We start from the raw sequence: 243,793 nt of genomic DNA, 5'->3' as shown, positions 1-243,793 counted from the left end.
ACAGAACTATTGGCGTAGTATAGTCTGTTATTTTTTATTACGGTTTAACGAATCTAGCAATAATATTATATTATGCATTCTTTTATTATTAATTTAGGCGTTATATGAAATATAATTTTCTAAATACTAATGATTTATCATCAGTTAATTTATGAAACGACAGATATTTTATAGTATCGACTTTTTTTTCACTTTAACGGTTTATCATTAGCCTCAGTCCAAAGAGACTTTGTTCTGGAGGACTATTATTTTTGTTTTGCGATTTTGCGTTGAATCACTATAAACGGCGAATCACTTTTCAAACTGTTGCCACCAAATGTTAGAGTCCTGCATTATATTTGAATAAATTAAATAATGAAAAATCTGCATAAATGTATTTATATTTCTCGCATTGTGATAAAACAACGGTACATAGAGCCATCGAATTTTGAATGACGTAATCCTCCTGCGAATATGGGCATCTGGAAGCTCAAATTTTAAATTTGTTTTATTATCTATTTCATATTTTGTAAAACTTGAACGAATTTTTGATTAAGAAACTCAAGGATTTAAAAGCGAGGAATGGCCACACTATATGAAAAAAAAAAAAAAAATTATCTCCAGCGCGCGGAACTGTGTATCGGAATTTCTAAAGATATGCTCATTTTAAAATTATTTTGCGACATTGCTATTGAACTGAATTTTATGGTTTAAGTGCAAAGAACATGATATTTAATAAATAAAGGTAACACACAAAATGTTAAAAAAACGCCCATTTGACGTAATTTAAAACCTGAAACCTTTCAGATTTTTTTGCTATTAAGTTTTTTTTAAAAGTATGAATGTTGGGCACTCAGCCGACTTCAACTTGGCCACTACTAAGGCCAGAAGTAGCTGTCACTTTATTATGCAGGCAGGGACAGGGAAAAGTGGACAGAGCACCAGAACTTCGTCAGTGACTTTTACAGGTGTTGCTCCGCCGCACTACTGTACTCCGCTGGGCATTTGGTTGGCCCACATCGGTTTCTAGCCTACCAAGACATTTACATAATAATTTTACATTATGCAGGCAGCTAATAGGCGGGCCACCTTTGCCTCCTATGAAGGGACGGATAATTAGAACAATGTATTCCCCTTGATTCGAACCCAGGTCACGGCCCACCAGCGGCCGAGCGGTAAAATCGCTGAACACTGGTAGTTCGGTTCGAGGTCCGAATCCCGCGAACGGGCTGGATGCATGGTCGTTTTCGTGGTTTTCCCCAGGTGTAACGCGTCTACGAGCCAGTTTCAATTAGAAGTTCTCCACGATGGCATCCCTCTCCTTAGGCAGATAGCCCTAGTGTGCTTTGCTCTCAGTACACCACCGCCCTCGAACTCAGGCCGTTAGGTATCGCAGTTGGCTCCCCTAACCACTACACCGTCTGGGCGGCATTAATCATTAGTTAGTTTATAGAATATTATATTCTGTACTAATTAATATAGTTATTTTAGAATAATTACCTAAACCGGCTTGGCTAGTTTTTTTCCCGTCAAATACTTACTTATTCGAGGAAAGAACTGAATTAACCGCTTTAACGGTGAAGAATAAAATGACGTCTTCTATATACATGACAAACATTTGTTTAAACTACGAAGACGTTGAACAGCAGAGTAGAAACATGATATTACACAGCACTTTGCACTTCTCTCTTACATTCAATACTCACCATTGATTGACTTTGGCTAACTGCGTATTAACTAAGTATAAGTATTACGCAGCAGAGAACTTGCTTAGCATGCGCTTGCGCTAGGGGAATCGACGGCGGTTGCCAACATACCCCCTTTCGACGTTGATTCTCCCATTCCTGAAATGTAAAACAAAATACATATTAAACAGTATTCAATCCTATAATTGTACAACAGTTTTGATGTTTAACGGGAGTCAGGGGTTCGGTTAACACATCAGCTCCCATTTCACTGGTAGGTATGTACTGCACGTCTAATTCACCTCGTTCATATACTTCACGCACAAAATGATGGCGAATGTCTATGTGCTTTGTACGGAAGTGAAACACAGAGTTCTTCGTAATTTTCTGAGCTCCTTGATTGTCGCAGTATATTGTTGTTGGATGTTCTATGTTGTAGCCCAGCTCCTTCAGGAAACGACGTAGGTAGACGGTTTCTTTGGCGGCCTCAGACAGAGCCATATATTCCGCCTCCGTTGAAGATAGAGCTACACTGCGTTGTTTTCGTGATTCCCAGGTTATGGCTGAACCACTTAATATATATACAAAACCGGTGTAGGATTTTCTATCATCGACATTTGATGCCCAATCTGCATCCATAAAGGCGATGAGTGGTTTTCCTGTTTTTGTATAAATTAGTCCTTGATCTTGTGTTCCCTTTAGATATCGAAGTATTCTTTTCGCAGCATGCCAATGTTCTTTTCCCGGATTGTTGTTAAATTGACTTGAGAAATTCACGGCGTATGTGATATCTGGCCTAGTAGCTACTGAAAGGTAGATTAGTGATCCGATCAGATTTCTAAATGGAACATTTTTCATGTCAGCAATTTCGTTTTCGTTTTTAGGACTCATCTCTTTTGATAATTTTTTGCTGTTATCTATAGGTGAAGACACGGATTTAGCATTTTGCATATTATACCGATTTAAAATATCATCAACGTATTTCTTTCGAGAAATTTTAATTGAATTCTCATTTTGGTGAAATTCTATGCCTAAGCAATAATGTAACTTCCCCAAGTCTTTCATTTTGAAAGCAGAAGCTAAACTATTGCGAATTTTTTCATACGTTTGTAGAATCGGTAAAAACGATAAGATCGTCTACATAAACGATTATAATAGTTTCACTGTTAGGCGTCTTTTTAATATAAACACAATTATCTGAATTAAGAGATTTAAATTTCATAGATTTCAATTTTTCATCCAACTTTTTGTACCACTGACGTCCTGACTGTTTAAGACCGTATAATGATCTCTTTAAAAGACATACTTTATCTGAATTAGTTTTATCGCGAAAACCTTCGGGAATTTCCATGTAGATTTCTTCATCTAAATTTCCATTTACATAGGCCATTACAAAATCTAATTGGTAACCTTTGAGATTGTGTTCTACTGCGTAGGCTAAAACTGTTCTTATGGAACTTAATCTAGCAACAGGGGAAAAGTTTTCAGTGAAATCGAGACCAGGGATTTGAGCGCACCCTTTAGCAACTAGCCTAGCTTTGTATTTTTCGATAGTGCCGTCGTGATTATATTTTAATTTAAGAACCCATTTACTACCAATAACTTTCTTGTTTTCAGGTCTTTTTACTAATTCCCAAGCATTTTCTTGAACAAGCGAGTTGTATTCCAACAGCATGGCATTATGCCAATTTTCAGCATATGGTCCATTTAATGCTTCTTGCACCGTAGGATTAATGCTTTCCTCAACAACATTTTGAGTTTGTTCATTTTTATTTACAACTTATAGTGATATTCCTTTTTAGGCCTTCCTGGAAAACCTGTTTTTATTTTCTTGGGTCGACTAGGCCCCCTTTTAATCAGGATAGGAAGCCTTGATTCGCTATCTAAATCACTTCCGCTTTCCTTTTCAGATTCAGAGTCAAGTGGCGACTCGCTGCCGTCCAGAGGTGATGTTTTTTCACAATATGTTTTATTTATAATTTTTTCCTCCGGAGCGAAAGGCAGATTTATTTCTTGCTCTGAGACATAACTACAGCAGTTTTCAAATTCATTAATAAATTTTACATCTCTGCTTATTATCACTTTACGTGCCTCGGGATCCCAAAGTCTATACGCTTTTGATTCATCAGACCAATAAAAATACATTCTTTAGATCGAATATCAAATTTGCCTATTCCTGGCCTTTTATTTAACGAAAATGCTTTTTGGCCAAAGGTTATACAATGTCGCTTCTCAGTTGTCTTATACAATGTCATAAGTAGAACAGAATAATTTCTGAAAAATCAATCAAATTTCAAGTTATTCTGAAAATGTTTTCTACAACAAAATTTACTTGACAGAGCCATCGCATAAATGCTGCTCATTATTAAATCGTCATTTTGGAGCTGGATTAGAATTTCATATTTCTTTTTCATCAGTGGCATTTTGTTGTTCACCTTATGTCACTTGGTGATCAAAATATTTAGACCGAGTTTAGACTTTTCGGCAAATACAAATTCGGCAGACGAATCTTCTGCTCAAGTGCTTGCAAAAATTTTGAAAATTCAAAATTTGCGAATCTATGGGAGACGTGCGTGATTAATTACATCAAACGCTTCTAATAATTCTTCTAATAACTATTTTAGAGTTTAACATAAAAACTCTAAAATTGCGGGGACTGTAAATAATCTAAAGATATTTAGAAATACAACAAGATTTGACAGTTGAGAAAAATTGAAAAATACACTAATTATCATAAAAGATGAACAGAAAGGAATTATAACGTAAGAAAGAAAAATTTTCTTCTCTCTCTTTGTTTATTTTCACAATTTTAAAAAAATGATATAAATCTAAAATTTGGTTACTTACTGAAAATGCTATAAATTAAGCATACAGTGCGAGAATGGTTTTGCATACGAACTGAGACTGCAACACATTTCAACCAGTTTTAACCAGCTTCGTTCCATAATTAAGATCTTCTTATTGTAAATGCACAAAGTTTAAATCTTGGCATAAAATTAAATAACTTGTGCATTTAAAGTCCGAATATTGGAAAATATCAAAATTAAGAATTTTTAAATTTTTGCAATAGCATACGTACAAAATAATGATCAACAATTAATTCAAGGCTTTCATAAGAATACAATAATCCGAATGGAATGTAAAAGATTATTACTATTCTAGTTTATATTGAAAGTTGTTACACGACCTTAAAAAATCAATATTATGATTTATAAGGCAGACATGTAACTGAAATTATTAAATGCCACAAAAATGCAAATATAATGAGACTTTTCTAATGCCACAACTAACGGCGGCTTCAAGCGATTTAAGCCACTTATATAGATGGTTGCATTAGAGAGGCAAATGTATAAAAGCCTATTTATTTATGTTGTAGGAAACACTTTTAGAGTTCGCCGTCATGAGATTCTCTGTACTTATATATGTAAAACAGTTACAAATAATACGTCTTACTAAAACGATCTGACATATTTAGGCTTCTAAAATGATGTCAAAAATTTAAAAAAGGAAATCTAATATAAAAAAATCCTCATTTGGCTAATTTAAAGCAGTTAACACAGTTTATGATAAATAAAACATTAAGTAAAGCACAGGCTTCAGTATGAGAAAAGATTAGCATAATCATCAAATCAGATTATTTAGGTTATGGCAAAGTACCATAAAATTATCTGCAGAAGTGGATATGGATGCCTTCATGGAGGACTCAACGATTTTTACCTTTCGGCTGCTAGTGGTCGAAAGTCATCCAAGTTATTCTCTGAATTTCAAAGTTATCGCTCTGTGCTTTATTACACGATTATTCATACTCAAATTTTTGAGAACTAGGGATGAATTAAAAATTGAAATTCTGGATAACCAAGTTAAATAATTAAATTTATTTAATTTTCCGTTTTGATACGTTTTAAGTTATGAATACGAAAAGCTCCCACGTATGATTTATTTCGAGCTCAATTTGGAGAGTAGACGGAATAAGTTTCTTTAATTTGGTTTGGTTTACTTGACTATAACAAAGCGCACAAAGGGCTTCCTAAGTAAACTAGCTCGTAACCACGTTATATAGGGAAAAAACCACGAAAAGCTGCTTTGCTAGGAATCGAACCCAGATCTAACAACCAGGGTATTCAGCAACTTAACCGCTCGGCCGCTTTTAAGTTTCCATAAGCTTTACACATAATTGTAATTAATATAACTACTATGAGTAAAAATCCTTTCTAAGATATCCATCAGTTTTCAGCCTATCAGCGGCCGAGCGGTAAAGACGCTGAACACTGATAGTTCGGTCCGAGGTTCCAATCCCGCGAACGGGCTGGCTGCATGGGCACTTTCGTGATTTTCCCCATGTGCAATATGTATACGAGCCAGTTTCCCTTAGAAAGTTCTGCGCGAAGGCATCCCTCCCTTTAAGTAGATAGCCCTCGTGCGCTTTGCCATAGTTGAATAATCCTAATCCAGCCATGTTTCTAGTTGATTTTTGGTATTCTGTGAAGATCATCACCCTAGAAAGATAATATTCAGTGCAAGTGTTTGTTTATACCTATAGAAATACCTGTCAATTTTGTAAGTGATCGTCTTAAGGAGATGGTCGCCAATCGTTTATGGGCTACTAGATGGTTCGGCTCTGAGTAGATTACGCATTCGTGCATTGTGTGTATTTTAATTACGGCAAAGCACACTAGGGCTATCTGCCTAAGGGGAGGGATGCCTTTCGTGGAGGACTTTCTAAGGGAAACTGGCTCGTATACACGTTACACGTGGGGAAAAACACCCATGCAGCCAGCCGGTTCGCGGGATTCGAACCTCGGACCGAACTACCAGTGTTCAGCGACTTTACCGCTCGGCCGCTGGTGGGCCTCATTCGTGCATTGTAAAATGCATTAAATCCTCTCTAAGATGATCATCCACGTTTTTTAATTATTTTGGTCTTTGGTGGAAGTAGTAGTCTTAAAGAGATAATGCTCAGTACAAGTGTTAATTTCTACTCTGGGAAATTATTTTGGAAGAGGTCGTCATAAGAGGGTTCATTGCATATTAAACGTTTAAATCCAGATCACGTGGTTATAGGATCCATTTTAATTAGATTTTAAAATTTTAGTAAAATAAAAAATCTGAAAGGTTTCAGGTTTTAAATTACGTCCAAGGGGGCCTTTTTTAAACATTTTGTGTGTTACCTTTATTTATTAAATATCATGTTCTTCGCACTTAAACCATAAAATTCAGTTCAAGAGCAGTATCGCAAAATAATTTTAAATTCAGCACATTTTTAGAATTTCCGATTCACAGTCTCACGCGCTGGAGATAAAAATGTTTTTTCTGTACAACGTTGCCATGGCTCGCTTTGAAATTCTTGAGTTTGTTAATCAAAAATTCGTTAACGTTTTACAAATTATAAAATCGATAATAAAACAAATTCCAAATTTCAAATTTGGGCTTCCAGATGCCCATATTCGCAGTAGGATTACGTCATTCGAAACTCGATGGCTCTAGGTACCGTTGTTTTATCACAATATTTGGTGGCAACAGTTTGAAAAGTGAAACGGACATTCAGAGCGATTCGACGCAAAATCGCAAAATGAAAACAATAGTCCCTGAGGGACTAATAATTTTGAAATAAACCTCTTAATTTTAATAACTGTGGTATTCTTGTTTTCAAACTTCAGTGCAAAATTAAACAATTGTTTCCTGTGCAGATACGTTACTTTTAATTAAAATCAAATGAGAAAAAAAATTATGCGAAAATTAATTATCTAAAAAATTTAGTACTATTCTTATCGCAAACAGTAACTTGAAATTGCATCTACAACTTTTTCTTATACCAAAGCTCAGGATGAATTAGTTTTCTGTTGTGCGTCAATAAATGCTTGACTAAACAGCAGCTTAAGGCTATAACTACATGTGGTGCGAGGAGAGTAATTACTAAAGACCGACGCTGGACAACCCGCCTTCCCCGCTGGCTTCCATCGCGAAACTTTCCCCGCTAAACACCCCTCTATTTTTAACCTTAACGAAGAAAGCAGCAGCTAACACATCTACTCGCACATGTTTCCGATAATCCGAAGTTACGGTTGTTGAGATAAAACTTTTATCACCCAGCTTGGCGATCTTTCTAAACATGTCTTATATTTCCCATTGCAAACGAAGGGTGACATTTTTTCCGTTCCTTATTTTCCGGGGACATTCTTTCCGTTTTCCTTTTTTCCGGGTGACATTTTTTCCTACAACCGATCGCCAATCAAGACGACCTCCAGAGTAGGTGAAAAGGCAACCTCTGACCTTTCGTCACGTAGATCCTGTCCTAAAGGTCAGTTGCATAAAAGAAATTTGTTCTGGAACTTTCCATGGAATAAAACAAACCTGCGAAAGAAGGATTTAGCAAAATTCGTCTCTTTTCTGGAATCCTTTTCACAATGAACAGAAATCTTGGATGAATTTAAATATGAGAAAATAATTAATATTCATAGAAGCATCTGTTTTTCCCCCCAAAATTGAAACCTTTTCAGAACCGAATATTGACTTAATAAAACACTAAATTAATAAGTCATTAATAAAAATTAAGATTCTTCTTAAATAAGGAAAATAATTAACCTGATTTCTTTCATAACGAAATCAAACTATTATCTACACAACAGAGTGCTTCAAGGGGGCGCGGTATGTTATTATTAAATTTAACTTTGTAGATGACGCTGCTATTGCGAACGCAGATTGATTAAGTCAATCACGTGACTACTCGTGCTTGTCGAGAGTAGATGTTTTGTTTATGTTAGCTGAATTCGCAACACAACTTTTTTTTGGCAAAATCGCATTTTTAGTACAGCTTTTTGTTATTAATCCGCATCGCATCGCTACATTATTATTCAAATAAGTTCTAAAGAAGAAATTATGTTCCTTTTATAACTTTAAAATTCCAACATAAATAAGCTATTAAGAAGTTTATTTAGTGTTATAAAAATTCATATAAAAATAAGAAAGAATAAAACACACTTTAGTAAATATATTTTTTTTCCGTATTACAAATGAAACTTCCTCTAGCTGTATAACAGTTAAAATTCTAATCGTAAGTATGACTGCACACGATTTGGGAGATTTAAGGCAGAAATCCCATCGGGCAACATGGAATTACAGTTTAAAGCGTCCCTGATCACACATCGGGAATAATGGCGCAGGTCTCGTGGCTGAGGGGTATCCATAGAACATGTCTGTCGGAAGTTGTAGCACTTATTGAAGTTATCGTAGCCGCAGCTGATGATTTTCAGTGCTGGACAAAAGCGTTTTATTTCCCCGCAAGTGATGAATGCATCGGGAATGGATCTCCAATAATAACTTAAACTTTCTAATAAAATTTGCAAGTTTTCACCAGCAAAGAACAATAAGATAATACATAATTCTTGAATCAAAGCTCGTCTTCTCTCCTGTTGAGGGTTTGATGACTGCAGAGTTTGTACACATCTGAAAAATAAAGATTGTAATGAATAAACGAAACGGAGGGGAACAAAAAAGAATTATAGTCTGAATTGCAATAAAATTTAGTACTAATTTTTTAATATATATATATAAGCTGAAAATTAAGACATACAGATTATAAGAGCAAAACTTCTACGTCAAATACATGTGTTTTTCAGGAAAATCTGTCATATGGCTGAATACAGTTATTAATAGAAAACGAAAATAACAGAAACTGAAAAATAGACAAATGAAATAGATTTTAAAATGATTACTGCTTTTCTGTTGTACCAAAACATAGTTTGGAAACTGTGTTTTAAAGCATTATCTAATTTAAATTTCACGATCAAAGTATTTAAATTTCGTCAAATGGGAGAGACATCAAAAAATTTAAATGCTTTATTTCAACATCATTTTCTGCTGAAAATGCTTTTAATGCATTATATTTATTTTGTAAGAAACTGACTCCTGCCTTCTTGCGTGCTTTCGTGGTATATCTTTAAGCACGTCTGGCTAGCAATCGAAAAGTCCAGAGGGGAAATCTCGATGAGAGTATTACTATTCCTGTTCTTTCACGCTTCCTCTTCTGTAACAAATCTAATAACTTCATAATTTTAATGATATGGTTTTGTCTTCATTAATTTATTGAGAAAAATCATCAAAAATGCTCGAAATTTCGAATCAAAATATTCTCACAGAAATTGAATTCAAAATAGTAAAGATGTGGAAAAGTGTCAAATTTCGTGAGCACAATAAAAGAATTCATAATCAAAAGGACGAAAAATATGCCATTATACAATTTAAAAACTAAGCGAAAGAGCAATTTTTTTTTTAGGACGGAAGGCATAGGTTTTGAAGAAAGCATCGATTTCAAGCGCCATCAGTCACAGGTTTCTTTTCTTCAGATGCAACAAATATTAGCTAAGATTTTCTGCGGCAGAAAAAATTGCGAATAATTCGCAAAATTTGGAACATAGGAAAAATTTATCATTATGAATAATAGAAAACTTTAAAAATATAAATTAAAATAAAAAGAAATTTTTGGGGGGAGGGGAGTCAAAACTCAGCAAATTATTTTAAAAGTTCCGGAAAACTTCTCTTTGAAATTTATATTCGTCCATCTGAGAGTATGAAAACCGGAAATTTCTGCGACATTAGTTTGAGTGTTAAAGAGAGAGGCTGAAGATATGAAAAAAGTTAGAAACTGCATGTAAAATAATAATAAAAAAAAATCTACGTCACATTTCGAAAAACTTCCCGCAGAATATTGTATTGCGATCTCACTTGCGTGAGTGTAAAAATTTTCAAGAAAATTATGTTCGTAGAAAGGGGGTCAACAATTAATTTCAAGATTCGATCCAAGCAAAAGCAGCCAATAACAAAGAAACCAAGTTGTTGTTTATGCTCACTTGTCTGACGAAGTTAGCCCAAGTCCACAAAATTCGTCATGGCAAGGAGCGCTAGAATACGCCTGTCGCTGGCAATAGCCTTGAGCACTAAATAGGTGACAGGGCGATTTGGCTCAGTTCCACCCCCAATTTTGATAGAGAGCATGCCTGGGGAACAGATCCGAGGGTCTCCCATCCCTCTCCCGAGCCCACCAGCGGCCGAGCGGTAAAGTCGCTGAACACTGGTAGTTCGGTCCGAGGTTCGAATCCCGCGAACGGGCTGGCTGCATGAGTGTTTTCGTGGTTTTCCCCATGTGTAACGTGTATACGAGCCAGTTTCCCTTAGAAAGTCCTCCACGAAAGGCATCCCTTCCCTTAGGCAGATAGCCCTAGTGTGCTTTGCCGTAATTAAATACACCACACCCCATCCCTCTCCCCTTCCACCAAACAACACGAGAGGACTTTTTGGTTCGCCTCATATTTGTGGTACCGCCATGCCGCACCGACACTATACCTTTACAAACATCCATTGCCTTTCTGAAATTCGAGGCCGAGCCTTTTGGCACTGCAGTCACTGACGCAACCGCTGGTTGGGCAGCTCAAGAAACCAAGTTAAAATATTTAATAAGGTGCAGAAGAAACTTTTCTAAACAAACATCGTTAAATGGAACAGCTGGTCTATTGAAGTTTCAGCATATCAGGTACCCCTTTGTCGAAACTAATTATGACTCAAGGACCTGATTGCATGTTCCCCGAGCTGACCTTGACCGGATGGGTGAATATTATGAATGGTTTCCGAACTGCCAAATTTTAGGAATTCAGGAGGATCCTGCATGGTACTGTACTGGCAGTCTATTGTTACTTTTCTTACAGAAAAGGAACCTCTCCTTAGACAAAGAATTTCTAAGAATCTCCTTTGATATTCTTTGCCTTAGAGGTCCTTTGCTAAAGACACATGCTTTTGCTCAGGATCAGTATACATACAATATAATAATCTTGCTGTTGCTGGGCTAGAATGAGAGACGGGTAGCGTTTTGAGGTTATTGATGTTCCTTCTTGTATTTTGCTGAATTACAGATTGCTCTGATCGAACTTTAAAGGAAGAAGGAGTCTAAATAAGCCATGTAAAATTTTTAAATTTTACTTACTGAAGATTAATTATAATTAGTTCAAATTTAACATACACGAATTAAATTTTATAGCCCCATTTTACAAAGCTTTTAAAAACACTTTTTAGTTGTATCACGTCTTATTTTTTTATTACATAACAAAATGAAAGAACAGACCTAACATTTGCAGCAAATCCCTGAATTTTATTCTTTAATTCAATCTTGTGTTAGGAGGTTTCATTTTATACATAGACTAAAATTTTACCATTAAATGGCTAACAAGTCTATAAAGGTACTTAGAATGTAGAATCCAGGAAATTTCAGCTCGTTTATGCTTCCACAAACTTACAAAGATAGCATGAACTCTTGAAAGTAGTCCCGTGATAATTATTCACGGTAATATTATAATTTAGATATATTATTACTTTGAGTCAAATAAATCATGTACCGAAGGAAGGAACAGAAAATGTCACTTTAAACATAACCGAGGGTGGGCATGACTAACTGGTTTGACTAATTTATTAGCATACTGGAATATGTACTAATTCGCTATATTGATATATTGATAGATGTGTGAATTTTCCATTAATCGGAGAGGATTAACGAGTCCCTGTCTAAAAAGGTATATAAGAAATATTCTGCCTGCAACTTTTCGCGATTACAATACTTCCTTTTTACTTCGTTCAAGGAACGAGAAAATTAACTAACGAAATAGACGAAGGGGCGAAAAAAACTTTGAATTCACTACACCACGTCATCGTGTTCAATTTAAAAAATTAAATTTTTCATATGAAATTGTATACGACCCTATACAAGATTCAAAAGAGAAATATAAAGTATAATTTTTTTTTTCCCTTACGATCAGAGCACTGGAGTTGACATTCAACCTATTTAATAGTCATAACGATTCTTTTGAGGTTTTATACACTATACACAATCTTAAAAGACGTGTAAAAGTGAATTACTGGCACATTGTAAAGGTCTGGAAAACGTCTTAACAGATGATTCCTCCAATCTTAAGAACTGGATGATGGAAGAGACCTTATTTCTTCATTTTCAAAAACAAAAGAAGGGCCAGCTGACATTCTTAAATTCATCATCTGCCTTAACACTGGGCCACAGTTAAGCGTTGCTTTAAGAACTTTGTTAAACCATAATTGTGGCTACTGTAACAATTGTGGCTACTGAGGAAAGACCTTTTCTAAACTAAAAATAATAAAAAGTTACTTAAGAATCATGTCTACTCAGTATTGTCTTAATAGGTTAGCAATGTTGATTAGATCTGAAAGAAGTTCGTGTTTTAGCAGGAAAAAAAAAAAAGTTTCCAAAGAGATTATTTTAATTTAAGTTTCATCTTTGTATATTATACTGACATTCTTTATTCTTTGTTGTTTTAAACGTATTGTTTGTACTAGTTTTAGTTCTAAAGTTTGTGTGTTTTTAATATAAAAAAAATTCGTAAATATTATGTAAGTGTTATTGTCTTAGTTTAGTTAAGACCGTATTTTTCTGGTTGCAGTTTTTTTTATAAGTTTCTTTTCTTTTAATTTTAAACTTTTTAAAGCTATGTAGGCGGCACTTTTAAGGTTTGCGTAAGACGGCTAAAACGCTAGGGCCGGCCCTACTCTTAACGTTCCCTTTGCTATCTTTCATTATTCTAGAACACAGGTACATAAATGTACAAGTGTATAAGAACCATTGTAGACGAAATATATAATATAGGTAATTAATAATAACTGATTGTAAAGCATAGATAGTAACGATGAATATACAATGAAGATAACTTTCAAACATAATGCAGAATTATGATATTAACAAAGTTTATGGATGATTACTTAGAATGGCCATAGAGCCTCGCTTAACATTATAAGAGGACTTACAGTCATAACTATATGTTAGAATTATACTATTTCTCTCTCAGCTTTATATGAAATTGATCTGCGTTTGAAATGCTTGGATCACTGGACTAAAAGAATAGAGTGCTAGTGTGGTGTTTGCGTGCGGCGTAATGTCATTCGCATAAATAAGTAATGTAGTCACCAGAACACCTGTGGAACAACAACTAGAATAGCTCGGCAGAAGGAGCATGTGTTGGCGATGTGAACGACAAAGGTTCTACTTTAAAATAGTTAAATAGAATATAAATGAATTGTAATTAGAATGGTGCACCACCAGTGTTCTCGAACACAGAGTTAGACCAAAGAAAGTCTATGTACATATTCTCCATACATATTCTTACCAAAGAACCAATGAACCTATCTAACCAAAGAACAATACATATTCTTTGGTTAGACTTCCGTTGACAGTGATTATTATCTTGCTAACATTGAGGTAAGAAAGGAAGGAGTGGCCAAACCGGTACTACAAGTAAATCGCTGCTCCGAAGTTTCGGTCACCAGATGGGGTGTTTTTTGCTTACATTCAAAGCTTGCTTGACAGCGCTCTAATAGTATTTCGGCACGCGACAGTTCCATACAAATCGAAAAACGGGGCACTTCCGCATAAAAGAAACATTCATAGCGTGATGGATAATAGCAATTTGTATAGTTTAGTGACATTTACGCAAAACATCTTTGTTATTTTTCGATAACTAACAACAGCGATTTTGATTATGAATTTGTTTTATAAAATTATAAGCTGTTGTACAAAAATATAGAATTTAGCAAAAATGTTATGCTTAAAGAATGAAAAATACCTTACAGTAGCTTTAAAATTGTATACATCTTTCGATACCCTTGATAGAGTATTCGCTACTTTTATGTTCCAAATGCCAAAATGTTTTAAATAAAATAAATTTTTTTCACATCCACATATTATTGTAACATGCATTTTTTAAATTTGTTTAGAAGAGAGGTTTTACTGTTGCTCATTTTAAAGTCATCGTTTTATTTTTATATATCTGGAAAATAATCACTTTGGGCTTACATGTTTTACTTATTGGGGTTAATTAAAAATAAAATTACCACCAAATGCTGCAGTCCTCGTTAAAATTGATAAATATGCACACAGATATACCAATAAGTTAATTTTTCCTTGATTTATAATCACACATTTGTGTAAAATTATATACAGTTTTACACAAATGTGTGGAACAGAAGACGAATACACTTGCAAATTTGGAGGAAGTACTATGTATGGGCAAGATGATGTGACCATGTGAACGTGCCACATCATCAAGACAGCGTATTAAGAATTTGAAAATAGGGTAATCGACGGAGGTGAAAACATTTATGTATCTTGCCAAAGGAGGTCCGAATCATGAATGGTCCTCTTATTGATTCCAGATGGTTAAATGTTTCCGACGCAAGTCTTTTTTTTTTATCGGAAATTCGAGGTTTATGCTCGCTTCTTAACGTACGCAAAATATTTCATTCAAATTAAACCATTCTGAGCAAACTTTTCTGTGGAAAGTATAGCATTTAATTCCGTTCAGAATGAAATGTTGTTTAAAAATGTATTCTTTTCATATACTTAGGACTCTGAAGTATTGTAGAAAAAGAAAATATATACATTTATATGTATATTTACGACGTAATTACAAAATATTTACATCCGATCGTGTCAAAACCCATTGAACTTAATGGTAAATTACTTAATGTTTTGGTCACCACGAAGGGATCGCCAGTGCTTCAGAGCCAAAGAATCTCTAAGGAGAAGAATGAAAGCTTCCATAGACGCAATGTAAACCTGTTTCACCTCTGCGCCGCTGTACCGAAGAGCCACGGCTATGCAGTGAAACACCAGCGCAGGGTGAAATTTAAACAGCGCAGTTCGAGGAGATAGTAAATTTTTTCTTTGAACTAACTCAAAATGTTTTATTTTCATTCATTTCTGGAGTTTTATGAGCAAAAGGATGTTAGTTGGAATTTTGGGCGAATTATAGAAATCCTGTCCAATTTTTACTTTCAATTTAAACAGCGAGCCGTACGAAGACAAAATTTAAATGAAATAAATTTCTTAATTCTTTTCTCCTGTAAACTTAAAAAGGGGGGAAAACGCATGTCATACAAAACTTAATAAATTTTTATGAATCCATAGTTAAAATTTTACAGTGAAATTTTAAAAGCAAAATTTGCAATAACTAATTGAAACAGAAAAAAATATTTAAAGACAATTAAAGGCACCCCTAAATAAATTGAAAACACTGAAATACATTATAATTATCCGACAACTTTAAAAACAAATTACCATGAAAACGTTTAGACAATTATTTGGAATGACCATTGTGAAAACCAAGAGCAAAGTTTTCACCCAATAGCCAAAACCATTTCACATTCATTACATTTAAAAAGTCTTTAAAAGAATTTCACATAGCTAAAACCAAGTACCTCTGACTACAACAACAAAGAACGTTTTCGAACAACGTGGTAAAAGATTGCTAATATGGCCGACGGCATGCTGCATTCTTTGATGCTGCTTTGTTGCCTCCTGATATTATTTCGCACATGCGCAGTGAGGTACGGAGGGTGGATAGCTTTGGAATGGTTTGCCCCTTTAAAGTAAGCTTCAAGGATATACATAATGTGTCTCTTCGGTATGACGGAGCCACATTTGCCTCGGGGAACCTTTACTTCTTCTCCTTAGAGATTCTTTGTCAGAGCAGGGTACAGGGGAAATCGGTTAGGGCCACATCTTACTTTCTACCTCCATGGTTGCTAATTATCAAAGAGCTTTCACTGCTTAGAGTGAGTATCACATTCATTCTTTCTCTTTGCGTTATTTTGCATGTGTAATTTACTCATTATTATTTTGTCTGAATTCGACACTTTTTTTTGTATCTAAAAATGTCACAAAACAGTAGTCTTTACAAAGAAAATCTAGCAGATCACTAACTCAACATTTCGGTGTGAAATTAAACTTAACGGCCAAGATCCGTTCACGTAAACTTTAAATGGGATTAAAGCCTGTTTTCTTGAAGAGTAATAAGTCTTCTGCAATTTTTTTAAGGCTACAGATTTTTGAAATAAAAGAAAGTAAGGCTCTTCTCAGAACCATTCAAACCTAATTAAAAGGAAATTAAGTATTGTAATACATAAGTATGCAAGCCCCTTGAACTCTTTTTTAGAAGTCTGCTTCAATAAAAATATGTACTAACATTCATTTTTCTATTTTATCTTCATTTTTGCTTACCTATGCTTAAACATCATATTCCTTCTTTCTGCTAATTACTTCCTTGTACGAAGTAAAAAGCAAGTATTGTAATCGCGAAAAGTTTCAGGCAGCATTTTTCAACGAAAATATCCATTTTGACCGCTATCGAATGCAATTTAACGATGTTTTTGCGTGATATCTGTACGTAAGGACAAACTAAAATACTCTTTTCCTTCAAAAAAATTATAAAACTGCTTTAAACTTAATTCTGAAGAGAATTTTTCGTGGCGTCTGTACGAACGTATGTACGTACGTACGTATTTCGCATAACTCAAAAACGAGTAGCCTCAGAACGTTTAAATTTTGTATATAGGACTGCTATAACATATAGATGTGCACCTCGTATTTTGGTTACAATCGGCCGCACCAAACGTATATAAATATATTTATATACTGTATAATACTATATAGTAATATATATTTATATACTATATAATATATATATTACTTACTTTATATATTATAAAATGGACGATCAATTATTAAAAATGCACTTACCTAAATAATTCTTCCTGATATTCGTCGCTTCCATCGTTTATATAATAGTAGATATTGATTATATGGTTGGATGACGATAACAAAATTTTATATCCGTAATTTAGAAACAGTTGCATATGTTTGGGATTTTCTCGGATTTTACGTTGAAATCTGTAACTCAGGAAGCACTTATGAATCCATTTTCTCATCACACAACTCATTTTCTGGAGCTGACGTAACAGGTACTCTGCTTCTTGGATATCACCTTCCAAAAAAATACGATTCTGGAGGAGGGTGGAGACACACACTATGCGTAAAAACTCAGCCAGTAGTTCTGAATCCGTACAATAGTTTTTGAAAAACAACATTTTAAACTTCTCTGCCACTTGTAATACATGAAATTCATAAAAAGCTGTTGAAATAGCTTTCGAATAATAAAATATACCTTTTGGTTTCCAAGTTCTTTGATGATTCTTATCTTTTCCAAAAAATGAATAATGCATGATAAAAGGACATACAAAAAACAAAGATTCACTTAAAAATTGCTTATGTGCTTTCAGAAGCTTCACGTATAATCTTGCTGTGTCTTTTTGCCAGTTCTTTTCCAGTTTTTGCAAAATAAAACTACTGATCTCTGGAAAAAATGTACATGATTCAGTAATTGTTTCCAAGGGCCATTCGTTTGCTGATCTGTTAAAAAATGCAAACATTTTTTTATGTGGAACAAATTTATCTTTCCCGAGAAGTGGTGCACACCTCAAATCAAGTGCAGAAAATGAAGAGAAATCTTCTTTCACATAAAAATAACAGGTACTCAAATCCAAATACTCAAGCGAACGAGCATCAGCAAGCAAAATTGTCTTGTGGGCCATTATTCACTTTATTAAATAAAAATTACGAACTCCTTTTAACTGCAATAACAGCACTTGCTATTTCTTGTTTTTAAGATAGTTCTGTTGCTACAAGATGAGCACTTTAATCACATGCACGTACTGAAAACATAGGACATCACCTTTCCCTAAGATTCCGTTAACTGCTTCGTTGCTACAGTATCTATTTAGCATATGTCCTACTACTGCCCTCTAGTAAGAAGTTCCTTTGTCATATTATTTGCAAGGAATGTAGCCGATTGTAATAATAAAGGAAAATACTTCCGGACTTCAGGAGATTTCCACTGACCTTGAAAAGAATAGACAAGCCCAATAGGGTTTTCTCTCATTCTCCCTTATTCTATGAAATAAGGATGTTTTTGTGCAATTTAAAAATGGTAACACTTTCAATGCAGGTGAAAAAGTTGGAACCAAAGAATGTCTCAGCCTTAGAGATTCTTTGGTTAAAACAAAGAATGTCTCGGCGAACTTTATTTATGGCGCTATAGCTCTGCTTTTAGTATTTATTCTTTGCTGTTAGTTCTGTTGTTATAAATTTAGCCAATAAAGGCAACATTTCTTTTTTAGCTTTGATTGCAGATATATACGGCGATTATTATTATTATTATTTTTTAAGTTATAAAAGGTGATCTAAACTTCTCTCTCCAACTCATTTAAAAAAGATAAAAAAAGCTAAACTTTTAATAAAATGAGGAAGCAGTTTTCAGATAAACTGTCAAGAAATTAACCTTGTTTTTCACACCGCATCACACACCCAGTTAGTTAATTAATTAATAGACAACTAAATAAAATTAAAATATATAAAAAAACATTTTGACATTTGAAAGTTTTAAAATATCTACGATCTTTTATACTTCATTCCTTTAAAAATCATATATATGTAAATAAACTTGGTAAAAACTACTTGATTAACGTAATAAAATTGGACTAGTATTGTATTTTGAACTCTAAACATACTTTATGTAATATTATTCCATTGATGTTGATAAATTGAATTCAACATGCAATTGCGTATTACAATAAATAGCAGAAAAACAAAAATTTTGGAGCAGATTAACGAATTTTTTTGTACAAATTAATAAATCCAATTTTCGTTTTGCAAACACAGGTACGAACTTCTTTCATAAATATCTGAAAAGAAATGTATAATATTTTAATAACTTTACTGAATATGTTAATTGTGTCAAAAATATGTAAGGTGATATCATTGCTTGAGAATATTTAAAAATCCTACTACTACTTTAATTAACTAATTTCTTTTAGTTCTTTTTCATTCATAAAAATAAGGATTTGAAAGTCAAAATGTCGCGATGATGATGTGTGTATATGAGGTATATCATTTATTAATGGAATACTAGCCTAAAAGTTATCTTAATAAACAATGATGAAACAAAAACCTTTCTTTAAAGTTCAATTTTTAAGTATGCAAAATTTTTAAAATGTAATCATGTTTAAAAATAAAATAATAAATTTTAAAACTGAATTTATTTTGACCATGATATAGAACATCATTTTCACTTGCCTAAGCGCAACATGCCTTTGCATAAGACGTTCTAAGGAAAATTAGCTGGAGTACACGTTATACATAGAAAAAAACCATGGAAAAATTCTTGTAGCCGGGTCTTTCATTAGAATTTAAAATTGGGTCAAAATTTCCTGTTTTGGCTGTTTATCCGCTCGACCGCTGATTGGTCTATGACTCAATTTACAGCTTTACTCTATGTAGAGCAGTCGAAGTAACAGAAATATGGAATGGTATTAAATGGTAGGAAAATTTAAAACTTTCCCTTAGCTTTACTGGTGATTCAGCGAAATTCGAAAAAAAGGTGCTGCAGTCTTCTTTCAAAGGTGCTGCAGTCCTCTTTCAATGGTAACAAATGACCGGACACAGTTTTTTTTCGCTTGGATGAAAAGGATTTTTCGTTGCAGTTCGAAATATCCTGAGCTTTATAATATGAAAAAATGCTGATTTTGGGGGATGTTAATATTATCAACAACATACAGATTTTTAGGAATTTCTATATAATAAGAATATGGTTACGATATAAAAATTGGAACATATCTAGCTGATAAAAGTACTTTGGTGTCTAAAAAAGGTCAAATATCCGCATTCACCAAACAAATTATTTTACGAAATGGAATATGATATATTAATTATATAAATTTTTCTACTAACAAAGATAAATTAAAAAGTTGCTGATCGTCGCTTTTCCTTCATTATCAAAATTATTATTTATGCATAAACAAGAATAACGCTGAAAATAATGAGCGTTATAAGAAATACTTTTAGCGTTTATAAGGTACTTCTCCCGCCTTCTTCGCATGCCTTCATGGTGTGATGGTCTGCACGCTGAGAGCGTATTCCAGAGATCCGCGGTTCGGTTCTCGGCGAAGGTGTTGCTAATTTTTCATCTTGCCTTCTTCCAAAAAATCCTAATGTCTCTGCACGTTTATTTATAGAAGCTATGAATTTCATATTCGCACCATTTTTTAAACGTTTTATTTTTCCCATCAATGTTCATTTTTCTGAGTAAACGGTTTTTAAATAAAGATTTGCATTCTGCAGCAAAGCTTTTCGTACTAATTCCTTCTTCCCGAAAAGAAAAGTTTAATTTGGTTTATTTTATTGCAGCAAAGCACACGAGCGCCTAAAAATTATGCCTAAAAAGGGGGGATGTCTTCGTGTAGAGTTTTCTAAGGTAAAGTGGCTCGTATGCATTTTACATAAAAGGAAAATCACCAAAGTAAAAGACATCACATAATTGAATTTACGAATGTGAAATTTTATCCCCCCCACACGTGCTTGATATATTTGCTACAAGGTCTATAGGTATAGCAAACTGTGGCTCGTGAGTGGCAAGGGTTTCTTCGAAGCTTCAGTGCAGCTCGTATCTTGACCAAAGGGGCTGAAAGAAGCGGACCCTTAGCAAGGAATATACATAGATGTTCTTTGCCTCTAGGGTCTGAACCCCAAGCAGGCGTCACCTATGAAAAATTGCAGTTCGGCGGTCTATAATCTTATCAGTTTTTGATAATTTTTTATTAGTAAATATGAGATTTTTAAAGAAATGATTAAAAAAATTAAAATACAAAAAAATGCAGTCTTCCTATACAAAGATTTTTAATATAAATATTTTCACTCTAAAATTGAGCTTTTCTGTACGTTAAGAGTTCTATGACCGAAATTAAAAGCACATTTTTTTTTTTTAATCATGCTATCCCACTGTGCTTCGAAATGCATTGGCAACTGTTCGTTTGTTTATTTTAAAAGGTAATCGCATAAGGTATTTCTGCCGCTTTCTTAGCATGCCTTCGTAGTGTAGTGTTCAGCATCCTCAAAGCGTATTCGAGAGGTCCGTGGTTCGAGTCCCGGTGAGGGCATTGCTCATTTTTCATCTTTCCTGCTTAAAAAAAATACCTATATTCTCTACAGTGGCGCTCGAACTAAAAAAGGTGGTGGCTGATGATTTTCCACCACCAGGATTTGGCGATTGGGTCCCCTAATCCCCAATCGTCCTTTAAAAGGGGGATTATATAAGGTATTTCTCCCGCCTTCTTAGCATGCCTTCGTGTTGTAGTGGTCCGCATGCTCGGCGCATATTCGAGATGTCCGTGTTTCGAGTCCAGGCGAGGGCATTGCTCATTTTTCACATCTCCTGCATCAAAATAACCTAATGTCTCTATAATTGTAATCCGCATTGCTCAGACCTGAAAGAAAGCGCTGAGAGAGCACATGAAAAATTAACAGCTAAATATTATTTGTAGTATATATTACTCGTTTTTCAATATAAAGACGAAAAATGTATAAATATTCAGCAGTTTTGTTTACATGTTATACAGTAGGACATCGATTATTTGAATGGAATCTTCAAAAAGCTTTAAAAAAAAAATTCATTTAGAAAAGCAAGTTTTTCCAGCCTTGAGTTTTAGATTTAAAGATATTTGATCCTATGAATTCAAAACAAATAATATCAGTTAAAATTAGCTGCAAAAGGCAGTCAAAAAACATTACTAAATGTAAAACTTTTGGATTGAAAAGAGTAAATATTCTGACAAGAATTTGGCAGCATTTTGAAATACTGGTAAGGAGCAAATGAGCACTGCCTTAGTCAGAGGCACTTGTTTTTATAGTTTGATTACAAAGTATATAATTATATACAATCTAACTTTTTGAATGTTGTATATTTCTGAAAATATAATTATGTATTTTTAGATAAGAATTTTCATGTGCGAGTTGTTTACGAGAAATATTATGAGTTATGAAAGCTCAAAGACCTTCTAAGCTTCATGCAAGCATTGCTATTCACTGACATTTTTGCACTTGCTTGAACTTTTACTTTGTGTTCAGAGTGGATTGGAAAATGAGTAGGATTGGAAAATTTGTGGTAGTCCAAATAGTATGTACTTCCCTACTATGTTTTCGATCTATGCAACTACATTCCTGTGTCACAGACTACATTCAAACCTCGCTATAACGAATCTCACGTTATCGAAAATTTAACTTGCTATATGCAATCTGATAAGGAAAAAATATGGATATCTCACAAAATAGTGTAAAAATTGATTGATGAATAGCACAGAAAGACTGATTACCATTGCCACATCTCTCAAAAGATACTAATAGTAACTTTAATTAAAAAAAAATAAATATATTAAAATTAATTACAACTATTACTACCCGCAATTACTGAATTTTATGTTGAAGGTTTTTTTCAGTTTCACCGTATGTTAATAATTTTAAACAAAAAAATTACTTATAAATCAGCATAAAAGTCATTGTTTAGACCCTTCCTTTCAGTTACACATTTTCATCCAAAATAAGCATTTACAATAATGAATAAACATCAGCCTTGATCAGTGTGCTGTCTGGCAGCTCAAGCAAAGAACTCGAATGGAAAAAAACAATCCATGCAGGCTCTTTGACTCCATGGATCAACAGTTCTTTGCTCAATGCGAGACACAGTAGGATCTCCTAAGGTATGTTAATTGTGTGCTCTCGTTTTCCAAGAACTGAATGCTACACCTGCCTAGTGTAGCCTTAGTTTACAGCACGAAGAAAAATAGGATGAACACCTTCAAAGCTATATACAACCATTAGAGACCTGCTAAAAAAATGGAAAATACAGGTTAACGTCAGTAAAACAACTACAGTCCACTAAAAAGAAAATTATTGATAAAAACTTTAAATTCTTTAGTACCACTCTGCCCTCGGTTAAGTCACCTACCTTGGGGTGATCATCACAAAGTTTTATATGTTTCCATGCAAACAGGATATTATTAAGAAGTTTAGAGTGCGTAAAACAAAACTCTGCCCCTGATTAGGGCTGAATATTTACTGTGAAAATGACAAAAGACAAAGAACCTCTAAGGAGTTCTTTGCAGCAGAGATAATTTCATATGGACACTCTCAGAAAAGGTCAAAGAGGGCGAATTGCAAACGATTTCATCATTCTAAGTGCCCCATGAAATTCCAAGAATGGAAATGATTTTTCTATTGAAAGTCATGCTTACGCTTTTGAATGGCACAGCAATCCACCCCCTAAGGTCAAAACCCCCTAAAGACATCAGTGCCTGGGATTCTTTTTTGAATGTGACTACTACTTCGGTTTCGAAACTAGCTATACAATTCTCGACATGTTGCTCCCAACAAGGATGGACCGATGGACTCTAAAAACCGCCAAACATGACACGAGAATGCCTTCTTTCAAAATTCTTTTAAAATATTCAGATAGATATTTATCTACAAAATTCATTGGAACTACTCTTATATGGGCCCTCAGGTCGCCAAATTTCTCGCCAAAAATATTTGGCGAGAAACTTCACGCTGCCATATTACTATCTAAATTTTTTTGTCTACATTTCGAACTTTAAGGTGGTCTACTACAGCAGCATTACAATACTAAAAATTTTTTTACACGCAGAATCGCTAATTAAGAAACTATGTTGCGTGCAATTTGGCAGAAATATAAAGCAATAGGTCAGTTTTCGAATCACAATGTTAGAATCAGGTTTGAAATGAAATTTACTTAAATATTATATTTTAAAAAAATTAGTTTGAAATACGTAATTTTAATGTGTAGTTTGGAAAGCCATCAATAGATGGCGCTACGAGTTAAAATTTAACATTGTAATCTTATTTCTGCAAAAATTCACGAAGTAATTGATTTTGATATCAGTTATAAATCATATTTTTTTCTAAATAATATTTAGAAGCGTTTCATATATTCCTTTATACACAGTTTTCACTAAACATTGTCAGCTGTCAGCAGAATGACGTTTACGGCAACCCTATTGCATTGCTATTCCGCACTCGTTTTGTTTACATTTATTTGTACTGTGGTCAGTTTGCAAAAAATATGCGAAAATATCAAGGACGACCGAAAAAACATCCTGGTTTTAATAAAAGATCCAGAATTCAGCGTAAACGTCGAGCTCAAGAAAAAAATATGAAATTAAATTCCCGAGATGTGGAAGATTCCGAACAAGCGGATGTTTTCGAAAGGTGAGAAATAATTTATTCTTTATATCGACTACCCCGTGTTTATGATTTCGTAGTAAGTTAATTCCGAAGTAAAATATGCGTATTTTTTTTATTGAAGGTCAGAAATTATTGATACAACTGCATCTGTGTCAAAGGAGAATCATTGCCCGGATGATTTTTTTACAAAGTAAGTTTTTTTTTTTTTTTTTTTTTTTTTTTTTTTGTATGTGTGTGTATGAGGGGATGCTAATAATTGTTCAATTCTGTTATAAGAATTTATTCCTCCATTCACACTAAATTGTTGGGAAATATTGAAAGGGTAAATTCCAATTCACAAGGAATTGCTGAAATAATTGAATCTTTTCAAAAGTATGAGCATGTTCTTGCGATCTAAATTGAATTCACCATCATTACATGTATTATTGGAAATTTTATAGTCATATGTTTGCTACGAAATGCTTTGTCAGTTATCTATGGTATATTTTAACAGGTGTATGCACATTTATTCATGTGCTCGCTGTTCAACTTGCTTTTTTTTTATTATGTCATTTACTTGGATGTTAAAACTTTCTTTTAGCGTTGGAACATTTTATGATCATTTAGTAAAATTTATATATAAATATATATTATTGCTTGTTTATTTATGGTTCTATGTATTTGTCATGTATGCATGTTGTGAAGTGTAGTTTTTGAAAAATATGTCACAAATGTTAAATTCCACCAAAAGCTGAATTGAATTGATATTGGGATGCAGGTAATTAGAAAATATCTGCTGTGTATTTTGAGCGTAAACCAAACTAGTGCCAAGAATGGGACCAATACGCTCAGGCTTGCTTAGCCTTTTTGCCATTGTCCAAATTGAATTATCTCCAGTATAAAGGGAGTGAATGCTTTCTCTGTATAACATTAAAATATCGATTTTTTTCATAACTTTATGAAGAACGTTCGTGCTTAAAATTTTCGTTACAACCATTAAATTCTGTAATTTATGAATTCCTTCCCACTTCTCATGTATTTATCAACTGTTCTTTATGAACCTGATATTCCTACAATTATCAGCTGTACTTTATAAATCTGATATGTAGAAACGCAATTTGATTTTATGCATTTCAGTATCAAGTGAAATCTTTAAACTAATCGTTCATTATAACACTTTATGTTGTTTTCATTCAAAGCTGAACTCAGATAATGTGCCGAGGTTGAACTACCAGTAATAGGCGACTTTAGCGCTCGCCCGCTAGAATTTAGAGAGGAACTGAGTGCTAGAATTGGGTTAGGCTCTTTGAATATAGCAAAGCCACGAGGTGGCAGATAGCAGATGCTTTCGTGGAGGAAGTTTCTGAAGGCTTAGTTTAGTTTATAGCAAAGCTCCCCATACACGTTACACACGGGGAAGATTATGAAAACGCCCATGTAGCCAGCCCGTTCGCCTTGATTCGAACCCAGGTCGGAACTACCAGTGTTCAGCGATTTAACCGCTCGGCCTCGGGTGAGCCTAATTGCTGAAGGAAACTGGGTCGTATTCATGTTGCACAACAGGAAAACAAACCATGCAGCCAGCTGGTTCGCCTGGGATCGAACCGAAACCAGGTCGAACTTCCAGTAATCAATATTCTTAACCACTCAGCCACTGGCGGCGCGTGGCAGAAGTAAGAGCCACAGCTATTGTAGTGAGCAGCAAAAACCTCTAATACTGGCTCTGGTTACTAGTAGAATTATATATTGGTAATAATCCAATCTACAGCAATGAAATTTCGGAGCATAATTGTGAAGTTAAATACGACACTCCGATAAACGTGATAAAGATGAAAAATTTTTTAAAAAAGGAAACTTACTATGCAAATACATGTATTCATTAGTAAACATTTTATAAAATTTATTCTTAATTTAGCGTTTAAGAATTCTCAGAGAATTATCTCATCGAATTATTTTTTTCTCCTCTGGTAATCCAATATAATTGATTAAATTTATGTGCTGTTAATATCTTTGCCTGTTATGTACATAGTTTTTTTTTTCGTTCAAAGTTAGATAAAACTGAACGTACGTTACACTGAAATTACTTTGTCTAGAAAGTAAGCGCTTGAGTAGAAACAGATGTTGGGTTTTATTTTTAGAAGACATGAGATCGCTTTCTGTAAAGTAATGTTATAAAATTTTGAATTTGAAATAATCGTACTTCGTTTTTAGTAGCGCAGAATGATAAAGATTTAATGAGAATATAGCAAAGCATCTTTTTAGAGACGCTGTTATAATTTTGCTATTTTATTTTTTTATGGTAGGTCAAGGAAAAAGGCAGGCTGCTAAATACGGTAGCAGCACATTACTCTGTTTCATATATAGCGAATCCGCTCTGAAATGAGGCACGAAGCGGTAAAGTAGCTGAACACGAATCCCGCGAAGGGACTGGTTGCGCTTTCGTGGTTTTACCCTGTGTAACGTGTCTAGGAGCCAATTTCCTTTAGAAAGTCTTCCACGAAGGCATCCTTTCCCTTAGGCAGATAGATCGTACCGGTGTTTATTTTATCAACAGTACTGGTTATTTTTAAAAATGATCATCCTAGAAAGGTGATTGCCAAAAAGTATTCACTTCACATATTTATACGTTATGCATGAATATACTCTTTTTAGTCAATCTAATATATATAAATTACTAATGCTTTAAAAAAATTCAATTTTCAATATTCTGTTTCCTATTTGTTCCTGTTCAATGAAACAGATTCATACACAGCAAATCCAAATGCATCGCTACAGGAAGATGATAAACCAGCACAGTACGTAATTACAGTTACATCCGGAAAAGAGTAGATATACATATAAATACATAATATATATATACGGTATACAACGATATACAATATATATATATATTATCGTTTTTTAGGATGTATCTATAATATGTATCATTTTACTTTATTAAAATATAATATTCAATTTTGTAATTTAGGAATTTCTTTTCCCTTATCATGTATTATCAGCTTGTACTTTATAAACCTGATACCCCTTCAATTATCAGCTGTATTTTATAAACCTGAAACATAGAAACGCAATTTGATTTTATGCATTTCAGTATCAAGTGAAATATTAAAACTGATTGTTCATTATAACACTTTATGTATTCATTCAAAGCGGATCTCAGATAATGTGCCGCAAATTATTTCCACACTAAGTTTTTTGTGCAAATAATACGTCCTGCTAGTGTTTTTGTAATAAAATGCATGTTATTAATTGATTTCGAATTTTCGTTGCATCTTGATATTGCTGCCAAAAGATATTCAATCAACAATAGTATCTTTTACTACGTTTATGTGTGTGGATACATAGACCATTTCTCCGTGTACTAGAAAAATTTGATAATGATTTATCCACTTTTGAAGTAAAAAAATAATAGTTAGGAGTGTTATACGATTTTATAATACAAGTAAAAAATATATATAAAGCTCTGGAAAGTGCTAACACATATTTATGGAATATTATGGATGGTAATTTATGAAATATTATGGATGGATGAGTAAATGGAATATTATGTGCGTGCTATATATGTATACACATATCATCAAGTATAAAATCATTTATATATAATTTTTATGTCGCGATGAAATTTGTTTTCTTCCGCAAAATAACGGCAAATTATGAAACATTACGCAACATTGAAAAGCGTGATGAACAAATTTTGCGAAAAGAAATAGCGACTGCTGCACGTATCTCACAGATATCTTTCATTCAACACAAAGGTGAAAAAGTTCTATTCCTGTTCAAAACATACCCTGCAGTCTGAGTCACAGACGGAAGAAACACAGCAGGTCTTTTGTTCAACTGAGGGGATGTGTTTTATGGCTTACTCACTTTCCCGCCAAACAAGTACAGAGGAAGGAAGCGTCGTTGCCATAGTAACCAGGCTGTAGGTAGTCTTACAGATTTGAGTCTTTATCGCTCAACGTTCGTAGCGCCATCTGTTATTAAAAATCGACATGAGAAAGGGGTATTAAACGCTCTTAATTTTGCTCGATTTTGTTCCATTATTTGAGATGGATAGCTACTGGACTAAAAATATTCCAAGAATTACCAACAAAGCATAAGTAATTTCATGCAGTAGTATTACTCTGAATAATAAGTGACAACATCCATGTGAATTCTTAATCTAGTATTTATATATGCGTTACAGTTAAATGGATTTTTTAATACATGCTACATTTAGTGAAAGAATGTGTTGTAAAAATAAAGTAGATTTTCCTGAATTTTATGAAAACAGCATGTAGTCAATCTACTAGGGGTTAAAATTAGGGATGGAAGAATCGATTGCCACAAATCTTGAAAAGAATTCGAAATTTATAACTTAGGTCTTCGCTATTTTATCGTCATTTTGAATTCATACCCTAAGAATTATAAAATGTTTTAACTCAGAAAGGTTGGAAATATTAGTTGTATTATGTATTTAATTAAAAAACTTTATATATTATAAAAAGAACAACGCAAAAAATGTGATTTTAACGGACTTCTATCAATAATGTCAATTGAAAGAGACTCTAAAGGCCTCAGTCATGATTTTCTTGAAGTAATTTAACATTCTACATTAACTCTTGAAATTATGCCCTCTCATATAAACTTGTTTTGATTTAAAACCCTTCTGTATAAATGTACAGTATTTAAAATATTACTCAAATATTACTTGCCAAATTATTTTGAGAAAATAAATCTCAGTATCCAAGAATATTAATTATATATTTAGTTTTAAAATTTAAAAACTGTACCTTTACATTTCATTTTGATTAAACTCAGAATTAAAATTTTATTTAATTGAGATTTTTTAATATTAAACTAAAGGTTTCCCATTTTCATTATCAATATTATAGAAAGAATTCGAATGACTGGAGAATCCTTTATGATTCAGATTAGATAACATTTAAGATCTGTTCCATCTCCAGTTACCACAATAACTATGCTAATTTTGTTAGCTTCGCGACTGCTTGGTTTGCATTTAAAAATTTTCTTTCATAACATGTAATTCTCATGACCTTAGATTTTTCACATATGCATACAATTCTTTGTTCCGTTTTATTTTCAGCAGCTTCATGAATTCATTACGTTTCTGAAGCTTATATGAGACTAGCATATGCATTCCATTTATAATGCTGAGGTATTTTCCTTCCGAATTAAACGCTTAAATCGTTTTCGGGCAGAAAGCCAAATGCTCAAGAAATTCTGCAGAAAGATAAAGAAGCAGAACTAACAAAAACCTTTCAACGAGAAATGCAATTTGCCCAAGTGCTGGCAAAATTACCGGAACACAATTTCGAGAAAAACAGAAAGTGAAAATACCCAGCATTTTTTATTTAGTTGTTAGGATAAAACACTGGAACAGAGTAAAAAAACGTTGCTGCAATACTTGTTGAAATCTCTAAGAGAACATTTAATGTTTATTAACGATTTATAAACTGAAACTCACTTTTATATTTTTTCTTTCTCGAAATTTACAAATAAATAACATATGTTGAATTATGATGACTGCATGAAATCAAACTCCTTAAATCTTTTTTAGTTTTATTCATACATTTTTGAAGATAAAATAAAATATTTTGGAACTACTCTGATATGCGCCCCCAAGGCGCCAAATATTTTTGGCGAGAAACTCCACGCTGCCATATTGCTATCTAAATTTTTTGTGTACATTTCGAACTTTAAGCCTAAAATGTCTCCAAAAACACGGTTTTCGCGAATGTAAAAACCACGTTTTGAACACACAATTTAAGCTAAAAATCCGAAACAAAAACAAAAAATTTAGATAGCAAAAACATAAAGTTTCTAACCAAAAATATTTGACAAGATCCATGTACACAGCGATATGTTTTAATTAAAAAAAAAATCTACGAATTGCACAATCTAGGCAACGAACGAATCTACGAACTACGCACACCTCGCTTTAATAAATTAACACAACAACAATAAATTTCAAAGAATACAATGTACACAGCGTTCTATTTCAACTTTAAAAAACATGTACGAATTGCACAATCAACTACTCACTAATCAACAAAATAAATTTCAAACAATTAAAAAAAAAAAAAAAAACAATAACGATAGAAATTCATACTTAAAATGAACATAACATTCTACAAAATAAGAACAAGAATAAAATAACATGCACTTACCATGAATGAATGCTTTTTCGAACAGCAGAAATATCAATTTCATATCGCCTTTAACATGCCACCACGTAATCACTATCCTATTTATATGACAGCCAGACACACTATCCAGAAAATTCATACTGTGGTTCACAAATAAATGTTCAAAACCTTCTTTTCCTAAATCCTTGTAAGATTTCCAGCCATTCGAAAAAATAGTTGTACCAATACCAATAATGCCGTGAGTGCGGCAATTCAGATTGTAATCTAAGTGAAGGCGTACATGTCCGTACATCTCCGTGGGGCATTCGCACATGTCCGTGGGGCGGTGACTTGAGTCCGGGAGAGGAAGGGAGTGTCGATGTTACACCATGAGGTGACGATCAGCGCGGCTACACCTGCCGTCGCTCAGGAGAAACTGAAGCTCTGGCAAAGAACGTCTAACAAATACTAAGACAGTTGAAAATGATTACAAATAAATGATAGAATGAAAAACTATGTACATTATATATAGATACGTATGTATAAATTATCCAGCAGGCCTTAATTTATGTGACAAAATTTTCATTTGCCAGTAAATGGGCGGCGAAAGGGTGAAGTAATTTGTCGTTGTCAAGAATCTCATAACCGAAAATTTCTGAATAGTTGACAGTCCGGCAATTTATAGCCTTGGTGAAAAATCTGTCATTCCGATCATTAAGTCGTGCATGCATTCTCGGGATCTTAAGATCTCGGTGCAGAATGTCCGTGCTTACTACGAAATGTGCGCTTGTAATTATTCTTAACACCCTATTTTGGAGGGTCTGCAGAATTTTTTCGTTGGCTAGTGTGTGGGCAGTCCATGCTGGTGATGCATAAGTAATAACCGGTCTGATAACCGACACGTAAATATGACGTTTGCATTTCAGACTTAGGGTTGAATTTCTACCAAGCAGGGGATATAAACTATGGATTAAGTTATTCACTTTTCTTCTTATATTCTGAATATGATCCGTCCATGTTAGCTTTTGATTTAGGTTAATTCCAAGATACTGTTTTTACCCTTGGCACAGTTTCACCGAAGAGTTTAATGTCACATTCTAGTTGTTTTTTAATTTTATGTCTCTGAATGACGATAAGTTGGGATTTTGCAGCATTTATGTTAATTCTCCATTGCGTACACCAGAACTCAATATCTGTGATCTTGTTTTGGAGCTTGTTGAGTGCAAATTTGACATTTGCAGACTTTATAGCAATCGCGGTATCATCCGCGTAGCATGCGAGGAACCAGTTATTATTTGCTCCTAGTTTGGAGAAGTCATAAACATAGTGCAGATAAAGAATCGGGCCAAGGATCGAACCCTGGGGAATACCTGCTCTGATTGGTCGAGGAGACGAAGAGTCTTTACTTTTTTTGACGATGAAGGTTCTTTGACTTAGGAAAGAGTGAATAAGTTTGACAAATACTTTCGCAAAGTTCAGCTTAATTAGTTTATATAAAAGTCCATAATGCCAAACTCTGTCGAAAGTTTTAGAAACATCTAATAGAAGAAGTGCAATGCATTGTTTCTTGTGAATTGCTTCTCCGGCAAATTCTGTTAACCGTACTAGTTGTTTTACCGTACATAAGTTGCGGCGGAAACCAAATTGTTCATCATGTAGCAAATCGAAATATTGCTGCATTCTACCGTAGATAATTCTTTCGTATATTTTGCTTAGTCCAGATAGCAGGCTTATTGTCCTGTAACTTTCAGGTTTTGTATAATCCTTTTTTGGATTTTGAAGTAAAATGACAATAGTCGTTTTCCATGGGGTGGGAAAGTAGGATTTTGATATGCTGGCGTTGATCATACTCGTAATTTTTCTGATGCAGTTCACTGGTAGATTTCTTAACATGAGGTTGGTAATTTTATCAATTCCAGGAGCTTTTTTAACTTTGAGATTTTTGATTACTTGAGATATTTCTTTAGGGTTGCTGAGCTTTAAGTGGGTATCCGTAGAGTAGTTGCTCAGCCATAAGTCGACAGAAAAATTAACTTCATCAATAAAAGTTGAACCACGGGGTATTTCATTCGGCGAAAATTGATTATATAGATGGTTTGCGAAAACTTCTACTTTTTCAGCATTCGAGTATGCAAGTTTGTTATCTGCTTCTATAGGTCTGTTATCCGTGGATTTCTGCTTGAGCTTGCGGATAAACCTCCAAAAAGAGCCGTCCATGGTTTCAAGTGACTCGATTTTTGATTCCCAGGTGTCTTTTCTATGTTCTGCAATTAATTTCTTAATAAGCTTGTTAAGTTTATTAATTTCTTTTTTCGTGTCAGGATTCCATGTAATCTGCCATCTTTTCCTGAGATGGTTACGTAATTTAATTGTCCCACGAATTTCAGTGGGAAGTTTGACAATTTTATTCTTGGTATTTATGGTATTTGAAGCGGAATGATGCGTTGCTGTGATGCAGTGAGTAATGTTATTAACCTCTTCATCAATCAGTTCTGGAGGAGACAAGAGCTGGGTGCTTGGTGGGTTGGTAATTAGTAAGTTATAAAATAATTTCTAGTCCGTAACAATTTTTGGAGAGTTTTTCGCAGCTTGCGGAATTCCAAGAGATGCCAGCACAGGAATGTGGTCAGAAGAGAGTTCAGTTTTGGTTTCTAATGCCATCGGTATTGAGGTGCTGGATAAAATTAAGTCTAAGATATCCGGCCTTTGGCGAAGATTGTTAGGACGGTAAGTAAGCTCTTCTGGTGCGTGACGTGCAATGGGATGATTTTGGAGAAAGTCGTAACGAATCTTCCCGTTGTTCGTGCTTCGGCATTCCCATTCCATGTGTTTGGAATTGATGTCGCCGGAGAGAATAATGTTTGAATTATCCGGAATCAGCTCTGTTGCTCTGTTAATAGATTTTTCTGAGAGTCTATTATCCGGAGGGTTAGAGATTGCATTGAAAAAGCTATTTCTATAGTAAGGGAGAATCACAGATACATTCACTATTTCTAGTCCTCATGAGTTATCTGCGGAAATGAGATTTGACTGAAATGCACATTTTACTGAAATGCACACATGTTTTGCTAGTCTTCCTCCTGTATGTCAGATTCTGTCACACCTGTACATACGATAGTTCATTATTTTCAGGCATTGCGAGGGATTAGCAAAAGTCTCTGAAATTAAAGCAATGTCTATATTGTAGTCCAGGAAAACTTGATGAAATTCAACGAGCTTACTAGTGATGCAGCAGGCGTTCCATACCATCATCCTGATTGGACGCGCGTTCGGAGGTTGTTTATCCATGATTATCCATGATCCTAAAATCCCTGGCACTTGTAGCATTGAATTGGTCCACGCCGTCCTCTATAATCTTCCACGGAGATTTTTAAGTTACATAAAAATTCCAGTTTGCGGATGCTTTTAGCTTTATCCGTTTTGTCAAGACTAAGAATAGGGGTAATGAGATTTTGTCCCCATTACTCCTTCTGATGAGTTGTTTTACGTGATTGACTGGGAATCCCAGTTTTATCAAGTCATGCATAATTTCTTCCGGAGCGGTTGTGGCTGGAAGGCTTCTGATAACTATTTTAAGCATCCGCTCTTCAGAAAGAGGAAAGCAATGGAATTTAATGTTCTTGCTTTTTAGCATAGCGATGAGTGTTTCGTAGATTCTGGGGTCGTCTACGTTTATAATGTAGTGGCCTTCTGTGAGCATTTTTCCCCGCCACTCAGTTTTGTAGATTTTTTCCTCGTATATGAGTTTCCTGATATCTTTCCAGCTAAATTTGGTGTCTTGGATTGTGATTGGTGGAACACAGGCAACTCGTTTCGGAAACTGGAATCCATTTTGGATTTCCCCTGTCTCAGCTTCCGCAGCGTTTGATGAAGCGTTTACAGGCGCTTTAGCCTCCGCAGCATTTGAGGAAGCGTTTTCAGACCTTGTAGCCGGATTAGCTGGAGTTTCCTTTTGTCCGGTATCAGCTTTCTTGTTTTGGCTAGAAATGTCTTTTTTGAAGCGTTTGGGGAGATATCCAACCGTTTTGTCACCTCTTGGTTCTTCGTCAGAGTCAGAGTTTTCATCTAAGGGTTTGTAACGGGCGCAGTCTTCAGATGAATTATCCGGGCTGCCAGGTCGCCGGATTTTAGCAGAATCGTCGTCCACGGGTTGTTGGATGTCATTTGGCTGGTTTCCTGATGAGCAGGCGGTATCAGGAGTTGCAGGAGTGGTCACACACGCACGGTTTTGTGCGCATTCGCTGTGCGCAATTCGTCGCAGTTTCGTGAAAAAATTCAGATCTCGTTCCTCTTCCGGTGAGAGATATCCATTGCTTTCTCGGATTACCTCAAGATTTGTAATTTCTGAGGCAACGTAATTGATAAAGCGATCCATAATCAGGCAAGGATAAAAAAACCAGTAGATAACTCCGGGCACGTACAGCACTAAGCTACGAATCGAAGTCCGAGCTCAGAGTGCATAATAAGTACCAAACTTTAATTCGACAGAAATATGCTTAAGTGCACTATAAGCATCAGTAAGCAGAGCGAGGAGATAAAACACCTTCACTCAAAATAGTCAGCAGTGAACCTCGAGAAAATGAACAGGAAAAGAATCACCGTCCGCCAACGGGACTGGGACAGTTAGCGTCCTATCTCAGTTCACCTCCTGTTACAAAATTCCATAGTTGTACCAGGCTCAATCCACTCTTTAATACACTGCATCAGCGTTTCCCTACTTCTATCATGCACAGCCCCTAAAAATAATCTTTCAGACTCTCTTTCCACACCTCCAAATACCCACTGCCCCTCAACAAGATAGCCACGATGATATTTCCTTTTGCGGAACTTCGGTTCATCAACTTCCACCACTTTATCTTTTCCTCCTATCTTTTTAGACACAGAGCAGACTCGTTAACAACTCCAACATCGTACCTTTTAATATTAAATTTCCTTTGCACACAATCTAAAATACGCGACTGAAATCTTGCCATCACGTCTGTCATTGCAACATAGGCCATGTCAAAACACACACGACACGAACCAACGAGCAATTAAACTACTCCACCAAAAGATCTTTCAAGTCAACAGGGTTGGTTGGTAACGGAGGACGGGGACGCCTGATGTCTAACAGAGGTAAACAGGCATGTGTCCCGCGCCCTCCACTAATCAGGAACAACTCCCTGAGGCCTCAAGAGGCCGCCTCGGGAGCTTTTTAGAATGTTAACAAGAGCATTTACATGGCCATACAAGGGCAGATTGCATTCGTTTTACCGTTTTGACATTTGTTGTTGCAATTTGCTATGGTAATTTTGCATATTCACAATAAAATTCAAATAAAAATACAAACTAAATATACAGATACAAAAATACAGTTACAAAATAATAGGATTAAAATACAGGCTCCTAGGTTAAAAAGTAAATAAATAAATAAATAAAAATAAAGAATTAAGTATTATGCATATACAGAAGAGGAAATAATGTTAAATACATTTGATTGTACATTATTTGATAAGTGTCTGTAATAGGGACTTATGTAAGTTTTAGGAGTAGACTTATGTGTTTGAGAATGTGGAACTGCATGCTGACTTAGTTAGTGTATCATGCCTTGAGAGTTTTGGTTAATGAGGAGAGCACAAATCTTGGCCCATTCTCTTGAGCTTGTTAACAACTTTGCAGATTGTATTTACTGCCGGTTTGTGCTTTATAAGGAAGCGGTGATAAGCTTCACTATTGTTGATGGAAAGAGGGAGGTGATTTCCTGCTGTCAGATGGCATTCAAAAACATAGTGGTCTGGGGAGCCTTCCGCTCTGCAGGCGCATATGTCCGTGGTTGTTATGCCATGTCTATTGAAGTAGGTCGGGAATGGGCCATGTCCCGTAATATAAGCCGTAAGAGGAGCTATTGCAATGTTGCGTTCAGTGCTGACTTTCGGGAGGTAGCTGTATGTACGTCTTCCAGTTGTGCAGTGCGTCCAGTCTTCCTGCCAAAGATTTAGGCCTTGACCCCGTAATAGCCTTTGAGGTAGGAAGGAGGGGCTGGGATTGTGATTTTTTCAGCTTCTGGATCAGTGGCTGCTTGCTTGGCCAGGCTATCAGCTGCTTCATTCCCCTCATTTTCTGCATGTGCCTAGTCAACAGGGTTGCTATACAACACGCAATCGCGCCAAAAACCAGCGCAGAACACATATCGCCAAATTTGGTACTATTAGGACGCATATAAGAGTAGAGCCAATTCATTTTACGCCATTTTATGAATTGGTGAATCGCCGTGAAATGAAAAATGTGTTACAGGTACTAACACAGAATAACTGTGTTTTACAAGTAGTTTGTTCTTAATTTCCTTTTAGTACTTCCTTGTTATTATGGTCCCCATTATTTAAACGGTCTCAAGAGCCTTTTGTTACACACTCATCCAAAACAGCAACACTTATTCAGAGCTCTGCTCGTGACGGACATACTATAAATGACTGTGATTAGAATTGCCGAACGAGCCCACCAGTAGCCGAATGCCTAAGACCGCTGAATACTGGTAGTTCGACCTGACTTGTGTTCAAACCCCTGCGAAAGAGTTGTCTGCTTGGTTGATTTTCCCCATATGTAACGTGAATACCAGCCAGTTTCCCACAGAAGGTCCTCCACGAAACCATCTCTCCTCTCAGGCAGGTAGCCCTCGTGGCTTTGCCATATAACCTTAAGAACTGTCGGCCGCGTGGTCAGAGCTTCGAGTAGGATTGTCCGTTTGATGCATTTCATGAATAAGAGGGTTCTTGACACCACTTAAATAACGGTGCCTGTAATAATAATAAAGAAATACTTTTCTTACTTTCTAACCCAAATGCACTTGCTTTGACACATTTCTCTTACCCTTTTTTTTTTCTATTCTTTTCTTTTCTTTTCTTTTTTTTTTTTTTTGTCATTTTCATTATTTAAATGTATGCAAAATATCAAAAAAGATTCCAGTCTTGCCACAGGGAACTATAAAAAGCTATTTCAGTGTTAATAAAGATTACAATTTAAAAAATTTATCTTATATAATAGGATCACGCATTACATCATTTTATGAAGTTTCCTGATTTTATTCTCAATGCTGAAATTTCCAAAGAAATGCACGTAATAAATACATGCAGATTTTTACAACAAAATTTTTTAATTATATCTTAATCCTCAAAAATGGAGAGGAAAACACATCCTGAAAGGCATAATGTAAGAATATTTACAAATTAGCAAATATTTTAACACAGAATGCAGAGACTATTAAAAAAATCGATTTGTTTATTAAAGCAAATGAACTTTAAAAAGTTAATAAAGAGAAGAAAATAGGTTTACAAGATAAAATGTCCGAACTTTTTTTTAAATTAAAATACAAAAGTGTTTCTGTAGCATTACAGATGTTTTGTATCTTTTAATGTATAATTTTCTAATACCTTTCAAATCAATATAATAAATTACGTGTATAATTATCTGATCCTTAATGCTGGAAAAATTCCATAGATTTTGGTTTTAATAGTTGCTTTTTCTCAACTAATACTTTATAAAGTAAAAGAACGTCTTTAATAGGAACCATGTAAATATTTAAATATTCTTTAACATATTTGGGCCTGTTATAAGTGTAAAATATAAATGTTTCGAGAAGATATTCGTAAATCAAAACTAATTACTTGATAACTTTCAATGAGCTTGTTTTATTAGTCCAAAGGGGCAATTTGCCCAGAAGGACTATTAATTTCGTTTTGGTATTTTGCGTTGATCCATTATAACCATTATTTCACTTTTCAAATTATTGCCACCAAATATTATCGCCCTGTATTATATTTAAAGCAATTAAATAATGAAGAATCTGCATAAATGTATGTATTATTTTTCGCACTGTGATAAAACAACGATACCTAAAGCCATCCAATTTTAGATGACGTAATCCTACTGCGAATATGGGCATTCTGGAAGCCCAAATTTGATATTTGGAATTTTTTTATTACTAATTTCATATTTTGTAAAACTTTAAAAACTAATATTTGATTAACAAACTCAAGGATTTCAAAGCGAGCATCAAGGATTTCAAAGCGCTGAAGGTAATCATTTTTACCTTCAGCGCGCGAGAATGTGTAATGAAAATTCTAAAGATATGCTCATTTTAAAATTATTTTGCCATATTGCTCTTAAAAAATGAATTTTAAGTGCGACGAACAAGATGTTAAATAAATCAAGATAACACACAAAATGAAAGAAAAAAAAAAAAAAAAAAAAAAAACGCCCGTTTGGACGTAATTTAAAATCTGAAAACTTTCAGATTTTATTTAAAGATTTGTTTTATAGTAATATAAATATTAGATTTGTGCTTAATAACAATTCATCTTACATAGTTCTGTTATATTATTAGAGTAATATTACAAGACTGAAATCAGTTGCATAGATAATTAATTACTTTGATTTATTCAATTTCCATTTGCTCTAAAATGTTTTCATTGACGAAATTTAAAACTCCCTAATTTCCATAGAGAGAAATTATGTATGAATCTCGTATTTAGTTTGTTTTAAATATTAAGCGAAAATTTATTATAATTTATGTAAATTAATTTTAAATTAAAAGTAACAGTCATTATGAATTCCTTTATATTCGTTTATTATATTCACCTGAGACAGAAACTTTGAATTAAGTCAAAAGATTTGGGGTTAAATCGCAGAAAGTTTTGTGATTTATCATAAAAATGTTTACTCATATTCACGTTAAAGGTATCAGGCTTGTCAGTGCTTGAAATTCGGCTGGAAATCAATTTCAATTTATTTCATATCTTAAATATTTTAGTAAGATGGTTATAATCTAATTATTTTAGATAGTCCTTCCCGGCGGCATCCTTCTGTTTAGACAAATGACCTTCTACTTCGCTTTAGATAATTAACGAACTTAAATTTTGAATACTTACTAAAATGCTCTTTTTATTCCATTATCATAAAACGTAACATGCATTAAAAAAAAAGCAGTATCTGTTGAAAAATTATGACTAAATTTTTCATTTTGAAAGTTCGAAAATTCTCAAGTTTAAAATTCAAAAACTCTAAAGTTTAAAATTTAGAACAAAGGTTTCGCTTACCCTTTTTCCTTCCAAAGGATCGAAATTCTGGAAGGAGGTTAATAGGTAAAAAATCATCAAACAGTGTTTGAAGACTAATTTTTGTAGAAAACACTTTTATTTTCACAGTTTTTACGATGAACACAAAAACGAACGTTAACATATTTAGCCAAAAAGGGCGTTAGCGGAATGAGCTAATCTGCATCAATGTACGAATATTTCTTTCACTGCGAAAACACGATGGTACCTATGGCCATCAAATTTTGAATAACGTAGTCCTCTACTCCAACATGTACACCTGAAAGCCCGAAATTTTGAATTTCGAATTTTATATTTCATATTTTGTAAAACTTTAATGAAATTTGACAAATGAATTTTTAACGATTTGAAAGAGAGCAGTGGCAACACTGTACAGATTAAAACATGGTTACTTCCAGCGCACGAGACTAAATTGAAAATTCTAAATATATGCTGTTTTTAAATATTTTGTGATTTTTTATTCAACTGAATTTTATGTAGCGTGAGTGCGAAGAACATGATATTTAATTAATAATAAAAAGACAAAAACAAAGTTTTGGAATCCTTCTTACTAAGAAAACTGTACATATGTATCATAAACTGAGAAAAGACTGAAAAAAAAAAATAGAAAAATGAACGCCAGCACTCAACACTTATCGAAAATTCTAAACACATGCTGTTTTTAAAATTTGCTGTTGACTTGTATATGGCGTAAGTGCGAAGAAATTGTGCTTAATAATATATTTAAGAAAAAAATGGATTGGTTGGAGTGAATGCAGGCTGGTAGAATGCGAGCTCAGCGAGAGCTTAGAAAAACCTTAACAAATCCTTGTGGGCGATAAAATCTAAACCCTTTCATATTTTGCTTTTTATGTTTGTTTTATTTTGACTTTCAAGCTGATTTAAATTATTTTAATGGTTAAACATACAAAAGTTAGATGAAAAAGAAAGAAATAAAAAGATCTGAACGGTTTCAGATCTTTTCGGACGCCGAGATGGATTTGTTAAGGTTTTCTATCCTTTCTCGGACGCGTAATGGCAAACTACACATTCAGTTGATCAATGTTAAATAAATTTCGCACACTGCGCATGCCCAGAAGAGAATTTGGCGCAATTACGACTTTAGTACAATTTTAAAAGAAGATAAATACGGTGTGTGGTTGATATTCTGTTATCTGGATATAAACAGTTCGAGATTTTGAAACTTATTAGGTTGTAAGTTGCTTCATTACTTAGAGTGTAAATATCGATTGTAAATTACGCAAATTTTCGTTTAAGAACAAGGAACATTACAAGATATATTAGCTGAATCTTTATTGATTATACTTCTGAGGAATAAAAGCAATATTGTATTGTTCCATTCATATATACTTTAGCAAATTAAAGAATAAATCCAGTTTAAATTACTGAATTCACTGAATGAGTCAAGGAAATTATCATAAATAACTGATATTAAACATAACGTTTATGAACAAAATAAACCAAAATGAAATGAAACACAAGCAAATGCATTAAGCGCACATCCTGAGCATGCTCAGTGGTTTACCGTTGGCGTGGGAGGAAATACTGGCGACTATGGGCGGCCTTAGCAACCCTACAAAAGCCTGCTCGTCTTGTAGGTCTCATCAACTGTTTACAATTGCAATACTACCGAAACTTGTTTGTGCTTAATGCATTTGCTTCTGTTTCATTTCATTTTGGTTTATTTTGTTCATAAACGTTATGTTTAATATCAGTTATTTATAATAATTTCCTTGACTCATTCAGTGAATTCAGTAATTTAAACTGGATTTATTTTTTAATTTGTTAAAGTATATATGAATGGAACGTATGCTAAATACGCAATTGTTTTTATTCCTCAGAAGTATAATCAATAAAGATTCAGCTAATATATGTATCTTGTAATGTTCCCTGTTCTTAAACGAAAATGTACCTGTTGGAATTCTTAAACGAAAATTTGCGTAATTTACAATCGATATTTACACTCTAAGTAATGAAGCAACTTACAACCTAATAAGTTTCAAAATCTCGAACTGTTTATATCCAGATAACAGAATATCAACCACACACCGTATTTATCTGCTTTTAAAATTGTACCAAAGTCGTAATTGCGCCAAATTCTCTTCTGGGCATGCGCAGTGTGCGAAATTCATTTAACATTGATCAACTGAATGTGCAGTTTGCCATTATGCTTCCCGGACTCACTTCTGATACCTTTTTTTTGCTCTTTTTAGCTTTACTATTAAGCACCATTTTTTTTTTTTTTTTTCTTTTTTTTTTTTTTTTTCTTATTTACGCTGTATATAATTCAACAGCAAAATCACAAAAATCTTAAAATCAGAATAGCAGCATTTGTCTAGAATTTCGATGCAATGCTAAGTGTTGGCATACTTTTTTCTACAATTTCTCCTCTCATCATATCATTGTTCATTTTTTTTAGCTTGGTAGCTTATATTTTTTCTCTCTTTTTTCTTATTAACGTTTTGTGCGTTAACTATATTTATTAAATATCACGTTCTTTGCACTTACGCCACCTAAAACTCAATTCAACAGCAAAATTACAAAATATTTAAAAACAGCATGCGTATAGAATTTCCAATAGACAGCGTGCTGGATATAACAATGTTTTAATCCGTACAGTGTTGCCATTGCTTACTTTCAAAGCGTTGAGCTTGTTAATCAAAAATTCATTAAAATCTTAAAAAATATGAAATGTAAAATTCGAAATACAATATTCGGATTTCCTTTTAACTTCCTTGTACGAAGTGTTGTAATCGCGAAACATTTAGTATATCGTATTTCAACGAAAATATGCATTTCAACCGCTCTCGAAACCATTTCAGCGATGTTTTTGCGTGACGTCTGTACGTGCGGACAGAATAAAGAACTGTTTTTGACAAAACGGATTATAAAATGGATTCAGAAGAGACTTTTTCCCTTTGACGTCTGCACTCTTACGTACGTACGTATGGATGTATCTCGCATAACTCAAGAACGAGAAGCCGTAGATCGTTAAAATTTTGTATATTGGATTGCTATAAGATGCAATTGTGCACCTCCCTTTTTCTTTGCAATCGGCTGCACCAATTATATATATATATACAATGGCGTAAATAAGGGTATGCGAGGAATGCAGTCGCATAGGGGCTCGAAGGCTTAGAGGGCTCATGAATGTCCTGCTGAACTACATTTACATATTTAAACTTAAAACTACATTTACATATTTAACTCCTTCACATCCAATCTGCCCGACACGGCCCTACATTGAAACAACCAGAATCGCCCGAAAACGGCCGAGATTGTAATTTTCTTTTCTTCCCTCCCCCTAAGGTATGCAATAGCAGGTGCACTTTCTCCAAATGCATTGTATCAGTTTACTGCAGACAGCTTGTCCTAAGAGCTTTTTATTATCTTCTGGTTGATCGTGACATTTCGTTGTTGATTCTTTTGTGGTACAGTGTGCTTTTAAGCTTTAAACAGCAATAAAAGAGCAGTTTAAAAATTTAAGGATTATATTTATTTTTAGACAATTTATTCCTTCCTATAAAAATAACGAAAATAAACAAAATCTCAGTCGTGATCATAACAAAGCCGGAAAGGATTATTGATCTGACCTTCAGAATAGTTTTATAAAGAACGGGGTCAAAAGCTAATGGAATCTTTAATAGAAAGTACAAAGGATGTCATTTGAAATGTTCACACCTATTTTCTGCGTTAATGGACGAGGAGCGAAGGAAACTGCTGTGAAACTGGAGAACTATTTCGGGCGGTTCATGTATTTTGAGGATACAGCTTAGCGAAGGGTCTGGATTTCAAAGAGTTAAACTTAAAACACGTATAAAAATCATGTATTCGAGTAGTTTAGTGTACCAAAAAGTTTTTTTTTTTTAAAGAAAGGGGGGAAAACTTTACCTTCATATTTTCTACAAAAATTGTATGTTTAAATAGTTTTCTTAATGAAATTTATGATAAATATGTTTTATATTTAACAAATGTATCATTTACATTATAAAAGTTCTTATTTATGACTTGTATATTATAAGTCATGTTCGTAAGCTCAGTTGATCACAGAGCGCTATATATTAGTGTAATTTCTTTTTTGTACGTTAACCTATTATGTTGCCTGTCAGTTTATAACATAACCAGTTATTTACTAACTTGCTAAATTAATTGAAAAAAAAACTTGGATTGGCCCACATTTTATATAGAAACTCAAAATATACTTGCATGTAAAACCTGCTAGATTTTATTTAAAAATCTTCGCAAATCTAGACTCCCCCCCCCGTTTTTTTAAGCACAGTAAATTTATTGGGGAGGGGGTCAGGAAAATTTTTTACACAGGGGCCCAAGAGTTCTAGCTACGCCATTGTATATATATATGCATATATATGGAAGATTATAGCAAATTATGATGGCTGCTTCAAACATATAATTGGCGAAATCAATCAATCCTCGATTTGGTGATCTTCCCCTAAATTCATCTGTTCTCCCAAATTCGAGATCTTTCTATGTTATATAACGCTACTGGAAAAGGGCAACTAAAACTAATATTAACCTATCATAGCGTGTTTCTAGAATCGCACCTACTTTTGTATAAGTACTTCTGGCGACCTAATTACGTCATTATTCTGCTAGCTTCTACCTTGCTAATGTCTCCTCGCTTCGCTTTTTTAAAATGCCTGCATCTTAATTTTAAGAAACTAATGTACATAGCAATTTATCAGATTTCATTACGATTGGATAAATATCTACTGAGATGATTTCATATGCTTTGAAATAAAGACTGTGAATTCGTCAAGTTTACCTCTTGTTATCTTCATCTGTAAGCCTTCACCATAATCCATATATTCCCACTCTGTTTCCTGAGTCGGTGAGCTTCGTTTTTTTTTTTAATTATTATTATTATTATATGTTGCTAAATTGTGCATTTTTTGCTTTAAAAGTGACTGAATTATGTAGTTTTTATGCCTTTAGTTGCATGCAATTGTTATATAATTAACAATAATTTAAAACTTTAAACGCCAGTTAAGCCTAACAAAACTGTTTACATTTGAAACTCAGTAGAATAGGTCTATTCTAACCTCCTTCACTATTCTAACCTCCTTGGTAGAATAGTGAATTCAGTTTGTGCACCTTCAGTGTCTTTTTGCCGAGTGGGACCAAAAGTAAACTTTCAGTTTTGTGCACCGAAAAGTCTGCCTTCTAACACGCTGGCCGAACTGCTTGTTTTTGCTTAGAAACTTTAATTTTAATTGTAAAAAAATTTTTTTTAACTGTTTTAATTACATTTAGTGCTTTATATTTATCTTTACAATTTTTAATGAAGATGTTTTGAGTTTTTATGTATTTTTGCTTTGCTGCGAAGTGAGAATTGAATAATTGAATGAGAATATATCTTTAATAAAATTTGAGGAAAGAAGTTTAAATGAAATGCAGAAAAAATTTTGCATAATTTAACAAGCCATACAAACAAGTCATGTGGTCCCCACATCAGATTTTTTTTCCATATTTATTATTTACTTTTCTACATCACACTGCAAAGTTATAGATCGACATTCCACTGTATTTTGCAAATTACGATATTTTTAGAATTTAAGCATATTTCTAAATTCATATTGAAAGGATGAAAATAACTCTGTCCTAAGGAGAATAAATAATTATTTGTCACCTCATGCAATTAAAATATAACTAATGTGTCTCACATTTTCTCTCTTTTTCCTATTCCCCTCCCATTTGCCAAATGAATCAAGCCTTTTCTCCAGACGATTTTAACCTTAACACTAAGGCAGTTATTCATATAGCGTAAAATAACATCACTTCCTTCAAATTTCATTGTTCACGCTAATAAGAAAATGTTCATAAAAAGTATTTGAGAAGGAGCAAAGTAAAAGAAAAGGAAAAAAGAAAAACTGCAATGCAGATAATGTTTTATTTAGATGATTGTTAGATAATGATAGGTATTAGATATTTCACAAATCTATATTTAAGATCTTGAACATTCCTTGCTACAACATCAGAAAAAACTAATTGGATATTTAAAATTCAGATCAGTTCTTACCTTTTGATATCATTGAAGAGTTCAGAAACTGCTAATTTTATATGTCAAAAAGTTATTAATACATTGTTTTCCCAAAGTCCAGCACACGATACAAACTCGAAACTTAGAAACAGGTCCTTCAGTTTCATTGAGTGATATTCATTGTGGTTGCAAAACGGACAGACGATGTGACCAAATAAAATTTGCTCTTCAATATATGCAAATCAGACGTTGGCTGAAGATGGCATCTTTATGTAAAGGTGTTTCTAATGACTTGAAGAATTTTTTTTAAACGATTCTAGTTGTTTTTGTCATTTATATTTAAAAAAGGCTATGGGATGATTCTCAACTCTCGCGTGCTGTCAGCCGGCTTAAGGCAGGATAGACTCTTAATGATGTAGCTGTTTTCTTTAACATTCACTGTTTTGTAATTTATTGCCTTGAATGCAATTTCAAATGGACATCTGTTGTCGAGATCTTTTCCGTTCGTGTAGGGATTATTGCACTTTCTGAAGGTATAATAATACATTCCTTTAATAACATAGATTAATATTATACATATAAAGTATACATTCCTTTAATAGTTAAATACAGTCAAAGAGTGACTGTGTAAACTTTATGAGCGATGGTTATTATAACGAATAGAAGATCAATATCTGACTGTACCGTACAGCGGAAGATTGCATATGACAGAGCCACATGCCCCAATTTTAAGGGTTTGTGTCTACCCTTTTCAGCGTCAAAGTCAAACGAGCACATCTGAAGTGCGAATTGTCAGTATGCGAATAGACGACAGTCATAAGTTCCTCGACTTTTCTGCTCACACTAATTTAGGCAGCAACTCCATGGTTATTAATATTCCTATCTGACCTTAACAAAATTATTTAAAAAAAAAAAAAAAAACCTATTCGATTTATCTTTCGGTTATTCTATACCACCTTTCGAAATGATCAAACTGTTCTACAAGGGGTAGAGCCTTGTTGAGACATAACCAGGAACGGTGTCTAAACACCGTTCTACAGAGAGAAGAGAAGAGTATGCGAAAAGAAAAGTAGCTGAAGTATTCCGAATTACTTTTCATTGATGATTCAAGATTTATGGTAAAATCTGATAATAATAATCTGAAAATCTGGACAGAAGAAGGAAGACGGAAGAAGTATTTAACTGTCCAACATGTCTTTAGAGCTGACAGCGTATAGGTGTGGGATAGATTTTCTACGAGCTACCGCAATTTTCTGCGATAACTCAAAGAAAATGCATATTTTCTTTGAATTAATGCAGATCACAAAAATATCGCGAGTAGTACAGAAGTATCACCAGAGTACATAAAAGTATTACCGCACAAAAGTATCCTAAGCAATTTTTTATATCGTTTGAGGCAATGCTCGTTACAGGAGTTGATCCGGCATTCTTTCTTATGAACGATTTATGAAGGATTAATGCATGTCCCCATTTAACAAATTTAGTGAATGAGTGCTCTGAAGAGAGAAGGGATCACTCTCATTAAGTAATCGCCCAATTCGTCTTAACCTCCTAACTGCATAAAAAATATTTAATATCTCCTTGGCGTATTGTCCTTGGTCATGTACCGCAATCAGTACTCTCGAAGACCAGAAAGCTTACATGTTAGAGGAATAACAGTTATAGTTCTTTGATATGCTTGATTTGTCAAAACTTTTACAGTGTGAAAAATCCTTTATAATATCTATATTATATCTGTAACAAAATTTATACTTCACAGAAAAATTTTTGTAAACAGTTTTTGTAACAGTGTAGCATTCTTCGTACAAGCGTAAAAAATTCTCCATAACATTTATATCACCACTATATCAAAATTTTGTATCCAAAAACATTAAAAATAAATAAATAAATAAATAAAAAATAAATAAATAAAAATGCCCCAAAATGAGCAGAAAAAGCTGAAAGTCTTTCAGGCGGAACAGCTGCTCATTTCTGTGGTTTCCTGACGTGCTTGACCACTTAATTGGTGTGGACGTCTCTCGTACGAAGGCCAGAGATTAACGGAACTTTCTTTCATTTGCATACCTTGCAATTTTTTTTTTTTTTTTTTTTTTTTGAATGTACAAAATATGATGTACGTACATAAATTTTAAGAAATGTACCTAATTATAATTTGCTTACTATAATATTTAGTCATGAATATCTCACTGAATTACCTTCACTTGAAATTTAGAGTTAATCAAAGATTAAGTTTCTTGGTTATGTCAAATTTATTGTTGCCTGCTTTTGAAAAGCAGTGTAAATGTTTAAAAGAGTATTTTATGTAAATTAATTGAAACCTTGTACATAAACACATTTCTGTCATCCAAAATATTTCAAAATGTAGTACTTGTATGTTTAAAAAATCAACACTGCTTTTGTAAGTTTACGAATTTTCTTTAATATTATTTAGTATTATTAACGAAATGTTATTATGCATACGGTAGAAGACCATACTCATTACCAATTTAGCATCATTATTGAATATGTTATTGTATATATGGTATGATGCTATGTAATGCTTTTAAGATGAACCTGTTTTAAAATGCATTATCAATATGAGTTTTATTTAAAGTATGATCTTGTTAATCAAATGCCACCTGTTCAGTGTTAGAAAGCAACAACAAATTTTCCAAAAGGAGCACGATTTTCGAACTTCGTAGTGTATCTAAAAATTTTCCTTTTTCACTTAAAATTTATCAGAAAAAAATCAACTTTTATGTGTAGCTGTTCAAAGAATATGTAAATAATGAAAGGAATACACTTTTTTGAACTAATAATCTAAGTTTGCAGAAAACAGAGCTTCGTCTAATGCCTGTGTCCTCAATTCTTTCGCTTCATAGTATAATAAATTATGAGTTTGTGCAATGAAATTGTTTTTACTTCACATCTTATGTAAAAATTTGCGTTATTGAGCAAATATGTTTGAAGAAGAAATAATTTCAAAGAGTGTATTTGAAAATGAAATCATTTCCAGCCATAAACACTTGGGCAATTTATGACACTGCTTATCAGTGCGGTTTAATATACACAGTTCAAACAAAGCGAACTTTAAAATTTCTCATCAAGGAACCTGAATCGCATATTCAGAAAAAATCTGATGTGTACACCACATGACCTCCTTATACGGAATATTAAATTATACGCATATTTTTCTTGCATTTCATTTAAACTTATTGGATTGAATTAAATCTGCTTCACCGACAGCGCATAAACCACAATAGAATAAATGCATTCTTTAAAATTCATTCTATTTGTTTACCATAGTGACACTCTGGCTCTAGGTTCACTTAACAGTATTATATTTCTTTATATTATAACTATGTGTACGTTTATGTCTTATCACTTAGTAAGAGGCAATCGACCATTAACGGCCTTTACCAATATATTATTTATATTATAACTCAGAATGCACAAAATTTATATCATTTAAAGAATTATCTAATCGTTGCCACATGTTCTAATCAAATACTATAATAAAGCTAGAACGATGTATAAAAGAAATTAAGCAAACAAAACAAAAAAGAAACAGTTTTTCACAGACGATTGAGTATTTCTCATTCCATTAATTCAGTTCTCACTTCGCAACAAGGCAAAAATACATAAAAACTCAAAATATCTGTATTAAAAATTACGAAGTAAATTTTAAACACTTATTTCCTCTAAAAAAATTCCAGAAAGGACTAAGCATGATTTAATTCGCCATCATAAATGAAGGCGTTATCTTTGTTGTTTCGAAGCTAAGTTCCTCTAGATTGGCAACAAATCCACTATTCTGCTGTTTCAAATGTAAACAAGTAACGGCCGCCATCAAAAAAAAAATTATTAGGCTTAGCGGCACTTAAACAACTTTAAAATTTTTTATCATTCTAAAAATATTGCATACAGATTTACTAAAGGCATAAAAACCTTAACTGGAATATAAGAACAATATAATGCAATCATTTTTAAAGCAAAACAATGTACAATTTACAAACATATAAGAGTAAAGAAACTGAGATCACCAAACGTATATAAATATATAAATATACGTTTGGTGCGGCCGATTGCAACCAAAATACGAGGTGCACATCTACATGTTATAGCAGTCCTATATACAAAATTTCAACGTTCTGAGGTTACTCGTTTTTTGAGTTATGCGAGATACGTAAGTACGTACATACGTTCGCACAGACGCCACGAAAAATTCTCTTCAGAATTCATTTTAAAGTAGTTTTATAATTTTTTTTGGAGGAAAAGAGTTTTTTATTCTGTCCTTACATACAGACGTCACGCAAAAACATCGTTAAATTGCATTCGATAGCGGTTAAAATGGATATTTTCGTTGAAATATGCTGCCTGAAACTTTTCGCGATTACAATACTTCCTTTTTACTTCATACAATGAAGTAAAAAGGAAACAAATAAATCAGTTATTCCCCAGCATTTTTAGGCTGCAAACTCTAATTTAGTTTTGCTTCTTGTCAAAATCCTCCAAAGAACAAAAAAAAAAAAAAAAAAAAAAAAAAAAAAAAAAAACTAATTTCAGTTTCAATTTATAAAAAAAAACCATTTCCAGTTACTAGGAGGCATCCCTTACTTCGTTCCGTTTTGTTATTTTTCTTGTTTATAGAAAGCGGTGTGATTAGTTATGTTACAACTACTAAGCAATCTTTGAATGCCAAAGTGATTTCCTAAGACTGTAATTTCTTGTGAAACCAAAATCAATAGAAAAAATATAAATAAGGCAACCAAAGAAAATGTTGTCTTAATTTACTTTATTTTACAATGTTTAAGAAATTTTATTCCGAGTTCTATTCATTAGGAAAGCAAAGACCATGTTTACAAACCTGGAAAAGGAAAAAACTGTTATTTTATTTGCATTTGGAAAATAATCGTAGAAAAATGTATCAAGAAGATATATAATTAAAGAATACGTAAAAGAATTGCTTATTAATATGCCTTAAATTGTATTAATAATTTTAATCCTTGCAATTACTACAAGTAAATGCTGATAAATGTGTAAGTGATGCATTTACGATTGAATAATTATTATTATTTTCTATTACGTATTTTTATTACTCATATTTATATTTGCCTATTATTATTGTTAAACAGACGTACGATTAATTAATAGATTTATGATTAGGTACATATAGAAAAATATATTAAAAAATTGTACAGTTAAATAATAATTTTCTTTTTTCCTTATTACACCTTAACGTTTACAATTTTAATTCCTTTCTTTCCGTTTTTATTTATTTATATGCACAAAAGTAAATATTTCACTGCCATGATTAATAAAGCAATTAATTAACAAATATTGGTTAACTATTAACCAATATATCTTAAGAAGTGGCTACAGAAGTAAAAGTTGCATAAGAGAATTTCAAAATAAATCCTTAGTAAATTTTAAGGAATCCATGAACAGAAAAATAAATGTTTAGAAATCTTCAATAATTTCAAATTCCATTGTTCTAAAAAATTCTTTGTTTCAATAAAAAATTAATTACAAAAATACAGTTTCAAAAATGTTGCTTAGAGGATAATATTATGAACGGACACCAAATGGATTATGAAACTAAATAAATATTGGTAGCAACGGTTGAAATGCATTTGGGCTTCCACCGATAACTACAAGATCATTTTATTGACGAGACAGAAATCATCACATTCGGAGAACATACAGATGACCAGACTTTAATCTGAGCAGATTGCAGATGAGCAGATCCTATAGATAATATGGTGTGTGACAAATTATGTAACACTGATAATTTGAAAGTAAAGGAATACAAGTTTGATCAGAGATTTTCATTTCTCATATTCAGTCTAATAATTAAAGTCTGTGGTAATTAACCGAAACTGTCAAATACTTCTTAGAACGAGAAAATAAAATAAAAGCTAGGAAGATCATGAAAAGAAATTTGTCTTTGAGTATAAAGAGCTTAAAATATAAAGAATTATTTGATTCTTACATTTAAAAGATAATTATTTCGAAAACTTTAAAGATAGAGAAACGAAATTTTTTTGTATGGAACACACAAAAAATTCATAAAAATCACTTCAGCAAAGAATTTTTTTTTTTTTTTTTAGTAAACGCTTTTTTAAATATCTACTTATTTTATATTTTCTTGGATAACTTTAATTAAATTATACGAAAACAATCGAATAAACCTCTATTAAATCGTCAATCATAAGCGGAAATGAAATTTGAATTCACCTTAAGCTTAAAAATTTACTTTAAAATTCGCAATGAATTATGCACTGAACGCTAATAAAACTTTATTTCAAATACTTGTTTCAACTATAATATTTTCTCGGAAGACTTTTCATCTCTATCAGTTGCAAAGTTACTAATCCTTCTTAGCGTGAATTCGTTTCGGAATTACATATCTGCATGAATGTTATAAAATAGACTTATTAAAGTAAAGTATTAATGTAGTACTTACTCCATCCACACCGCCTATAATTGATTTGCAAGGAGAACCGTTTACTTTTGTACCAGTGAAAACTTCAAACTCGGCTTTGATTCTGCAAGTATACCAACAACCCCGCTGGGAGACAAAATAAATAAATAAATAAACAAGCATGAAAGATGAATCATGAAGAATTATTGTAATAAATGTTGTATTATAACTAGTAAACTAACTAGTAAACTGATTGTAACCAGTTTTTTCAAGTTGCTCTATTTTATATCCTTTGCAGCAGTTTCAGTAGATCGTTCATCCATCTTGCACTTCTTGAATAATTACGAAACCAATTTCTAACAAGGAGGCTCTTCTTTTTTTGAATTTTTAATATTGCACCTCCAAATGGTTTCGTCATAACATATAGTTTCATGTTATGGTCATTTTTGCATACTCATTTGTCAGGTAAAAGATCTGTTTCTTGAAAAAAGGATATGGCATCCACCTCTTTATTTGGTAAACTAAAAATTGTTAACCGCATATTCACAAAAAAGCACGGAAGGACAGCCAATGCGAATTTGACGTCTTGGTAAAAACGAACACGATGTTAATATAAAAGCATGTGGCGAGAGCCAAAAATATACTAATACTGCACGATGCTACACGTGGCGGCGATATACGAGTAACACGATGCTACCTACATGCGGTGAGATTTTGGGGTTATATCTCGGTTGAATTAGAGATTCAACTCAATTTTTAGTCCTAGTTCTTGTGTGTCATTTGGAGAAGTGTTTTCTACAGCCGAATTAATCAGGCAGAAAAAATATTAGCATCAAGCCTGGCCACCAAGACTTAATGAGCATCAAGCCTGGAGGTGACATTATACAGTTATTTCTGATGAACATTCTGTTGTTAATGGTGAAGGGGAATATCATCTCGCTAATAAAAATGTACATACAGAAATTTCATTGTAAATTTATTTGTTGCCTAAAAATAACGCAGCTTTACATTATTAGTTTTACGAAGTCTGTGTACGACTCGCACTTTAGATAGGGTTACGCTTTCAGATAAACTGTCCGTCAGCGTTATTGGTAAAGTAGGCCACAGATTATCGAAATGTCAGCAAGTTAGGCAGCTCCTGATGAACCCATAGTGTGACTACGGGAAGAAGCTAACCAAGGAAATCAAAAATTCCCCAAGCAGTAGTACGTAATTCCTTTACCAGGAAAAAATTCAGAAGCAATATTTTTATCCAACATGGCTTTTCCAGGCTCTTCTTAACAGGTAACTTCCAGTTAGAAAATCTTAGCGAATGGCGAAATGTAATAGCAAATGATTTAAACAATATAAAAATTCCATATGTCAAACATATGGAAAACTGAAAGGATTCATAAAGGATGGCAAGAAAAACATTTTGCCAAGAAATGTAATGCAATTTTTGCGCTAGTTGCTTCTGAGTTGATGGAATATATTGGGTCATATAAAAAGGTCTACGCGCATTTTTGGTACATTTTTGAACAGACATTTTCTTTATTGAAAATCAATTTTAATCAAGTGCATATTGACCATTATTATCTATGACCTTTTGCCATTTTTCGAGCAACTTCATAATTCCATCGGTGTAGAACTTCTTTATCGTCGAAAAACTTGGGCGAGTGATTTTCAACGGCTCTTCCGGTCGGCCAATTTTTTTACCATCAAGAGAGTTTGCAGAGACCGAAGAGAACGGTAGTCAGACGGTGCAAGGTTCGGGCTATATGGTGGATGCATCAAAACTTCCCATCCAAGTTCCGTCAATTTGTCCGAAGTCATCAAAAATGTTTATGGCCGCGCATTGTTATGCTGGAACACAACTCCTTTTTTTTTTTTGGCCAATTCTAGTCGTTCTTTCTGTATTGCTTCGTTCAAAAGAGCGAGTTGTGCACAGTACATGGCCGAATTGATGGTTTTGCCAGGTTGCAATTTATGTAGCACCCAAACATTGTACTTCTTTTTGTAATTTGCTCTTTTCAAATGATTCCAAGCTGTCATGTGGTTGATGTTTAGTACCTCTGCTATTTCCTGACAGCTTACGTGCCGGTATTGCTCAACCAGTTGCAAAATTTTATCGACGTTTTCAGTGATTGACCAACCAGAGCGAGGTGCAACTTTAATGTCAAAATTTCCGGAACGGAATCGAGAAATCACTCCTGAGTCCTTCGTTAACTCACAGCATTCCTCACCACACACTTCACAAATTTTTCGGCATGATTTTGTAGCCTTTTTACCTTTTTTTTATAGTAAAAAAAGCATCACTTAACATATTTCTTCAGATATTTCACTCATTTCAAATCATTATAACTTTTTGCACATGCAACGAATTAGAAATTTTTTTCATAAACAATGGAAGCTGAATGTCACCTTTTAAGCGCATGTTCGTTTAGACAATCGGGTGAGCGTTGACGGATATATAGGCATCAACACCATCTGGTGGCAAAAAAGCGCGGAGACTTTTTATATGACCCAATATATGGAATTAACGAGTTTTGAAGTAATTCAGTGTAACACTGTTACATCTATCGTTTAATACGTCTTCTTAAATTTAGAACTGTGTTACAAAATCGGTAGTTCTGCTAGCATCTACGTTACAAGGCCAATCACAAAAATGGGGGGGGGGGAATGGATTATTCGAATCTAGGAAAAAATTAGAATCAAAAACTTGAATCTTCGAGGGTTTTTTTTTTTTTTTTTTTTTTTGTTCATTCAAATATCAACCTTAAATTTAAATTTTAAAAATGTAAAAGCTTTAACTCAAAATTTAGGGAAGATTATTTATTTTCTTTAACGTGTGGTATTAATGGTATGCCTATAAGAAAAGTAAACGACTACAGCAATTCCAGTGGACCTGGATAACCAGTATAATCTTGTGCTGGCTTTGATTGACGTATCCTTAATTTTCTAGATATATTTTCCATTTCGTGCTTAGTGTTTGTCTATGTTATACCATATTTAATTATATAACTCTCTTTTTCAAAATAATCCTGCCCCTATACACATCTGCTTTGATTTAAACGAATTCAGAAAAAGAAATATGTAAAAAATACTTAAATTTCAGTAATTTCCGACTTTAATGACACTATCAGTTGAGTTTATATCAGGTTCTAGTTATTTAATTTGAATGATTATTTAATTTATTCTTAAATTCAATTTATTCTTAATTATTTAATTTATTCTTAAAAGATATAAGTGTGTTTTTTGGAACTGAAATCTTAAATTTCTTCACCATTAAACTCAGGTTTGACGTTCCATTTATTTAATATAAACCAAAGTTCTCTTTACTTCTCATTATTTTTCTTCTATAAAGGATTCGAATTCGAGAAAATTTGGGATTCATCCTATATTTATCCAATTGTATAACTCTACAATGGTATCCGTTGTCTAGTTTCAGTCACTGCAATTTCAAAGCTTCCAATTTATTTAAACTTCAGACTTTCCTAATGTGAGGTTATCTGTTGAAATATATTTTGTCTAAAATGCAAATATCCATTGAATCAAACATAGCAGAGTTCTTTTCTAAATAAGTATGAAAATGTATGATAAGTGCTTTTAAGTTTCGATTCATTTCCGAAAAGCCAGAAATCAATAAGACTTTATAGAATCAGAAATAACAAATTATAAATTATATGTAAAACGAAAACTGCACAAGGTATGAATGTACTACATTCAGTGTTGCGCTTAAAAAAAATTTTAAAAAAAGGAAAAGAAACTGAATTATGGCAATGACTTTAGACACGAAAATATTTCTTTTATACTTCATGACAATAATGAAATAGATTACCTCGTTATAAGTGGCGCCTGGAGTGAGAGAACACATCTTTGCCATTGTATATTCACATTCTTCCGCAAATGAAGCTGAAAAAAATTTCAGAATTAGTAAAGTGCAATAAAATTTCATATCAGCAATAAAATAATAAAAAAAATTCTGAAAGCTTTCAAAGTTTATATTACTTCCAAAAGGGCGTTTTTTTCATTTACACGTTTCGAGTGCGTTTGGGCCAAAAATATTTAAAAACAGCATATCTTTAGAATTTCCAGTAAACAGTCCTGCACGCTAAAGATAAAAATGTTTTATTCTCGACAGTGTTGCCACTGCTTGCTTTGGAATTGTTGAGTTATTTTAATCAAAAATTCGTTAAAATTTGACAAAATATGAAATAGACAATAACACAAATTCCGAATTCGGGCTTCTATGTGCCCGCATTCGGGTGGAAGACTACGTTATTCAACATTTGATGGCTCTAGTTACCGTCGTTTTTTCACAATGTGAGAAACATATATATATATATGTGTGTGTGTGTGTTCATGCAGATTCTTTATCATTTAATTTCTTTAAATGTAATACAGGGCGATAATATTTGGTGGAAACAATTTGAAAAGTGAAACGGACATTTACAGTGAGTTGACGCAAAATGCCGTTTCGAGACCTTTGGGCTTGTAAGTTTAAGTACTCATCACCATTTATCCGGTTCTTAACTTTTTACATCTTTAAAAAATAAATTGTTGTTAAACGTGATCAAGTTAACCAACAACAGTCGAACTCCGCGAATTGAAGGACTAGAAAAAATTATTGTTGAATAAGAACAAGGACTAACAGAAACTTTCTCAAAGGGTAAAAGAAAATTATCGAATGTATTAAGTTGCAAGAGTCCGGCTATTTGAAACATTAATGGAAATTAAAAAAAAAAATAATGTGAATTAAGTTAAATTCGGGGCATTAACTTTTATCATTTGTCTGCACAACGTGTAAAGAAAATTATTGTTCTAACTACTTTAAATGAAAACGCGCCTGAATTACTCTAAAGATACCACATACACATTACAAAACTCCTGCGACCCGAAAAGAATAATTGTTCTTTATATTTAAAAACCGCGCTTAAAAAGAATGTTATTTTAAAAGAAATAACAGTCGTATTTATGTAGTACCCCCACCGACCATTTTCGACAAAATAAAAACCAAGCAGTGTGATTTGTCGACTATAATGAATAAACATGACTTCATAACATACTCGAAGGCTCATTCATACTCAAACCATTTTGAAAGACTGCGGGGTTTGGCAAAGTAAAAGAATAAAAAAAACACCACAGTGTTGCTCAACACAATTTAGATTCATATTTAAGCGAATTTGCATGTATTGCGGACTTCACATAATTATTTTGGTGATGGTGTTATATTAGATTGCATTATGAATTTTTGGCCGCCGAAATGACTGGTGCAAACAAAGTTTAATGAACTTGTTTACCAATAATCTTAGAGATCAAATAATAGCTTAAGTTCGTACTTACTTAAGTTTTTTATATGCTTTATCCATAATTTCTATCTGTTAATTAAAACAGAACAAAGAGCAATCTGATCGTTCAAAATTTCCGTCGAAATGATTGCGCAAGTTTAATAAGATCTCCTTTACTTTTTACGGCTTGTGGAAAACTACATGCTACCAAAACCTTCGCAACAATCTTTTTTGTTTCACATTTTAAAGTAGTAGTTTTGATCTTGATGTTACTAATAACAGCGAATGAATTAAAGCAGTCTCAAATAGTAATCGAGTATTTTTTTATGTAAAAAAATACTTTCCGTCAACAAGAAAGCTACTTTTATTTCCCTTACTCAAATTTTACTTTCATTTTAGAAATTGGATGATTCCTCATCTTCCTATTTATCATACATAATATCAGCAGTTTGATATTTACGAATCTGAACTTTTGAAACACAGTTTTTGTCGCACATAACATCACGTGGAACAACTTTGTGCCATGCAGCTAACTTGGCAGCTTATTATTTCAATTTCTGATTTTGTTTTTGATGTAGAAATGTAAACTTACTTTGTAAAAATATTGTTTTCGATCTCTCTTTCTGGAAACATTATCTTTAATTAAAAAAATTATTAAGTTCACTAATTACAGGCAAATCCAACGAAATGAAGGGCTAAAGAAAATTTAACGTAAGACAGCGAAACGAAACTAATGAAAAGAAAATAATAACGAGTCTTCCAATAACGAAAGTAAATTACTGCAAGACTACGACACATAATACACTAACCTCCAAAAATTCCAGAACATTAATCTTTAGCATGCCATCATCATTTCCAAATGATTTCTCGGTAATGTAACAAACACTTCGGGTTTAAAGATTGCAATATTGGGCTTTAGAAGAAAAAGGTATAATTAGATCCAGTACAACAGCTGTAAGCTTTGAGTAAGTTTAGCAGTGGTCAATAAAATGCAAAATTATTTTATTTTTTTCCCAGAAAGAGTTAAAAACGTTGTCCAAGGAAATGGCAAAAATGGAGTGCAACATGCTGTAGCAGAATTTGAGTGTTGTGCATAGTTTTAGATTGCAATTTTATTATTTATATGCAATCTGGGCAGATCAATGAAAGGAAATGTTGATTTGAGGGTACTGTGAAATTGAGGCTGGACTGTATTCTTTTTCAAAAACTTGATGACTAAAAAGTACTCACGTATATGCTATTAAACAAGTGTTAACATCTTATTATTCAAAATGCCAGGGGTCAATATGCATATTTTCTACGCATTATGCGTAATGACATTATTAATTATTTTGTTTATGACATATATAAAACTACAACAGTATATATGTGTTTATGATATATTTTGGAACTCATAAAAAATTATGTTTCATACTGAATATACAGATGAAGTCTAAATGATCAATGCATTACATTAAATGAATACGCACATAAATTTACAGCGAATTCTGTTATATTATGATTCTCTAACAAAGTATATATAGTAAATCAACTAGCGAAACGGTGTGGCCTGAAGGCTCAAGCATTGTACGTAATAGCTAAATATTTAGATAAAACTCTAATGGGCATTAAAATGCTATATTTAGCTTCCATCTTCTCAACTTTGTATGCCTCAGTGTACCAGTGACACAAACGCATAATCCGTAAATTAAGCATTAATTTATTAAACTGTTTCCATCTAATAACTGCTAAATGTTGTTGAAGATTTAAAGGTGAAGAATAAGAAATGAGTTTGTAACAAGTGAAATGAGGGTAGTGAAAAGATATTGAAAGATATTATTGATATTAAAGATGGTAATCTTTAACAGAAATATTCTTGCTCATTGAATGAGCTAAAGGTACCTTTCAATAACAATCAACAGCTTATCAAATTTGTTTTATGAATATCATCACCAGTTTAATAGTCGAGATCAAGAGTGATAGTCTACTTGTCTTAAATAATTTAGCTTAGAATTTTTGAATTTTGTAATCGGTGCTGCATATCTAAAACTATGAATTAATATTTCTACTATTATTGGGCAAAAGAAAAAGATAAACTCTTTTATAAAACAACAAGTATAAAATCGTTTACATTAAAACATATTTTTAAATAATTATAACCGTTGAAACTATGTTTTATTTGCTTAAAAATCACGGGAAGAAAGCACTTCTACTATTTCTAATACTAAAGTAGGAGGCAGACAGTGTATGTTTTTTCTTTTTAAAATCAAATATTTATACAACAGAAAAATTTTATATGCAGAACCTGGAAAAAACCCTGTATACTACCTTGGGAAAATTGCTATTTATACTATCAAAATAAAATAAAATAAAATAAATTAAATCCTAGAAGACTGTACCATTCTCATACTAATAGACAAGAACTTCTTTTTGGAAATATAATTATGTTCTTTTACTGAAAGAATAAAATTGCTGGATTAAGGTAAAACACAAAAGTAATCGCTATGCAGAATGTAGTAAAAATCAATTATTGTTTTATAAAAAGTCGAATCGACTGACAGAATATATCCCACACAATCCCGCGAATCTATTTTCACATTGACAAATTCATTCTCCTTCTTCAAAGAAAAATATCTATTAAAAGCGAAATTTTCCGATCTCTCGATGGTATATTAAAGACTTGATAATAGGCTAGCTGAAATGAAAATTTTCTTGGATTTTCAAATTTATTTAATAATGCGTAATCCGTACTTTTTCTTACTGAGTATTTAAGAAACTTCCAGGAAAACTCTTATCACCAGACTTGCTTCATCATTGATGCGCATCCGTCTACTACATTAGTAATACACCTATCAGCCGCCTGTCTACCCTTAGCAATATTTACAAAAGAATAATTCGGTTCAGTGGCTCAAGGCTCATCAGCGGCCGAGTGGTAAAGTCGCTGAACAGTGGTAGTTCGGTCCGAGGCTCGAATCCTGCGAACGGACCTGGCTGCATTCGCGTTTTTCCCCATGCGTAACGTGTATACAAGCCAGTTTCCTTTGGAAAGCTCTCCACGGAGGCAACCCTTCCCTTAGACACATAGCCCTTGAGTCTTTGCCATAAATAAATAAGCCAAAACCAGTCCAGTAGTTCAAATTTACGTATAAAATTATGTGGTCTTACTAACGCTACATAGAAAAAACTCTTTTAACACAATCTGGCATGAGCGCCTTCGACTTTTGAACCTGAACAAAATAATTTTTCAATCAGTTTGAGACATCTATTCAAATTTAACCATTAGCAGCTAAAATTTAATATTCAGTACGGTAAATTTGTGTCGATTAAGCCCGTTAATTGCATCATCCTAAGCTTGGTTGTTCGAACACTTTCCTAATTTCCATTTTATTTGCTTTTAAAAAATTATAATGTTACTTAATAATAAAATGGAAAACGTTTTATTTCTCTTCTTTCCATGCTTATGAGAAAAATTTTATTATTGAATTCGTCAGTCCCACTCATTTCTTCTACAAATTCGAATAAATAACTGCAAATAAATTCATGCTGCATTTTTAAAAAATGCATATCTCGCTATAAGAACATTCTTTGGTCTTTTCTGTAAACTGAGACTTCTGACTTTAAAGATACATGATGTCATCATTCTTTCTGTTTTACTTTAGTCTAAATTTACTTATTCAACTCTCAATAAAGCTGATATTGAAAAGGGAAACTAATTGCTCAAAACAATTTATTCATGGATTTATAGTTTTTCCCCCTATCCAATTCCTATTTACATTTAAGCATTATAGCTCGTAATCTTGTAATTGCTACCTTCAAGTCTCTTAATATGATCTAAATTTAGAATTCGCTTGGATGCTAATATAGCCTTTGCGCTTTATATTTTGCTCCAGATTAGTGAACAAATAATGTAGGATTATTTTAAAGCATCGAAAAATATGCATTTTCTACACCATGGAGGCAAATGATTACTGAGTAGTGGTTTTACAACTAACAATGCTCAGTATTTGGGAAAGACAGTAAAGAAATAACTAAAAAAATGCAGTAAAAAGCATATATATTATGAGCATAAGGAGCAAACTAAATTTCCTATTTATAATCCTCATTTTTGAGTATGCATTTTTGAAATACATATACGAAAAATTAAGATAATTAACATTATTTTACGTTACAGTGAAATTTTTTTTGTTATTATTATTTTCGTACCTATTATACACGAGTCTGCATTTTCGTTATTTAATAAAAAATAATTAACATATGAGGAAAGGATTTTGTGCCATTACTTACATTGCACGGCTAGAAAAAAGCAAAAAGCCAAAACAATTAAGACTTTCATGATGCTAAAAGGAGTAAGATCAGATCTAATATGTGAAAAGAATCGTGAAAAAAATGCACCTCCTGTTATAACAGCATCTGAAGTATTTGCAGCTGCTTTTCCGGTAAGAAAGCGTCATATGCTAGATGCTTTTATTTTCTTACTTTCTTTGAGTGCCAAAGATAAGGAAAAGTCCATGAAAGACTGAGAAAATATTTGTTTAAATTCATGCTTATTACAATATTGTTTAATACTCGTATTTTACTTTTTTATTCATCATGCATTATAAAAATGGGGCTTTGTTTTCAGACTAAAATAGCAATAACTATTAATATCCCTTCATACTTAAATTTTTCATCTAATTGCAATCGCATTTCGCCTTTTTTTTTAAAAAAAATTCCCATTCACTAAAACATGTAATGTGAAAAATTCAATATACTATTAAATATTTGAATATAAAATACCTGATTTTTTTGTGCTCATTATATATGAACTCGAATGAAACATAATCACCGTATATATTGAGCTATTACTAAGGGTTATAGCCAAAACAATTTTTTGTTTTCTGTTTTCTTTCGCAGGTTAAGTGTAAGTGCAAACAAACTTGCCCGGTGAAGATAAAAAAGAAATATGCCAAAAATTAAAAGCGATCTATGTAAATGATTCCTAGCATGTGCATAAAATTGCTTCAGTGGCCTTCGTTTTCTTAAACTTTGGTCGTAAACACAAACTTCCTTCGGAATATTTACGTTAGAGCTTAGACATATAGCCCTTGAGGCTTTGCCATAATTAAATAAGCCAAAACCAGTCAGTGGTTCAAATTCACGTTTATCCATATTTCTATATTTTTTACATTAATATTTTCATTTTCTGCTCTGAGCAACTAGAACTGACATAAGGTTGAAATAGCGCCAAAAGCAGTTCATTTTCATCTTTGATGGTATTGCAATCATTCGCATTGATTTCGAAAATGATACTTAGACACTTTCATCAGACAGATCCAACTGTTCATGTCTTTTTTTAAAAAAATTTGTAAATTTTAAATGATTAAGCTAGATTGAAACATTCGTAAATCGAAAAATGACGTATATACGAGCTAATTTCCCTTAGAAAGTCCTCTACGTAAGCATCTTTCCCTTCCGTGTAGTGCCTGAAGGCGGAACACGTAAATAATAAAACCAAAATCGAAAAAGGAAAGTTTAAATTTAGAAACATGATCAAAAGTTCCTGAAGATATTGCTTGTCTGAAACTGGTCCATAGTTTAGAAACTGGTGAGAGTTTTTGAAATTTTAAGCAAAATTTACATGTAAAGTTTTATCTAGTTTTATTTTTATTTTATACTGTAGATCTGTATTTTCTTTCTTTTAGAATATGATTTACTTAGGTAATTTAGATGGTGTTGGTGTGTTGAGTTATGACAAAGCACACGAGGGCTATCTGCCTAAGGGGAGGGATGCCTTCGTTTTTGAACCTTTGGTACCAAATCTTCACAATGTCATATAATACAACATTAGTACCTAAAGCTATGTACATAATTTGGTGACATTCTGTAGCTGACCTTTTGCAACATAATGGCAAGTAGGCAAGTATGTGATGGTTCTAATCTGTTACAGTGATAGTTTCATTTCAGACACCTTGTGCTTTAATGATAATGATTTTTTTCTACAAATTTCACAACAGTGTTCTAAATCCAGCCCCTTTCTTTCAAATACCAAAAAATCGTTTGACAAAATGTGATTAAACGCACTGATGATATTTGCGGTGGCGGGAAACTTTCGTTAAAAACCGATATTTTAACTGCATATGTACACTGATGTACCAGCATTTTTTTTTACATATGTATTTCTAAGTTAGAATGCTTTGAAATTTTTCTGCTTTTTTAATTTGTACTCGACATACAGAACATATATATATTATGCCATAAAATGTTGTAAAATGGATTGAAAGTAAGTATGTTGGTAACCAAAACCAATAAATACAATAAATATATGAAAAAAATAAACAAATAGATATATGCAAATTAAGATTCAATAATAAATATTGGTGTAATATTTTGCCAAAGAAGATTAAAATGATGAGCAAAGAAACCATGAAGGATAAAAATGAAAGAACATATAATGTAAAAAGAAATCTGAAAGGCTCTCTCTTTGAACTTTTCCTCATTGATTATATTTTATGCTCATTATCTGTTAGAATAGCAGTTATTAGTACACAATAAGTTGCAGTATTTTTCTCCTTGCATGTATGAAATTAAAGAAAGTATACTCAGTACCAGTATAAAAAGCATCAACAACCAGCTCATTATGGATACCATCTTAGATCAGCATTTCTCAAACTCTTTTCAAGTGGGGATCACTTTTACAAATTCGACTAGTCTGCAGACCATCTTACTCTTATCTCCGAAAGAAATTTTTTTAACATATGTTGTTTTTTTAACATTGTTACTATCATATGTTTTAACACATTCTTACAAAATGTACAGGCGCGGTAAGATAGCTTCCTGACAAAGCAGTTTTAGGGTTGCCATAAAACAGCAAGGAAGGCAGGGTTGCCACATTTGGAGACATAATTGGCGATATGCCATAGATGGATGGAGAACCTTCTGTAATGAATTCTTACCGGTTTAGCCCAGAATATTCTCGAACACAAGCCGAAAGCTATATAAACCCTGCGGGTCAGCAGTCAGACGGTGTGTGCGTGTGCTTCGCCTAGCGAGCTGAGAGTCAGTCATTGAGCAAGTGTCTCGAAGTCTAGTGCCCAGTTGGTCGTCGAGTGCATCGAAAGAGTCTTTCAGTGTATCGCGAGTTAGTGCATCGCCGAGTTTTGTCTTAAACTGTGCTGAGAGCTATACTTTTGTGTATCGTCGAGTGCATCGTGAGTTGTAGCGTGGAGAGTCTCGAGAGTACGGGGAGTTCCGAGAATGACCAAGCAGAGTTGGGAGCTGTACTCTCTGTGCTTTGCCGTGAAGCTGTCTCCACCGTGATAGCCTCATAACCTGGAGGCTGTGTCGCTGATCGTGTTTATAGTAGTTCATCGACAACTGTAAAAACGTGTTTTGGAGCTGTCCTGAAAATACTGGCCAATAAAGTGTGTTTCGATACTTCATTATTATATTGTAAGTAATATTGTCATTATTCACTCCAAATCCTCACGAACCCCGTACGAACGTGAAGGAAGAAAATAACGTAACAATTGGTGTCAGAAGAAAAAAAAAACGCAACAATATGTTACTAGTATCATATTTTCTCACTTTGTTTTTTAAAAGTATACTTTTTAAAAAACAATTAATTAAAATTTATTTTACTTTAAATTGGTATTATGTAGATAAGTTATAGAAAACTTTCATTTACTTTAAATAGTTCAAGGCTATTCGATTTTTGATAAAGTTATTAATTAAATATTAAATTTCATTAATGCAAGTATCAACATTTGTTGACACTCGCTTTAATGAAATGAATGATCCTGTCGATTCTTGCATAGGTTACTTGTTGTATGCTGGCAAGAAACACAACAATTTTAGTCCTTAAAATTCCTATTTTGTTACTAAGTGAAAAACCAATCATCAATTTTATAAAATGACAAGCTTCAGAGAAAACACGTTAGATGATTGCCAAGTGTAATTTCAAAACTCTGAGATTTGTAGCTACAGTGTTGTACTAGCTTGGCTTATGTAAATATGGCAAAGCCTCAAGGACTATCTGCCTAAGGGGAGGGATGCCTTCATGGAGGACTTTGACAGGGAACTGGCTCATATACATGTTACACATGGGGAAAACCATGAAAATGCGCATTTTCAGAATTCGAACCGAACTACAAGTGTTCAGAGGCTTAAAAATGTGCAACACTTTCGTCGGGGGTATATGCAAGCAATTTGATTTTTTTTTACTTTTTTTTTTTTTTTTTTTTTTTTTGAAATCTAGGATGACACAGATTAAAAAGTGCTGTCTAGATCAGTGGTGGCAAACCTATGACCTGTGGGTCAAACACTGACTTATGAAGTCTTTAAATGACCCACCAAGGATTTTTATAAATTTATTTCTCATAAAAAGTGGACAGACAACTGCAAATATTAAAGTATAAATGTCTAATGCCCTATATATATATAAATTCCAAGTGGATGTTGGCCAACTGTCTCCTTCGATGATTAATTACTAGTCATGTGCCTACAATTTTAAATGTGCAGGTGCCTGAAATGTTGTCTGATGCAGTGCATCTAATGTTCACATGAATGAAATGTTACAAATGCATAGATTATAACAATAATGGTTGGAAGGTTTTGATTTTCGAATATCTTATTCTTGTATAAACCGTTTCTAAATTATTCTAGTAAATGTTTCACCCAAATTGTAATATATTTTTGAGAATGTTTCACTGGACTGGCAACACTGGGCATGCTGCATTAATGCAGGGTATCACACCATTGACAAATTTTTTTGCTTCGTCACTTGAAAAAGGAAAAGTTGTAGAATCAAAAAGGAAGAGTAATCATTTTTGGAGTATTTTAAAAGTGAGAGAGGAAGAAAAAAAAAAAAAAAAAAAAGAGGACAACTGCCAGGTTTTTCTGTTAACAAATTTTCACTGTTTGCAAAGTACTGGTATGCTTTTTACCCCCTTTCAAGTAGTACCACTGACTTAGTGACCCACTTCTCAAAAAGGTTTGCCATTACTGTCTTAGATCACTGTAGTCATGTACCAGAGGTACAATGGTTAGTGATGCTGACTGTCATAGCAATGGACCTACAGAAGTCATGAATGTTAAGTGTAGTGTTTGTGCAGCAAGAGGACGTTCAAAATATATGGTGAGCCAAAAGTCCTCTCAAGAGATTGGCAAATTTGGGGAAGAAACTTAAAAGTTATCAAGGCTCAGAATATCTCAATTACCTGTAGTACTACAGAGATGCTGGACTAGCTTCTACCTGTACCTATCTCTTATTAAGGAGTGTGTGGTTTTAATAAACCGATCATATGTAACACATCGCACATTGTTCAATAAGTCCCGGGACTAACTAAGAAAACAACATCCATTTAAAAAAAATTCAGGTTTATTCATCAACATAATCACCATGAAGAGCTATGCAATCATTTCAAAGCTTTTTTAACTTTTCGATAACATGCTTGTTAAACGTTTGTCCTTGTCTGCAAAATAAGCTTCAGTGGCAGCGATGACTTCCTTATTTAAGCCAAATCTTTTCGCCTGGAGCATCTTTTTGAGATGAACAAACAGCCAGTAAACACTGGGAACTGGATCTAGGGAGTATAGTGGGTGGGGAGGCAGAGTGAAGCCCAACTCATTCAATGTAACCAGTGTTTGCATTGACTTGTGGCACGGGGCATTGTCTTGACTGAAGATGATTTTTTCTTCATGTGTGGTCTTTTTTTTTTTTGCTATTTTGTCCTTCAGATGCATCATTAACTCACTGTAATAGATGCTATCGATATATCTTCCCTTTTCAAGGTAGTCGATGTAAATTATTCCTCGCGCATCCCAAAACACCGACGCCATGATTTTGCCAGTTGACTGCTGCGTTTCTGGACGCTTTGGATGGCTTTCACCGGCTGCACGCGACTCAGATGATTGCTGCTTTGTCTCCAGAATGAGATAGTGGATCCATGTTTCATCCATTGTCACATATCGACACAAGAAATCCTGTTTATTGCGAGTAAACAGTGACAAACACCCATTTGGGAAACACTTTTTTCATTCCCGACTTTTCATGTAAAATCATACACGCGCTTCCAGTTGATATATTTACCATCTCACGAACTTTGCGGTCGTTCATCACGATTTTCAACACTTGTTTCACATTTTCCGGAGCGACTGCTTCCTTTGACTTACCCGAGAGTGCCGCACCATTTGTATCCATGTGACCGTGCTTGAAGTCAGCATACCAACGGCAAATGGTTGTTTTCGATGGAGCAGTGTATGGATAACATATTTCAAGCCATCGCTGAGCTTGCACAGTTTTTTGCCCATTAAATAGCAATGTTTGATCAACACTTGAAATTCGTTTTCCTTTATTTTGTCTACCAAATGCACAACTAGTGTCACTTTCATCGCAGTAGCTTCGCTGTTTCTGGTCCGAATGCCTTGAAAATTAGACACGTGTCATTTGAAGGTTAGTTCTTTCGTACAATGAAGTCAAGTTGATATTACTAACACCATCTTTCGGTTAGTCCCGAAACTTAATGAACGATGTGTTATAAAGGATGGATGTTTGTTGGTAAAGAATCAAATATTATAACTACTAATATTAACACAATTTTGCAGTTGCTACATCAAAGGTCTTTCCTTTTGAGTTATTTTAATGACACTATCTCTCACACTAGCCTGCTGTATTCTCTAGGTTCTTCTTACTGTTTTGATTTCTTTCCAAAGGAAGCTGAGCAACCTTGTAAATAACTGTGCATTTCCATATCAAAGGTTTGGGTATTTGCTGCTTATTTTTACTATTGATATTACTACTGCACTTTATCTGGTGTTTATATTAACAAATATCTTTCACTTGACACTTTCCGTTATAACCTTTTTGTTAACTTCTTTCTGCATATAAAAATCCTAAATAAGGGCTGTCAATTCTAGAATTAGCCGTAGCAGTATTAACACTTTGCGGGCCGTGCATTTATCGAAGCGCTGGTTCACGCAGGTTCTACTGCACGCCAACGGTGATATTTACGCAATTTTTCGAAACATAAATAGTTGGTATATAATTATTATTAAAGAAAGTACTAAAATAACTGTTACACTATTTTTATTCCATTTTATTCCAATTATATTTTTTAAATTAGTACTAAAACGTTTTATTTAAAAAATTTAACTCCTAGAATCCATAGTTCTTTTTAGTATGATAATTCTGAAAACATTTTCCAACATGCAGAGAAACGTTGCAGGAAGAACACATGTATGCCGTGGAACTTCTTTTCTGGGTGGCAGTGCAGACTTTACAGGCCTTTCGCAAGTTTTGAATTCTCCCATTATCACTAATACGTGCTATTCTATGTTTTCTCATGTCCGTAGTAAGTCTGCCTGGTGGATCAAACCTCGGCAATCTTTTATCACATTGAGCAGCCGATCTTGTTTGTTGCTCCTCTTCATTCCCATTAATCCTTGCTAGTGCAAGGTTTAGTAAAAATTGTTTGAATCTTATAGGTTTTTTGAAATTTTTGATGTATATCAGGAATGCGTTGAGTAATGCACAGTTTATGAGATATAAAACCTTTTTTTTTTTTTTTTTTTTTTGTCCATTTTGTTGTTTTGCGAAATATAGAATAAAAAGATAGGTATTGACCGGCATGATCAACAACTTTCATAAATTCATTATACTCTTGCATGCAAATTGGTTTAATGCACTTCTTTTTGGTTCTTTTACTCACACATTCGACCATGTCTGCTGAATGTATCGTAGAAATCATCATTATCAATTTTTTGGCCGAATTCCATTTTTGTACCATAATTTTCCCTTTTCTACGAAATTCCATTGACTTATTTTTCAACGTAGCAGATTTTTCAACAATTTAGCAGTCCTCTGTTTACTCTAATTGTGCCACAGATGTTTGTTTTATGCTTTAGTAACTCTTCTGCAACCTTTACACTATTGTAATAGTTGTCCATATACACATCATGCCATAAATTTAAATATGGCAATAGCACGAACAATATTGTTGCAATTAGCGATTTTCCTTGCGTGCAATATATTTCTAAATTGCATATATAACCAGATATCGCCTCACACACCATACGGACTAAAATTCCATATTTTATAATTTTTGCAGGATTGTATGTACGAAAAGATAGCCTGCCCCTCCATGGAATGATACCTTCATCCAGCGATAATTCTTTCTCAGGTTTATAAATTTTTTGAAACTTTTTTACCAGGTACGAGTAAACTGGTTTTATTTTATCAAGCCTTTCTTGGCAATGCTCATTATTACTGAAGTGCCAATACTTCCATAACTGCCGAAATCGGTTCCTTGGCATAGTATTCCCAAAATTAGGTGTATGTAATCCAGGGTGAGTAGACCAATAATCGTCTTGTTCTGGTTTTCTTACTATTCCCATTAGGATAACAAGCCCCAAAAGTTTTTTCATTTCTACAACATTTATATAAATCCAAGCTTTATTCTTTGTGGATGCATTGTTGTTATCATTATTCTGCTGATTATGATATAAGTTTGTTTGTGTAGCAAACAAATTGAATAAATCGTCCCAATGAACAATTCCACAGTTGATAATATATCTGGTGTGTATGGTACCTGTAACCCAAACTGTCCCAGGCAAGCATGAAAGTTATGTTTAAAATTAACTTCTGACCAATCATTTGCCACAGAATTCTCTTCACCACTTTCAGATTCACTAATTATTGGTCTTCCCTTATTTTTGAATAGTCTCACAATTATATCGCTTCCACTGTCCGAATCACTTTCACTATCAGAGCAATTATCGTCTTCTGATAACAGATCAGCATATATTTCCTCAATTACTTTAATACTCTGCGGGGACATACCACTTTCACCATCAGAGCAATTATCGTCTTCTGATAACAGATCAGCATATATTTTCTCAATTACTTTAATACTCTTTAATACTCTGCGGGGCCGCTGTCCCCGCAGAGTATTAAAGAATGCCAGAAAATTACATTCAAACTTCCCTTGGGGCAAAATACCTTACTAAACATCAATCTACATCTGAAATATGTAAGACAAGCTGTTATTGATGATCAGCTGTGTTTTGCTGGCTTTTATTTATTTTTGATATTATATTAGAATAAATCAGTGAACTTTTATTTAATTTTGATATTATATTACTGTTAAGTGCATATTTAATATAAAAAGCAACTAACTATCTTCAAAATCAGTCCAAAAGCACAATGAAAATTTTAAATAAAAGAATTTTATTTATTTATATTTTCTTCACAGAAGTAAAAATGATGATTGCACAGTATGAATGGATACAAGGAATGATATAAAAGAATATATACAAAAGTGAAAATATTATACATGGACTAAAGGAGATTGTTTCCACCACCTTTATTGATCAACCCTAGGAAGAGTCCTCATCTGTTCAAGTTCTTTTCGATACTGTTCAGCTTCATGTTCCTTTTGCAATAACTGTGCTTTATACAACTCTGCCTGCCTTTTGATTTTTTCAAGCTCTTTTTTCAGTTTTAGTTTCTCATCTTCAACAGAAGAACCCTGTGATAAAACACAGTTTTAATACATATTGCGGAATTATAAATCATTGAGTAATTTGAAGCTTAGTACAGATTTACTACTACAATAGCTTTCAGTAAGTATGACATAAAATCAAATAACACAACAATTACACATAACCACTAGAACTAGAGCTTATATTTGAAAAATCATATTCAATAGAAATTTCCTCTGCTATGAGCATATGTATTTTTCAATTACATATCACTTTGAAAGAAAAATGCATATTTTATTTAATATAAGGCACTTGCATACTATTCACCAGATTTTTAAAACACTGTATTTTCAAAAGTATTACATATATAATTAATATATGAAAAGAGTCAGAAACTCAGCAAGTTTTCCTCATATACTCAAATGTTCTATGTGTGTTCTGTTGATCACACAAGTTCAAATGATAGTTGACTATGGCCTAAACATTTTGCTATATTCTTCTGTAAATATTCATCAGAGCAATATTTTTGCATTTGCTGAGTTCTACTAGTTTTGTTGGTAATCTTGTCAGGAGTTTTTACACATACCCCTAAAGGAAGAAGTCGCACAACATTCGATTAGATGTGAGTGTGTGGGGGGGGGATAGGGCATGAAAACAGAGTAAAGTCATTCGCACAAGAGTCTCAAGTTCATTTCTTACATTTCATTTTTGTGGGCTTTTTCTCAGCACCATTTCATTAGATACACTTGGTTTTCCCATTTACACACACAGACAACTAGCATTCTTAAAGAGTTATTAAAACTCTTTTCCTGCATTGTAGCCATTTTGTAATGGCACTGCTTTTGTGCTGCTGTGTAGTGCACCACAATAGAAATTTACTGACTTTTCAATCCTTTTCATTACCATATGGGTAAAACTTTGGAAAATAAATTGTTTTTAAATTCTACAAATTATTTGTAGCACAGAATCAGCAGAACCAATTGTTTAATTCAGAATTTTCTCATATGCATTTTGTAATAAACTCAAAAGAACTGAATAGAAAAAATACTTTCACAACCAAGTGATAGATAAAAAAGAAATTTGATAAACTGATATAAAAAAATCAAACAAAAACATCATTTCCAGATTAAGTTTAAAATAAGCAAAATGTCTTTTTAAATTATGCATACAAATCATACAAATAAAACTGAAAACAAGGACTAAGCAATTAAATTTACTTGAACTGAATAATACTAATTCCTCATTCAGTACAGTGATAACCAAAATATCTATTTTACAATCAAACTAAAGTTTTTTATAACCCAAACAGTATAAGTTATGTTATGATTTTTATAGCAGAAGAAAAATATTTTAATAAAACAAAAGAAGTTGATCATTAATTCAATACTGTGGTTTGCTCAACTGTTCAGCTGAACATGGATAAAAACACTATTTATTCAATGTCCTATAATTTATCATGCAAATTTAGTTCAGGTTATGAAATAGCTTTCTTTAAATGATTTACCCTACTTCTATGTTGTTTACACTAACTTTTTCCTTTCTTATCTATGCAAGTGGCATTTATAACAAACCAACATTAAAATGGCATTAATTAATAGCACTTTGTTTTTGATGTTATTACAGTTCAAGATGTTGAATTCGCAATTCAACGTATGCCTTAAAAAATTGTGCATGCTTTAAAAAAACACTCTGTTAATCTGTAACACATTTGCTGCCAATTGTGCTTTTGCGCATGGTGTGGGATGATGTCTCAGGTGTCAGTCACATGCTGGCATGGGAAAAGCAACATCTGATTTTTACTTCCTTGTACTAAGTAAAAAGGAACTATTGTAATCTCGAAAAGTTTCAGGCATCATATTTCAATGCAAATATCCATTTTCACCACTATTGAATGCAATTTAACAATGTTTTTGAGTGACATCTGTACATAAGGATGGGATAAAGGACTCTTTTCCCCCAAAAAAATTGTAAAACTAATTTAAAATGAATTCTAAAGAGAATTTTTTGTGGCGTCTGTGCGTACGTACGTATCTCGCATAACTCAAAAATGAGTAGCCTCAGAACATTGAAATTTTGTATACAGGACTGCTATAACATGTAGATGTGCACCTGGTATTTTGGTTGTAATCGGCCGCACCAAAAGTACAAAAATATATGTATATACAAGGTATGTTCGAAAGTTCGGTGAATTGTACCATAAAAAAAAGGAAACAAGAGAAACAAGCAAAATAGCTTTACTGGCCATCAAAGTATTCGCCATTAGCAACAATACACTTTTGACATCGGGTGTACAATTGTTGGAAACTGTCTGCAAACACTTCTTTCGGTATGGCTCGAAGCATCGTTGTCACACGTTGTTGGATCTCAGTAATGTCGGAAAATTGTTGGCCTTTCAGAACTCTTTTGAGGCAGGGAAACAGGAAAAAGCCCGCGGGAGCCAGATTTGGAGAATATGGAGAGTGATCCAAAACTGGAACCTGGTGCCTGTTGAGGAATTGGGTTACACGGATTGCAGTGTGTGGCCGGGCGTTGTCATGGAGAAGATTCCACTGTCCATTCCGTTACTGTGGCCGAATCCGGCATATACATAGCAGCCACCGTTTCAAAACCCCCTCGTAGTATTCCGCATTGACGATAGTAGCCGCGGGTACAAATTCACGATGGATCAAACCCTTACTGTCGAAAAAGACGATCAACAAAGTCTTGATCCTGGATTGTGTCAAACGACTTTTTTTGGGATTGGGTGATGACGTTGAACACCATGCCATGGATTGCCGCTTGGTCTCCGGATAGTATCGATAGGCACCACGACTCATCCCCTGTCGTTCCTTGTTTGTTTTCAAGAATTGCGGATTCCGGTCACACATGTCGATAAAATCTCCAGAGGTTTCCATCCGGTATTGCTTTTGCTCGTCTGACAGTGAGTGCGGTACAAACCGGGAGCATATCTTACGTTTATGCAAATGTTCGTGCACAATGGTGCTCACACTGTCTAGGCTTATCTGCAATTCGCCAGCTATCATTCAAAGATAGTCGTCAATCTGCCGCAAGCATTTGTCGAACCCGTTCCACATCGTCTGGAGTTGTGCTTGTTGTAGGGCGCCCTGACCGCGGCTTATCTTTGACATCCTCCTTTCCATCTGTAAAGCGTTTAAACCACCCATAAACACACTTTTTACTCACTGCTTCCTGACCGTAAACTTTCACTAACATGTCATGTGTCTCCGTCGCCGTTTTGCCTAACTTGAAGCAAAACTTTATGTTTATGCATTGCTCCATGTCACACTGACAATCTTTCTCCCACTGACTGTGTTAAACTGCTCATAGCGTGTGCTTCGTCTTATCTGTCATAAAATGGTCATTAGATGACATTTCTCTCACTGTTAGTGCAAGATCCTAATCGGCGCGGTTTTTTAATTATGAGACCAATCACCGAACTTTTCGAACACACCTTGTACATATTCCCTGTTACTCGGCTCGGTGATCTCCATTTTTTTATTCTTATATGTTTGTAAATTGTGCATTTTTTGCTTTAAAAATGATTGAATTATGTTGTTATTATCTTCCGGTTAAGGTTTTTATGCCTTTAGTGAATCTGTATGCAATATGTTTAGAATTATCAACAATTTAAAAGTTATTTAAGTGCTGCTAAGCCTAATAACTTTTTCCATGGCGGCCATTGCTTGTTTACATTTGAAACAGCAGAATAGCAGATTTGTTGCCAATCTAGAGAAAATAAACTTCGCAATAACAAAGATAATGCCTTCTTTTATTATTACAAATCAAATCATGCTTAATCCATTCTGGAATTTATTCGAGGAAATAAGTGTTTAAGATTTACTTCATAAATTTCAATACAGACATCTTGAGTTTCAATGTATTTTTACCTTGTCGCGAAGTGAGAACTGAATTAATTGAATGAGAAATACTGAATCGTCTGCAAAAAGCTTTCTTTTGTTGTTGTTCTTTGCTTAATTTCTTTCATACATCGTTTTAGATTTATTATAGTATTTGAATAGAACATATGGCAACGATTAGATAATTCTTAAGATGATATAAATTTTGTGCATTCTGAGTTAAATGAATGAAATGAAAGTGAACCTAGGGCCAGAGTGTTGCTATGGTAAACAAATATAGTCAATTTTAGAATGCATTTACTCTATTGTGGTTTATGCGCTATCGGCGAAGTCGATTTAATTCAATCCAATAAATTTAAATGAAATGCAAGAAAAAATGAGTATAATTTAATATTCCGTAGAAGGAAGTCATGTGGTGCACACGTCAGATTTGTTATTTTCAAGTTCAATTGGCATTATGTTTTGGATATATATGGTGGTATTGGCATGAAGTGAAGGTTAGAAACTAGTTGTAAATGTATGTAGTTTGGAATGGAAACAAAGTTTCATTTCCATCAAAGATCATACAAGAATAACATTCTGAAATATATAGTTTGCAATAATAATATCATTGTAATTATCTTGCAATAAGCTAATTTGTAATATATATGTAATAAAAGCACACATTTTAAGCACACCATATTCACTCGATGATATCTAACTTTTAGAGTGATGCATTTGCGGATACTATTTTACAGAAATCCAACAATAAATGTTCCATTGAGGTTAGTATCATAGGTCAATCTATACGACTAATGAAGGTAACATTATCACACTTCTGGAAGCATTGTTGTAGGAATACTAAGATGTAGATGAGTAGGAATGCTGATTGTGTAGATAATTGAAGCTTAATTAGTAGAGTGTCCATCCCTTTTGAAGAAAGAGTCAAGCCAGATTAAATTCCTTTTTTATTTAAATTCACATTTTGTGGCCACAATTTACTTGGCACTCCAATCGTGCCTACTTCCAGAACAATTTTGATCTCTAGCATTAGTAGCGATCATATCATAACAGCACATGGATGATTGAAGAAAAGCGTCTGGCCAAGAGGAAAGCACAAGCAAAAGTGATGCATCATTTCAGAGAAGAAGGGAGGGAAACAAAAAGGTTTATAGGTTATAATACAAAAATTTTTTTTAAAAATTTATAAAAAATATTTAAAAATAAAAAATTTTACACTGAATAATAAAAAATATACAAATGGTATTTAGATTACGCCTAAATTTTGAATTCTGGAAGAAGGAATCAAGTAAGTTTAATTAAAAAAAGAGATATTAATAAATATATATATCAAATTCAATTAACAATGAGAAGCTAAAATTTTGAGAGCTAATTTTTAAAAAAGTACTTGTGCGATTTTACAAAACTTATATTTGCATAGTTTGGCCTAATTTGAGTAGTAGAATCGAAATATGGAACAAAATTGGCATGTCATTTCTGAAAAAATCCGATTTTATGTCAAAATACCTATATTAAAACAATGCTATATATAAATCTAATACACAGCCTAAGTTGTGCTTTTGAGACATGAAAAACGCAAGTTGAATTTCGTCAATCAACCCAGTAGAACGGGAGACAGACAACTGCTCGCCCCTTTTTTTGCGCAGTGTACATATAATAATCTTCTATTACATCTTTTAAATCATATTTCTTATAGGTAAGTCGACATATGGGTACAATCTATTTCTATGACATCCCATTAACTATCAATACAACCTCACATGACTAGCAGCAAAAGTGTTAAAAGACTAATCCTAAATTAAAATGTTTGCAATTCAAAGAATAAAAGTTTTATGTTTAGAAACAAGACTAAAAATTAAGGATATTATTAGTCGAATATTTTAATTAGCAGTGAGTGTTTTTGAAACTGCTAAAAAAATTTACAATAAAGTTTTATTTAACACTGTTTTAGTTTACATGTAATATTCTGTTTATATATTAAAAAATATTCTTACTTTACATTTACAAGAAACAGTATAATTTTTTTAGTGTGGAATTTGCAACATATCTCTGTAATTATTTTATTAATATAACAGTATTTGTAAATCGACAAACCAAACTTTTATTTCAGCATTTTTAAGTAGCATCTTCAGAAGCTATTATGGAAAGCACTAATCAAGAGATTTCAACCTTTGAAGAAAGCTATTAGTAATATTTAGCTGAATTAATCAGTAATACCTAACTTAAGCTCCCTGATCTGATATGGTAAACTTTGTTGGACATTTTACTGCAGCCAACTCTTCATGCATTAACTCATTCTCAAAATTACTGTTATTGTGAGTGAATAATTTCTTTTTCTGCACAAAAATTTTATTGTGTCAATGAATAAAATGGGTCTAAATTAAGTTTGATTTTCCCTCACAATACTGAAATTCTTTCATTTGGTGCATTGCTGTGAAGTACAACTAATAAAATTGTCAATAATACATTGACAAGCTCTCTAAATTTTTACAGCCAATCTTTATCTTGCAGTCTTAAAATGCTACAATATACTACATTGATTTGAGGAGTATCAAGAATTTTCTTATCAACATCAGCGAACTAGTAGCTTCAAATCCAATTTCTAAGTGGTTAACAAAAACAGACAGGTATTTGAATAACAAAACCACGTATGGAAAAGAAGAAAATGAAACTTTCCTTCTGAAAGAAACACTCACAAAAGTAGCAGTTTTAATCCTTCTACATGCAATTTTTTTAGCCTACCGCAGTGTTTCTTAAATTGCAATACCACCATCAGTTGCCATAAGCAGCTGTAAAGTCACAACAACACACAGAATACAAGAAACATTTGAAATTTTTGAAGGAAGTATACTTGGGCACTTTTCCTGAGAGCTTTGTCTACAGTTTTAAGAGCTCTCCGCTGTTTCAAAATTATATGGAAAGTATATTAATCACAATAATTTTAAGAAAATACATCCAGCAATCACATACATGTGGTTACAATTTCAACAGGTGAAAACATGCTTTGGCCCACTAATGGTACAATTTTGAAAATCACCAATTTAAGGGATTTTTCACAATGATTTGTTGAAGGATTATACACCTTCAGGGGACACTGCACAGAAATGGTATTAAACAGAAGCATGCTTAAGCAGATACAGCTTGATAGGAACCATAATTGCATACATTTCAAACTAGTATGTCATAATCTTTAGAACATCATGAATACTGAGTACTATTCTGTTATCAATTTGTTAAAGTATTACAAAATATGAAATCGATAATAAAACAAATTCCAAATTAGGGCTCCCAGATGCCTATATTCGGGGGATGATTATGTTATTCAACATTTGATAGCTTTAGGTACCGTTCTTTTATCACAATGCGAGAAACATACATACGCTCATGCAGATTTTCATTATTTTATTTCTTTAAATATAACACAGGACCATAATATTTGTTGGCAAAAATTTGAAAACTGAACCGACATTTAAAGTTTTCAAAGCAAAATGCCAAAACAAAATTAATAGGCCTTCTGAGCTAATGCCCTTTGGGCTAAAAATAACTTCATGTATAGAATCTTTAAGAAAAACGCTCACTAAATCAAAAGTGAGGATACTAAGACTTAATTTAGATTGATGATAGATAAGATTATTATTAGAATTTATAAAATCTACAACTTGAAACTGAAGGTTTTGTAAAACTTCAACAAAATTCAAACTATAAGAATGATTTCAATAGTAATTCACATAAATATGTGAACTTGCTTTTTCTTAAAGACGGTAAGGAAATTTAAATTAATTAATTACACTTAAGTGCTTCATTTATGATTCAGGCTTTTTAATAACCTCTATTAACAATGGTTTTGATTATGTTAATATTGACATATCACTTTTTCTTATGAAACAGTCACTCTAGCTAAAATTAGCATATTTTAGGATATGAAAACAGATTAATTATAGAGCTTAAATCTTTTCATCTGGTGACTATAGGCATATACATCCTCACTGCATATCAAAACAGCAAAAAAAAAAATGTAATCAATGCTTATTATTACCGAGTTAGTTACAGTCCCATTTGCAACAACATTAACTTCCTCTTTTTTTACTGGATTTGTTTTCAGTTTCTTCAGTGGTGGACTTGCACCTATATTAGAATATATGAAAATCATAATAAGATCTCTCAGTAAATAACACAGTTAATTACATTTTTTTCCTTTTTGGCATATTATAAATTAAAAGAAACTATAAAAATTTTAAAAATTGATACATTAAATTAAGTTTTAAATCTTGTGATATACTTAAATATTTATCAGAAATTTAAGTTTACGTGTTAGCTCTAAATATCTGAATTGAAAACATTTAATAGTTCAAATAAGAGTTTTGACAAATCCAAAATCTGGACATCCACTATCCGGGGTTGATATAATATCCAGATCTCCAGACAAAAAATAATAAAAGTGCCCCACTTTTAAGTCTAGGAACGGAGAATATGATAACAAAAGGAAGAAGGTGTGCCAAATGCGATATTTCTCCTGACTAACTGAGATCCTTGCATGCCACTTTCAATCACCTGCTGGCTAAGCACTTGGGCCAGTAAATCTACACTGATTGAAATTATACTGATGTTGACAAGAATAACACATTTACCCTTGGTTGGCTTGGGGGGGGAGGCAGAGGGCACTACACATTTTGCTCCAGTGCAATCACTGCAAGCCCTAAATTCTGAAGCCCAGTACCTCTATTTGATTTTAAAAATTCTGGCATCCCTAATTTTTGCTGCTCCACTAAATTTTCAAATTTGTGACGTCCTTAAATTCTCACATCCAGTGCAGCCGCACCAGTTGCATTTGCTCTGTGAATAGTTTGCATTTTTCTATTTTACCCAAATAATAATTGAAGGTCCCATTTGGCTATGTCTACATGGTATTGTACTAGATTTAATCTAACGAGCTAAAAACTCAAAATTTTCACAAGAAAAAAAAAAAAAATATATATATATATATGATGCTGATATAAAATTGCTAACATTGCAAGGCTATGTTGATAGCAGATGTCCAACCTTATGATATGACGTTTGGCATCAGATCATTTTAACTATAACTTACTGGGGGTGCCAATTTTTGGTCAAACAGCGGAGAGTTATTTGTACTGCCAATATAATGCTTGCTTCATTATACAAAATCTACAAAATGAGATAGCTTGCTCCAGTTTCAATGGATTAGCACAACATTAACCAATTTGCAAAACTACAACACCTGGATCAAATATGATGTATCTAAATTCATAAAGCAACTTCCTACAACACTGCTAACTTTAATCCCTCACAAAACAGTGGGAAAATTTTCTCAGTCAACATGGCAACAGGCATGACACAAACTCCAGGAGGCTTACCGTCAAACACTAGCCTCCAATTTTCAAACTGTGCTGCTTGCCATTGAATTTGCATGAATGGTCTCACCTTAGCTCAAATTTAACTGTTAGTAAAACTTGGGAATAACTGTCAGATACTTACTAATTCTATTCCATTCTAACTTTTTAATGCAAATAAACAAGCTAATAAAATAGATCTTGAAGGTTATCTTAAACATGGCAATTACCTTGTTCATTTTTGAATTACCATACATAACTATAATGCACATAAAAATATCAAAAAACAAAAATTATAACACCAAGGGGGAAAATTGTATATTTTCAAGATCTCAATACAGAACATTTTCATAATTCTGGTTTTCTGTTAGATGAGATCAATAACACAATGGTAAAGAATGTGACAAAGGAAAAAAATTAAAAATAATATTAAAAGTTCAATTAAAAACTTAAAAAGTAATATACAAGGGTTGGAACTTTAATAGTGGCAACACAGCTGAAAAAACGCTACGCAACAAAACCAAAGAATATTGTGTATACCACACGTAAACTACATACCTACCTTACCTTTCAGCAAAAAGACTCGTCCTGCCTACGTCACGCGCATGCGGAGTGACGCGAAGAACGGATCCTTGTATTAGCTCGCAGTCTAAAGTAAGTGTTGTCAGGATGTTTTCAAAACAAGAACAATGATGATAAAAATTGAATGTGCCAGAGGTCGTACAGCACGACAGTGTCATCTAGGGCTTCAAGAGGCTTGCGGGGAATCTGCATTGCCTTACAGAACCGTAGCAAGATAGGTGAAAGCATTCAATGAAGGACGCCAAAATGTGGTAGACATGCTGCGGCCAGGACGTCCGAGTGTCAGCGATGCAGACGTGCAAGCTGTTGCCGCACTAATGGACAGAGATTCAATGGATTAGCCATTTGTCAGCTGGCCGGACAGACAGGTCTGGCGCATACGACTGTGTTGCCCATTCTGAAGGAACGCATGTCCATGAGAAAAATTGCTTCACGATGGGTTCCACATCAATTGACGGAAATGCAGAAATGGCTACGATACGATGCTGCCTGAACCCACCTGGAGCGCTATGAGTGCGAAGGAGATGCTTTTTTACTCCGTATCATTACGCTGGATGAGACTTCGGCCCGATCGTACAAGCCAGAACTGAAACGCCAATCAAACGAATGGCATCATCGTAGGTCACCCCGACGTTCGAAATTTCATCAGAACTCCACAATGTGAGAGTTATGGTGATTCTCGTGTACGACTTTGATGGTGTCATCCTAACACATACCGTTCCCCCACTGCGCAGTATTACTGCTCATTTTTGGAGCTTAATCTCCGACCAGCTTTGAGAAAAAAACGGCGACACTCTGCAGAACGCTCCTTTCATTTTGCATGACAATGCTCGGCTGCATGCAGCGCAAGCTGTGACTGATTTGTTCAAGCGATGGGGCTGGGAAGTGCTTTACAATCCACCATACTCCCCAGATCTAAGCCCTTGTGACTATGACTTAATTCCTAAGATGAAGGAACTACTTCGTGGCATTTGCTTCCAAACTGTTTCTGAGATTCTTGCGGCAGTAGACCGGTCCATTCAAACTATCAACAAAACAGGCGCTGCTACAGGTATTCTGCAACTTCCACATCGTTGGAAACGGGTTGTACACAATGCTGGTGACTATATTGAAGGACTGTAAAACATGATGACATGAATCACTTTTGTATTCCTTGTAAATAAATAGTTGCCACTATTAAAGTTCCAACCCTCGTACTAAAATTTGGAAGAAAAAAAAGTTACCACATTACTCAAAATATAAAATATTTACTACGAGCATTTCTAAAATCTGCTTTTGTATTCATTACAGATCTTTTAAGCTTTTAAAAAATGCCCCACAATCTTATTTCATAATTAAATTTAGCATATATACATATCAATAAAAGTAATATCTATTGTATCAATAATGAATTAATACACACTTGTACATAAAATTAGTTATTAAATATGTCCTGTTAAAAATAATTCAGGACACCTAACAATAGAACTGCTAAAGTGCCACTCTTTCAAATAACATATATTCACAAATTTTGATCTCTCTTAAAAAGTTCAAAAGCTCTGTTATGACCTTGAAACAACAACCATTAGATCATTTGATATGCATACTTGAAATCACAAAAAAAGACTCTTAACTTAGATTCCAAAATGGGACTTCTTACATAATGTAAGAGGAAATGTCTTCTACAATTTTATCACTTCTTTATTTTGATTTCTTTGTATACAAATTTTTCTCATTATATATTAAATAAATATTAATTTAAAATACAATATTTAATACACATAGTAGTAACCACCGATCAGATAATGATAGTTATGAATTAGACACTAAGCCATAATGTTACTTTAAAGACTACATATGCAAACGGTGTCCCAGCAAAAGCACTGAATTTAATATGCCTAGTAAAATACTTATTTTCAGGAAATGGGAAAATAATGTCTGGTACATGACCTCCACAAATTATTCTGCAGCATTGCATTCTCTTGGTGAAATTCATCCTAACTTTTTCACATATTTGCCGACAGAGAAGAATGATGACATTTTCAATTTCTTCTTTAAGTTTGGAAATTTTGGGACATGCAATAACACTGTCACACACAATAGCAATGTTTCAACAGACCAACTAGATCGGCAGCATGAGGATTTAATGTCTGCTGTCAAACCTATATTCTCAAATTAATCTGTGACCTGTTGTTTCACATTAGTTGCCTTTTTATGTCAAAAGAGAGCAAACATTTAGAAAACTAGGTAACACTTGCCTTGCTTTTTTCACAATCAAAATGCACTGCTCCTTTGTGAAGCTCTCTATTTTGACTTAGCTGCAACAAAGCTGTGAAATGAACTGAACAGTGATAAAATGCCAGTGTTGACAGGTTCAAATCAAAATCAACATCCTTACATCAGAACATTTATTGGTAGCATGCATGTAAAAATATATATAAAATTAAACATTATCCAAATTTTGTTTTTTAGAAAATGCAGAAAGTACTTTTTGGGGCATATTAAATCTGGCACTTTTGTTTTTGTTGGGACACCCTATATATATATATATATATATATATATATATATAGAAAGAGAGAGAGAGAGAGTCACCTACATGTTTAAAAATAACAAGGGACTTACTTTTTGCTGACACAGTAGGGCTGCTAAGAACAACAATTGGTGTCTGTTGAGATGATATAATGGACGGTAAACGAGTTTGGTCTGTCACAATGGTAATCACTTTCTACATGAAAAATATGCAGTTTATAAGGGTTTAGAAATAATGATCAGAATCATATTTTGCTTTTCTAAATGCATGTATGCTAACTACATCAATCACCAAATTTCAATTTCTTATCAGCGACATTACAAAGAAAAAAAAAGGGGGGGGGGACCCTCATGAACATAAATCATGGTAAAAATTTTATAACACAAAGTTTTTGCATGATAACAGCTAAATGGATTCCGGTAAAGAGATAAAATACACTAATTTTATTAACATGTAATCCATGTTATATCACTAATATACTTTCACACCTAAGATATCTTCTCAGGACAAGAATAAAACAACGTTATCACTGGATGTATTTAAATGTCAGGTATTTAAGCTTCAACTTATACATATATTAAATAACAAATCGAAATGTTGACTCATTATGAAAAAATTGTAAAATTATTAGACACATATGTAAAACAGGCAGATAATATGAAAACTATTCTAAAGTTAAGAAATATTTTTTTATGCTTAAAATTAATTCTTTCTCTTGCATCAGGTGCCACTTTTTCTAATTTGAAATTTCTAGTACAGTACAAAGTCTTTAATTCGGACTCGTCGGAACTTCAGGGATTCCGGATTAGGGGTTTTTCCGGATTATAGATCAATTTAAATCTGGTAAGATGGCATGCAGAAATTATAAAATTAAAAATATGAAACCGTAATTTATGAAATAAAGAGCAATTATGATCTAAAAAATATCAAAATTTACAAAAAAAAAAAAAAAAAAAATGCTTACTGTTTATTTGCATACTTGCCAACCTACGACACTCAAAAATCAGGAGATTTTTTTAAGAAATTGGGAGATTTTTCACAATGTTAAAAAGACTTTTAAATGATGAAAATATAGTTTTTAATAATGAATTAACTTTAAATAGTAACTAATTCTTAAATGCAAGCAACACAAAAATACCTTACACATAAAAAACATTTTTATTACTTACATCATTTAAGAAGAAAAAACTTTTTGATCGGTTTTCGTACAAATGTTATAAACAGTGGCAGATTTTGCTTTCTCTAAGAAAGAAACTTCATAATTTTGTTCATAGCAATTGCCACGTAGGCTTTCTTTCACTAATAAAAGTTTTTTTAATGTGTCATCACTAATATTAGATCTAAATTTAGTCCTCGTTTTTGCAACAACACTGAAAATCCTCTCACACTCTGCATTACTATGGGGAACCGTCAAGATGGCCAACATACTTCTAGACAGTTCACTATATTTTAAAATTCCATCAGCACCTTTCAGTTTTCCAATTAAACTCCACTGAGTGTCAATCCTAGCTGATTTTATAACTTCATCCAAGTTTTCTAATTGTAAACTGTTGTTATGCAGCTGTTGGAACTGTTTCAATTTTTCCTTCCTTTTAGAACTCCTTTCAAGATAATAATAAATATCAACAATGTGTTCATCCACATTTATTGGTAAAGAAGCTGCCCCTTTTTCAGCTGCTAAATTTAAGAGATGACAGGTGCACTTCATAATCTGCAAATCTGAATTTTCCTTTCTTAAGATGCCTGGAACACCAGACTTAAAGCCTACCAATACTGGTGCATTATCGGCACCAAGTGCTAAGCAATTATCCAGAGGGACTGCACTTTCTTTTAAAGCTTTAATAATTAGTTGTGCTGTATTAAAGTCTGTCAAATGTCCTTCTAAAGTGGGGACAGAAAGTACACTGCACTCAATTTCTGAAGACTCTGGATTAAAAAAAGAAACAACAATGGGATACATTTTTGAGTTGGTATTATTGCTTCCATCCGTAGAGAGGCAGAACGGAGCTGTTTTAATGTGATCAATAATTGAAGATTTATTTTTCAAATCCATTTCTTTAACAATTGCACCTGTTTTGATTCTTGCACTTGAGTATTTCTCAGCGATTTCACTATCGGAAAACATTTTTCTAAACAAAGCTGCAGCGTGATCCGATGCATTCAGTGGCAGGTTGTGCTCCAGTAAAAAGGCAGAGAACAGACATTCTGCATTAATAACTTTTTGGTCCTTTGTTTCTGAAGAAAAATTTAATTTTTCATTTTTTTCAAAACAACTCATGTTGTCCTTGTGTTTTTATGTAGGCACATGTTTGAGAACATTCGTCCACCACGCGAAATCGAAAAATCGCAACAACAGGCGCAACACATCACAAATTTATTACATTTCTTTGAGGAAATAATGGAAGGAAAGTCAACTGTGTATGATTTTTGAAACGTACACATTTCACCTTTCTCACAGACATAACAAAAGATGATAATTTCTAAAACTATTTCCCGAAGGCATGTGTACTCACACAACTTGGGACGAAATGACCGAAATAAATAAAGAACTATCCAAATAACAGCTTGCTTTGTCCTCATTGGCTAATATATGCCAAATGACACACAGTGGAGCACGATGCCCATTGGAGAACAGGAAAACGGCATTTCTGGATACGTATATGCTCTCACTCACAAAGCAGAAGTTATCTAATTCGCAAGGTTTTGTTTTAGATATAATCTAGGGAAAATTCAATTGCTTTCAGACGTCCAAAATCACTTTTTTTTGTTCATATAACAAAGTATTAAGCCAGGTTCCATAAAAATTGTGAGAAATTTTAAGAATTTGGCGGGAGAGCGGTCGAAAATCGGGAGTCTCCCGCCTAAATCGGGAGAGTTGGCAACTCTGTATTTGTTTACTTTATTAAACATTTCTTTCAATGTAAGTTGTTTTAAGTTGCTTCATTTTATGTGCTAATACTTTCTCTTTAATTCTATAAACAGACATTATTTCTTGTTCAGTTACAAAGTTCCGCTGTTCAAGTCCTGTAATTGCTGTGCCGAGAATACCGACTGACTTGTCAATTGAAATTTTTTTTGTTTTCACTAACCTCTCTGTCACTTTCTTTATGCCTTGATCCATTTTTTGCAGCAATTCCACTTTTTGTTTGATGGACATTGAAATATTCTTTCGCTTTGTAGATCCTTTGGCAACTCTAGAATCAGACACTCTTTTTGACATAATCGAAAGTTCAAGCTTACTTTTCATAAAATTGCTCTAACAGTCTGCAAAAAATAATAAGCCGGATCCAATTCGAAGATTAAGGAACAACGCAATCTACAACATTAACTGAAATAGACAATTAGATAATTTTAGCCTAGCTTATACCGTCTATTATACACTAAACGTGCATGCATAAACATATTATGTGCATGCGTAAATGCATGTGCATAATATGCATAAATACATATGCGTAAACACTACGCATGCGCAGAAAGTTTGTAGCTTTGAGGTCCGGATTATAGATCATTCCGAAAGACTTTGTACTGTAATTGCTCCTCACGTTAGAATCTATTCTCTGGTTCATGGGTTATATCTTACAAGCTCTTAAGGTGAAAAAAATTAAGTGGGAATGACGAAAGTGAATTTTCCCACCTGTTGTAACTGTCCCTTTTTGAACCAACTGCTGGTACTTTTCTGCTTTACTGTTTTCCATCAGAAATCTTCCATGCTGTTAATTCACTATTGCTTTAACAACTTACAACTTTAACACATTTTTATTATTAAAACTAATTTTATATGCAGAGGGGGCAGCAACATCTTATTTGAAGTGCAACTTGTATGGCTAGGCTTCATTCTGGCACATGTAACTTGCCAGGTTTAATGCATTCCAGGCCTTAAGGCTGGCTATACAAGCAGCCAACATATAAACTTTAATTTAAAAATTAAACCTTAGTGAGTTAATTTTTGTTAGCACTAATTTCTGAGTTTTTAGCTCCTATACAGTTTTAAAATTTTGAATAAACCACACCAAATTTAGAAAAAAAATCTCACCAAAGACTACTGAGGAAGTTTCAGAGAGTTTTGTAAAAAAGAAAATAATCCATTTTTGCTGTCAGAATTATAAGTGTTCTTTAACATTACTTGGATCTAAAAGTTTTGATAAAAAATCTGACATGGACACCACATAAATTCCTAGTACTACTTATTAAATTTAACACAATTTTTGCTGCACTTCATTTAAACTTATTCTCTCAAATTATTTTGACTTAGCTAACTGTTCCCTCAAGCAAGCTGCAAATGGCATAAAAAATTGCAAATCTTGAAATTAAATATCTGATCGATTTTTGTTGTATGGGGGTCTCTGGCAACCCTAACCCCACTCCATGGGAATCTATCTTACTGCAGCTGAGGATTTCACAATATATTAAACCAATACAATGTTTTAAAAGAAAGTTTTGACATATGCATAATAACACAAGAATTTATAGCACTATTTCTTCTTATTATTCCCCAATAACAGACTAAAGTTGTTCAGGGACTTTACAATCGTTGAAAAAATATGATAACAAGCTGAAACAATCAGCAACACAGCCTTCGGGCTATAAAGGTGAAGAAAGCTTCATGGCAAAGTGCTAAAATACAGCTCCCAACTCAGTTTGGTAGCTCTCAAGTTAATATCTAAACTAAATATACTACTACCTCCGCATACAAGGCAGGATTTATGTAGTTTTAGTGTACCTTCAAGAACATTCTTGAGAAATACCGCTAAGAATGATTGCTAAATGAGTGATTTTGCATCAAATCAGGCAACCCTGCCTTTCCTTGCCATTTTCTGGCAACCCTAACTCCACTCCATGGGAATCTATCTTACTGCAGCTGAGGATTTCACAATATATTAAACCAATACAATGTTTTAAAAGAAAGTTTTGACATATGCATAATAACACAAGAATTTATAGCACTATTTCTTCTTATTATTCCCCAATAACAGACTAAAGTTGTTCAGGGACTTTAGTCTATTATTGGGCACCCTACACTATTTGTCATCCATGAATACTTGCTACTGTGGCAAATTAGAAGTAAATTCTTGACTCCTTTCAAACATCGAAGTTTTATGGTTTTTGTCAGCAAATTAATGTTGTCTTCTTGATTGTTGGGTTCATATTATATGTTAATAACAAACTTATCCCTTCAATATCTTAAACCAATTGCTGCTTCACTTTTAAATACATTAATGTGTGTTCTAGTAATATTCTGTAATGCAGTCTAGTTTCATCTCTATTATAAATTTCAAGTAGCTTGTATGCCCTTTACAGCCCAAGTAAAACAACTTTTATCCAGTTATCAGCTACATGATGATATGTTTTTTCCTTCTCACAATGCCGTTTCTGATGAACAGTGTTGGACTTCTCTTTTTTCATCGTGTGAGCTATATGCCAGTTGATATAAAATTCTCTCCTAGCATTTAGCATATTAGTGAAAAAAGCTCTAGAAATAACATTTTTAGCTATATAGCTTGGAATCATCGTAGAAAAGCAATTTCAACATCTCTCGATTTTCTGTTTTTTTATCACTTGCTTGAAACATTTGCATTCCTTTTAGTTCTTATCAATTATACTTCTTCATTTTAGTAAATTGCGTAGTGCTGTTTGGGAAATTCTCAGTTTAAGTGCAGCTTTTAAAAACTCATGTTTCTAGTCAGGAGTAACTGCATTTTTTTATCAAGTCAATCTGCAACTTCATCACTGGAAGCATGGCCAAGGATTTCCTTGTTTTTTTCATTAAGTCTATAGTTACCACTTGTTTTCCATTCATAGACTCTTAATGCACGGCAATTACCATGATTTTTTTAAAAGTCTGTGGGAACATAATACGTCTATTCCAAAGAGAAGATTTTGAATATGGAAATCTTAAAAGATGGGATACAGAAGTTGAAATTCCATTTCCTATCAGCTTGTATTCAAGAAGAAACCCTCATGCATTTACAGTACCTCTACTCTACTCTGCTGTTTTTATTACTATAGAAATTCTGCCCTCTGAAATCCAGTGCAAACAAAGAACACCGAAAAAGTGTTTCACAATAACAGGGATTAGGAGATAAGAAAATTTCAGTTAAACCCATTTTAGAGAAGCACTATATACCTGGATAGTAAAGCAACAGTCCACAATATGTTAAATGAACAAACTGCAAAAAAACTAGATACAAGCAATATATTCTGGTGTAAAGAATCAGTCTTTTGCAAGTTTGAGTTTAATAAGTAGCAGTTTTTCTATTGATTAGTATACATCTGTTTTTGGTTCCTGGAAATCTGAATGAAATAAGCGGCTGCGTTGACTACCCAGTGAATTTAACAAGCAGTAGGTACTATATATGACTATGACCAATGACTGCAAAAATAAAGGCCGGGTATATATATGCACACATATACATGTTTGGTACTGCCGACTGCAATAAAAAAGGGAGTTGAGCAACAAGATGTTACAGCAATCCCATATACAAAATTTCAACATTCTATGGATAATCTACAATAATTCTATGGCTTTCAACATTCTAAGTTTTTTGAGTATTTGCAAAATACTTATGTATGTGCAGATGTTATCCCCCCCAAAAAAAAGTCTGAATTCATTTTGGAAAAAAGAATCTTATCTGTACGTACAGATGTCATGGAAAAAAAAAATAATAATCCAAATGGATTCAAGAATAGTCAAAATTGATATTTACATTGAAATATGATACTTAAGTTAGACTAATTCAAGGGAATACATTTAAATAAAGTGCTGCAAGTAATGCGTATAATTTAATAGTCTATACAAGAAAGTCATATGGTGTTCACATCAGATTTTCTATAAATAATAAATTATTTCTTTACAAATTTAACTCAGCTTTGCAATTGAAGTAAAGGATTTTACATTTGTTTACCCATACACAAATAATAATATAAATTTATTCAATATATTATATAATCATAAAAATGCATTTATGATGCACCTTTAAAAAAAATTAAAAAATAAAAGAATATACAAAAATCCTAAATTAAATAACATTTTTATGAGGTAAATTTTTTTTCCTGTGTACAACTATAAAGATACAGAAAGCTTAAAATTAATGTTGAATTTTCAGTTGTCTATAATTTTGAGAACCAAATAATTTGTAAAAATTAATAGTTCTAAAAATACAAATATTTTTTCTAAGTACACATAAAAAATTTGTTTAGTTTTCAGACAATTACCAGGATGAAAATGGAAGAAGGCAAATCATGCACTTGCCTCAGATGAACACTTAGAAGGGGTGCCAAATTTGCTAAATTGCATTTGATGAATATGGAAGTGTACAAATAAGAACTAACTCGCACTGCATACAGAGCATTCCCTTTTCTGTCTCAGGTGAAAAATATTTAACATTTTTATTTCAAAATATAATTTTGAGCAAATAAATACTGTTTAAATTATTAAAATAAATTTAAATTAATGATAGCTTAATATTTTTTTAGAGGGTGGGGATCTGAAAAATATCTAACTTGGGGGGAGGGCAGGAAACCTAATTAACCCAAATATTTCTGAGATCTACAGTATTATATGAAAAAAAAAATTTTTTTTTTTTGTTAAATCAATATAAATCTTTACTTTTCCATGCATGGGATTTTTAAATACTTTAAATATTATACAGTTTCACAGACCCCAATCTAAATTAAAAAAATTATATCCTTCTAAAATTTTCAGTTTTGTACTTATATGCAATATAAGCTACTTTAGACCAATATTTTATATTTGTCATGCAATTAGCTCATTTTTTAAACTGAATCTCTTCTGCTTTCCTAATAACTAAATGAAAATATTTCCAATAATAAAATTATCATATTATAGCATTAAAAATAACCATCAAAATACCTGGCTTGTTGTGGAGGATGAAGATGTAACAACTGTGTCTTCAGTTTCTGAAATGGATGAGGAGATGTCAACTGAGTTGTTTAAATTTTGGTGCTCTTTGACCCAAGTCAGTGCCAGTTTTCCAGCCTCTGGAAATAAAAAATAAGCATTATTCAATTGCTTTCTTGTTAAAGGAACAAAAAAATAATAATGCAGTAGACAAAATCTCTTTTACAGAATATGATTGCATGTTTTTTAAATGAGTCTGTTGCAACAAAACAACGAATTACAATATAAATATTTTTTAATCTACAGGTCTTGTGCTGAATCTTTATTTTGTTGTTTTTTCTCTTAACTATAAACTGATGTTTATGATAAAGAGTCATTTCTTAACTTTACAGCGACAATTTTGCACTCTCTTGCGCTGCTTTTCACAATCTATCAGTGGCTCTAGATGTCATGCAGAAAGTGTCCATTTTAACAATCCAAAAAGGCAACACTCCATTAGTGTCATAATAGGAAACTTATGCACTTTATACTAATAGTCCTTCATATTTTTCTAGAACTTAACTGTAAATGATGATGTGACTTATGCCTTTTTGGCGGAGTTTATGAGAATAATGAAATAGGATTTCATTTTAAATACATATAATATTAAAAACGCAAAGTGTTGTTTATAATATTATTTTGCATATGTATTTTTTTAAAACATTTCCTTTAAATCTGTTAGTTGTTGATTGAATGGAAAATTACTATTATGAAAAATGTTTTACTGAAACATTTTTAAGACTCTTGAAATCTAGTTTTCAAGTCTTCCTCTTCCCTTTATTAAACTGACCATTTTCTGCTACATTCATTCAAATTTAGCTGTGCTTTATTTATAACGCAAACAACTTTAATTTTTTACATGAAAAATGGCTGTCATAAACAAGGACGTTAGAATAGAGGGAGGGAAGATTCATCTAGGTTGAATCCTAGCAGCCAAGTTACTACTACAGTCAAAAGTCGTTAATTCGGATACCCATAATCCGGACCTCAAAGCTAAAAACTTTCTGCGCATGCGCCACATTGACATACGCTCATAGGCGTTTACACGTGCGCGTTAAGACCTTTACGACTGCGCATATGTGTGTGCGCAAGTGCAGAATACGTTTTCTCGTGCGCGTTTTATGTATAACGTATGGTATAAGCTAATATTATCTAATTATCTATTTCAGTTAATGTTGATGATTGCGTTGTTCCTTAATCTTCGAATTGGATCCAGCTTATTATTTTTTGCAGACTGTAAGAGCAATTTTATAAAAGTAAGCTTGAACTTTCGATTATGTCAAAGTAGAATTTCCGATGCTGGAGCTCCCAAAGGATCTACAAAACGAAAGTATGTTTCGATGTCCTTCAAACAAAAAGTGGAATTGCTGCAAAAAATGGATAAAGACATGAAAAGGTGACAGAGAGGTTAGTGAAAACGAAAAAATTTCGTTTGACAAGTTAGTCGATATTCTCGGCACAGCAATTACGGGACTTGAACAGCGGAACTTTGTAACTGAACAAGAAATTATGTCTGTTTATAGAATTAAAGAGAAAGTATTATCACATAAAACGAAGCAACTTAAAGAACTTGCATTGAAAGAAATGTTTAATAAAGTAAACAAATAAACATTAAGCTTTTTTTTTTTTTGTAAATTTTGATACCCTTCAGATCATAATTGTTCTTTATTTCATAAATTACGGTTTCATATTTTTAATTTTAGAATTTCTGCATGCCATCTTACGAGATTTAAACTGATGATCTATAATCCGGAAAAATCGCTAATCCGGAATAGTCGAAGTCCCGACGAGTCCAGATTAATGACTTTTGACTGTACTACGTCACTTGTGCAAAGAAGACTGTCATTGCAACTTTTTTTCCCTTAAAATTTTGAAGCATGTGATCTTGTATTGCATATCGATGCACGGACCGATTTTCTAAAAAGATTTCTGGGATTACTTTTTAAGCGTAAATATTGATTTTTTTATGTAATTTGATAAATATGTTGAAAAATATTGCATCATGTTATTTTCATTCCAGATGTGAAAAAAAAAAGGACTTAATAATATTAAAAATGTGTTAAATAGATTTTGATGTTTCTGTTTATAGATGGTATCTTCGTTCCTTAACATACAATGAGTTTTAGGTAATTTGTTTTATAATTTATCATGAAAAGTAAGAAATCAATTGTTACCATTTTTATGAATCGTATAGGTGTTAAATAAAGTAATCCTTTTCTTATTGTATTAATTATTATACATTTTTAAGTTTTGTGAACTGTTATGAATATAATTTGTGCATTTGATCAAGATAAAGTGTTCTGTTATTAAAAAAGGAGTTTACATAAACTTACAAATTTCTAGACAGTAAATGTAAGTAAACTATTTACATAATTGAACACGTGGAAAGATGTATCCAAAAATTTATACACTCAAAAGTCATTAATCTGGACACCCATAATCCAGAATGATCTATAATCCGGACCTCAAAGCTACAAACTTTCTGCGCATGTGTCAATGCATAATGCGTTCACACATGCGCATAATACATTTACGCATGCACATTTAATGTATAACAGACGGTATAAGCTAAGCTAAAATTATCTAATTATCTATTTCAGTTAATGTTGCAGATTGCATTGTTCCTTAATCTTCGAATTGGATCCGGCTTATTATTTTTTGCAGACTGTTAGAGCAATTTTATAAAAGCAAGCTTGAACTTTCGATTATGTCAAATAGAATTTCTGATATATATTTACTAATATGTAAAGGAGCTACAAAGAGAAAGTATGTTTCGAAGTCCATTAAACAAAAAGTGGAATTGCTGCAAAAAATGGATAAAGGTTTGTTTTTCTAACCATTCCAAAACACCTGTTTATCAATTTCACGATGTGCACACTGAATTGGAAGTTGATCTGTCAGCACTATCCTTATCTTCAGAGCAGACGTTTTTATTTTATTTGGCTTATAATTCCTTACTAAATGTAGTATTTCATCTCGATGTACTCCGTCTTTGATATGATTTAAATTAAATTCCTCGTCATTGTAATTCGCTTCCGATAGTGAAGAAAGTGACACAGAAGTTATTGAAAACGAAAAAATTTCGATTGACAAATTAGTCAGTATTCTTGACACAACAATTGTAGACTTGAACAGCGGAACTTTGTAACTGAATAAGAAATTATGTCTATTTATAGAATTAAAGAGAAAGTATTATCACATAAAACGAAGCAACTTAAGCAACTTCAACAACTTACATTGAAAGAAATGTTTAATAAAGTAAACAAATAAATATTAAGCTTCTTTTTTTGTAAATTTTGATACCCTTTAGATCATAATTGCTCTTAATTTCATGAATTATGGTTTCATATTTTTAATTTCATAATTTCTGCATGCCATCTTACCAGATTTAAACTGATGATCTATAATCCGGAATCGCTGAAGTCCCGACGAGTCCGGATTAAAGACTTTCGACTGTATAGGTATATTTCTGCAATTCAGCTTAATTCAAGAAAATTTCTTTGAGATTCATAAATATGAAACTGACATAAACTGAAATCACTAAATTCACACAAATCTGTTTTATTTTATTAATATTTATTTTCTTGTTGTTATAAGGTTTGGTTCTGAAAACGATCTATTTAAAAATTTATTAAAAAAAAATGCAACCCGTGAATATTTTTTTAGATAATTATCTGCTATTAATTTCAGGTATATGGTAAATTATGGATATCATCTTTATTACTTTAAAACAAAAATTTAACAATAGCAAGGTATTTCTTGATAAATTTAACATAGTTTTACTGGAAAATACATGCACGGAACAGCTTAGAAACACGTATGTTTCACTGCCGTAATGCAATGTTTTGATATTACAAACATGGACACAGCTTGTTAGGTAGGGTTTCATTTCCCGATAGTGGAGGAAACTGCAAACCCTCCCTCCTTCTAGTCTAATTTCCTTGGTCATAAAGAATTGTACATCTGGCTTTATGCTGTGCCATGCCATGTCATGAACATAATACAGCCAAAAGTTTTTAGCATTTACGCATGCGCGTATATTGTATAACGGACGATATAAGCTAAGCTAAAATTATCCAATTATCTATTTCAGTTAATGTTGCAGATTGCGTTGTTCCTTAATCTTCAAATTGGATCCGAATTATTATTTTTTGCGGACTGTTAGAGCAATTGTATAAAAGTAAGCTTTAACTTTCGATTATGTCAAAAAGAATTTCCAATTCTGGAGCTGCCAAAGGATACACACAAAGAGAAAGCATGTTTCGATGTCCATCAAACAAAAAGTGGAATTGCTGCAAAAAATGGATAAAAGCACAAAGAAAGTGACAGAGAGGTTAGTGAAAACAAAAAAATTTCAATTGACATGTTAGTTGGTATTCTCGGCACAGAAATTACAGGACTTGAACAGCGAAACTTTGTAACTGAACAAGAAATTATGCCTGTTTATAGAATTAAAGAGAAAGTATTAGCACATAAAACGAAGCAACTTAAACAACTTACATTAAAAGAAATTTTTAATAAAGTAAACAAATAAATATTAAGCTTCTTTTTTTGTAAATTTTGATACCCTTTAGATCATAATTGCTCTTTATTTCATAAATTACGGTTTCATATTTTTAATTTTATAATTTTTGCATGCCCTCTTACCAGATTTAAACTGATGATCTATAATCCGGGAAAACCGATAATCCGGAATGGCCGAAGTCCCGACGAGTCCGTATTAAAGACTTTGGACTGTACTTTTCTTTTTTCTTTTCTTTAAAATCTAAACTGTTTATTTCATTCACAAGAACATATACTTTAAAAACTGATGATATTATCCATGGAGTAGGTGGGTACATTTTTAGAAACCCAGATTTATTTTTAAATGGTCTTTGAAATACACACTATTTTTGATATAAACATCTGGTTTCTTGTGCACACACAAAAAAAGAGAAGATTATTAATTTTCTTCCTTTGTTATGAATGGTATCATTTATTTTCTCTTAGCTATCTCAATTACAAGATTCCTATAAAATTTTTGTATTGAAAAATGACGTTTCTTCAAAAAATGCAAAAATGTGGCATTTTATCAAAAATTTATTTACTGACATAAACCATTCTGAGCTAAAAAATTTTTGATTACAACACACAATAATTTAAGCCATGTAAAAGCTATTGCTAATTATTATGCTTCCTTAATTTCAATGTACAGCTAAATCAAAATGGTTAAAAAATAATCTTACCCTCCTAAAAAAAGTCTCCAGGTTCCTCCTGCCCCAAGTTAAGAAACACAGTGATGAATACTTATGAATTCTCAAGAAAATAAATAATTATACTGTAACCTGAATTTATTTTATTATTATGTTAAAAGTAATTACTCCCTTTCCTTTTGTAAAGAAATGATAGATAAGAAATAATTTACTTAAGTTTTGTAATATTTCTGTGGGGAAAATTAAAATTAGCAACATAAATTTAAGATTTGTTTCTTTTTATTTTTTTAAAGAGAGAAATTCAGTTCTTCTTTCATAAGATAAAAGCACATTATTTAAACTTTCAAATACTTATAGTTCAAGATTAATCCCTCAAAACAGACAACAATGTTTGCAAGGAAAATCCTCAAATTCTGTGGCAATGGACTTGGGGGGAGGAGGGGGTAGACTTTACGAAAGAAAAACATAAAAATACAAGTAATTAGTATGTAACTAAAACAAGCACTAAACTATATATTTTTACACCATTATTTATGTTTATAAATCGGTCAAATTCTGACAGTGCCAGTAATGCCAATGTATTAAAAAATAAAAAACTGTATTTAATTTATGTATATTTAAGTAGAGGACGTTTGCTACATTATATTGCATATACACATGCATGTTTTCTTCTTTAATGTAATATCTGTTGTTCTGTGACACCTTTGAACATGGAAAACAATCTAACAATTACAATCAAAATTGGAAAATAATTTGAAATTTACAGATTTACTTGATAACTGCAGAAAAAAAAATCTGAAATTCCTGTGGATAATTTTATACTATGCTAATGGCTTTAAACACATTTCTGAAAGATTTCTTATCATTGCCGGATCAATAATAATTAAAAAAGAAGATAATCTAGTTCTATTAAAAGCCTACAGCAGGTATATTAAAAAAAGTTAAATGATAACAGTAATTAAATTTATAGTGACTAAATTTTACAACAGATTATGAGATGTACACATATTTGGTGTTTAAAGTATTTTTAATAAATACACTTATGTTAGAAATGTCAACTGTTTTTAAACTGCTCAATCCATTACAAATATTAGAATAACTGCCAGAAATGCCAGATTTCTCTGATTATCAAATAGGCAGTGATTTGACAGTGCAGTCTAATATAATATGAAACATACAAAGACACTTCTAATGAAAAAATTCCCAAATAAAGTATGAAGTCCGAGATCCAGATTAGTCAGGACTTTGGCGATTCCGAATTTGGGATTTTCCCTGATATTAGATCATCAGATTAAATCTACTATGACAGCATGCAAAATTACAAAATAAAAAATATGAAATCATGATTTATGAAATGGGAAGCATTTATGATCTAAAGGGTATCAAAATTTACACACACACACACACACACAAAAACTTGATATTTGTTTACTTTATTAAACATTCTTTAAATGTAAGTTGTTTAAGTTGCTTCTTTTCTTTTGTGATAATACTTTCTCTTTGATTTTACATACAGACATAATTTCTTGTTCAGTTATAGAGTTCCACTGTTCAAATACTGTAGTTGCCAAGTTGAGAATTCCGACTAACTTGTCAATCGCCATTTTTTTTGTTTTCAATAAACTCTCTGTCGCATGCTCTTTCATTAGCACAATATATAACGGGAAAATCTTTATTCCTTTAAATGCTTGAGATCGTGTATTTTTTCAATTATGAAAAGTTTACGCTTGTGCATTCTTGCATGCTCAAATTGTTAGTCTAGCTTTGGAATCTTTGACACCAGTTGGAGCCTCTTGTGTAAAGGTTACCAAAGTATTTCGTGGTACACATTGCCAAGAAAGACCAGTTTCATCAGTATTGTAAATTTGCTTTGAAGATAACTTTTCACTATTAATGAATTTAATAAATTCATCTGCAAAAAAGTCAGCAGCCTCAGTATTAGCTGAAGCTTTTTCTCCTGAAATTTTTAATTGCTTGTACCAATGTGATTTTTAAATTTGATTAAACAAGTTGTTGAATATGTGTACTCAGGTTTTAAGTTCATTTCTTCATTTAATATTTTGACTTGACTCATTAGCACTGGACCTGTCAATCGCATGCCCCTCGCTGCAACGTTGTTTGATCCATTCAACCGTCACTTTGTCATATTGTCAATTTTAGCATAGCGAATAATTTTTCTGTTATTCATTGTGAGTAGGGTGTCAGAATCCACAAAAATTCCTAAAGTTCCTTTTTCTGTTATGCCACAGTTGACTTTCCAATGCAATACTTCTCATATAATTTTTAGACGGATATACCTATATCCATTTTTTGCAGCAGTTCCACTTTTTTGTTTAATGGACATCGAAACATGCTTTCACTTTGTAGATCCTGCTGCAGCTCTAGAATTAGAACCTCTTTTCGACATAATTGAAAGTTCAAACTTCAATTTTCACAAAATTGCTGTAATTATAACAGCCAGCTAAAAATAATAAGCTAGATCAAATCAGAAAGTTAAGGAACAGCACAATCTGATATATTAACTGAAATTGTTTGGCATCAGTTATAATTTTAGTCTAGCTTAAGAGCATCTACTATACATTTTTGGGTACGCAGCATGAGACTGCTGACGAATTTAACTAGCCGTTAAATTTTTCCTTGCCTATATTGCGCACTGAGAAAATTCAGCCTGAATTGTATTAATTTACTTATTTATTATATTTATGTCTAAATCTTGTACATGCTTAAGTCTCATCTGAGTCTTGAAAAAATAAATTCCCACATAAGCTTATTGAGGGCTGGCACTAGATATTTTGTCACCTGATGCAATCTCTGCGGGTCCTAAATTTTGCTACCAAGCACCTTCTTAAGCTCTAAACTTTTGCCGCCTGTAATTTTGGGTCCCAGTGCTTTTCCAAAATTCTAAAAATTTTATCATCCCTTAATTTTGTTACTTCGTGCTTCTTTAAATGGCAGAAATTTTGTCTTCCCTAAATTCTGCTGTGCAGTGCGGCCATATGAGCTCTGGCACCGGGATTAGGTGAATAAAATATCAGTTATTCTTAATTCAAATAGCATTAAATGTAATCTTTTGGCTTATGAGTATCATTAACAAAATCTATTTTTAGCATATGGAAAGAAAATTTTGTTAAATTTTTCCTCATGAATATCTAGCACATTTAACTTAAATCTGTTATCATTGCTAAGCTTAAAGTGAACATAAAAGGTTTCCATACTCTTTGTTATTCAACTGCTAATATATATATATAATTGTTTAGGCATATCGCTGCATGAGTCATTACTCAAGTTATCATGTGTTGATAAACATACAGTGATGAAAGCAAAATGTAATAAATAATGACTCGGCAGGTTGACCTCAGGGATTAAAATATTAGTAGTTGTAAAATCAACAATGTCTCCATGTAGAATGTTTCAATTTCAGATGTATGCCAAGCAGATACGCAGCCAAATTATTGATCACACAAATTTATGCTACAATGATTGTTTCTTCAATAATGAGGTATTTTATTTAGATTAAGAATTAATCTATTAATCAATATTATTATGTGAAATTAAGAATATGGATTCTCTGCATGTTTTCTTACAGGGAAAAAAATCAAATGCACATGTGTAAAGTATAAAAAATATTTTTTTGTTGATGGCTTTAAGGTCCAGGTTTTAGATCATTCTGGATATTGGACATCCGGATCTCGGAGTTTGTACTGTACCACAAAGCTTTTAAGGAATGGCATTAGTACTATGAAATGGATATTTAGGAAATTTGTATTCAGGATAAAGTTACACATTTTAAATTTTCTCATTGACATAACCATTTGAACAACCCACATATATACATTCATGTATTAATTTTTAAATATAATTAATCTACCTGTCAAAGACACAGTCTGTCCCCCTTCTAAAGCAGAAGCAACAACTGTACTGTTATCTGTTGGTAACATAGGAATACCGTTCATTTCTAGCCATTGCAAAGCCTCAGATGTTGATATTGCTTAAAGACAAATAAAATTTGTCATAATAATCATCATGAAAATTGAAAAACAATCAATATTTAATAATATTTATTTAATATATTTATAAACAAGTTCTTTTATAATAGCTAAATTAATACTTTAAAAAATATTCCTATAAAATAACAGGATACTTAAGAACTAATGTAACAAACTTGATGCAATCTGGAGATTTTTTACAGATAAAAGGACAAACATTACTTATAAGCTACAAGTTGTTGATTTTTAGTCCAAAGGGTCAATTTGCCTAGAAGGACTATTAATTTTGTTTTGCCATTTTGTTTTGATTCACTACAAGCATTCTTTCACTTTTCAAACTGTTGCCAAACATTATCACCTTGTATTACATTAAAAAAATTAAACTGAAGAATCTGCATAAATGTATATATGTTTCTTGCATTGTAATAAAACAACAGTACCTAGTCATCCAATTTTGAATAATGTAATCCTCTTGGGAATGTGGGCATCTGGAAGCCCAAATTTGAAATTTGGAATTTGTTCTATTATCGATTTCATATTTTGTAAAACTTTAACAAATTTTTGACTAACAAACTCACGGATTTCAAAGCAAGCAATGGCAATTGTATAGAAAAAACATTATTATCTCCAACGCACATGGCTGTGTATCAAAAATTCTAAAGATATGCTCATTTAAAAATTATATTGTGATATTGCTCTTGAACTGAATTTTATGGTTTAAGTGCGAAGAACATGATATTTAATAAATAAAGGTAACACACAAAATGTTAAAAAAAAATGCCCCTTTGAACGTACTTTAAAATCTGAAACTTTTCAGATTTTTTTTATTTTTTGAGACATTTTTAAGAAAAAATTTCTAAACTATTGATATTTATCTAAGTTGACAAGCATTATCAACATATGAGAAGTCAACATATTTTAGCAATTTTAGATACAAATTTCAGTTGTTAAATAAGGGTTTCATGATACATTTAAAAAATAGAACACATTTGACTACAAATCTTTCTGAATTTTTTTAAGTACACAGCAATCTTTTTTCTTACACACACATTTAAAAAAAAAAAATAAATAAATAAATCAGAGAATTGCAGAGACTCATTGTGTAAAACTCGGCAACACCAGCTATCTACCAAATCCATCTTTTCATTGTTCCTACTAGAGAGTTTGTGGCAAAATTCTGCAGAAATTTTACTGAAGTTTCTTTCATTGCTGTCAAAGTCCACAAGCACAGACTTTAAAACGAAGGCAAAAAATAGCAGGATTTGTTTATAAAATTCTTTGGAACTTGGAATACAACAAAAAGAATGCATATGAAAATCGCAATGCTACTTGACTAAGCATTGTAAGAATGGGAAGAGCAGTTGTGCACAGATGGTTACAGGGTTCATAGCCACATTTTAGTTAAAAAAATAAGCACCTACAAGCACTTTTCAAGCACATTTTAAGAAAAAAGAAATAAGCACCTGTCTAATTACATCCTACACAACTGCATAATCTTAAAAATTAGACTTGTAATTTAAAATATGAGAAATGCAATACTTATTAAGAGAAAATAAGCATTACCTCAACCATGGAAAATAATTACTTTTTTTTGGTTTTTAAATAATAGTTCAATTTACAGAACTAGTTTACAATGAGAGAAAAAAAAACTATGAAGAACTAAACTATATTACAAGATTTAATGAAGAAATTTCAGTTCAAAACAGAGAAAATAAATAATAATATAGCATATTTATTGTTTTCGCTTGGAACCTAATAATAAATACAATTTATTTTTCCACTCATACTGATATTTAAATACTTTAAATCTAAATTCTGAACATTTTCTAAATTTTCATTGTATATCAGTTTTTCTTTAACAAATATTGCAAACAAAGTAATTTAAGTAAAAAAGAGAAACATTTCTAAAATCAGAAGACAGAAATTTACTTCATGCAGTCATCCTTTAACAGTAAAAGCATAACTTTCCCGCATACTTGGAAATTGGCGAATATTCGGACAGTCGAGCGTAACTTGAAGGAGCGGAGGGATAGACTTTAGCCGCTCTTTAGATTTTTCCGCTAAATAAATGCTTTTGACATATTGATATGTGCATCATATAAAAATAAACCAACGGAACTAAAAAATATTCTGCTTAGCAAGCACAGTAAAACTCTTTTAAGTGTTCATAAACAAATCTCGGACTGAACATCAAAATTAATTATCTCTGCAAAATATCGCAAACGTGTGCCGTAATTCTTCCCTACGTGATATTATGCAATCGGAATCAACAACTGCCGGTATTGGGAGAATAAAGAACTAAATAACTGGGGTGTTTTTCATTCTAATTTTCAACAGACGGCGTTAAATTTCCGGAATAGAATCATTCTTCGCTTGGATTGGTAGACCGCAGAACTTTTAGATCCAGATTGGAAAGTGACAAAAAAAAAAAAAAAAAAAAGAGGTTTGTTGCTTGTTTTGCAGCGAATTGTAACAGTTTCAATATTCAAGATTTTCCGGAGAAAGGGGAGACCTCTCAACCTTCGTACTGTATAATGTATTGGCCAAAAAAAAAAATGAAATTATTTTGACTATTCGATTATTTTTCCTTTATTTAAGCCATTCCGAATATTATTCCTTAGAAAGCTAATCTGTGTTAAAAGACAACCATTTTTGGAAGTTTACTATACTTCAGCAGTTACTGAAACTATGCTATTATAAACATTCATACATATGCTCATAATATAAGCATAACGATCATAATAAACACAAATATGTACTGACCAAGCAGAACGAGAATGCAAATTTTTAAGATCTTGATAGAAATTCAAATGTGTGTAGTATTTGGGTGGGAGGAAAAGAATGTCGAATGTACCGGAATTTTCTACTGCTTTCGCAATTCTTTGACCAATAGAACGATGGGCACCTGTCTGTACTCTTCACCAAAGGTTATGTTAATGCAAAGAAAGGGGGAAAAGCTATTTCCGGGAGTATGATTCACCATCTGACATTCCATATTAGGAAGAAAAGTTGTTTATTTAGTTTCAGCTTTGGTACGGGAAAAAATAGTGCGTTCATTAAAAAAAAAAAAAAAAAAAAAAAAGCACTAAAAGCAAAAAATAAGCACTAAAAACAAAAAAAATAAGGGCTTTAAAGAAAAAGTAAGCACCTATAAGGGCCTTTATATTTTAGTTTCAAATATAAGGACTTATAAGGACCGCTACGAACCCTGTGGTTAACAAAATTTGGCACATTCTGAAAATTTGGCAACCTCTACTAAGGTGGTTTCAATAACACAAAAGTACCAGTAACAGAAACTTTAAGAGATATAAGACATCTATACAATATATTTCTATACCCAAAATACTCAAAAACATTTGGTATCACATATACATGGATTTACGTATACTGATTCCTTTACGACTGAGCAAAGAAATGATAGACTTTTATGGACATGGTGGGAACCAGTGAGATTCCTGCTTCAGAAACCTGCCAGTCAGTCAATGATATTAATATCCTTAGTCTCCAGAAGTATCTGTACTACTCTTGAATGAAGTATTACACTGTGACCCATTAAAGGAATTCTCCCATAGCTCTTCACAGCAATCAAATACAATCTTGAAATACTTTCTTTAACATCATTAAAACTCCAACTTCAAGCATTTATGGCTTAATGCTTTGAAGACGGTGGCCAAAAATAGGTCAGAGTAGCAGTGTCTGAAAAAGATGGCTTCAACTGAAATATCAGCCTGAGAAATCCCCCCCCCCAATCTTCAGGCTTTGGAGATAGTCATTATCCAATGACATTCATGTCTACTAACAACTACAAGGTTTAGTAAATTCCTTTTCATTTTCCTTCGATAGTGGAATGTTAGTTCGGGGCAAAAGACTTTCAGTGTGTTTTGATAATTCACTTACTCACTAGAATTTTGCACTAATATTGTCATCTGAAAGATGCAAAATGAATTGCAATACAATAAATATAAAGTTTTTTTTTTTCCAGCTAAAAGAGAATACTGAAAAGAATACATACATAATAAATAAAGAAAGCTATTATAGCAAGAATGCAAGGAATAAAAATTAACAGGGATATAGTTTGAATGATGGAATATCTATTACAATGCAAAGTTGGAAAAATCAATAAAATGTTAAAAAAATAAAACATTAACCTTTTAACTGTCATGCCCGAAATAACCTCGGCCCGAAATAACCACTGGTATCCCAAAATGTCAAGCCCGAACATTACTCGGCTAAATTTTTTTTTTAGTGCATTGTATTGTTATACCTTTACTGAAGGTTTCAAAGGATAGAGGTTACAGTTCAAAGTGTGCAGTTTTTTTTTTTTTTTTTTTTTTTTTTTTTTTTTTTTTTTTTACCGCAAGACAAATTTTCATTTTTGGAATAAAAAAAATTGACAATTTATGCACCCAAATCATCACAATAACTTGACAGTTAAAAGGTTAAAAAGAACAACCAACTGATAACAGTAAAAAATATACTAATATCACAAAAATGCAAGGGGAGTTGGTTAATATATATGCATAAAACTAAAATTGTTACTTCAATTTTATATAAAAAATTAATGCAAATTGCTGGTTTGTACAAGAAACAAATGGTCAAACATTATTTTCATGCATAAATTGTCAATAATTACATATAATTCTACATTATACACAATTTGAAAAACAAACTCAAACTCATTAGAATATGTATTGATTTTAGGTGTACTAGGAAATACTTACTACCAAGGCCTAATTTCAATACAATGCAGTGTTTGCAAAAGTTAATATTCCATTATTTGACAACAGATGGCTCCGAATGAAATAGGCCAGAGAAATTTGGCCCTCCCACAATCCTTCAGCTAAGAAATAGCAATTTCATAGATTTTCCTAGTTTATGGATAAGAGTCAGCAGAAAAGAGAAAAAAATTCCTTTGTATTCTGTAGTCTCTTACCTGAAAATTAACAAAGGCGACACCCTAAAGGAAAGTTTAACCCCTTCGAGCCGGGTAGCGAAAACGCGCGCTTATCGCGGAGGCCGGCAGTGTCTTCCACGAGCGTCTCTCCACGGCCTGGGGCTTTTTTGCTACTAAGCCTAAATCCATGAAATTTCCGAAGTATCAACGCATTGTTTAATAATGCTCTATAGAGTATTTAAATGGCTTATGCTTTATAGATATTTTTATATATATACTTCAATTACCTTATTTCTTGTTTAAATGCATATTTTACAAATTTTATTTTAATTACTCACCATTTTATGACTTTTAACATTATAATCTGAAAACTAAATATATTACTTAAAATTCTCTTTTCGTATGAAAAATTTTAAAACAGGGATCTACACACAGTCCTACGTTACATTCCTTGAACTCGTAATAACTCATTTGCCGTTTTGGAGGATTTTTCTGGGAATGTGAACAAACGAAGCATCGTCGTCTCATTTTCTTATCAGTCTCTTCTGAACAAAGTTTTGGAAAATGTCTTTCAGTTAATCTTTCAGAATCAATATCAGAATATCAGAATCAATATCTGAAATATTTTGCATCATTTCTGCTATTTCATGCTCTGTTAAACATTTTCGACGCTTCGACATTGAAACGGTAAAAACAGAAAGAATTCACGTCTAACAAGATCTAATTATTTTCTAAAAACTGAACTGTAAACAGAAATACTCAATGCTTTAGCGCATATAAAACTTCTACTTATAATAAACAACTACCACGTGCGAATAAAGTGGCATTTAAAGAGACGTCATAAATCACGCCATTCGGAAACATTTAGTTCCCCGTTTGTTTATATAATCAAAAACACATGTATGTGAGTCATGCTTCTCTCATTTCAAGTAGAAGGTCTAATGCACATGTATCTGAAACCATACGGACATACAGTGCCATCTTGTGGCAGAAATTATAGTTTGAAAAACGTTCCAAGGTACTGGCACAAATACGTGACAGTCGGTAGAAAATGCAACAATGCTATGTCACGCCTGCGTGTCGGCCGGTAGATAAGTGTGTTCGTTGCTGGCACGTATACGTGACAGTCGGCGTGAAGAGGTTAAAAAACTTGAGTAGTTCCCTTAGCAGTTCCAGCTGAAAAGAAGATGGAAGTGTATTCCTATTTCCCATCTTTTTCACTGAAACCTTTCCAAATTTTACTGCCTTTTAAAAATAAATTTACTTACTCATCATAATGGATTCTGATATTAGACTCCAGCAATGCACCATTTGGTCATTTGCAGAACAACTGAAAAACTGCATCAATTTCATGCTATATCAACTCATATCTTGTACATGAAGACATATATAATGAACACATTAGCTTATTGTTGGTTAGTTTAATTTCATGAGTTAAACATTGTACTGAACTCAGAATATCAGAAACGCAGATTACAGGTCATAGATAACCCAACATGTTGCATACTTCTCGCTAAGCTTTCCATACAGCAGTATTAATCAGTTTTTTTTTTTTTTTTTTTTTTTTTTAAGAACAATAGACAAATTGTAAAGAAAAATCCTGACAACAAGAAACACTTTCACAAATGTGGAATTTCTGACATATTTCAAAGACAATTTAGTTTACTTAATAGTGGGGGAAAAACTACTACAAAGCAGCATAAAGAATGGACAGCAGATGATGTTCTCGGGTGAATATCATGAAGTATAGTACGCACACTGTTGGTCGTAGTCAGTAAACATGCTTTATGGCCATATTTGGAAATTATCCTGGCGCAAGAAAACAGATATTTAACCTTTTTACAGGAAAATATAAAAGAACAAACAATATATGTTGGCAACTAAAGTAGCCCCCCCAGTCATATGCTGCTGTTTTAAAAATTTGCAAATGCTTTACATGAATTTAAACAGTTATGCAAAGACAAACTACTTTACCTGATATTGCAGTTGCAAACTTTCAAAATGAAAACTTTGGAACACATTTTATTGACAAAGAGATAAATTTATGTTAATAGCAGTAGGTGCCTATTTGCAGTGTCAAGTTAGTAAGGCTTTTCTCTGTAGCACACTACCAAGAAAAATCTTAAGTAACTTTTTATTAAGTACAATTTTACAAACAACTACCAAACAATCAACATTATTTATTATTAAAACCCTACAACATATTTATTTGCATAAAAATATATTTATCATAGTGCTGCTTATAACAGATAGCTATTAAAATAAGCTCATTGATTTCAAAGAGGTTATTAAATTTAAAGCCTTATTTGTCACCAAAAGATGACAGATTTATTCCAATAACTTTTTTTTTTTTTTAAATCTTTGTTTACTTACTTGCATTAGGAGCAGTAGCTTCTGCCAAAGCAGCTAAAGTGGCAAGAACATTGGTACAACTTTGCTCACTTGTTTCACCTATAAAATCATATTTTAATTAGCAACCATTCGATAAAAAAGGTTCCAACATAAAGGGAGGAAAAGAACTTTCAATATTTAAAAAATTTGTAATAAATTGACTACACGGAATCGAAAATTCCAGTTTTTATTATGAATGAAAATACAAAACTTTTCAGTACGGTTATTCACAATTATATAAAATTAGAGTAGAATATCATTACTATTTACTATACAGTAATCCTTTATTTTCTTCTGCTGTATTGCGGATAATGAAGCTGTATATAGTCAGACTAGGAGGACATGTGACTTCGTCACAATATGAGCCATTCAGACAGAATTGGAATAATTTCAGTTAAAACATTAACATTAAAATTAAAGGAAGTATATATTTACATAGGTAAACTAACTGCATTTAATAATGAAAATTAATTCAATAAAAATAACATTTCAGTAGAGTTATTCACAAGTATATAAAAGTAGAGTAAAATATTATTATTATTTACTATACAGTAATCCTTTATTTTCTTCCACTGTATTGCGAATATGAAGCTGTACATAAACAGACTAAGAGGACATGTGACTTCGGCACAATATGTGCCATTCAGACTGAATTGGAATAATTTCAGTTAAAACATTAACAGAATAATTAAAGAAAGTATATATTTATATAGGTAAACCTAATTGCATTTAATAATGAAAATTAATTCAATAAAAGTGTTAATCAACATTGGAGCCACTAAAAACATAAATAAAGACCTTTTTTCTCCTTTCTTAACATTCCATAATGCTCCAGTAAATTTTGAAAGCCCCCTTTCTTAAATTTCAGCCTCCACTGGGTGTTGTTTATTGTGCTATTGAAATCTGTAAACTGACAGTTTTAGCTCTGAAGATATAAAATACGTGAGCCGATTCCTCCTATTCAAAAGTGCTGTCTCAGATAGTAATGGCTTCAACGATCTGTGTCGTACGGGTAGCGTGATGATCACTTTTCTTCGCTTTCAACAAGCTCCACTCGATATCCTTTGTGCTATACCTGAGAGATTATAAAAAATCCATTGCCCTGTCTGGTATGCCAGGGATTGCAGCAAATTAACTTTTCAGAAGAGTTAAGACGAAAACTTGCTTCTCCCACCAATATGGAGTTCCGCAAAAGGGAATTGCCATGTTGTGATTAGATTTGTAGTGGAATATGTAGACACATTATACTTAAACTTCACTCGCCTTTCTATAAGACAACCTAATTCAAGACTGTAATGCAATCAGTTTATTGTTCCATGAAAGAAAATTTTTATGAAAATTTTATAGAAAAATCTTTCTTAATATCTTCAAACTCCACTTTGTTATCTGACATTTTCTGCTTGTTTGGAGGTTTGGTCTATCACATGTTCAGAAGTGAAGATTGGAAACTGAACAGTAAACAAATAGCATGTGTGAGTAATATAAATAGAAAATTAAGGGGGGGAAGCATGAACAATAATAAATTAATGAAAAATTTTGCAATGGTAAAAACTGTACATTCGGTTGTTCTTCACAAAGGAAAACTGAAAACATGGATAATAAAGGTTTACTATATACAGAAATTTATACACTCATCTATATATTTTTACACCTTATAGAAAATGAACCTACGTTTCTGGTGATATTTTGTAAAAGGAAAACAAGAGACATTGCATATAAGACAGCTCACATGTATCAGCTTTATTTGTAAAAAAGATACTCTTTAAGAATAGAGAATAATTAACCATTTGCACATGAGAAATGGCTTTTAGTTATCATAGTATTTTATTCAGCAACTCAAGTGGTGACAATGCTTGCTTATCTTATTAAAACTGCAGGAGATAAGAGTTGTGCCAGTTCATGGATACATTTATTTCTTTTATGTGCTTTTTCAGGAGTCGTAAAATGACACTTCTTGAAATGGCTGTAAGCTTTACTAATGAGAAACTAGTTCATGATTGGCCTGACTTTTAACATCTTCAGACTGAACTTGACAATGATAGCAATATTACTTTTAGAGGTTTTGTGTCTATTGGAACAACAGTAGGAGAAAAGTAAAAAAGACTATAAAACAATTGAGCACAGCCCACAACTATATGGAGGAAAAGTACATCTGTCAGTACACAAGTTTAATAATAGCTTTATCATTTTATTACTGATTCTACTCACTAACCAGAATAATACTCTACGAAAAATTCGTTACATATACTTAATAACAGTAACAAAAAAAGATTTTACAAGGTGGCAGAGAAGTCATTATTAGAACTCTCTTCATATTGTTTTGACATTGACAAGGTTTGCGAGTGTACCATTCGTTCCACCAAATTCTTTTGTGACTTTAGTCTCTATTTTTTCTCACAATCCTCTTCAATCATTCAACAGACTGTCTGTCATGATCATTCAACAGACATTTTTGTCTGCACTGTAATTTAGCAGATGTAGTTTTTCTGGTTTTCCTCTATGAGTTAAAAATCTTAGATCACTTAACCCTTGTCCACGTTCAAATTCATTTAGCTCCAATGTGATGGCTTACAACTGCACAGAACATTGTCTTGATAATGAATGACACTTGGAATGCATTGAAAATGTTGTACACTTTGTGAAAAAAAAAAAAAAAAAAAAAAAAAAAAGAGGGAAGGAACAAATCTATATCTCCTGGACCAATTGTTTCCATGTCTCGAAAGCATGACTTAGGATATATAATAGATTAATATAGACCTTTTTTCTCCAGAAACATAAGTATTTTGACCCAAAATCAGGCTTTTTCTGAAATAACATATCAATTTTTTTCCATATTTCGATTTTACGGCTCAAATTATGCCAAAGTGCCAAGTTTTGTAAACATTGCACAAGTAGTTTTTAAAAAATTAGCTCTCAAAATTTTAGTTCCTCCATGTTAATTGAATATGGTATATATTTATTATCTCTTTTTTTTATTAAACTTATTTGATTCTTCCTTTCACATTTGAAATTTAGGTTCATTCCAAATAAAATTCGTCTATTTTTTTTACGATTTATTTAAAAATAATTTTTATCATCTTAAAGTAGATGTATTAGAGTTTTTTTATTTAAAATTTCCTAAGATATATGTGAATTTACATTTTGAAGTTTGGCATATTCATTATAAGCCACAATAATGCCAAATGTGGTTTACACACTTTGAAAGTATGAAGGATGACCTTTTTTCTGCTTCTGTACAATGAAAAAAAGGGAAGGAAGATAGGTTGCCATAAATTATAAAGTTCGCCAAGTGAATTATTCTTGGCGGAAAGTGAAAAAATGCAGCAAGATAAATTTTAAAATTTCTCTATAAATTTTTACTCAAAATTACAAAATGTAATACCTAGGCATAATTTGAATCGTAGAATTGAAATATGGGAAAAATTGCTATGTTATTTCAGAAAAGGTCTGCTTTTGTATTGAAATACATACGTTACAATAATACTATATATAAATATAATATATATATTTGCCGGCGTGAAGACACACTTTCTTCGTTGAAAAGAGGTCTGAAAAATGGGGTGTGTCTTTATGTCGGTACTAAGTTTTTAATTACATTCATTTCAGTTTGTGATTGGGTCAAAGCTTCACAGGATGCTGTGAAAACCGAAACAATAGTTAAATCATTTACGAAGTGTGGCATTAGTAATGCACTGGATGGTACAACCGACAATTTATTGTATGAAGACTTGGATGCTGGTTCAGAAGTTTCAAGCGACTCTTCATTTAGCTCTGCAGATGAGTGTCTGGATTTTGACGAAAAAGATTAAAAGGTGTTCTTTCCCAGATAGATTGGGTATTTGCAGAAAGTATTACTTTGTATTTGTATTACTTTACATTTAAAATACTGTAAATTCATAAATAATGATCAGTATTAAAGTTTTATTCTTCAAAAATGTGTGTGAAAAAGGGGGTGTGTCTTATACGCTGGCAAATATGGTATATATTAAGTTGTGCTTTCGAGACATGGAAAACAGAAGTTAAATTTTGACAGGCGGTCAAGTAGAATGGGAGATATAGAACTGTCCCCTTCTTTTTTGTGCAAGGTGTTCAGGTTGCGTTAGTGACCAAACACATCACTGCCAGCTTTTGCAAGAATGAACAATTTCAGTTGAAACATGCATTTTATGGGGTGTTTCAATATTTTTGTCCAATCCTTGTGTACTTTATTGAGAAGAATATATTTGCTGGAAGTTTGGCTTTCGATTCTTTGCTGGAAAAAATTAAAAAGCTCCTTTTTTTTGAAATGGCTAATTACTGAAGATGAAAAGTAGATACAATACGATAATATTACAAGGATAATATTATGGGATAAGCAAAAAGAACATCTTTAGTGGCATCAAGAGACACTACATCTGAGAAAAATAATGTTTTGTGTATGGTGGGACTAGACCCCATTTTAATGGATGTTAGACAAAAACTAATTGATATGGCCAAGATGTTTTGTGTCATCCCTATATTTATTAGATCTTGCCCTCTTAGATTTTCAGCTCTTCAGATTATTTTTAATTTCTCTAAATGGCTAGGAGTTAGCTTCTTTGGAGACTGTCAAACAGTACAATGATAACTTCTTAATGAATACACCTACTGAATATCTTTTTCTAAAAAAGGAATTTTCAAGCTGCCTGAAAGACTTCAAAATGTCAGAGAATAAAATGGTGTTTGTGTGACTGAAAGAAAATTTATGTTTTTGTACTGTTTCATTAAAATGTAATTAAAAAAAAAAAAAAAAAAAAAAAAAAAAAAAACTTTAGAACATTTCAAATGACCCAATTTGTAAGCGTGTGACAATCTAGTGGATAAATATGTTTTAATGTACTGTTTCCTGAAGAAGTTCTTGAAATGGTGGCACAAGCTATTTTTTGGAGGGTCTTAGTCAATTTGTATATGCTTTATAAACCCGACAAAAATACAGAAGGGCAGCTAGTCATCTGTGATATGTCAAAACTATGGTAGAACAAGTGAGAGGAGACTTTCACCAAGCTGATAATCAAGATCTGACATACAGTTTGAAGAATACACATTTAAATGACAAGCTGCATGTGATTTCAACAAGAAATGAAAAGGGTTGAAAGGTTTGCCCTCAGCATAATAAATTCAGCAGAAAGCATGAAATAACTCAGTTCTGCAATATATGCCTTGGCAAACTGAGGATGCCCCTCGACAACTCTTTCACAAAACATCAAACAAAAAACAACTATGCAGTATAATATTTTTAAAGATTTTGTCTTTCTAAGATGTAGAAATAAATAAAATGTTAAAATATATTACATACATTTATTATAGATAAAATAATTTTAATATATCTGAAGAAGTTTGCCTAGTATTTGCAGAACTGTCTCGAGTTGCTAGTTCTTTAGAGCAAAAATGTCTTCAAATGTGAAAGAGTAATACAACCTAAAACCTGTCTTGGGGTAAAACTAAATGTGTTTTCTTTTAACATAAAAGTTAAGAAATAAGTAATATATTTTTAAAATATACATAGAAAAAGGGCATTTAAATAGGAAAACATCATATATTAAGACAGGTATAACACATTAAAAACATAAAAATGCATATCTAACAATTTTACTACAAAACATAATTGTTACACGAGGATAAGAAAGCATCATATGAAATCAAACTCTGAGAGGTCACATGTTAAGGAAAGGAGGAAAGATTCTGTAAGGTATAACATTTATGAAATAAATTAGTACCAGTATCGTGTTAAGCATCAGCTGAACATACATGCGTAGAGAGAGAGTTGTAGAATTAAGTATGGGGAATTTTCAACTTATTACCTAAAAGCTTAAAATTAACAGTTATGAAAGTAGCAGCTAGTAAAAAATTTAGATCAAAGAAATTGCAGATATTAAGAAGAAAATAATATGAATAATTGCTTCTTTTAAAAATGAAAAAATATGGCATAATTATTTATAATTAATGAAATAAAAATGACCTACGATTAAAGCTACAGATTTATATCTGTTAATCTTAAATTTTACCAATTAAAATTATTGTTATTTGTTACTAAAGACACGTCATTAAAAAAAAAGCCTACATTAAAAACTACAACAATACACTGATTTACTGAATTTTTATTTTACTTTTAAAAAACATATTTGAATTCTACTCAAAAGCAATTTTAAAAAATAAAGGTACACAACCAATATTCTTCTCACCTATTAACAGAAATTAAGGCACTTTATGATTATCTGCTCACCACCTACCCCACAAAAAAATATGAAAAAGTATTGATGAGGCAAAGTGATACGTCATCAAAGTAAATCTGGCAACCCATGATATTGTCACAAAGCATTTATGTGGTAATCTAGATGTATAGTTAACACATGTCTGCTTTGACCAGTGCCCAATGCAGAAGTTGTACAGAGCTGCACATGCGGAATTCTATGTTTTTTAAAACAAAAACAGATTGCTGTTTGCAAAAATTGAAATATTTTTTAAAGTGTTTTATAACTAAAGTTTCTTATTTTCTTAATCTTATTGATTGATTGATTGCTAATAAGTGCACTTTTAGAGCACTGCTATTTTGAATGCGGCTGTTGCCTTTTGTGCATTAGCTTGGGAAGCAATTTTTCAGTGACAGATGCAGATAATTAGAAAGTAACAGAATTAATTATAATATTTGAATCAAAAAGGCACCTAATTTACCAAAAATTAAAAAGTTAATAAAAATGGGATTTGTTTGAGAAAACAGAAAATTTATTTAAAAAAGTCTTGCAAAATATAACTAATAATTACCTTCTTCGGAATCACTGGCACTGGATGATGCAGCTTTTCCACTGGTGCTAGCTGCAGCTGCTTTTTGAATATTTGCTAAATTAGCTCGAAGAAACACTGGCTTTGTAATAGTTGGCGATTTCACAGGATTACTATTAGCAGTTCCACTAACTGTGATTGTTTCAGTTACTGGAGTATATGGAGTAACTGTATGAACTGTTGGTACAGTTCTTGTAGCAGCTGTCTTTATAGTGGATGCTACTTCTGATTTGATTATTAGAGGTATAGTTGTTTTAATAGTCTGAGTAGGTGAATTTACAGTTGTCTGATTTAAGGGAACTACTTTTGCTTTAAGTGCAGTATACTGTTTTAAAGGTTTCACACTAGCTGGAGTAGCTGCATGTTGCTGCAATACAAACAAAAAAGAATTTACATAACCAAAGTTAAGAAAAATTCTAATAAAAATTGACATGTGATATGAATAACTAATACATAAAATAGGACTCGGTCGAACTTTTAGACACAATACAATCAACACAAAAATCATTTTTTATAGTGACCATTCTATTAGAATAGTCTTTATTGCTAGGATGTGAGGGTTTATGTAATCATTGTATCATAGTAAATATTGTATGACTAAATTACGTATTTACATATTATCATGCCAACCAAAAATATTTGGTTAAAATCAAACCATGAAAGTAGGCGGATATACTGCCAAAGATGAACTCTATGCACCTACAGAATTCTGAAGGCACTCTGATGCCTATTTAATAAGTAGTCAGTATTTGACTCACTTTGATTCTGCACTTTAAAAAGGCTTTCAAGAATTTCTACTAGTGCTGATCCTAAGACCATTGACTACCAATATGCAAATTAAAACTGGCCACCCTTTTTTACAGAAATATAATATGTTTGATAATCATTTTGGTACCCTTAAATTTGGCTGCCATTTAACATTGAATTAAATGGCTATCTTGCCAAACTGGTGAGATAGTGCCACGATGGTTATGGTAACCTGTTTTTCTTGAAAAATACGGCAAAAAATTCCAAAAAGTCACCAAATTTGGCAACAGTTCGGTGACATTTTAGTCCCATACCTATGTAAATGTAACCGTGCATGCCTTCCAGCAATTTCGAGAAATCAAAGGTACTGGAAATTTTTCGGTGAACAGGGAAATCCACATAAGACTGGAGGGTTGAGTCGAGAGTATTAAGAGTTCACTTTGCGAACTTATATATTTGAGGCCTTTTGTATTGCCTTGAGTTCAATGTTCTTGGTTTAAGTGGTAACTACTGATTGTGCTCTGTCATACTGAAAAGAGCTGTACGAGTACTTTTGTGTGATGAGTTCCAGAACTGTTAAGTATTTTGGGGGGTGGGATTTCATCAAGATACCATCAGTTCTGTATGCATGTAATCCATCATGAACCCATAAACATGTAACAATTTTTGGTGTCAGAAGTGCGGTTGAATACTGGTGACAAGAGTAATGGAGAAGCAACAAGACAATGGGTGATCACATTTGTTACAGCCCAATAAAGGATGGAAAGGCTGCCAAGTTCATTAAAGAAGAGATGAATGTGGTGATATATGTTACACATGGCGAAAACCATAAAAATGCCCACATAGCTAGGCCATTTGCCAGGATTTGAACCCCGAACCGAACTACCAGTGTTCAGTGGCTTCCCTATTCAGTCGCTAGTGGGCCACAAGGAAATGAAAAGAGAAATTATTGCCATAATAGATCACAAATTGCAAGGCAGAAAACAGTTGAAGATAGAAAACAGAAAACAGTTAAGTCAGAGAAGTCAGTTAAGAAACAGAAAACAGTTAAGTCAAAGAGATTGAAGAAAAAGTTTCTGCTGTCGAATAAAAAATTAGTTACAAAATTTCTGCTATCGTCAACAAAGTTGATAGCTTAAAAAAATTCATTCCGATAGCAGAAAACAATTCTGACTGCTTTTAACTCTTACTTATGCCTTCTTAATTTCTCTCTAAAGCTAGCCTTGTCCAATGGAAAGACCCCCTGGCAAATGTAAAACACTGACTTTTCTAGAGTGGCAAAAGGGAAGGATTCCGAAACTAAGGCCTGCCATCTTCTGGCTTCTCTGAGCGAAGATATAGCAGATATCCTTCAGAGAGCCGTGCTTTGGTGAGAAGTGTTTGTTGTGTTCTAACTTATCTCACTTGCTTGACATAACATCAGAATAAGACCATAGAATTCATCATGGCAAGGACAAGATTGTGCATGTCACTGGCAAGAGCCTTGAGCACCATGCAGGTGACAGTATGACTTTGCTCAGTTCCACCCCTCCCCAATTTTGATAAAGAATACCCTGGAGGTCTCCCACCCCTCTTCCCCCACCACCAACCTCTTGAGAGGACTTTCAGCTCGTCATGTATTTAGAGCACCCCCATGCACAAAGATAGTATACATTTAGAAATATCCATGCCTTTTCCAGGATTGTAATGAAGCTCTTCGGTGCTGCAGTAGGCTCTTCTAACCACTATACCCTTTGGGTGGTGAGCAGTGTTTAAAAGACTATAGCAGGCGTCACTTAAAATCTCATCAACAGGGGCCCACAGTAGCACCCAGAAACTCACCACAGATGTTGAAAGGCTGCCTAATCCAGGATACTGTGATAAAGGAAGCACTGCCAATGGTGGCTGTCAAGGATCTAAAACTGGTTTAGTGTATGCCATGAAAACCGATGCAGCCCAGCAAGCTACTCATAGAGTCCATCACCTATCCAGAACTACTCATGTCCAGGAGTCAATGGTTCGAGTGAATGCTCATCTAGACATTTTAACCAAGCAAGTCAATGCCTTGAAGCCAGGTAGAATTATAATAAGCTGATCCCAAAGTGCTGGAAATGCAGTCTGAAAACCATATGTGAATGAACTGCAGAACACTTGGACAAGGATACTAAGACCACTCCCCAGAAAGGAGATGGAAAACAAATTAGTGGCTACCTTTACAGAGTGGAGGTTGCCAGATATAAAGATGTGCCATTTTCAAGCACTTTAGATTTCTGCAGTGAATGGTGGTAGTAATGGACTCATCATCATGGGTCTTGTAAATGGAATTCCTTGTAATATGACCAGCAATATAGGAGCCAATATTAGCATTATCCGAAAAGATCTAGCTCAATGACTGGAAAGGGATGTCATCTGGATGTGCCCTGTGTTACTCTGCAGACTATGTCCAGCGATAAAATCAGCATCATGGAAAGTTAAACATTAACATCAAGTTTAAAAGTGGCACCTACCATAACATTCAGACTAAACTTTCTATGAAAATCCAATTTTTCCTTGGACTTTGCCGAAAATAAAAGCTTCCAGAATGGCATAATATAAGAACTATAAGAGCTGGGAAAGAGTACTATTAGCCTTGGTGCTCATCGGCCGATCAAGAAACATCATTACGGTGAAAACTGCTAATGTATGTGACAAGGCAAAAGTTACAAGGAAAGGTAAAGTAGTCGCTATATGTACTTCAATGACCAGTAGTCCTCCAGTTTTTCTGTCTTCAGAGAGCATAACATTCGAGTTATTACAGAATGCACAACTAAGTGATAAAGAAAGAAGTACTGTAGAATATGTCATTAAAGAATATCCAGATGTTTTCTCCCACATATCTTCTGACGTAGGTCAAACGAGTTTGGAAGAGCATAAATTTGATATGAAGTATCATCCACCAATCTAGAAATATCCAAGATATCTATCGATTCCTAAACAGGAAAAGGTAGGAAAACTTCTAAAGGATATGCAAGGAAGCAACATTATCAAGCCATCAGCAAGTCCTTGGGCCTCTACCATTAACCATTATACTGGTCAGAAAGAGAGATGGCTCAATTACATTTTACTTTGTCTATGAATGGTTGCATGACATCATGAAGAAAGAGAGTTATTCTCTTCCTAGAACTGACAATATTCTAGACAATCTTTCTAGAAGCAAATGGTTTTTGATGCTTGACTTAAAGAGCAGATATTGGCTGATAGAGATATACTCTGATGATTGAGGAAAGACAGCATTTACTACCAGAGAAGGACTTTGGCAGTTCCAAAACGATGTTGTTTGGATTATGCTGAGCGCAGTTAACATTCAAATGCCACAAGGAGAGCACACTGAGAAGTAGAATGTAGCCTATCTGATATGCCTGCATGACATCATTGGAAAAAGTTTAGAAGAGAAGGAGAAAATATTAGGAAGATCCTTCAAAAACTGGAGGAAACCAATCTAAAGTTAAGTCCTGCCAAATGTAAATTGTTCAGACAGGAAATGAATTAACTTGAACATATCATCTCTGCCGAAGGTGTGTGTATGGATCCAGAAAAAGTGTTGGCAGTTAAAGACTGGAGATGCCCCTAAAATGTCCATCAGCTCAGAAGTTTCCTGGGCTTTGCACCTACTATAGGAGATTTGTGAAGGACATATCTTCCACTGCAAGATTCCTTTACAGATTGACAAAGAACAAATAATAAAAGTTCTTGTGGACAGGAAATGTGAGGATGCATTATTACTAAGGTGACCATTAGTCTCAAATTTTCTGTCCGTAGCCTGATTTTTTAAAACTCATTTTTTGGTCCTCAATTTACAGCATTTGTTCCAAAAAACAGTAGTGTGAGAATATAAAAGTTTAAATGTGAATATTTATTTAAGCAATGTAGACTGCAAACTGAGAATACAAGCATAAGTTAAAAGACGTACGCCATACTATTTATACTGGCCGTATAAATAGGGGATTCCTCATCTAGTGTTTAACTTAGAAAAATTGCAGTGGGAGAATTCTATTCCTTATTCCTGATTTCTCTCCTCAACTCCCGAACATACACGGAATTTTTGCTGCCAGCTTACAATTGCAGATCAGACTTACAGACAACACTGCAATTTTTAATTGATATATTAATTCGATTGTGATTTAAATTTATATATATATATATTTATCAACTGTGCATTATACATATTAGTATATAGCATTCCTTTACACATTATTACATGACATCTAAAAATAATTCTTTTGTCATTTGCTGAAATTTTATTGTAGATATATACATCTAAAATCATCTTTCTTCTGTCATAGTTATATCGTAAAAGTTTTATTCCATCGTCATTTTGATTTTGCATAAGGATTAAAAAAAATTGGACAAAACGATGATGTGTAAACACATTTCCCGTTTGGCAATGACATATATTTTTTTAACTAGCAGTTTCGCTGCCAGCCTTCGTCTGGCTTTTAAATGTACTGGAAAAATGGCTGAAGGGAACACCAAACGTTAAATTTAAAAACTGCGTAGAATTTACTCTGCAGAAAAACTTCATTAAAAAAAGTTATTACGTATAACAAAATACAATGAAATAAGAAATATCCCTTACTACAAATATTAATTATCCTAATAAATAAATTAACCAACTTCCCTTTGCAAAATCTTAAAACTTAAATGGTATAAAGGTGTTGGTGTTGGTGTATTTAATTATGGCAAAGCACACGAGGGCTATCTGCCTAAGGGGAGGGATGCCTTTCGTGGAGGACTTTCTAAGGGAAACTGGCTCGTATACACGTTACACATGGGGAAAACCACGAAAACGCCCATGCAGCCAGCCCGTTCGCGGGATTCGAACCTCGGACCGAACTACCAGTGTTCAGCGACTTTACCGCTCGGCCGCTGGTGGGCCTTAAATGGTATAAAGGAGGTTAAGAACTTTGTTTCCTAAAAAAATCACTCAAAACTTTTCAATATCTTAAAAACAGTGAAATGAGCAATAAATAACATAAAAGAATTCAAAAAACAAAAAATTCTGAAAAGCAAAGTATAATTAATGATATTTTATCTTATATTTTCAAGAGAAAAAAATTACAATGAAATAAGCTATATCCCTTAATACAAATATCCTAATAAAAAAAATTAACCAACTTTCCATTGAAGAAAAAAAATCATGCAAAACTTTTCAATATCTTACAAACAGTGAAATAAGCAAAAAATAACATGAAAGAAACTAAAAAAACAAAAAATTCCATGCACAAATTTACTCTGCAGAACGACTTTATAAAAGCCATCAATACAATCAATATATATATAAAAAATATACCAATCTCTTAAAAACAGTGACATAAGAAATACGATGAAAAATTGTTGCCAACCCCATATTTCTAAAAGAATGAAACTATTCAAAATGATGCGATTTCATCAAAAATTTATCAACAACAATAAGAAAGGAAAATTGTTACCAAAATCACATTTTTAAAAATACGAGATGTGAGAAGCGTACTCGGAAGCTTTATTTAAAAATACAAAATATAAAATATTATCATTTTTCCAAAATTCTTTTTGTAAAAGCAGTCGCAAGGATAAAAGTTTAACGTGTCCAAAAATCAAAGAAAATAAACTGTACATTTTTAAACATAAACTTTTTTAGAAAAAATTCTGTTGAAAAGGTGTTAAGCTCACTTTGTTAATAAATTCGTATTTAATTGATTTATTGAAACACAAAATTTATTTTAAGTTTGTAAAATAGGTATGTGCCTACATTTCATGACGATGTGAAAATGGAGTGAGTAGAGTAAAATCTCGCTTTCCTATAGCCCATTATGTCTCAAAATGACGCGATTTCGTCACAAAACATAAAATTAAAAAAAATTCGAATTTGAATTTCGAAAAAATCGCTTCGAGGTGCACTGGCTCTTGTCTATATGCACCAAATTTCGTAGCCGTGGGTCTATTAATTTACGCGCAGTGCGAATAAAAGACACACACACACACATACAGACAGACTCTTTTTTTTATTATATGTAGATATTAGCAACGGTGCATTACATACATGCTAAGGGTACGTTTTACTGCAATTTAATTTATTTGTGCCATTGATTTTTTTTTTTTTTAAGTAGTGGGTTCAAAAAAAGATAGTGCACATTTAACAAAAAACTACAGAAGGAATACCCGTTTATTGAAAAAACCTATGAGCGATTCCGATGTACGAAGCAATATATGTTATACAAAATTTTCAATAAACTATGGTGAATGTACAGCTATTAAACTTCATATATATAGTAATAAACATAAAATGTCAAATTTCGCTGTTGCATCCATCTCATCATTAAAAACTTTCTTGAAATAGGAGAAAATTTGTGATAAGGAAGAATTAGCTGAAGTACTTTTGCATACCATACTATTTGCAAGAACCATAGCTTTTTGTTTTTGGATTGTAAGTCCGAGCTGCTTCAAGCAGCATTTGAGCCTAAATTCATGTGCATGTGCGAACTAAGCTCAAAGCAATAATACTAAATGTTTTCATGCTTTATGCTTTAAAAGCTTTGCACAATGATTTGAAAAAAAAAAAATTAATTTGCTTCAATCTTAATTGATGTGACCAGTCACAAGGAAATAAAACTTTTCCCAACACTTGTTAGATCTACAGATTAGCGTTATGGAGTTTGACAAATATAGAGAAAATAATGTTTCTGTTAAACTAAAATGAAACTGTAACCATGGTTTAGATGGAGTCGGATGTATAGCACATATTATCCATAATACAATAAGAACATCAGCTGATATTTTGCCATTTGGTAAAGAAATGATTATTTCTAAGATATATTTTATATCTTATATTGTTAGAAACAATGAAAAATTTCTGAAACTTCATAGAAACTGATTTTTTAATGATACTAGGGTATTCACAAGGCTCACGCTTATTTTAAAATGCTTTGAAAATCCAGTGGCAGAAGCTTAGCTATATTTTATTAACACTCAGGCTTCAATATTTCATAACGTTATTACAACAACTGAAAATCAAACCATCTGCGTTTGATGTAATTGCTTCAATGGATGATCTGAAAGCTTCAATATTGAGCAAATCAGAGTATCACTTTATTACAGTAAATGTTAAAAAAACTCAAGGAAAACTTGAAGAGAATGGAGACGTGTCATAATATGAAGTTATTGAATTTCGAGAAGCTATTGTTTCATTTTATCAGGCTGCTGTTATGTATTTGCAGAAACGGGGCGAAAAAAATGTTTCAGGAAATGGAAACATACAACTGGATGATATTGAATGAAATCCCTTCTTGGAGTCAAGTTGAAACAGCTTTTTTGTTAATTAATAAAATGATACCAAATCAATATTATTAGAAATTGATATATATGAGGAATATGTTTACCTTAAACAATATAGCATGGAAGAAAAAGTAATGTCATGGTAAAAAAATAAAATAAGAGGTGGATGGAAATGACTGCATATTTTAATCAGAACCAGACTGCTTGTTCAAATGTTTTACAATTGTCAGTTTTTCTTTTGCCTTCCTGGTACTAATGCTGCAACTGAGCAAGTATTTAGCCTCATGAACAGTTTTGGGGCTAGTGATAAGACACAGCTTTAAATGGACACTTTTGAAGGATATGATAATCACCAAAATAAATTTTGATAAAAATTTTACGGACTTATTTAAGAACATCAAAAAAGAAAAAGATGTTCTAAGAAATATAATGCTACTTCATCTAAATAATTTATAATGGTTATAAATTTATTATTTTGTCTAAAAATAAATACTACATTTTGATTTACTCTTTATTTATTAAAAAAATATTATATATCACTATTAAAAAATAAAACAAAATTTATTTATTTATATTTACATACACTGCTGGCCATTAACATTGCAACACCATGAAGGAAAGCATATACAAAAAAGATATTTATTGTACGTGAACAGTATGGAATGAGGATAAAATCATTAAATTTGTAAGCAGTTTAGGAATTTACAGTGCACGAAATTAGTAGATACAGCTGCCACCCTTGGCATCTAAAATGGCCTTTACATGGTTAGGCATGGAGTCGAACTGGGCTTGGATGACAGAAACAGGCAATTTAATCCACTCTATGCCCCACTTCATCAACCGTATTAGCTGGAGAAGGGTGGTGGGCCAGTCTCTCCACAACTCATAACCAGATGCTTTCAGTGGGTGACAGATCTAGGAACCATGCAGGCAAAGGCAGCAATCAAATACTCTGTGTATCGAAGAAGGTCAGAACGCAACGTGCAATATCTGTTCTTGTATTATCTTGTTAGACGATGGCATTTGGCAGGCCTCGAAGATAGAGCACAACCACTGGATGTAAGATGTCAGAAATGTACAGATCTGCGTTCAAATCACCATCGATCTGAACTAGAGATGTGCGTGTTGTGCACTCAAACCACTGCACCAGGTGCAAGGCCCCTGTGCCAATATTGAATGCAAGCAGGTGACGTGATCTCCTAGGAGCCTCCAGACACGTATACGGCCATCAGAATATTGCACTAAGAACCGGGACTTGACTGAAAAGACAACATTGTGTCACTCCTGTGGTCCGTGATGTGGTTGTATGACTTTGCAGGGCTAACCTCACAATATGTATGTCCTCTCGGGCATTGAGATCTTGCATGCCGTTCAACATGACCCTCAGCAACCCATTGATTCCATATTTGCATGACAGTGGTTGGATGTTGACCAGTGCGATGGGCGATATCCTGGAATGATAATCCACAGTCTTGATAGGCAATTATCCGATCTCTATCACATTCCGACACTTGCTGGTAAACATTCTTATTATTCGAGACATAACATGATATTCTGAGCAAACTCCGACCTTACAATGTGCTTTCTGAATGAGAAATCCATTACACAATTTTCTTTTATGCAGATCTTAAGATGTCATTTCTCCCTCCTGCATTGTCTAAATGTGCTGAAATACTAATCATTTGCATATCCTAACCTCTTCTTCCTTTTATGTGATTTTTGACGTTCATCAGATCATTCCTTCCTGGTGTTGTAATTTTAATGACCAGACGTGCATAAATATTGACCTATATACCACTTCCACCAAAATAACAATAATAATTAAATAATTTATTTGTAAAAAATGTATTAAAAAATTAAATATATATGTGTGTGTAGAAAGAGAGAGAGTGTCCTGAATTTCAAACTTTGAAACCTAGTCACCTTAATTTTACAAACTTAAAATTGGAGACGAATTATTGTGTCACCAAGATAGAGTTGCTCACAATAGTTAAAGCCATAGAATATTTCCACCATTACCTCTATGGCAGAAAATTCTTACTCTGCACAAATCATGCATCGTTAGCTTGATTCTTAAATTTCAAAAATCCTGATAGCCAAATAGCCAGATAGGTACAGAGACTCCAGGGATATATTACTATCCGTCATCAGAAATGGTCGTCCCACAAAAATAGACACCCTGTCCAGAAGATCCTGCCCAGAAAACTGCTGATATTGCTCAATTTTCAAAGCAAAATATGAGCAGCTTATTTTTGGTCATACAACAAGTTACAATTTCAGCACCGTGTGACCCAGCCGCATAGAGTGACAAAGAACAGTGGAAAGACAATGACATGAAACCATAACTGGATTTCCAGATTTGCAGTGCTTCTTTAATTACATTCCAATAAAGGAAGGAATTTAGTCTTGGCTGCAATTAAAGAACCTCTATAAACTAATTGGCATAGACAGAACACAAATGACACCTTTACATCCACAGTCAGACAGTATGGAATAAAGGTTTAAGAACTATCCTCTACAACATCTTGCCAGTGGTTTCCAGAAACCAACAGGACTGCACCACAAGTTACCTCTGTTCTTACTGGTTTATACAGTGCTGTTCAAGAGGCTACTGGCTATTCCCGATTCAGATGATCTTTGCATAACCTTTGTCTGCTTGTGATCTGTTGTTTGGTTGCTCTCCAAATGTGCCTTCTTTGCTTGGGTACATTCAGAATTTCGAGGCATGGTTTGGAGTGAAGCACAGTTTTCTACAAGAGAGTCAACTTGGCAATGGAAAAGATAAAGAGCTGATGCGACACAAGATCAATTCAACGAAGCTGAGAAGCTGTTGTTATGGGATCCGATTCGATGGAAAGAACTTTCTCCTGCACCGTAGTCACCTTGAGATGATCCAGTGTCTAATTTGGACCTGTAAGTCATGAATGTCTAAGCTAAAATTCATTCATTATGATATGCTAGTCTATTAATATGGCTACACCATATAGTCCTTATAATGTATGTAAATAGTATACTAAGATTATGGCCCTATTTGTATACAAATTTGTAAATTCATGCATTTATTTATTTATTTGGTATTCGTTTAGTGTATGTTATTTATTTAAATGATTATTAATTTTCCTTAGTTGTATTACAGTGTCTCCTCCAGGAAGCCTGGGACATGCTGTTCTTTTAAAGGGGGGGGGCAATGCTATGAATTTTGTATTTATGTATATAAATTTAGAGAAATTATATGTAAATAAAATTTAACATTAAAGGCCTTAGAAATGTGAAGTGCCACTAGAAAAACAGAGGAAAGTCTATTTAACATTGAGGTAAATGACTATCTTGTCAAATTGGCAAATTAGCAGCAAGCAAATGATGGTTTTGGCAACAAATTCTTCCTGTGAAATTTGGCGATAAATCGTCAAAAGTCATCAAACTTGGTACCATCTGGTCCCATATTTATAACTAGTTTTATCCCTATGTTACTGTAGCTGTGTACGCTTTCCAACAATTTCGAGAAATCAAAGATACTGAAAATTTCTTGGCGGACCAGAGGAAAACTATATAAGACCGAAAAGAGTATCAGCTTAGTTTTGTTCAGAGCTTTGCTCAGTATAATGAGAGATCACAGTGCTAGCATAGGCATCTGTGAATTCTTTTGTGTGATTTTATACTTGTGTTCAATGTTTTTAGTAGTTTCAAGTGATAACTACTGATAGTACTATCATATCAAGAACAGCTGTATAAGTAACTTTTGTGTGAAGAGGTCCAGAGCTACACACTGTTTTTGGAAAAATAAATTTCATCTGTGTGCATTCAATCCATTATGGTCCCGTATGCATATAACAGTATCTTAAATCATAGCACTGAACATATAAATACATAAACAAGAATATAATTGCTGCTTTGTAGCTGTTGATTCAGTAACTATACTTTAAGTTATCCAAAGTCTACAGCAACCAGCTTTTTTTTTTTTTTACTAGTTAAAGAAAATATTTCATAAATTAAAGTGGGTCAAGCAAGAGCAGCATGTAACATTGTAACATGGCAAAATACAAAGAATGTAAATACGACCAGTACTATCTTTCTACACTAATCACAACCATGAACAAGATCCAGGCTGAAGTTTTACCAATATGAGAGCTAGTTTTCCATTTTATTTATTTTTTTGCCATCTATCAAAGCTATACAGTGCAAGTATAGCCTTTTTGTATATCATTATAAAGTACAAATTCAGAAATTTTTACCTGTGTTTGGCTTTTGTTGGTCTGGCTAAACTGTTAAATCCTTATATATTCATAGATACAAGAGAGAGAAAGGAAGCACATTTTTAGTGCACAATACAGCATTAGTGTAAACTTGAATATTACTGCATTTAATATTGGCAATTTTTTACGCTGCATAATCTATCAAATAAATTTAATTGCAGTTTATATACTAACAAATATTGCATTAGGAACAACTTTCTTCAATAGGATTTCATACATATGCTGTAAAAATTGGAACGTATCATCAACAGACATGATGTATTACAATACTTCCTTTTTTATTTTCTTTTATGAATTCCTTTTTATCAATATAAATACAGTTCATAATGAAAACAAATAATCTCAGTACATTAAGCACATTATTATGCACTGTGAAGCAATTATTATAAAATCTTCATTTAGAAAATAATTAGTGCATACAAAAGACAGCATGACACAAGTATTTGTATGCATAAGAAAAATAGAAAGTTATTTATCATTTTAAATAATATATATATAGAGAGAGATAGAGATCAATAGTTGAAAAGTGTTTATTTTAGAGCTATTAATATCATGCAGAATGCAGGAAAGTAAATAAGACAGAATATAATTCTACCAAAAGTGGCAAGCTACCTAACATAAATAAATCACAAATCAAACATAAAATTGTAAATATGGAAATCAATCTTGAAACAAAATGTAAATTAAAACTAAAACAGCAAAAATCTTTGTACGAGGTTTCTCAAAGCCAAGAAACATGAAAAATTAACCCTGTTTCACCAGGATTCAAATCATAGATCTGCTGCTTTATTGGATGTGCAACTTTTTACATCATGACAGCAAGCATAATGGAATGCAAGAATTCCTTATATCCTCCCTTGTTTACTATACAATTAGAGAGAGGCACAAAATTGAGTTGATGAACACCAGCTAATGACAAATTATCATACACTACATTTTAATGTAGGTGCTAGAGACTACCAATTTTTACAAAGCAAGAAATGTAAGAAATCAACCATTTCCTTGTAGGATTCAAACAACAGATCTTCCATTGCAAGTGCATGCATTGAGTTTTAACGAAAGTTTCCTATCACTGCAAACATCATCTGTGCCAACAGTCTGTGTTGCCCTGTTTAATCATATTTTGCCAAATGACTTTTGGCATTTGAAAGAAAGCATATCGTTATCATTAAGTGAAAGAAGATCAGTATCAGTAAGATAATCAGTATGCAACCATTTAAGTTGTGGTTTATTATTTAAGTTAAGTTAAATGTTAGTGTCATGTCTATTTGTCTATGCACGAGCTGACTCAAGCAGATTAGGATCGACGTGTTCGGGCCTGCATTAACCTGCTCGAATATCAACAAAAGGACAAAATTCTGAACCGGATTGACACTTGTGATGAAAAGTGGATCTACTTCAATAACACAGGCCGAAAAGGGGTTTGGTCTGCATTCAGTGAGCCAGTTAGCAGCATCACAAAATGCAATTTGACTAACAAAAAGATCATGCTTTGTATCTGGTGGGATTACCCACAAACAGTATCTAGAAAAAGGTAAAATCCTCAACAGTAAGATGCTAGACCGTGTTGACAGTGTTATCACGTAAAAAAACGTCGAACTGAGTTCCAGTGTAAAAAGGTAAAGTTCCATCAAGATATTGCAAAATCATATGTGTCTGCATTCATCTTCTGCACTTTATACAGACCTTTTGTCACACCCATCATATAGCCCTGACATTGCTCCTTCCGACTTCTATCTTTTTCACACCTGCAGCTACATCTTGCTGGTGCTATCTTCTACTCTGCACAGGGCGTCCGCAATGAGGTTCATCTGTTTTCAGACTTGTGACCACCAAGTTTCTAGGCCTAAGGCTTTAAAGAACTAACAATACGGTGGCAGAAAATCATAGATTTGGGTGGTTATTATGCTTGCACTAAAGTTTTATGTTTTTAACTGCTTTCACGTTTTTTTTTTTTTTCCCTTCCTAATTTCATTAAGAATATTTTTGGGGGTAAACTTTCGTTACAACCAGATACTACCACTTATACCATGATAGCAGATACAAGTGAACACAATAACTCCTTTAGACAATAAAAAGTTCAACCAAAAAAGGTAACGTTTTAAGCATTTTATTATTATTAGACATAGCAGTTTAAAATGCAAAAGTACTAAGTATTTATTCATTAATTTTATTTCACATTTTTGTCTCCAATATATTAAATTTTTGGTTAAGTATGAACAATTAAAAAAAATATTTGAATCTATGAACCCTTTTATCACTATTAAAAATATAGATAAATTTAATACTTACTTTTAGTAATTCTATTAAATCTGGGTACTGATTATCTTCTGCTATATCTAAAGGAGTTTTATCAAATTTACTCACTGCATGAACATCAGCAAAGTTTTTGAGCAATGTTTTAACAATATGATAATGGCCCCGTTCCGTTGCCCAATGCAAAGGTGTCATTTTCAGCTGCAAAGACACAAATAAAAAAATCTAAAAAGTCTGACATAAATAAAAATTTTAAAAAGGGGAAGGAGAGAATAAACTTGGGAAAATATATCTTTTAAAGCACATATACTATATTCTGATATAAATTCAAAATAAAAAAATACACAAACAATCAAGCACCACAGAAAATTTTATATAAATTCATAGCAAATCTATACCACAGAAAATGCAACCTAAAATACAAAACAACAATTGCATTACACACATTTATCTGATTTTTTAAATCTTCAATATAACAGGTAAAAAAAAAAATATGCAAAAGAAATTAACAATATATCACATATCATGCATATTAGCAAGAAGAGAGCTAAATGAGGTACCTATTGCTGGTGCTTCAATTTACTGATAGCCATTATTTCAGAAAACAAACCTTATCTGACTAACGTACTTCCTTGCTAAAGTGACTGCCATGCTTAGTCACTAAAATCGGCAAACTTGATTGTTCAGTGTGCGCTGTGCAAAATTTTAAATGTTGCCAAGGGTTTAAGACAGAGCTACTTTAACAAAGAAATATCTTAATTTATTATAAGTTTAACAAAGATTTAATTCACAAGTTTCAGGTAAAGAGAGAGAAAATTTTGGGGACCAAGTTTATCAACTTAAATTCCTTCTATCGAAACACCATAAAATTGAGATTTATTATGAGACCATGAGAGTAATAATGCAGGGATAAACATTTTCATGCTTATGGGCATACTCAGAAATATTTTTGTGCAGGAATACTGGACAAAATTAGAAATGAAAAAAATGTCCCATTATAATAAAACTAATGCTACATTTTTTTAATTAGTAAATTTTTTTCTTCCTAATTATTAATAATTAAAAAAACTTTAATTTTTTTCATTCTCACCAAAATCTTACTGATTATAGTCAGTGATTTAAATTCTAATCCTCACTTTTCCAAATGCCCTTTGTAGTGGCACATCAGTAATGGCTTTTAAATAAAGTGCTCAATCATTTAAAAGAAAAAAAAAAAAAAAAAAAACTTACTGCTGATACACAGTGATCTTGACTAAAGTGCATGTTTAAACATGATCTTTCTGCTTATGTTATGTAATTCTAACATGTGGCATAAATTTTGCTTCAGTGTAGTGTTAAGAATGGAGAACCCAAATAATCATTTTTATAATATTATACCCCTTTATTTTAAAATGGAAAAATGTCAGATTGCTTGCAAAATTTGTGCTATATATGGACAAAGTGCTGTTTCCTAACGGTACAGTTCGAAGTTTCGACTTATCATGGACGAAAAAATTATCCTATACCTACACAGGGACAGACAGACATCTTCTAAAAATAGTAAAAATACATTGAAGGGAAACTTTATTCACTGAAAACCAGCTATCAAATGTTTGTACCAAAAACCTTACCTACCTTAATGTAAGTTGGCAGAAGATCAAAATCAAGGAAATTATTGAAAATATTCAATGATAAAATTTTAGAGTATTTTCTATAGTATCAAAAGACACACATCTTGCCTTATCTATTATCTACCATATATACTATTAAAACTTATATTTGCCTTACCTATTATCTACCATATATACTATTAAAAATTATCGTTATAAGCTATATTACACACACATGGTCGCATGAGGCAATTTTCTTTTTTTTCTTTTTCTTTTTTTTTTTTTTTGAGTGGCATTACATGGTTGCATGATCATGATTTCTTTGGTCTTTCTTTTTGTGCTTATGGGACTGAAGAAATTAAGATCATTCCATTAAAATATCATGTTGCAAAGTCCAAGGAACTCAAGCATGCAAACACCTTTCTGCAAAATAGCACCACCATGATGAAACCAGTTACAGACAGAGTCTGTCAGAATATTACCAGTGAAAAAGTCAAATAATGGACCAAGCAGAAAATTAAAATATCTGTCTTCAATTAAAAAGCCATCATAAAAGAGTAAAATAAATTACCAATAAACTCCACAGGGTAAAAATACATTTGCATACTTGCCAACCTATGACACTCAAAAATCAGGAGATTTTTCACAATGTCAAAAAGACTTTTTAAATGATAAAAATATAGTTTTTAATAATGAATTTGTAAGGATCTTTAAGTTTTACTAACGTTTATTTTATTTTAAATCTTTACTATCACTTCTTATTTTCTACTTCCGGCCAGAATTATAAGCGTTAAGGTTTTTATGCAAAGTTGTCTGGCGAACGCCAAGTATTTAAGTTGTGGCTTTTTGCCAAGCGAGAGAGAGGAAGCAGTTGAGTCAAAGCAGGCCGCTTACCTTAGAAGTTACGCAGTTGCTTGTTGCCTTCCAGGCCAGAGGTTTTAATCCTCTTGATAACTTTTAAACGTATTGTAGTGTTCTCAGTTATCTGTACTACATACGCCTTCCTGTTAATATAAGGCCAATCTTCCACGTTTTATTATTCTAAAGTTAAATTAGAGTTTAGTTTTATTTTTATACTTTTACGTTAGACCCCGAGTAGCGGGTCGGTGTATTCCGAAGTACGGAAGTTATTGTATATAGAGAAAAATAAAGGGTTTTGTATACCCTTCGTCTGTATCCTGTCTACTTACCACAATTAGTGAACATAGCTTTAGTAAGCTCTCCGTTCCGAGTCAGGTCCTTGTATGTTCCCGAAGATAGTGGCGCCCAACGAAGAAGAATAACCATGGCCGAGTTTCAAGAAGAACCTGTGCTGCCTGCAGAAACGGCTCAGAATCCAGAAATGCCAGCTGCCGCCCTGGAAGGATTTGGTTACATCGTCCAGACCATGCGAGCTTCGATGAAACCAGAAGCAACATTTAATGGAAACTCACCGGTAACCAGTTTTTTGGAAAAATTGGATGACCACTTCATGCTCTACCCCATGCACGAGTTTCAAAAAGTTACCTTAGCTACCAGCGCTTTGAGGGGCCAAGCGCTTAACTGGTTCAAATGTATAGGCAGAAGTCTCTTGGGTCAAGCAGGAAGTCCCACCTATACTTACGAAAATTTCAAGACTGCCCTACTAAAAGCCTTCCCTGTTGTAAGGGATCGTGCGAAATTAGAAACGGAACTTTTCAGTATATATCAACAAAGAATCGAAAACCTCTCGAGCTTTATTTTAAGAAAAATTCACGTTTTCAAGCTGTTGTATGGAAACCGTCCGGATCCTGAAATAATTCAAGTGATTTTGCCGAGGTTACTACCCCAAGTGCAAGACTTTATTGAATTAAGAAATCCGACTACACTGGAAAAGTTATTTGAGCTAGCAATCCAGTTTGAAAGTAGAAGAACGGCGGATGTCGAAAGAAGACGCCAGTATCAACAGCGAAACCAATTTGGTACGCCAAGACTACAGCAAACTCAAGCACATGGCTACGGAGAAAAAGCGAATCAGTCGGCAAGGAAACCCGAGCATTCAAAAACAGCCGGCGAACGTCGACAGTTCAATAGCAACCCAGGAAAAAAGTCTCAAGGCCAGTAGAAAAAGAAGGAAAGCACGCAAAGGAAAAATAATTTAAACTAAAACGGATTTCTGCTGACGAGAGGGTGCGGAAATCCGAAGGCCACGAAAACCCCTCTTCCTACAAGTTAAATACAGTAATGGTGAAAAATTTGACTCTTCCGAAGATTGAAGTCTTGGTGAATACTATCCCAGCCACCGCACTCCTGGATACCGGCGCGCAGTGTTCCTGTGTGGCAGAACAGTTTTTTAGGAAGTATTTTCGCAAATACCGCATATATAATGCGGATAATACGACAGTGTTAGCGGCGCAAGGAGAAAAATGTAAGTGCGTAGGTAAAGTACCTTTGTATATCCGTATCAAGGACGAACAAGTAAAGGTGATGTTTTTTATAGTAAAGAATCTGCAAGCACATTTAATTTTAGGAATAGATTTTCTTTCAGAAGCCCAAGCTACGCTGGATTTTAATGAAGCGTCCCTTAAGCTGACAATGAAACCAGTTCGTACAGAAAACGCTGAACCGCCGATGTTAAAACTTGACCACCTCCCTAATGACGAGCAAGGAAGAATCCGACAAGTGGTAAGTGAATTTGCTTCGTTATTTAGTGATATTCCAGGATTTACTCAGGTTACTAACCATAGTATTGACACCGGAGATGCAATGCCAGTTCATCAAAAACCATACCGGTATGATAAGAATAAGGAAAAAATTATAGAATGGCATATTACCGATATGCTACGTAAAAAGATCATAACGCCCATCTCAAGTAGTTATGCTAGCCCGGTGGTTTTATGTAAGAAAAATAATGACTATCCTTTGACGCATCCAAAAAGATGGAGATTCGCTATTGATTACTGTAAATTAAACTCCATAACTAAATATCCGGTATATCCGTTACCGATTATAGAAGAAATTCTAAGGAACATAAAATCAACCAAATTTATGACGACTTTAGACTTAACGACTGGTTATTTTCAAATAGGGGTGAGGCCTGAGGACGTGCCTAAGACTGCTTTTATAACCAAGTCTGGCACTTATGCATTTTTGCGTATGCCGTTTGGCCTTTCAGGGGCCCCGGCAACATTTCAGCGATGCATGGACATTGTGTCAAGACCTGTTCTTGGAAAGTCCACATTTATCTATTTAGACGATATCATTATTACTAGTGATAATCTCGACCAACATGTACAGGATTTAAGACAGGTGTTTTCTTTATTAAATAAGGCCGGTCTAAAAGTTAATGTCGAAAAGTGCAAATTTGCAGCCCCTGAATTAAAATATTTAGGTTACAAAATATCTCAAAAAGGGATCGAGACAGATGAATCAAAAATAATCACTGTACAAAAGTATCCGACTCCAAACACGGCAAAGAAGCTCTCTTCTTTTCTAGGACTTTGTTCATATTATAGGTCCTTTATAAAAAATTTTGCAGCTATTGCTGAGCCATTGTTAAAATTAAAAAGGAAAAAGGCAAGATTCTCGTGGACGGCCGAAGCCAATAGTGCTTTCGAAAAATTAAAACAAGCATTAACGCAAGCCCGTGTTGAAATTTCCTGAAAAGGATGAGAATTTAGAAATTTCAGCGGATGCTTCGGATTATGCGGTAGGAGCGGTACTTTCGCAAAATCAGCAGCCCGTGGCATTTTTTAGCTGAACTTTAAATCAAACAGAAAGAAACTATTCCGCGACCGAGAGAGAGGCACTTGCAGTTCTGTTAGCAGTGCAAAAGTTCCGAGTCTATTTTGGAAAGGCGCCGATAACAGTGTACTCTGATCATGCGGCGGTAACTAGATTGTACTCAGGGAAAAATTTATCCCCAAGGTTAATAAGATGGGCACTCAAGCTGCAAGAATATAATCTGGTAATCAAGCATATCCCCGGTAAGGAAAATATCGTAGCAGATGCCCAATCAAGAATTAAAATAGATGAACAAGGGAATACCGTAAAGGTGGCAATGCTCACAGCATGTACAATAAATTCCCGAGAAACTGTAATAACTGAACTGGGTAAGGATCCTGAGTTTGGAAGCATTTATGAGTATTTGAAGGATCCTGAAAATTTTAGCCACCAAGATATTGTGGCGATAAGAAATAGGGCGGCCCATTACGAACTAATAGATGGTCTATTATTGTATACAAAAACTACGAATTCCAACAACGAATTTCGACCTGTTATCCCAGCTAGTCTTAGATTAAATATCCTGCAGGAGCTCCATGACAGCCCTTTAGCTTCTCATGCTGGTATTCGAAAACTATCCAACGCGTACGCGAGGCAGTCTACTTTCCTGAACTGCAAAAGTTAACAAGGGTGTATGTCCAGTCCTGCCCAACATGTCAAGCAGTTAATTATATCAATTTCCGCCCGGCCGGGTTTCTAAATAGTATTAAATCCAAATTTCCAAATGAAATAATTGGCATCGATTTATTGGGCCCTTTCCCAAAAAGTCAGTTAAATAAAAGTCGCTATCTCCTTGTTATGGTTGATCATTTTAGTAAATGGACCGAAATTGTTCCCTTAAAACGAGCCTCCGCGAAATTAGTTACTGATTCTATTTTAAATAAATATATTTTAAAATACGGGGCGCCCCTAAAAGTTATATCGGATAATGGTCCTCAATTTGTAAGTAATATATTTGAAGACATGTGCCAAAAACTGGGCATACGTCATTTAAAAATGGTCCCGTATCGGCCGCAATCAAATATAGCAGAACGGGTCAATAGAAATATAGTGAAAATTATCCGTAGTTATGTTAAAAATTTTCATAAAAGCTGGGATAACTATGTCAATGAATTTGCTTTCGCCCTTAGGACCGCAAAACATGATACAACGGGCAAAACTCCTGCTGAGTTATTTCTAGGCAGAAAGATTATAACACCGTTAGATAAATTATTTTATGTGCAACAAAGAGCCCCAGAATTTAAAATGGGTGGTATAGAAAAACTAATAAAAGAAGCAAAAAAGAATACGGAAGTAGCACAAAGAAAACAGAAGCTCTATTATGATTTGAAACGACGGGGAGTAACTTATAAAGTAGGGGATGAAGTTTTAAAAATTAAGCATTCACTTTCTTCAGCACCAGAAGATAAAACTGCCAAATTTTTTCCACGATTTGAAGGACCATATGTTATAGAAAAAATAACTCACGCTGTAGTAGTGTTAAAAGCCAGAAATGGTGAAACCTGTTCCGCAAACATTGATCAAATCAAGCCCTACTTCGATCGTAATAAAATGCAAATATTTTCAGATCTTTTGCAGGATCCGGCACGGCAGACACCGCAGGCACAAGCTCCAGAGGTGGAAAAACGACAGGTACAAGGGCAAGCCAATAAGAGGCAGGAGCAAGTGAAACGAAAATTGTCCCGCGGAAAAATTGAAGGTAGCAAGAAAAAGAAGCCGTTCCACCGTCCAGAAAAGAGAGTTCACGAACACCCCCAGAATGAAGAAGGGAGAAGGACGACGTATGTGAAGAGAACCAGGAGAAATGACGGCAACTATAACCCGGCTCTAAAACGGAAGATCGACTCATCTGACAGGACTCTCCGCAGTAAATGTAGCCGAACTGCGGAAGGGCCATCAGCGGCGGAGTAAAAGTTACAAGGAAAATTTGAACGGCCAACAACGAGGTCCAAGCAGGAACACGACAGAAGTTTCCCGGTTCCGCCAAGACCAGCTGCCATCAAACGGCCAAGACCACAAGCAGAGGAGAAAAAGAAGGTATTCAAGGGTGACCGAACTGGTGAAAAAAGGAAGCTTCCAGAGGAAAGCACTGAAGGGCGAGCCCGTACAAGAAGGAGGATAAATCACACTACTATCTGCAATACCCTTAAAGACTGGGCCCAGAAAAGGATGTCCGAATATCACAAAGATAAGTAAAATTTTATGTTACTTTGCAAACTTAAGTTAATCTTTCATTCTTACTGCAAGTGGCAGATTTCAAGAAGTTTTACCTCATGCGAGGTCTACCTTTATCGACAAAAGGGCGAGAAATGAGTTCTTACCGATTTTGGTATTATGTTTTTCAATTACTCGCGCGTAAAATTAAAAGTTGGTGTATAATAGCGTTGTGTAAAGACTTAAATATTGTAAAAAGTTATTGTATAAATTTTATTTAAAACATTCTAGCAAGAAAGAAGTTTTAGTCTGAAAGACTTTTTGAAGTGTATTATTTCAATGTAGAAAGAATTGGCACTTGCTTTGAAAAGAATAGAAGTTAACAATGTACTACTAATGTATGTTTCCAAATGTGTAAAATTAACGGCATGTTAATATGTTCTTATATACAATGTGAACTGTTATTTTAAATGTTAAGAAATACCGTGATATGGTAAAAGTGAAAGTAATGTTAAATTTTTTTTTTATTCGTGTGACTGTAAAAAGACTAAAGCATGGCGAATATGTGTTAAAGGTTGAATGATGTAGTTAGGCTCTCTGACGCTACACTTTAGAGTTAGCCACTTTTAGAATAGTACCTCAGGGTTTAGAGTTGAAATTAGGATGTGTTAAGAGGTCTTGTTATGTTGAATTTTAACACGTTAGTGTTTTGATTGTAGGAGGAAGTGTGGAACACGTAGACAGAAACACATTCGTGTTTGGTGTTCTTTTACAACACATGTCAGAGAGCACGGGGAGAGATAATTAAAATAGTCATGAATGAAATAAGAATGTTAAGTGAAATATAATTATACATGTTACTTGCCGTTTCATTGTGTAACATTTCATTAAACTAGTTTTCCTTCCAGATCTCTGGAAGGAACCAGAATTGAATAAAAGCTCCTGTTTAGATGCAGTACAGATGAAAAAAAAAGTGTGTATCCTGGGAGCTGCTATTGTAAAAAAAAATTTCTTTCTTTTAAATTTCTAGTTTCTAGCGAAAAATATTTGTAAAAGATTGGCCTCGCATTAGATTCTAGAGCTAAAAGTTTTCAGGTCGTTTTAGACCTCAGTTTCAAACTAATTAACTCTGGCGGGAAGTATGTAAGGATCTTAAGTTTTACTAACGTTTATTTTATTTTAAATCTTTACTATCACTTCTTATTTTCTACTTCCGGCCAGAATTATAAGCGTTAAGGTTTTTATGCAAAGTTGTCTGGCGAACGCCAAGTATTTAAGTTGTGGCTTTTTGCCAAGCGAGAGAGAGGAAGCAGTTGAGTCAAAGCAGGCCGCTTACCTTAGAAGTTACGCAGTTGCTTGTTGCCTTCCAGGCCAGAGGTTTTAATCCTCTTGATAACTTTTAAACGTATTGTAGTGTTTTCAGTTATCTGTACTACATACGCCTTCCTGTTAATATAAGGCTAATCTTCCACGTTTTATTATTCTAAAGTTAAATTAGAGTTTAGTTTTATTTTTATACTTTTACGTTAGACCCCGAGTAGCGGGTCGGTGTATTCCGAAGTACGGAAGTTATTGTATATAGAGAAAAATAAAGGGTTTTGTATACCCTTCGTATGTATCCTGTCTACTTACCACAATTAGTGAACATAGCTTTAGTAAGCTCTCTGTTCCGAGTCAGGTCCTTGTATGTTCCCGAAGAAGGTAAGAAGGAACATTGACCCTGATAAATTAACTTAAAGTAGCAACTAATTCTTAAATGCAAGCAACACAAAAATACCTTACACATAAAAAAAATTTTATTACATGCATCATTTAAGAAAAAAAAAAAAAAAAAAAAAAAAAAAAAAAAAAAAAAAGACACTTTAATCAGTTTTTGTACAAATGTTATAAACAGTGGCAGATTCTGCTTTCTTTAAGAAAGAAACTTCATCATTGTGTTCACAGCAATTACCGCGTAGGCCTGCTTTCGCTAATAAAAGTTTTTCTAATGTGCCATCTCTAATATTAGATCTAAATTTAGTCGTCATTTTTGCAACAACACTGAGAATCCTCTTACACTCTGCATTACTATAGGGAACTGTCAAGACGGCCAACACAATTCTAGACAGTTCACTATATTTTAAAATTCCATCAGCACCTTTCAGTTTTGCAATTAAACTCCACTGGGTGTCAATCGTAGCTGATTTTATAACTTCATCCAAGTTTTCTAATTGTAAACTGCTGTTATGCAGCTGTTGGAACTGTTTCAATTTTTCCTTCCTTTTAGAACTCCTTTCAAGATAATAATAAATATCAATGTGTTCATCCACATTTATTGGTAAAGGAGTTGCCCCTTTTCCAGCTGCTAAATTTAAGAGGTGACAGGTGCACCTCATAATCTGAAAATCTGAATTTTCCTTTCTTAAGATGCCTGCAACACCAGTCTTCCAAGCCTACCAATACTGGTGCATTATCGGCACCAAGTGCTAAGCAATTATCCAGAGGGACTGCAGTTTTCTTTTAAAGTTTTAATAATTAGCTGTGCTATATTAAAGCCTGTCAAATGTCCTTCTAAAGTGGGAACATAAAGTAAACTTCACTCAATTTCTGAAGACTCTGGATCAAAAAAAGAAACAACAATTGGATACAGTTTTGAATCGGTATTATTGCTTCCATCAGTAGAGAGGCAGACCGGAGCTGTTTTAATGCAATCAATAACTGAAGATTTATTTTTCAAACCCATTTCTTTAACAATTGCACCTGTTTTGATTCTTGCACCTTGAGTATTTCTTAGCGATTTCACTATCGGGAAACATTTTTCTAAATAAAGCTGCAGCGTGATCCGATGCATTCAGTGGCAGGTTGTGCTCCAGTAAAAAGGCAGAGAACAGACATTCTGCATTAATAACTTTTTGGTCCTTTGTTTCCGAAGAAAAATTTAATATTTCGTTTTTTTTTTCAAAACAACTCATGTTATCCTTGTGTTTTTGTGTACGCACATGTTTGAGAACATCCGCCCTTCCAACATATGAAATCGAAAAATCGCAACGACAGGCGGTACACATCGCAAATTTATTACATTTCCTTGAGGAAATAATGAAGGAAAGTCAACTGTGTACGATTTTTGAAACGTACACGAGTATTTCACCTTTCTCACAGACGTAACAAATGATGATAATTTCTAAAACTATTTCCCTAAGGCACGTGTACTCACACAACTCAGGACAAAATGAATGAAATAACTAAAAAGAACGTCCAAATAACAACTTGCTTTGTCCTCATTGGCTAATATATGCTAGCTGACACGCAGTGGAGCTCGAAGCACATTGGAGAACTGGAGAATGACATTTCTGGATACGTATAATACTCTCACTCAAAAAGCAGAAGATATCTGATTTGCAAGGTTTTGTTTTAGATATAATGTAGAGAAAATTCAATTGCTTTTAGACGTCCAAAAGCACTTTTTTTATTCATATAACAAAGTATTAAGCCAAGTCGCATAAAAATCGTGAGAAATTTTAAGAATAAGAAAAAGTCAGGAGAAATATATTGTAAATCGGGTTGAAATCGGTCGAAAATCGGGAGTCTCCCGCCTAAATCGGGAGAGTTGGCAACTCTGCATTTGATAACCAAAAATATTGGCATTTGCAGACAGTTTGGCTTGTGAATTCTAAATAGCTTATCAATGTACATTTTGCATGTTTCAAACATGATTTCGCATGTCCAAAAGAGCATTATAAAAAAGAGGGATACATTTTTTATCTAAAGCATTTTAAAACAAAATTACGAAGGTTAATATTTATTTTTGTTATTACCAGTCATTAAATTCTGTATCAATGTAGGAAAAAAAAAAAATGAATGGCCTGTTACTCAGTGCTTTCCAAACATGATTTTCACAATCTGCATTCTGCACCGAAGTGCTTGATATTTAATTGTGGGTATTATAAGACTCTATCCAACTTCAGCGGCACATATTTGTTTGTTCCTCAGGGTTTTCCAGGCTAAAAACACATAATTTCACTTCCAGTTCTTAAGAAGAAATTATTTATGCTTTTGATTTTCAAAGATTTGTGCAAAATTCAGCTTCACAAATACTATGATGATGCCCACCATATATCATAAACTATTTCACAGTATTCCTTCTTTGTATATTTTCTTGCCTTATTCGGTTTGGGGGGGGGAGGCGAGACAAAAATTAGAATCACCTTCCGCAGAAGACAATTTGCAATTATGCAACATTTATTCAAGGTTCATACACATTTCTGCACACAGGAATTAAGTACTTTTAAGGATCATTAATGAAAACAAAATTAAGGACCTATGAGCAAATGGGAACTGAATAAATTCAATTAAAAATATTATCTATGCCTGAACTTCACTGTTGTAATACCATCCTAAAAATAAATAGATCCATAAGTAGGATGCATTATTATTAAACTTAACATAATTATTAATAAGTTTGAGAATAAAAAAACTTCATAAATTTATCAAGTGGCATTAAATATTTTACACTTATAATAGTTGGACATATTTGAAAGAAGATAAGTAACATTTATTTACGTTTTGCTAACAGTTAACTTTTTGTTGATTTTTTTTTTTTTTTTTTAATGTCTCATTTTGTCACATACTTGCTCAGTCTAGAGGTTTAGTATATAGCAGGTAGATTTTATTTCAAACTATAGGTTAAAATGAGAAGTAAAATCATAACCAGCATTATTCAAAACAAAAAACTGGCTGTTGTCACTGCTACTGCTTGTCTAGAGAGAGACCTGCTGATCAGAGCAAACCTGAAAGGCCTGACGTAGGCACCATTGGCAAGTTTGGAAAGTTAGGCTCTGTCTGACACAGTTAGTGTTGTAGCTTCAGTTTTAGGGTTCTAATCCAGTTAATAAACTTTAAGGTTCCAATAAGCAAATAAAGCATTAGAGGTGATAAGTTGCTTTGTATTAAGTCTCGCTAGATGCGAAGAATAAGTTTTACCTGAATTTTTACATTTTTGTATTTTATCTTGTGAACATGGTAAGGATTAATGAAAGGCAATAACTCGCTTTAATATGCACAGATAATTTTTAAGGGTAAGTATTTAGTTATAAATGATTAAATTAGGTAGTTAGATATAACCTTAGTCATTATGGATTTACATGTCCAATTTAAATTAAATTTATTTTTTAACAATATTTGTTAAAAATTGAATCCTAGAATCATCTCGCCTTCAAATCCTTCTAAACTTTCAAAGCTGCAGTATGTAAAATCTTAAAGAAAAATTACCCCCACCAATTCTGTAACACCAAAAAGCCACAAATATTTTGAAAAAAAAAAAAAAAAAAAAAATCAGAGGGAAAAAGTGTAAAATTAATTTTGTAGAAAAAAACATGCATATTCTGAGAATTATGAATATTTTGAGACAATTACACGGGAAAAACTCTTACCATGAAAAAATTTTAAACGATTTTATTAATCAATTACATAGCTATTTTGCTTTTGCTAAGAATCTTTTCATAAATTGTGCTTTATAGCTTTATACCTTATTTATTTTTCAGATTCAAAATATTGTATTAGTGGCCAAAATGGAACTTTATAATATGATAGTAAAAATTAAAAATGTTTTATTTTAATGTTACTTTTTAAATATAATTTCAATATATCATTATTTTAATGAAATTTATCAAAGCAACAATGTTTTTAAAAAATTGTTGAAAAATTCTCAGATCCCAGAATTAAAAATTTTCTATAGAAACTGATCTTAAAAATCGCCAAATTTAAAATGATTTAATAAAAGAACTGACATCCCCCAAAGCAAAAAGTTATTTAAGAGCTCTTCATTAGAAAAAATGAAATGAAATAATGCTGAAAGAATAATGAAATTTTTCGAAATGAAATAATGTTGCACTTCTTTCATTATGAAACTCAAGTATCTCACCATTTATATCAGAAATAGGAACAAATTATAATCCATTCAAAAGTTGAACATATTTGTCAGTGAATCGTGAAAAATATTCTTCCAAAATGCTAATTCACACTCAAAATGGCAGTCATAAAAACAAACAGAACTTTCAGATGATTAAAATTAAGGACCTTCTGCGATTTTGGCCGAAATTAAAGACTTTTACGGACTCTTAAGAACTTTCGTACGAAGCCTGTTATTGTTTATTCAAACATGATAATTCTAAGTAAATTAGATTATTAAACAAATTATTGTTTTTTTTAACTGCATTTCTCTTCCCTTCATAATTACTCAAAAAAAAAAAAAAATAGTTGCATAAACGTTTCTTGATATTTTCATACACCTACCTTAAAGCTGCAAAAAAGTAGGAAGCTATCCACAATGTAACCAAATATATTTATATAGGAAACCAAGATGTCACCAAAAAGGATTTAAGTGGCAAACCAGGTATGTACGTGGCACAAGTGTGCTTGAGTACATAAGGATTTGCCTTTCTGAAATTCAACAGTCAATTTTCTGATTAATATTTCCTTTTGCATTGAGTGAATTTCCTTTTGCCATAGCAAATCATAATGGAACTTATAGAGTTTGCTTTCTTTTATTTTCATCAGGCTGTAATGCATGCTGAAGCTTCAACTGTCCTCGGGCAGCATTATTTCAGGTTATGTGAAATTTCCTGACTTTTTTTTTTTTTTTGGCAAAACTGAAGCTGTGTGTACATAAAAACAGCAGCAGAAAAAGCATTACATGTGTGCATGTCTTTTATGTAAAAAGAATAATGAGAAAAATAAGCAGCAATGGCTGCATCACTGATATAGATGCAAACATACCCAAATAAATATTTCTCTACAAATTTGCCATTGAATTCTTGAATGCAGTTCAAAGTTAGCAGTGAGTTCAAAACGTTTCAGAGAGGGAGTGAATAATATAAAAGTACCCTTTTCTTTCTTTGCTCTTTTTATTGTGTCCATAATAACTGCACATTTTTCGACACTAGCTTTAAGCTCCAAAGCTTTGTAACTGAAAAATTATTGACAGTGTATGCTTGCTTTTCTATAAGTAAACCTTGTTTTTACAGTTCTTGGAAAATTTCAATCCGAGAGTTATAGGACGCATCTTTATGAACTAGCGACAAACATGTTTACAGCTCATTTGTATTATTGTGTTTAAAAAATAATAAAAAAAAGCAGCTTTTTATAACAAACATGAATTTCTATAGGGGAAAAAAATTTCATGGCCTACTAAATAAAAAAATTACACTGAACTTAGGAAATCCTGTTTACAATGAACTACAACACTAATAATTACATAAAACAATATTAATATGGTAGTTATTGATTCAACTGAAGCTTGGTAGCACAAAATTCAACTTAATCCTTTTTTGCTCAAATTCAGATATAGTACAAAGTCTTTAATCCGGACTCGTCGGGACTTCGAGGATTCCGGATTAGGGTTTTTTCCAGATTATAGATTATCAATTTAAATCTGGTAAGATGGCATGCAGAAATTATAAAATTAAAAATATGAAACCATAATTTATGAAATAAAGAGCAATTATGATCTAAAGGGTATCAAAATTTACAAAAAAAAAAGAGCTTAATATTTATTTGTTTACTGTATTAAACATTTCTTTCAACGTGCGCATGCTTAAAGCATACATTACGCAAAGTCGAAATTAGATAATTGTAACCAGAAAAATATTTGATGAGTATTCGTGATATTTATAATGACGAGGAATTTGATTTAAATCATATCAAAGATGGAGTACATCGAGATGAAATACTACATTTAGTAATGAATTATAAGCTGAATAAAATAAAAACATCTGCTCTGAAGATAAGGATAGTGCTGACAGATCAAGTTCCAGTTAATTGCGCGCCGCGCGTTCATAAAGCAAAGAAACCTTGCAAGAAAGTGCTTCCCTTGCTCTCACCCTTGCCCCAGCCTTAAAAGAAATATACACTTCCTAAATACGGAGATACAAAATCAAAGAGGTAAAGGGTAATGTTTTAAAGGCTGAAGTATTAAATTATATACTTTATAACTGAAATAAATCTTAGTTTACCATATCTCGGGCATCAACTTCAGCTCCATGACTAATTAAAAGTTCAACAATATCCAGATGACCTTCTTGAGCAGCAATATGCAAAGGAGTTCTGTCAACTTTTGTTCTTGCATCTCGACTTATACCAGCTCTCAATAGAACTTCAGCCGTAGCTAGATGCCCATACTGAGCTGCCATATGTAAAGGAGAAGTTCCTAACTGCAAAATATAATTTAACAATGAACACAGAGAAAGCTATGAATGGTTTTAAGAGCACAGACATGCAAGAGACATTTGGACTGATTTATTCATGAAATACAGTAGATGGACATATGAATTTTGAAATTTATTTTCTGATATTTTTTTCCCTATTTATTTTTGCAATGTTAAAAAAGTACAGTTTTAAAGAAGCTGAAAATTATATTTTAGTAACCTAAATTAATCATCATTTAAAATGAAATGTTTGAATACACTGTATTTAATTTTGAGCATTTATTTATTTATTGGTAAAATAATAAGTGTCCTCAAAATTTAATTTGGTTGTGCATACATAATTTTATGATAAAGTTCAATACATAAATGTATTATTGTACTTAATATAATAATTGTTATTATAAGCTTTTGATTACTATATAATTTATTATACAATCATTACAATAAATTACATATTATAATCATAATACACATTTGATAATTACTATCTTTTTAGCTTTGCGCTAATATCTGCATTATTTTACACTGAAAAGAAATTTCTTAATAATTAATTATAATAATTTTATGATGATAAATTATTAACATAATTATTTAAATTATAATGGTTATACTTTAACACGTTGACTGCCGTGGGGATCACCGGTGACCAGCACTCGACTTGGCTACAGTGATGTGGGTGCCTCCAGCGCCCGGCAATGCGACCAATAGTAAAATACATAGAGTAAATATCGATACTGATAAATTTTTAAATAGTACTATTGTTACTATAATGGTTTAAAGAATAATAAAAAGTAAACATTTAACTTATAAATCACAAAAATGGTCTACAGATGTTTGGGGGTTGCCACCATGAAATATGCATTAAACTCAATTATATAACTCCCCACTATCTTCTGTAGATAATATTTCAACATAATACATATCGCATAATAAAAATTTCAAGTTGGCATTATGGGCAATCCACGTCAAATGCGCACGGCAGTCAACATGTTAATAAATAATTATCGCATCTCTTTGATTTTCACTCTAAAAAAATCTATATGTATTATACACATTGAAAACAAAGAGCAAAACAAAACCAAACAATATAATTCCATGATTTTAGGTGATCTTATTTTTAAAAGTAAGTGATGTAATATGTATAGTCTTCATATGAATTTAAAAATATTAAAAAAATTTTCTATGGGTAAAATCCTAGTTTACGGTGCAGCCTTGGCGCGACTTTGAAAATTATCGCCAACACCAAAAATGATCCAAAGAACGTCTATATATACACTATATACTAAGTGTGTATATACATATACTATATATTTTCTTTGAATGACCTGTTAACTACTCATCGTATATGTCCCATTTTTACTGCTCATCATAATGTCGCCAAATCCTGTGTGCATCGGATACTAGGATTAAACCTTTCCATGTTCTTGATTCCCAGATTACAAATGAATATGAATCTTAGGATTTATTTTTTTGAATATGAACTAGAAGCATGGGAGAAGGCTGCCTCTTTTTCCTCTCTCAATACAGTTCTCTCTTTTCCAGAGTGAAAAGAGGATTCTAGATTACTGTAGATGATAGAAGTGTTTTGGCAGAATGCCAGCTAAGGTTGCATTTGTGATAGCTCTATAGATGGTCGTTCCACAAAAAACTGTTTAACATATGTTACTCTATTACAAAGAGGCTCTTAATTTTCAGTACGAAAATAAAAACAGGTCACTGAATTGTACCAATATTCAGACCCAAATGATTTAGTTAGTTAAAATTACTGGAAAGAAAAAAGAAATTACCCAATCAGTAGTAAATGGAGCTCCATTTGTCATTAATATTCGAACCTCTTCTGTCTCGCCGAGCTTGGCCGACTCCAAGAGTCGCTTGCCCAAGTCGACGAGAGACATCATAAACTTGTATCAATACCTAGAATAATTAAAATCAATCGTAAAACATTAGACAGTTATTTTAAAACTGGCATAATTTACACTGAAAATGCACTTAAAAGGAAACCAAATATTTATTCAGCACCAACAATAAACTAATAAGAACCTTTCAAGAAAAAAACAATTGTAATAAATTTCACTATTCATATCATATACACATTTACCTACTTCCAAAATTTACTGTTTATATCATGGACACACCTATGTCCAAAACTTCATCTTAAAATCTCCACACAAAATCACAATTACATGCAGCAAGCAAAAATCGTAAATGCTAAATTTACATTAATACGATAAAAATAAATATTACACAAAAATCTGTAATTTCTAATATTATTTTGCAATAATGATGCATATAAGTACTTCTCCATAAATTTACTTTAAAAAAGTATTCCTGCTTAAACATAATTAGTTCAAAATTACGCAGTAGAAATTTATAGGAACAAAAAAAAAAAAATATTTTATGTTTCCAGTGCATAATGACGATGCAGTATAATTTTAGTAATCTGGATGTATTTACAGCACTGTGTTATTTTTTGTAATCAAAGAATAAATTTTCTATACCCAAAAATAAATATAAAACTAACATGTATGTATAGTTAGTTACATTTGGAATGAAATTAGAGTGAAATTCCGCAGAATTTTATTCCTAAACAGCTGGTATTAAGAGTTCCAAGCGCATTTTATATGAAATTAAAATTACTTAACATGTTAATGAAAAATCGATCACATATTTGAAAAATGTATTTTATTTGGAGATCTGGATAAACTCGACCACACCAGCTACACACGTTATTCAGTTAAATTTAACAAAGACAATTCATTAAAGATAATCTTGTGTGAGATTTCCATACATTACCCATAAAGGTGAACAAGAAGAAAATTTCAAGCAAAAGAAATATTTGTCTAGTTACTTACAGCAAAGTGTTAAACGTGCATTATGTAAACAACATAAAAAGATTATAATGTCACATAATAATATCCACAACCTACATTTCAATCATGGCAGCACATTTCTTTAAGCATATTATAGCTGTTATAAGTCAATTTTTTAAATAATCGCACATGTTTAGTATAATTTTAATACATAATTTGTTATTGAAGAACAGGCCTAACTTAAAGGCGCAATATATAACGGTGCTGACAAACAATAACTAGTTAAATTTGTATAAAATATGCAAGACTTCATTATCTTTTAAGAACATAACACAATTTAAAATAAAATACACTACTGGTCACTATCCACTCCCGGAAGTATACCTTTTGTTTTCCGGAAGCACGCGACGAGCGATTTCCTCCCAAAGCATGGGCGCCATCAATACTCCTTCCTGAAAATGAGTTTAATAAGCGTAGTGGCATAGCAATAATGTTATATTACATAGTTTTTTAATAGCATGAAATACCCTTAGTTACTTATTTACTACATATACATTTATTAACTACATATTACACGTTTAAATGATTATATTATTAACTTTTATTTCGTTGTTATTTAATTAATAAATCAATTCATTACGAAATGAGCCTGAATGTAAAACATAAAGTAAAGTAATATGCGGGAGTATTTTAATGTTACAATGTTTTCAGTTTATTTTGTTACACAATTTTAAGCCGGTATTTTTGATTTTATATCTGTTAGCATTTAATAACATTTAAATATGAAGTTACAAGCAGAACGATTTCAAAACTAAGTGCAGTGCGAACAATATTGATATCGCGAATCACACCGTAATCATGGTTGAAATCCAAAATGAACGAAGTTCCTTTTTACTCTCCTCTGAAATACTGAATACTTTCCTTCGCACCTAAAATTTATTTTTCGCCTGTCGTAGCAAAAAGACTTAGTAGGTGCAAAACAAGACATCTGTCGACTTTGTCTGTCTTAAGCATTGAACGATTTCAATAATATAGCAAATAAATTATTCTACTTTGAAACAAAATTACGACGATACGTGTGCTATTTTAAAAGCTAAAGCATAATTTCTAATCCCGTTGATTGAATTTCATGTATTAATGAAGTGAAATTCTTTCAATGTGATATTTCCATTATGACAGTTTTATTCTTATTATTAGGTACACATTTTTATATAATAAATTTTCTTATTGTTTTTGTGATTTATGAGCATTGTATTTGTATTTCTAAATCCTAATATATCTATTTGTATGACATAAAACATAAATTAGAATGAAAACCTTAATGAAGTCATCATTATATAATTTTAGTTTCATGGTGTCATCTTATTTTCTGTGAGGATCTGTCATCTAGGTGCTCTCCTTGGGTAACAATTGAGGAAGAGCTAAAGCGTAGAGATAATCATGTCAACTGCATTAAGAATGAAAATTGTACTGGGATGAATTGTTCTGGTAATTCAAATGTAAGTTCTGAATTATTTCCTTTGCAAATTCTTCTTACGTTTTTTAATTTATTACCATTTATATTTTATTATCTTAAAAAAGCTCGCCGAGAAGATAATCGTAAATGTACAGTGTTCCTCATTTTATTTTTATGAAGAAAAAGTTAATCTGCCTTTATGAAGTCTTATACATAAGAGTACACTATTGTGATTTCATTAGAAGAATAGTTTCTGTATATTTCTGTTCTTATTAACAGTTTTGAAGTAACGTATGGCTATTTACATTTATTAGCAGCCATAATTTACCCTGAGTATCTTCTCCAAAATTTTTCAGAGCTAATGAATATAGTCAAGTGATTTTTTCTCTTATAATGTTTACTCTTAATGTGAGGAAATTGATTCTGAAATTAACTGATGAATAAATGTAAAGGAAGATACTGATTTTTCAGTATTTAAATTATTTACGTTATGTCAATTTTTTTAACATACTTTTTAGTTTAGATGTGATAATAATATTTACCTATAACTAATATAACTAATATAAATTTGTTATATTGAATCTTTGTACTAGAATCAGGTTTTATTAATGGATGGGAACATAATATAACAAATTGCTGCTTAACTTTCACACTAAAAAATTAACCTTTAGTCTAAAAAATATAAAAATTATGGTTTGTAGCCTACAAAAATTTATTAAATTACCTTTAGCTAACTCTAATGTCCACTCTGTGACAAAAGTACAGTCGGTTTTAGAAGTCTTTTTTTTTTTTTTTTTCAATATTTATCAATATGCAAATCTGTAAGTAAATGAACTTGAGTTCAGCCTTTCAGTTTGCTTATATTTAAGGAGGCAGCTGTTATAATGGTATAAGCAATTCAGTTAATTATTGGAAAATAAGGTTGATCTTTACATTATGGTAACTTGGCGTTTTTTTGGCGAAAATTTGGCGATTAACTCTCCTACAGCAACCCTCTATTTTTTTTTTCCCGCCGCCATTTTGTCTTCACGAAGTAAAGACATGTTTCTTTTCTTTTTATCTACTGAACACTTCTTCCAACAATCTACTAGCCGAATTACACTTATGCTAGAAATTTTATCTAACAAAACTGCTTAATCATGACGAATATTCACTGCAAAATTGGGAAAAAGTGCACAATACCATACTCCTTACGCATTTTTCAAAATAACACATACACATAAACCATGTACACGTCGACCTATTTTTACTTAAAAAAACATCCCAGAATTAGAAAAAAATGGCATTGCGCACACTCTTCACTATATCCATGTACACTGCTTTTTTCTCATAAATTAGAAAAATTTCACGAAAATGCATAACAATTTTCTGAATCTTTAAACCCGGTAAAAAGAACATATATGAAATTACCTGATCGCGAAAAAGTACATACCCTTTCCAAATATGAACATTTCCCTGTATAAAATAAATAAAATATCCAAAAACTTTAACAAAAACTCTACATTATCTATTATATTACAAACGTCACTAACTAATTCATACCTTTACTTCATTACAAATGGTTACAAATACTTAGTGTCAAAAATTAAATTATTTCCATGCACGTTTACGCAAATTACTTTACTTCCACCTTACATTTAGAACAATGCATAAAAATAATATCCTCAAATAATTAAAAATACTAACTTACCTATTCTTCTTCAGAATCTTGATTACGTGTCCGATAAACTTTTCTTATTTCTGTTTCAGGATCTTTAAAATCATACTTATACCAAGGTACCAGGTAAAATAAATAACTTAATAAAACATCTTTACTTCTATTTCGCACAACCTTAAAGAAACACTTACTACCCCTTTCAATCCCACTAAATACCCATTTCGAATTCACTTTAGTTAGGGCCATGGGATCCAAAAATTAACGAACACTGTTTCACACAACACAGAATAAAGGCAAATACAAAATTTCCAGATTTTTTCCCGATTTGCCCCCTTTTCCGATTAAAGAACCGTAATTCGTCCATTAATATCACATGACATATCACATGATCTCTCATTTCCCTCACACAAAATAATGCGTAATCGGAACTGAGTACTGCTCACATTATTACCAAAGTCCCAGGAAGTAACCTTTATCGCCTCCAAAATGTCGCCAAACTACCAGTTACCATATTGTAAAGATCAGCCAAAAATAATTTCCTTTGAGGAAAAATAGGATTATGTATTTGGCAACAATAATTTTTAAAACCAAATTGGGAGAGCAATACCATTTTATATTCAAGTACATATTTTGCTGCATAAAAGATGTATAAATATATGTTTTCACTTAAAAAGTAAGATGTTTCTCAAATCCGGCATTACGCACTGGCCTCGATTATGATCATATAATGACAGTTGAAAGTTCAGTATAATCTCCAGCTGAATGAAAATAAAAGAGAGGAAACTCTATAATTCCATTATGATTCATTTCAACAAATGTACATAATGCCGAAAGAAATTCTAAACCACTGAATTTCAAAAAAACAAATCCACCATATGCTCAAATACACATGCATGATGAGTAGACCTAGGTTTCTATATAAATATTTTTGGTGACATGATGCATTGCTTCAAAATTACTTTTTCACAGATGATCAGAAAATAAAAAAATTTATTTTATAAAATACCCTCTTCTCTAACATTTTATGTATTTTAAACTGTGTGAATTAAGGAGGGAAAATATGTCTATCTCTTTATATATATAAGTATCATAAATTTTTTATTTTAAAGCAAAATTTGCTTCAAAATTACTTTTTCACAGATAATCAGAAAATACAAAAATTTCTTTTATAAAGTACCCTCTTCTCTGACATTTTATGTATTTTTAAACTGTGTGAATTAAGGAGGGAAAATATGTCTATCTCTCTATATATATAAGTATCATAAATTTTTATTTTAAAGAAAAATTATCCTAAAATTATTTTGAATCGGATTTTGATTGCATTCCTCTTCTTATATTTTTTGTATTTCACATATCTGTAGTTTTCGGGATTTCTTCTCATTTCGAGACAATTTCTTGCTGTTTTTAGCATATTTATTGGGAATTTTGGGTTTTACTGGCATTGAATTTCATTTCTTTTGTGTCTGTGAATTTTGTGTATAATATATATATTTAAAAGGAAAATTAAGATTAATATAAATTAGAGATTCTTCAAGTAAATTCTGTTTTAATGCCAGGTTAACAATTAATACTAAGCAAATAAGCCCAAAATTGCTTGCACAATTAAAAAAAAATTGATATTTAAGCATAATTTGAGGCATAGAATAGAACTCTGAAAAAAAAAAAATTGGCTTCAGAAAATTCTAATTTTGTGTCAAAATTGCTTATGCTCATAACGCTTTGTATAAATACAGTATAAAGTCAGAGATCTGGAATCATCCTGACTTTGGCAATTTTGGATGTTAGATCATTGGTTTAAATCTAATGAGATAACATTTAGAAACTATAAAATTAAAAATATTAAATAGTGAAACATTTATGGCCATAAGAGAATAAAACTTTACAAAAAAAAAGCTCCATATTTATTTGTTTTATTAAACATTTCTTTCAGTTTAAGTTATTTAAACTTTCTTTTTAATTTTATAGATAGATAATTTCTTGTTCACATACAAAGTTTTATTGTCCAAGTTCTGTAATTGCCGTGTTGAGAATTCCGGTTAATCTTTGGATTATGGTAACTTGGCGAAAATTTGGCGACCAACTCTGCTACAGCAACCCTCTATTTTTTTTTCGCCGCCATTTTGACTTCACGAAGTAAAGACATGTTTCTTTTCTTTTTATTTACTCAACACTTTTTCCAACAATCTGCTACCCGAATTACACTTATGCTAGAAATTTTATGGGACAAAACTGCTTAATCATGACAAATATTAATTGCAAAATTGGGAAAAAGTGCAGAATCGCAAACTCCTTGCCGCGTTTTTTAGAATTGCACAGTAACCATGTACATGTCATGTACACGTACACACAGTAACCATGTACACGTTGACTTATTTTTACTTAAAAAAATATCCCAGAATGCACAAAAATGGCATCGCGCACACTCTTGACTTTATCCATCTACACTGCTATTTTCTCATAAATTACAAAAATTTGCACAAAAATGCAGGAAAATTTTGTGAATCTTTAAACTCTGTAAAAAGCACATATATGAAATTACCTGATTGCAAAAAAGTATATACCCTTTACAAGGATGAACATTTCCACATATCATATAAATAAAATATCCAAAAACTTTTACCTCTAAATTATCTATTATAAACGTCACCAACGAATTTATAACAAAATATTAAAAATGGTTACAAATACTTAGTGTCAAATATTTAAATTATTTCCATGCACGTTTACTTCCACTGAAATGTGTACCAAATTGCTACAAACTTATAATTCACAAAATAACTATCATTTAATTAAAATATAATTAAACCATGTACACGTCGACTTATTTTTACTTAAAATAACATCCCAGAATTGCACAAAAATGGCATTGCACACACTCTTCACTATATCCATGTACACTGCTTTTTTCTCATAAATTAGAAAAATTTCACGAAAATGCATGAAAATTTTGTGAATCTTTAAATTTGGTAAAAAGGACATATATGAAATTACCTGATCACGAAAAAGTATATACCCTTTCCAGGATGAGCGTTTGTACGTATAAAATAAATAAAATATCCAAAAACTTTTCCCTCTAAATTATCTATTATAAACCTCACCAGCCAATTTATGACGCAAACATTAAAAATGGTTCCAAATACTTAGTGTCAAATACTTTCCATGCACATTTACTTCTACTCAAACGTATTCCAAAATACTACAAACATATAACTCTCAAAATCACGATCATTAAATTAAAATATAAGTAAATTAAAAATCACTACTTAAAATATAAATAAGCACATACATTAAATTAATAAAAATTAACTTACAATCCTACTAAATCATTTCTAATAACAATTTTCCAATAATACCATATTAATTTATTTACTCCTTACATTTAGAACAGTGCATAAAAATAATATCCTCAAATAATTAAAAATACTAATTTACCTAATCTTCTACAGAATCTTGAGTGCATGGCTGATCACAAAATGTCCATTTTCACCAGATTTCTTGCACCGCCATTCAAACTTATCTGTAATATCCTTCCTTTCACACAATCTCATTTCATTCCCACATGTTGGACATTCATACTTATCCGCAATTAAGCAATTCTTTTCAATTACACATAAACGCAATAAAAATTTCGGATTTACTTTATATAGGGCCGTGGGATCCAAATATTAAACAACACCGTTTCACAGAACATAGAATGAAACTAATGCTATAAAGTACAGCAGATATTTTTACAAATTTACCCCCTTTTCCGATTAAAGAACAGTGATTCATCCATTAATGTCACATGACATATCTCATGATCTCTCATTACCCTCACACAAAATAATGCGTAATCGGAACTGAGTACTGCTCACATTATTACCAAAGTCCCAGGTAGTAACCTTTATCGCCTCCAAAATGTCGCCAAACTACCTGTTACCATATTCCAAAGATTAACCAGAATTCCTACTAAACTGTTAATCAGAATCTTTTCATTCTCAACAACCTCTTTGTTACCACTATCTAATCATTTTACAGATTTTGTCATATGTTAGTTGTTTCATTACTAAAGCATTGTTGTTGCAGTGGAAAATATATGACATATTACAGTAAAAGCCTGATTCTGTGGCATTTAGCTAATTGGAAAGCTCAAGTAACTAGAATATCTTAGCATTTTATAAAAGTTCACCCCCCCCCAAAATTTAGTAAATTAGAGATTTCTAATGCCATTATAGAGCCTGTAGTACTATTAGCACATATACATTGTCACCAAACAGTATGATTTAGTACTACTAATATGTAAGCATCACGTCACAATATAACCATAAGAAATTCATTTTGGATTAACCTAAACTTGACTAATTCTCAAAGAGCCAGTTTAATTTTTGTAAAGAAGGATATGAGCCAGTGGTGTAGTGAGGGGGGCAAGGGGGTGTATGATGCCCCGGGCGCCGCTCGCAGAGGACCATGAACTTCTTTTTTCTGTTTCAACTCAATGGTATATACGAATTTGATTAAAAAATAGACAGTTATTTTATGCATTAAAACATCCTATTGCTGCTAGTTCTTGCTAAGTAATTTTTATTTCAATTGAGTGATAAATAAATATTCATATAAAATATAAGCAGATGAGTTACATTTACATCTCTTTCTGATGTTTAAGTGTGGCTCTTGTACAACATGCATGGTCAGCTTAATGAAAGGAATATTGCTTATCTGTTTTTTACTTACTACTAAAGTAATGTAGAAAGAGGCTGCAACTGGGAATGAAGAGTATTAAAGCTGAGCTGTGATTTTTTTTTTTTTGTGTGTGTGTGTGTGTGTGTGTTTTCTGTTATTTTCATTGATAATGTATCAAGCTAAGTGTTTTCTAATTGTGGAAGAAGCTCTCGACTAGTTTGATATGCTAAAATGAGATGTTTCAGATGATGATGTATGCATTATTCGACCTAATGAAAGTGGTGATGTAACCGAAAAATGAGGCCCTCAGTGATGAAAATTTAGAAAAAATTATTCTGACGAATGTAACAGGAGAATTGGATATTTTTTGTGAAGAAGAAGCTTATGTTGAACCATCAGTGTCACATACAAGAATAGAAACAGACAATGTGGATAAAATTAGTGATGATTCTTCTATACAAAAAAATAAATAAGTAAATAAAATAAATAAATAATAAATAAAACCTGGGAAAAATAAGATGGAATAAAAGAAAGCAATTTATTTGTGTATTTTCCAATAAAGAAACAATTGATTTAAAAATTGATTTCCCAGAGTTATAAGATCTAGATTCTATTAAAATTTTTTAGATAATTTTTCCAAAATATTTTATTGAAACATTAGCTTGCAAAGATAACACTTTATGCAAGTGAAAATGGAGAGATGATTGCTGTTGACCACACGGGCCCAGTTTTTAGGTTTGCTCTTCCTGGGTGATTACCATTGGGTGGCAAAGGAAGATTATTATTGGAGTACAGCATAAGACTTGAAAGTTGGTATTGTTCCAACAGTAATGTCAAGAAACTATTTCCGTGTGATTAAAAAAGTTTTTGCAGATAAATGGTAACTGTAAACTGAAATCATATGATAAGCTTGGAAAAATAGTTCCAATTTATGAAGAACTGGAAAAAAATTTCCATCAGTTGGTAACTTTTAACAAAAAATTGAGCATTTGATAGATCGATTGTACCTTATTTTGGCTATCACACTTGTAAAGTGTTCATTGAAGGTAAACCCGTTAAATTTGGCTTTAAAATACGGATCTTATGTAATAATCCTGATATCCATATGCAATGGAAATTTATACTGGAAAGAATAATGACTGTGGGTGAGCATGTTGTGATGCAACTCCTCTCCACAATTACAGAATGCTGATCCATGCAGGCATGAGCTCTATTTTGATAACTTTTTATGTCATAATTTATTGACAAAATTAGCAGATTCTGGGAAATTAGAGCTACAAGTACAGTCTGAAGTAACTGGATCAGGCAATGTCCTTTAACAGACAATAAAACATTTGCCAAAGAGCCCAGAGAATAATTGAATTGTCATTTGTCGATGGAATGACTACACAGTTGGGGTAGTTGCTTCGAGTCACCAAAGGCATGAACCTACTTCAAATACAAAGCAATATTCTAAATCAGGGGGAAAAAAGAAAATTGGTATTATCCAACCTGCTATTATGAAGCACCGCAATGAAGGATGGGTGGCTTTGATATTCTGAATAAGCATGTTTCATCATACAAACCACAACTTTGAAATAAAAAATGGTACTGGAATTTGTTTGTAAATTTTCTAAATATAGCTATAACAACATCTTGAATAATTTATAGAGCTATTCATAGAAAAAATTCAGTCCCACATTTACAGTTTTGTTAAGACATAATGATGAAATTACTGCCTTCCAAACCACAACTTGTATCTCAACCTGGACTGAAAATGCTTGTTCCATCTAAACTTAGGGAAACTGAATCATTTTCTAATATCCTCAACACAAGGGCACTGTGTTGTTTGCCAAAAAAACTGCCCAAACTTGTGTGTTGAGTGTGACGAGAGAATGCATAAAGTATGTTTTCTTTCATATCATGGAAAATAAAATGAAAGTACAGATGGATACTACTCTGTTATCAGGACCAGATTCAGAAATGTATAAATGTATGCATGTGTATATGTTTTATATGTGTATATGTATATACCGACAATACTTTTGTACTTACATATATACATGTATACATGAACACATACATCTATACATATATGCATAAATACATACATTTCTTTATCCGGTCCTGATAACAGGACAACAGTACCTAAAGATGTAAAAAAATAAAAAGGTAAATAAATTTAATGTAAAGTTTTATAACAAAAAATATAAATAAAATATTTTCATAATCCTTTATTTAAATTTTTTTTGTTTATTTGTTTTTCATTAAAAGAAATTATGTAAGAAAAGTACTCATCAGATGTCAATGTTCCCCATTTGGGAACATCTGAAAAATGTGTGTAAATTCATTTTCATTAAATATTTTTGCTGATTACTTATAAGAGTATATAATGTATATAAAGAAGCAAATTTAAGTTTAATTTTGATCTACTTCATAATTTGGCCAATAAACGGTTAATTTTGAGGCTATGGCTTTATTCATTTTTTTTGCAGGAATTCTACTTTTTGCTTGATTGACATCAAAACATTCATTCACTTTGCTGCGATTCCAGAATAAGAAAGTCTTTTCAACATATTCAAAAATTCAAACTCTAATTTTATAAGGTAATTGTAATAGCAATAGTTTGTGAAAAATGAATAGCTTGACCATAGAAAGTGAAAAAGAAAAAACCGTTTATTATGTTGTGTTTTTCCTTATTCCTTTCTGTAGCCAGCATCAATACAATGTCAGTCAATGTATTGTCAGAGTACTTAGCCAGTAGGTGTTTGAAAGCAATTTGAAAGAAGGAATCACAATTAGTTAGGAGAAGAATCACTTTTACAAATTTCTCAAAAAGAAAAAAGAAAAGAAAATGCTGATGGTCTGGATATTAGATCATTCCAGTTATTCAACATTCACATTTTGCATTTTGTACTGTATGTATCTTAAGTTACAATTTCAGACATGAAAGATAGATCATTCCAGTTATTCAACATTCACATTTTGCATTTTGTACTGTATGTATCTTAAGTTACAATTTCAGACATGAAAGATGAAAGCTAAATTCAAGTTACTCACTGTCCCCCCCCCCCATTTCATGTGGATTCCACAGTGTAATCTTATACCCTTTATATTGGAACATTATGATGACATTTCAAATGTTTTGCCTTCATATTATGATTTATTCATTGTTCATCATATTATGATTTATTCATTGTTCAATTTCAGGATAATTTATTTAAAAGTTCATTTAAATATTTGGTTGGCTAATATTAAATAGTAACTTTAAAAATGCAATTTTATTTTATAGGGCTATGACGTTCATGGTGGTATTCTAATTAATTCATGTGAAAATCCTCCTAGTATAGAATTCTTTGTTGATATTCCAAATTTGTATGTCAATAATTGGAAAAGGAAATTTTACCATGGGGACAGTTTTACATTAACAAGTAAGATAAACGTAAAGTTTGTTGTTTTCAGTAATAATATTTTAGATCTGTTTTTATAATGCATGTTATGATATTTAATTTTTTATTAAATGTGCAGGGATAAGAATTAAGTGGAAAAGAGACGAGGGATGTTTATTTTGCTATACTCACAAGTTGGAATTAATCCTTAACTACTTTATTTTCTCATATATATGTTACGGTGAAACACCGAAATCTGGAGAATGTCGACTTTCACCGGTGAATGTCACCATTCACATAGTCGCTTGGTGTATGTCCGAAATATTTTCCAAATACTCTTATTTCTGACTTACACCGGTCAATGTTGACATTCACCATATACTAATGGTGAATGTTAAACATATAAGAATATTATATTTCCTTCTCCGTAATTCATTCGTGAAAAAACGCACTTGAGACAGAATAAGAACTTAAGAATATAAGAAACACACAGTACATTCAAAATGAGAAAGGAAAATAATAGAAGTTAGTCGACATTCTCCAATTTCGGTCTTTCACGGTAACATATATATTTCTACCTTTCTTATCGATATTACTTTATTCCATTAAAAGTAAATTTTTAATCTACACTTTAAATAAAATATATTAAGTAGATAAAGATGTGTAGCATATTGGCTGTGTAGCATCAGAAGTAAAATGTAGAATTGCTACCTTGAGACAGCATTAGTTAGTTATACTGTAATTCCCTTCTATAAAAATCCACTTTTGTGATCTGTTCTCCCGTGTTCTTCCTATCTGTAGGCAGCAGGCTAAAGTTGTGGAATTGCTTGATAAGTTAGGTTCTCAATATGTATATTCATAGTTTAATGTGTGTGTTATATGAATAAAATTTTCTTGTCTTCTATGAACACATCTGTATCTTAGCAGATACTCTCAGATGCTTTGTTATAATTAAATTATTCATTCATCTCCCTCTGCTTTTTTAAGAATTGAAAGAAATATTCTAGTGTATTAAAACCAGTATTTTCACACGACATATTAGTTTTCTATTTCAAAGTTATTCTGGTTAATATATCTGTATTTAATTATAGTTAAAAAATTATGAAGGTAGCTTTTACGTTAATATTGCTAACTCTTCTTATTATGAAAAGCATTTAAACCACCAATGGCCAGTCAGCAAACACTGATTGTTAGATCTAGGTTCAAAACTCTGAATGGGCTTCCACATGGGATTCTTTGTGCTTTTCTCATGCGTAACATAAGCTAATTTCCCTTAAAGTCATCCAGAAAGCTATTTTCAAATCTTTTCTCATAAACAAATAGCCCTTATATGCTTTACCACGATCTAAAAAATCCTATTCGATATTGACACTGTCTGATTATCTGCATCCCCTCCCTCGACTTCAACCAAAAAATGAATTTGTTGGTGACTTTTGAGAGCATTAGGAAACTCACTGGTGATTAAGTATTTGCCAAGCTAATATGCAAAAGGCAACAGTCGTTTTCCAAATGTCATTCCGCATAGAGTACCGTACAAGAGCTATCAGTCGCTAAAATTTAAAAAGCAAGAAACATCAAAAGAAAATTGTGCAAACTCATCTCCATACAATATCCACATTATGCACCAGTCAAAAGAGATACGTTCTACATGCACCTCTTCTTCATTGGCTTGACAGCCGAGGGTTGGCCCCGGTCTTCTCCAGAAGTCTCCAGGCATCTCTGCTTTTGGCAGCTGTTTTCCAGTTTTGACATTTAAAATGTTTAGGTCATTTTCAACACAGTCGATCCATCACACTGGGAGGTCTACCCCCAAGGTTCTCATGGGCTTTGCCAGAAAGATTTTCTTACAGCACCGATCTTCATCCACTCTGACCAGATGACCGGCTGAAGTCTCTGTAGTTTGAAGAATGTATACATCAGTGTTGCCACATAAATATTTTTTAGCAACATTGTGGGTTGCCACACTTTCTGTGCAGTCATGGGTAATCAGAAAATATCCCAATAACTATGTAAAGCATATTGACCCTTGTCTTTAAGCTGTCACTAAATACTGACAGACATTATTTCTGTAACCTTTTTTTTTTTTTTTTTTATATTATTATTATTATTATTATTATTAGTCCAAAGAGGCGATTTGCCCTGAAGGACTATTAATTTTGTTTTGGTATTTTGCATTGAAAACTATAAACAACGAATCATTTTTCAAACTGTTGCCACCAAATATTATTGCCCTGTATTATATTTAAAGAAGTTGAATAGTGAGGAATCTGCATGAATGTATGTATGAACCGTTGTGATAAAACAATGGTACCTAAAGCCATCAAAATTTGAATAGAATATGGGCATGTGGAAGCCCTAATTTGAATTTCAAATTTGCTTTATTAGGGATTTCAGATTTTGCAGCACTTCAATGAATTTTTGATTAAAAGGCTAAACGAGTTCAAAGCGAGCAATGGCAACACTGTACGAAAAACATTTTTATCTCCAGTGCTCGAGACTCTGTATTGGAAATTCTAAAGATATGCTCATTTTAAAATTATTATGCGATATTGCTGTTGAACTGAATTTTATGGTTCGAGTATGTAGGACATGATATTTAATAAATAAATTTAACACAGAAAACGTTAAAAAAAAAAAAAAGTAGCATCAGTTTAATATAAATTTTAATTAAAACTTTTTATTACTTCAAGGGTGGTCAGAAGCATGTTCCTCTTTTTCAGGAGCAAAAAATATTCAGAATCTGTGTCAAGTTGCTTTTTTGTTTGATTTTAAGCTCAAGTTGCTTTTTTACTTGATTTTAAGCATTACATTATGCCATAATGCATTACAATCCATCTGACTTGGCAAGTATGATAGTTACAGGAAACATTTTCTGTGCAGCCTTGCAAGTAACTGATTTCCATAGAATTGCTATTCAGCATACCCATTTGTAATGTAGATACAAGCCAGTTTGCCTCAGAAAGTCCTTCACAAAGTAACCCTCCCTAGGAAATTACCTTCATATGCTTTCTTTTAATCCAGTATTTTAATTTCTTCCGATCCAGTACAATTAACATAACATTCCTTATCTTTCACACTAAATGTTCATCATATGTGGGATTTAAAAGCAACAAATGCACTTTTTGCATTTGAACAAATGCACAAAATCTTTTTCTTTAGTAATAATATTTGTTAAATTCAATATATATATATATATATTGTTTCAAAAGAATAAAATGAATTTAAATAAAAATTTAATTAATTCTTTGCACCATTGCTGCAAGGAATGAAATTTAAAATTTAATTTAAACAAACATGTATTTATGTAAAAAAGCAAATTTAAAGTTAAAATAATTAAAAAAATGTGCAAATATATAAAAGATTTAATTTTTGAACTAATCTACAATATCATTTAAATTCAGATAGCATAAGTAAAACCAGTGCAAAACCAAACCATGAAAAAAATTCACCAATTTAGCAAATTAAAATTAACCTAATTTTTTTTTTAAAAAAATGCATGTGTGAATGACTGTTGAGCCGTCACCATCGAGATAGATAATGCCTGCGCTCTGAAACAAAACTGGCTTGTGACGTCACGGTTAAAGGACCCTCAGCAAACTTTTTGTTGGCTTTTATAAGTTGTAATTTTTTATTCATTATGTTTTAAGAATTGAATTTATGTTTACTTTTGACATATGAAGCATCATCCGTTGTAATAATTGCTAACACTAGTAATATAAAAATTGTCAGCAAAATTTATGATTATTTATTTTAATTGGAAACTAATTTTATATGAAATAACTGTCCTAAGTGGTTAAAAGTATAACACTTATTTCATTACATAATATGTAGAATATCAAATGCAAAGTAAATTTTATTCTTGACAGAGTGCCGTGTTCTTAAATTTAAATATCAATGTTGTTTGCAAATCATTAAATATCATTTTATCATGATGAAACTTAAATGCATATGTTTAGCTAATATAGCTTCTGTTCACTTTTATATATGTTATTATCATGCAATCAGTTTGTTTAAAATTTGTTATGCAATATAAATCTTTCTGAGAATGATAGAAAAGTTTCTAAAGTAATGTATGTAAAATTCATATTAAGGTAATTAAATTGCGAAACTGCAAAATGAAATTTTAAAAATGTACAGTTATTGAAGAAGCAGTAGTAATTGAATTCATATGTAGACATACTTGTTTTCATTGTATTTCAATTCAATGCAATTTTAAAAACAATTTTTTTAATTATCTTTTAAATTACAATCTTTAATTTGAGTATGTGGCACCACCAAAAGCTACGTAAGTTAAGTTAAAAAATTGCTTACATTATACAGATAAGTTTTTAACATGATGTTAGGATTTATATTTTCTTTTCATGTGGATATTAATAGAAAAAATGTTTTCAGAACAGAGGTAACGCTTATAGGTATGATGTAAATATTTGCAAGAAATTTCAGTTTCTAAAAGTTTTTTAAGTATTTCGTATATTTTAAAAATAATTTCAAAAAAATTGTGTATAACTTTATTTAAAAAACTTTTTTCCTGTCTTATTTGGAATTTTAATATTGATAGTCTTCAGAGCTATGTAATAAACATTATCTCAATTTAACTGCAGATTCTGTCGAATAATTATGTAGCATTAAGAGGAAAACATTAACTGTAATACAGATTAACATACAATATGTAAGTAAGAAATAATTTTAAAACTAGACTATTTAGTAATTTATTACATTCAGAAAAATTTTCTGACTGATATAAGGCATTTAAATGTTAGTCTAAATATTAAGTAGTCTCTTGCATTCGTTTGATGTTTTATAATCCTGCTACATTAATATGATAGATATAAAAAATATGCACTAATTATAGAATAAGAGATAACGTGTTCCCACTAGCAAACATTTTGTTAAAGTAGTGAGTGAAACAAAAAAATTTGATGCGGTGATGAGAATCAATGAGAGACACAAAAACAGTGCAGAAAAATCAAAGTAAAAATTTTAGCTATTTGAATTTTAAAACCAATTTTTCTTCAAAGAAATGATTTGCTTTTAAAAGCACCACACCATTCTCAAATAATTTTGTTTTGAAAATAAATACCAACAAAAGAAAATGAAAATATTTCATATTCGTATAAGCTTTGTAAAACATTATATTGCCGTAATTTTGTTTTAGACTGATTTTATAGTATGAGATACCAATTTCATAGAATAGGTTTAGAAAAACGGGTGTTTAGCAAGGAAGCTAAACTGCGCGAAGAACGGTCCCCTAGCAGTGACGTAGTAACTCAGCGCGCAGGCCTTATCTATCTCGATGGTGACGGTTGAGCAGGCAGGAGACAGACTTATCAAGGGGAAGTTGCCTCCAAACCTAACTCTTCAATTATTCAATTCGTGTTTCGTCATTCATGCAGGCAAGGGTAAAAGTCAAAACCAAAAGTAAATACATAGGTAAGAATGTCCAAAAAGAAATACCTATAAAGTGATACCTTGAGAAATTAGCAATTAAAAATTAAAGGTCAGAAGGAAAATACCAATAATGAAGTATTTTGAGAAATAAGCAATGTAAAGTTTAGAATTAAATTAATTTTTTTTTAAATTAAATTTTCTAGACAAATTAATTTAGAAACCAATGCATTTTAGAAACCCTTGTCTACAGAAACCTCCTCGACACGAATATGCATATCAATCAAAAAGAAATTAAAAAGGAACTAGACATAATTTAATTTAAACAAACATGTATTTATGTAAAAAAGCAAATTTAAAGTTAAAATAGTTTAAAAAATGTGCAAATATATAAAAGATTTAATTTTTGAAATAATCTACAATATCATTTAAATTCAGATAGCATAAGTAAAACTAGTGCAAAACCAAACCATGAAAAAAATTCACCAATTTAACGTTTGTTTATCTAAACTTTAACGTTTGTTTATCTAAACTTTGTTTATCTTTAACGCGGCAGTGCGCAATGAATTGGAAGTTGATCTGTCAGCACTATCCTTATCTTCAGGGCAGATGTTTTTATTTTATTTGGCTTATAATTCCTTACTAAATGTAGTATTTCATCTCATGTACTCCGTCTTTGATATGATTTAAATCAAGTTCCTCGTCATTATAATTCGCTTCCGATAGTGAAGAAAGTGACACAGAGGTTATTGAAAACGAAAAAATTTTGATTGACAAATTAGTCGGTATTCTCGACACAGCAATTATAGGACTTGAACAGCGGGACAGCCATCTTACCAGATTTAAACTGATGATCTATAATTCGGAAAAATCAATAATCCAGAATCGCCGGAGCCCCGGCGAGTCCGGATTAACGACTTTTGACTGTATATAAGTACATCATAAAGATCTGCCTTGGCGAATAGGCTGGCTGCAAGATCTGCTAAATAAGCGGGAGTGACAATACTTCTTAACTGTGTACATTCTGGGAGTTTGCCTGCTTACTTTTCAGGTCACTTTGTTGTATGTTCTTTAATGCTGGTTTTGAAACCTTACCTAGTGAGTCTATGACACTTCCTTGATGCGTATAATGTGCGAGTGCTTCTTGTGTCAGAGGTTGGTCAAGATTGCAGAAATATCCAAATTTTTTCCTAGGCTTGAATCCATGTAGAAAAGATAATAGAATCTGTTAAAGTTCTGGTACGAATGGCTGACTTAAGTTCTCAAAGCAGAAAATAACTTAATCTCATAAAAACTGTATTGAGCAACACTGTGTTTTGCTCTGGACCTTTGCAGTCTCAAGCTCTGGTTATGAGTTTTGTTTGGCTATTATCTAAAATCATAGACATCCCTTTTCTTATTTTTCACTTGAATGCTTGGCCATCTTGTCTAAAATATTCATTCACTTAAATCCTGGCATGGTCAATATCAGATTTGCTAAAGTTTACGAATTTAATTTTAAGTAGTATTTTCACTATCATTAAACTTTTGTATCTGCATATAAGGTGTGTTACTATGTGTTTTTGAATTGCAACCCATTCAGAAATATAATTACATTATTTTGCAATATATGTATGTCTCTCTTGATGTTAATTGTAAAATTTAGTTTCATTTTGTTTTTCAGTCAAGTTTGCAATTGTTTTCACTCATTAGGGATTTAAAAAAGTAACGAGCTACAAATAGTATTTTTAGGTATAAATGAGTATTAAGTGAATTTTAACATAAAAGTAAATTTCCAGTAACCAAGAATTTAGTTAGATGAATAACGGTATTTTACATTGAAACCATTCTTTTAGATTTCTAGTGTTAATTTTGTTGTGAAGATTCTTTAAACTGCTTTTAAATCATAATCAGTGATGCTGGATCATAAAACAGCGTTACTTTAATTCACAATAGAACATTTTTTTTGTTCACATGTATTGCTTGATCTAGAATTTAACCAACATTTTCCAAGCAAAATCCATATAAAATTTTCAGATTTTTTTTCCACTATGTATAGGTTTTTCATATCAGCATCACATTCCCGGTCTCTAGTCTCAGATCTCTTGGTTACAAGCTGACACTTTATTTAAAATGTATTATAAATTCAAATGTATTTTATTTAAATTGGAATTGGACAACAGAAAAAGAAGCTAATTTAACCCTTTGACATGCGTGACATTATTTTTATAATTTTTTTTAACTCTAAACTCTAAAAATTGAGTATTATGATCCTAGAGACAAATAATATATGAATTTTAAAAAATCTACTCTTGCCCATTGTTCTGTGGATGGTGGTCGTACTGTGAAACCACCATGCGTCTAGGACTTCACGTCTAGGTGCATCAACATTGTTCTTTTCATTATTTTCGGCTCTCTATTTTGCAAGACCGACAGCAGCTCAAGATTGACAGGATTTTATTAACAAACATCCCTACAGGCCTGCGTCGACAATAGGTGCAAGACCATGTGGCACACGACGGCGGTGTGTCAAAAAGGTGCCGTTCAATCATTAAAACAAGCAGTTTGTCTCGCTGCCTGCCTGAACAGGAAAATTCTTGTCTTATTTGAACGCTCCTCCGGGGTCGACTCAGCCAAAACTTGGGAAGCTACTGATTAGGATCTAGGCAGTCTTGGCCACGAGTGTTTAAAATCAGTCTCCACAGGACTAGAGTCATCGCTGGTGATGGTTCGTTTCAGATTCGGCAGGAACCGCATGGTACTATCTTGTCCATTCCGTTGGTTGTGGGTGGAGCTATATAGTCAGATATTCGTGGATGTCCGACGCGAAACAGCTCCGTCAATGGAATTGCAAATTCAGCAAATACAGATAGTTTTTTCCTGTTTTTCTTCCGACATCAGAGGAAAAGGAAAACAGAAAAAGTGGAAGTAAACATAAAAGTATAAAATAACTATTATAAGAACTATTGCGTAAAACACTTCTTGAAAACACTCAGAAAGTTACTGTGTGAAATATTTTACCTTACTTCTGAAAAGTGAGTGTATCTTAAACCATTGCTTGGAAAATATATGAACTATTAGATCAATACCAAATAATTCAAGGAGGTTGGGGGTACTATAATAATATTATTATTAAATAATATTATTATTATTAAATAATATTATTATTAAAGAAAATAAATCACGTTTAATGTATGTATTAAAGATGTAATGAAATAACTAAGCATTTTCCTTCGGTTTCCCGTACAGCTAAAAATTGGAAAATGGGCAATTTTTGATTTCATAATACCTTGTATATTTGTATTTCACTTCAAATCTCAAATAGATATATTTTTAATTCAGTGGTACTCTGTAAGTATGTTAATCCTTTGTTCTCGAAAGATAATAATTTTTAGTTTAATAAACAAATGGGTCATGTAAAAAAAAAGAAAAAATTCCGATTAATGCTCAAGTCGTCGCTTCTCTGAATTAAAAAGCTAACCTGAGTTTAACATAATATGTAACTGCCCTTACCTTTTTTATGTAGAATAAATATAACATCAAGCAAGAAAAAAAAAAAGAAAAAAGAAAACAAACAGAAAAGATAAATGTTGCACAAATTACTATGATTGCAGCAGTAGACACAAAATAAGGACTAAGCAATTTGTTGAACACGTCTTACGGCTCCCCCTGTACCCTTGCATACGCCATCGGCATCACGTATTTTCTTTCAAGTATATTTACAAGATCAGCTCAACTTATGTCAAAAACTGCAAAAGCATTAATTGATAAAAATCAAAGCAATATATGTAGTATAGATCTTATGCATGAACTACAGTTTTGCAAACTTTTAGAGGAAATATACCACCGCCGGTTGAATCTCTAAGCTATATCTTATTCAACAACACAGCGGTGTGCAGAAAAGAATTTTGGGTATGTCCCTAGATATCAGCCCTAGAGCACTTTTTGTGTCCTTTTGTAATCACAGTTTGAACCTTGTCGTAAACTACGCTGAGAGCAAAAATTTATTCAGTGCAAATTTATTAGATATGTATATTACTTCGTTTTGAATTTAAAAAATAATAAGTAGTGTTCAGCAATACATTTGGTATCCAGTGAGTTGAGTGTATTATTTCGCTTCGCTTGCAGTGTTACTTTTTTATAACATGTTGCTGTTGACTAATGCTTACTTGTCTGACCTATAGTCAACCCAAGCCCACGAAATTTCTCGTGGCAAGGAGCGCAAGATATGCCTGTCGTTGGCAACATCCTTCATCACCTTTCACTGAATTAGCTCAGTTTCGCCCCCAATTTTGATGGAGAACACCCTGGGGGAGGGACAGGTCCGAGAATCTCCTACACCTGTTCTTCTACTACCAACCTTTCGAGAGAACTTTCACTTCACATATTTAGAGTGTCCCCATGTCACACAGACATTATACTGGGTGGCCATAATTAAACTGACAGTGCTCACAGTGTTCTGTAGCGCAATCTATTTGCGAGAATGACGGCACATCTTATAGGAAGATTAAACAAGACAGACGGGGGACGAAGCATTCCGCGAAAAAACAAATTAGTTCCAAAAGTCACCACTAGGGGAATATTTGGCGCTGTGTAATAGAAAATAGAGTGTTAACAAATGCAAATGAATACGGAATAAAATTACCTTTTATTATGCACATTTTCTGATTTAGTTCAAGTGCAATATGGCAACACTTTTAAAAAAGCGTAAAATCTACATAAACACTGATAAAGTCTCGTGAACTGCAATATCACGTACGCTGAGCAGAAGAAGAAGTTCTTTATTCAAATTTCACGTTACATCCATTCGCACTGTGCCAGCTGCTTGGGTTTTAAAAGGAAATGTGTTATGTTTTGAATCAATCGGATTGAAAGTTTATGTGCAATGTCTCCTTTTTTAGTTGAGCGTGCATTACTGGTCAAATCCTTTTACCTCAACCTGTGCAACACGTCAGCCGCTCTTCGTGCTTTTAGAACGCACAAAAAAATGCGTAAAGGTTACAGTCCTGTGTCACTTAATAGGCTAAAAGCAGTGGTTGCGATGTTTGAGAAAACAGGTTCTCTGAAGGTTCAGTCAGGCAGAGGACGAAAACCTGTACCACAGGATACAGTCGAAGCAGTTGCCACGGCGATTGTCGACAGAGGACCAGACAATATTATTGCCACCTTTAGTGCTCGTGGAGTAGCTCGGAATATGGATATGCCTTACAGTACGGTATGGAAAATCTTACGAAAGATTATCAACTTCTATCCGTACAAGATCAGCCATGTACAGGAGTTACTGTACCCCGACCTTGATAAGCAATTGACTTTTGCTCTCACCTTTCTTGCCAGAATGGAGGTGGATGATGCTTGGCCGTGGAAAATCTTAAGGGGAGATGAGGCCCACTTTTACCTGAATGGAACTGTGAATACCCAGAACTGCCGAATTTGAGATGACAAATCACCACATGCAGTCACAGCAATTCCCTTACATTCACCTAAGATAACTGTTTGTTGTGGGTTCACAGCGGAATTTATCGTAGGTTCATTCTTCTATGAAAACATTACCCCAACAAGATCGAAAACCTGTTCTGTCACCGGAGAGAAATATTGCCACATGTTGAACAGCTTTGTCATTCCAGCACTTCAGCAAAGACAATGCTTGGGGGGAAATCAATTTCATGCAAGATGGAGCCCCTCCACACGATGCTGTACGGGTGCAACAGATGCTACGACAGAAATTCACAACAGAAAGAGTCATTAGCTGCTACTTTCCAACTGCATGGCCACCTCGGTCGCCTGATCTTACCCCATGCGACTTCTGGCTATGGGGTTACCTTAAGTCCAAGATCTATCAAGGAGTGGTCCAGGACCTGGGTACGTTAAAGGATAACATATCACGGACTGTACGGGAGATTCCTGCAGACATGTTACTTTCTGCTGTTGTCCATACTGTGCACAGAATGCAATATGTGGTCCACAACAACGGCAGCCACATTGAACCTCATTTGAATGCAAAATAAAAGGTAATTTCCGTATTGATTTGCATTTGTTAACACTCTATTTTCTATTACACAGCGCCAAATATTCCCCTAGCGGTGACTTTTGGAGCTAATTTTTTTTTCGTGGAATCCTTCGTCCTCCGTCTTGTTTAAGCTTCCTACAAAATGTGGCATCATTCTAGCAAATAGATTGCACTACAGAACACTGTGAACACTGTCAGTTTAATTATGGCCACCCGGTACATTTACAAACATCCATGTCTCTTCCCAGATTCGAACCTGAGCCCTTCGCAGCAGTCAGCAACGCTAACCATTATACTGGTTGTGCGGCTTTTAATAACATAAATGTTATAAATGTTCACTAAATATCTTTAAGTGTGGGTTTTAACAAAGCACAAAATGTTTGCATATTTAGACAAAAGTTACACTTTATTTTTTGTTTTTGGTTTTTTAATTAATTATTTTCAATATTGTTACTACATAAAAGCGCTTCCTAGACATTTGCACGACTTTCAACTTCAAAACATTTGCCTTTTTTTCCTTGGCTAGTGTTCTATCGTCCTAACGGAAGTAACAGAAAATAGTTGAATTTCTGTAAAGAGACAAACGGATTATTCTGCTTAATTTGTTTACTCTATTCCAACGACTTTAACGAAAGTATTTTTGTTAATGGAGGAATGAGACCACATAATAGAATGCATGAATGAATATGAAGCAAGTAAAATTAATAATAAATGCATAGAAGCACATATTATGAATGTAAAGGACATGTATATTTCTTTGTTCTCAGAAACACTGACAATTTGTCGAAAAAATGCAATAGAACAAAGGCAAGTGTTGGAAGTAATTCTTAATATTCAGTTTATCTAAAGAGAATATGTTTTACGAAGTCATAGGAATGAAAATGTGTGAAGCTAACATATGTTAATGTAGATCACGAAAATTTCCTGGAAATGATACTATTGCTTTCAAAATACAAACCTGTTATTCATAGACATATCAATGTTATAATGAAACATGCTGATCATCAACACAGAGGGAGTAACATAACATTGTTATCTAAAATGACTATAGGTTATATCATAACTAGCATCAAGAATGTCATGAGACGGTTAATGTTAGTTGAGATTCAAGAAGTGAATTTTTACTCACTTCAAATTGGTACTGCTACTGATATAAATTAAATGGACCAATGTTCAATTGTTATTAGATATCTTTATACATAAATATTTGCAGACTAAAGGATTAGATTACATCTTAGCATATAATATGGTTATGGAGGCTACAGGCTATTTAAAAGCCATTTCTAGAAACTTTGATTTAATATTTAACACACCAAAATTGTTTGCAACGGACTGCAATAAAAAACTAGAAAAGCTGGGTTATAATTATAGAAGAACTACCTGCTAGAAGATACCAAAAAGTGAAGCAAATGGACGGCGAAAAATCATCGGACTATTATTTCAATTGCTCTATCAAACAATTTGAAGTTATTGTCTGTAATTTTATAATAGGTTTAAAATTAATAGGTTAATTTTATAATAGTTTCCATTTCATCAATAGAATTGTACCTGTTTGAAGACATAATTTCTTCTCGATTTGGAAAACATATCGAAGCCATTGTCGCCAAACTCTTTTGACTATTTATCTGTGTTATTAGGGCCCTATGCAGGTATAACATTTAATAATCTTAAAGATGAATATAACCTAGTAAATAAATGGGAAATACTAAAAAATTCAATTGAAAATCATTATTTTGAATCTGACACCGAGTCAGCATGTTGTGTGTATATGAGTTACTCATCTTGAAATATAATTTATATAGTAATGCTTACACCAGTGTCTTTTTTTGGTTATAAGTTTGTTCTCGCTCTATCTATAATGCAAGTTGAATGCAAAAGAGCTTTTTTAAAAATTAAAAATTGTTAGATTAAGGAATATTATGAAGCAAGCTAATTTGGAGTCATTGCTATTGATGAACATAGAGAAGGAAATTTTGGCGAAAGCGAAAATTGAAGATATAATTGAGGAAGTAGTTTTCCAGGTGCCGGGAATTTAAAAAAAAAAAAAAAAAAAAAAAAAAAAAAAAAATTAAATGGCTAATTATGAATCAACCACTGTTTTGTTCATATCATTATTTAGTCATTGTTAATTGTTGTTTGTTTGCATATATATATGAATAAAGTAGTACTTTTCTGCAAAGGTATATTTTTGTTTTATAAAATTATTTTTTATAATAATGATGATAACTTATACGTATAACATTTCATATGCGGCTTTAGGGCTAGCATATTTTTTCTTGTGAGAACCAATTTCTTTGGCCAGTCCGCCACTGAATATAATGAATAATTCAACTATTTTGAACTTTATGACATGTGGTACACCTGCAAGGTGTACCACATGTCCTTGTTCTACTCTCAATCTACCTTGTTCTACTCTCAATCCTTTGACAGCTGATGATTTACCAAACCACATGCCTTCTTATCTGATAAGTAAAGAGCCCTGCAGACAATGCACTGTTTGTTGTTGGGAAAGAAAGAAGGCAAAAAATCCCATAGCTGGGGGGGGGGAATTATGAATCTGATCCAAAGAATGTGAAGTAGGACTTTGCCCTTGTTTCGAAATTTACCACACTAAATTTAATTTCTAGTGACATTTGTGTAAATATTGAGTATTTTTATTAGTATATAAACTTTATGTTCCATGAAATAAATTGTTATTTAATCAAGATTTATTTTTATAATATTTGTCTTTATAATTACTCTTAAATTTTTGTTTTATGAATGATTGTTCTTGAGCATGTAATCTTTATTAAAAAAACTTTGGTTACAAAAATATGCTACATTAACTCTCAAATGGTTGTAGATTTGTAATTAAAAAATAGAATTTTTTAAACAATTTTAGTAAAAAATTGAGCAATCAGAGGGTTAAATGTTAGGTTATGTTTAATAATAATGAGTACTGTACTTCAGTTTTATTCTCAGAGTGATGTAAATTCTTAAAAGAATGACATTAGTTGCACTGATAATTGCTTTAATTTATTCAATTCCCATTTACTCACAGGTCCTTAAATTTTTTCATTGATGATCGTTAAATGTTCTTAGTTTCTATGTGCAGAAATATATAAGAATCCTATTTAAGGTGTGTATGCTACATAGATGCTACAAGCATCCATACCTCCTTACCTTGGATTCAAATTTTTTTTTTTTTTTTTTTTTTTTTTTTTTTAATCCAGTGATGGGCACTTGTCTATTCAGCTTTGGCCACTCTTAAGGCACATGGGGCCAAACACCCTAACCAGGGACTTCAGCTTAAATTGACCGATCACCCATATCCCACTGTGGCTGTGTTGCATGGGGTTGAATGTGATTTTGAAATAAAATTTCGTCTCTGTACATTCCATATCCACTTAAATCCATCAACTTGTGCTAACATCGTATTGTCAGGGGTTTAAAAATTAAGTTCAGTACTACCAGCCTCTAGAGAGTACTTTTAACTCAGCAGGTTTTAAATGTCCCACATGCCCTAAAGACATTAACAACATCCATGCTTTACCTGGAATGAAAATTTCATTAATTAAAATTGTTGTCATTAATCTAATCTATTATCTTACTTGTTTAAATATAAAAATTTCCTTATTTGTGTTTATTTGGAACCTTTATATCTTTTTTATTAAAGTTCTGTGAGTTATTTATAATGAATTCAGTTTTAGAAGTAATAATAAAAGTACTTATTTCGAAACATTAATATTGCAGTGGTAGAAAATTCACCGAGTTCTCAGAAGCTCAGAAAAAGTTTAAAAAAAAAAAGTGCAAATTTACAATACTATTAGAAAAGGATCCATCTCATTTAAGAAAACTAAGAATTTAGAAGTTTGAGGCAATGTTACCATATGGTAACAGTGAATATAACTAAGTTATAGGTGGTAGAAAAAATCTTTGTATCTTTCATTCCTGCATTCTTTTTATTTATTGGGTTCTTAAAAAAGTAATTTAAAATTTTATTACTCTAAAGAAAATTGGAGGAAAAAATGGATTCACAGAAAGGTCAGTGTAAAATGTTAATTTTTGGCTTCCACTTCATATAGACTGCCTCCATCTTTTAATGTGCTCTTTTTCTGTTATTGTAATACCTGCTGTACTTTTGCATTACTCAAAATATTCCAGCTTTCTTCTTTTTTAAAATGTGCTTCAGAATTAAATCTTATGTTGGTTATTGCTTTACTTATACAATTTTAAAATCAATATTCATAATTTAATCATTGCATTCAGTTTATTTCTATATTCTTTATGAAATTGAACTTCAATTTATAAAGTATATAAAAATGTAATGTGATTATAAATAGCTAAATTCATTTATTTGCTTAAATTATGATTTTTTTTAATCAAATAGCATTTGTTCAGAAGTCTCTTATACCATTATGTGCATTTTAGGTAATCTGGGAGGTGAACTGGAGCTTCAAAAAGAAAAAAATAAATTAATTTTAGGACTTTTCCTGCATGTCATTTATGGAAAAAATGGCACCCACCCTTTGTTTCCTCTGCTGCATTTTCCTGTTAAGTTTCCAGTTTTTCAAAATGCTGTTTTCACCGTTCCTGGGTGTTTAGCTTTTGAAGACCATGTTACGCAGGATCGCATATCAGTTACTCTTTTGCCTTCTACTAAATCTTCTGTTCTCACATCCAGAGGTAAAATTTAAGTCTGTATTTTTTAAAATATGCAATGTAATATTTGTGTATGTGTATATATATATGTTTTTTATAAATGGCAGATGATTTTAAAAATTTAATCATGGCTTAAAATGAATCAGACATTTAGTTGTTTTAGTTTAATTGGAATGTTTTTTATTTACCTATTTTTTTATTTTATAAGGCAGTCAAATTTGTAATGAAGGGGGGAGAAAAGACTTTAGAAAAGATTTTATTCGAAGTCACTCATGAGCAACTGCAAAAAAGGAGTAAAATCAAGTAAGTTCCAAAACAAACAAAAATAATTGGCATCAATAAAAGAATCACCGAAACAGAAATGGCATGAGTCATTGGCTTAAAATTTTACAGAAAAGGTTGGGGGGGGGGAGAGAAACCAAATTCATAATTACTGGGCTCCAGTAATTATGCATATGCATATGCAGTGACTTCGAATTCAACCCAGTTTCATCATTTGAATTGTCAGAGTTCAGTATACCTATGTTCTTTTATCTATTAACAAGAAATAATTTATGAACATGAAAAGGGAAGATTTACTAAATGCTACTGAAAAGGAAAGAATAACTTAATGAAATGTAGGGAGGAATATGTGATATGCTCAAAGGCAGAGCATTAGAATAAAAGAAAAAAAAATCTGATGTGAACATCACATGACTTCCCTGTATGGCCTATTAAATTATTTTTACTATTAAAACATTTTTGTCACACTTTATTTAAACTTATTTCCTTGAATTATGCTAATTTAAATAACTGATCCTTCAAAGCAAGTTGAAAACGCCATAAAAAATTGCAAATTTTGTAATTAAATATCCTGGTCAATTTTTGTCATACAGGAGTCAAACTTCTTATAATTTTAATTTTTGATAAGGAGTATAAAACTTTCCAGAATATAACTATGAACCTTAAAGACTGCTTTAAAAGCTAAATTTCATTATTTGTCAAAAATTATTATTATTTAATCTGATGTTGCCAAAAAATGAATATTTTCATAATTTAAAACATTTTTTTTTAAAACTGAAGGTATATAACTGATGATTATGAAAATAAAGGCCGTATAAAGACTTTTAAGCTGGGTAAGGGGTGGGCAGATATATATAAATATATTTATTTTTGGTACCATTGATTGAAATATAAATATATTGTATTTTTGGTACCATTGATTGTTTGGTACCACTTTTGCAGTCCCACATACAAAAAAGTTCAACATTCTACAGCTAATTGTTGTTTAATTGTGTGAGATACATAGATACATATGTACATACAGATAGCATGAAAAAATCTCTTTTAAAAACCCCTTCCCCTATTTTAAATCCATTTTACAATCTATTTAGGAAGAAAGAGTCCTTTATTTTGTGTGTACTTGCAAATATCGTACAAAAATATTACCCAGATGGATTTGGGAATGGTCAAAACAGATATTTCTGTTGAAATAGGCTACATGAATTTTTCTGCTTTTAAAATGCTTCCTGTATTTCACACAGGGAAATAAGGAAGAACACATGACATTAAAAATTTATGTCTAATTTTATTCTCAGTTTATGTTTACATTGCCATTGCCTTCAAAAGCCTTCACCCACTGAATGGTAATGAAGGTAGATATGTTCTTATTATGAAATCATTTGTATAATGGGTACTTGTATTTTAATTAATCCTGCTGACAATCTGTTGGTGGCTTTTGATGATGAAGCATACTTTTAACATCAGCAGATCAGTGAAATAAATTCACAGGGAAATAAGAAATTCACACAGGGAAATAAGAAAGAACACATGACATTAAAAATTTATGCCTAATTTTATTCTCAGTTTATGTTTACATTGCCATTGCCTTCAAAAGCCTTCACCCACTGAATGGTAATGAAGGTAGATGTGTTCTTATTATGAAATCATTTGTATAATGGGTACTTGTATTTTAATTAATCCTGCTGACAATCTGTTGGTGGCTTTTGATGATGAAGCATGCTTTTAACATCAGCAGATCAGTGAAATAAATTCAACTTCAAGGCACACATGGCAAGCACATCTGGCAATTATATTCAAAATCACATCAGATTGTTATTTTCTGCAAATTGTCTGTGTCTCCATTAGACCATTGTTAAATAAGAAGATAGGTAACTTTCTTCAACCCAGTTCCCAGTTCTTACTCTTATATTTTTGTTGGTTGCTATTGAAATTAATTTTTTTAAGTAAGGACTACAGTATTTTGCCACAAAGACTCTTAAAAGCAGCAAGCAAACTTTAAAGTATTCATTAAGAATATGCCACTAGAACAACAACAAAAAAAAAAAAAAAAAAAAAAAAAGCTTTTAAGTAAATTTATAGACTCATTTTGGGGAGATATGCGTAATTAAAATATAAACAATTTATGCAATAAAGAACTTTTTGCAGTTATAAGTCATATTCTTTTTCATTTGTAAAAAATCACTGAATTATATCAGAGTGGTAGTGCTGACGCATGGTAAAAATGTATCCTTCATTATTAATATACAGAAGATTTATCAGTAGGATTATATCAGAGATGTCACCTGACCATTTAAAGGTTAAGCAATTTATCTTTTAAGTTTTTATTATTTGTATTTTATATCTGTACATTTAGTACAATTTTTCAGGTTATGAATAATGTAAAACAAAAACTTTTATTAATTTAAAAAATGCACTATGAGTTTATTTATTTATTTATTATTATCATTTGCATACAATGTATAATTTGTCATATTTTTCCTGTTATTTCTTGTAAAAGGAAATAAATGAGTCATTTTTTGGTTTAGGTATAGTTGCAGATCAGGGTAATTGTTCTATTACCAACAGCTCTTGCCCAGAAAATCAGCTATGTAAACAAATAGATAAACTACAGCCCAATGGAGTGTGTGTATGCATATCCAATTATGTGAGAGAAGATAGTGGTAATTGTGTCTATAATCCTACTACAGAAACTACTACAAGTTAGTATACTTATTTCTGTTCCTACCCAATTTTTATTTATGGGCATTTTAATTCTTGGTTTTTAAATGCTAATTTAATTTTACATTATGTGGAAGAAACTAGTATTATTTTTATAGAAAATTCTATTGATTTTAAGGGTCATCAAATTATGAAATCTGTAATAAATTAATTTCTCTGTGCAATTTATTTTATTTTATTTTATTTTTATTTATTTATTTATTTATTTATTTTTTTGTCCTTTGTCAAACCTGTTCATTTTGCTTAACAAATATGGCTGTTTTTATTCTTATATTTATCATGTTTTCAATTTATCATTCTTCATTTATCATCCTTATGCTTTATAATCTTCTTTTCAGAAGCTATTACAGGTTTTTCCTTCATTAAAAGTGCTCTTTTTGTGCTATTTAATTTTATAAAAGATTCACTTATTTTATTTCGTCTTGATTACTAAAAGGAAATCTGTAAATGATTTTTGGTTCTTTTTCACTGTAAGACAACACACACAGACAATTTTATCTAGAAAGATATTATGTACCATCTTGGTACTTCCAATTAAGTAAAAGTACTTCTGTCATTAGCTCATTTTTATTATGGCAGCAGTTTCCTAAACATCTGAAATAGATTAGTTATTTTAATAAACAAGGAATGGAGTAACATGGCACACTTTTCAAACTTTTAATTTGCAGTGTCTTCTTTGAAAACAAGAATAGTGTAATAAGAGGTAAGAACCATATACAAGATCTGTCTAAAAAGTATTCGACCTTTGGCCAAGCAAAATATATTACTTACATGATGGAATTTTAACTTTAATCCCCTTCTAAGGAGACCCTTGCACCTCAACACACTTAGCCCACCATACCTTCTGCTGCTGAAAACACTTCTGGAAGGCTTCTTTTGGAATATTGTTAAAGTCTGTCATCGCGTTTCTCATTATCTCTTCTCTACCCTGAAAACAGAATCCATTCAATGTCATTTTCAATTTAGGAAACAGCCAGAAGTCACAAGGAGCCATGTCTGGAGAGTATTTAAATTGGCAAATGACTGAAATTCTGTGTTTTACCAAGAAAATCTGTATCTGGTGCAATGAATGTGATGGAGCATCCTCATGATACATCTTCCAGTTTTTTGCCATCCAGAGGTTTGATCTTTTGCACCGAACTGCATCACAGAGTCAGTGGAGAACTTCTTGATAATACTGTTTTGTCACTGTTTGTATTTTTGGTGTGTATTTGTGATACACAATTCCTCAGATATTGAAAAACACGGTTAGCATCACCTTGATTTTGCTTCTCACCTGTCGCACGTGTTTTGGCCTCGGGAACCCAAAATTCTTCCATTTTGACAACTGCACTTGTGTTTCTGGGTTGTACTCATACACCCGTGATTTAACTCCAGTTATCATAGTATTCAGAAACTCAAGATCAATTTCGGTAGTGTCCAGCAGGTCTTGTCCAACCTACAGATTCCACCAACAAAAGCTCAGATTTCATAGTCATGTTCAAGTCATTGTACAAAATTGCAGGTGTGGAATCTTTACTGATTTCAACTTCTTCAGCAATTTGCAGTCAAATGACAGTCTCCCATTAATAGATTTTCTACCTTCTCAACAACAGCTACATTCCGAGCAGTTTGTGGCCTCCCTGAATGCTGATCACTCTCCAGTGATGTCCAGCCATTTTTGAATCAGTTGAACCACTGTTAAATGTTATGTTATTGAACCACTGTATATGTGTTACTCCATAGCATCGTCCCCAAGCACCTGCTGAATCTTACGAATTGTTTTGCTAAGAATCGCCTAGCTTTTGATAAAATTTGGTTCTATTGTTTGTTTCATTTTGTCATTTTAGAAGAAATCAAAATTTGATGAACACTTATAAGAACAATTTACTCAACGGCAGCAACAACTGACTCGCTGGAATATTGAAAAAAAATTCAGGCATTTGCACTAAGCTGTTTCCTTCCACTGTGCACAGTAAACAAAATATGTGTAAATCTCCAATAAATCAGACTGGATCGCAGTTAAAGTAATAAACAGAGGAGCGTTCTTCCACACAACATTTATTCATGCACACCAAAGACGAACTGATACATATACATAATTGAAATCACAGTTTCTTTTTACAAACAAACACTACCGCCATCTATTGGCGATGTATGGATACACAATCCCAAACTTAACACTCCCCCCCCCATGCATCCGTAACGGATGCATCAATTTTACTGAACTTCAAGATTATAAAGTCTTTCAATTGGTCTTCTAACAACACCCTTATCCAACTGAATCTCACAAGATCTAATTCTATCATCTCTTCCATGAAATATGTCCTTAATCCTACCTATCTTCCAGTTACAGCGTTTCACATTATCTTCTCGTACAAGTACAACATCATTAATTTTAAACACGGGAGAATTCTTTGGAGTTTTTGAAAACATGACTGATCTTAATTCTAACAAATATTCTTTATAAAACCTTTTCCAAAAATGTTCTAATATTAATTGCCTATGCTTCCATCTTTTAATCAACTGAGATCTTGTAGATTCTAGTTTAGATTCAGGTGAAGGTAAAACAGTCAATCTAGATCCAGTTATAAAATGAGATGGTGAAAGAGGATCAGGTTCATTTGTTTCATTGTATACATACGTTATAGGTCTAGAATTAATAATAGCTTCAACTTCAACTAAAACAGTATACAGTTCTTCATAATATAAAGAAGCTTTACCTAAGATACGTTTTAAACAAGTTTTTACAGATCTTACCAAACGTTCCCAGAATCCGCCCCACCAAGGAGCACCTTCTACAATAAATTTCCATTCAAACCCATTTTTACCAAGGAAATTTAGAACCTTTTCATCTTTACATAATTTATACAAATATTTTAATTCACGATCAGCAGTCTTAAAGGTTTTAGCATTATCAGAATATATAACTCTACAAATACCCCTATGTGCAAAAAATCTACGTAAGGCTTGAATGAAACACTCTGCACTTAAATTTGATAACAATTCTAAATGGACTCCTTGAGTCACTGCACAGGTAAACAATGAAATATACACTTTTGTACCATCCTTTAAATACAAAGGGCCAGCGAAATCTATGCCACTTACCTCAAATGGTTGAGCTTTCTCCACTCGGTCAGCTGGAAGAGGAGCCGATATCTCGTGTCCAGCTTTAGCATTACATTTTTTTTACAAAATCTACAACCATGTAACACAGATTTTACAAAACGTCTAGCTTTTAAAATCCAAAATTTCCCTCTTACTTGCACTAAAGTTTCATTTACACCACTATGAAGTACCTTTTCATGACAATTCAAAATAATTAAACGAGAAAAATAATTATTTGGTAATATTATAGGCTGAATTTCATCGACATCTAATGATGATTTCACTAATCTACTTCCAACTCTTAAACAACCCTTTTCATCCATTACTGGATTTAACCCAAACAATTTGGAATTATGAGACAATGGTTTTTTACATTTAACATCATTCAACTCTTCAAAAAAATACTCACCTTGTGATAAGATAATCCAATAACACTTAGCATCACATATTTCATTTTTGGTCACAGGACCAATCACTCTATTCTGTGACTTTAAATTATTAATGAATCTAAATACATATGACGTGACTCTTAAAAGTTTACCTAAGTCACTAAAGTTTTCTATTTTTAACACAGGTTGTAAAGGTTGAACACTGCTAGTAACTTGAGTCACAACTCTTTCTTCAACACTATCTACTATGTTACAATGCTCGTTCACTTTAGGCAAATTTATTTTATCTTGATGAAGCTATGGAGGTCCATGCCACCACACTTGATCTACTACAAGATCACTCACTTTAACACCGCGTGTAATTTTATTGGCCGGATTATCTGAGCCAGGACAATGATGCCACATGCTCGGGGATGTTTTGTCTTGAATTTAAGACACTCGATTTTGTACGAATGTTTTCCATCGCCGTGGTGAGTTTTTTATCCAATGAAGCACAATAAGAGAATCTGTCCATAAATAAATCTTAGCTTGAGGAAAATGTACACGGACTGTAGTTACAAGTCTTGCACCTAACACTGCTGCCATAAGCTCGAGTCTTGGTAAAGATAATTTTTTCAGGGGAGCCACTCTGCTCTTGGCTATCACTAAACTTGTTCCACAATATTTTAAGCTGCGGAATTTCACGTACACTGCTGCTCCGTAAGCACTTTGAGATGAATCACAAAAACAATGTAGTTCTAGTGTTTCAGGTGTTTCATCAACATCACGAAAATACCACCTAGGTATATGGATATTAGGTAGATCACATAGTTGCCTATACCATTTGTTCCACTTGTCTTGCAATTCTGGTGGGATAATTTCATCCCACTCAACACCTTTCAGCCATAAATCCTGAAACAGAGCTTTTGCTTGAATAACATATGGAGCAAGAAACCCAACAGGATCAAAGATTTTTGAAGCAGCTTTTAAAACACAGCGTTCTGTTTGGTCATTTGACTGGATGAAATCAATAACGTCTTGTGCATTAAAACAGAAGATATCCTTAATTGTATCACATTGAAGTCCAAGAATCTTTGAGGGGGAATCACAGTCAGGCAATTTATAGCTAACGAAGTTGTCACTTGATTTATACTGGTTTTTTACAGTATCTGAATTAGAATTCCATTTGGTCAAAGTCATTGATGCCTTTTTCATTATATCATTGGCTTCATGATATATCTGTATAGTTTCCTCCTCCGTATCTGATCCACAAATAAAATCATCAACATACATGAAGTTTTCTAACATTTCTACAGTTCTGGGATGGATGTCTTCAAATTTCTTTATATGATGCTTAATGCAAGCGCTCAGCAAAAATGGACTTGATTTTGCTCCAAAAATTACACGACACATCCAATAAACTTGAATTCTCGGATTGCTCAAACTTGAATTCTCATCAATCCACAAAAATCGCATTGAATCCCGATCTTCAGGTGCAACAGAAATTTGTAAAAACGCTTTCTCAATATCTGACGTAAATGCAATTGGATGAAGTCGAAAATTTATTAAAACTTTCAAAAGTTCAGGAAGAAGATTTGGTCCTTGTAGTAAATTATCATTTAGAGATTCATGATTTTTTTCCTTTGAAGAAGCATCATAAACAATGCGAAGTTTCGTAGAATTATGATCTTCACTGATGACAGCACGGTGAGGTATATAGTAAGTTCATCTCCCAGATGGAGTACCAAGATCGACCTTTTCTATGATTTCTTCCTTAAGCTGATAGTCAATCACTTCTTTATATTGCGCATAAAAGTTCAAGTTTGATTTAAATTGTTCGATCAGCTTTAAAAATCGTCTTTCAGCATTCTTAAAATTCTCTCTTAAAGTCACATTCTGATCTTTCCATGGAAGTCTAACTTCGTATCTATTACCCATTTGTGTAATCGAGTTGTTAAATATTTGCATGGCCATTTCATTTTGTTCTTCGTCAGAAATATTTTTAATTCCTATAGATTCAATATCCCAAAACGATTCGACGCTTTTTAGAAGTTTCTCTTCTACACTTACGTTTAAACACGCATCATGGATTTCAAAATCTGATGAAGAAAATCTGCCTTGTATACACCACCCAAACAAGGTTTTCATCGCTATGGCATTTCTGTTTATCCTTTTTATTTCTTCGCTTGCTATTTTCCACATAATGTCCGCGCCGATTAAAACGGAAATATGACTCATTCCATCGGCGCCACCACAGTCTGCCAAAGTGATGCCGAATGCTTGGAGGTTGGATTTGATTTCTACATCTGGTACTCGTATATCGGCATTTGTTATGACTGGTACTTCAATGACTTCGAGATTTATGGATTTTTCAGGGTCATTAATATTTCGGAGCGTAAGTTCAACTTTCTTTCGACGCCAATATTTCCCGTTCTTTTCACGGAAGGTATGCAGATTTAAAACAGTTTCTCCTTTCACTGGTAACTGTAATTTTCTTGATAAATCTTCTCGAATTGCAGAGATTTGGCTACCGCCGTCAAGAAGACATCTCACAATACAATTCTTATTTCTGCCCTCAGCCACAGCATACACCGTTTGAAGCATAATATTAGATCCAGTTTTGGCAGAAGAATTTTGAACAATTTCTGCCGATGTTTCGGTTTCCTTATTTTTTACACTGGAGACAGCTGATGTGGGATTTACACACACACTTTCATGATGTTTACCGTGGCACTTTTTGCAGGAAAACTGTGTGTTCTTACAGTTGATAGCTAAATGTTTACATCCAAAACACAGAAAACATCTTCCTGTACGTTTCAAAATGTTTCGTTTCTCTTCAGAGTTCACCTCAGTACATTTATATTTCGTATGATCTTCTTTGTCACAAAATATACATTTGTATCCAATTGTTGATAAAGCTGAAGCAGTCAGAACTTTCGGTTTATAATTAGGATAAACTTTCGTGCGTTGTTCATTTTGACGAAAGTATGGTTTCTGATTCGTTTTCGTAGGGTTCATTAAACTTGCAGCTTCTCGACAGTTAACTTCCTTTTTTAAGAATTCTATAAGTTCCTTTATATCAAATCCTGCTTCCATATTTCGACTTCGATTAAATTCCAAATTTAATTCCTATGGAAATTTACGCAGTGCTTTAACATTTGAAATGTTTCCCACTGGTTCAAGGGATAATAATTTATTCATATGCGAAGTGATAACAACATCTTGTCTTCCAAAATTTTCTTTCAATATTTCTACTGCGGAATCAGTTTTTCTCAATCCACTATGATTATGAATTGTATTTTCGAATTGGTTCCAAAAGTCTAACCATTTACACGAATCTCCGTAATAAGTTCCGATTTGCAGACGTGGTAACTTCACTGTTTTCATTTTAACTGGAAGTGCAACATTAGCCGTTTCGTTCTGATGAACTGTTCTAGAAGATTCTGAATTCTTCTTCAAAAATCGTTGCATTCTTCCTCTCCATATAACAGTTTTATCCTGGTATTCTTGACTTAAAGTAACTTCATTTTCAATCTCCTCCGAAGTTACTTTCGTTTCTATTTCTGAATCTAAATTTTTCAGTTCATTGATTTTCTCAATTAACTGTTCATATAAATCCTCGATTATCTCAATTTTCTCATTTAGCGGAATATTATTTGCTAAATTCGATTCGACTTTGCTTATCAGTTTCGTAGTTAATTGTCTTACAACTGATCGTTTCTTTTTCAAATTTTCAAGAACGCCCTCCATTTTCGAAATATTCAGTCTGTCGATTTTCTGGTTTGTAATAATCCCGGTTTGCAGGCACCATAAACAAAATATGTGTAAATCTCTAATAAATCAGACTGGATCGCAGTTAAAGTAATAAACAGAGGAGCGTTCTTCCACATAACATTTATTCACGCACACCAAAGACGAACTGATACATATACATAATTGACATCACAGTTTCTTTTTACAAACAAACACTACTGCCATCTATTGGCGATCTATGGATACACAATCGTAAACTTAACACACAGTGGCACCAGCCTAGCATCACTTTTATGTGTGGGAAAATTTAAGATTGGATACTTTTTATGCAGACTTTGTATTTTATTTAACAATGCCATTAGGCAAACTTAGTACTTTTATTGTTTTGTAGTAAACAGATTGGCACATGTTATTCTATAATGGAAATATCTAAATTTTTTCTTTTATTAAGAAAACTGAAAAGCATTTAGTGTTTGTTTTATGCATTCACTGTAGAAAAGTCTTTAGCTTTGATAGAACTTAGATTAGATGATTTAGGGCAGATTAGATTAGAACTTAGAACAGATTTAGGGCAGATTAAATGATTAGAACTTTGATAGAACTTAGATGATTTAGGGCAGTTTTCAGTGTATTTTGATGCTTGTGAAGAATTATGCTGTTTAAAATTTTAGTCATTCGAAACACTGTCATTATAGACTTTGTGATCTGAAGGATGCAAATGACAAGATATGAATAAATGTTATTCGTTCTCACACTAGTAATTCTATTATTTCCTAATCTTTAACATTTCTATTTAATATGCATTTATTTTGCTTTCATCTCTATGTTTTCTAGTGTGTTAATACTGTATTCCCAGTTTTAGAACAGGTGAATGTGTTAAATGCATGTTACTTCTGTTTGTAAGGATTTATTACATTATTCTTTCATTATTCTTATTTTAGATTGTGTTATTTTTGACCATATTATAAGTTTTCTGAAGGCTGAAATTTGCTTCTTGCATATTAATGGGAGATTTTTTTAATGCATATTTTGATTTATGAAAGATTTTACAAGAATGTTGTAATTTTATAAAGTGGGTAAAACCTCCTTAAGTCAGTCAAATCTCTTAAAATAGAATTTCTTACAATAAATGTTTGTAGAATTTTGTTATACTGAAATTTTGCAATTTTTGTGATGTATGTTGTCTGTTATGCTTTGTGATGCAATGCATTATGCTTTTTTTATGAATGCTTTTCATAATATTTATTGCTAGTCTAGTTTTCATATTAAACTATTTTAGTCTATCTTAACTGCCATTCTTGCAAATAAAATATGGTCTAATTGCTGAAATGGCAGTTAAATATCTTGTATTTTCTTATATTTAATTTCCCCCCCCCTTAGAAAGTCCTGGGTCACATACTGAGCCTAAGCATAAGGAAACCTCAAATGGTATATGTTGTTTTTTTAATTTATTGTTAATGGTCTTTTTTTATTATAAGAAGTATTATATGTCCTTATAATTGTTATTTTCAGTATATCCATCGCTGCCTTCTTTGTAATACATTATTTCATGTGTAGAATATTATTTTAATAATTTTTTCAGGTAGTGCTATTTTAAAATAGTTGTTGTACATGAAATCTATAGGTGAATTACATCTATTTTATTGTAATTATATATAATTATATGTTAACTTTTTTATGAATTAACAGCTTTCCAAAATCAGAAAATGTGTTAATCATACATAAGAAAATTCCGGCATTGATAATTTATTTTTTTCTTGGAGATGCAGCCTTAATATATATACATATATGTATGTGTAACTAAATATAAAGAAATCATAATAGCAGGGCATAATCACTAAAGCCTCCTAATACATCAGCATGTGACATCTGCAAACGTTTATCCTCTAACAACCATTTTTAACTCTCATATGAGTGTATCTGTGTAGTATAGCAATCAACACTAACATAATTTAACATAACTTTTCTCAAAATAAATATATTTAATTAAAATTTTTATTTCCATTGTTACTAAGTATTCTAGTGCTTCAGGATATGGTACCTCTCAAAGCATTCTAGTGCTTCAGGATATGGTACCTCTCAAAGCATTCTCTTTTGTATAGTGACACAGCTTAAAAAGAGGATGTATTTATTATGTTTCTTTTCTCATGTGTGGTATAAACTTGACACAACTTTGAAGGAAACTAATTTACTAATACTCTTGCTTGGAGCTTATGTTTCTTTGTGTATCTTCATAATAACCTTCCTGGTTACTATGAAGTATCCTGGTAGGTCTTGTCTTCTTTTTTTTTTTTTTTTTTTTTTTTTTTTTGATGTGGTAAGCCTCTGGAGTGGTGGATTTTTTTTTCTTCTCTTTTTCTTCTCCTCCTTCATATTGTTAGTGTTTATTGCTATCCAATAGTTAGCTGTTTCAAGCAAGAAATTCTTGTATGATGTTTATAAATCCTGAACACATTAAAAGAGCACAATTTGCATGCCACAACATTTTTTCTCCATTAAATAGTTTTCTTGTGTATTGGTAATAGGAAAGATGTCTGCCATGTTTACTCCATTCATACAATTGCTATATTCAAGGATGCAAGACTGTCTTTTTACACTACCTTCCTTTTTACTATCTTGACTTTCAGTGGTTGCCTGGTGCATTGTGTTAACCACACTAACTTGTCCCTTATTATTCTGAGTCTGAAAAAGGACCTGCTTCATACTTTCTTTGTCATCCCTTGTTAAAAAAAGTCTACTTTCTGCTTTCATATTGTTGCCACTTTCTGTGAAAGACTTTGGAAGATCTTTGTTGCTTCTTATTATACTACAAATCCTAGTCTTTCTTTGAAGTGAATTTTTTGTCATGACAACACTATTATAATAATTATCTTGATGGGGTGATTCCATTGATGAAGTTTTGGGTCCAGAGCAGAGAAAATTGTGACCTCTAATTTCTTCTCTTCAGGAGCATAAATTTCTATGTTACATTTGTAGTCTGCAGCTGCCTCACTTATCATTTTCACTAAAATTTGATATTTTATCAATTTTCAAGTATTATATGTAAATACTCTTAGATGGTTTCTCTGTGGAATCATTACCTTATCCAGAGAGATTTCTTGTGCTGGCTTATAGTCTGGAAAAACTGTGTCAAGCATTGAAAAACCAGTCTAACTTTATAAAGCCTGCATCTGTATTTTTCAGCAATTAAGTTGCCACTCAAGTACCAGAAATTCCAGATTTATTCCCAATAATTTCTGATGATTATGCTTCCAACAGGAGGCCCACCAGCGGCCGAGCGGTAAAAGTCGCTGAACACTGGTAGTTCGGTCTGAGGTTCGAATCCCGCGAACGGGCTGGCTGCATGGGTGTTTTCGTGGTTTTCCCCATGTGTAACGTGTATACGAGCCAGTTTCCCTTAGAAAGTCCTCCATGAAGGCATCCCTCCCCTTAGGCAGATAGCCCTAATGTGCTTTGCCATAATTAAAATACACACTATGCTTCCAACAGGTCTCATAGCGGTCCTTACAAGTGCTTATAAGTTCTTATATTTGAAAATAAAATATAAAGGTCCGTATAGGTGCTTACTTTTTCTTTAAAGCCCTTATTTTTTTGTTTTTAGTGCTTGTTTTTTGCTTTTAGTGCTTTTTTTAGAACGTGCATTCGAAACTAAATAAGCAACTTTTCTTCCTTATATGGAACGTCAGATGGTGAATCATACTCCCAGAAATAGCTTTTCCCCCTTTCTCTGCATTAACCTAACTTATGGTGCGCGCGAGAGTACAGACAGGTGCACGTCGTTCTATTATAGGTCAAAGAATTGCGAAAACCGTAGAAAATTCGGGTACATTCGGTATTCTTTTCCTCCCACCCAAATACTACACATGTTGGAATTTCTATCAAGATTTTAATAATTCGCATTCTCGTTCCGCGGGGTCAGTTCATATTCATGTTTATTATGATTGTTATGCTTATATTATGAGCATATGTATGAATATTTATAATAATATAGTTGCAGTAGCTGCTGAAGTATAGATAAACTTCCAAAAATGGGTGTATTTGTACACAGATTAACTTTCTAAGGAATAATATTCAGAATGGCTTGAATAAATGGAAAGTAATCAAATAGTCAGAATAATTTCTTTTACTTTTTTTTCCCAATACATTATACAGTACGGAGGTTGGGAGTTTCTCCCTTTGATTCCAATTCCAGTTGCATAATATCACGTATGGAAGAATTATGCCTCACGTATTGCACAATAATGTCTGCAGTATTTTGCAGAGATAATTAATTTTGATGTTCAGTCCGAGATTTGTTTATGAACACTTAAAAGAGTTTTACTGTGCTTTCTAAGCAGAATATTTCTCAGTTCCGTTGGTCTATTTTTATATGATGCACATATCGAAATGTTAAAATCATTTATTTAGATGAGAAATCTAAAGAACGGCTATAATCTCCCCCTCCTCTTTTTCCAGTTACGCTCGACTATACGGAATATTCGGCAGTTTACGAGTATGCGGGTTAGTTAAGTTTTTACTGTTAAAGGATGACTGCATGAAGCAATTTGCCGTCTCTTGATTTCAGAAATGTTCCTTTTTTTTACTTAAATTACTTTGCTTGGAATATATGTTAAGGGAAAACTGTTATGCAATGAAAATTTAGAAAATGTTCAGAATTTTGATTTAAGTTAAATTATTTAAATATTAATATGAATGGAAAAATAAATTGTATTTATTATTAGGTGCCAAGCGAATACAATTAATATGGCTTATTATTATTTATTTTCTATATTTTGAACTGAAATTTCATCAGTAAATCTTGTAATATAGTTTAGTTCTGCATAGTTTTTTTTTCTCTCATTGTAAACTAATTATGTAAACTGTCATTTAAAATTTAAAAAAAAAATGTTAATTGTTTTCCATGGTTGAGGTAATGCTCATTCTCTTAATAAATATTGCATTGCTCATATTTTAAATTGCAAGTCTAATTTTTCTTTTAAGGTTATGCAGTTGTGTATAATGTAATTAGACAGGTGCTTATTTTTTTTTTCTTAATATGTGCTTGAAAAGTGCTTATAGGTGCTTATTTTTTTAACTAAAATGTGGCTACGAACCCTGTTCCACATATAGGAATTTCTGTCAAGGGCTTAGCACTCCATTAGTCTCTGATTTTTTCATGTACATTCCCATGAAAATAATAGCCAGTGTGAGTTTTTATATTTTTTGTACCATTATGCCATTCCAGGGATTTCTGGGATGTCTTACTTTTATAAGCTTTTTGATTTCAGTATAAATTAGACTGTTCAAACAGTTCCACTGCCTCAGAAATTATTGTTCAGGACACAAATGAAGACCTCTTACACCTTCATTTATTTAAATTTTCCTGTCTGAGTCTTCTTTAGAAAAACCATTTCTCATATCAGTTCCCACCTGTCAAACTCTTTTAACTCAAATAGGACTACAATTATCAGAATAAGATCCCGAGCCATGAAAAATATATAATATGTTCTCATTTACAAAAAATACCATAATCAAATTCACTTCCATTGTCATTTTCTAAGTCTTTCAATCATAATTCACAGTCACTAGGAACATGAAACATCTGAAAAAATAACTGCATACAGAATATCCATAATTTCATTATCTTAAAAAAAGTGATCATGAACTTTTTTTTTTGTTTGTTGTTGTCTTCCCCTTTTCATATTGATGCCCTTTAAATTCAGTAAAAAACTTAAGTTCTGTGCCAGTTTGGTTAAAAACCTTTTTTAGAGACAAGTAAGCTCAAGTTTCTCCTAAAAGCTTTTTATAATTTAATTTCGATGATATTATAGTTAAATAATAATAAAAGAAATACATGCTTAAATATAGCATCTCTTCCTTCCATCCACAGAAAAACGTGAAAATATTTATGGCCCGAACCTTACTGCTTGGCTACCAAAGTAGAGAAACCTTTGTAACTCATTGCCAATGTATTATGTTCTTCAGTTCTACTATCCTCTAAAAAATCCAATTTATCTCTGGAAAAAAAAAAATGTTTACAATTATTGAGAAAAAATTTTTAATTATATTTCAAAGGCACATTTTGTATATACTTAAACAGTTGTTTTATCTGCTAATGTAGGATCACTTTTTCTTTCAAATATTTAAAAATATTCAAGGAGCTAAAAAAAGTAATGAGACTGATAAACTTTATATAACAAAACAAAATCACTCCAAATTTTGTGGTTGCCTTACAGTGGTTAAATTATAGTTTCTCATGTGATGATACATAAGTTCATTTTTTTAAAGATAGTATAGAATTTGGACATGTTTTTGTAATTTAGTATGGATTTGAAAGGAAAGTATAGGTGCATGTAAATAAAATTGTCATAAAAATACACAGAATATTTAAAACAGCATATAAGAAAAATTTTTTTATTCATTGCAAAATGTTTTGAATGAATGATAAATTTTTTATGATCAGAACAATTCAAAAATCATCCATTGGTGATTGTAAAGATTAGTGTCATAATAATTTAAGCAGTCGTAGGAAAAATGTGCCAGTGAATTTCTGAGGAAATTTATAATGCAGTGCAGATGCTGATTCCATACTATTTGGAGTAGAGAAAAGTCTGTGCAGAGTTCTTTTTAAGCATTGCATTTTGCCTACCTAAGAGGCTACTGAAGATCTGAGCATTAAAATAACAACTTACTCTCTAGAATATCAAGCCCTAATGCCATGTGATTTCATTTATTTTTTGAAGTAAAGAAGCTGTCATGGCTACCAGTTTGGACGAAGAATTTTGTAATTTGTATTCAGAACACTATACCAATAAAGAATTTTAAACACTCCCTCCAGACAAGGATAAGAAAGTGGAACTAATGCATTAATAGTCTGAAGATAAATAAAAATAGGCAACTGTTCAGTTATTGAGACTGGATTCAGAAATGTATGTATGTATGTATGTGTTCATGTAAACATATACTTACGTGGCATATGTAAGTATGAATTTGTGTGTATACATATATGCACATACATACACTCATGCATACATACATGCATACGTGCATGCATTTCTGATCCCAGTCCCAATAACAGAACAATACCCTAAAAATATTTAATTGTAATTGTTTATTTCATTACACTTCTTTCTCATGTGAAAATAGTCTCTTTAGCATTTGAGCGATCTTGACCACTTACAGATAGATTGTCTATATAATTACAGTAAGCAGAAATTTGTTCTCATCTTTAAAGAGTTAATAATATAATTATTATATAATAGGTGGTTATGATTATAACTTTTTAAACACGCAATTCTTTATGATGAATATGCACGTGCACCATACTGATACTCACTGAAAGGCCCCTTTTCGAATAGAATTTCATTTCAATATTATTTTTTCATGATATGCTTAGATGCTTAAATTTTATTCATTTCTGATTTCTAACTTGGTTTTTTGTTTTCAGTATCTCTGCTTTTGACAGCTATTTTAGTCCCTTTAACTGTAATTTTGCTTATTGTGGGAATTGTTTATGCAACGATTCGATTCCGCATTTGTCAACATTTGAGACGAAGACTTAGAGTGCAGGTCTATGAACAGGTTCTTCTTGGTCAAGATGATGAAAATGAAGATGAGTCATCAAATCCAGTTGCTTGATGAGGCATTGCTTAGACAATGTAATATTGTGATATCAAACTTTTACTGTCTTGTGCTGCATTTAAGTGGAGAGCTATTAATATTTTTTAGCAGTTATAGCTTGTGATTTAATCGAGGTCTTATTTCTATTGTATATCTGTGTTTACACTTTTATTATTTGTATACTGGAATCATGTTTCAACTGTATTAAGTAGATTTCATTTTTAATTTATGTACAATTAAAAGATCTATTAGGATTATAAATCTAAGGAAATCATGAAATTTATGTTACTTCACATTGCAATATGTGGGCATCATTAATGCCACAGCTTTTATTTTATCCATATATAATAATTTTGTGTTGATAAATCTTATGTATCTGTAAGATATGTAAGGATACGTGTGATAACCAATGTATCAAATGTAATGTATATTAGTGCTAAAAGTATAGGTACATCTTTTTTTTTTTTTTTTTTTTCTCTTGGTGAGCATTAAGATTTAAGTCATTTAACTGTTCACTGAGTAAAAGTTCTTGATAAATAGACAGAAGAATTTATTTCTTAATGGAATTGAGTAATTATAAAGAAACTTATATGTAACTGGATTTGATTGTTACGAAAGTGAAAGTAAAGCTCGTATGGTTGTAATATAACATGAAGAAGTTATTGATCTCACTGAAACAGAAAATCAAAAAGTCAGTTCAGAAATTGGAAATTTCTATCTTTAGAAATGGAAAATTGTGATCCTTTGATTCTTCAATATATAAGATAGCATGGATATGTTTCTGATGTTAGTTTACTGGTGAGATATGTGTATGATCATAAAAAGACTCTCAGGAATGATCACCTTTAGTTGTGTAAAAGCATCTTAAAAATGGATTTAAAATAATACATTCTAATTTTATGATTGTACTTAGCTTTTTTCTTCTATTTTCTTTTCTCCCTCCCAGTTTAATGCAATTTAAATTAATTCCCACTATCAGTTAAAACCCATTTCTTAGTTAACAGTTAGTTTTTTAAATCATGCCCTGCTGTATATGATACTTAAATTATCAATCATAGGTGCATTTAAAATCTTTTATGCTTTAATTTTGTTCATTACTTACATGGCATTTAAAGTTTTTAAAAAGTTATTCCATTTAAAACATAAGCTTAAAACATTTAAAGTTGCTAAAATGTGTCAGAAGCTATAAGTTTTGGCCTCCATCTGATTTGAAGAAGAGCAAAGCAGAAAGATCAGGTAGTCCTTTATTTTAATGGTTGTCTGCGTTATGGTATCATTGCCTGTACCATACATGATATCTTGCTACTATGGGAAGAGAATATAAAATAGATTATTATTGGAATGTAAAGAGAACATGCCAATATATTACAGAAATTGATCATTGGTATTAACCCCCTGAGTTGCATGATCATAGTTATCTGGTCATGAGATTTGTTATTATCTGGTATACATTTTTGGTACTTGCATATTAGCACAACCATTTTGGCACAGTTTGGTGATTTTTTACAGAAGAAAAAAAGTGATTTTGTGAATTTTCGTATTGCAACTTACAGTGGATATGGTTACCTAAACTGTTATGCACATTATTGCCAGAGTCTGGCAGCTTCTAAGGTGGTTTTGATAATATGTTAAGCACTATATTTTCTTGTTACTTAAAATATTTTTTTTTTTTTTTTTTTTTTTTTTTTTACTCTTGTTAACGATCTATCATCTTAATGAATGGAAAGTTGCAAAAACCAAAAATATGTAATTATATAAGTCTGGTAAATAAATGCTGCTTGAACATAGATATTTAAGAGCAGATGCAGAAAACCATACCACTCAAAGGGTTACTGTATGAAAACGAAAATTTCTGTTGCATTAATTGTGTCGAAGCATTTCGAATTAGCACTTTTGCTAGTATTTTAGGATTGTGTAGTAGTTTTAAGCATTTTAATTATTTTTGCAAAATGTCTAGATTTATAAATTGAATTTTAATATTTGTAATATTATTTTTATGAATGTTACTAAACAAATTTAATAACTATATAAAATGTTACTGTTTTAAATTGGTTTTAATGTCTAGTTATTTTAATTCAGTATTTAAGTAACTTTATAGAATCTGTATACTATTTATCAAATATTTGCTCATCAGATCTATATTAAGTTTTTGCTCATCATATTTATTTATGTAACTCCTTCAAATTTTTCATGTAGGAAGAAAATGTATTATCTCTGTGTAAAACACTTTTTTTTTTTTTTATTTTTTTTTTTATACTTTTTATTTGCTACATGCACAGCGTGGACAAAATTTTTACTTGCATACTTTTATATATATATATATAAAAAAGACATTTTTCTGAGTAAGGTTGTGTATTATATTTTTTATTTCGTCCTCACTGAAGTTGTTAGTGACAAATGATGATTAGAATTCATTCTCTGCTGCATTCTAGTCAAGTATTCTTCACATTTTTTAATAAATATATTTTATTTTTTTAGATTGAAGACCAGTATATCATATGTGCACGTACATTGTATTTCTATTTGAGAATAACAAATGTGTAAAAAAATTAAGATGTGTTCATGCTGTGACTTTTGTGAATCAATATATGTTTTAAGTATCATAAGACCATTCTCATTAATAAAAGCTCTGGGCATTAACATCTAATTCATGGCTAATCATGAAAGGTTAACCTTATGGATATTTGCTACTTGATCAAATGTGCTGCGTATTTCCCATAAGAATCTTTATTTATTTATTTAATTTTTTTTTAATTTAACAGACATTTGCAATGAATAAAATGCACTTTATTATAAAAAAGTATTGTATGATGCTAAATTTTACACAATAAAAAGGAAATAAAACATTAGAACTTTTCAATTCAAAGAGGTGTAATAAAGTAAGCTTAATGTGTTCACTAATGAAAATAGGTAACTGTGACTAGTCAAATTGCTTCAGATTATGCCTCTTTTAAAGATTCAATCTGTAAATTTTAAAACATTAACTGTGCCGATTACTATATGGTTATTATGCCTCAGTTAATGATTTAATGTCATATCATTCTAAAAGACAATAAATTTGCTTATGTTCCTTGTAAATATGCCGTAATGTCACTACTTTTTAAAGTTACTGAAAAAGAAGTAGACTATGACCTGAGCAATTATAAGCCTCTGTTTCTTATGCTTGAAGGAGAAAAATTTGAGTGATGAAAAACCTGAGAAAGAAGACATAAAAAGGTTTTCCATGTTTTTTAAGGAAAAATATTATCAAAAAATTAATTGATATTAGTTAATATCTTATATGCAGAGTCATAAGTTAGAAAGTCATTTTTCTGATGCTTTTAAGTAACATCTATAATTAAAGTTTAAATTCATGTAGAGAATGGCTTCTGCCAAAAATAATATATTTCCTATTAGAGTGTACTGTCACTTTGTTTAGACAAGATGCAATATTTCTTTGATTCACATTTGAATCATTTAATAATTGAAGTCACTCTAAATTTTATAAGCCCCTGAAGGAATTGAATTGGAATTATTTAGCAAAGCACATGAGGGCTTTCTGCCTAAGGGAATGGATTTTAAGGTAAACTGGCTTGGGTGTACATTACATATGGGGCACCATGTAGATGGTCAAGCAAGGAATTTGTACTCAGCTTACATTCAGCAGTAACTATTCACCTGCTGATGGACCCAAGCCTTGACAGCTGATCATCATGTAATGCTGGAGAATATTTTAACCGAAAAAGCAGTCATTTTGTAAACTTAGAGTTCTTGTTCAGATTAGCTGCAGTTTTTTTTTTTTTTTTTTTTCTGTTTATCTTTGAAATACGTATTTTTAAATAAAACTGCACTATGTAAAGTTTTGAGGGTTATTGATGGTCAAATAAAGAATCGTATTTTGGTTGCTTATGGGATTTATTTTAGAAGCTTAGGGAAAAAAAATGTAATTTGCAGTAAATATAAAATAATCATTTATCTTTAAATGTTTGCATAAAAGGTATGAAATGAAATTAAACTAACAGAAATGAAAATAATGCTAAAAGTATTTCCATTTCTTATAGCCTTGATATTGTGTTTCATTCATTTGTTAGCAAAGATGGCTAGTAATTTAGAAACAAGATTTTGCAGAGATTTGTTTAAATGCATTTTTTTTCCCACTTTTCATTTGAATATATTGCCATTCTGTAATATTTTTCTTTCAAATTTAATTTATCTGTTGTTGATTAATTTAATTTATCTGTTATTCAAATTATTAATAATCTGTTATTGATTCTGTTATTGCTATTTAAAAGCAATAGATGCAATTCTTACGAATATTATTCTTTTACTTTTTAATCTGATTGATTTAAATAAAGTTGCATTTAATTTGTGATATATATAATTAAAAACAAATGATTTTTACAGAATTACAATATATATTTTTTACATTGTATATACAGGAAATATGTGTATAACGTTCCCATGTATATTCATCTAGCATCCTATAAAATTTTTCACTGTTCCACCTGGTCCATTTCTGTTGATATTATATACTTATGAACTATGTTAAACTTTGAAAGAGTTTTTTTGGGCCACCATTTAAATCTGAACCCTTTCAGGTTTTGTTGCTTTAATTTTTTTTCACTTTTTATCTATTTTTAACTAAAGTTCTATGTAAAAAAATCCCTATATTTATTTCAGTTATTATTATTATTTAACAATTTAGGACTTCTCAATTTAAGAACTAAATTGCTCTCATAATAAAAGATTTGATAATATCTATATATATAATAACATCGTTTGTCAATAAGTTATTAAAAACTTATCTTTTGGTGAAGAGAATTATGTTACAAAATCATGTGCATGAGAAGAATTTAACTTCTCCTTGTGCACCAGATTATATATAAAGAGAGGTGTAAGTACCTTTAAGCCAGGGATCAACAAACACAAACAGCGCTTATGAAATATATGTTTATATGTAGAAATAATATATGTACAGGGTGGGGCAAATGAAAGTGGCTTAGAGAACAGAGTTCCAGGTTGCAAAGAAACACAGCAAAAGAAAGGAAATACACTACTAACCTAACTATAGCAGATTTTGAAATTGACAACCATTCATCTCTTGGCACTTTTGGAGCTGGGTCAGCAAGTTACTGAAGGCAGATAAAAGCTGGACTGCAGGAATTGCTCCAATATCATCCAAAATGGTCTGCTGCAGTTCTTGAAGACTATGATGGGCTGTTTCTCCATCCTGTGATCATGCTGCATATCACACTCCAACCTTCTGATCATGCAGTGGTGTTTGGTGAAAGGTATGTGGACTTTCCACTGCCTAGAACCTGTGATTCTGTGAGTTGACATAACCACTCAGGTGAAACCAGGCTTCATCAGAAATAAAGAAAAGATCTATGTTCAAGCCATTCATTGTTATCTCAGTGAACAGCTACTCACAAAACTGGGAGCACTGAAGAACTTTTCCTGGTTTTAATGCATGAACAACAGACACTGTAAGGCTGCATTTTTAGGTCCAGGTGGAGTATTTGTCCGGCTGATGAACGTGTTGTGTTGGTCTCGTATGGCAGGCATTGGGTTGATTTGATAGAACTCTGTAGCATTTTCTGCTGAACTGCAGCCACATTTTCTGGTGTCCGGACATGTTTGGGAATGTTTTTTGACTTGTTCAAAACAGATCTTGTCTGACCCCATTTTCTGACTAATCATTGCATGGCACTCTTTGCTGGCACTTTGACACCATTAAACTTATGAGCAAACAACTGACCACACTGTTTTCACGACTTTGTTGTAATGTAACTTTCCACAATGAACACCCTGTGCTACACTGTGAGTATCATCTTCACCTTTCCACTGCTCAACTCAAACTGACACGGCTTGCACTAAGCTATGAACCGGTTTGGATAATGTGGTGTGCGTACATATTGTGTGCACATCACGTGGTGTGGTAATATGCATACATTCATGTCAAATTGTATTTACTTGTCCAGGCCACTTTTATTTATTCTCCTTTGCTGTGTTTCTTGGTAATCTGAAATTCTGTTCTCCGAGCCACTTTTATTTGCCCCACCCTGTATTTGTTTGAAACTGAATCTCTGTCTCTCTTTCTCATATAGCATTTTATTTTAAATGCATGAAACATCATATCAATAGTTAATTTGAATGTGGAATTTAAAAAATATCAAATTTTCCATATTTATACTGTAGTAGAAAATATTAAATGAAATTCATTTGTTATCTGTAAATTTAGGTCTTCTTTCATGCATACAGTTGCCAAGAATGAGAAAAGTCATCCTAAGAACTGCTTCCCATTTGGCCAGGTTTTTCGCATGTAATAATTTTAATAAATTTACTGTTGGTACAATCCAACCTTTGAGACCTGGTCCTTGGTTTAAGTTGTATTCCCATTGGCTTGTTGTTAAAATTTTTAATTCGTAAAGAAGAATTTTTCCAGCACATTTAATGTAGTTAATATATGTTATGCAGTTCATTCTTTAAATCCAGTTCTAGCAGACTAAGTTTTCCATTTTTCTCAAACTTTGAAAAGAAAATCTTTCTGAGGGAGGACTTAATTGAAATGAAAATTTTATTTAAACATATAAAAGTGAATTTTTCTTTGTCAACACTATTTTCAAATTTTTTTCTTAATTTTAATAAAATTTTCTGCCTCTTCATAAGAAATTTTAACTCACTGGGAATCACCTTCTGTGGACAGGTAGTACCCATTATTTCTGAAAACATAAATAATTGTTGATACTGGTAAATTACAGCAGTCTTATCTGTGCTGATCATTCTATAATCTGATCAAGACCATTAAATACGTGTTCATATTCATAAAAACAGCTTAATTTGTGGTATCAATCTAAAACTTGAATTACTGTACAAAAGTATTTAAAAAAGTATATCTCCAATATTAAAATATATATATTTGTAGTGGAAAACAGCAGGGGCATCTGTCCCCGGGCGCAGAATCCAAGGGGCGCCAAACTGATGTTATGACATTTTAGAATTAAATGTTTTCCATCCTTGGCAAGCAGTAGGGGGCGTGAAATCTTCAGTTGTCCCTGGGTGCTGAAAACCCTAGCTACGACTCTGGAAAACAGCATTTCATACATTTCTTCTCTTTCTCAGCATCATTAATTTATTTATCATTTTTGACTCACTTCATTTTAAATGTTTTATTATTTTCCTGAATTTTATATCCTAATTTGCCACTTCTCTGTATATGTGATTTGGGAATGTTAGCAAATCAGCTATTAAGTGCCACCATGGCAGTTAAGCATGACCATGATTCATAGAGATAATTTTTAAATAAAGAAAGAGAGTTCTTTTTGTCATTGATAATTTTGACTGTTAAATGAATGTATGTAGGGAATAATGAAATTAAAATCTAATATCTGTATTCATCTTAAATTTCAAGTATGGATAAAGAACACATTTTCTTCCTTAGAATTTTATTTAAAAATATAATATTTATATATCCATGTGTATCGAAAGATTTAACCTAATATTTTAATTAGTAATATAATATAGAATGTGCAGAAAAATTATATATCTTTATAAATGGCATTTTCTTATATATTCTATCATACACTTCCATTCAGAATAATTTATGTTTAATATGCCTGAAATCTTGTTTTAAAATGTTTGTGAAAGGAGCTTTGATTAATTTGTTGCCATAAAACATTTAGCAAAAAAAATGATATAAATTAAAGATTTTGAAAATGCCTTCACTTTAACAGAGTAAACATTATTCAAAACTATTTTAACTTAAATATAGGGATAACTACTTTTGCTGGGACTAATGAATTTATTATAAGGGAAAAGTGAACACATCATATTTGAGAATTTAAATTTTTAAAATGTCAAAGTAATACCTGTTTAACTTTCATATCACAATACATATCTTCTCATTATCCTAAATGAATTAATTGGAATCCTGTATTGCTTCCACTGTGTGTATAAAAATATAATGATTGTGTAAGTACTATTTAACGAATATATTATGATCCATAGTTTAATATATTTTTTATATGACAAGATTAAGTGTCTGGTTTATTCTTGTTGTAGTTCATTAAAATTTTCAATAATTTCATCTGCTGAGTGAGAAGTTTTTATTAAGGCCTTCTTCTTGAATATAAAGATATTTAAATTATGGTAACAAAACACAATATTTAGCACTTCTTTTTCATAAAAGTACGTTTCTTTTTCACTTCGTAAATGTATATTAAGAACCTGCACTTTATAAAAATTGAGGTAATTATGAAACTGAAATAATTAAAATTCTGACTACATAAATTTAATTAAAAATTTTAATAGACAGAGAAAAGGAAATATAGAAAATTAAATAATATTAGCTTTGCTAAAAGTATGCAGGCAGGAAGATATGCAATTCTTATGTCCAAGATAATTTATTTTTAATAGAATTAAGATCCTGAGCTTTGTGAAAATCAGCTAAACATAGAAATTTTTTCATTTATATAGTAATCGAATAATTTGCCGTGCATATTATTAATGTTTTCATTGCTGCTGAATGAAATAAAATTTTTAACGTTACTTGAGGAAAATAACTTCGTGCAGTTTAAGTGTATAAATGAAGTTCAGTGTAGCAACACAAATACGCAGAATTTTATCACTGGCTGCATTTAATTCAATATTATCAAAGTTGTTGATGTGCAATGGAAATTGTATTGCTAATCTTGCTCTGCTTCACCTTTTAATATGGATTTCTTAGAAGCTTCTGAATTTTTTTTTTTTTTTTTTTTTTTGCAAAACCACCTCATTAATAATGTAGATTCCTATCTGTTTGTGCTGGACATATGAAAAAATGTGTTCTAAGCCTCAAAAGCATGTTAAAGCAAGTTATTTTAAATCAAGCAAGGATATTTTATATGTTTTTATCAACTACTCAGTTTGTGAAAAGAATATTGATATACATTTTTACCAGGAATATCTTTAATTATTTTATTTGTTTCTATCATATATATAAAGGACAGAACTTTTAATAAGAAAATTTCTGAGAAATTGACTAGTTAACTTATAACTTAATTTATAAGTTTGAAATGAATAAAGCTTAAACTATAATTAAAAAAAAATTCCAAGGAAATCTTGAGTAATAAAATAATATAAATAGGGGAAAATGTCAGTTGTGGAGGATGATAATATTCTGTATGAATAACATCAATTGTTAGTCAGCATTACAATTGTCTGTATGCTGGGTTTATGTTGCAATTAATTTTTAACCTCAATAATTAGATTAATGTTATACAATAACTATTGTACAGTCTTTGAAACTTTTGGCAGAATTATATGCAGATACGATTATTTATTAACTATAATAATTTGTTTGTTATGTATATGTTGCAAAATTCTGTTAGTATAAAAGTGTGTATATTCCGTGATAAAATAAGGAGATGATAAATTCTTTTATAAATACCAAGTTCCTAGCAAAGAAGAAAATATCATGATTTGTGAAAATGCTGTCATGTTTAAAGTTAAAAGAAAAAAATGGAGTTAAGTTTGTTCCTGTCTGCTTTGCTGATTTCTTGAGAGATTTTTGTTCTGCTTTAAAATACATTAGGAATTGAAAATCAAAATAAAATGTGGTGACACATATAAATAAAATTAAAATAGTTCTGCATTTAATTAGTAGTAGAAAAGTAGATTTTACAAGTGTTTCATGTTTTCATATTAAACTGAAATTTGCAATAATAATAATAATAATAATAGCTTCAAATCTTGTATTTTAAGAACTTCAGAATAAGAATGCTGAAATTCTGATATTATAATATGTATTACATAAATCAGAGCTTTAAACTGGTCATTTATAAGAGTTGTGTAGATGGAGTTATTTTTTTATATATATTTTTGAAGCACTGTCATGGCAGCACACTCTGAGAGAATTTTTTGAAAGTCTAATTTATTTTTTTGTGAATTATAATTTTGAATATTTATTCAGTTAGTTTTTATACAGTATTAAATTTTATTCTGATTTTTAAATTCTGTTTTATTTCATATATTTATTGTGGCTAAATAGTTAATGTTTTAAGAGCTTTTCATAATATTTTGGTGCTTTGAAAAATATAATAATAAGTATAATGTTCTTGGCTAATCAATTTTTGTAAAACTTTTCATTACATGTATTGTTATAAAAGGTATTTGCTAATTGAAAATAGAAATTCGTAATTTTTCTCAAAGAAAATATTAAACTTTTGCATATTATGTATTATTATATTTCTTACATATTCATTACAGTTCATTTATAAAAAAGTCAAAAATTTCTAGTACCTCATAAAAGGGTCATTAGTTTTTGGAAAAGGGTTATGTTATTTTAAAAGTTTTATTTTCAAATAATTTGAACAACAAATCAATGAATACTAAATAAAGTCATATTTGCATTCATAATCATATTCTTTGATATTTTAAAGTTTTGAAAGCTATGCTGTATGTTATTGCAAGATATCTATTTGTGTAATTTTTATCTTATTTTGTATTTTGCTAAAATTACAAGTGATCATGCGCACAGAAATAGGCATGCGATGTTTAGTGTGCTAAGTATGGAAATAGGTTAGTATATGGAAGAGATATATACCAGCTTGACATTAATTATATCAATAATAAATATGGCATGAGTTTGGCATTAATTTATGCTTAGGTATCCATTCGTGTTATGCATTTCAAGAAAGAAATATAATGTACATTTGCAATTAAATGCTGCACCAGTATGCTATTGCTAGTTTAAGCTAAATGTTTAGTCAAAGCACAAATTATATTGCATTAGCATAAAAATTGAAACGTTATGGAAAAATTGCAAATTTAATCTTGAATGTTGAGACAAAATGAGATATTAGGGAGTTTTCCTAAAATTAAATATGAAATACAGATAATAGATTAAGAAGAAACAAAATTGATAATAGTATAAGCATCCATGCTCACTCTAACAAATGTTTCATAAAATGATTAGTAAAGTTCTCAACTATTCAGGGCTGGATTAAGATTATTTGAGGCCCTGAACACTTGAAAGATTTTTGTGCCCCCACATACATTCACAGTATAATGGCCATACTTTTTTCCTATTTCTTCTCTGTCTGGTCTTTGTTTAACTCCACCATACATTCCATGGTAAAACCAGGAATGAGACATTTGTAAGGTGTTCCCTTGGTCCATAAGGGCCTTTTTGTGGTGTGTCCTTTTCATGATTCCATAAACATGTGCTTAAGCACAGTGAAGAAGCATAATTCCTAAGATCTTACTAATATTTCCAATTATTTTTTAATAATATTTCTTCAGACAAATATTTCAGAAATGGTAGGTGAGCTAGTTGTGTTATGAGAATAGATGCAAAAAGTACATAATTATTAAAATTATAAAATAAATAAATTCTTGCTAATATTTTTCAAAAATAAATCAGTTACAATGAGATTAAAAATAAATTTTAAAACATAGCCTGATTCCATATCAAAGTATGTAAAGGTGTTAGAGAGATTTTTTAATGTTTGTAATTTATCTTTTAATGATGTACAGGTTGCTGCAATTGTTCATAAAAATTTTCAGGTGGATATATTACAAATTAGATATATTTTATATTAGATCAATTCAATACATAAGTAAAAATAAAATAAAGATTTAATTATTAAGAAGAACATTTATTACTTTTAAATCATTCATCTTGTTTAGCAGAAAAATTTGAAATTAAAGATTGCATGTCTCAGTGAATAGTACTTTTATAGAAGTCTAGTCCGTGTGGAATATAAATTTAAGATTTTATGTTCTGCACTGTGGCATCAATTGCCGTGCAGCATGAATGGTAGCATAATGACTGAAAAAATTTAGAAAATTTTTATTAAATATGTTTCTGATGTTACAGTTTATGAATGATAGAGCAGTGTTTCTTCTTTCAGTTAATTTGTAATGTAAATGTTTTCTTCTCATACTTTATGCTGCTTAATTGTGCATTTCTTTGGTTTAAGAATATAATTTTAAATTCATGATATTTTTTAAACATATGAAAGTGTTGTTTTAAGATTCAAATAATTAATTTCTGTCATTCTGGACAAGGAAATGAAATAATGCTAATAAAGATCAGTTTCTGTAAATTGGAATTATAACCTTCATTTCTGATACTCTTTTCTAGATTTAAAATTTAGTTTTTTTAAATGAATTTTTCGCAAAATAGGTAACTGAAATTGAGTTAATTTTTCTATTTCGAAATCTTACAAATTTTAAATCATGATGCTAAAATAATTACATCCCCTCCTTTTATATTCTTCTACAAAATTCTGTGCTTCTTAACATTTGCTTTAACTTCAACGTTTTTTTAAATTTACTATGGTGTGAGTTGAACATACATTTATTTCACAATAATATCATTGTAAATGGTCTAATCAACCTTCTTCAGGAAAAATATTATTCTGTGACTTGTACTGCTGATCTGAATGTAGTCTAAATCAAGTCCATGAATTCATTATGGGGGAAAAAAAAAAAACCATAGAGTTATGTTATTTGAACATGGCAAAGCACATGAGATTTATCTGCTTGAGAGAAAAAAGAGTAGCTCCTGTTTTGGGCAAAGGTCTTAAGACCTCATTGAGTGATAATATGAATCTTGCTACCTCCTTTCTAATTTTGATGGAGAGCAGCCTGTGGGACAGATCATCAGAGAACTCTTATCATCTGCCTACTGTAGGGAACTTTTGGCTCATTGGGGAAGTTTAAATGTGCCACAGATTCTTTTCATTTACGAACATATGTGCCTTAAGTTATTTTGAACAAGTTTCATTGGTTCAGTTACTATGAATCTAATGTATCAGGTTAGTATATAGCTGCTGTAGGAAAAAAGAAAGAAAAACATTCAATTTTATGAGATAAGGCCTCTTCACTACAATATCTATCAGAACATCCTATGTAATTGTATTTACACATCTCATCTTATACATTTTGCACCTGCATCCTCCTGTTTTTTTTAATAAAATGGTGTTATATGTTTTATCCGCAGTACGTTTTGCCAACCTGATTAGTACAGTTATATTACATAATTTGGTCATTAACTGGAGAATTATGTCATTTTTCTCTCTTGAAATGCATTGGGCCTTTTTATGTAAATTTAGCCAAAAAATGAAGATTAGATTTTTTTGTCACCAGTTATTTTAAGTGGATAATAAATTAGTAAAGTTGATTCAGAATTTTAGAATTATGATTTGCCTTCACTTTACACCTTTCTGAATTTTCAGTAGTTTTGTGCTGTGGTATGGATCTTCTGTATACAGAATGGATATTAAATAGAAAGTCTGGTTTATCATATAAAATAAGAAAAAGTTTAATGGAATGCATTTTTAATAAAAAAAATTTACCATTTCAAGTTTTAGAACTTGTTAAATCCCCTGTTTGATATCCATTTAAGTGTAAAATTATTAAATGTTGTCATGATGACCTAATTTTACCTTTAGCTGATTTGCTTTCTCGTTAGCTTCATTAGTGATTTGGACGTTTTTTACATTGCTTTTGATAGAGAACATAATTGCTTTTTCATTTGAAGTCATTTCTATATTTAATTTAAGCACTTCTTTAACATTGTAGTTTAACATAGTTATATTTCAGTATTAATTATTACCTTCTCTTTGTTCATTAGAGTGCAATTGTGTAAGTATGGCATTATTTTATATCTTAAATTAAAATTTTGTTTCAAACTAAATGAAGAGGAGTTTTTCAATAATTTACATCCTGTGCTTCAAAATGTATCCATACTGTTTATGTTTCAAATTAAATTAAGTGGAATTTTTCAGTAATTTACTTCCTACTTCCTTTGCCGTATATTTTTAAATGAAATGTATGGCCAAGAATTGAGGATTTTCTGTCTTCTAAATGTATATGTGATGATATTTTCAAATATTTTTATGTTTATTTTTATGTATATAATTTGAATTCTTGTTTCATAAGCCATATGTAAGAGTTGTGTAATGTTACTTATATCTTATATCCACTGCATATTGAAAAGCATATATATATATACACTAGCTTTTATTTATGTACAGGGTGGGCCAAATAAGACATACTAATATTAAATATGGATACCTCTTGCAATAATCATTTATTTTGAATAATTTAAAAAAAAAGGATTCTGTTCCACCATTGGCCACAAAAAGTTTTCAATCATTGTTCTGTAAGAAGCTCCGGAAATCGTTTCTGACGTTCCATCCTCATTCTCGAAGAAATATGAGCTGATAACTGTATTGTCCATAACACCACACCAAACAGTATTGTAATGTTCATAATAAATTTCCAAGAATTCAGTTATAACCTACAAAAAGAAGAAATAATTATATCAAAAAATAAAGTTCTTTGTGTTTAACATTGGTAGGTCATAGTTAGCCCACCCTGTATTATGGTTTACCATGTGAAGCAAAGTAAATGTTAAAGAATCCATATTCTGAAGTTTGTAACTGTTGCGAAATTATTATTAAACTGAAATATTGATCTCTGCAGTCTTCATTTTATTTGATTTACATAATTAGACAAAAGTTGTTATTAAGCATATACATTTAGATAAAGTTTCCAATACTGATCCAACTCAAAATTACTCTTTTTGAATTAGCGCGTCTGTAACGCATAGCTTATTAATGCACATTTGGCTTATATGGTATATGCTGTGTGAACTGTACTCAGGAGCTGGTTGACTTTGTATTTAATAACAAAGATTATCATCACAAAGATATTTACTTTATTATACATTTATTAATCATTTTGTTGCTGTAGAGGAACGATCTGGCTCCAAAACATTTTAAATTCTCAATCACAAAACTGTAAGATCTGTTACAGCAAGTACACAAAAGATAAGAATACTGAATTCAAATTACGTAGGTCGAGAGTATAACGCGCTAGCAGCGCCTCCTGTCGGCAGCTCTTAATCACTACTGAACATAGTCCCGACCTTGAAACCTTACGGGTTTCAAAATATTATTACAATTAGTATACACTATTTTAAAGCACAATAACAAACAATTGTAAGCAATAGCAATACAATGGTTAAATTTTAAAAGACACATTAAATCATAAATGCAATATAAACACTGGAAAGAAACACATTACAATATACAATACATAAATCTAATTACAATTCACAGGAAGAACACAAATGTCTCTCACATTTCTTTTTAACATTTTACCACCTGCTAATACTATGTTAATCACTCGAACTTTTTTATCTTTTCCAAAAATTATTTCTGCAATTCTACATGTTAACCATTTTGTACTGGGCATATGCTCATCCTTGACTAACACAAGTGAACCCACCTTAACATTATCTTTAGCAAACATCCATTTACTACGTTGTTGAAGGTTATTTAAATAGTCTCTCTTCCATAACTTCCAAATTTGTTGACTATATTTCGTTATTTTTTGCCACTTTGAGAGCCTATTTTCTGGTATCTCAACAAGTTGGGGTTCAGCTATTGAAGCTGAAAGCCTGCCTATGAGAAAATGTCCGGGGGACAAGGTTTCAAAATTATCAAACTCGGATGATAAGGGAGTAAGAGGTCTAGAATTTAATACGCTTTCAATTTCTAGAATCACAGTGAGAAATTCTTCAAGAAACAGATGAGCATTGCCAATAATTCGTTTCAAGTGAAACTTAAAAGATTTCACCCCAGCTTCCCAAAGACCGCCAAAGTTTGGTGATTTAGGAGGGATAAACCTCCACTCAATGTTTTCACTTAGCAGGTATTTAGTCAGTGTTTCATCTGGGTGTTTAACCAATTTATGCAATTTTCTTAGCTCAATGCTTGCACCCACATAATTCTTTGCATTGTCACTGAATAATTTCACACATTTACCCCTGCGACTAAAAAATCTTTTCAAACAAGCTATAAAGGCATCTGAAGTAAGATCAGAGACGAAATCTAAATGGATGGCTTTGGTGCTTAAGCATACAAATATGCACACATAAACTTTGTTTAGTTTACCCTTACGCTGATTTTTAAATTTAATGTGAAATGGTCCACAAAAGTCAGTTCCAACATTACTAAATGGGTAAGAAGGTGTTACTCGTTCTTTGGGCAGATCACCCATTATCTGAGTCTCAAAAACAGGTTTGTTTTTAAAACAAGTTATACATTGAAAAACAATTTTACGACAAACATTTCTGCCATTTAAGACCCAAAATTTACGTCGAACATGATACAATAATGCATTTGAACCAACATGCAAATATTTTAAATGATAATATCTCACAATTATTAAAGTTAATGGATGCTTATCTGGCAGAACAATTGGATTTTTCTCATATGTACTGAGGTCAGAATGTTTCAGTCTGCCTCCAACCCTTAGAACATTGTCTTTATCTAAAAAACAGTTTAAAGATTTTACCTTGCTGTTGCTGGGCAGTGAGGCACCTCTCTCAAGATGTTTTATTTCATCTACAAACTCACCTTGTTGGATTGACTTAAATAAATAGATTTCCGCTCTTCTCAACTCGCTAAATGTAAGGTGACCTGTAAGCTTTTCATTTCTAACATTATTGATAAATCTAAATACATAGCACATAACATGAACAATAGTTAAATAATTATTACTCAAGGAAAGAATATCATCAACTATAGAACTATGATTTAAAACAGTAAAGGCAATAGGAGAATGATCATTAGAGTCATCAGTTTTCTTTAGTTCATCAGAAAAGTCATCTAATGAAATTAGAATGTCATTATTGTCTACCGGAACATCAGTCTTTTCTCTCAAAAATTGGGGTCCATGCCACCAAATGTCACTGTTCAATAAAATGTCAGCACTGACTCCCCTGCTGAGGAGATCAGCTGGATTTTGCTTCCCAGGGCAGTGTGCCCAGGCACTGGTATCACTTAAACTCTGTATTTCGTTAACTCTATTGGCAACAAATGATTTCCATCGTTTCGTAGATCCTTTAATCCAATAGAGAGTTATTTTTGAATCCGTCCAAAAGAACACTAAGGAGGGCTTTTTTAAATCCACTGTTTTCTTGACTTTACTCGCTAGTCGGGCGGCAAGCAAAGCACCGAGTAATTCTAGTCTCGGAAGAGTGATTTTCCTTAGTGGCGTCACTCGACTCTTGCGAACCAATAAATTCACTTCGATGTTATTATCCTTCACAACTCTTGCATAAATAGCAGCACCATAAGCCTTTTGGCTAGCGTCGCAGAAGCAGTGTAGTTCTAAGATATCGGTTGACTCTTGTAAATTGAGCACATTTCTAGGAACTCGTAACTCTGAAAGATCAGGAACTTCGGAGCACCACTGAAGCCATATTTTTTGTAGATCTACAGGTATTGCTTCATCCCAAGAAATTTTCTTCATCCATAAGACTTGTAGAATGAACTTTGCACGAATAGTAAACGGCGAAAGCAACCCAAGCGGATCAAAAATCCTTCCAATTGTACGTAGCAGGAATCGTTTGGTACTTTCGTTTTTAGACAGACTGTCCACTAGGCTCTGCTTTCCCAATATTAGACAATCTTCAGCAGGATTCCATGACAGTCCCAAAACTTTAATAGTGTTGACTTGTGGCTGTGTATCGAAACCTTCATATGTCCAAAACTGCACCAATGTATTGTCATTCGTAGTCCATTTTCGTAGCACCATGCTAGCTTGGCTCATAATTGATGTAGCTTGAGTGGAGATCTCAAAAGCATCCGACACATTATCAGCTCCAGAAATAAAATCATCCACATACAAACAGCGGTCTAAGCATTCTGTTGTAGTCGGGAATTCTTCAGAATGCTTTCTCAGGTGAGTTTTCAAAGTAGCAGTCAAAAGGAATGGACTGCTCGTAACACCAAAAAGAACACGATTAAATCTGTAAACTTGAATTTTACCATTTTCTTCCCACAGAAAACGAACTGCATCTCTGTCCTTTTCGGCTAATAAAATTTGTAGGAAAGCTTTCTCTATGTCTGAAGTAAAGGCGACTTTGTTTAATCTGAAATTAACAAGAATGTCGAATATGTTCGAATTCAGGTTTGGCCCTGACCACAGGCAATCATTTAGACTTAAATGCTTAAAGTTATGACTGGAACTTGCATCAAATACTATTCTCATTTTTGTAGTTGCACTTTCGTCTCTAAAAACTGGTTGATGTGGCAAATAGAACACAGGTTTATCAACAGGTTCCTTAGGACGTCTAACTTTCTCTATAATATTCTTATTTTCATAGACTTTTAAAGTTTCAATATACTGCAAATGAAGATTTGGATCTTTTTGAAGTTTACGCATAAGTAAATTAAGTCTGTTTTTAGCAACGATGAAGTTATTATTGAGCTCTCCCCAATCTCTTTTCCACGGTAATTGAACCTCATACCGGTTATCTTTAAAACGAACAGTTTTTTCAAATGTTTCTAAAGATTGATCTATCTCATTTTCACTGGGATCATCTTTAATTCCTATAGACTCAAGTTGCCAAAATTTTTTAATTTCATTTTCTATATCACTATAATTATTAATTAATCCACAGTGAACTGCTCGCGTATTTTCAGTCTCTGAACCTAAAATGCTGCCAGTGGCTATAAAGCCAAAAACAGAATTTTGAAATCTTAGCTCTGAATTGGGCACTTCAACCTGACCGAATTTTAAGATCTGATAAAACACCTCTGCGCCTAATAATGCATCAATTTTTCCTCTTTTATAAAAGTTTGGATCAGCAAACTTAATGTTTTGAGGAAAATGTTCAGTCGGAACTTCTATATTATTGATTGGTATGGAGTCCGAGATTTTAGGTACGCACAAAAATTCTAAATTCATTTCAAAGTCAATACCGTTTGAAATAGAAGCACATACTTTAGAATTAATATTTATTCTCGTGTTATTTAATCCAGAAACCGCAACAGATATTTTTTCTCTTTTAATCCCTAACGAATTAGCACATTCAATCGTTAAGAATGACGTCATCGAACCTACATCACACAAAGCGCGAACTGATTTTAATTCACCGTAGCAATCTCTTATTAAAATATTCGCAGTAGAAAGTAAAACATTTTTGGTCTGACGCATTCCGTTTACAGCTGTGCCGGCGAAACTACTTTCTTTATTGGTAGAAGAGTCATAAACAAATTTTTCAGCATTCGGATTGAGACTGACTGTCGTCTTCTCCCCCCCCCTACTTCCGGCTTTGAAATATGAGCACTTTCGTATTTATTTTGTTTTTCATTTTCGAAATGTAATAGCGTTGAATGCTTTCGTGGGCATTTTTGACACCGATAATTAGACGAACACGTTCGAACGGAATGGTTTTTCAAACAATTAAAACAAAGCTTATTTCTTTTCACGAATTCACACCTGTCATTGACAGAAAGATGTATAAATTCCGGACACTTATATAATGAATGGAATTCTTCACCACGGCATTTTATGCATTTCAAATTTATGTTTTTTGTATTAGAAGTGGATATCATACTCGTAAGTTTATGTGGAGAATTATTACTCTTTTTTACCTCCTTTATTTTACTATTTTGAAGCGTTCTCGCTTGGCTTTGTAAAAACGAAAGTAATTGTTCAATCGTACCAAATTCTTCCGAGTTTTTTAATTCCTTTTCCCACCAGTATCGAGTCGATTTATCAAACTTATCCACTATCAAATATACAATCATTATTTCCGATAAGTTTTCTACTTTGTAGTTTAAAATATTTAAAGTTCGAATACACTCGTTCGTTACATCAATTAAATTTAGAATAGAACTAGATGTCTCGCTAATACTCGGCTGATTCAAAAGCTTTTTTATTATAGCATTTAAAAGCTCACGTTTATTCGAGTACCTATCTTCTAAAAGTTTCCAAGCTATATCGAAATTTGTATCCGAAATAGAAATAGACTGTATTACTCTCAGAGCTTCGTCCTTACAACTAGCTTTTAAATATTGCAATCTCATTGCATTACTCGAAATAGATTTGTTTTCTATTACACTAGCTTTAAACATATCTTTAAACATTATCCAATTCTCTATTTTACCATTGAATGTCGGTACCGATAGCGTCGGTAACTTAACATCCGAAAACACATTTGAATTATTATTACTCGGCACAGGAGAAACAGAATGTTCAGAATTCATCTTATTTTTTACTACTGCTAATTTACGTTTAATCATCAATAGCAACTCATCAACAATATCATCTGTATCTTCTTTATCCTTAATAAAGTTATCCAATTCTTCGGGTTTACATGTTTCGAAAATTGAATAAAATACAGATTTAAGTTCGTTAGAAATTTCATTAGTTTTGGTTTCAAATAGCTGCAACGCAACTGAATCTGAAACATCTAATGACGAAACAACTTTATCTTTATGCTTCGTCAGTGAACTTTTTAACACTCTTTTTCTAGTTTTTATAGCTTCCATATTTATAACAGTTATACTCTTCAAATTTAATAGAGATTAAAATGGAAGAGCTCACCTTCGATTCTCGACGGACCACTTGAACTGTACTCAGGAGCTGGTTGACTTTGTATTTAATAACAAAGATTATCATCACAAAGATATTTACTTTATTATACATTTATTAATCATTTTGTTGCTGTAGAGCAGGGGCCTCCAAACTTTTCAGCCCGCGGGCCATATTGGCTCTTTCACAAAGCTTTGAGGGCCAAGATCCAGTTAATTCATCATACCACGAAAATTCTATGCAACTATGACGAACAGCATACAAGTTTTTAAACGAAGGCAGTGAGATTTTTGTGATTGAATCTGTACCCTATGATCTAACGAAGAGCCTCGTTTTTTACACTTTCACCTAACATAAATTTCTTAAACATTTGAAAAAACATATTTTTGTCCCAGAATATTACTGATATCTTACTGATTTGGGTACTATTCGGTTTCGAGGGCCGTAAAAAATCGCCAAACTATTGTTGATGCCAATGCTGCCAAAAATAATTGCGGCAAGCCTAATAATTGCGGCAAGAAAGGAAGTATAATAGTAAGTAACTATTTAAGATTGATGTTTTATTTTAGATGAAAGGTTAGTTTCATATAATACTTTTTTATTATTATAATTAATATGAAAAAGGCTAAACATGACTGAATGGAAGCATAAGAGTAAATAACTATTTCAGATCATTATTATAAATTGTATAAAAATTGCTAAACATAACTGAATGGAAGCCTGCATCGCTATTTCGCAATTCCCAAATTGTTAAATCTATAGGATATCAAAAAAGGATTTGAAAATTAAACTAGTATTTCAATGGCGTCTTAGGAAATATAGAACTATATAAACTTAAGCGATCTGAAATAAGCGCGTAAGCTAGATTTGGCGAGCTGTTAAATGGGCGCGTTTGCTAGAATTGGGGCTTTTGCGCGTACATTTTCGCTGCAATTTTTTTACGGCCCTCGAAACCGAATAGTACCCTGATTTGATTTAGTATGTATACTTTACTTTCAATCGATTTATCAGCGCATTTTGTTTACATTTTGATCAGGAGCAAACTTTCGCTCATAAGTATTTTATATTTTGAGCAAGTTTTGTGTGAAAAAATCATCTCCAAAATTAAAATTAATTATAACATATATAGAACAAAATTTATTAAATCCTATCTATTGAGTAAAATGAGAATTTTTTACTTCCTTGTACGAAGTTAAGAGAAGTATTGTAATCACGAAAATTTTCGGATATCATATTTCAACGAAAATATCCATTTTGACCGCTCTCGAATCCATTTGAACGATTTTTTTTTTGCGTGATCTCTGTACGTACGGACAGATTAAAGGAATCTTTTCCCCCAAATAGATTTAAAATGGATTCAGGAGAGATTTTTTTCGTGATGTCTGTACGCACGTATGCATGTATCTTAACTCAAAAACGAGTAGCCTCAAAATGTTGAAATTTTGTATATGGGACTGCTATAACGTGTAGTTCTGCACCTTCCTTTTGGGTTGCAATCGGCTGCATCCAGAAGTCTATATATATATCTACCCACTCTGTTAACCGACTCTGCGAGCTTTTTTTTTTTTTTTTTTTTTTTTTTTTTTAATTCTTACATGTTTATAAATTGTGCGATTTTTGCTTTCGAAGTGACTCAGTTATGTTGTTCTGATATTCCGGTTAAGGTTTTTATGACTTTAGTTAATCTGCATGCAATAGCTGTAGAAGTATCAATAATTTAAAAGTTGTTTAAGTGTTACCAAGTCTCCATTTTTTTACATTTTAAACTCTTTTGTTTGAGGATAATTTGAGTTTTTATGCATTTTTGCCTCGTCGCGAAGTGGGAACTGAATTGATTGAATGAGAACTAACTATAATGAAATTCGAGGAAATATGTTTAAATGAAGTGCTTTAAAAAATGTGTATAATTTAAAGGATATATGAGGAAGTCATGCGTGTCTACATGAGATTTTGTATATAGAGTTTTACAGTATTTCACTCATTGTTAATTTATAAACGGATATATAATGTTTATAACATGTTTTATAAAGAACGTGCATGATAGGCAACGCACTTCTAGATTCGCTGTTATATAAAATAATTAATGTGTATGTTATATGTCACTTTAAATTTCGTAAAATTATTTTAAATAAATCCCTGGCGGGCCGGATCATTAGTGCTCGAGGGCCACATTTGGCCCTCGGGCCGTAGTTTGGAGATCCCTGCTGTAGAGGAACGATCTGGCTCCAAAACATTTTAAATTCTCAATCACAAAGCTGTAAGATCTGTTACAGCAAGTACACAAAAGATAAGAATACTGAATTCAAATTACGTAGGTCGAGAGTATAACGCGCTAGCAGCGCCTCCTGTCGGCAGCTCTTAATCACTACTGAACACTGTGCAATTTCACAAGTTTCTGGATTTCTCTTAACAAGTGGGATGTTTTTGAAGGAAATGTTCATTAAAATATGTGTATAATTTGTGTTATAAGAACTTTATGTAACTGATGTCCTACCTTAGTTTTTTGATGATAAATGCAAATGAAGCAGTACAAAAACATGAGAAAATTTCATTCACTTAAGTACTACACTCATGCCCATAAATTAAGGATAATGCAAAGGAAGAGTTAGAAGCAAAACAAATTTGACTTATTTGTAAAGCTTATTTATTAAACAAAATGTATAGAGCAAAAAAAAGATGATATATTATTAAAAAAATTAGCGATTTTTCTCCCTGGAGCAAATTAAAAAAAAAAAAAAAAAAAAAAAAAAAAAAAAACAATATTACATGGTTGGTATGATTGTTAATACATTGTATCTCTCCCAGACGATGCAATACAGCCCGTACAACGCCTAGGCATGCTGAGTATCAAATTATCTATCTGATCTTGGGGGATATTACACCACTCAAAAAGCAATGCTCTCCGAAGTTCCTGTAGATATGTAGGAGGAGGGTGACGGGCTGCAACTCGTCGGCCAAGCATGTCCCATACGTGCTGTACTGGATTCAAGTCCAGTGAGAATGCTGGCCAGTCCATACGGGTGATATCCTCCGATTGAAGGCATTCACTTACGATGTTTGCACGGTGAGGACGGGCGTTGTCATCCATAAACACAAATTGTGCACCCATGGCGCCCCGAAACAAACGTGCATGTTGTTCCAGAATGACGTCCCAATAAATTTGGCTTGTCATGGTTCCAATTTGAACATACAGGTCTGTTCTGGAACCCAGAATAATTCCACCCCAAACGAGCACTCCTGCACCACCGTAACGGTGTCGTTCCATGATGTTTTCTTGGTGGTAATGGAAACCTGGAGCTCTCCATATGAATATCCAGCGAGAATCAGACTGCAAGCTAAACCTGGACTCGTCGGAAAACATCACACAAGCCCACTGTTGCGGTGTCCACAATGCATGCTTTCTACTCCAGGCTAACCGCAGGCGACAGTGAGTTGCAGTAAGTGGAACGCATCTGACAGGTCTACGAGCATATAGACCAATCTGCCCTAAGCGTCTGTACACGGTCTGCCTTGAAATTGTCGTACCAGTGGCTGAAGAGAGCTGACGAGACAGGTCTGAGGCTGTGCTCGGCCGGTTTCTTTTGGCAATAACTGCAAAATACCGGTCCTCATTCGGCATTGTAACTCTGGAGCGACCTGTGCTGTAACGTTTACTCACATTACCATCATCTTGGAATCGTTGCCAAAGCCTGGAGATGACACTCTGGGCAATTCCAAGTTCGTCTGATACTTCCAGTTGGGTACGCCCACATTCCAGACGGCCGATAATTCTATCACGTAAAAATTCATCCAAATGCGTCCTTTGTGTCATAACTATTCGGTTATTGCACTGAAATGCTTATAAAGCATCTGCGAACAGTTTTACTTCTTTGCCTGTATTCCTTATATATCACTCTCTTACACTCTCGTCATTGTGACGTACCATCGGCGTCATCTGGTTACTTCCTGAAATTTGCATATGATTCTTGAAGATGTGTGTAGTGATTTTACAGGTGATATATCTATTTTAGAGTTCGATTTCCGCGTGAATTATCCTTAATTTATGGACATGAGTGTATTTTGCTCAACAACATGCTGGCACCAAATGTTATCGCTATTGTAATATTTGTAAAGAATAGTATAGCAAATATAAAAAGTGTAGGAAAAAAAATGCATGGCAATACTTAATACTCTACTTCTAATTCTAAAGATATGCTGCTTTTAAAGATTTTGTGACTTTTTGCTAAATTTTATGTACCGTAAGAGTGAAGAAAGTGATGCTTAATAAATGAAGCTAAAATGACAAAGAAGGTGTCATCTTATTAAAAAATACCCAACATCGATATTATAAATTGAGAAAAGACTGCGAAAAAATATATGGCAGGGAATCCTAAAAATATGGTGCTTTTAAATATTTTATAATTGTTAAGTCATTGATTTGTGAACCCGAAACACTATATCATCAAAGGATACACTACAATCGATTCGATATTTCCAAATGAAAGCATAAGAATGGAGGTGTACATGACCACATATAGTTATAATTTACCATTTTATGGAAGAACAGAATAATAAAATACTAATTGTAGTGTTTATAATTAACATAAAGCTATAAAGTTTGTAAACAAAGTAGATTTTATTTCCAAGCGATCATTCAATATCATGTTTTAAATGCCTCATTATTATTTAAAACATTGAATTCTTGGGAGGTCATGGTTGTCACCATCAGATTTTTTTTTTACAATGATATTTGGGTGTCTGTATTTATGTGGTGATTTTTTTCGTCCACATCTGTCGTATCAAATTTCCGAAAAGTTCCATTTTCAATATTTAAGCTTTCTATAAAGAGTTGATTAGATTTTGAGGAAAATTGGACAATCGGAAGTGGTTCTTTTCTTGATGCCCATAAAAGCTTGTTTACACCAACAGGACCGGGAGCCCAAAAAATGTGGTTAATCCTTTCCGGCACGCTACCTTTTAAAGTCGGAGTTTTGATTAAGAAAAAAAAAAAAAAAAAAAAAAAAAAAAAGGTAGGCAGTCTAGTTAGGTTTAGACGAGTACACAAATAAAATTTTGTGAAGATAGCGCTTATCGTGTTAATTCTGTGGGTGTGCCCAAAGTGGCACACTGATTGAATAGAGCTTCGAAAAGAGTGCTGAAACGAGCATTGTTGTCAATGAACTGACCGATGAGATTCTGAAAAACAAAGAATACAGACTCTCAGTTGTCCTAGATTATCGGTGAGCCCGGTCTGGGCACACCTAGGGTTCGCCGTTTGATTTAAGGCAAGATTTCAAGGTAAAAATTTAAAACTAATATAGAATATGGAGATTAGCATACAGCCAAAAAAAATAAGATAGAAATTTCTTTTCAAACAATTCCTTTTGTACCCAAAAAAAAAAAAAAAAAAAAAAAAAAAAAAAAAAAAAAAAAAAACTGGACGATTTCTTTGAAAAATGAGGGTCTTAAAAAACTACACATGGCTAAAATATATGGGCTGGTTTGTGTTGAGCTGCCATCTGCTATAAATAAAGAAGGTTCAGAGTAATCTATATCCTATCCTCTTTCATTCAATTTTTTCTGTGCGCACAGAAGAAAATTTTAGGTGTGTCCAGACCGAACACACTATGCCGCAAAGAGTTAAATTTTAAGGCTCTGCTAAAGGGCATTCTACGGGCTTTAGCGAAAGTTTCCCGCCACCGCAAATATCGTCTATACAAACAGTTCGCGTTGGCTTGTTTAATCATATTTTGTCAAACAATTTTTGGCATTTGAAAGAAAGAGACTTGCTTTAGAACACTGTATTGTGAAATTTGTAAAAAAATGTTATTAAAACACATGATGCTTGAAATGGAACTATCACGCTACCGATTAGAACCAACATTTACTTCCAGTTCTGTTGCAAAACGTTAGCTACAGAATGTCAGTAAATCATTTGTACAGCTTTAGGTACTGATGTTGTATCATATGACATGTGAAGGTATGGTACTGAAAGTTCAAAGACAAGGGCTATGACATTCAAGAAGTAGAGAACTGTGTCTGGCCTGTTGATGTTGATGAGGCTCGTTTGCGAGAACTTCTGGAAGAAGATCAGTATGCAACCCCTCAAAAGCTTGCTGAGGAGTTAGACCTTAGTGCCATGACCATTAGTTGCGCTGTGCATGCATAAACTTGGCATACAAGTTCAGTCGCTAGGTGCCGCATGTGCTGACTTAAGGTCAGGCATGTTCGGGCCTGCACTAATCTGCTCGAATATCAACACAAGGACAAAATTCTGAACCGGATAGTCACTTGTGATGAAAAGTGGTTTTACATCAACAACACAGACCGGAAATGGAGGTTGGTCCGCGACCGGTGAAAGCACAATTTGATTAACAACAACAAAAAAAAAAAAAATGCTTTGTATCTGGTAGGATTGCCGTGGTATTATCCACAAAGATTATGGATTAAAAGATTAAAATATGACACCGTCAACAGTAAGGTGTACAGCGAGATTAAGGTGTAAGCGAGATGCTAGTCCGTGTTGATACTGCTATCAAGGAAAAACGTCGAACTGAGTTCCGGCTCAAAAAGTAATGTTCCATCAAGATCATGCAGGACCACATGTGTCTGCATTCAGCGGCTATACTCTGTGCGCATTCGAATGGGATCATTTGCGCCACCCACCATATAGCCTCGAAATTGCTCCTTCGGACTCCTACTTTTTTCACACCTGCAGCTACATCTTGCTGGTGCAGTCTTGTATTCTGCGAAATGAAGTTGATCTTTTTTGGACTTGGCGGAAAATCATAGATTTGGGTGGTGATTACTGCCTACACTAAAGGTACTGCTTTCATGTCTTTTTTTTTTTTTTCCCTCTCTAACTTTATTAAGAACGATTTTTGGCAGAAAAAAACTTTTCATTGCAACTATATATTTTATCTCTCGCCAACTTGTATCATTTTCCTTTGTATGGGAGATAGGTTAGGCTGTTTGAATAGGGCAAAATAACGAGGACTATCTACCTGAGAGGGAGGTCTTCGTAGAAGACGTTCTGAGTCACAACTGGCTCAGAACTAGTACTCATGTTATATGGGAAAAACCATGGAAATCAACCAACAGCCCGTTCGCCTGGAATGGAACATAAACTAGGTCGAATTACTAGTATTCAGCGGTCAAAATTATCGGGCAATACTGCATTGTATGTCAGAATAGAATAATATAAAACAATGAGTAATGTTTATAAATTATAGTGAGCATTAAAATTTATAAACAAATTAGATTTTATTCACAAACGATCAACCGGAAGTGATAGTTTACTTAAAGTTCGTTTGCTATTCTGCTAATTCCATGTTTTAATTTGGAGAATTGGCGGAAGTCCTAAGCTGGCCACATCAGATGTTTTTACTAATTTTATCGTGTGAAAATCGAGAGGGACAAATTATGCGAATAATTTTATTTTGAAGAACGCGGTTACAGTAAGAATAACAAGTGAAAAATATTCTTGGATAAACAATCTGTAACTACCATATTATTATTTATTTAAAAGAAATTTGCACTCCAATAAGAAGACATAGTGATATTATCATTACAGTATTTGATAAGATAGCTTCATTTCTACTTCAATGTACCTTGAAATGTCGCTTGGTCTTAATGTTTTTCGCTGCTAATTCCTAAACCAGCGATTCTCAGGCGGTGGTACGCAAAAGAAAAATAGGTGGTACGCAAAGAAATAAAGAATTTTTAATTATTAAATTTAAAAATTACCCCAACATCCTGTTTAAGTTTTTTTCTTTAAAACTCGTAAATTTATGCATCTGAGCTTTGTTCAAATCCGTTTTTATTTTCACAAATATTCTTTTAGCCACAGACATAACAAAATTTGTCATAAATGATGTTTTTAAAAGGAGTAATAGAAATGGGTGTTGATTTAATAGGAAATAAAAATAAGTTCCTATAAAAATATAGTAGTAACTCATTAATTCTTTTAGAGTTGATCGATTTATTAGCATATCCAGTCCCGCACCAAGCCTAATCGGCGCCGTTGTGCAAATGTCTAGGGAGTGCCTTTATGTAGTGACGATATGAAAGAGACATTACTTATGATTAACACTTAAAATAAAATATTATTAACATAATAATATGAAACACTCAAAAAATTACATTTTATCTTTTGACTAAATATACATACATTTTGTGCTTTGTTAAAACCCACACTCAAGTATATTTATTGAAGAATTAATTATACATACAATTATGTTATAAAAAGCCGCCCAAAAGGTATAGTGGTTAGCGTTGATGACTGCCGTGCCGAAGCCTCGCGGCTTTGAGTCCCGGTTAAGACATGGATGTTTGTAAGCGTATAGTGTGCGTGCGGCATGGGGGCATTCTAAATTTGCGAGGCAAAAGTCCTCTCGAAAGGTGGGTGTTAAGGGAAGAGGGGACGCTCGGACCCGTCACCCCTGGGTGCTTTCCGTCAAAACTGCGGGCAAAACTGAGTTAAATCGTCACCTGTAAGGCGTAAGGTGATTACAGGTACTGTCACCTGTAAGGCGTAAGGTGGTTACAGGTACTGTCACCTGTAAGGTGCTCAAGACTGTTGCCAACGACAAGCGTATCTTGCGCTCCTTGCCACGAGAAATTTCGTAGGCTTGGGCTGACTATAGGTCAGACAAACCTAGCGAGTGAACATAAGTTAACAACTAGAACAACATGTTATAAAAAAAGTAACACTGCAAGCGAAGCGAAATTAATACGCTAAACGCATTGGATACCAACTATGTTGCTGAACACTATTTATTATCTTAAAATTAAAAACAAATTAATATACATGTCTAATAAGTTTGCACTGAATAAATTGTTGTACGACAAGGTCCAAACTGTGATTACAACAGGGCACAAAAAGTGCTCTAGGGTTGATATCTTGGGGTATATCGAAAATTCTTTTCTGCACACCGCTATGTTGTTGACAAGGATATAGCGTAGAGTTTCAACCGACGATCCTACATTTCCTCCAAAAGTTTTCAAAAACTGTAGTTCATGCATAAGATCTAAACTATTAATATCGCTTTGATTTTTATCAGTTAATACTTTTTGTAGTTTTTGACATAAGATGAGCTGATCTTGTAGATATATGTGAACTAAAAATACGAACGATGCGTGTCTAAGGGTACGGGGAGCGCTGTAGACGCGTTCGACAAATTGCTTAGTTCTTATTTTGAGTCTACTGTTGCAATCGTGGTAATTTGTTGCAACATTTATCTTTTTTGCTTTTTTACTTGGTGAGTGCTTGTTGTTACTGTTATTCTACATGAAAAAAGGTAAATGCAGTTAATAAACCAGAAGAAAACTTTAAAATTACTCAGTTTGTCCAAAACCCAAAGAATACCGAAGCTGACACTACTAGCACTAGTTGTTCATCAACGTCTCAGCTACCACGGAAATTACCAAAAGAATCTAATAATCAGAAAGAGTTAGAAAGTATTTTCACGCGGGAATTACCTTTAACTTCAATGCAGCCAGTCGGGAAAAAAAAAAAAAAAAAAAAAGATATGCTATTGAAATTTGCAATTTCTGCATTAGGATACGAATTTGCCTGATGATTCTGGATTATGCCCAAGTTCAAGCCCTTAATAAAAAAAGGTCCTGGATATTACCAAAACCTGGTTTCGAGTTTCAGTTTCCCAAAACACAGAAATGGTCGTAAATTTCTTTAGATGTACTTTTGTCGAATCTTTCCAAACAATGCAAGAGTTAACCCGATTTCTTAGAACGATTAGGAAAGAATAAACCTGTTAATTCGGAATTTCACATTTTATTAAAAAAAGAGACTAAGCATTGTCTCGATGTTATTGAAAGAATTATCTATGCCATTCAGATTTTAGCCAAACAAAACTTAGCCTTCCGTGGTTCCAGTAACAAATTATTCGAAAGAAATCATTTTAAAAGTGTATAGAAACGATCACAAAATTTGACCCTATCATGTCTGTATATACTCGTATTAATAAAAATTCAAACTAAAAAAAAATATGCTTCATTACCTTGAAGATAAAATTCAAAATAAAACAATTAGTTTATTAGGAGATAATATAAAGCAAATTATTTTAAATAATGTCAAACAGGCAAAGCATTTTTCTATTTTACTTGATTGTACTCCTGATGCCAGCCATCAAGAGCAGATATCAATTTGTATGAGGTATCTTAATTTAGAAAATACGAACATGAGTATTGAAGAAATGTTTTTAGTATTTTGTATTACAGATACGAACAAAATTCTTATTAAAGCATTAAGAGAAAAATGGTTTAGATAATTAGTAATTTATGCGGCTAAGAATACGAAAATGGTTCAAACATGAGAGGTAAACATTTCTCGAGTAATTATGCTCAAATCATTGCTTTTCCGAATTCAAAATTTAACTTAAGTTTAACATAATATGTAACTAGACTTACCTTTTTCTATGTAGAAAAACAATAACAACAAGCAATCACAAAAAAGATAAATGGTGCACATATTACTACGATTGCAACAGTAGACACGAAATAAGGATTAAGCAATTTGTCAAACGCGTCTACCCTTACATACGCATCGGCATCAAGTATTTTCACGTTTAAACAAGACAGAAGAGAACACCAGAGACGAACTCCTGCCCTGGTTATAACTTTCGGCCAAATAAGATAGTGTGCTAGGAGGAAGAGGCCCTCAGACCTGGCAAGCTCCAGGCTGCCTTAACACAGTTAAACGCCCCAATCGCTAGAGGCGATTCAAGAGGCCGCAAACCCATCAGTCGAGCCGACGAGCTAAGACTAAGCTGAGTGAACAGGAATACTCAGCAACTCACATTCCACGTCCCCGTTCTGGAGGGGGATGGGAAAATCATCTGCTATCAACAGAGGCCCCAAACCGGGACAGCAGAAGGAAGTCACATACACTGTCAGATAGACCGGGCCACTGATCCGGCCTGCTAACATTACGTCATGGTATACAGGTGTCGGCCTCAGGTAGAAGACAAGGTAGGATATGAATATGCCGTTTTGAGGCTCCAGGCGCCTACTGGAAACCTCAAGCAGTTTAAAGGCTCTCTGAATTCGCCAACTTCATCGACGAAGGTGTTTCACCCGGACAACCATGAATATCTGACTACATAGCTCCACCACAACCAACGGACAAGACAGTACCATGCGGTCCCTGCCTAGCCTAAAACAGCCGTCGCCAGCGATGACTTCAGTCCTGTGGAGACTGAATTTAAGCACCAGTGGCCGAGACTCCCTAAGTACAGATTCTAATCAGTAGTTTCCCATGTTTTACCTGAGTCGACTTCCGGAGGAGCGTTCAAATAAGACAAGGATTTTCTTGTTCAGACAGGCAGCAGCTAGACGAACTGCTTGTTTTAAGGACCTTGAACCTATTGTCGGCACGGGCCTGAATATATCTGCACTTTATATCGCCACTATTTCCAGTTTCATATTACTCTATTTTCAATTAGAATCATTATTTTACGTCGATTTTCTGTTTCTAACAGTAGGTATTTCGTCTTCTTTTTGCTATGTCTTCCTTACTTTTCTATGCGGTTTGAAAATATCGTCGTTTGTTTTTGAGGAACTCGTGATATATTGTGCATTTAAATATTTGTGAAAAAATAATAAAACAAACCTAGATTTTCAACATGGAAAAATGGCTAGGATTGACTTAGCGGAAAAGTTATGGATTTAAGACCTTACTAGCACTAAGAATATTGAAAAGAAAAATTGTTTATAGAAAATACAATGAAAGTTATTTATCGTTTGAGTTTACTTGGAATTGGGATGAAATGGACCCTCAACCTCAGTGTGTTGTTTACGAGGAACTATTATGTAAAAATATGAAACGATTGATTCTTAAAAAACATCTTGAATTTAAGCATGCCAATTTAAAGGATAATTCTGAGGAATAAGTTAAGAGGAAGTTATCGGAGTTTAAAAGTAGTGAACAAGTAATGAAAGGTTTTGTTACTTCAAGTGAAAACGTTTGGAAGTTAGTTACCTAGTGAGCCTAAGAATCAAGAAACCTTATATTACCAGCAGCTAAAGATGTTTTAACATTATTCAACGAAAAAGGGGCTAATTAACCTAATATTCCGTTATCAAAATGTACAGTAAGTCGACGAATTCATGAAATGGCAAATTCCATAGAGACACTTATTCAAAAAATAAAAACCGTGAGCATTTCGCATTGAATATTGGATGAAAGTGCTGATATAACGAACTTTGTTCAATTATTAGTTTACGTACGTTTCGAAGAAGATAAAGGAATTCCCGAAGATTATTCATTTTGTGAATATCTTCATGATAGAGCAACTGCAGATGAAATTTTCAAAGTGATTGACAATTTTATGTCTGAGAATGATATTCCTTAGAATAAGTACATTGCCGTATGCAGTGACGGAGCTCGGGCTTTAACAGTAAAACATTCTGATGCTATTTCTCAAATAACGAAAGTCTCACCTGAAACTAAATTTACTTACTGCTCCATTCGTCATGAAGCTTTAGGAGACAAAACAATCCCTGAAAACCTAAAAATCGTTTTGAATGAAGCTGTGAAAATTTTTAAATTTATTAAAAGCCGGGTTTTAAATTCAGGAATATTTACGATTTTGTGCCAAGAGATGGGCATTGAACATGAAACACTTTTGTTACATTTCGAAGTAATTTAGTGAATCATGGCTGGCGCATTCAGCATATTTAGCTGATATTTTTGAAAAGTTAAATGAATTAAATTTAAGATTATAAGGACAAAGTGTTATTTTCTTTTTACCATTACAGATAAAATAAATGCAATGATAAAAATCTCGAGCTAATAATCAAAGAATTGGATAATAATATTTTATGCCATTTTACCACGTTTAGAAAGTTTTCTCACTGAAAATAATTTGAAATAAAAGAAGTATTAGCATCCGGCATTAAAACTCATTGTTTTTCATTAATAAATAATTTCAACGTGTATTTTCCCGAGGATTATGAAAAATAAAATTGGATTAGAAAGTTACATTTTGCTCAAATGTACCTGAAATTTTATCTCATGAAGCAAAAGAACAATGGAGGGAAATTTCCTGTGATCGAACTCTTAACTAAAGCTTTAAAAAAAAAAAAAAAAAAAAAAAAAAAAAAAACCACATACTAGTTATTTTTTTGGCTGAGCCGAAAGAACGAATTTAAAGGTATTTGAAATAAATCTATAAAATTTTTATCGCCTTTTTGCACACACTATTTGTGTGAGCAAGGATTTTCTTCCACGTTATATTTGAAAAATAAATATAGAACAAAATTAAAAGTGGATCCTAATTTACGGTTGAAACTAAGTGAAATAAGACCAGACAAAATGGAATTGATCTCTCTTGAACAGCCCTAAATTTCGTACTATATTTCGGAATTATTATAACTTAAATTTTGATAATTAAAATGGTAAACAATATTTAATCTAACATTATATTAAATACAAATAACCAATTGTGTAAATGACAAAATACATTTTTTCTTTAATACTTCTATTGAGAAATTAAAAAATAATCTTTGTAAAATGTAATGGTGATACTAATAATTTTTCAGTTTTTGTTTAGATCGTAAGCGTTAGTCAAAAGGTTGAGGTCGTAGACCTCAAATTACCGTGTTTACTCGCTTAATAGCCGCCCTCACGTAATAGTCGCACCCCCGTTTTGAAGCAAAAAAGAAATTGTCAAAAGTGTACAATATTGTGCAGTAGATTCTCCCGCATAGTCGCACCTAGACTTTCACAATGAAAAATTGCCAAAAAAAGTGCGACCATTACGCGAATTGCAACTGGAACTGATGTTTGTGTTGTCTGAGAGAGCTTGCATATCGCCACTGCTATCATCGTCTTCGTCACCGTTCAGTCTATCTTCCCACGTACACTGCGGGGGGGGGGGGGAGAGGCAGTTCTATATCTCCCGTTCTACTAAGCCGATTTACAAAATTCAAATTGCATTTTCATATCTCGAAAAACGTGACTTGAGATATACCGGGTGGCCGTAATTAAACTGACATTGCTCACAGTGTTCTGTAGCGCGATCTATTTACGAGAATGACGTCACATTTTGTAGGAAGAATTAACAAGACGGGGGACGAAGGATTCCGCGAAAAAAAATTAGTTCCAAAAGTCACCGCTAGGGGAATATTTGACGCTGTGTAATAGAAAATAGAGTGTTAACAAATGCAAATTAATACAGAATAAAATTACCTTTTATTATGGATATGCCTTATGGAATATAGATATGCCTTACAGTACGGTAAGGAAAATTTTACGAAAGATTATCTACTTCTATTCGTACAAGATCAGCCGTGTACAGGAGTCACTGTACGCCGACCATGATAAGCGATTGACTTTTGCTCTCACCTTTCTTGCCAGAATGGAGGTGGATGATGCTTGGCCGTGGAAAATCTTATGGGGAGACGAGGCCCACTTTTACCTGAATGGAACTGTGAATACCCAGAACTGCCGAATTTGGGATGACAAATCATCACAAGCAGTCACAGCAATTCCCTTACATTCATCAAAGGTAACTGTTTGGTGTGGGTTCACAGCGGAATTTATCTTAGGTCCATTCTTCTATGAGAACATTACCCCAATAGGACCGGAAACCTGTTCTGTTACCGGAGAGAAATATCACTTCAGCAAAGACAATGCCTGGGGAAAATCATTTTCATGCAAGATGGAGCCCCTCCACACGTTGCTGTACGGGTGCAACAGATGCTACGACAGAAATTCACAACAGAAAGAGTCATTAGCCGCTACTTTCCAACTGCATGGCCACCTCGGTCGCCTGATCTTACCCCATGCGACTTCTGGCTATGGGGTTACCTTAAGTCCAAGATCTATCAGGGAATGGTCCAGGACCTGGGTACGTTGAAGGATAACATATCACGGACTGTACGGGAGATTCCTGCAGACATGTTACTTTCTGCTGTTGTGCATACTGCGCACAGAATGCAATATGTGGTCCACAACAACGGCAGCCACATTGAACTTTATTTGAATGCAAAATAAAAGGCAATTTCCGTATTGATTTGCATTTGTTAACACTCTATTTTCTATTACACATTGCCAAATATTCCCCTAGCGGTGACTTTTAGAACTAATTTTTTTTTCGTTGAATCCTTCGTCCCCCGTCTTGTTTAATCTTCCTACAAAATGTGGCGTCATTCTCTGCAAATAGAGAACACTGTGAGCACTGTCAGTTTAATTATGGCTACCCGTTATATTAGATTTATATATAGCTTTGTTCTAATATAGGTATTTTGACACAAAATCGGACTTTTTCTGAAATATCATGGCATTTTTTTTTCCATATTTCGATTCAACGACTCAAATCATGCCAAACTGGCAAGTTTTATAAAAATCGCTCGAGTAGTTTGTAAAAAATTAGTTCTCAAAATTTTAGCTTCTCGGTGTTAATTGAATTTGATATACATTTATTTATAAAGTTATTATTTATACACTCTCTCTCTTTTTTTTAATTGAACTTACTTGACTCTTTCTTTCATATTTCGAAATTTAAGTTTATTCCAAATAAAATTCGCCAAATTTTTATGATTTATTTTTTAAATTTGTATTTATAAATAATTTTTATAAATTTTTCGAAAACAAAATTTGAATTATAACCTATAAAATTTTTGCCATCCCTTAACGTAGATGCATTTCTAAGCATACCTGCAAAAAATTAGAGTTTTTTATTCAAAATTTCCTAAGATATACGTGAATTTACAATTTGGTGCGTTTTGATAATCTGGCACGATAATAACGAAAATGTGGTGTACGCACTTTGTTAAAATTATTTTAAACTATGAACGATGACTTATTTTCCCGCTCGTGCAGAAAGAAAAATCACCACATGACTTCCTTGTACGGAATATTAAATTATGCGCATTTTTTCTTGCATTTCATTTACACTTATTGGATTGAATTAAATCTACTTCGCCGACAGCCCATAAACCACAATAGAATAAATGCATTCTTTAAAATTCACTCTAGTATTTGTTTACCATAGCGACACTCTGGCGCTTGATTCACTTAACAGTATTAATAATTATATAACAGTTAACTTATATAATAATTATATAACGGAAACTAAGTTAACTGTTATATATTCCAATAATTATATAACAGTTAACTTATATATTTCGTTCATATTATAACTCATAATGCACAAAATTTATATCATTTAAAGAGTAGAATTATCTAATCGTTGCCACATGTTCTATTCAAATACTATAATAAAACTAGAATGATGTATAAAAGAAATTAAGCAAACAAAACAAAAAAGAAACAGTTTTTCAAAGAAGATTGAGTATTTCTCATTCAATTAATTCAGTTCTCACTTCGCGAGAAGGCAAAAATACATTAAAACTCAAAATATCTATATTAAAAATTACGAAGTAAATCTTAAACACTTATTTTTTCGAAAAAATTCCAGAAAGAATTAAGCATGATTTAATTGGCAATAATAAATGAATGCGTTATCTTTGTTGTTGCGAAGCTAAGTTTCTCTAGATTGGCAACAAATCCACTAGTCTCCTGTTTCAAACGTAAACATCAGTGTCCGCCATAAAAAAGGGCTTAGCGGTACTTAGACAACTTTAAAATTGTTGATAATTCTAAAAATATTGCATACAGATTTACTAAAGGTATAAAAACCTTAACCGGAAGATAAAAACAACATAATACAATCATTTTTAAAGCAAAAAATGTACAATTTACAAACATATAACAGTAAAGAAACTGAGATCACTGAGCCGGGTAACAGAGTGGATATATATATATATACGTTCGGTGCGGCCGATTGCAACCAAAATACGAGGTGCACATCTACATGTTATAGCAGTCCTATATACAAAATTTCAACGTTCTGAGGCTACTCGTTTTTGAGTTATGAAAAATTCTCTTCAGAATTCATTTTAAAGCAGTTTTATAATTTTTTTTGGAGGAAAAGAGTCTTTTATTTTGTCCTTACGTACAGATATCACGCAAAAACACCAGTAAATTGCATTCGGTAGCGGTCAAAATGGATAGCGGTCAAAATGGTCAAAATGGATTTGTTGAAATATGCTGCCTGAAACTTTTCGCGATTACAATACTTCCTTCTTACTTCGTACAAGGAAGTAAAAAGGCAAAGGAAAATAAGTTGCTATAAATTAAGAAGTTCGTCAAGTGAATTATTCTTGCCACAAACTGAAAAGATTCCACCAAGATAAGTTTTTTAAATTCTCCATAAATTTCTCACTAAAATTTACAAAATTTAATATGCAGTCATAATTTGAATCGTAGAATCAAAATATGGGGAAAAATTGGTATGTTATTTCAGAAAGAGTCCGATTTTTTGTCGAAATGCTTATGGTAGAACTATGCTATATATAAATCGGTACTTTTCCATTTTGCCGACGCAGGGGATAAAGTCGCCAAAAATGGTACAACCGATGCCAAACGGAATATCCTCGCTGGCAACCTTTTACGCCTAATTTTCAAAACAAGTCGCAGTCATTTCTTATCAGATTGATTGTTTCTTTCAATACTGGCATACAATTACATAGAATTTTTACCAGATAGTTCAATTTTATGCCCTAAGGCCATTCGCGGTAATTAAATCAATTAGGATGCAATCACACCGCTCAGCTGAAGGCGAAAATATAGAAAAGGAAAAGTCAAGGGTTAAATTCATCAATTCGAATTTATCTTAAAATGTAGGGGAACTCGCTTTATGAACGCGTTGAAGAAGGAAAAAATTATGCAAATATTTAAAAAAAAAAAAAAAAAAAAAAAAAAAAAAAATCAGGTTTTTGGATTTAATTAAAAGTTTAGTTTAGTTTATTATGGCAAAGCACACTAGGACTATCTTCGTAAGGGGAGGAATGCCTTCGTGGTGGAGGACTTTCTAATGTAACTGGCTCGTATACATGTTACTCATGGGGAAAACTACGAAATTAAAGAAAGAAATTAATTAAAAGAAAAAAAATTCTGTATATTACTTTTGCACACATCTAATTATTTTCCTTTTTCGTGTTTCTTATACTAATTTAACACATCATTATCACTTTTGTTTGCATTTATGAATTTTATTCTCCTATTGCTATTGTAGGGTTGATGCAGATTTAAACCAGTTTTATATTTGTTGCTGGGCAATGTTCGTTGTGTAAACAGTATAGCAAAAAACTTACCGATAATCATATATAGTGCTGCCATCTGTTGGCAAAAAATATGTATAATTATGGTTTTCGAATCGATATGTTTTAATTGCATTGGCGTTCTTAGTTTAAGATAAATAGTGTTAGAAATTAAAAATATGATAACATGACGAAACAGTATTCCAAGTTCACTTTTTCTTTCTTCATCACTCATCCTTTCTTCTTCACGATTTACTTCATTTGGGTTGACGGTTGAGAAAGATGGACTAATTTCATTAATTTCATTCCTTGCACAATCTTCAGTTTACTGTAGCTGATCAGTTTATTGTGATTTTGTCGCTAAAATTTAAAACTATGTAGCTTTTACTTCTGCTGTCGTAGTCGATTCGTATTCTTTCTGTAGCAGAGCCATGTAATTTTGCTCTGTCCGATTTACGGATGGAAGCAAAAGTCCTACACCCAAATCTTCCCAGATGAGAAAAATTGTCTTTCTTGTTAGTCTAAAATTCGTATGATGCTTTCTTTCGCTTTTAGCATTAAGCTTTATAGGCGTACGATTTTGAAGCTAGTTCGCGATTAGCACTACTTGCGTTTAGTATTTGTAAAGTAGGCTTAAACTGGCTAAGAAAGTTTAAGCTTAAGTTATTTAGTTATTTCAAAGAAACTGAAGTTATTTCAAAGAGAAATCTAATTTTGTTTATTGTAACTTTATTAGACAGTTGTTGCAACTGTAGTTATTGTTAGACAATGCAGTACAATTAATTGATGACTTATGCCATGTTCTGCAAGGTAGTCTTCAAGTTTTTACTGATGTTAACACTTCTATTTATTTTCATTTTTCTTGCGACTTTGCTATTTGGTAACAGCAATAAACTCTTTTAACTTTAAAATTAATTCATTATTTTTTTCTTTTCATTAGGTATATCATAGTAATCACCAACTAATATTATGAAATAAGAAAGCTTGAGAGTATTTGTATTATTTCTGAAACATCAGCGTGAAAAATCTCAAGTAGGTTGGAAGTCTTACATTTTGAGTGAGGTTACACAAAATCAATAAATATTTAGTTTATGCTTATGTACTGAGTGCATGCATTAATATGTTTGCAATTATATAGTGCGATTCCTTCCGTAATTTTAAAATTTATTTATTTACAGGTTATTTAATCATGACATTATTCCTATGACCTATGACCTATGACCTATGACAAAGTCTACACTGGTGTGCAAAAATTAAGGACGAGACGGTTTTTTCAATATAACTTTGTACAAAAGCTTTCCAAATCAACACATTTAATACCGTAAGATCCCTAATACGTAAGGACATGAGTAATGTAAGCAACACTTACTAAAAGAGAAATCAGAGGGATAAAAAGAAGCTGTATTGAAAAAGTAGCATGGAGCGCAATGCGACTGAAGGCCGAAACATGCTTGTGATGGGTGTCCAGCAAGAAACATCCGCTCTTTAATAGGGGATATGATCTCCCCTGACTGCTAGGCAGGTTTCACAGCGTCTGCCCATGCTGAGAATGAGGGTGTCAATGAGTTGTTGAGGCATTGCTGCCCATTCGTCTTGCAGCGCCAAACGAAGCTCCGGAATCGTTACTGGTGGTAAGGTACGAGCTGCCAAGCGTTTGCCTAGAAAATCCCATACATGCTCGATGGGATTGGGATCCGGAGATCGTGCCGGCCAATCCATACGTTCAATATCCTAACTCTCTAAGAGCTGTTCGGCAGCTACTGTGCGATGACATGGTGCATTGTCGTCCATGAAAAGGAACTGCGGACCCATAGCGCCTCTAAAAAGACGCACATATGGAAGAAGAATCTCGTTACAATAACGGGTCCCGTTGACTGAACCTGCGTCGAAGATGTGAAAGTCTGTACGACTACCAAGCATCATGCCTTCCCAAACGAGAACACCGCCACCTCCATACCTGTCCCTTTCAATGATGTTCGAGGGATGATTGCGGCTTCCCCGCTTTGTCCAGATGAGTATGCGATGAGATTCGCTACTCAGACTGAATCTGCTCTCATCTGTAAAGAGTACTCGTCCCCATTCATTGTCTCTCCAATTCCGGTGTTCCCGGCACCACCGAGAACGCCTTCTCCGATGGCCAGGCGTTAGAGGTACACACCGTACAGGGCGCCGTGCAAACAGACCACCACCGGGAAGTCTTCTGGCCACGGTAAAACGCGATATCAGTCGTCCAGTCGCCTGTGTCGTGTGTCTAGCGATTTCTCCCGCTGTCTGCCGTCTGTTTCTTCTGGCCTGTAAAGCAATATACCGGTCATCTGCGGGTGTGGTTCCTCGTGGACGACCACTACTAAACCCCCGGATAGCTGTTCCTGTAGTTTGAAATTGTCTCCAAAGTCGTGAAACGATGCTGTGAGCAATTCCGAACTCTGCAGCCACACTTGTCACACTGCGGCCTTCCTCCAACTTCCCAATGATTCGACCTCGGGTAAAAGCATCCAGATGTCGTCTAACAGATTGATTATTCGCCATTTCTCGCTGAGGCAGCAACTCGGTGTGATTTTTAACTGCTATACGGCGTGCAATTTCTTTGCCAGAAATACTGATCTTACACCGACAACATGCTTTATACTACTCAGACACTCCCCCATTACGTATACCTGCATATCTGCGCATGTGCTACCGTACATCATTTTACTTAATCTCCTGATTGGTCTTTCTGTCCGCTCTGCCTCTTCGTTCAGCTGATATGCTAATTTTTGGACTTCGTCCTTAATTTTTGTACACCAGTGTCCAAGTATTAATGAAGTTTCCATTTTTGCGTTGAAATGGTACGTGAATGGATGGCTCATAATTTGTTTTCACTGGTTAACTATAACGAAGATTATCAGTTACATTTACATTCTAGGAGAATTTTGTCTCCTTTCATGGATCATGTATTTATTCCTTACGAAAAGAAATGAGAGTCCTTTATCGGTTGCTTTCTTATTTGATAAAAGATTTGTTTTTAAATCAGCGATATGAATTATTACTGAAAAGAGCACTTTTCATTTTGAGATTTAGTGTTTTGAAGCAAACAGATGCTATTACTGAAGTTTTTAGACTTTACCATACGCAATTAACACGTAGGAAATATTTATGTTGCAAATTCGATTTCAAGCTGTTTAATAAGTGGTTACTTACTTGATTTAAAGCAAAAATTCCAGTGCCTAATGTACAGTAGCGTAAATAGACACAGCAATGACGGAGAACTTTATAAGGCCGCTGTTGGGCGGCAATTTGAAAAAATCCACGTTAATTTAGTTGTAATATAGGTACAGTTCATTGTTTTCTTTCGATTTTGATTTTAGGTGAAGGCATTTTGATCTAAATCGTTGTTTCTATGATAATGAATAAAAAAATGCTGTTTTGTTGTTTTGACAGGAATGATTGCTTAAATACCTTTGATTCCGATGAATTATTTTCAACGTTTTTACTTGAATCATCGATTAATTTACCTTTTATAAATTCTGTTGTTCGTTCCATTTGGGGGTCTCGTTTCAAATACGGTTGTTGGTTTGTTGTATGAGATGGGCCCTGAACAACAAAAAAGTGCTAAAATGTGATCCTCTTCTATGTTCTCCTGCCTACTCCTTTAATTTAATCGATTAAAGCAGTATTTCTTAATTCTGCGGTCTTTAAACTATAAGTGATCCACGAAGCCTGCCATTGTGGTGCTTCCCAAAAAATAAAATTCATATCAACTGCGTGTACTGTACTAAACCTATAACTATAGCTAAAATACATCTAATAAATCAACTATAGGTAAAAAAAAAATCTGAGCGTTTGGCAATCGTACATCAGTTTTTTTTCACCCAAGTTGATAGTTGATGAAATTTATTACCGGTTATGAAGGTTACATACGTGTCATTTGTTTGAAATTCTTCTTTCAAGTGACAGATGTTAATAGTAGTTTCTGTTACACAGTACCCATTGTACATAATAGAAAACTGGTTTCGAACCGGATCATTGAACAGAAAGGAATGCGATGATACACTTCAATTAGGCAGTGTTAATAGCGCGAAATGTAATTATTGTACGCAATTATTGCATAGAAACAGCTAGTAGTACTCATACATGTTCAAATTACTTTTGTACATAAATGAAAAGAGTTATTTGGAATTTTAGTTTATTTGGCATGTAAATGAGAGTGAACCAAAACCTCAGTATGTTGTATGTTACGAAATGTTTATAAACGAGTATGTGGAAAAGAAGTTTAAATAGCACTTAAAGACGAAACTCACAAATGTAAAAAGTAAGTCCATTGATCCAATAATACGTTGAAGAACTGAAAAGGAAATTAAAGTTGTTTTTAATGTAGATTCAGCAATTAAAACTTAGAAACTTCCTACTTTGCAAGCCTCCACATCGCAAAGAGAGGGGCACTCCATTTTAAAGGTAAGACCTTAACACTTTCAAGCATAAAAGATGTAATTAAAACAGTGTTTAGTAAAAGATTATATAAGAAAATTGACTTAATACTACTCTGAAGCAATACAGTTACACGTCAGATACATGAAATGATTTATAATGTAGAATTTAGACAGTAGAATGAAAGAAAGTTGATTTTTATTCATTTCAAAGAGACAAGACAATAGATGTTTCAAATGATGCATAAATCTTGAATAAAATTCCATAGATTTCGAGGACGATCAGATAAAAATCTCTGTATTTTAGAAATAAATAAATAAATAAATAAATAAATCGCTAAAATTAACAGAATTTTATTAAAATTCGATAGACTTTTATTCAAAATTTACGCTAAACTAAGGCTACGTTTTTACCTAATTTTACATTTTACATTTTCTGTTCCATTTGGCCCCTCCAGCGGCCTAGCAGTAAAGTCGCTGAACACCGGTAGTTCGACTGGACAGTGAGTCGCTGGAAACGGCCGACTACATGGGCATTTACGTGGTTTTCCCCATGCGTTGCATAGATACAATCTAGTTTTTTATTAGAAAGTACTACACGAAGACAACGCTTCTCTTATGCAGATAGCTTTCGTTTGCTTTGTCTCAAAATTTTAGTATTTGCATTTCTCTTCATTTGCTACTGCTTTATCGCTTCTCTAAAAAGGCTTTTCTGTCGCCAAGCTTATGTAAGATAAGAAAATGCGGAAACATAAATTATAATTTCAACTTGCAAAAGCCCGTTAATACTTAGTTTTAAGTTGGCATTTCCCGTCTCTATTCCAAAAAATAGTAATCTTTTCTGCACGGCGTCATTTTGAGACTAATGCGAGTCATATGATTCTTGCATAACGCTGATAATGTAAATGGAACTAAAACAGCCAATAATAGTTATACAGCAGTATTAATTATCCAATCAAATGAATTGAGAATCGAAACTAGCGCATTATGATTTAAAATTTGGTGGAACTGCGCTTAGAAAGAGGTCTTTTCAAGAGACCAAAGGCCCACAAGTCTATAGGTGAAATGTTAGGGAGCTTTCTTAAGAATATGCTAAAATATATTCATGAAATACTTTTATCAGTCTTCATTTTTTTCAAGGAATGCAGTCGTACTTTTCGAAGTATGATTAGTTGCTTTATCTTGACGAAGTTTCACTTTTTCTAGGTCACTAGAATAAAGAAACGAAATTTCTTCTGTAAATATCGGATGTAAAACTGTCTCTTGATAGTATGTTGAGTTTAAATTAACATTTTTTCCTATTCTTTTTATTTTTAATTTACCATCGTAAGTGAATCCAGCGACAGTCATAAACCCCTTACTGAAACGCTCTTTGCATTGACAGAACCAGGTTTGTAAATTTTTTCTCTTCGTTTCCGATATTAAATAGATCTTTTTTTTTTCCCCTTTTGTTGCAGTCATTTAGGTAAACTCAAGTTTCATCAAGACCCATCATTCCCATATGCCTCGGCTAAAGTTGGTGAACATAATCGTTTTTAGCTTTCTTAAGTTGTAAATCTTAGTTTATTATTAGACCAAAGGCGAAATTTGCCCAGAAGGGCTATTAATTTCTTTTTGGCATTTTGTGTTGATTCACTGTAAATGGCGAATCACTTTTTAAATTGTTACCATCAAATATTAGAGCCCTATATTATATGTAAAGAAATTAAATAATGAAGAATAAACATAAATGTATGTATGTTTCTCGCATTGTGATAAAACAATGGTACCTAGAGCCATCAAATTTTGAATAACGTTCGTCTTCATCCGAATATGGGCAACTGGTAGCCCAAATTTGGAATTTGTTTTATTATCTATTTCATATTACGTAAAGCATTTCTGAGTTTTTCATTAAGAAAATCAACGATTTCAAATCGAGCAATAGTTAGGGAATTCTAAGCTTAAAAAGTCATCCCTGTCGTATCATAACCCCCTTATTTCTCGAACTGCTTATGCTTTGACTTCTAATTGTTCTTTCTTTTGGGTGCAAATGGTCAACGATTTCAAGCGTTACAATCTATCCAAAACAAAGCAACAGGCAAGCTATGATAAAAAGAAAGGACATTTCGCCAATGCTACTAGAAAGGACTGGAAAGCTCCAGGGGATATTATTTCATAGTTATGTAATGTCATTATATGTGAATATACGTATACTTTGTTATGTATTTTTTAACCGTTATTAGATTTCTAAATAGTGAGAGCTTCACATGTCTGCATTAGTGGTTCTTCCTATTTGGCGTGAGGTTAAATCAAGCAATATGATGCTCCAAGCAACTGAAAATAACTGATCACATTTTCAGTTGATATTTATAATTTAAAATTTGTCTTAAATAAATCATTGCATCGATATTAAATTAATAACAGTTTAATAACAGTTAATTTTTTATTGATTAGAACGAAATACAGTTAAAAACTAAAATAATTTATTAGATTTGCACATATGATTCTTACTACAATGAAGCAAAAGGTATAATTTAGCCTTCTAAACTTTTCCGTCACGACTCTTTTACTTCCATTTTATTTTTTGTTTACCAATAGTCTAATTTTATTTGTCTGCCTTCCTATTCAAGTTGTTCGAATCGTGTTATGTTATGTAATGTAATATATATGAAAAGAACGAGGGTCCCGTGATTATTAAGCTTATTAAAGCGTATGTTTTTGCAATGGCTGGAAATCTTATTTAAAAGAAATCTTTAATTTAAAATTATTTTTTTGACTTTTTCAAGCTTGAACTTGAATCCAGATACATAACGCAGTAGTTAATAACTCAGAGGTCAACTGTACTACTCGATGCTCAGAGACATATGCGTTTCTATAAATAAAATGGAAGAAATCTTGAATTATTTTCCTTTTGTCATCAGCCATTTTTCTCCATTTGTTCCATGCTTATTCCTACAAAGTGTACTTCCTATCCATTTAACGGGTAACATTATTAAATGCTGTTTAATGGCAGCAGGTCTCAGAAGATATCTAGGGCCAGAACGAGGGTCCGTGATTTATAGGGGAGATTTTGCGTTTTCGTTTAATAACCTGCTCATTATCGTCTGCAGTTTAGTCACACTTCTCAAAAGGTGACATTTGGATTCAATTTTTCTCTCGTACCACGCCGTGGGTGGTCGAGGTTGGTTTTCGGGAACACTGAAGATGTGATTCATCATAAGAAGCTCTATATACTCAGTTTACAATTCTTGACTTTGCAAGCGACGAGTCCGAAAGACGCCTGAATCGAATAACAAAGATGATAATCGCTCACGTAAGAACAAATCACTTTGTCTTGTAATTTAATATATAGCGAGTTGCTCGCATGTAAAAGGTAACTAGTTTTATACCATTTTAGAACTACTTTCTGCACAGAAATACAGCTATTGAGAAAATGTAATTCAAGTTTTTGAAGAGACTTAAATTTCAAAAAAAATTAAATTTGCAAATATTTTTACATACGAGGGCCATCCAGGAAGTAGATTACGTTTCCGTCTGTGTCCGCTAGGGGCGGGGCTAGCGCGGCCATCTTGGGGTCAGAGCGTTGCGCAGCTCAGTCTGCATCTAGCCGTGCTAGTGAGAGGTTCGTGCTGTGCTCCGTTCAGATACTGTGACGGTTTGAAATGTCTGCGTTAATTGAAAATCCCGCGAGGTGCGCTCAGTAATAAGGTTTCTGACTGCAAAAAACTGTAAACCGATAGAAATCTATCGGCAGCTTCGTGAAGTGTATGGGGACAACATTATCACTGAAGGTGGAGTGCGTCAGTGGGTCATAAGATTTCAAAATGGCCGAACCAATGTTCACGACGAAGATCGAAGTGGGAGACCCAGCATAGTGACCGCCGAACTTCTCGAAAAAGTCGATGCTAAAGTCCGTGAAAATCGAAATTTCACAATAATGGAACTTTCTTTGAGTTTTCCACAAATTTCGCGAAGTTTGTTGCACGAAATCATCAGCGAAAAGCTTGGTTACCACAAGTTTTGTGCAAGATGGATTCCAAAAATCTTGACAGAGGACCACAAAAATCAGCGAATGGCTGCAGCGTTGAACTTTTTGGACGCTTACCATAAGGATGGTGACTCTTTACTCGATCGCATCGTTACTGGTGACGAAACATGGGTGAAACATGTGAACTGTGAAACGAAATTGCAATCAATGCAGTGGGGGCACACAAGTTCTCCCCAAAAACCCAAGAAATGCATGCAAACAATGTCGGCAAGGTTCGACGAAGGAATTTCCAAGCTCGTACATCGCTACGATAAATGCCTTAATTTGTATGGTTGGTGACTATGTAGAAAAGTAGTATTTGAGTGTGGCTTTCATCTGTATATAATAAAATTTGTTTCCTATACTTTGTTTATTTTTTTACTCCAAAACGTAATCTACTTTCTGGATAGCCCTCGTATATTAGATATTAAAACAACTTTTATGAGAAGTGTTTAAACTATGGTTTCTTAATCTGGGATCGGCTAATCCTCTGGATTCCAATGAACGACTTAAAGTGGTCCATGATAATATACCTTATGCAGTTATATTAATGCCGTAATGTAGATGAAAACTTATCGAAACAGTTTGACGTAACTATGCGAGAATCGGGCATACACGCAAAATTACAAGACGAATGAATAACCCTTTCAACATGTTATTCTTTGCTGCGTATCATTTGATCAAAAGTACGTAAGAAATGTATTGTAATTTGTTACTAGTTAGTGTCGCCCCTTACTTGGAATTTAATATCCCGAAGAAACTGATAAGCCTAAGGATGACTCTTATAAAAGTAATATGTAGAATAAAAATCTCAACATATCTTTCAAAGCCTTTTTATACTGAGAAGGATTAAGACAAAGAGACTCACTATCTTGCCTGTTGTATAATATAGATCTAGAAAAGACCATTGTTGCCTTTAAAAAATGTTGTCCGAATAAGCAATTAAAACACAACTTCAAATCTTTAGAACAGTCATTTTCATTTTATTTTTAATAATAACAATGGTAAAGAAAAAACTGGTAATGGCTGTTCTAAAGATTTGAAGTTGTGTTTTAATTGCTTATTCGGACAACATTTTTTAAATAATGGTGCTTCGACCGGGAATGCAAGTATTAAGTGATGAAAGTAAAAGGGTTGGCGTAAAGTGTAGTTTTCTATTAAGAAAATTTAGTCTAAATTGGCGAGAAAACTGGAAAGTTTCTTGGAGATAATATTGCCCAGTGATTAGTTATTTAAAAGTGATTCAAGCTTGCATTTATTTTGTAGTAATGAAGTGAAAAGGAACAAGCTGCATTCTGTGATAGCCATAGTTTCATAAAATTGGCCAGTGCCTATGCTATCGAATTGAATCTAATGTGACTTTTATAACTTTTTATTAATTTCACGTGTTTCTTCGTTTTCATAAGGATTTATGTGTATGTATTAAAATAAATGTGAGCTTGAACATTTAACTGTGAACATTTGACTCTAAATTTATAACTTACTTTATTTGTTTTGTAGTAATTTATTCTTTTTATTTATACCGCATACCGCTTTCGTTTATCATTGCCAGTCTGGATTTTCAGCACTAAAACAATTAAAAAATTTTCCAATTAATTAAATTTAAAAATTAAAATTAAATTTAAATAAATTAAATAAAAATTTAATTATTTAATAAATAAATAAATAAATTAATAAATTAAATTTAAAATAATAAATTAAATAAATTAAAAATAAAATAAAATAAATTAAATTTAAATAAAAAATAATTATAAATAAATTAAATTAAATTTAAAATAAATTAAATTTATAAATAAATTAAATATAAATAAATTAAATAAATTAAATAAATTAAATTTAAAAATTTAATTTCAGCACTAAAACAATTTAAAAAAAAAAGAAATCGGCTGGTTCACGGCCTTAACAGGTAATTGCTCAGCGCTTGTCACACATCAAACTATAGTTTTACGTTCTCATTAAAGAAAAAGGTATTTTTACATTGAAAAGTGTTTTAGCAATAAACTTTAGCTAGTAATGTCTTAAATAGTAGATGTACTGTACATTATTTTTTCCATCTACTTTAATAACAATTATTTCTTGTAATTTTAATTTATGTATTTAAAAGTATCATTCTGAGAAGAGAGTAAAGGGATATGCTGCACAAAAAAAGTTGAGAATCTCTAGGTCAATGGATGAAAATATATGTGTGTTGCGGTTGTCAGATGAAAATTATAATTTAAAGATAAAGTGATAAAAATAAGCAAATGGTATAATTTAGCCTTCAAATTTACTTACCAGAAACAGGTAAGTAAATTTAAATACATTTTTCATAAACAGTTGACATTTAAAAAACCTGATCTAAATCTATTGAGACTATTGAAACGAATGCAATCTGCGGTACATTAAATCTTGTTTAGGTGTAAGTTTTTTTTTTTTTTTTTTCTTCTTATGTCTTGAAATGTTAGGTGTTCACAGCATTTGTTTGAGAAAAATGATTCAACTCAGATTCTCACAGTAGCATCAGGAATAGGTGTTACATGCGTTTTTTATCTGAGGTTACGGGAGAAAATATCTAATCCTGCGTTATTAATTAGAGCTATTATACTATAAATAAGGGCGAGGAAAAATTACATTTTTGGTTGATCTGTGTGATCACGAATCGGATCCATGAAGAATCATACAAGCTACATTCTGAATTTTAATTTTGTTACTCTTATTGCTAAAAGATAAGTTTTTTTTTTTTTTTTTTTTTTTTTTTTTTTTTTTTTTTGCCTGAAGAGTGTATTGTGATCGTTCCATTTTGAGAATCGTTTGACTAAATTCCTTTTAAAGGCTTATTTAGATTACAGCAAAGCACTCGAGGGCTAGACGTTTAAGCGGAGGAATGCCTTCTGGAAGACTGTTTAAGTAAATTTGTGGTTTACTTGTAGTATCGACGATCTGTGGTTTACGTTCCTTTCTCCATTTTTCATCGCATGTCAGAGTGCGGTAGAATTGGTCCTGTGAACATCGCAGTTGGATACCAGAGCAGTGGGGCCACGTACTCTTTACGGATGAGTCTGGATTTAACATCCAGAACGATTTCCGAAGTGCAATGATATGTAAAGAGATAAGGGACACATTATCGGGGCCAAACATCGTCGAAAGAGACCATTACAGAGTAGGAGGCTTTCCTGTATTGGCTAGGATAGCAACGAACGGCTGCACCGAAAACTAGACGTGATTCCTGATGGTTCGGGTCACAGCAACACCTTCTAGAACTAAGTTCGGGTCACAGCAACACCTCCTACTAGGAGATGTCCACTAGGAGATGAACTCCTACTAGACAGAGCTGTCCGATATCGCTAGGAAATTCTACAAGTTTCTGTGCGCCTTTTTAGCCCTGCAATGAGTACCGACGCGATAAGGCCCGCCCGCATAGAGCTCGAATGGTGCGGAGTTATCTGGTGAGTAAAACCTTTCTGCAACCGCTGTGACCTACTAGATCACAGGATCTGAATTCTATAGAGCATATGGCGGATGTTGTGATGACGGATAGTAGGTCGCAGTTTACCGCCAGGCACCCTCCAAGAGCTCCGACATGCATTACTACAGGAATGGGCGCTAGTGCCACCACAAGCGATCAACGACACAACGACAGTATTGCCAGTTTTCGTCGCCGTTGTCAAACATGCATTTCAGCTAGAGAGTATCATACCCATTATTAGCGTAATGTCTCCATTGCAAATTTTTCCAACCCATTTGGTCTTTCGCGATGTGACGATGGCAATACATGTATTTTTGTATGTCTTTGCTTTATTGTTTGCTATGTGGCCAAGTAACGTCACAGCAACCCCTTAATCAATTTCCCGCATATCCATTAAATAGTTTTTGTTTTATTCCTTGTTTCGTCTTTATTGCTTATTTTTTTTTTTTAGCAGAAGTGTATTTATAGGGCTATTTTTAAATTTGGTATTTTGAATTTTTGACGCAAAATCTTAGTTCTCAGCTTATACACGGATCGAGTTATAACCGCAAATACATATACAATATTTGCTTAATCGAATATAGCAAAGGAAATATGAATGCTAGAGAGAAAGGACGATTTTGCGGAGGATATCCTAAGGCAATTTGGTTCGTTTCCTTCGCTATGCTTAAAAACTTACATTTCTCAATTTCAGTAAATTGATTTTTTAAACTTAAAAATGCACAAAGTAAAAAGCTGACTCGTTTGAAAAGTTTTAAAATTTGAAACGCATGTCTGGACAAATTTTGTCAAAAATCATTATAATTCAATAAATTTTTGTATTTTAAAAATCCCACTTGTTATCATTCTAACATTTATAATACGTAGGTTAGAGAAATGAAGATGCAATTAATCAAAAAATGTTTTCAAATTAACATCAGCTTTTACATTTGAGCATTCAGATACAGGAAATGTAGGGATATAAACGATGATGATATATCAATAGATAATCTATGTCACCTCTTTCTTACTCCTCTTCATATCATAAACTCAGTCTTTGAGGCCATTTATAACCCATCTTGAATACTAGTATAACATATAAACCCTCAAGGTTAGAGAAGTACTGCCATCCCAGTTTTAAAAGATGAAAGTAATATTGTACAAAAATGTTTTCTATTTGTGTGAG

At 32.6% G+C, this 243,793-nt stretch overlaps 3 protein-coding genes and 1 long non-coding RNA gene across 8 annotated transcripts; 2 read left to right on the top strand and 2 right to left on the bottom strand.

Annotated features, from left to right (window-relative positions):
• The first annotated feature begins 23,955 nt into the window (after positions 1-23,955).
• On the top strand, positions 23,956-70,797 carry LOC118183185 (uncharacterized). The gene is made up of 3 exons (XR_004757196.2): positions 23,956-24,618; positions 24,716-24,784; positions 70,664-70,797. It is a non-coding gene; the product is annotated as an uncharacterized LOC118183185 (long non-coding RNA).
• On the bottom strand, positions 50,546-61,878 carry LOC146997763 (uncharacterized). The gene is made up of 4 exons (XM_085815855.1): positions 61,722-61,878; positions 56,009-56,082; positions 52,234-52,338; positions 50,546-50,634 (listed from the first exon to the last, which is right to left on the bottom strand). Exons 1-4 carry the CDS (start codon positions 61,768-61,770, stop codon positions 50,599-50,601), a joined length of 264 nt encoding a protein of 87 aa, XP_085671981.1. The 5' UTR covers positions 61,771-61,878; the 3' UTR covers positions 50,546-50,598.
• On the bottom strand, positions 70,616-147,873 carry LOC118183184 (uncharacterized). 4 transcript variants are annotated; one of them, XM_035352634.2, is made up of 11 exons: positions 147,731-147,873; positions 146,324-146,450; positions 144,345-144,542; positions 128,909-129,073; positions 114,330-114,714; positions 107,532-107,609; positions 100,147-100,266; positions 91,060-91,187; positions 83,282-83,384; positions 78,786-78,874; positions 70,616-70,939 (listed from the first exon to the last, which is right to left on the bottom strand). In XM_035352634.2, exons 2-11 carry the CDS (start codon positions 146,432-146,434, stop codon positions 70,775-70,777), a joined length of 1,542 nt encoding a protein of 513 aa, XP_035208525.1. In that variant the 5' UTR covers positions 146,435-146,450; positions 147,731-147,873; the 3' UTR covers positions 70,616-70,774. The 4 variants fall into 4 exon arrangements, with proteins under 4 accessions (XP_035208525.1, XP_035208526.1, XP_035208524.1 ...); XM_035352635.2 differs by lacking the exon at positions 147,731-147,873 and adding an exon at positions 147,389-147,724; XM_035352633.2 differs by lacking the exon at positions 147,731-147,873 and adding an exon at positions 147,464-147,724.
• Positions 147,874-148,309: 436 nt separating this feature from the next.
• Positions 148,310-206,747, top strand: LOC118183186 (uncharacterized). 2 transcript variants are annotated; one of them, XM_085815852.1, is made up of 7 exons: positions 148,310-148,543; positions 148,694-148,845; positions 158,390-158,528; positions 174,268-174,522; positions 177,306-177,479; positions 186,087-186,134; positions 192,133-206,747. In XM_085815852.1, the coding sequence occupies exons 1-7, from the start codon at positions 148,519-148,521 to the stop codon at positions 192,321-192,323; spliced, it is 984 nt and encodes a 327-aa protein (XP_085671978.1). In that variant the 5' UTR covers positions 148,310-148,518; the 3' UTR covers positions 192,324-206,747. The 2 variants fall into 2 exon arrangements, with proteins under 2 accessions (XP_085671978.1, XP_085671980.1); XM_085815854.1 differs by lacking the exon at positions 186,087-186,134 and having other exon boundaries at positions 148,311-148,543.
• Positions 206,748-243,793: the final 37,046 nt, after the last annotated feature.

The sequence above is a fragment of the Stegodyphus dumicola genome, chromosome 4 (assembly GCF_044657685.1).
Source record: "Stegodyphus dumicola isolate Sdum_Otavi_A_Nest chromosome 4, ASM4465768v1".
NCBI classification, from domain to species: Eukaryota; Metazoa; Arthropoda; class Arachnida; order Araneae; family Eresidae; genus Stegodyphus; species Stegodyphus dumicola.
Note: the sequence above shows the minus strand (reverse complement) of the source record. Positions and strands in the feature narration are given on the sequence as shown.

Bases quoted from the DNA above. Each gene is read 5' to 3' on its own strand.
- LOC146997763 (XM_085815855.1), bottom strand. From the start codon at position 61,770: ATGAAAGTCTTAATTGTTTTGGCTTTTTGCTTTTTTCTAGCCGTGCAA. The intron at 56,083-61,721 runs GTAAGTAATGGC...AATTTTTTTCAG, and splicing joins CTTTTTTCTAGCCGTGCAAT to CTTCATTTGCGGAAGAATGT. The intron at 52,339-56,008 runs GTAATCTATTTC...TTTGTCTCCCAG, and splicing joins CAGGCGCCACTTATAACGAG to CGGGGTTGTTGGTATACTTG.
- LOC118183184 (XM_035352634.2), bottom strand. From the start codon at position 146,434: ATGATGTCTCTCGTCGACTTGGGCAAGCGACTCTTGGAGTCGGCCAAG. The intron at 144,543-146,323 runs GTAATTTCTTTT...TATATTTTGCAG, and splicing joins CTCCATTTACTACTGATTGG to TTAGGAACTTCTCCTTTACA. The intron at 83,385-91,059 runs GTATTTTGATGG...TTTTTCATGTAG, and splicing joins CATCCTCCACAACAAGCCAG to AAAGTGATTACCATTGTGAC.
- LOC118183186 (XM_085815852.1), top strand. From the start codon at position 148,519: ATGACAGTTTTATTCTTATTATTAG. The intron at 148,846-158,389 runs GTAAGTTCTGAA...TTTATTTTATAG, and splicing joins ATTGTTCTGGTAATTCAAAT to GGCTATGACGTTCATGGTGG. The intron at 177,480-186,086 runs GTTAGTATACTT...CCCCCCCCTTAG, and splicing joins TACTACAGAAACTACTACAA to AAAGTCCTGGGTCACATACT.